Below are 242,110 nucleotides of genomic sequence, written 5' to 3' on the forward strand. Positions count from 1 at the left end.
AACTTTTATTTGCTGGATTGAGAAATAGTCTAGTAGCAAAATAACTCTGCTGAAATTTCTCTTCAATGTTTAAACCACATGATCATTGAAACAAGAGGCCCACTAGTGCCTGTATAACTCACCTAGTGAATAATTTGCCAGTTTGTTAGGACTTTGATATGCACATACTAAAGGGATACATTTTATTGATGTTCATTTTTGTAATTTGAATATCTAACGTAGCTCCTAGAGTTTTTTTTTTTATAGATAACATCCAAAACTGAAAAAAAAAACAGTAAATAAAACTCCACAACAGGTTTTCAATGTAAACAATGTAAACTTTTCATTTCTACAATTTCATCAAATATAAATTTAAACGTAAAAACCAAAAAAAAATTGTTGATGAGACAATGCATGCAAGATCTTTTTATTTTAAATTGCACAAAACTTCTCTTTGATAAGTCTTGAAGAGAGATAAGTTTGAACATTCTAGAAATAATCAATTCTGTTTTATCTTGATTTTATAACAAAATTAGAGTGATCCCAGCCATTTAAAATGCCCCCCTCCCTCAATTCAACATTGTTGAGACAATAAACTAATTTTATTCTGAAATGAAGGTGTAAATTGACATTTTTTTAAATATTTTGTACAGATTTTATATTAAAACATATATATCCTTTCTGATATTATATGCATGTTAAGATAAATCATCCAAGTTCTCCCTGCACATATTAATAACAATTATATCTAAAATAACAAAACTTGTAGTCAATGTCAGTAAGGCGTATATAGTCTGGCAAATTTTTACAAATCATTTACAAATATATTCTATTTGCAATAACAAAGATAACAAATATTACCATGTAAAGTTTTAAAAATTAACAATATCGAAGCAATACTGGTATGATCTTATTCATTTTCTTATAAAAGAAATCACTTATGTAAACTCAGCAGTCTCTGTTGTTGATACCTCATCTTTTGGTCAATTTCTTCAAATGTGGGTCGATCTTTTTTACTACAAACACATAAAGAATAATTTTAAAATTGAGCTTTCTACTTGTAACATGTTAGGAATACATTTAAGATTCAGCTTGTAATGAAATTAGCCGATTCAAAATCTAGAGAACCATGGGTTATTTCATTGTTACTACCTCAAAATGAAAATAACGTTACGTCATTGGTTGAATTTCCATTGTTTATTATGACATTTTCAACCTATCACAACTTTTTGGTGTACACTTTTGAAAATATTACCCAGGATGCATTAGATTCGGAAATGGTGAATTAATAAATTGGTCAATTGAATACAATGTTACTAAGCTGTAAAACTTGTGTCTGATTCATTTGTCCAGTAGAAAAATAAAAAAATATAACAACAATATTAGCAATTAAAAAAAAAAAAGTTTCCCACTCAATTGAATACTATTCATTTATCAAAAATAAATACTATAATTTTTGAAAGAATTAAAGAAGATTACTATTTTACTACTTTTTCTGCTGCCAAATGAATGCTCAAAGTTACTTACTCATATTGCCAGCATTCCAACATAATTTCATAAACTTGTTCATCACAAAAGTCAGGTTTCTGTAACCTCTTCTCATCTTCTACCAGAAACTTCAAAATCTCATTTCCTTTCATTTTCTGTGAAAATCAATAGCACAAAAATTGAGAAAAAAACAAACATTTGAAATTTGTTTCCCTTATTTCCTTTACCCAATAAGGACAATAGCAGTATACCACTGGTCAATGGTCATAAATTGATTTAACTGAAAAAAATCCTAGCCTATGATAACATAAGAGCTTATAATGGGATAAAACATATTTTATATCAATTTATCTCCTTTTTTAAGAATGTCATTTGTAATATACACATCTTCTAGTATATGATACAGACTTATAACATTTAATATGAAAATCATTTTACTATTTTTAGCATGACATATATAGACATAATTTTGTGAATAGAAAACTACAGAAACATGATCTTGGCATAGACAGAGTTGCAATCTAAAGGATGTACTTAGGTGAGGTTTTGGAATTTGTGTCAGATATTCAGACTCCTTGGTGTTTTCCCATATGATACAAGGTAAAATATTTTTGCCCCATAACACCTACTTATCTTTGAATATACGACTTCATAGCTCATAACAGGTTATTTGATAAAATTTAAGCAGATTCTTGATTTTCTTTCTTTTGATTTGAGACCCATATAATACCAATGCAAATATAAGGTAAAAGTTTGAGTCAGCATTTTCCTGCCATATTTTATGAATCAAATATCTGGAAAAGAAGCTCTATGACCTATCAATATTTTTAGCTTATTCTGATCCTTAACTAATACTCTTCCAGCTTACAGTATCAATTTCAAATTATTGATTTATTTAATTTCATCTAATATCACCTAAGTACATCCTTATAAGATTTGTTGCAGAAGCAACATATTTTTGTGTGGAGAATGTAAGGGTCCACTAACAATTTACTGCAAATGATTGGAACCAAAATATGACCGTGAAATTTAGTCTATAAATTGCTGATATTTAAACAAAAATAAAGCAGTGCCCTTGACTTTTAGTACTAAAACTGCCAAACTGCTTGATAACATTGATCATACTATAAGCCTAGTTTAACTTTGTTGAAAATCAGCTAAGAATATCAAATGCTAGATTTTAATATTACATTACCACCTACCCTGTAAGGTTTTTCACCATATGAAGTTGCCTCCCACAGTGTTACACCATAACTCCATACATCAGATTTTGCATCAAACTTCCAATAGTATACACATTCTGGAGCATACCACTTTAATGGCCATTTACCAGCTTCTTGGGCCTGTTTAAGATAAGATATCAGTTAAATTGGTAGAAAAAAAGACAAGATATTTCAATCTTAAAGAAATAATAGACAATTATCCATACATTTTTCAGTAATAAATCTACATAAAAAAATGAAGCCTCAATTTTCCCTTAAAAATAGTCAAAACTTTCAAAAAATAAACTTGAACGGCAGGATAAGAGGGCTTAATTTCTGAACTCTACAATAAGTTTCCTAAGCTTCCTAGGACTGAATTCATGCAGTCTACAATCATTTTGATCACAATACCTCATTAAAATTCCTTAATTTGATATTTCTTAGTTATTGGCCTTGAACTAGCTTTCAGTAACAGTGAGTAGGTCTTTAGTGTTTAGTCTCTTTGTAAGTTAGTTTTTATGCATAATGTCAAGCTGTCTTCAACTGATGTCTAAAACTTGTTATTGAAGTTGTGCTGTTATACCACTGTACTAGGTTTTGAAAGGGTATGGCTTGTAAATAAGTTTAACCCTGCCACATTCTTTATGTGCCTGTCCCAAGTCAGGAGGCTGTTATTCAGTGGTTGTCCTTAGTTTATGTTTTCCAATTTAGATTTTTTTTCATATATAACTCATGCTGTCCACTTTCATATAGTGGCCTTTTATTGCTTACTACATGTTATGGATTTCTCATTATTGAAGGCCATAAGGTTTCTTACAAGTATGTAATTTGGTCTTTGGTGGATATTTTTCTCATTTGCAATCACAACTTCTTAGTTATATATCAATAACCCCTGCCCCTTTTCCACCTTCATTATCATACCTACCTTGTAATAATCGTTTCCAATGTTGAGTGCTTTAGACATACCAAAGTCACTTATTTTAGCAGAATTTTCGGACACTAATAATACATTTCTGGCAGCTAAGTCTCTATGTACATAATTTTTAGAATGAAGATAAGCCATTCCTTGAGCTACCTGCCACATTAACTGGACAACGGTTGACTGTTTCAGTTCTCTGTAAAGATAATCAATTTATTAAGAACAGACATTAAAAAAATACACCTGTAAGATGTACACAACAGACAGGTAAATGGGTTACACTTATCAAGTTTATTCAATGTGTTTTATTTCAACAAATCAAATGAAGTATACTATCTTAGCAATATCAAAGTCATACAAGCTCCCAAAATAATAAATTATTGAAATGCATTAATTTGAAAATATTGCAACATTTTCATTAGCTATTTGTTAGATAATTGACCATTTCCATGGCAACAGAGATATGTGATTTCTTCAATATTATACAAAACACTGACATCATTTTGAGGTCTAGAACTCTATTGTGTATTTATAGCTGTTATATTTGAATTTTTGTCAAGTTTTCGAAATCCTCTGGTTTTATCCATTTAAATGGCTTAAAAAAATTTGCCCATGGACCCCAATTTTCCTTTTTATAAATCTTTTACATGCATAATTATAAGACATTTGTAAAAGTTTTATAATCAATACCGGTAACTTGTCATTGCACAACGGTCTAATCTATATAAAAAACGAGAAACGAGAAACACATATAAATTACATAAACAAACGACAACTACTGTACATCAGATTCCTGACTTGGGACAGGTGCAAATATTTGCAGCGGAATTAAACATTTTAATTGTACCAAACCTTCTCCCTTTTTCTGAAACAATAGCATAACATCACAACATAGAAAACCGCACGATAAAATATCAATTGGAAGGCTTAACTCAATCAAAAAATGTAAATTAACACACTATGAATGAATAAATTTGATCTGCAATACCTGAATACAAATGCACAGTTAATAAAATATTAGGGACAAACATTCAAGGCCAAAAAGCAAACAAACAAGTCCAAACAAAGCCATGGCAAGACAGCATGATTTTTTTATTAGTTGTTAGTGGCTTTGAACTAGCTTTCAGATAACTGTGAGTACTCTCAGATCTGTTCCTAGTGTATTTTTGTTGTCGGGATGTACAAGTACCCGGCCACATCCAGTTGTATTTTTGTCCGTCTGATAAGTTAAGCCTTTTTCAACTGATTTTTATAGTTCGTTCTTATGCTGTACTGTTATAACACTGTTCCAGGTTAGGGGGAGGGTTTGGATCCCACTAACATCTTTAAGCCCGCCACATTATTTATGTATGTGCCTGTCCCAAGTCAGGAGCCTGTAATTCAGTGGTTGTCGTTTGTTTATGTGTTACATATTTGTTTTTCGTTAATTTTTTTATACAAATAAGGCCGCTAGTTTTCTTGTTTGAAATGTTTTACATTGTCATAATGGGGCCTTTTATAGCTGACTATGCAGTAGGGGCTTTGCTCATTGTTGGAGGCCGTACGGTGACCTATAGTTGTTAATGTCTGTGCCATTTTGGTCTCTTGTGGATAGTTGTCTCATTGGCAATCATACCACATCTTCTTTTTTTATATTATAAAATCTTATTTATTTTTTAATAGTTTTTGAGAACTTTCTTTAACTGGTCAATGATAAAGCTATGAAAAATCAAGAGAAAACATTTTCCCGCCAAAATTCCAATGGCTAATATCTCAAAAACAAGTACATTGACCCCTATATTTTTTTTACTTTTTTGATTCCTCAATTAATCCCCTATCAATATATAATAGTGTTATGGACAGCTATTTATTTTTTGAAACTGAGCAGCGAACTTCCTTAATGGGACATAACAAAAAAGGCTCCTACAGTGACCTTATCTCTGATCGTTTCTTGATCCGGCCGGGACCTTAGAAAAGAATTGGAACAATAACTAAAATATTTCTAAAAAATATATCTTCAAATCTTTTTGAAAATGAAACATATTAATTTAGATTTTTCTGTACACAGATTTGAGCAAACCCATGTAAATACAATTTTTCCTCAAGCAATGAAAATAGGTACTTACTTGTGTTTAGCTAAAAACGAATTTAAAGGTCCACAGGGACATAATTCTAACACTAACATTATACAATCTGCTCTACATAGACCTAAAATAATAAAATATGTAATCTTATTTTAATGATATCATTTTACAGATGCAACATCAAAAAATCATTCAGACACATACATTGGTCTTATGCTTCTGTGTCCCAGTTTTGAGGGAAGGTTGGGAATAATGTTTAACCCCACCACATTTTGTATGTGCCTGTCCCAAGTCAAGAGTTTTAATTCAGTGTTTGTTGTTTGTTACTGTATATCATATCATTTTTAGGCGTGTTTTTTATATCCAATTCAGGATGTTAGTTGTCTCATTTGAATTGTGTTACATTTGTTACTTCTGCTTAAGCTTGCTATTAGGTAAAGGTTTTGCTCATTGTCTATGGCCTTAGGGTGACTTATAGTTGTTACCTATTACATCATTTGGGTTCTGGTCAAAAGTTGTCTCATTAGCATAGCATCAAAATTTTATATTTAATTCCAATCGTGGACTATATATATTTTTCACTCACCTATCATTCTGACAATTCTTGTATGAGTTAAATTTCTCATCAAATCAGCTTCTTTTAACATCTGAAAAGGTAAGTTTCCACTCATTAAAGAGTTAAAAAAAAACACATTAATTAGGAGAATAGATCAATAATGATGATGAATATTTAATAAATATTCAAGGTGGTGACATGTTAATTTATCTGGCTTTTTACTTGACCAACACGCTGAGCTGGATTTTTAACAAGCTAGTTCACAAGGTAACCGTCTACAGGAAGACATGTTACCTAGAGAAGATCCATCAACTGTCGGTTGTTTGCACTTCCTTTAAATATTATAACAGACTAGAATTTTCAATAAAAGGAAATACACTGAAATATCACACCTGCTTTACTGATTGATCATCTTTAAATTTTATGTTGAAAGAATGTAAAAATAAAGATTTTCTACTACAGGTATTAAATGAAAAAGAGGTCAAGGTTATATGAACACTGCCAGACAGACATCTACAACATACATTCATTCCCTACACCAAACATAGTTTATCTTATGCTGATTTGTATCTAAGGAAGGGACCTAACCAGGAAAACATGTTGATCATAAAAATCATGAAAATGACGTCAAGGTCAGATAAACCCTGTCAGTTGGATATGCTAACCTTACAAGCATTCAATAACCACATATATATGACCTTATGCTTGAAAATATCTGAGATACAGACTTGACCTCAAACTCTCAACCTTGATTTAAGAACTGAGCTCAAATTAGCTTTGTTTTTTCTCTGTTGCCAGTAATCTATCAACCTCTTCTTGTCTAGTTACTGCACAGATTATTTATTGATTTTTTAACTTAGGAACAGAATCATACTTTGATAAGTTCTTAAAAATTTGTCCCAATCTAAAATGTGTTTTTTGATATACCATAACCAGTCATATGCGAACTATCCCAATTCAAATTTTAAAATCTACCTGTCATCTCTTTATCAAAACATGGATGATATTTTACACCTACAACTATCAGATTATTACATGGTATTTTTCATATCGCATATATTATCAGCCCTAGGTTCAATATCAGCCAAGAGCCGCATGACTCGAGGGCTAAAATTGACTGAGGGCTGATAAAACATGGGATATGAAAAATGACATGTTATGATCTTTTTATCATATGCTTCAACAATGGAGAAAAATAACAGATTCATATATTGATCCTTTTATGTGGTTCCAAAATAGAAGTTCAAAGATTGAAAAGTTTACGGACGTCGGACACCAGATTTAGTACAATCAGTATGAAATCTTTCTATCATATGCCTCAAAAGAAGAAAAATATTTTAAAATTGGACGAATCAACAAACAAAAAAATAATTCAACAATATACATAATGAACATGATGAACATTGTTTGGAAAAGTAACTTTCTAAATCATGTTTGAAACTTTTAAAAATGCATTTATTCAATATTTTTTTTTGTTATTTGTTTTTTTAATATTTTACACAATATTCTTTTCAGTATCCAAATAATTGTTTTGTACACTACTTTCTAATGTTTTTCACTTTAAACGTAGCATTGAGGTATATTTTTGGAACTTGCCCAGTATCACTGGAATGCCATGCGATAACGTTACGGAAAGGCATGTGATAACAATCGAAGCATGTGATAAACTTTTCCTATCAGCCTGCTAAGCACCAATTCCAAAAAATTTGGAGTTTACGTTTTTTAATGTTATTATCATACAGTAAAAATCATATGTTATTTAGTCTAAGTATATGATAATAACAAATTATCAACCAATCATAATCATTCTCTATCTGATATAAGCCTTTCAGATGTATATATTACCTCCTGCTCTGCAGACTTGTCTTCACTTTTCAGTTTCTTAACAGCCACAGGAATTTTTCCTTCTCTCTTTAATGTACAATATCCCTTCTGTACAGATCCAAACTGCCCAGATCCTGTTAATCATTTAAAATATAAATATCGTATAAAACAAAGAATTTCTTATATATAAGTAGTAAAGTTGATTTTGGAATAATACATTTCGTTATACAAAGTAATATAATTGAGTTTAACATATTCTGAATCTAGTATGCTTTTCTTTTCAAAATTGAAGCCTTTGTTACACACATCTTTATTTATATTAATGTCCAAAAGTTGGATGAATACATAATACAAAGATCCAATTACAAACTTTTTATGGACTCCATCATGAGTTGGTTGATCGTAATAGAATATCTGTTTCACAAAAGACAATGGATGTGTTCCAACCGTCATAAATACAATTCTGTCCACTTTTCCTTGAATATGACCAATCATTAGGTTTGTACTTTCATGAGTAACACAAGGGTAGTCACATGTGGAGCAGGATCTGCTTACCATTCCAGAGGACCTGAGATTATTCTCAGCTTCTTGTGAGGTTAGTGTTGCCAAATCTTCTATATCTATGCTGTGTTTTGTATAATGTTGTTTGTCTTTCCATTGTTTTTTGTTTTTTTGCCATGGCATTGTCAGTTTGTTTTAGAATTATAAGTTTGAATTTTCCTTTGGTACCTTTTGTGTCTCTTTTAACAATTGTTGATGTAATGAATGCAGGAAACAGCATGGTTAAGTTTCACTACTGCAATTCTATTGGTACATACTACAGTTTTATTTCATTGTAAATAACCTATGAGAGTCAATGGTTTGCTTTCATTTATAAATTATTTCTTAAAGATTCACAATACTGTGGATTTATTATTATTCGTGGGATACCAATTTTTCATGGATTTTGTTATAACAGGTTAACCACAAAATTAAATGATCAACGAATGACAAATTTTATATCAGCTTGTATGCAGATTTTAAGGCAAAACCATGAAATTAAGTATCTACAAATATGCGAGCTTTCCTTAATCCACGAAAAATTAGTACCCACGAAAATAAATGAATCCACAGTATTTTAATCATTACCAAGTTCTTCTTCAAGTTGAAGCTGAGATTGTCTAATGCTAAACGTTTCTATTGTTCTAGGGAGGTCATCATAAATCTTTTCTAACTGTGAACTTTCCATATCAATTTTAATTCTTCTGTCCTGATCATCCTCTACAAAATCAAATATATTATTAATTACATTTTTCACAATATATAGAGCGGGCATGATCTTTGCCATAGGATATTGGTTTGTCAAGTGAACTTAAAGTTTTTGACCTTGACCTTTGACCTAGGAAGTTGTACATACATTATTACACACCCTCTGGTGTTGGTTAATATACATCTCAAGTATAAAGTATGAAATTATAACAGTATTTTAGATATAGAGTGGCCACAACTTGTAATGAACGGACGACGGACAGACTGACAGACAGACTGATCACTATAGGGCGACCTGCCATTTGGCAGGGCTCTAATTATTTGGCAAAACCTAGTAATAAAATACAATTTTTCAAACAATATCTACCAGTTTATTCAATTTGACATCATTTTACATTTCAGTACATCTATTTAGTATGATGATTCAAAATTTCATCATATCAAAAATCATAAATCTTACAAAAAAAATGACTAAAAAGAACAATTATTATAAACATAATGACACAAGGATTTTTCTGATCACATATATTATGATGTCATCTATGAATGACAGACCTTAATACATCTTCACTATGTATTGAATATTTGACTATACCTGGTTGTTCCCAATTTCCACCTGTCCAGTTTGCCCTTTCTGCACCAGTAGGTAAAGGTGGCGGGGGTCTGCCTATGATACCAGATTTAGTCCGTGTAGGGGGAGGTTGTGGTGCATTCTCTTCAGGAGGAAGAAGTGGTAAAGCTCGATCTCGATTACTATTAGCCCGGGATGGGACTTTCCCTGGGAAGCTATTACCAGTTGGAGAAGTCTAAAATGAAAGTAAAGTTTGGAAATATTCTTTAACATCGTTTGAACATTTTATAAACATTAGTATCTATCATATCATAATTAGGTTAGTGGTATGTTGAAATAGCAAAAAGAATTGGTATATTAACATAGACAACTAATATGCATTAATATCTCACATTTTTAGTCATTGTGAAATAGAAAGGTAAAAATAAAGTCTTGTTTTAAAATGGAGTTTTACCTCTGACCTCAGTGACTAACTCTCATACATACATGAGTATTTGTAAATGCTTTTTTGTTCTGACGTTGGAAAGTTCTGTGCAGAAAGAACTAACTAGCCAAAAAGTTTTGGAGGAACTTATTAACTAGTTACTTTTTTATTCCTCTGGTTTAAAAGTTCCACCGGAACATATCAACTAGTTAGAAAGTTCCTTTTTGCCAAATTAGTCAAAACAGGAACTAACAAACTAGCACAAAAGTTCCAATGGAGCTTATCAACCAGCCATAAAGTTCCATTTGGAGAATAAATGTAAAGACCCACATGAGGAGGGAGGTATTCTTCCCTCTCTTGAGGGTACTCTGAATATTAAATTTGCATGATAATGCAACTTATTCCGTTTTATGTGAGCTATGAAATACAACTTAAATTTTGCTAGGGGAGTTTGTTCTCCCTCAGTACATTAAACTTTAAATACATTTTCATTATTTCCCCCCAAAAAAAGTTCCATGCCCCTTTTTTTCATAATTGTCCCCAAAGAAACCCTTTTCAGTGCGTTGGGTATTCTTGTAAATTAATGATTTGCTCTTATATATACTGATACTCATTCTCCCCCCCCCCCTCTTTCTACGTAAAGGACGAAATATGGTATATTCAGTACAATGTAACTAGTTGTTCTGTTCCGCCAGAACTATTCAACTAGCTACATTGTTCCGGGACTTTTCAACTAGCTACTTTTTTCTGGAACTTTTCGACAGCATTTGGTATAAAACAACTAGTTGGAAAGTTCCATCAGAACGAAATAACTTGTTAAAAAGATCCGCCAGAACAAAGTAATTGACGGAACATAGTGGCTGTTACATATTAACCACCTTTGTCAATCTAGGCTCATCATCATGTATACAAAATTAACGAGTGCCATTGAATAGCTCCTAACAACACACAATATTACTGTAAATTAAGAAATTATGGCAAAAAATTCAACAGGGTTACAATGGCAATAATTTAAACTTGCATTTTGAAATTTTTTATATGAATTAAACAAGATTTATCTCAATATCGCAAAAATTTAAATGGCATTTTAGTCTTAAATGACAAAATAATAAATTCACGCAATAATTTCTTAATTTACAGTAATTGTCTTTGTCATAAGATGCTATTGAATGATTAATTCATAAAAAACTTGTAAAAACTTACAGGTGAGTGTAATGAGGTTTGTGACGGCCTACGTCCTGGAATTTGATGATCAGAATAAACCATGTTTTGTCTTGTACTGCTTTCCATATATTCTAAAAGCAAATTCAATAAAAGAGTTTAAATAGGTAATAGGAATAGACAACTTTCAAGTTCGATGCATTTCCGTCAAAAACTCTGGTTTTAGTGAACGTCATTTGTGCGTTTAGGGGCGTCGTCACTTCCATTCCGATGTTGAGCAAGTGGTTGGAAAACTATAATTCTATATTCATTGTATGAATTTTTCGGCAAATTGATTTCTCAAAATTGACAACCAGCACTGCTGTCATTAGGTAATTGGCATTAAGTACCTACAGAGCAACCATTATTTCTAGTTTATCCTGCACAATGGCGATCACTAAGACGCTTGATGAATGTAAATAGTGCAGGGATACAGGCGACCCCCTCTATCTGGTAAATGACGTCATAAAGGCGCGCATAATTGACGAGTTTTTTCCGGTGACGGATGAACTCGAAAGTGGTCTATTCAGTCATCTGAAAAACTTAACACTTTGTTATCAGACTAACTTCTCAAAACACAGTTTGATTGGATATGGAAACTTCTATCATTATGACAAAAAGTTTTTTGTTCTTGTACGTTGTTTACATAACAATGCTCTCTGTATTATAGAGTTATTACCTGTATGATAATATGTTAAAATGATATGAATGTTAAACTACATATCTTTTTAGTGCATATTTAAATATAAGGATATGTTGTGTCACTGTTATTGCTAAAGGCAACCATCAAAGACTTCTTCAATTACCCTTTATCCTCCCTGTGACCTCTACCAAACAAAGAAATCTTGTGTTGGAAACTTCTTTTTGTGAACTAGTTCATATTGTGTGTCTGATGATGGAAGCTTTTAGCTACCTTGAGCCCTTGACTGACTATACAGTCCTTGCTATGGTCGGCCAATATTGTGTCAATGTAAATATTAAGATGATACATGTTTCAGAAACACGCCAAATTTGATGCGTTTGACAAAACAGAAGGCATATCAAATATTTGAGGGATGAACCAACCTAGGCTAGTTAATACTTACTTGCTAAAGCACTTTTATCATACCCTGGTTTAGGAACAGGAGTGGCTAGTTTACATAGTAACCCATCAGATTTATTATGATAATGGTCAATCAACTAAAAATGAAAATAAACATTTGATACTCTTAAAATATATGAATATGATATGTACATAAATCATTATTGAAATGAAAACTTCAAATTTGTTGATTTTATTTCCATGTATCATATCCTTAAAAAAATCATTATATATCATTTCAACAAATACTCTCTCTCTCTCTCTCTCTCTCTCTAAAAAAATTTGAATACAAATATTCTTGAATATGTTACCTCTACCAATGTCTATTTATAACCACCCTGAATTAGCTGCATTAATTCAGCATTTCTTTAGAATCATGAGTAGAGCCATGGTTAACTGTTCCAGGGATTCAAGAATGCAAACTCTTACAATTGTAATTTTTTAATAGAACTCATGCCCTACTGTTTAAAATAAAAGGAATTTGTTTGAATATAGACCGCTGGTATCCTGTTTGAATGGTTTAACACCAGTCATTTTGGAGGCCCTTTTAATATAGTTTGCTGTTTGGTGTGAGCCAAGGCTCTGTGTTGAAGGCAGTACTTTGACCAATAATGGTTTACTTTTACAAATTGTGACTCGGATGGAGAGTTGTCTCATTTGCTCTCATACCTCATCTTCTTATATCTATTATGTCTTTTTAACATAATTATAGTACTCAGTTTTTATACATCATCCTTGATTTCCCCAAAAAATGAACATATATGTCCGAATGCACAGACATATAGAAGATTGATGTGTTAACATAATCTTTATAATCTCTATATTTCAATAGAGGACAAAAACTTATCCATTCATATGAAGGCTATCATCTTATTTCAACTGATTCAGAGATAACTAATTATATGTAGTTGAAGTTTTAATTACCATCATTAAACAATCAAATTTTGGACCATCTTGTATGGCAAATTTTTCTTTTTTATCAATCATATAATGTCTGGCCTCATTTCTATAACTTAATGTTAAGGCAAAGGTCTTTTTATCATCTCTTTGTCTAACTCTGCAAAAGAGGCACATTATAGTTGGTTAATAATTTCAATTCTATGAAGAAAATGGTTATTTTACTTTATCAAAATGAACTTCAATGACAATAAACACAGTATTTTATATGGAGTAAATGTATTTTTCAGATTTATAAAAAAAGTTAACAATTCAGAGACCCCATCAGTAGTTGTCAACTGATATATATCTTTAAGATCTATGATAGTATAGTGTAAGTATAGCTAAACATATTAAATGGATGAAAACCATATTTTCCAGTGACCAGTGCTTCCAGATTGACATCCTTGTGTGATACATTTATTTTTTAGTTTCAAGGTCATATAAGTATATTCCTGATGATAACTTTATATAGTTTTTTCAGAAATGTTTTGTGCAAATTTAGGAACACATCTTATTTGTTCAAAACAGCTAAGATTTTTACAACAAAAAAGCAACTCCTAAATTTATGTTTATGTCAGTTAATATATAAAAAAGTGAAACTTACAGAAATTTTCCATCATCATGCCCAGCTTTAGTCATTCTTTTATCAGCTTCATCTCTGGTAATTTTCCCATGATACCATGGTTGCTTTTTATGAAGATCTTTAGCCACTAACAAAATTAAGTGGTCCCTTTGAGCACCAAGAGCCCTCTCCATTTTGGCATTCTACAAATAAAAGAGTAAAATGTTATCAATTAAAACCTCCATTTATCATGATAAAAAACATTTTAAAATTTAAAAAGAATTGAACTGGTGGTTTTTCAGTTATTTCGAAAACGACATAAAGCACCAATTCGCAATTAATACACCTTATCACTTTTGTCCGCCCTTAATGGACATCACACAGGTTCCCTTAAAAGTTTGACATCATAATACAAAATATCTGACACCTAAAAGAAAAAAGTGATTGTTGTATGACATCAACAGTTCGAACGGGACCGATTCTGGGGTCAGCGGGGAAAAGTGATAAGGTGTATCAAAGACTAACTCCTGAGAGCAAAAGTTAAAACTATAAATAAGTAACTTGACCCCCATTTCAACATGAGACATATCATATAAAATATTGATAAGGATTGAAAAAATCTCAAATAATTTCACATGAAGGGTTTGAACATCTTCAGTGGTTTACATCACATTTATGAAAAAAAAGGCGGACAATACCCTGGGGGCATTTAAAACTCTAAAGTTAAAGAGGAACTAACAGATCGGAGCTGAGACAGACATTGATGAGACAAATTTAAAAGTTAGTAAAAACATTACACTTAACTAGATATGCAAGAATTGTAATCATATCCATATTAGAAAAAAAAATAAGGGCAAATAACAAACATTGTTTTATTTTTTAAAGTTTTTAGACTTGATAGTAGTTTTATTGTTTATTTGAAGTTGATACAATGTACTGACTGTTTCCCTGTGGTGTGAATCGTTTTACCTATTATATGATACGAGATCCACCACTATAAAGCTGGCAGCAGATGATATGACACTGGCTTCCATTAATTATTTATTTTGTGTGTTGCCACACTTTTACTCGAGAGATTTAAAAAGATATCTAACAATTTTTGTACGTATTGATTGTAATGGAGACACAAAACATAGCTTTTTTTTTACAATCCTTATAATGGCTGTTTAACATTATTTAAAATTGCTAAAAAATATTATTGTCAATCATGTAAAATTTGTAATTAAGCCATTACAATTATAACGATTTAAACAATATTTTAATACAATAATATATGAAACTTTTCATAAAATACCTGTAAAATTAATTATTTTAAAAAATCAGGTTTAAAAGCACAAGAGTTACTTCCCATAACAGTGGTAAAATGTAAATTAATAAAAAACAGATTTATATAAATTCTTATTTCTGCACTGTTCACTTTTAAATGCTTAGTCGACTAAGCATAAAAAGTGAGTGAATTTTTATTAAATTTAGTAACAATCTGAATGGATATAATTTAGAGGTCATTAAAATTATTTCCTAGTTATATTTAAGAAAATAAAAGATTTTTCCATCATTATTTAAGTTTTCTTCATTTCTTGTCTGCTCTCATTCATATGTTTGCCTATATTGTACATATTTCTGTTATACTACATAAAAAGATAAAATTATAGGTTTTTGCACCCAACATTAAATTTCAGAAAGATATTAGCGGGATTCCAAGTCAGTATCATCAATGGATTAATATGGTAAGATATCGGAATAGATTTGATTTCATAACAACTGCAACTTACAATTGTGGAATTTTACTATAAAGGATGGAAAGCTGAAGATGTTCATGCAAAACTCCAGTTGAAAGACCTGCTGACTATACAATACAGTACAATATGTATTTATTCAAATTAAGGTCCCTCAGGGGGCACTGACAAAGATACAATCCTAATTCAGTTATACAAACAATACTGTATTTAATTTAGATAATTTTTAAAAGTTGCATTCTCTGCAATAAGGATGTTTACGGCAGTTTGACCCAAGAGGAGACAATCATTTTAGTATGTTGATTGCTTAGCTGGAGGAGACACCAGAACATAGTGCTTAAGCATCTTATAAAACAAGAAGTAGTACAATGTACATATATAATGTACTAATGAGGAACCAAAATTGAGTCCCATTATATCTATGATTGCCCTCTATATATCTAATTTTTCGAAATAACATTTTTGAAGTATGGTACATACTTTAAATTGCAGTAAATTTCTTAATTAAATCTGGAAAATTTGACATTTTAATAATTTTGAATGCAAGAAAATGAATGAGCAAACTACATAGTTTGTCGATAACATATTAGATGCCAAGTTACATATATTTTAACTACAAATTTTATATCTACACATTTCATTGAAATTATTTGAAAAGTATTACAAATATAATATTTTTATAATACAGTCTGTGATATTACATAAACCTACATATATTGTCAAATATGTGACTTATAGGCCCAATAGACTGTGTCACTATTGTTACTTTAATACTCAAATTACTATCAACAGGCTATTATTTGAACTTGGAATTATTTTTAATTATGGAATTTGCTTGATTTCTTGTTATTGAAATTTTTGATAACTTCCATGTTTATTCTGTACTGAAATGTTCTGTGCTGCGCACAACACTTTCTATTACAAAGAAAATAGTATATTTTCAATAGAACTAGAACACACCCGTGATATCGCGGGTCCGTGACTGAATTAAAGTATATAACTATGCGCAAGCCTTATCTTAGTATTAGTACTGTCATCTGATAAAGTCATGCCGATTATAAGATACACAATTTTCTCTGCTTTCAAATCTTTCTGTTTGAACCCGTCGAACTGGAACTTATCAATTATTGGTAATATTAAATATTTGGAAAACAAAAGGTCCTGGAATGGAGTATTTTTTAATCAACAGCATTGTTCTATATTAGTTATAAATAAAGTTGAATTCTTTGATTCGCAGTTTTACGTCATGCCCGCTAACAAATTGAAACTTATTTTTAGTCCAGATTTTTAGTATTCGTATTGTTATCTTAGAAAGTCTTACGGATTAAAATACTACAATAGGTAACAATTTGACAATTTAGTCAACCCTGTGATTATGACCCGTTTATATAGCATATTAATCCTGAATACATCGTTTGGTGGTGCGCCTGTCAGATGCGGAACGTACAGATAAGGTAATAGGTAACAGGTGATTATACTATTGGTATCGATATCGGACTCGACCCGGAACTTCCTAATTATTGGCGATATTAATTACGTGGAAAACAAAAAGGCCTGGAGTGGTGTAATTTTTAATCTACACCTTTGTACTATATTAGTTGTATATAAAGCTGAATTCTTTGATTCGTCGCTTTTACGTGATGACGGCTGACAAATTGGACCTCGTAATTTTAGTATTATAGATGTACTGTGCCGCGCACAACACTATCTAACCAAAATACATTGTATGGAAAGTGTTATTTTACCGCTCAAAAGATTATAATACCAAATAAACATCGAATTTATTAAAAAAATTTTAAACACAAGAAATTATGCAAATTCCATAATTAAAAATAATTCCAAGTTCAAATAATAGCCTGTTTATCGGTACTTTCTTGCATTGAGAGAGAAAGGTATTACCTAGGAAGCAAAATACTACCTACATTTACACTATCATAACAAGAATGTGTCCAAAGTACACGGATGCCCCACTCGCACTATCCTTTTCCATGTTCCATGGACCATGAAATTGGGTAATTATCTAATTTGGCATTAAAATTAGAAAGATCATATCATAAGCATGGGTACTAAGTTTCAAGTTGATTGGACTTCAGCTTCATCAAAAACTACCTTGACCAAAAACTTTAACCTGAAACTCCCACTTTCATTTTCTATGTTCAGTGGACCGTGAAATTGGGGTAAAAAAGTCTAATTTGGCTTAAAAATTAGAAAGATCATCGCATAAGCAACAAGTGTACTAAGTTTCAAGTTGATTGGACTTCAGCTTCATCAAAAACTACCTTGACCAAAAACTTTAACCTGGACGGACGAACGGAACCACAGACGGACGGACGAACGGAGCCACAGACCAGAAAACATAATGCCCCTCTACTATCGTAGGTGGGGCACAAAAACAGTCACCTGCAAGGATTTTGTTGAGGTTCACTTATGTGATTAATTTACAACATTCAAAGGAAAGCCAGACGGATGGGAACCCTGAGTATAAGGAGTTGAAGAACCATATTTTGGAAAAAATAGCTTATTACACGCTGGTCTGAATCGAAATGCCTGCACACTTTAAAATTGTTGAGTGATGTACCTACTAATTATCAGATAAGTAAGCAGAACAGATTGATGTCAGATCATTATAAGCATAGCACAGATAAAGGATCTTTATTTTAATCAGGATTGGAACTGTTTTAACATCATGCAGACTAGACAATCAGCTTATAACTGTCAAAATGCAAAATGTTACCCATGCATAAAGAGAATCTATACATTCATTTGCAAATACATTTCAGTCACTTTGATTTGGACACTTGTTAATTCAGAAAGTTGCATTCTTTAAAACATTGGTTAAATGATTTGTATTGGAATCATATACATTTTGAGAGATAACATATTCCACAAGCAGATCTGCTCTCTTACCTTGTCCAGACTTAATGAATGTCTATGAATGAAGTCAGTATATTTGTTCTACAGAAGAAAGTAAAATTGTATAAAGGATAAAAACTCTGACTTTTCCTGCTAGCTATAAACTTAATTAAATGTGATCCTTTTGAGATTTTGTATGTTTTCCTATGTGAATTCCATAAACAATTAAAACCTGATCATATTGAAATTTTCTTTTTAGAACCCTTGTGCCCCTGTCAATTGATTCTTTTGGCACACTGGTGTAGAAGCCAAAATTATCCTTAAAGTTACATCAGTTTCTATTTTTAAATAGTAAAACAACTACTGGAAAAAATAACATTCTTACAAATTTCTTGACCCAGTTGATGCATAAATAATATCATAAACTCTGAATGCATTCTATATATTTGTATTGGGTGTAAATTTGATGTCATATACAATGAACCTAATGACAATACAAAATGGTGGAATCAGAAACAATAAAGATGTATAAACCCTAAGAAGGTACACATATGTTTTACAGTTTTCATGTGTTATTAATTTATACCGTTATAACATACTGTTGATGAGGATTGATATGAAAAACAGTTTTTTTCAGAATGCAGTCTGGATAATAAGTTCCCCTCAGAAATGTCTCAAAATAAGAGGGTCATAGAGGCAAGTCAGAATTGTCAAAGGTTGCATGGAAATAATTTACATAAAAACATACACAACTGGACAAAATACTTATATGCATATGTACCCTTATATAGATATACATTTTCTATTGGTATATTTTTAGTAAGGATATAAAGTTAACTGCTTTTTTAAAAAGGCTCGGCATTAATGGTTATGAGCAAAATGTATTTGCAACAAGACCATGCATAATCAATAGATTTTTTTTGTCAAATCAAGATTTTCAGCAATGGCCAAGCATACAATAAGCAGAAAGTTTATTGGAATAGAAAGAACAAGTATTTTATATATTATAAACATATTAGGATGTTATTTAAATCTTAAATTATTCTCCCTCGCATAAACATCTAGTAACTTACATGTCAATAAAAGAGGGAGACTCAGAGACACAGGCTAATCATAAAAGACATTTGCTAAATCAATGACACAATTTCCATCAATGACTGCCTTGATGGTTTTGTGCAAGGGTACCGTAACTGCTTCAACAGCTGGAAGTTGTGGGTTTGACTAATGTCAAAGTCAAATCAAATACTTAAAAAGTAAGTATTTGCAGTTTTTCTGTTAAATATACAGCAATAAGGTGAAGGACAAAAGAATAGTCAGCACAAAGTCAGAAAATGAGGTAAAGGTTGACAATTCTTCCTAAAAACTTCAATAAAGAGATTGGGTTGAACTTATTTTATGATTGCTAAATCTTTCACAATAATCATAAGCAGTGAGAGAAAAATAAAATACAAGTAGAACTCAGTTTATTGCAAGCTCAGCTCACAAAACAAGATCCCCCTTGTACCTCACCAAGTTTATGATTTGCTTAGGAAAACCCTGAATATAATTTAGATCATAAACAAAATAGGAGGTGCCCAATACTGAAAAATCAAAAAGGTGTCGTGGCTACAAAATTGTTATGCCTTTATCCCAGAAAAAAAGTAACGGAACAAAGCAATAATTTGCTAATTGACAAACAAAATACATGGTGTACAATGGCATTATATGGTGAATTTCAAAGAAAGGAATTCTAATACAGGGTTTTGGAGGAGCTGTAGATACAGGCTGGGTACCCCTAGAAAAAGCAACGACAAAGCCCATGTTTTCTTTAGTTTAATTTAGTTTAAACATATTTATTTATAATGGATTGGGAAACAAGTTTTGCAACTTATATTAATCCATTTACACTTTGCCGGTGCGAGTGCTGCCTTGTAGCGGCATTAGCCTACTCTTTTTCAAAATTTACAAGGGTGTCTTTTACGTGCAAGAGATATGGTTCTCTCTTAACACGGGTCAGCCATTTATCGTCCCCTTCCCACGGACTATCATCGTTTCCTCAAGACCATACTTGCAAATGGTGTCAAGGGAGAGCCAAAAATTCAGTCCCTGAAATTTTCATTTGTTAGAAGTCCGATGCACTAACCACTACACCAAGGCTCCATGTTTCCTTAGGACAAACCCTAGTTAAAAAAAATGGTAGTGCACAATCGTATCATTTGTTTTTTTCAATACCCTTACTCACATAATGGTCAAAGGTAAATCAACAATTTACCTACTTAAAACTCAAAAAACGAAAGCTTTCAATGAATCAGCTGATAAACTGGTAAAAAAGCTGACACCAAGGAAACTAATTTTTCTGAGTCCAAAGATTTTAATTAAGCTAAAAGTACATCCATTGGAACAAATTTTGAATGTCAAACCTGATATTTATGCATAAACTAAATAAAATTATCTTCTGCCTCTTTTTTACGTGATTTCACCAAAAAATCTTTCAGAATCATAAATGGCTGACATCTTAGCAGAAAACATTCATAAAAATTATAAATTCCAGTGGTCATAATCAGTATGTCACATAACTCATTGAATAAATAAAGTCAATAAAGAATATTATTACATTGGTTGCAATGAATTACTTTGATTTCCCAGTTAAATAAAAACCGATAATTTCAAATGTGAAAAAAACGTGGTTATTTCACTCTCTGATGTCATACAACAATAGGCGTTGTCAAGACATCGATAACGGCGGATCAAAACAAATTATGAATGCGTAAAAAGAAGATATAGCTCCCTACATGTTTTACATTAATTTCTTTAAGAAAAGCCATTTGCCAAATGCAATATAATAAAAAGGACAACTAATTAAAGAATTCAAATATCGAAAAATATTCAACTCATGAACGAACAACACTGATAATTAACTCATGCTCTACGAGCATTCATGAATTAATGTGTTGTTCGGTCACTCATTGAATATTTTTCTCTATTTGAATTCTTCGGTTAGTTATTCTATAGAGGAGAAAAGTCTAAATTTACAAAATTTCAAAGAATAAAGTGCCATATCTCCTCAATGTCATATCAGAAATTTACAAAAAAAACTAAAGGGAGTTTACTTTAATAGATATAAACCAGTCACTCCATTTTCATGAAAACTGCTCAAAGCACTTTCAGTTATTGACCAAAACTGGAAAATCGCTTCTTTTTTATGAATAAAATCCCACAACTCTGAAACCTATAATTGAAAAATGTTAAAAGTTGAAAGGGATCTTAAGTCAACAGATAAACAATCAAAGCGCTTTTTAGTCAATGTCAGAAAACTGGAAAATACCTTTTCTTTTAATGAATAAAATCCCGTGACTCAGAAACCTAAAATTTGAAATTTATAACAATCATAAGGAGCTCACTTCAATAGATATAAACAATTCACCAAAGTTTCATTCAAATTGGTTAAAGCGTTTTGAGTCAGTGTCCAACATGTTGACAACAGATGGACGGATGGACATTGGTTTACCATAAATACGTTCTGTAAAGGGGTGTATAATAAACCTATGATAAAAATTTTCCAAATATATCTGCTTTAAAATCCTTCTTCGTTATGGTCATAAATACTGCTATATTAGCTTGTTGATTAGTTGTGTGGAACCACTTATATAATTTTAAGTTAGAAACATACAAGTAATTGAAGCAAATGAGTTAACCTGACAAGTTATCTTTTTTTTTTTCAGAATGTTGCCAAAAAAATGAAGGACAAATGATGGATCCCAAGTTTTGAAAGAGCTCATATTCACCTACTAATTTAATACAAACAATCATACAAGTATATTCTGAATTGACATGAATAAATCCTTTAACACCACATTTTAGTATCACAACTTTCTCTGGCAAAGGTGTTATATCATCTATTTAGTGCAAATAGTCCGAAATTCACAGTTAAACCTAAATACTACTTCTTCATGCACTATCCCCTTTCACAACCCTCTTACTTTAATCATCATCATAATTATTACTTGGTCAGTTGATAAATGTTGATAAACACTCTTATGCAAAATGAAGAACTCATTTATTCATTAACATGCCCATAAACAATAGTATGATCACATGCATGTAGAAAACAGATGTTACTGTATTATTATAGACATTGCTTTGTTAGATCATATGATAAAGTATTGATATAAGTCATAAACTCAATCCAAGAAAAAGGTAGTTAGAGACTGCATTAAGATTTAAATCGTAGGTGTCTACATAACTGTAAGTTTAAATATTTTCATGGAGCATTAATTTTGTAATTTAATTTTTCAATTTGCACTGTTTTTTTTTTTTACTTCGTGTAGAAGGTTGACTTATTTAAGTTTTTAAAACTAAAACTTCAAGGGTTTACTATTCACAAAATTTTTTGGGGCCTTTCAAAAAAGCATAGCTCAATACTTATACAAAGAGAAGCAAGAAAGAAATTTGGCAGGGAAATTTACAGGCAGTAAACAGCTCAAATTATTTTCTAATCGACTTAACATTCAATCTGGTCTTACCTTCATAGATTCTGCTTTAGATATAAGTTCATTCTCAAGCTCTGTATATGTCATCCCTCTAAATGCTATAGGTCTCTGGAATGGCTGCCTGACACATTGGAACTTTGGATTTGTAATCATACCATCCAAATTATACTCATGATGTTGTATTAATTCTACAGGTCCAGGAAAGGGTCGACCATCAGATATTTTATACATGCCATCTTGTCTTTTCTCAATGTTGTAGTGATGGAAACTAAAATATAATTAAGTTTGTTAATTGGAGCTATATAGCTTCATATATCATCATGTGTGAAAAATGATAAGCTGTCAAATTAATGTTGCTTATGAAATAAATGGTGGGAATGTGTACATGGGACACAGATGATATCCCCATTTGCATTTAAAGATGAAAAGGGACATAACTGAAGAATGGTAATAGTGATCGTTACCAAATTCATACATTTGAGTTTTGTGGTAATAAGCATTGCGTATAAGATTCATAACATTTGGTTGAGACAAACTTAAGTAAGAGAACAGAAATGAAAAATTCAGCAATGTTTCTATTTGTAAAGGGGCATAACTCTAGAACAGTAAAAGTGACGCCATCAGAATTCAAACTTGATGTGTGTTTTGTGGTTATAAGCTTTGTGTATAAGATTAATAGAATCTAATTCAGGCAGACATAAGTTACAGAAAAGAAACCAATTTATGGACATACAGACAGACAAGGGTAAACTTTATGCTCCCTTAAACAAGGTGGGGTTATAAAAAGACCTCTTCTGAATTAATTTTTATCTGGAATGTTTATGACAAACACCATGGGAAACCAAACAAACATTTAATATACCAACATGAAAAAGAAATAACCCAGGTACATGGCCAACAGGGATATTATCGCCTTTCTTCAAAAGTTTGGAGGCAATTGTTAACATAAAGGTGTGTATCAAACAAATACCATAGTTTTGCTTTTGGTAACACAATACAAAATTAATAAATGTCTTGTAAAAAATGGTCTAAAGAAGCGGTGACAATCAGAAAATGTGCTATACAGTACATCTTAAACATATGTAAAATTGTGTTTAAAATCTCAAAACAAAAATGTAATAATATATGTACATAACATGTAATCGTACAAATGAACATTTAGAGAAGCTATTGTCTGGCTGCTAATATATAAAATGAGACAGAAATATGTGGAAAACAGATATTCAGAGTTAAATCAATTTATTGAAGCTCAAACAATTGGTAATAAAAATGGAACAAATTTTTCATTTACCAGCAAGATAAAAATTCTTTTTACCAAAATGAACAACTGTAAATGGCTCTTTTATACAAAAAAAATAAAAAAATAACATAAGATGGGAAAATACATATTTTTTGTCAAAAATGGAGGCTATTGAATGTAAACATCGGTGATAAATATATATTGAAAAGATAGGAGGAACTTACATCTTTAACTTAGTCACTTCAATTTGCAGTTTTATCTTGCTAAGGGCTTCAGTTTCAATTGTGAAGGAAATTTGTCTAACCTTTGAAGAACTTTTCTATCAAAGTAGATTAAAGGCACTTTGATAACTTCAGAGAGATTGGAAATACTATCCTGGTTTTACTGATAGGTTTAAAACCTGCCAGACTGACATTTACCCCTTATAATCGTTCCATACACCACATATGTTGACCTCAATGTTAATTATCTGAGACTCAGACTAAAAACCTAATTTTAACCTTGATCAATGATCCATTAAATCAGAATTAGGTCAGTTGAAACCAGTCTAAAGGGTATGTAGACATTACAAGGAACCCATTAATCAAATATAGTTAATTTACTACTCATAAGTGAAATTCAAATGACAAAATAATTTTAATATGTTTTCAAGTAGTCACTGAATCATGAAAAATGAGGTCAAGGACAATAGACATATGACAGACGGAAACTTCGTAACATCTATCTGCACACTAGGTATGAAGCATCCATGTCTTTTTTTTAAACTTTAAAGTCCAGCAAATATTTTTAAGGTCTGATTTACAGATAAAAAAAAATAAAACTAGAAATAATTTTTTTTTATAAACTATGATCTTTAACTTTGACCTACTGGCCAAAAACAAATATTTCTTAATACATGTATCTACATTGAAGAAATCTAGCACGTATTTTGTTTTAGGTAGATTTTAGTTTGTTGCATTCAGGCTTTCTTCAGTCTCGATGTTGATTTCAAATGGTACAGTTGACAATTTTATGTAATATTTTTCTATAATTTCCAATATCTTTTTCATCTTTTACATATTATTCATAAAATTTTGTTCTACTGTCAATCAATGTTTTTTCATTGATTTTTGAAAAACCTTTTTTATGTGAATTCTTAATTTCATAGTTTTGACCAATTCTTAAAGGGAAACTTAGCAAAAAAATTAAAATCTAAAGGAACATTGTATTTTTACAAAAACTTAAAATTGTGGCTTGCCAATGCTCACAAAATCAACTGAATAAGTATAAGTCAAACAAAAATAAAAATCAGTATTAAAAGTATATATACATCGTACTTTTGTATAAGTAATTTTTAAGTTATATTAAGTTTTCACTTTTCCATAAGCTATTAATATGCATCTGCATGTTACATCAGTGTATACTCATTGATAAGTAGTCAAGGGGAAACAGGAAGTATTGATTTAAAAGGTCAAATGTCAAAGTCAAGAGGGAATAGTATTATTTGATATCAAAATATTTGTTCACTTCCTTATTCAAGTGAGTCAGTTATTAATAAAATAGATACATTGTAATTTGACAGAGTATACAGTAATTTTTTATTTATTGTGTATCTATTATCAATATGTGCCCGTCTTTGTTAAATAGCCTTAATGAAAATGCACTAATGAATTTACCTGAAATAACATTTCATTTTTACTGTGGATTCTTTTGTTTTCATGGATTATATTTTTTTGTGGATTGAAGAAAAAGTTTTTTCCTGAATATATAATATTTTGGTACAAATGCACTGCCAAAGTCTGCATATAAGTCTATGGAAAATTCATACTTTATTTAAACTTGTGGATTTATATTCCCACTTAATCCTTGAAAATTGGTACCGGGGTAATCAACAAATAATAATGAATCCATATTGTTATTTGTGGGATACCAAAGTACATGAGGTAAATATTCCAAGAACCATCATAACTCTCTAAAGGTGTCCCCATGTTAAACTGTAAATTGGGATAATTTGGGAAGATAAATGCAGGTTTCGAACAATCATAAGTAAAAGATTATTATAAATAATCAGTATTTTCTGAAGGCCTTTAAAAGATCTCAGGCCCAAAATGTTTTATTTTTTAGCAGGGTTTTATTGGTCTTAATACTAGTTATCATTAAACAGATAAATTGCCACATATATAAATTAAATTAATATAATTAGAAAGATCAATACAACACATAACATCAAAATTTAATGATACTTCCTGATACACGATCATTTAATTTTATTGTAACAAAACATAAATTAATAAATCGTAATCTTCAATTGATATACCATCACTTGAAATTATTACTATTGATATGATCGGTTTATAATTTGTTCCACTTATTATTGTAATTGTGTTTGAATTTTCATAATTCTTATTTTGCATATAACCAAGCAGTGTTCTCCCTAGGGCCTGTTAGCATCATGGTAATGTGATGCTATCTGAAGTGGTTTTCTTATAGATTGTGTTATGAATGTGATGCTATAATTTTTAGAAAAAAGATGGTATTCTAATTTTTCCTGTTTACCAGGATGCTAAATGAAATATCTGGGGAGAACACTACCAAGTCATCCACAACACTAAAGTGTGAATTAAATCAGATTTTGACAGAAAAAAAACAAGAATTTGGCACCTTAAAATTCAATTAATAATTTCTAGGTGTAATGCAACACCAAAATACCCTGATTTATGTCAGAGCAGACACATCTTTCAATTTGGACCTAAGATTTGCAACTTCAACTTTAGTATGTGACCTTGAACTTCAAGCAAGCAATTCCCCCCCCCCCCCCTGCCAAAAAAAAACAACAAAAAACTAGAGGCTCTTAAGAGCCTGTATCGCTCACCTGATTCTACCTGGGTTTTTGAAATCATATAAAAAAAGATAAAATTTGGCTACAAAGTAACAACACTTGGCCAGCACCTCACTAAGAAAAGTACATTTATGCTATGTTTGGTTTCATTCAGTGGTTCTCTAAAAGAAGACATTTGTTGTATGTATTTCCCATAGGGTCCTATGTTAAACCAAGTCCCCAGATGGCAACCATCTTGTATGATGGATCCCTAAAAAAAAACACTTGGTCAGCATGTCAAAGGAACATGCATGCTATGTTTGACTTCATTTCATTCAGGGATTCTCTAAAAGAAGACATTTGTATGTATTTCCCATTGGGTCCTATGTTAAACCAAGTCCCCCGCTGGCAGCCATCTTGGACGATGGATTGGCTACAAGTAGCAACACTTGGTCAGCATGTCATAAGGAACATTCATGCTATGTTTGACTTCATTCCATTCAATGGTTCTCTAAAAGAAGTCATTTGTATGCATTTCCCATTGGGTCCTATGTTAAACCAAGTCCCCCGCTGGCAGCCATCTTGAACGATGGATTGGCTACAAGTAGCAACACTTGGTCAGCATGTCATATGGAACATTCATGCTATGTTTGACTTCATTCCATTCAATGGTTCTCTGAAAGAAGTCATTTGTATGCATTTCCCATAGGGTCCTATGTTAAACTAAGTCCCCCAACTGGTGACCATCTTAGATGATGGATCGGCTAAAAGTAACAACACTTAGACAGCACCTCATAAGGAACATTCATGCCATGTTTGGTTTTATTCCATTCAGTTGTTCTCTAAAAGAAGTCATTTGTATGCATATGCAATTGGGTCCTATGTTAAACTAAGTCCCCAGCTGGCAACCATCATGGCTGATGGATCGGCTACAAAGTAACAACACTTGGTAGGCACCTCATAAGGAACATTCATGCCATGTTTGGTTTCATTCCATTCAGTGGTTCTCTAAAAGAAGTCATTTGTATGCATTTCCCATTGGGTTCTATGTTAAACTAAGTCCCCCGCTAGCAGCCATCTTGGATGATGGATCAGCAACAAAGTAACAACACTTGGTCAGCACCTCATAAGGAACATACACTTTTAGGGCACCCTCTACCGCATAAAGGTACTGTTATGGATAGGGATTTTCAGAGTTAAATATACCATTGTTTCATATTTACTGGTAAGAAATAATATATGTACATCCTTCCTGTGATAAAACTGCCTCATTTTAATCAATAACTCCAGTTATAACCTTAAATACTGGATCCTGATTATCTAAGGATTTTTTGGTCAAGACTTGTATGACCAAGAGCATATGTATTGTTTTTAGCTGAACAAAAGAATCAGCATCAAATACCTTTTGGATCTTACATGTTTATAAATACCAATTAAAGCTAACATTGACTTGGTTTATAACTGTAAACAACTTTTAAGACGGATTATCTTTTTTCTTTACTCTCAGTTCTATGGGCGTTTCTTTTTTTTTTTTTAAACAATGTTGATTTGAAGTGTACTACATGTTGTACATTTAATCAAAACCATATCACATAGTTTCTCTCAACTTTAATGTTAAATTGTCGACATTTTAAAATTGAGGAGGTGTATGTTGTCCTTTTAGATATAATCATGAACCTATTTGTACTTGATTGCTTCAAAATTTTTCTAACATAATCATGAAATTCAATAAATTGTCGGTCATTTAAATTTTATTTTTGAGTAATAAGAAATAATTCAAAATGGTTTTATTTAAACATTGTTAAAAGAGAACCGATCTTACATTACAACAAGGCGTTATGAAATTCGACTGAAAAAGATATGCAGCCAAAAAATTTCAAAACAGGGCAGGGTGACTAGAAAATCAATGACAGAACACCATAACAAGTCAAAACCTCCTGTAGGAAACACAAGAATCAGTTTCTATGGAATGAAGTTATCTTACTTGTTATTATGACAGATGCTAATAGCATAGTTTCCTAGTGGGTTAATACTCTCTCTTAGTAAATATAATCCTTCTTTCTTATCATAGCTGGCCAGAATTTGCTCTGCTTCCTCTCTTGTTATTCTACCATAAAAATATGAAACCGATGACGGTTTAATTGGAGCTGCCGTTGCCATTAGTTATCAAACCATTAATTACTTTTCAAACTGAACCATTCAAAAACAAATATTCCTGCAAATAAAAGAGAAGTGTGTTAAACTGTCCAGAATCACCATAAAAACAAGATATGAATCTAATAAAAAATTGTGACATAATAAGGAATCCCATTCAGTATAATATTTGAAAAGTGAAAATGAACTTTTGTGAAAGATTTTTCCATAAAAAAATAACATGAATACAAGTTATCTACAAGATGCATATGTCTAACAATTTGGACCTTCTGTAATGGAAATACTTGAAATACTTTAAACACGTGAAACAGGCATTGAGGTATGTCATGTAAAAAATATATATGTCAGAGACATACAGTAACCATATAACATTGAATCATACTAATAGCCACCATTAAAATCATTATCTTAGTCCATTGTAGAAAGCTCTGATAAGGATAAGATGGCTTTCACTATCAAATAAATCTTGTACTAAACATATGAATAAAAAGTAAAATCACAAAAATACTGAATTCTGAGGAAAATTCAAAACAGAAAGTCCCTAATCAAATAGCAAAATCAAAGGATAAAATGCATCAAAGGAATGGAAAAGAACTGTCATATATCTGACTTGGTACATGCATTTTCAAAGTAGAAGATGGTTGATTGAACCTGGTTTTATAGCGCTAAACCTCTTTTTTAAGACAATGGCATCAAATTCCATTATTTTTACAACGATGCGTGAACAAAACAGACATAATTGGTAAAATAGTCAAAATATGGTTACAGCAGGCGTCACTGTGTTATAATCTCATGACCAACAAACATATACAAAAAACACAAAAAGCATCTATCAAATTAAAAAACACATTTCTTGTTTCGCGTGTTGGGCGTAAAAAAATGCAAACGTCACATTGACATTAAGAGTTTACCTTATGATTCTATTCGGTAGATTAGTTTATTCAGTTGCTTCTGATGAACTTTTCACTTGTTACAGGCATTTCATCTGAAAAAAAGGATTTTGAACTGATGCTATAGCAAACTGCATTGCAATAAGAAAGAAAAAATAAATAAACGACTACTGTTTTTACTGACTATATGTACATGCATGACATGTACATTCTATGTACATGCATGACATGTAAATTCAAGAAATAAAGTGTCTGATCAAAATTGAAGACATAAATAAATTAAAATTGCATCAATGTTCTTTTTGAAACAGACATTTTATTGTTTAATTTATCAAATCAGTTTGTCTGCTGAAAGATTATTTATTGCGAACCCTATCATAGTTTTCCATAGAGTCACCTGCAAGTTACCTGTCCATTTAAACTTTTGTAAGTTCTATTGTCCCATTGAACAAATACAACAGGTATTGTTCTCTGTATAGTTTATTCACTCAGACCTTTAAATTTCTTCCAAGAGAAATCTATCACTCATTGATTAATTTACCTGAACAAAAAATTGAACTGTCAATGATAAAAATACATGTACAAATAATAAATAAGAACTCCTGCAAAACTGCATGTGGCATTGTATTTATTCAAAATCAATAATACATTTTTAATTGTTTCAATATAAACACTGATTCAAAAATTAAAAGTTGATTTCTGATCAAACTTTTGTATAATTAACCTACCTATAGGAGGGTTAGCTTGTCTAAGGGGGGATTAGTTTGTTCATACTTCAGTATTTATGATAGTAAAATGAATCTCAGCCAAGTGTGTATTGCTATTATTTAGTTAAGTTAGTTTGCAAAATAAATTTCAAAGTCATTTTCAAAATTTCAAAATTATTCAAGATATGAAATTAAAAGCCTTTGTTCAATCAATTTGGAATCCCTTATTAACAAAAGATTCCTAATTTTACACTCCGTTTACCCCTATTTATTTATTGCAATCCAGCTGAAAGAAATACAAATAGTAAAAAAATATGCAAATATGTAAACCAACTAATTTTTGCAAGCAATTTTGTGGTGTTGTGTCTTATTATAAGAGTACAAATAAATCATTGTACAAATGTTACTTTTTGGTCTTCCCTTACATAAAAACAGCAAGAAAATTATTAATCTATTCAGATACATAGCTGAGAAATCAACATAAAAGGAATAAGTTGAGATGAATTACTATTTGTGAAAATAAGTTGGTTTACAGAATATAAAAAAATAATAAGAAAACACAGATTCATACACCTTGGGCATCTATTATATTGATTTCTGTCCTAATAAATACACTATTGACATCTTTTCATGAAAACATAACAAAGCCTTAGTTTTGAATGAAGAATAAAAAACAACAACCAGGGTATATTGAACAATTACAAGTGTATTTAGGAGCCTCTGGCCTTTGTTAGTCTTGTATTATTTTAATTTTAGTTTCTTGTGTACAATTTGGAAATTAGTATGGCGTTCATTATCACTGGACTAGTATATATTTGTTTAGGGGGCCAGCTGAAGGACGCCTCCGGGTGCGGGAATTTCTCGCTACATTGAAGACCTGTTGGTGACCCTCTGCTGTTGTTTTTTGTTTTTTATTTGGTCGGGTTGTTGTCTCTTTGACACATTCCCCATTTCCATTCTCAATTTTATTTCATTTATTTGGAAGAATTTTTTTTTACTCAGGTAAATTAATCAATGAGTGATAGATTTCTCTTGGAAGAAATTTAAAGGTCTGAGTGAATAAACTATACAGAGAACAATACCTGTTGTATTTGTTCAATGGGACAATAGTACTTACAAAAGTTTAAATGGACAGGTAACTTGCAGGTGAATCTATGGAAAACTATGATAGGGTTCGCAATAATATTTTTAAATACATGTAATTGTATCAAAAGCACACGAAAAAAAAAACTTATATCTTGAGATAAATCAAACCATCAATGCAAATGCTGTTTGCAGACAAGATAATATTGGTGAAAAAAATGGGAAGAAAAGATGAAACATTGTTGAAAATTGATGTTCAGTGTCCACAGGAAGAGGGTAATTCCAAAAGGGGTTGTTTTTGGCATGTCAAGTAACTGTTATTCAATGAATATGCTGTTTGATAGTGAACATGTTTACCTTTATTTACTTTACAGGGCCCTGGTAAGGGTTGGTTTCAGGGCTATTATTCTTGGAAGGTACATGTATGGGTAATGGTTATTTCTATGGATAGGGTTACTTAATTTTAGGTCTACATGGAATCGATCCCGTAAAAGTAAATGAAGGCAGGACTTTTTAATTTATTGTATTTCTTCCCTTTTGAATTACAGACTCAAAACACAAAAGCTTAAACTAATATCTATGATAATTTAATATTGAAGCGTGATGACTATTTTTAAATTGAAGGTGACAACTTTTGCTTTATTTAAGAATAAACAATTCCTCGGTAGCTCAAATCAATATTAAACATCCCTTAAACAGCAAAGATCTCTGCCATGTTATACACTATTATTTAAGTACTGAATAAATTACTGACATACAAAATTTAACATCTCTAAAAAGCAATGCTGAATTCAAAATTTTTAAAATTTGTTCATAAAATTAGGAAAAGATATATAGGTCACATGTCTGTGTGTTTTTAATCCTTGCTTACAAAATTATTGTACACCAGTTTTTTCTGAAGTTCAAAAAGTTGAATAAGCATTAAATCAATCTACAAACTGAATTAATACATCAATTTGACAAACTTCAATTTCCAGATCATTCAAATCTAACACTTGGATAATTCAGATGTGTCATATTTATGGAGTTTAACAGGATCTCAGATGTTAAGAATATGGACTATTGTGTTTTGGCTGGAATTGTGCAACATTACATTTCATTATAAATTTAGGATAATTTGGAGATATTCTGCATCAATACAACAATCTTGATTTGATTTTTTTTTATATGTTACACCTGCTGAGTTCAATCCATGAAAATTATGTCATTTAACAATCAGTTCTTTCTAGGACGTAATAAGGGGAGATCCATAATTGTCAACCATTTTCCAAAAATGTACAAAACATACACTTTTTCAGAACCCCCACCCTCCCTCAAAAAGTGTACATCAACCATTTTCAGATTTCAAGAAAAGAATCAATCGTTCTTAATATAAAGAACATACATTATTGCAGTAAAGTTTAATAAAGAAATTTTTATTGGAAATAAACTGAAACATATCTGTCGTATTTGCTGGAAATAAAATTTAAAAAAGTGTACAGTTAAAATGTTTTTTTTTTAACTCCCTCCCCTCCCAAGTGTATGTTTTGTACACTTTGAAAAATGGTTGACAATTATGGATGACCCCTCACACAAGAATTGAGACATAAAAATAATACAGGACTTTCCAAAGTTTGAAAGTCATTGAAAAGCACAGAAAACATTGAAAAGGTTAGAATTTGAATATATATGTAGGACTCAAATCTATGGTGTGTTCTAGATCTATAGTATATTAGTAATCTATGGTTAATATATGACATCATGCCATCACTAATCTATGGCAGATTTTTTATAATACTAATCTATGACAATATTTTAGTTTTCTAATCTATGGCAATTTTTGTAGATTTCTAATCTATGGCGGATTTTTAGTTTTCAAATCTATGACAAATGGCGGACCAGTCAGTACATATCCTTATGTAGTGAAAAGGCTGCTTTAAGAATGTTAAAAGAAAGCCAGTCTAAGAAAAACGGATTGGATATATATACTACTAGGAAGTATATTCATAACCATTTGTGAAACGAACACAGATTATAGGGTTGAAATCATGTGAACGGGAAGATTAAGCATTTCTTCTCTGTGCATGGTACTATGTACCTGTTTGACCCTTCATTTAACCAAGTACCTGAACAACCTAAAAGCAGTTTGAATGGTTTATACCAAATATTAATTTGAGCGTTAATATAGGTCTTTAATTTGACCGATGACAATTTTTAAGTCCTGTAAAAAAGAATGACTTGCCTAAAACTTGTTTCTTTCTTTGAAAAAAATCCTTATTATGGGGATGAAGTCCCCAATTATGGTAGAAAAATCAATAAAAAGAAAAGGAATTCAACATCCAATCACTTTTAATAATTGTTTGATATGAAAAAAACATTACCTGGATAACAGCGTTTCTTTGCTTACATTGAATATGACATCATAACTTAAATAACGTCACAACTAAATCCCTAACAACAGAACCAATGTTGGAAACGTTACGGTATTTCCGTTTCTTTTATCAACATGTTTGAATTAAAAAAAAAATAATACAGACTTCGTCCCCATTCACAGGTAATGACTGCCTCATATAACTATTATAATACAGTTATTCGATATAAACATAGAGGAAAATAATGTAACTGTGTATTAGAAATCTGTGACATATTTTTTGTTTGTTTCAAAATCTCAATTATTGCTACAATAGAACTGATAGTCACAGTTATATAGCTGAAAAAATGTTTTTCAATATGTTACATCTAACAGAATATTAAAGGGACCATAGGGATAAAATATTGCTTAAACACTGTGTCATAGTTTTTGTGAAGCTCTGCCTCAGGCAATGTTGAAGTGATTGTATCCGATTATACATTCCTTCTCCACTATCATGTAGGTTTATACTTACTGCAAACTTTTTCTTATTTTCACTTACAATATCACAAATCAAACTTTTTTCGTGGTAAATCTTGCTTTTTCATCTTTCATGTCATCATCATTGGCTATGCTGTCTAGGAAGTAATGCAAATCTATTTTTAGAAAAAGAAAGTATACCATCTGGAAACCAAAAAGAATGTCCCTTAGTAATTGGAGGTTATAATAATTAATCTTGATTTAAAAACTACCATTAAATCTGTGAGAATAATAACTTCAGTAAAATTGTAAACAAGTATATTAATTTGATTCTTTAATATTCATATGATGTTTTTATAACATAAATATAAAAGGTTGATTGTTGGTTATTAGTTTTATCTTTATTCACAGTAGTATTTGCGTTTATTAAAAGATGAACTTTCCTCCTCATTTTAGAGATCGAAATTCACATTGAATATTGTTTTTTTACGCCAATCACATGACTGTCAGTACAGTACTGAAAGGTAACAGAACACTGTTTGTTTGGTTTACCAGAGACAATGACAAATGTCTCTTGTTATTTCAATGTATTTAATCAACATAAAGAATCAATGAAAATAACACTTAATAATTGTCACAGTTCAGTTACAAACATTCACTCTTAAAAAATGGCTAATATGAGGCAGGCATAACCTGTGAATGGGGACGAAGTCTGTATGTATTATTTTTTTTACTTCAAACATGTTAATAAAGGATACGGAAATACCGTAACGTTCCCGATTTTGGTTCAGTTGTTAGGGATTTAGCTGTGAAGTTCTTTAAGTTATGACGTCATATTCAATGTAAACAAAAGAAACGCTTCCATCAGGTAACGTTTTTTTCAAATCAAACAATTATTAAAAATGAACCTGTATTGAGTTCCAATCTTATATTTTACTAGACTGATAAATATAATTTTTTTTCAAAGTCTCATGCAAACAAGACAGATTTCTGTGCAAATGCGGGGAAAACCGGAACAGGAACTAGATCTGAAAAAAAAAGTTAACGATGTTCAGTTCATTAGTAGAATGAAAAATTCGGGAAATTTTCCCGATTTTTTAAAAAAAATTTTTTAATTTTTTATTGATTTTTCTACCGTAATTTGGGACTTCGTCCCCATATGATTATGATTTTTTTTCTGATGTTTACATAATTTGGGTTACTTTGACACCTTTTTGAAATTTGGTTTACTAATGAACATGAAGATTATGATTTATTTATCATTGTTACGATGACCAAATTATTACCATTATTCCTATGTCAAGAAAAGGAATCATTATAATATTTACAGAATACACTAGGGATAACAAAAAATGTCCTGCTGTCTCAATTATGTTTTTAAAGCCTGTGAAGTACCAGATGATTATATTTTCAATATCTACTGGTTTTGTTTCATGACAGTATTTTTTTATTCATTAATTTATTGTGTCCAAGGGAATACATTTGTTATGTGAGTAAATTGTAAATGGATGAAACTTTTTCTTTATATAAGAATGTACAATTCTTTCAAACTCTTCAAAGGCCATCAAAAATGTTACATTTGTTTAACTGTGAATTAGTTTTAAAATATTAGAGAAATCATACAGAGAATAAAAATGACAATTAGGACTCAGAATTTGATATCATTGTGTTTTGTTAGCTATTGCTGGTCATATACACTTCAAAGGGACAGTTGAGATAGTTACATTTTGAAAGTACACAGGCTCTATACAACTTACATAATATGTTGTGGTTTGTTTTCAATTTTCCAGTCTTGTATTGTATATCTCTGGTTTTCTGATTTATCAAACTGTTTAAAGTCTACGAAAAATGTATAGTGATTTCTCATTGAAATTTTTCTTTTCAGATGAAGTTGTTATTGTTAGTTCTGATCTCCAGTGCTATGGCTGCAAAAGGTAATTACTACATGTATAAAAATGTTTGTGTTAATATTGCTAGAAATATATGATTCAATAGTTGTTGAATACATGTATATTACAGTTCTGGATATGAAATGTATAGAGATCTTAGATTTAAAGTGTGTGTAATTGTATAAGAAATCATATATATTTAATGTGTTTTATATATAACATCTGAGAAAACAAAAACACATTTCAATAATATTCTCTGTGACATTGATACATATATGTCAAGAAATTTAATAAATATGTAGTTGAGAAACTAGAATTAAAAATACAAAGATTTATTTTGTATGTTAATTAGGCCATTAGTTTTGACTTTTCTCATTTAAATTGTTTTACATTTGTCTTTTCAGGGCTTTTTATAGGCCGTATAGTTACTGTAAACATATTTTATTAAAGAAATCATTATATATGTATCTACAAGGGTAAAGACATAAATACGAAATATACAAAAGATTCAATAACTGGGATCATGGGGATTAGGAAACAAGAGCAGTGCTCTTATATAAATCCGTCTCCCTAAATTCGAAAATAAAATTACAAGCTATGAACACATGTTGAATAGCAAACAAATTAATATGTAACAAAATACAGTCAATGTATAGGCCGTATAGTTACCTATAGTTGTTAGTTTCTGTGTCATTTGGTCTCTTGTGAAGAGTTTTCTCATTGGCAATCATACTACATCTTTTTATATTATAAGCTCTTTTTAAACTAGTTATATCATAAGTAGAGATATGTTATTTCATATGTTTAGTTTATATTGTAGTAAAACGACAAATGCTTATAGTTTTTTTGTACAATTGAGTTTTTCTCATGTGTATTTGCTACATGTATTGCACTTAATTTACCATTATTCTAAATATATTGCAATATAGATACAAAACTTTTAATTAATTTCTTTAGAGTTTCATACACTGGATGTACTATACTCCCGGGTACCAGCAGATGCTCAGCAGAGGACAGTTACTGCCCTTATACAGAGAGTTGTTGGTGCCAGAGCTAGTCAGTTTAAAGCAATAGTCAATCCAGCATTAGCACCAAATAGAATTGATACTTTTCATGTATGTAAAAGGATTATTTGATATGACCAATTGCATACATTTAGCCTTTTATTTGTAGTAATAGTGATTATTAATATTTTTTCCATTAAGATTTATTTAATATCTTAACATTCACTCATTCAGTGTCAAAGATATCATATTAAGTCTTGATGACCATATCTAAATAAATAGGGTGCAAACATTAATCCACCATTCTGCCTCTGATTAAGGTCCTTTTTGGACCGAAACCGGTCAGGCTATGAAACATCACCAGGCGCTGTTAATTATGTGTATTGGTATATATACTATATATTTTTATGAAGAGAAATAGAATTGAACAATTTATATTTTGATTTAAGGAATGGTGATGTGGTCACACGGGTCCTCATAAAATCATTAAAACCTACAAAAACTGAAAATTTCTTCCTTAAATGAGGTTGAAGAAACAAAACACTATTTTTATTTCATCAATAGCCATTTGTACAATGTATTTACAGCTTGTCAATGAGAATGGGACCGTGACAATAGGAGGCAGTACTGGGGTAGCTGTAGCCATGGGGCTTTACTACTACCTAACCAACTACTGCAACTGTCAAATAACATGGGCTGGACAACAGTTAGACATTCCTAAAGAGCTTCCAAAGTTACCTAAAGCTGGTGTTACAGTATCTGCTAATGATAGGTCAGTATATCTCTAGTAGTGTCTTATATTAAGTGATGTCACATCATGTGACAAAGTAAACATTATTGATAATATATTATACATAGAGAGCTGACATTAAGACAATAGTCTCTTTGTATGTCTTGCTGCCTTTGATAACTGTGAAATTAATCTTATGTCAACATACTTTGAATAATAAATTAAATATCCTTTTGTAACTTAGTTAATCTATAACTGATATGGTATTGAATCTGATAGTTTTATTGTTATCTTTATGAGAATTAATAATCAGGTTAGCATAAACATATATCTCCATGAGCGTTTTATAGATGATTTTTTTTTTTAAATATATTTAAATGTTTCATTCATATATATGAATGTTGACACAGAATTATTTAACATCAAATTTCCATTTTAGAATTTCATGCCAGGGAGTTTTGTGAAATATCATATTATTATATATGTTTACAGATTCCGATACTACCAGAATGTCTGTACAGTGAGTTACTCCTTTGTTTGGTATAAGTGGGAAGACTGGGAGAAACAACTTGATTGGATGGCATTGCATGGACTTAATCTACCATTAGCATTTACTGGACAAGAAGCCATATTTCAAAGGGTAAATAGTTTATGTTGAGCCTGTGATTTTGTTGCAGAAAGCCTGACATAGGGATAGTGATCTGGCAGCTGCAGCTACAGTGGTGGCGGCTTTAGCCAACTTCTTAAAAGCTTGATATTTTAGAAGGTGGAAGATCTGGATGCTTCATACTTTGTATGTAAATGCCTCATGTTACGAAATTTCTGTCAGTCGCATGTCCAATTTCCTTGACCTTATTTTCATGGTTTAGTGACTACTTGAAAAAAAAATAAAAAAATTTTGTAATGTTAAATTCTCTGTTGTTATAACATTTATAAGTAAAATGATAACTATATTTGCAAGGTCCTCATACCTATCAGACAGTTTTCACTTGACCTTGACTTCATTTCATAGATCAGTGAACAACATACATGCCAACTTTTAAAAATGCAAGATGGCTCTTATTGTCCTAAGAAACCTTCAAGGGGGTCTTTAAATGTATTTTATGTTGTTTTTAGGCTTCTTCATACTTTGAATAGCATACAGTCATTGTAAAATTAACTGTATTGTTTAAAATTGTTGACAAAATTGCTCTTTCAAATTTCCATTTTTAAGCTTTCATGGGGGAAATTCCCCACAAATAGTGACAGTTGGTTGGTATGGAACAAGGTTAAGTTTCTTCATACTTTTTATAGCATACAGCCATTGTAAAATTAACTGTATTGTTTAAAATTGTGGACAAAATTGCTCTTTCAAATTTCCATTGGTAAGCTTTCATGGGGGAAATTCCCCACAAATAGTGACAGTTGGTTGGTATGGAACAAGGTTAAGTTTTGGTGGTCAAGTCCATATCTCAGATACTATAAGTAATAGGTCTAGTATATATGGAAGGACTGTAGGTGTACATGTCCAACTTGCAGGTATCATCTGACCTTGGCCTCATTTTCATGGTTCAGTGGTTATAGTTCAGTTTTTGTGTTTTGGTCTGTTTTACTTATACTCTATGCAATAGGTCTACTATATGTGTTGTATGGAATGATTCTAAGGTGTACATGTTTAGCTTGCAAGTGTCATCTGACCATACCCTCATTTACATGGTTCAGTGGTTGAAGTTAAGTTTTTGAGATTTTGGTCTTTTTTTTCTAATGCTATATGCAATTTGTCAACTATATTTGGTGTATGAAAATATTTTATGATCTTTATGACAGTAGCACAAGTATTTGACCTTGACCTCATTTTCAAGGTTCAGTGCTCAGTGAAAAGTTTTTGTGTTTTGGTCTGTTATTCTTAAAACTATCAGCAATAGGTCAACTATATTTGTTGTATGGAAGAATTGTTAGCTACATGTCTGACTGGCATGGTTCATCTGATCTTGACCTCATTTTCATGGTTCATTGGTCAATGTTTAGTTTTCTTGGTTAATGTTAAGTTTATGTGACTGACAGTTATAATAAAACTTTATATTTAGGACTATCAACATAATATCAATGATAAGTAAAGAAGGCGAGACATTTCAGCGTGTGCACTCTTGTATTTAATGCTGAAACTAAAAGTGTTTTATTTTTAGTCCATAAATATTCTTTAAAACTAAGGTTATTGAAAAAAGATATAGGATTTAAGAACTTCTATAATGGATAAAATATATACCAAAGCTTATTGGCTTTGGCCTAATACTTGTACTATATTGAGTTGCTCAGATTCAGTAATTTGAAAAAAACTAGTTTCAGATCTGAAATCTTTGCCTGAATCAGCAGATGATTTTGAGTTTTTAATGTTTGAGCTTCTAACAGGGATGTCACATATAGTACTGAAGTCATTATTGTATCAAATTCTAGTACTACAAATGGATCAATAATATATAAATTATGGAAATATAATTGGAAATGATTTTGTATGTTTACAAAGCTAAGTATGCAAATAGTCTATATCTTGTTTTAGGTGTATATGAAAATGGGAATGACTATGAAAGATATGCAGACACATTTTGGCGGACCTGCTTTTCAGGCTTGGTAACTATTTTGATTTTAATATTAACTGTGACTATTTTGTTTACATCCCAATACACTAAATTGTTTGCTAATTATGAAAACAGAAGAGTCTTTCTGAAATATATAAAAAAAGAAATATTGAAGAGGTGTTATTTCATATGATATGCCAACAGAAATATTATATTTTATCCTAATTCTAAATATCTTCTTTGTATCAAAATATAGAAATTTTCCTATAAACTCATGTTTAAGAAATGCAAAATATTATGTGATGATTTGCAAAAGAATTGGTTAACTGAAATTGTGCCATATAACGGCCACAATCAACAAACTGATTATACTGCAATGGATATGGTGTGTATACGGCTTCGGCTCTTTTGGTTGGGTTGTTATCTCTTTGACATATTCCGTATTTCCATTCTCAATTTTATTACACAAGAAATGAAATAATTTCAGGTCTAGAATGGGTAACATGAGAGGCTGGGGAGGACCAATCACACAAACATGGCTCAATGATCAGCTGATATTACAACATAAGATCTTAGACAGGATGAGGGCTTTCGGGATGATACCTGTTTTACCTGGTTTTGCTGGACATGTTCCTGAAGCTTTATCAAGGTTAGTCATAATTTTATCTTTCCTTGTACTTGAATAAGCAGAGAAGGGTTGCACTGTGTCATTGATATCAAATTTTATAACCGTTACTTCTCTTTTTAAAGACATTTATGATTTTTGTTGTTGCATAATTGTTTTATTTATTATACCCCCACTTTGAAAAAAAGGGGGGTATACTGTTTTACCTCTGTCTGTCCTTCCGTCAGTCCATCAGTCCGTCAGTCTGTCAGTCAGTCCGTCTGTCCCATGAATATTTTTCGTCACATTTTTCTCAGGAACTACCAGGATTTCTGAAATTTGGTTTCAGGCTTGGTATAAGTCAGCTATACTGTGTGATGCGTTTTCAGATTCATCACTCGACAACTTCCTGTTTACCAAACACTTGTATCATTTTTACACCTGATAGCCTAGTTGAAATTTTTTTGTCACATTTTTCTCAGGAACTGCACTACCAGGATTTCTGATATTTGGTTTCAGACTTGATATAAGTCAGCTATACCGTGTGATGCGTTTTCAGATTCATCACTCGACAACTTCCTGTTTACCGAACACTTGTATTATTTTACACATGATAACCAAGTTGAAAATTTTTGTCACATTTTTCTCAGGAACTACAATACAAGGATTTCTGAAATTTGGTTTCAGGGTTTATATAAGTCTGCAATACTGTGTGATGCGTTTTCAGATTCATCACTCGACAACTTCCTGTTTACCGAACACTTGTATAATTTTACATATGATAGCCAAGTTGAAAATTTTCGTCACATTTTTCTCAGGAATTACTATACAAGGATTTCTGAAATTTAGTTTCAGGATTTATAAAAGTCAGCTATACCGTGTAATGCGTTTTCAGATTCATCACTCAACAACTTCCTGTTTACCGAACACTTGCATATTTTTACACTATTAAAATTATCCACTTGCGGCAGGGTATCATCAGTGAGCAGTAGTTCGCAGTTTCACTTGTTTCAATTATTTTGAGTTGATTATTTTATTAGAGTAAAACAGAATACAGGTATGAGGCCTTACAAATGAAATTTTATTGGTAAATACATGTATATTATAGCAATAGCTTACAAAATTGACAAAGGGGGAATAGCAGAGAAACTGTTGTCTTGTCTACTTTTGATTATGACCCATTTTGCTATATATGGTTTTTTTTATATTTCTTCAGTTTTGCCAGGAGCAGTCATTAGTATCTTCACAATTACTAATGCTTTAGTTATATTTTCAGAATACACCCTAAAGCCAATATATCACAGTTGGGAGATTGGGCTGGGTTTAGTAAGAAATTTTGTTGGTAAGTTTGACATTGATTTTCATGTACAATGTTTTCAGATTACATCCCAAGGCTAATGTGTCACGGTTGAGAGATTGGGGCAGGTTTAATGAAACTTACTGCTGGTAAGTTAGTTAACACAGGTTAAAACAAACTAACTTGCTCGTACTAATTCTTAACATACACATTTTCAGATTATCCCCATTAGCTAATATATCCAGGTTATATGACTGGGCTGGTTTTAATGATACTTTTTGTTGGTGAGTTAAGAATTACTTATCTCCTGTATAACACATATCCCTAAACACCAAGGCTTTCACTGTTTTCTGTCAAATATTGCAAGTATGCATATTTTAATGTATATGACTTCTATGATTTATTTGTTAAGTCCAATCTGCACCATTAACCACCAGTTTGATGCCCCAGACTAGTAAAATTTTATTCAGATTAGTGAATATTTGCAAAACTTTGTTTAGACACATAAGAAAAAAGGCGGAATATTGGTGTTTGGTAATGTTCTTGGTGGTGACTGTGAGTCACTTGATTTCTATGTCTTTTTTTTACAAATAAATGACTTACAAGTTTTGGACATATATATTTGCATTTGGTTTATTAAAAATATGAAATAAAATACTAATGTGCAATAAGAAAAAAATATTTTTTCTTCCTTTTAAAAGAAATAGAAAGAAAGTAAGTCATTTAAATACTTTTAAAAACATCTCATCCCACTGGTAAACCATTACTATAACTTTTGATATTTGTATTAAGATAACAGTCCTGAATAAATAAGACAAACAAGTTATTTCATGTCCTATGCTTTGCTTTTCACTGTCTACACAAATTGTTTTGCAGTTGCTTTCAATGTCTGTGATATTATGTTTTGAGTTTGAGGTAAAGAAAATTCAAGATCAAGAATTTAATTCATAAAGAAACAAATTGAGACTGTTTACAGACTTGTACTTTTTTCAAATATCATTATTACTTAGTTTAAGGAGGCAGAACCAGATAGTGCATTAACAGCTTTAGAAGAGCACTTGTTCAAACTCCTTCCATTCTTTGCTATTCCTATGAAAAGAATTCAAACATGGGGGTTTGATATTTCTCTAACTGAAAAAACTGTTCAGATATTAAAATATTATAAGATAAGAAAATTTAACTCACTTTAAGAACAAAAGAAAAATTACCATTCATGTTACAAGTCAGTTTTCGTGAAACTTTGGTGACTGGTTTACATCAATTGAGATAACCTCCCTTTAGTATTTCGTAAATTCTGATATGACATTGAGAAGTTATTGACCTTTATTCTTTAAAAGCGTGAAAGGCATATCATGTGCTCATGGCACAGCTGTTTATAAGTTCTTAGTTTAAGGTAGATTCATGGTATACCGCCATCTTGGATTGTACAATCACAGTACAAAATCGGTCTAGTTATTTGACTAAATCTACAAATTTGGAGACAGATTTGCAATTTAATGGTAAGTCCGTCACTGTTTATTTATATAAAGAAAACTTGTTAATTTATTATTTATTTAAAACATTTTTACAAATACCAAATATTTTGGTTTATAAAATCATTGTTTTGAAATGAGCCATTTAAGGGAAGATAACTCTTTCAGTACAAAATTTATACTGGGCTAATAGGGAATTTTTTTATTTTTACTTGTAGCAAGAAAACAAGTTTGGTGACACTATGTTTTCTTCTTATTTTCTTAAAACATATTATGAAACCTATCTTCTCACAATTTATTTCAAAATTCCATCTCATAGAATTTTTTTTATGCACACTAATGTGTTTTTTCATGAACAAACTAACCAAAATTAGTCAATTTTTAACAACTCATAGCTTGAAAAATAGCACAGTGACCTACACCTTTTATAACATTTTTGAAAAAAGCATAGAAAAATCTTCATTTTGGCAAATTATAAGAAAATTCTGTCTCAAAAAATATATACTTATGATCTACCTTAATACATATCTGATAAAACCAGATTCTATGCAGTTCTCTAGTATTAGCTAATTTTGATCTTTTCATTGTAGGAAATGTTATTGTACTGTTATAAAAACTAATATCTTTATGATGCTACCAATGAAGTCATATTACCTATATCTTGACATTGTCTGACCTATTAACACTAAACTAATCATTCTCTAGAAGTCACTGACTTATTTTTTATCACTAAACTATTCATTGATCAGGTTTAAATACCAGTTATAGACATTGAGTTAAATTTGATATATATTCATTGAAAGAAAATTGAAAACATTAGTGAAGTAAAAATTTTGTCAGATATTTTTTTTCATTTTAATTACAATTATTAGACTTGCAAAACTACACAAAAATAACAGTTTTTCTCTAGATGACAATTGTCTCTGTAGTAATGAGCATTTTTGATATAAAATGGTTTAATTAAGTTGTTTTAAATTTTTTGTGGGCTGAAAATTTTGATTGTAAAATCTTTGTTCTGTAAGATAGGATTTATTCATATGTTTGTTTTCTTTTGCAGTACATATCTCTTAGACTTTGGAGATCCATTATTCAAAGAAATTGGTGTTAGTTTTATAAAAGAGGTAAAGTAATTAATCTGAAGATAGTTGAATATTTATCAAACCTATTGAAGAGGAATACAAATGATATATAAAAATCTCATGAAACTTTGTATGAAAAAAAATGAGAGCAATTAGACTGAGAACTTAATTGGTTCATCTCTATATACTGTAAATTCATTATTATTTGTTGGATACCAATGTTAATGGATTTCGTGGGTACAAGTAAACCAAGAAATTAAATGTTCAACAAATGTCATGTTTTACATAGGTTTGTACACAGAATTTTGCAAAACCTTGAAATTAAATATCCACGAACATGCAAGTTTTCCTTAATCCAGGAAAATTAGTATGCATGAAAATAAATGAATCCACAGTATCTGACATGTGATACAGAGTGTCTCTTTTATCTATGTTTGTTCTTTGCATGCCGCTTCTTCAATACTTTTGTTCTGGCAAATATATTTTAAATAAAATAAGATATAAAAAAGAGACATAAGAGTTTGAATAAAAGACTTTTTGTGTTAGAAGAAACACTATTTCGATGCAATTTTTTTTTTTTTTTATATTTTAATGATTAATCTGAAATATGGACTGACATAATTCTGACAGATATATCTTATTTTCATTTGAAATTGGTCACTTTATTTACTTTAAATTTGATTTGGAAGAAAACTGCTTTATGTAGTAAAAGTCATTTAAAGTAACTTATTATTATTTCTTATATTTTCTTTTACAGATGGAATATGAATTTGGAGTAGATCACATATATAATGTTGATTCATTTAATGAAATGAAACCAAAATCAGGGTAAGTATGTTATCAATCACACTTAATAGTCACATTAAGCATATTTTTCTACAATGCTTCTGAAGTTATTTTTTTCATTTTTCAGTTTACTTGAATTAAATACATATAAAATTTGAAATATTTGATCAGGACTCTGAAAATAAAAAATCATAGTCCATCACAGTAGTGCTTTAATTTCCCCCAGCAAGATACTGTCAAAGAGACAAAGCAAACTGACAGAAGAGCATAATTAGTTTATTTAAGGAATGACTGAAATATTTTTTCTGTCTATGAAGTAATATCATAAAAAAGGTGGTGCACACTGAAAAACCCGTGTAGCGTGTTATTTTAAAGTGTGCACCACATTTTTTATGTTATTTTGAATAGACAGAAAAATTATTACAGTCTTTCCTTATAATTTAATTTTAAATTCATTTTAAACCAGAGTAAATCATGAAAAAACGTTGATGACATCACAGTCACATGACAAAATTATGTCTTTGAGCTGATAAACAAACAACGTCAGCCAATCAAAAGATGTGTTACATCCAAAATAAAATTATATTTGCATATGTAAGCCTCAAATATGTGTCCTATTATATATTGCATCATAGATGTCACAAATCGAACAGTATGTCTTTTTTTTCTGAGTTCTGAGGAAAGGACACAGTTTTGAAGCTGGACAAATGTCCACTAATTTGAGGGTCATGACATCATGGGACACAAATCTGAAGGAAGAACGCAAATTTTTGGCTGGACATAGAGTTGACTATTACACATATACATGTATATTTTAAGAACAATACATGCTGTATAAAAATAAGGAGATGTTGTATGGTTGTCCTTAATGCATCTATCAACCAGAGAAAATTGTTGTCTTGATTTCTGTTAAAAACAATAGATAAAAATCATGAAATAAACAAACATTGCAGACAGTAACATTCAACAAGTACTGAATTACAAGATCCTGAAATGGGAAATGTACCTAAAGAATGTGGTGGGGTAGGACATGTTTGTGAATTTACTTCAGAAAAGGTTGTATTTTGTTAAGAATAAAGATGTGGTGTTTTGTACATTATTTTGAAAGCTTCACATTGTCTATTACCATACAAAAAAATACTCAATATACGACATACATGACTTGTCTTCCATGAGATAAATATAGAATACATATAAAAAAGAAGATGTGGTATGATTGCTAATGAGACAACTGTCCACAAGAGACCAAAATGACACAGTCATTAACAACTATAGGTCACCGTACGGCCTTCAACAATGAGCAAAGCCCATACCTTATAGTCAGCTATAAAAGGCCCCGATATGACAATGTAAAACAATTCAAACGAGAAAACTAACGGCCTTATTTAAATAAAAATAGGCAATTTGATTAATTATGATTATTTTCATGTAAACAATGTAGTTTATTGGTGATGTTCATTTTATTTGCAGATCTGCTGAATATTTACAAGAAGTTGGCAGTATAATATTTGATGTATTACAAACAGGGGATCCTGATGCCATCTGGTATGTGGGCTAAATATAACTCAATCTAACATTAATATACGAAGATGTGGTATTATTGACAATGAGACAACTCTCCACCCGAAGATAAAATTACATAGAAGTTACAATCTCATAGGTTCACTTTTCAAAACACTAAAACCTGTGATAGTCTCAAGGGTTCAAGGTCATATGAGACACTCAACTTGAAGATTGTTGCAATACTAGTACTATTAACTGTAGAAACCTTAAACATTAAATCATGAAAGAAAGTTAATCCACTACTGCCTTAGTTTTATGGCATATTTTTCAATTTTCAAGTCCTAGTTGTTTTTAATAAAGCAGTGAATAGAAGTGTTAAATGTATCATTGTATACTGAATCAATTTATGACGTGAATAAAGAATAATAGAGAAGGAAACTTGTAGATTTGAATAATAAAAAAAAAATGAGTATGTGATATCACATTTAAAATTCAATATTTACAATCTAAAAAATACATGTTGATGGTGTATTTCTACATTTTGAGCAAACTATCCTTGGGTTTTTAAAACGTGTACTGCAGTTTTTTTTGTGTGTAAGCCACTTCATCAATCTTCAGGTCTGTTAAATGCAGATTCCAAGTTTTGACAATTTTGATAATCTGTTTGGAGAAAAGTAGGACAGTAGAATTGTATGCTATTTTGTTTTATTATCTATTTTGCTTATTTTCATTACATTTCATTATAAATATTTCTATAACAATATGTTTTAGGTTAATGCAAGGCTGGTTATTTCAAGATAAACAGTTCTGGCAACAAGCACAAATAAAAGCAATGTTAACATCTGTTCCAGAGGTTAGTTGTTACACAAACATGGCTGCTTCTTTTAACTAATAATTCCTGAACATGCTTGAAATAATTGTTACTGGATAAGGTTAGCTGATTATTTTGTCAGTTTTACAAAAAGAATAAAAAAAAAATATAGGTAGCTGTTTCATAACTTTTGCTTAATCCACGAAAATTAATACCCACAAATTAAAGTACTTTCACATAAAAACAATAACAGGAATTACTAAAAATGTAAAGATAAGGTAAAATAAGACTACTCCTTACCATCAACCGCAACTTCTTTAAAAAAGTAGACATACAAACAACAACTACCATCAAATGGTCCTCATGGCCTACCATATTATATACACACAATGTGGTGCATTTAATCCAGTTTTGTATGAATACAAATATCTCACTTTCCTATTTAGACCACATGCCATAACAGTAAAACTCAATAAAAACCAACATGGAAGCCACTTTTATTCTTAATGTTCTTATTTATTTTATTATTTTGTATTGTAGGGTAAAATGATTGTATTGGATCTTTTCTCTGAAGTCTCCCCTATATACACATACACCGAGTCTTACTATGGACAGCCATATATCTGGTGTATGTTACATGATTTTGGAGGAACAATGGAATTATATGGAGCACTAGACAGCATTAATACAGTAAATATTTCTCATAGATTCCGCTACTGACCATCTTACACATTTAAATCTTGTCATGAACATGCATGAAATATTTGCCTCTGGACATACAACAGTATATCAATTAACTAATTGTAAATTGTTAATGACATTTGAAAAAGCTAGAATTAATGAATTGGAAAACAACAAAACAAATGTGGATGCCTGTGACAAAAATTAGTATTCACAAATGACAGTACTTCACACCATACATCATCACAACTGCTTGAGCAATTACAGTTTTATTTCTGAAGTAAACAGATGTTTTTATATGAAAATAAGGAGATGTGTTAAGACTCAATAAGACAACTATCTTCCAGAGGCCAAAGGTTGTGGTTGTAAGCAAAAATAGGTCACTGGCAGCCCTCAGCCATGAGCAAAACAATACAGAACGCCTTATTCTGTTAAATTCTGGTAATTTCTTTCCAGATTTCTGAAGCACTGCAAACTTTTATGAATTTGACAGTAACATATATACAAAGTTGAAAGGACCACACCTTGAAAACTTTTCCATATGTTAGAGGGACTTTTTTACAATTGCCCTAATATTTAGATATAGTCTGTGGTAAGAGTTTTTCAGACATCAATAAATTGTCAAGCTCTTGTAGAATTTTACAGATGCTTCTTCATGGTAAACAAAATTATAATTGGGCTTAGATTTTGGCATTCTACATTACATTTTACACAAACAGCAGCAATCGCAGGCAAAAACACTTCTGAATATCTTTTAAACTTTGATAACATCTGTTTACTAGGGACCATTTGAAGGTAGAAATATGACTAACAGTACCATGGTTGGTTTAGGACTCACACCAGAGGGAATTTACCAGAATGAAGTTATTTATGAATTCTTCATGGAAAATGTATGGAGAAAACAACCTAGAGATATAACAAAATGGTAAGGAAGGGAGACTACTAACATGAAGGGGGGACAACTCTTTTAATTGACATTATATTTTTGGGCATTTGAAAATAGAATTATTAACAAGTATAACAAAAAAGAATGTTTTAACATAATAACAGGTTTGATTTTAGCAATGGCAATGATAATTCTGGAAAAGGTTAGAAATCTTATAAAAAAAACATCCAATTTAGATTATTTATAATCATAATTTTAAACAAAATAACACAATGTCTGATTAGGTACTCAAATAGGGTTGTTAGTGTAAAAAAAGATTAACGATACAACTTGTAATGTCTGTACTATGTCAATCTATCATGGTCATTTATTGTCCGTTATAGAAATCAATTGTTTGTTTTCTTACATTGTAGCCATTTTGTATCATTGAATTATACGTAACCAATTGAAAATATATTGTTTATTTAATAAAAGGATTGCAGACTTTACAAGGAAGAGATATGGCAAATATAACAAGTTTGTAGACCTGGCTTGGCAGTATCTTAAGGTCAGTATCTGGTTTTTAACCATTATTCTTGTAAAGTTCAGTTTAAAACAGAAATCTGTATGAAATTTAAGTTTTAATGTCAGATATTCTACAGTGTAAATGAAAATCATTGATAATACATTTTTAAAACACTAATCAAAGGGTGTTGTTTATGTGTACAATCTCTATGTAAGTCTAAGTACAGTCATACTGCTAGCTAGTCAACACTGAGGCTTTCAGTTAGAAGCCTGCACAGGAAGAAGTACTCGACTCCAATCTCAATTGACAAGGATTGTCAGTTTTCCTTCTTAAGGGTGGTGGTTTAGTCAGAGCACTTCAGCTTCCTCCACCAATAAAAATTGAACGTAAAGAAATAATACAATAGTGTTGAAAGTGGCATGAAACACCAAACAAGTAATTGATCAATCTTTGTAAGGTTTTCATAAGTATTGTTTTTTGTGGGGGTATATTCCTTATTTAAAAATAAGAGCACTAATAGATATATCTTATTAATTTTCAAGTCTGGATAAATTCTTGTGACTTTATGTAGTTATATGATGCAATCAAAATGTGTATTGTAAATACATTATAGTGAGACTTAACAATTCAACTCTTCACACTTTACCCACATAATACAGGTATACAGCAGGTTTTTCAAACTCATATCACTAACTAATAATGTAAAGCATTATTCTTTAATTCATCCATGATTTCATACAGAAAAGTGTATATAATAATACTGATGGCTTTAAAGACCATGATAAAAATTCCATTCCTACGAGTCGACCTAGATACCGACATGGATTGCACCCTCATGTGAGTACAGGGAGAGGAATAAATGGAATGTGCATGCAGTCAAGTATATTTCTAGTTGAAAAAAGTTTCAAGCAGTTTCATGAAAGGATGAAAAAAAATATTCTGATATTTAATCTGAAATGATATTGATAAATACAAGGATTTGTATCTATACAAATCCTTGATAAATACTATTTCCTCTAAAATTGCCTTTTATATTAATCTCTTTTTGGTACTATTTAATGGCCATTTCTGTGTTGCCTTTAATACACCTTTCTATTTGTTTTAATCTCTTAAAATCCCATAAATTAATGATGACCTGGTAGATGTTAGACTTTGATAGGTTTTATTGAATTATTGACTAAAACTGCAAAACTTTGTATTTGATCATACATTCTCATTACATTTAAATAAATACAATCATCAAAATATGTGTATTTCATTTAAATATACATTCACGTTAACAGAAGAGTGTATATAATAGCACAGCTGGTCACGAGGACTTTAGTACTGATGTTATTGTCACAAGGCGACCTAGATATCAAAACCGATTACATCCACAAGTTAGTACAAAGCTGAAGAATGTGCATAATATGCAGAATCCGCATGGTATTTTTATATTTTTGTTCTTGCTTTGAAGATTTTTTAGCAGTTTCATGAAAGGAATAAAAAAACAAAATAAAAACGTAAAATAGACCATTTTCCTGCCCAAAATTTTAGATTGTGTATGTAAAAACATGTAGTTCCAACTTTTTCTTTTGCACATTTTGAAACAGGAAAGTGTATATAATGATACAGATAGAATGTCAGATCATAGTGCATTTGCAATTATTACCACAATACCAAGATTTGATCCTGTGTTACATCCTAATGTGAGTAATGCATTCTGGGTTATAATCAACTTAATCCAGACAATAATTCCTTGCACTGCCTATGAGATGGATGAAGTATTCATCTTTCTTTTTAACTCCTTTTTAGCTCACCTGGTCCTCAGAGCTTTCCTCATTACTCATCTTCATGGTCTTCGCCATTTACTTTTAAACAATCTTTTCCTCTAAATTTGCTGAGCCAAATTTACCTAATCTTGCCCCAATCATCATTAGGGTATCTTTTTAAATAATGTGTCTGATGTCCCTGCCTGTCTTCTATATATGACTAAAGAAGAACATCAGGGTAAAATGCAAGTTTTGTCCTAATCATGAAAAAAGGTATAATAGAGAAAATCTGACGGCAGAAAGTTTGATATGGGGACTATTGTATTAAAAATTGAAACTGTGAAAGGAATTCCTATTAGAGATATTTTGTTCATTAATGCATACTATCTTGAAAGCTATTAAAGGTATAGAGAAACTTTAGATAGCAAAAGCTATCAACAATACAAAGTATTCAAATAAGTCAAACTCTTAAAAATCATCAGATAAATTGTAGTAATTGTCCTTCCATGATGACGATTTTATGATATTTTTAGGCCATTTTGACTTGTATTCAAAACTATCTTAGATGAATAAAAACTTTTAAAAATTCTTCAAAACAAAATCAGACACCAAGATAAATGGACAATTTTTGTCAGGAGAGTATTATTTATCTTTTTCATCAAAGATTTCCCTCTAAATATGCTGTTCAGATTCCTTATTGGTTTCAGTAAATTTTATATCGTTGAATTTTCAATGCAAAATTACAGTTTATATTTCATTCATTTCATGAAACTGCTAGTCAAATATGTACTTTTTGTTGCTTTAAATTTTGTTCTGTACTTAGGATTGTTATTTCATGCTTTGAAAAAAATTGGAATTTAAATTTGGCTTCTTTAATTCAAATGTCAAACTGATTTTAAATGACATATAGCATGAAGTATCAATCTTTAGCTAACCTTACTTTTTAGTTCCATACATATGGGAAATTTTACTAACACCTTTATTTTATCGTAGACAAGTGTATATAATGATACTGATCATCTCCATGACAACAATATAGATATTATTGTCACAACTCGCCCTCGGATCTCTCCTGCAATACATCAAGACGTGAGTAAAGACAATACCATCCAATCAAAATTTAACATGTCCATCGGATGCCATCTTTGAAATTTGTCATTAACATGTTTGTCAAATTAGATATCCTGCTCTGTAGCTATGATGTGAATTTAATTCAGAATTTCAGAGAATTTAGTTTTAAAGGATACATTAAAAACGATGAAATTTACATTTTTTTTTAAAGTTTGTACATTAATTTTGTTTGTAGTAAACACCTCAGACTAACAGCATGCTTACCATATTGCTTTACCATATACACACCATATAAGCTGTTTGTTAAGATAATTTATAGATTGGTGAAAGCTACTGTGTGATTTTTTTCAAAATTACTCGATTTTATTGCATGCAATAAATATCAAATTTTAATATTTATGACACATTAGTAATGTTTATGATTTTGTAATATGCTGTCTAAAGAAAAATGAAAAAAATGAGTATATTTGATAGACTTTGACCCTTATCAGACATCTGCATAGAGGGTCTTAAAGGGAGTTATGTGCATAGGGAAATGTGAATAAAAGGGTGTAATAAGATGGAGGAAAAACATTTATATGCAAATGGTTCATGTCTGCTTACTATTAGAATGAAACATAGCAAGTACTGACTTTTGTGCATCATAATGCAAGAAACAAGGCAGGTTACAAAGAAAACATCCCTTTTTAGATCCTCTATAAAGATTCTGGTATAGATCTCAATCTTTGAAATTAGTATTTTGTAAATGTTTTGGAAAGTCCTTATATTTAGAATTCAACTTATTTTATGTATGTACAATATTGGAACAACATTGATATACTGCTTTTCATTTTCATTGATAAAAGAGTTATTGAAAAAACACATTATATTTGTAACAAACTCTGTATATGCCATTGAAAGAGTTATTGACAAGATTATATTTGATGACTTCTTGTAGGTGTGGTTTGATCCAGAAGATTTATATGCAGCCTGGGATTTACTGATATTATCTGCAGATCAATATAAAAATAACTCACTCTATCAGTAAGTCTGACTGTGTTTTATATCACAATATTAGTAAAACAGTGTACGAAAAATCATGTACAAAGTTTTTGAAGGAACACAGTTTTAATGATTTTAAGTATATTCCTACTACGGTACAAATGAATACGGATGGAGAATTTTCTCTTTGACACTCATACCACATCTTCTTATATCTAGATAGGAAAACAGAACATTTCAGCATGTTTTATTTGTTTTATCATGTCATTAAAAGACACAAATATATGTATGCTTCATATTTTTGTACAATAAGGCATTTTTTATAATAATTTCAGGAATAGAGATCTGTGTATATTTAAATTTTCAATACCATTCAATAGATTAACCTTTGAACCATTCAGATAAATTAACTTGATTACCTGGTATTTACAATATAAATTATATTTTAGGTATGATTTAGTAGATGTGACCAGAAACAGTTTACAGATAATTTCTATAGAATATTATAATAAGATGATAGCTTCTGTTATGATTAATAAAACAGAAGATTTTTTGTAAGTATATGTAACAACTTTACAGCAAGTATTAGTTTAATGTAATGACTAATAAAAAAAATATGGACTGGGTTTTGTTCAGTGAGAAATTAACAATTTCCATGCTAGACACTTTACCAATGAAATATGATGTTATGTTTACCTTCAAATACTAGTCTGACCATGGAGTTCATACAGCACCTAAATGATCATTATTCTTTGATAAAGTATCAAAATCAATGTCAATTTTTGATTGATAATTCAACAGCCAAATCATCAGCATAGCATTGTAACAGACACTTATGCATTGCGACAACAAGATTATTACTTTATTTACTAGAAATTATGATAAACAATAAGAATGTATATGCAGATAATTTTTTGCGAAATTCAGTTTCTAATAGACTATTCAAAGATCTTGAAAATTTCTTATATAAAGCAATGAATTATTGGGCAGTATTGTAGAAGATATGTTACTACACATTATTAAAAGTGTCAGATGATGCTTACCAGCGACTGTTTTTGCACTTAAAATTTATCTTCTCTAGCCAAGGGTTACGATCCACTTCCCTCCTCCACCCTTGGCAGATTGAGATAGATTTTCGGAGACAAAAGTTAATGATTTTCATTTGGTTGCATTTTGTTTCATTTGATTTATTATTACCAGTATGTCATTTACTTATCCATACAGGTTATTATTCAAATTGATGATTTTTCTTGCATTTTTCTTATCATGCATTGTTTTGACCACAAACAGTCAGTTCTTACCGAACCTGTTAATTTTTTTTTATTTTACAGAATAAACAGTCGAATGTTATTAGAGTTATTGAATGATATGGAGACATTACTGGCCAGTGATTCACATTTCTTACTTGGGAAGTGGATAGCTGCTGCTAAATCTTGGGCAACAGACATATCAGAATCTTTTAATTTGGAGTTTAATGCCAGAAACCAGATAACTTTATGGGGTCCCAGAGGAGAAGTAAATATTAAATTCATATTTCATTGTTTATCACTGTTTACATTTTATTTTGTTTTTAAGACATCAAGAATGCCTTCCTATATAAAAAAGAAATGAAGAGATGTGGTATGAAATAATGATATGTGGCAACTATTTAGTAAGACCAAATAACATAGATATGTACAATTACAGGTCACCAAACAGACTTCACCAATAAGCAAAACTCATACTCTATAGTTAGGTATAGAACCAACAAGCCTAACTTTTACAAAAATTGACAAAAAACTATTATGGCACACATCAGCCAATGCTTATCATTGGATTACTGGCTCCTGTCAGTGTAAAGTCTCTTTTCAGTATGTATACTATATCAGTGGTTTTCAAAGAATGTATTAAGTTTTAGACTTGGTTTCATATATTTCTTAAAATCTATATATCACTACGTACAGGTATATAAAGTGTGCAATTGAACATTAAGAAAACGTTCCAAATTTCAAAACTAATTGTTATGTGTTGTAAGTTCAATGAATAAATTTTATATTGCACTAGTGTTACTGAAGGTACTGGATGAAGCAACTATTGTTGCAGATTGAAAATTAAATAAACAATTATAATATAGGAGATTATATAGGCCTATGTAAAACAGAGGTTTCACTGTCACAAATTCAGTTTACGTGTACTGGTGCTTGGTTAACAGACTGTTGCGACAGTTAAACCAAGTTTAGGCAAATCTTTAAAATACAATAATAATATAATCTCCTAAATATAGGAACATATTCTAAAATTGGAAATTGTGACCAACCTAAGTTAAAGACTGGTAGAAGGTGAAATTGACCCGCTCAAAATATATGTCAACAACAAATAAAAATAATTGTTTCCAAAAGAATTAGATTAGAATTTGAGATTATTAGATCTATGTTATACATGTACCTCTTGTATATTTATAATTTATATTTTTTTTCTATTATTCAGATTTTAGATTATGCTTGTAAGCAGTGGTCAGGATTATTGAAAGGGTAATTTAAAAATTTCAACATTTTTAACAAAATCAGACAAACACCAAAGACAATGTGAATGTTCATAACAAAAAGATGTATTTATCATATGTCTTAATTTTTGGTTTACCCCCAAACTCAAAATCCATAGAAACATTAATATGACCTGGTTGTAAGCAATTGTATATAGCTCATAATGCTGTAAACTTTTTAAATGATGCTTTCATATTGCTGTGAACTTTTCAAATTTTATGGTTCTGACCCTGATTTCATGGTTCACTGAATATGAAATTTTGATAATGTGAGTGGGGCCTGGTGTCCTATGGACACATATTCTTAGATATAAGCGTGCCAATGAGACAACTCTCCATCCAAGTCACAGTTTAGAAAAGTAAACCATTATAGGTAAAAAAAAAAAAACGTCTTGTTTATATAAATAAAGAAATGGATTGCCACAAAATATATGAAAAGGAACAGATGAAATATTACTCAAAATTTTTTTTAAGCACAAATTAAAAAAATTGTCCCTACAAGTAAAGTTATTTTGCCAATCATTTTTTGTCGAGCCTGCAACTTTTGTTGCAGAAAGCTCGACATAGGGATAGTGATCCGGCGGCGGCGGCTACGGCGGTGGCGGCGGCGGCGGCGGTGTTAGCTCACTTCTTAAAAGCTTTATATTTTAGAAGGTGGAAGACCTGGATGCTTTATACTTTGTATATAGATGCTTCATGTTACGAAGTTTCCGTCAGTCACATGTCCAATAACCTTGACCTCTTTTTCATGGTTCAGTGACTACTTGAAAAAAAGTTCAAATTTTTTGTAATGTTGAATTCTCTCTTATTATAAGTAATAGGATAACTATATTTGATATGTGCGTACCTTGCAAGGTCCTCATGTCTGTCAGACAGTTTTCACTTGACCTCGACCTCATTTCATGGATCAGTAAACAAGGTTAAGTTTTGGTGGTCAAGTCCATATCTCAGATACTATAAGCAATAGGGCTAGTATATTCGGTGTATGGAAGGACTGTAAGGTGTACATGTCCAACTGGCAGGTGTCATCTGACCTTGACCTCATTTTCATGGTTCAGTGGTTATAGTTAAATTTTTGTGTTTTGGTCTGTTTTTCTCATACTATATGCAATAGGTCTACTATATTTGTTGTATGGAATGATTGTTAAGTGTACATGTCTAGCGGGCAGATGTCATGTGACCTTGACCTCATTTTCATGGTTCAGTGGTCAAAGTTAAGTTTTTGAGTTTTGGTCTTTTTATCTAATGCTATATGCCATAGGTCAACTATATTTGGTGTATGGAAATATTTTATGATCTTTATGTCAGTCGAGCAGGTTTTATTTAACCGTGACCTCATTTTCACGGTTCATTGCACAGTGTTAAGTTTTTGTGTTTTGGTCTATTTTTCTTAAACTATAAGTAATGTGTCAACTATATATGTTGTATAGAAGCATTGTTAGCTGTACCTGTCTGCCTGGCATGGTTCATCTGACCTGGACCTATTTTTCAAGGTTCATTGGTCTTTGTTTAGTTATCTTGGTTAATGTTAAGTTTATGTGACAGTTGTAATAAAGCTTAGCTTTATACTTAGGACTATCAACATTATATCAATGATTAGTATAGAAGGCGAGACATTTCAGCGTGTGCACTCTTGTTTTTAAATATAAATAGTTGTAGAAAAATGTAATAATACAAAGCAATTATTTTTCAGATATTATATTCCAAGATGGGAGCTGTTTGTAGAGATGCTACATATTAGTGTGATGGATGTAAGTATTCTTCTAAAACTTTAACAGAATATTTCTCTAATTCAAATGTTGACAACTTTGCATTCACTTACTTATCTTTTCACAAATAAGTAGTTGACAAAAGATGTACTAGTCATCGTACTACTTATTGTACTTGTGACACAACTTGATACAAGTTGCAGTTATTGTTAAAAATATTGACATACTTTAATAATTTGTAGCAATGCAAATCAAGTTTGCATCGCAGTCTAGTGGTCACACTTTAAATGTAATAACTGCTTTTGAACATCTAAATTCAATCTAATTAATGAATTCAGACATTACCCATAATGTTAAATATGTTATTTGCATTTTAATAGCATTGGTAGCATTAAGAATCTATGCACAAAATTGTATGTACAACAGACGTTATTGAATATAAGAAGTGAAATTCGAAAGGGTGAAATTTTGAGAAGTGATATAGCCAACCAGAATCACAATTGACTGAACATCTATACAGCACTGAATGTTACATAGAAAAAGGTGCAAAGAAAGTTTTATAAAATGGAGAATGGAAGCGGGGAATGTGTTCAAGAGACAACAACCCACTAATAGAGCTGAAATACCTAATTAAACACAACTTCCACCTACCAAGGAAAAATTATGTATTATCAATGTCAAGTTTTTTTAAGTGCCTCATCTGTTGCCTCCCCTCTTAAAAATAAGGTGGAGGAGGTCCCAGACTAGATTATCCAAAATATCAATTTTGCTAGTCTCTATTAGTAAAGTTTTATGATGTTCCCTCTCATAGGGCATATATCTTTTATTAAGAAAGCAGAGAAAATATTGTAAATATATATGACCTGTATTTCATTGCAGCATACAAAATTTAATGAGTCGCTGTTTGCCCAGATTGTTTATGAGAAAGTAGAACTACCATTTTCTAACCAGCTTGATGAATACCCAACAGAACCTACAGGTATATATGTATATATAAGCATAGGAATTTTCATGCAGAAACAAAATTTCAGTTTATCTATACAGAGATATAGAACCAAAGCCATTGTGAATTTTGATCCAAGAATTGAAAAGTTAAATAAAAAATTCATTGATTTAAAGGTGGCCTTTATTTTCCTAGTATGTAATGTTGATAGTATTTTGGACCATATTCCTGGTGTCAAAAAGTTCTCCTTGTAAAAGGATTAAATTGGTACTAGAAATATATACTATGTTTTTTTTAGCTTATACTTTTCCAAAATTGAGGTATAGTAATGGTCTCCAAAAAAGATAACAACTTGCATAGTAAATGTTTTTATTATGGTTTTATGAAACATTTCCTAAAATGGTAATAGTAAGTCAAGTGATATTATCCATTGTTCAATTAACTTTCAATACTGTAAATTCAGAAATTATTGCTGGCATTTATTATTGTGAATTTTGTAGAATGTACTAAGATGCAAGATTAATGATTATAGGAATGGAAGTTCTTATTATTGTGATTCTCATTCAGTCGCCTTATTCACATTGAAAAAAAAAAACTCACAAAAATGTCCGTACTATTAACAGTACTTTATTTGTGTTATAAACTGTTTCATCTATACATTGTATAATAGATTTCAGTCTTGTAGTCAATGACTATGTATTTAAATCAAGTTTTATCACATTTTCAGGAGACGCATATGCCATTTCAACATCAATACATAAAAAGTATAGAAATATGATAGATAAAGAATTTTTCCAAGTTTATGCAGCACAGAGTAGAAAAGTGAAAGACAATCGAAATATGATTGAAAAGAAATATGGACTAAATGCTCCAGTTTATGATATACTTGTAAAAAATTAATTAGTTACTCGGTATTGGTAGTAGAAATCTTATATTGTAAATTGATGCTAAAGACTGATTTATACATACTTTACATAAATATATACACATGGATTTTGTTGCATACATATTAAAGATTCGTATGTTTTCATTTTTGCTAATGGATTTCTTGAAATGTAAAAAAAGCATTTATAAACTAAAATTGTTTGTTTGCCTATTGACATCTCTGTTGCTGTTGCCATGATTATAATCTAGTCATTCTGTATAAGGACAGAATTTCAGTTCACACCAATCACTTCATTATAGATATTTGATTGATACATTGTACTTATTGTAAGCAATTTGAAGTTTAACATTCCTCTTTATAGTTATTACTGATATTTTTATAACAAAAATCAAATTTAAGCTGTGAAACACACAGCAGAAAGACTATGCTAACACCACACTCTAGGGTTTGGGTTTTCTGTTATTTAAGTATAAATACTGTTAAGGTCTTTTAAATACTTTTCAGGACTGTTCAAGCTCCATGTAACAGCACAAATACATAATTAAAACAATAAGTTATGTTTATTTAGTAATTTCTTTATGTTAACTACTTTTTTTGTGCCATAATACATGTACATGTATATCAAGCATTTTGTGATCATTTGTATGATTTGTGATAATTTCATATTGTATAATGTTGTTTGAAAATAAAACTTTAATGATATTTTGTAATGTATCTGAAACTTTATGTATTGAAATGTCTGCCTTTCAGGGAATTATCAAATCTGATTTATGCCTTTAATACACTATTCAATTTGATACATTTATGTCTCCACTGTTGTAATTTTTTAGATTTTATTTTTATGGAGGATAAGAGCTACAGGTTGTGCATAATTGCTTTTCATGAATTTTACATGGAAAGTAGAAAACTAAAGGATTCAATTTTCAAATAAAATATGAGATATGTTTATATTGTGCTTTCAGAAAATAAAAGTAAAAATTGGGCCCACCTCACAAAATATACTGTACATTCCATTATAAAATTAATTTTCAGAGTTATTTCCCTTGATAAAAAAAGTTTTAAAATTTTGAATCCACTTTCTTTTTATATGTAACCATAAGATAAAATCATAATTTATTTTTGTTTGTAAATTACACCTGCACAAAAAAATGACATTTCTGTCTCAAATTTGATTATTATAGTAGAAATCTATACCAATCCTTAGCAGCTATTTGTGATAAATTAAGTTTAAACCCTCCTATCTACCCTAAAAAAACGGATCTTTTGAGACAATTAAATACATATACCAAATTCTGGTTGCTTGACAATTAATTTCTGTGTGTTTCTATTGTACATGGCTTAATAAATTTTCAAGTTGTTTTATAATTTCACAATATATCTCATGGTTTTATGTTATGGATTGATGTTATAAATCTTAAAAAGGCTGTAAACTCTTACCATTTCTTTAAAGTTGTATACATTTTTGTTTTTACTTTTTCTTAAATTTCAACAATAAATTATAAGAAGAGATGATGTACTGTTTTAATGAATTTGGCATCTGGTTTGATATCTTAGATCAGAATTAAGACCTTAAAATCATTATCAATTATAACAAAGATTTAAAAATCTACCCAAAGCTGCTGAACTTTATATATATGGCTCATAAGACATCCATTTTGTGTTGCTTGTTCAGCTCTGCACACCTTTGAGATGAAACACATACATATGCAGCCATAAACACTCACAAAGGGGTACTCAAATTTAAGCATTCACATTGATTTATTTATTCCTATCCTCAGATTTGGTGAGGGCTTCTAACAATTACTGTATATACTGTTAAAAACGCATACACAGCAATTTTTTAAAAGTTTTAATAGTAATACAACTTGAATGTAGAAGAATGTTCTTGAAATATCTAAGTGTATTCAAATTTGAAAATAAGATTTGAATGATATATGCCAGTATGATATAAACATCTATTGCTCAAATGCTGCTGAACAACATTGCATTTTACTAGGAGACAGGTTTTGAACACTAAAGATTTCTTGAAAATGGAAATTTTAAAATAAACTGATGTTCAGTGGTTGTTGTTTGTTAATGTGGTTTATAAGTGTTTCTAGTTTTTGTATATATAGTCGCTGTCAGCTGAAATTCGTAGCGGTTATCAGTAAAAATAATCTAAACTATCAATCGCGTTCACTCGAGATATAGTTTTTCACATTCCATTCATAAATCGTAAAAAGAAAAACCACTACTGACCTACCTTTTAAGTGATCGCACTGTAATAATCCTGACCTTCACTTTTTCATAGACGATTTTGAATGGTGGAATCAGCCATTGTTTTTACCGGAAGTGTTTCCGAGGAGTTCAATTTCATAAAATTTGCATAAAGCGCGGGAAACCTTATCACATCAATGAAAGGAACATTTCAGGAAACTGCGTACAGTGACGAATGTCATATGTAAACAAATGATCCTCATAGAAACGAAGATGGCGGAATTACAATGGAAAATATTCTGGAAAATGTGAAGGTCAGGATTATTACAGTGCGATCACTTAAAAGGTAGGTCAGTAGTGGTTTTTCTTTTTGCGATTTATGAATAGAATGTGAAAAACTATATCTCGAGTGAACGCGATTGATAGTTTAGATTATTTTTACTGATAACCGCTACGAATTTCAGCTGACGGCGACTATAGATTAGACCGTTGGTTTTACTGTTTGAATGGTCTTACACTAGTCATTTTTTTTGGGCCCTTTAAAGCTTACTGTACAATGCAAATGACGAGGAAATATGATAATTTACTATCAAACATTACCATATACATAGTACAGTGATGTCCAGCATAATTTGAGTAACTATAACGTATAAATCATTCTTCAATGACTTGGTTAATAGATACAAGAAGATGTGGTATTATTGCTTATGAGACAACTCTCCATCTAAGTCCCAAGGTGTAAAAAGTAAACAATTATAGGTTTAAGTATGGCCTTCAACACAGAGCCTATGCTCACAACAACCAGGAAGCTGAAGATCTTGATGCTTCATACCTAGTAGAGGGGCATTATGTTTTCTGGTCTGTACATCCGTTCATCTGTTCGTCCGTTGGTCCCACTTCAGGTTAAAGTTTTTGGTCAAGGTAGTTTTTGATGAAGTTGAAGTCCAATCAATTTTTAACTTAGTACACATGTTCCCCATGAAATGATCTTTCTAATTCTAATGCCAAAATAAAGTTTTCACCCCAATTTCACGGTCCACTGAACATAGAAAATGAAACTGCGAAGTTCAGGTTAAAGTTTTTGGTCAAGATAGTTTTTGATGAAGTTAAAGTCCAATCAACTTGAAACTTAGTACACATGTTCCCTATGATATGATCTTTCTAATTTAAATGCCAAATTAAAGTTTTGACCCCAATTTCATAGTCCACTGAACATGGAAAATGATAGGGCGAGTGGGGCATCCGTGTACTATGGACACATTCTTGTTATTGATTGTTTTCCTCATTTTTGTTGAGCCTGGGAGTTACAACAAAAGTAGGCGAGACACTGGGTTCTGCGGAACCCTTATGAATTTTTAGAATAATTAATCAATGTTTTGAAAGTAATTCCTTTTCAGACATTTTTTTCATATATTAAAATTTCTGAAAAGTTCCAAATATTCAAATGAAGGTCAGATGTAAGTGGAAATGAATGAATTGTACAGCGAATATGGGTCACTCACTCTACATGTCTAGCAGGGTTTATTTTGACCTTGACCTTATTGTCATGAATCATTGATAATGTTAAGTTTATGTGATACTTGTAGTTAAACCTTTCTGTACATAAAATTAATCATCACTAGTAAAGAAAGTGAAATATTTCAGCATGTGCACTCTTGATGGTAGTTAGTAGTAATTGCAGATCTTTGTTTCTGATAAATTTATTCACAACTTTTTAACCTATGATGATTTAGAATTTTGATATCTATCAAATGTTGAAGACCATTTCTTGCTATCAAGATGTCTTTTTTATGTTATTTTTCTTATAGTTACTGTCTCATTGACGTATACCCTACATCTCCTGATATTCAAATGTAAAAAATGTAATAAAAAAAATATCAAGACTATCTATAATATCAATTTCAAATCTTAAAATCTTAAAGCCTCACCTCTAAAATGAAAAAGACAATAGTTAAACAGGTTTAAAATATTTTAATTCCATATGTGATAACTTGATTCGAAATTTAAATAGATGATATACTCATAATTAAACATATAATTTGTAAAATAATTATAGATGATATATAAAAATAATAGATTGTATTACAATAGAATTTCAAAAACAATGCTATCCATAACAATATCACAGTTTCATAACAAAATAACAATAACTCTTTCCAGAAAGAAGTTTCTAAAAATCTGAACCTGATAGTAATTATTTTCAATTTTCAACAAGTGCATACACATGTATATATTCTGATTTGCTTTATATCATTGTACCAATAAAAAAAATTTCAATTTAAAACCACCACAAGTTTTAAATATTAACTCTCAGTAGTATTAAAATTGTTAACAATATGCCCACAAATGTTGAAAGTTATTTCAGTTAAAGAAATTTCAATTATTCCATTAATAAACCCCTTTTTTGCAATCCTTTTGTGGTATACATGGATAGCTTAGTCATTCACTTCTCCTTTTAGTCTGTTTTTTTATAAATTTTGAATAATAAAAAAAAATTTAAGTTTCATATATCTTTGACAAAAATACACCAAAAGCTATCATGATTACGTTTTTTCATCAAGAGAAAAATAGATTGGACAAAAATATTATGCATTCATGTCTCTGAAAAAATCAACATCTGATATTCTAATTGGTTTTATGTACTTATTATTTAATCAGCATCTGGATTCTTCATCATGTATCACATCTTAATTTCTTACCCTTGTCATAAATAATCTAGTTTGAATAGTTATTTATTCCAAATGCTCATCCCGACCAGTCATTACATAGTAAGTGGTTCAACCTAGTCCATGATTAAACAAGAATGTGTCCATAGTACACAGATGCCCAACTCGCACTCATATTTTCTATGTTAAGTGGACCGTGAAATTGGGGTCAAAACTCTAATCTGGCATTAACATTAGGAAGATCAATTCATAGGAAACATGTGTACTTAAGTTTCGAGTTGATTGGGCTTCAACTTCATCGAAAAATACCTTGACCAAAAACTTTAATTTGAAGTGAGATAGATGGATGGATGAAAGGACAAACAGACTGACGAACCAAAGAATGCATAGACCGAAAAACACAATGCCCATAAAAGGGGCATAAAAATCTATATATACTATAAATTAATTCCTATCAAATGAAAATTGCAAATTTGAGTTTGTCATTTTTACATGTGCTTTAGATCTATTAAAATGCTTTCCATATTTCTTCACAGCTGGGCTTGTATTAGTTTTCCTCATCTTACACATCATAGCATACTTCTTGTAGAACTGTAGATCTATGATGTCTCTGTACTTTTTGTGTAGTGACTTAGCAATAGCATAAGCATCTCCTATGAAAATAAAAAAAATAAATAAAAGTGTTACTCAAGAATACCAGTATTGTTGAATTATTGAAAGTTGGTTGCTTAAGGTGGTACCTAACACTACAGGGAGATAACTCTGTAAAGTCAGCTAAACATTTTAATTATGTTGTGTTGTAAAGGGAATATTAAGCTTCTTAATGATCAAAATTGGTGCTTGTCAAACTGCTATATAACCAGCGTTTTTCTGACAAAACGGTTGGTCCAAATTTTTAAAAATTTTTAAAAACTTTTATATTTTTGTTAAAAGGTCAAAGTAAATACTTTGTCAATCTTTTATTAAAATTAAACAAGCCAAATTAGTTTTAGTGAAAGTGTTAGATACCACCTTAACGTCTAGTGGCAAATGATTCATGCATGTTCATCACGATATTGTAAAATTATGAAAAAATAAAGTCTTTTAAAACATTTCAATTCAGTTTGAACTGCAAGTAAAATATCTGTGAACCATCAACTGTTCCTGGGACAGTGCTGCAACAGCACAGGTATTATAATTGGGAAGGGTTGGATGTATGAGATAAAAAAAACCAAAAGAACAAAGTAACTTACAAATTTGACAAAATCAGTCTTAACAAAATCTATGTGAAATACATATAAACTTATAAATAAAAATTTGTAAGGGTTCCACAGAACCCAGTGTCTTGCCTGCTTTTGCTGTTCATCGCAAGCTCAACAAAAACGAGCAATTAATAAAAGAATTTCTCTCAAAACTATCTTTTGATTGTTAGAACCTTCTGTCCAAGTTTGGTAAAAATCCAGGATAGTTTAAAGTCAAGTACAATTTTGAACAAAATTTCCTTCTAGAAACTGGCTTTTGATCATAAACAAATTTTTGTCCAAGTTTAGTACAAATCCATGATAGTTTAAGAAAATTATTAAAAAATTTTAAACCTTTAACCACAGAGTGATTGTCATGTGTCTTGGCAGAAAAACTAAGTCCATTTATAAGTAAAATATGTGAAAAATAATGATTTTTATTTACTAAATTTACATCTGAATACTATCTTATAATCCTAAACAAGCTTCTGTCCAAGTGTGGTACAAATCCAGGATGGTTTTAGAAAGTTATCAAAATTTCAAAAAATTTTGCCACAGAGTGAATGTAATGTTTCCTGGAGGAAAAACTAAGTCCATTTAAAAGTAAAATATGGAAAAAACAGATTTTTTTTTTTATATTCACTTCTGGTAACTATCTGAAATAATAAACAAGCTTTTGTCCAAGTTTGATAGAAAACCAGGTTAGTTTAAGAAAGTTATTATCATTTCAAAAACTTAACCACAGAGTGAATATTAGTGGACACCGCCGACAACGACAGAATGTAGGATCACTTTGTCTCGCTTTTTCGACAAAAGTCGAAGGCTCAACAATAAAGCACACATGAAAGCAAAAGTTTGAAGATCAGTTTTCAGAACAAGTGTTAATGAATGATTAGTCTTCTTCTAGAGTTGAGGGAGGCGCGTTAAGGGGAGAATTTTTCTTCTGAAGAAAATATATATTTCTTTTACTTTTACCCATTATGTAAGAAAAGATATCATCGTGTGATGTGTTTTCATACTAATAATAATTTTCACTGCTTACGGTTTTCACTGTTGAGTTTTTATTCTGGTGTTTACTCAAATTTAAAAAGCATGTCCTGTAGATTGATTTTAGGTATCTAGTTTTTTTGTCAAGGCTTACAATGATTTTTTGGTGTTTCCGATTACTTTGCGATTTTTGTATGTCAAAAAAAAGGTGTCATATGTTTTCGTATGAAATAAAAATTGGATCAGTACACAGACAGGAAATGACTATTAAATTCGGAAATTAATATTTTCTAAAGACCTGGTTCTGGTGATCGCTTGAATCGTAAAAAAAGTTACTTAATACTTTTCAGTACAACAAATTACTAGTAAAACGTTTTAGGTTGGTATTTCATGTGCTGATACTGTTAGATTTTGATTAATTTCAGATTGGCACCTGGTTTGTACAAAATACATTATTTTTTCTAAAATAAAATAGTTTTCAAAATTTAGGATTAACTATAAAAAGTAAAGACTGTTTTCATCTTCGTATATCATGGATGTATAAAAAGAATTGTCAATAAAATATTAAATAATTAGATTTTGAACAACCATTTTATATAAGAACCCTGTTAATTTTAACTCGCTGGTTTGTAATTAAAACGGCCAAAAAAAAACACATGACAGTCACATGTCTTGAAGATCTGGTGTCTGACAGGCAAAAAAAATATCTGGACTTTATCTTAACCCTTCAGAATGTTTTTCCACAACTATTCTAGTGATGCATATTTTTGACATTAAATAAAAATGGCTAAATAGGTCAGTTTTATTAAATTTGTTCCAATGTCTTTAAAAAGCGACATTGTATGTTTTAAATTTGTCAAGTTGTAGGGGTGTTGTTGTTTTAAATATAGAAACCGAAAAACATGCCACAATTTACGCATATGCAGTCGAAACCAACGAAATGTGGTTGATACGAAAACATATGACATACATACATATGACACGACGAATCTTATATATTTTTTTGATACAATACTTTTTTTGATAGAATATTTCAGGATATGTTATCAAAATTTTAAAGCACTCTTCTTATGTAGTAAAGTTGAATGGGCTTGTGTCAAAAAGTGTGCCAAAGTCTTACTTCTACAAGAAATTTAAACAAAAACCGGGGGAGATAAAACCTGCACCTTGCATATTTTTCAGTCATCCATGAAGTGCAAAGAAAAAACAATTTGTTTTTATCATTTTCATTTCAAAGCTGTGTTAATGTCTTTTTACTAAAAAATTAACATGTAAGCTTATATACTTTTTTGTTTTTTTTTGTTTTTTTTATTTTTAAATATATAAACATGCCAACGTACTTCTCATGCATTTGTTTATTCAATATATGATACCTATTAAAATACGGCTGTTATTTGTGTTTTTAAATTTTTTACATTAGGTTAACTAAGGACTAATAATCTCCATTCATTGTTGAACTGAAAAAGTGTAAATAGGCACTTCCTAGTCTCTGTTTTTTAGGTTCATAGTTATCTCAATAGCAATAAAACATACCTATAGGTTCTGTAGGGTAGATATCAAGCTGGTTAGAGAATGGAAGTTCTACTTTCTCATAAACAAACTGGCTAAATAACCCATCATTAAATTGTGTGTGCTAAAATTACACAAAAAGTAAAATATACATTTTAAACATTTATTAATTTGTCAAAAGAGTTATCCTAGATTATTTTAAAACTACAATTCAATGTTTACATGTTATACAGTAAATCATTATTTTTATAAAAATCATGTTTTTTCGAATTTCTTCATTTACGCAAGACCATCAATAGTAAGTCTCATTGGGGTCTAAGCATGACGCTGGATTGCCTTCTTTTTGTAAGCATGACACATGAAAGTCAAATTATTGTGCCATGAAAACAGTAAATGAAGTCTAGTGGGACACAGGAATTTACAAATAAATGAGAATTGCTTATGTACATAGTGTAAGCAGGATACAGGAATCTGACAAAACAAAGTTCACCAATATATACTATTCTTTTAAATTACTATTATATAAATAGTGGACTTACATTGGATAAACTGTAATTCAACATCTCAATAAAAAGGCGCCATCTTGGAATGTAATATCTGTAAAATAAGATAATGGTATTACAATATATCTTTATCACATATAAAGGATGTATACCTGTTTCTCAGTTTTATGGTCTGACTTTTATTTAGATAACCATCATAACTACCATTCTCATCAAAAACAAAAAAACTATACAAATTCAAAGTTTGTCAATTTTTCGAAGTCAAAAATATAGCCTTCAATTCAACAATCGATTGTTCTTTTCACACAAAAAATGATAGAATCAATATTCACTGTGCTTAAACAGCTGTGGGTAACTTAAACAGCCCAAGATGGAGCCGCCTTGTGTCGATTAGGGACTTCTCTTCTATAGAATAATAATACCATGGATGCATCAATTAAACCACTGAATTAAAAAGTTGTATTAATCGTTTAGGGAAACCCCTAAACTAAACAGGTGATTAAATTCTACAAAATAAACGATCACAGCACGATTTGAAAAAACACTTAGGCTGTCCGTAACTTCAACACAACTTGTCTGTAACTTTTTTCATTATACCAATAGGGATGTCTGTAACTTTCAAAGAATAGACATATGTGGATGTAATGTTTAACTTATGATAGAGATTGCATCGAATACATTTATAATCAGAAATGAAGTAGATTTCTAGTATGATATAATTCATTGTATCGATGGAAGACAAAATTGGGAATAATATGAAAAAAAATAAAGATAAATCCGTTAAACTCTGCTCTGATTCTTCATAACGTAGGGGTACCCAAATCGCCCAGTTTGGACGGTGGTTTCTGATCATTGCAGATAAACTGTTGAAACATCATTGTTGATTTTTATTTTTGAACAAGTAGACTACACAAGTATTTTTTGCACATGCATGTGGGGTGTATGCACTAACTGATTTTCTGCCAGCAAGGAAAAGAGAAGATCATGCGTGAATCCGGGATTTTAAAAAAAAAAATTAGGGTGGGGGGGGGGGGTGGGGGGGGGGGGGGGGGGGGCAAGGGGAACCAAAATTGCCCAATCACATGACAATTATCAAAGGTTCAGCCAAAAAACGATTATATTCAAAAGACATTCATTTCCATTGATTTAAAAAAGATCACTTAATTCTAAGTCCAACGACATTACCATTCGATTGGACATTTTGTAAAAATGGATAAACCTAGTTTTACAGCTAGCTGCATATTTCACTTGTTATGCAAGTTGCATTAAATTTCCGATTAAATTAAACTAAACTAAAAGACACAATAGTCAATAGTTAAAATTCAGTGACATAAAAGGAATAGAACAATCAACATAATGTAACAATTAGAAATAGCGTATGAAAATATAAATTACTCAGATAACAGGGTAATTTAATAGTTTAACAATCCCTGATAACATACAAAGAGAAAAAAAAAATAAAACATATTAGGAAACGTATTCAAAAAACCATAACACTATAACTAACTGGTGGGATGTATAAATACCGAGCCGCGTCAAAGAGTATTCATCAAAAATACACATAAAAAGAAACAGAGGTGAAAATAAACCACAAACAGATAATTAAACTAAAAAGTTTAAAGAGTATGACAAAGCCATGGTACGAAGTGAAAACATCAATAAGACGCACATCAGTTAATAAAAGTTCAAACCATAACCAGGATCGAGTACCACAAACCCCACATAAAACTTCTGTTGTGTAAGTAAATAAGTTAATAAAATCACATTTGGTGGTGAATGAGCAGTATAAACGGCTGTGAAGGTTACAAATAAGGGGTTTTATGATATTAATTGTCTTCTATTTGTTGAAATTATTATTTTTAAAATTTTAAATCAAAAGTTACCCACATCTGAAAATAAAGTTACGGTCAGTCTGCTTGTTTTTGATTAAAAAGTAACATACGTCTTAAGCTTTTTTTAAAGTTGGCCTCGCGCTTTATTGAACTCTAAATTAAAAAACTTATGGTAATTGTTAGTTATTTCTTTATTCAATAATCCTATAAATATTTACATTCTGCATGAAAATGTCACAAAAGGTACATCTTGTATGAATTAAATATCAACGAGCTTAGACTCCGCCATCTTGAGCTGTGGGTAACTTAAGTTTCCCACAGTCGTTTAAGCACAGTGAATATTGATTGTATGTTATACTGCAATCTTCATAACTAACAATTTTTTTCTTATAATTTTTTTTATTTGTGAAATAGTTGCTTCAGAGTAGAAGGTATAGTAAACACTTGGCAAAACTTTTAAAAGTTAAGTGTTAAATCTGATTCTACTGTGATATAGTGGTCTCTTTGAACATGTATCACTGTTCAACAGAAATAAGATAAGATAAGATACAAGAAAAAAAAAGAATTAAATTCTTTTTAATAACACAGCATCTTACTTGTCATCCCTGTAGTGTAATGTAATATATAAACATTCTAGTAAACTGAGTTATAAAAAGTGAAGTCACAAAAATACTGAACTCCAAGGAAAATTCAGAATGGAAAGTTCCTAATCAAATGGCAAAATCAAATAATAAAACACATCAAACGAATGGACAACAACACTATTTAGGCTATTTACATAATTCATTGAAATATTTTAGAACAGAAATATTTTTTTGTCTTTAAATATCTGTAATGTGTTTTTGTAGTGCTGTCTCATTAACATATTCCAACATTTTATTCACCTTTCTGATCACTTAATGCAATGTCAAATTATCATCTATAGACAAATACATGTAGGCAGATATAGATAAAATGTTCCAAAGTATAAAATTCATGAAGTGAATAGATTTAATTTGCTTTTCATAAAAGGAAGTTCAAAACTGTTCAAAATAAGAAACAACATTTATATAACAAATATGCAAAAACAATGAAACTGACTGATATGTAAGATCTTATGCACTTGATATTGTGCCAGTTTAAATTATTTTAAAATAGTGTCCAATTTCTATAATCTTAAAAAATTAGTACCTTAGCATTAAAATAAATATAAATGTTAGTACCAGTATATATTTTATTAGAGCTAATGAAGAATAATCTATTTCTATTTGGATTTTTTCTGCTTAAAGATTGTCTTTAAGAAAGAAAAAAAAGAATTTAAATTAGTCAAATACCCAAATTACTAATAAGCAGTCATAATAATCAAAGGGTTGCAAGCTATCATTATTTTAAGCTTGTTTTGTTCAAAGAATTAGAAGCCAGACCCATATTAGTTGTTAAAAAAATTACTCTGCCAATTGTTAGCTTGTATATCACAATGCATTGGATCACCAAAAAGCATGATTAAAGACAAGAGAACAAAGAAACACAACCTGCAACTACCACATCAAACATTTAATTGCTCTGAAGCTTGGAGAAGCCATTTGTATACATATAGCTTAAATCCAATCGAAACACCAGAGTGTTTATTTAACAATACAAATGTATAATCAACAAGCTGTGATCACATGATGCACTATCAAAACATAAATATTTCCATTAGCAAATGAAATTACAAATTCCTGGTCATGTGTAGAACTGCTTATTTTGTAAACAAAACATAAGTTAATTTTGTCCAATGAAATCATTGCTTGTTTTGAAATGTCCAATCACTATGATTCTTTCTGTTAAACATGATTGCTTACACATTGCATATTTTGAACCAATGAGATTGTTAACTCAAATGGCTTTATGATTTGAAGTTGTATAAATGTCGGTCTAAAACAATAACAAAACATTACTAAGATATATACAACAGTTCACATCATGGCATTTAATGATGGCAATCTACCAAATGACTTCAATGTGTACCTTGATTCCTTGCCCAGAGGTCTACATCTAACAGTCTACAATGAAGAATCATGTACAGAACAACAAGTAACACTTGTATATAGACCTGGTGCTGACTATGACAGCACAAGTACTACAGACTACTTTTATTTACTACCTGTATACTTCTGGAGTTGTCTAGAGAACATCAATGGTGTTCAGATTCCTACCATGATGATACAACAGACACCTGATCAATACAAAGTATCGTTACACTACCACCAAAATGACATCAGCCATGATGACTATCACCAACAAGATCTTATCAGCCATTATAACTACCACCACCAAGATGATATTAGCCATTATAACTACCACCACCAAGATGATATAAGCCATGATAATTATCACCAGCAACAAGACAACAGCTATATTATCTACCAGCAGACACATGCAATAAGCTATGATCACCAACATATCAGTTACTGCCACTATGATGACCATCAAGTAGATATTGACCTTAAAGATGCCATCCAATATGAACAGCTAGATGCTTATCACCTAAAATATGACATCCACTACCATCATTATCAAGATAGCTATATCAACTATCACGAAGATGACACAGAATACTATCCTAGAGATTATTAATTGGTGAATGACTCTAATTCAAATTCAGTGTGTTATTTGTATTGTTGTTATAAACATAATGAACAATAACATGTACTTCATTTTTTGCACTGTGCATAAGATTTCTAACAATATAAATGTGTTTTGTATTTTAGTGCTTCACCAATTTTATGTTCTTATTGTAAAAATCAAATTATTGTAATAGTGCTTTAATATCAATAGATACAATAAAGTATATTTAATACATTTACAAGTAATTTTTTTTACAGTTAAGATTTAGCTGGTTTTTTTTGTGTACAAGATATAACATTTGTGTCTGTCTGTTGCTGTACTGGTTCCTAATTTACCACAAGTTTCCAAAGAAGACGGTTTACATAAAAAAATATATTTCTGGGTAAATTGTGTCAAATCTTCTCCATTTTCCTCCACCAAAAAAACCTGATCATCACAAAATAGCCAATAATGCTGAATCAATCTCCATCAATCAATAATGTCCAAGTCTAATAATTTCATTGCTATCTCCTTTCATGGAGAGAAATCACATAACCATTACAGAGTGGTTGTACTTGTGCAATTTTTTAACCCTTGTTAAACCATTGTTCATCTCCACTTTTTCATGTTAAAGTATTTGGCTCTTCTTTCATGTTCTGCAACAACATGAAAGAAGACTTGTCTTTGACTGTGATCTGGTATAATGACAGATATTAAAAAACAAATCATGACAATAATCAAATATATAGAATCTTACCCTTTCAACAAACCAGACCATTGCTTACGACCATAATCCAATACCTGAAAAGAATTCAATTTGTTATTAATAATGAATACATATCATTCATGGGATACCAATTTCTTTGGATTTCATTTACACTGCGTAATTTTTTTTACAATATTCTATGTAAAATATATTTTCTGCAGACTTTGGCAAAACCAGAAAATGCAATATCCATGAAAATACTTTTTTCCTCAATTCTTCAAAAAATTGTACCATAAAAGAAGTTTTTAAGATACAAGATGGAATTTGAATTTTACCCTAATGTTTAATATTTAGCCATGTTGGCCATAACAGTTGGCAGACAGGATCATCAGACGTATTTCTTTCAAACTATCATCAAGTTTCTTTCAAATTGGCCCATTAGTTTTAGAGGTAAAGATTTTTGAAGAGACGTTAACTGAATATGATGTATCATTGGTATATCATACAAAATATGGGGTTACATTGCAAAATTCAACCAGTTATCTAAGACAGCAACCATTTGATTTTCTGGGGGGGGGGGGGGCTATGTTTTTTTTGGAAAAAAAAGTTTGTTTCCAGTTTTTTGAGAAAAAAATAATTTGTTTTTGATTCTGAGAAAAAAAAATTGTTTGTTTCACCCTCAGCTGCCACTATATGTAATGCTAAAATTGAAAGAAAAAAATAGTTTTTGACTTGTCGCAAAAAAAATAGATTGTTTTTCGCCACAGGCGAAAAAAAAAATTTGTCTAGAAAAAAAAACCATAGCCCCCCCCCCAGAAAATCAGATGGTTGCTGCCTAAATGAAAATGTAGGCCATTTCAAAGTCATATGATCAGTGAAGGAAATCCTTGTTATATTTAGTACCAACCTCCCCTTTAGGTCCCCATAATGAAACCAAGTTTCTTGCATTGAACTCTAGAAGAATTGCTTCATTAAAGTTATTTGCCCATTGTTTAGCTGCAGCTATCCACTTCCCAAGTAAGAAATGTGAATCACTGGCCAGTAATGTCTCCATATCATTCAGTAAACTCAAAAGCATCTGACTGTATAATCTAAAAAAAAATATTGTCAAATTAAAATAATTGGTTTGTTTTTGACATGAACAATTTCGTATAAGTGATGAGAAAAGCTCACTTGGCCCTTCGGACCAGGTGAGCTAAAAACTGCAAAATTTCCTTAAAGTTACCAATCCAGGGGCAGCAAGCCAATATCAAGTTGTCCGATTCATTTGAAAATTTCAGGGTAGATAAGATCCTGACCTGATAAAACAATTTTACCCTGTGTCAGATTTTCTCTAAATGCTTTGGTTACTGAGATATAAGCCAAAATCTACATTTTACCCCTATGATCTATTTTTAGCCATTGTGGCCATCTTAGTTTGTTTGCCGGGTCATGGGACATATTTTTTTTTAACAAGATACCCCAATGATGATTGTGGTCAAGTTTGGTTAAATTTGACCCAGTAGTTTCAGAGGAGAAGATTTTTGTAAAAGTTAACGACAACGGACGACGCATGACGGATGCCCAGTGATGACAAAAGCTCACTTGGCCCTTTGGATGACCAATAGACTTTAAGTGATAAAAATAGCTGATACAAGCCCATTTTACCTGGGTGAACCAATCAAATTCCAAATATGTTATACTGACCCAAAATTACTGGTCTGGTTGTTTTGATAAGCAGCAATCATTTTATTATAATTCTCTAATGATATCATCATAAGACTGTTTCGTGATATGTCCACTAAATCATACCTACAAATACAAAATATACATAAACAAGAATGTGTCCCAAGTACACAGATGCCACATATGCACTATCATTTTCTATGTTCAGTGGACCGTGAAAATGGGATAAAATCTCTAATTTGGCATTAAAATTAGAAAGAACATATCATAGGGAATATTTTTACTAAGTTTCAAGTTGATCAGACTTCAACTTCATCAAAAACTACATCAACCAAAAACTTTAACCAAAACTTTAACCTGAAACAGGACAGACGGACAAATGGACAAACGGACGGACGAACAAACAGACGGAGGCACAGACCAGAAAACATAATGCCCATAAATGGTGCATAATAAATGGGGCATAAAAAAGATATATTCAAGAATATTCATTACATTACTGAAAGTGACAATTTCTTTGAGAGGCAAGTAAGTATTTAAAATTGTCATATCATTGGACAAAGAACCATTATTTTTGAATAAATTAGTAGCCCTTGCTCTTCAAAGATGTATTAATATTCCTGAGCTTTAATATATTATTTCTCATACTGGTAGTTGAATTTATAATATTTCCATCAGGCCTTATATCTACAGATAAGATGCTTCAAACTGCTAAAATACTTTTTTTAAAGAATTAAAATGTCTTTGGCATCTGTTACCTTAATGTCTTTAAAGTACTGGAAACATTTGGAAGCTAACCTAATATTATAATCCCAGGTAGGGAAGCTTTTAACTGTTTGAAGTACTCAGTAATTAATTAAGACTTACTGAAATAATGAGTTATTTTTATACTGGTCAGCTGAATCTATTAATAGATCCCAGGCTTGATATAAGTCCTCTGCATCATACCATAACTATTATAGAAAATAAAACATCATCATCATATCTTAATTTTCATGATCTGGTATGCAAATGTAAGCTATTAAATATATTTTTCTTAATCAAGAAATTTTTTAAGCTATTGAGTTGACTGTAGAAAGGACAAGGTACGATAAGGCCCGTTTTTGACCCCCCCCCCTCCCCTATTTTCTCATTTTTCAAATTCTGTTTTGGAAAGCTACTTATCATGTTAAAATATTTCCTTAGGTTGAAGTTTGTTCAGTTGAACTTCAAAACCAATAATTTCAGAAAATGGGTGAGGTTAGGGTGTTAAGGGGGCTCCTGGGTATAAATCAAATTTTGTTTTCTAATATATTTTTTTATAAATGAACTGAAAAATGAAACAAAAAAATGGGGTCACCGTTCATTTAAGCTCACACTCATCCTCTGGAAGAAGCATACATTTTTGTTAATGTCCTTTTTTTTCTGTTGAACTAATAGGAGAAATAGAAGTAATTGCAAAATAAAAAAAATAACCTAATTACAGAAATCGCTTAAATTTTACAATTATTTAGTTTATGTACAGTTTATATGAAAACAATAATAAAAAATATAGGTAACCAATGAGTTAAAAGAGATATTTCAAATTTAATGCCAAAAAATGGCATTTTTGCACCAAAGGGAGATAATTTGGAGCTTTTTCAATGATATAAACATTTTAAAAGTTATCTGGGGCAAAACCGAATCGATTTTTTGGGTTGATGTTTTTACCATATCATAAAGTAATAACTAATAGTGTAATAAATAAAATTTGTAATGAAAAAATAAAGGTTCATTTTTCTTGCTGAAATTTTTGTACCCACGAGCCACCTTAAAGGGTACCAAAAACGGCAAAAGAAGGAAAAATTACAATTTTTGGTTACTGTTTCTTAAAATTTAACAGGATACACCTACGTGACCCAGAGAAAAATACTTCGATTTAGACGGCATAAAAAGTGCTAATGACATTCGTATAAAAAAATTTCTGTGTCACTTTGGCGCAGGCACTTAAAAACTAAAAATTTGTTGTACAAAACACTGAAAAGTGAATAATAATTACAATATTTGAGTAATAACAGAAAGTTTACCCCCTCACCTCACCCAGTTGCTAAAATTAGTGGTTTTGAAGTTCATCCTAACAAACTTGGAGCATTAGGGAATATTTTAACATAATATGTAGATTTCAAAAACAGAATTTGAAAAATGAGTAAATAGGGGGCCAAAAACAGGCCTTATCGTACCAAGTCCTTTAACCTCGTGCAAGATTGATCAGTATTTACATTCAGTTATGATGGATTTCTGATGAGGCATTATTTGGCTTCTGTTGAAATGGTACAAGTTGTACAATGAGTTATTGCTCACTATTGTTACCATTTCTTTAAGTGTTAGGCAAACAAGAAGTTACAGAGTGACAGATGCAAATTATACCTCACACAGAATAATATTACACTCATATGAAGGTTGATTTCAAATTTCAGAAAGACCTGATTTGTAGTTTCTGAGAAAAACGCTACAAATTTTTATGGGAGAGAGTGACAGATGGAAGGACTGACAAGCATTTAGTAGAATACTGTTTTCTTTTAAGAAGTAGGGTCTAATAAATATTTAAACAGATGTCAACTGGTATGTATGCTTTCATAAGATTTCAGTGGAGGATTATACTCAGGTCAACTTGTAATTTGGGTATTTCTTATTACAGAATAATGGGTTGTTTGGATGTTGGTTCAAACCCATTTTCAATATGGATTCAAAATGAAATAGGTGGGACTATATAGTTAATAAGGATACACCTACTAAATATACAAAAATTGGAAACTTTTGTCTTGATCATAAATAATTGTAGGCAAAAAAACTGGCCAAAAAGGTGCAATTTGAATACCCTCACGTTATACTTACATAAGGTTTGAGTGGAGGATTATACTGAGGTCGACTTGTAGGTATACTTCTTGATCTGTGGTCACCATTACTTGTTGTATCATTGTATACACTTGACTAAAATGTGAATCGAGATGAAATCAATGTAAAAAATACTACATTAGTTATTACAACATGAAATGCTGCACAACTGTATTTACAGGAACTGATCAATGATCTATACCCTCCCCCCCCCCCTTAAAAAAATATATGGTTCTTAATTTTGGTTGATGATTGACAAACTGGTAATTGCTGACTGTTAATTTTTATATAGAAAAATCTCATACATTTTTTTCCCTTGAATCAGAGGGACTTGTTTTTGGTGAGTGGATATATGGATATATCTGTGTTGGCTATCAAACACATATTACATCATTAAATATGTTTTATCGAGTAGCAATTAAGTCAAACATGTTAATTGCAATGAATTATTCAGAAGGAATATATACCATTTGAACTGTTAGGACATCTATTTTATATTACAAAGAAAGACATTGAAAAAGACAACAATTTATTTAGTATAGTTCCATTTCTTTATAAGATTCTTATTTGCAAAATTGCAATTGTGTATCCAGTTGAAAAAACATTGAAAATATCCGATTGTGCATGGTTATGGAAGATAAAGATTCCTATCTGACATATCTTAAAATAGTTATCAAAAGTACCTGGATTATCATTAAATACGCCAGACGCGCGTTTCGTCTACACAAGACTCATCAGTGACGCTTATATCAAAACAGTTGAGAAACCAAACAAGTACAAAGTTGAAGAGCATCTAGGACCCGAAATTCCAAACAGTTGTGCCAAATACAGCTAAGGTAATCTACTCCTGGGATAAGAAAATCCTTAGTTTTTCGAAATTCAAAGTTTTGTAAACAAGAAATTTATAAAAATTACCATATAATTGATATTCATGTCAACACCGAAGTGCTGACTACTGGGCTGGTGATACTTAAATTCAACTAGATATCATTGAGATGGGAGCCATCTCTGTGGGCCCCGCTGTCAATAACGTGGGGTAAATAAGTTGTATGGATAATCTGATATGAAGCATTATTTGAAGTTATTACATAGTCTCATGTGTGATTTTGATCTAAGATTTTAAGTTAAAACTGATAAATATTCTCATCTTACTTTCATAGTATAATAGTGATATGACTGCATGATGTGAACTCATTGTTTACTACTCTAAGGTGACTTCTGGATATATGGATTGATGTTTGAACAATATGTTTAAAGGTGCTGCCCAATTGATATTTGTCACATATTTTTAGAATTATGCCTTCAATATATTATGACCCACCAAGTATAAAGTATGAAATATTAATGGTTCTCGAGAGGTAGAGCGGACACAATTTGTTAAGAACAACGAACGGATGGACAGACCGACAGACTGATCTTAGACCTAGGATGCATACATTATGACACATTCTCTTGTGTTGGTTAATATATATGTTAAGTTGAAAATGTTTGTCAGGTATAAAGTATGAAATAATAACAGCTGTCCTCTCAAAATATAATGTGGATCAAATTTGTTAGCGATGGACAGACCAACAGACAGACAGACCTTTGACCTAGGAAGTGGTACATACATCATGACACACCCTCTGGTGTTGGTTAAAATGGATGTCAAGTATAATATTTGAAATCATAACGGTTCTCAAGATATAGAGCGGACACAATCTTCACCACAGGACACAGGGTTGTCAACTGAAACCAAAGTTTTTTTGACGTTGACCTTTGACCTAGGAAGTTGTACATACATCATGACACGCCCTCTGGTGGTGGTTAAAATGTATGACAAGTATATACTTTGAAATCATAACGATTATCTAGATATGGAGCGGACACGATCTTCACCACAGGACACAGGATTGTCAACTTGAAACCAAAGTTTTTGACCTTGACCTTTGACCTAGGAAGTTGTACATACATCATGACACACCCTCTGGTGGTTGTTAAAATGGATGTCAAGTATAAACTTTGAAATCATAATGGTTATCTAGATATGGAGCGGACACGATCTTCACCACAGGACACGGGGTTGTCAACTGAAACCAAAGTTTTTGACCTTGACCTTTGACCTAGGAAGTTGTACATACAACATGACACACCCTCTGGTGTTGGTTAATAATCATGTTAAGAATTAAGTATGAAATCATAACGGTTCTCTAGATATGGAGCGGACACGAAAGTGTTACGGACGGACGGACGGTACGACAGACGGATGGACGGACAGACAGACGGACGGACGGACGGACGGACGGACAGACTGATCACTATAGGGCGACCCGCCGTCGGCGGGGCCCTAATAATTGTATTCATAATAAAATTTACATTAAACATTAAGGTTATAGTTTGGTGTTTTGAATTAATATTGCTATAGCAGATTTTTTTTACCAATACCTGATAAAAAAGAATCTACGGTAGTGATCTTACCTTCAAATATTGCCAAGCCAAGTCTACTATTTTATTGTATTTCCCATATCTTTTAGTTGTATAATCAGAAATCCTATCAATTGAAAAGAAACAAAACTCAATATTAATTAAAAACCAATTTGTTCAGAGAACAATTGAAGGTCTTTTCACCAAAAACCTTGTATTTTAATATGAAAGTAGTAAGATTAGGTTTATCACTTTGGTTTACAAGATAGAAATGCATTTCACTTATATCAAATGCATAAGGGAAAATAACTCTCATATGGAGTGTTCATATCGCTTCTGTCAATATAGAACAAATCATGCAAAGGATATAACAAGCAATTTTATAAAATAAATTTGTCGCTTTCTGTTACGGTTATGGAGGAGATGCGGGCACAAGGAAAACAGTGTTCGGGGAGATAACTCCTACAAAGAAAAGTATTCAGTTAGGCAGGGTAAATTTCAAAGGCGCATAAACTGTTCCATACCATATACCAAATATCTAAGCGACATATTGCGAAAGCAAATATTTATCGCAAGAACAAAATTAGGAGGAAGAAAAAAAATATAATCAGAAGAAATACAATAGGTCTTTCCACAGAGAAGTGGAAAGACCTAATAAAACATAACAGATAAATAAATCAGCAGTTATGCATGCACTTTATCCTGTCTGACTGTTACTTATAAGATTTCTTTCACCCTTCAACCGGGCCAGGCCGAGACAGAATATTGAAATTAAGTTGTTGTTTTTATCATTATTACGGAGTATTGCATCTTGTTACTTATTTGTATGTCTGAATAACAATAGCATATCATCCCAAAACCAATGAATCAAGGTAAAATCAATATTTTTGGAACATATGTCATCAAAAAATCATGTAACAGAAACTTCTGATTAACAGGAAGTTACATGCCTTGTCGTACTAAGCATACACCCACTTATAATCAAGGTATCAGAAAAAAGGAAGTTACTCATTTGTTTCTAAGTAAAGTGTGACAAAAATATCTATTCTAATTCAACATATAAAAAATGTGGAATGCATCCATAGGGACACAGATGATGGATGCCCTGGCTAGCATATAATGCTATCAAGGAACATAACTCAAGAACTGTAAAATTGACACTTCCAAAAATTGAACTTTAGGCTGAGTTTTGTGGTTAAAAGCATTATATATAAAGTTGAGACAAACTCAAGTTAGAGAACGGAAACCAAAAAATCAGCAATTGATTCATTTGTAAAGGGGCATAACCCTAGAACGGTTATCAAAGTGCTTGTAAACACTGCATGGTAAAGATTGCTTTAATTTATCAATAGGAAGTAAAATTGAATATTGCATTGTATAAAGCATCAGTTATGGACAAAGAAAGATAACTCCAATTTGCAAAGAAGACTTTAAAATATTTTTAGAGATGGAAGGTAAAAATTGCTTTAATTTATCAGTGGAAGGCAAAATTAAACATTGCATTGTATAAACCATTGATTGTAGTTGATTCAACTATAATCATGGACAAAGGAAGATAACTCCAATTTTTCAAAATTACTTGATTGATATTTTGAGTTAAATTCTCCCTCATGAATTCGTCCGAATTTAAAACATTTCTATACTAAATACATGGCTAAATAAGAGACAAGTCATAATTTAGGTTTGTTTGCTCGCAGTAACTTTCTTATTTTCTCAGCGAAACAACATTTAATATCTTGTGAACATTTTACAATTTACAAAAATATACCACAATTCCATCTATATACATTCACAATGACCTCTAAATACATATCAATACAAACATAACTGTAATATATTATGCAGAGCTTAACGTTAACTTCGTCTATCAAAGTTACTCGAGCACATCGATAATAATCAAACGTAATCAGGACTTATATATGCCTATAAAACCCCACCCGTACTACCGCCCTCGAAATATTCATGCAGAAAACAACAGTAACATCAGACCACTTCTGATTTACATACTAGCCAAACTTGTACCACAAGTCTAAAGATAGAAATAGAATAGGGAAATTCCAAATATAACGGAATAAAAAAATAAATAAATAAAAATGAAAATTTTAGCAATTTTTCCATTTGGAAAGGGGCATAACTCGAGGAACGGTAAAAGTTATGTCAACTTCTAACTATGATATGTATTTAGTGGTATTAAGCATTGTGTATAAGTTTTATAACATTTGGTTGAGGCAGACTAAGTTAGAGGATGGAAACCAACTTTGGGATGTACAGACGGACTAACTAAGAGTAAAACTTAATGCCCCCTCTACTACCGAGGGGGCATAAAAATCATATTATTGGCTATTAACAGAGAGCAGATTTCAAAGTTATTTAAAGAAGTTCAATGCTATGTGTGCTAAATACAACAATTATAGACTCATCATTTGCATGTGGGCAGTGACATAGAAGTGATTAAACCCCTTTTACAACAGAAATACATTGAATATAAGACTAAAGAATACTTACTTTCAATAAAAATAAACCACACGAAAACTTTCAAATAAAAATTGTATTATTACAACTGTCTCACCATTTAGAAACATCCCTTGGTTGTTTTCTCCATATATTTTCTAAGAAGAATTCATAAATAACTTCATTCTGATTAATTCCCTCTGGTGTTAGCCCTAAACCAACCATGGTACTGTTAATCATATTTCTACCTTCAAATGGTCCCTATAATAAACCAAAAAAAGGAAAACAAAATAACAAAAAAAACAATATCTTAGAAATATTAAATTTCAACTAGTTTGAGTTTGAATCATAATTAGCACATAAAAAAATCTACTTTTATACTGGATTTTGTTTTGGTTAAACTGTTACCCAATTTCTCATCCTTAAAGACCTTTCCTAAATTAGAATTACATAGGAAAGACCCAATGTACTTTGCAACGTACAAAAACAGTAAATGATTTGTTAAACTATGTGCCATTCATAAAAATGTTGCTGTAGTGAACAATCAAATGGGGATCACTTAACTGCCATGTATTTCATGTTGAGATATATAGGTATTATACTACAGCTGAACTTACTGTGTTAATTTTGTCCAATACCCCATAGAGTTCTGACGTTCCTCCAAAATCATGTAGCATACACCATATAAATGGTTGTCCATAGTAGGAGTCTGTATAAGTATAAATTGGTGCAACTTCTGAGTATAAGTCGAGTACAACAATTCTTCCCTGAAAAGAAATAATCAAGTATCAAATTTAATGTACATTTTTTAATCTTTTTTAACTTTAGATCTACTGACTAAAATATTTGTTCTAAAATAATTATTATTATGTGAACTGACATAAAATTCATAGTATATCATTTATAAGTGTTGCCTGTCAGATTAGTGTTTTTTTTTATAATAGTAAATGCACACTATATTTTTTCAATGTACATAGTGTAGTCTGTTTTTATTAGACATGTGGATTTTGATTGTTCAGAACTTTAGGTATAGTATATTCTTTTTCTATTTACTGTAATGTAAATATGTCACAAGAAAATTTTCCCTATTATTCATATTTGCCATTTTTTTCACAATTTTTTGAATCCTGAATTAACAAAAGTTCTTTTTGCTGTTCTTTTCATTGGGTTCAAATTTCATTGGCAAATTTGGCAAATTTGTTTAGGGGCCAGCTGAAGGATGCCTCCGGGTGCGGGAATTTCTCGCTACATTGAAGACCTGTTGGTGACCTTCTGCTGTTGTTTTTTTCTATGGTCGGGTTGTTGTCTTTTTGGCACATTCCCCATTTCCATTCTCAATTTTATTTTATTCATATTCACACTTATTTTGTGTCTAAAATGATCTGTTCACAATTATTTTATAGTTCGAAATTTCATTTGTTAGTCAGCTATTGTTCATCACTTTTTGATTTGAAATATGAAACTTAGACTCAGCATTCTATTATATTTTCTTCTCAAAAGCAAGATTGTTTTAAAACAGATCCAGTTTGATAAACAACCATGTGACTATACCTCTGGGACTGATGTTAGCATGGCTCTGATCTGTTCTGGATGCCAAAATGAGGAATCAAAATGAAACAACCAACCTTGCATTAACCTAGAAAAAGAATTCATACAAACATGCAATCAATTGATAGGAAGAATAGCCAAAATGAAAACAATTCTGAAATTTGATAATACAACTGTAAGTAGATTTTCAAGAAATGCCAATAATTAATCTAGCATTTTTGTCCTCACAATGATAAATGCATGATACAATTTTCTAATTTACAGTATAAAAGAAATTTTTCTACTGGCTTTATCATCTATGGATGCAAATTGTGATATGACATAACATTTGTTGGTGTTAAATAATTGTTTTAAATCTAAAATGAGTGACAGATTGATGGACATAGACTATATGACTTATTGGTAAAAACTATATAAGACAGCTGCTTTGTTGCACTGAGGAAAATAAGGAGCTAAAGATTTTAAATCACACCAGTATTAATCATAATATCTTACCAGATAGCATCAGGATCAGCTGTTTGTAACACATCAAACATCCTACTGCCTACCTCATCTAAATACTGTGCTGAACTGTGAAGAAAAACATTAACATACAGTATAAACCATGCATCAATGTAAACTATTAGATTGTTGGCTGTCCTCTTTTTAAGTATTTTATCAAATATTCTGTAGACTATCAAATGTAACCTAACGTAAAGTATGATTAAATATCTGCTTCCCTAAATAAAGATACATTTAAATTTCAACTATTTAAACCCTAATTTACAGAACATTCCAGTTGTATTATCAAGAAATTCAGGTCCATCAAATTTTACAGAGTTTGATATCTTATACTGTCATTAAGTGATGCATCAGTGAAACCATTTTGAAATCAAAGTAGATTTTTTACAAACCACAAATTGAATCGTATCTTATTTTATAACTTATTTTGGATATCCCTGGAAATTTTTTGCACCAATAAGTACATAAAAGGTAAACCTTTGTTTCAATGCAAACATTTCTAGCTGTCAATGAAGATTTCAGACCAAAATCGAGTCTTAAGAAAGTTCCGCTGAAAATTATCTCTCAAAGTCCAGACAGGAAAAGGCATTATGATGACGTATGAAAGCGTCACAGAAAAAATCTATTACAATAGCCATGCTCAAAGACTTTATGATAATTTAGACTAGTAATACATATATACCATTATAATACAGAAACATGTTTAAAATACCCTGATTTAGGTTGCATTTCATTAAATGAATCAATCTGGTATATGTGGTCTACTCCAAATTCATACTCCATCTATTGCAAAATAAATGAAAATCATTTTTAATTATTTTTTTCTGTGACATTATTAAAGTGCTTTTATATGAGAAATTTTTATCTTAACTTTTTCATAATTTTCTATTTTCTAAGTGCATAATAATTGTTTGTATGGTTGGCATATTATGGATAATAGACATGACAGGGTATATACATGACTAATTCATCCACATTTTGGTTCCATAGCCATTTTTCATGAATTACATAACCTAGTAAGAATTCTGGTCCTGTGTTTTCTGAGGAGATCATTTGAGAAACTAGAGCCAATTGGATTCAAAGTGGTGAAAGAGGACTTGTTCCGTTTTTGTTTTTTTTTCTCAAAAAAAGTGGTCTACAAAGTCTTAAGATGTGATTTTCTTGTTCATTTCTAGATATCAATATGAAGTCCTAATCTACTTCTAGCTTGTTTTTAAATATACATGTCGTATGCCTTACCTCTTTTATAAAGTTGACACCAATAAGTTCAAATAATGGATCAGCAAAGTCCAGCAAGTAAGTGCTATAAATAAACAATAGTATATCATATGGAAATGATTTACATCAAATATAACAACGAGTTTTACACATTGTCATGCCAATCATATCCCCACTTGTAATTCAAAGTATTGGAGGGAGTGTTGTCTGTTAGATATGGAAAGTGCTAACACATTACAACTGTTCACTGTGAGACTGCTGACCAAACATGAATATAAAAAAGTGAAACAAATATTTTTTGATGCATAAACAGACAGACAAATGTATGAATGAGGTGAATGCATTAGACCCCAACTTCTAAAGTGGTGATATAATACCTAGGATAGTCCTGGATCTTACTTTTACAATCATATTTTTACAGTGCTTATCCAGTGACCTTTGGGGTATCACAATAGCAATGGCCAAAACAGTTTACCAAATGGCAGTTAGATTTCTTCTCCGACTAACTGATCAACTGGTAAAATGTTTTAGCAGATTGCTCAAGTGAAATGTTGTTAGTATGAAGTGAGTGCTGTGAAATCAAAGTAATACTTACCATCCAGATCCAGTTAGTTGATATCTTTGTCATTTGTTTTAATCACAAAAATGACTTACTATAGTATGAGTCACTGAATAAGAAGGTCTAATTTTGACATGGAAACTTCTATCATAAATAGATTTTATAAATAAATAGTTCAAACCGTTGTTTTGTAGATGTATATTTTATAGCTTTGTCTTCTAAGACAAAGTTATTGTGTAATTATGATTCGTATAATATTTTCTATACAAATTACTGATCTACTGGCATTAAAGGGAAATAATTTTTATTGAATTATTGTACAATAAAAAATTAATCAATGATACCTGGCTTCTGATTTTGCCTACAATTTTTTTCAAAATTTTAATCATCTTAAAAATAAATTTCATTGTTTCTTTTCAAAACAGAGGATAAAAGTTTAATAATCATAAAAGTATTGTACAAACAAATTAAATGAGGAAAGTTGATATTTGTCAGACAAAAATTGTGACAACATTTTGCTGATTTTCAGTAATGTAAATTATTTCCCTTTAATGGTAGCAGATAAGTAATTGCTTTAGAAAAAAAAATCCAAATTACAATTATGCACTAACTTGTTGTTGGAAAACGGAGCTATTAATTATAGACTTACAAAACAATGTTTTCAACTATTTATTTATAAAATCTATTTATGATAGAAGTTTCCATGTCAAAATTAGACCTTCTTATTCAGTGACTCATATTATAGTAAGTCATTTTTGTGTTTGAAACAAATGACAAAGATATCAACTAACTGGATCTGGATGGTAAGTATACTTTTGATTTTACAGCACTCACTTCATACTAACAACATTTCACTTGAGCAATCTGCTAAAATATTTTACCAGTTGATCAGTTAGTTGGAGAAGAAATCTAACTGCCATTTGGTAAACTGTTTTGGCCATTGCTATTGTGATACCCCAAAGGTCACTGGATAAGCACAGTAAGACAGTGATATCTGATTGTCTTTTTAAGGTTTATCAAAACATGGTCAGATGTTAAATTCTATCCTTGAATTAATGCAAGCATTTTCAAACATCATATCTATAACGGGGTAGTTCAATTTAACTATAGAACACAAAGTATGTGTCGCTAAGGAGATCTGCTTACAGAATAACTTACCAACAGTATGTATCATCAAAACCATTCCAGTTAGGTAACCTGGATATATCTGCTGCAGGATACAATCTAAATGTAGAAAAATTATTTTGATTGTGAATGTCTTTTGGTATTTTCTCCCTTTTCTATAATAATTTATCAAATTATATAAAGTCTGACAGGTAAGAAAAGTTAAAATAATTTGCTATAATCTTTTCATTTGGTAGCATTCATATAAAACTTCTATGAAATCGTCTTGCTTTACAGTTGAGCTAATGTCATAAAGCATTTTTAAAATAGCCTAAATACATTTTAAAATAAGTTTAAATGGTAGATAATGAAAATTCCAATTCTTCTGTGATAGACCTATACATGTTCCTTGTGTGGCTGGTGCAGTTTAATAGACATTAGAAATACTAAGGCTTTTCTACCACAGGAATAGACTACCTTAGCTGTATTTGGTAAAACTTTTAGGAATTTTGGTCCTCAATGCTCTTCAACTTCATATTTTATTAGGACTTTTTAACTTTTTTGGATTGGAGCGTCTTGCTGATAAGTTTTTGTAGTCGAAACAAAATGTGCACGTGCGTCTGGCTTAAATACAAAATTTAATCCTGGTATCTATAATGAGTTTATTGAGATACATCATTGTCACTTTATCATCACCTTGTCATAGCTTGTCTGATATTAGAAATTCATTGAAACGTCGCACGATACTGGTGTCACCTAACGTTACACACTCAAAGACGTAAGCCAAAATAAAAACGTTGGAATGCATGTTGTTCAGATGGCTTTTTACAATAAATTTTAAAGGATTGATTTTTTTTCCTAAGAAAGGATTAATTGTTTTTTCTTAGATAAAAGATGTTAAGCTTTAGTTTTATTAACAAATTAAAAATGAAAAAGTAACTTGAATTGAAACCATTTGTTTTATATACATTTTAATTATAAAGGCAATCGATTACTTTTTTTATGGATAAACTATGCACTGCAAATGCACTCATCTTTGCACTCCAGAATGTCAAGGCGAAAGGACTACGGCATATCTAGCATGTTAGTTCTGCACAAATATATGCAAGGGAATTAGCGGGAACAATTATTATTGCTGTTTTTTTTCTATTAATTTGTATTATAGCGGATCTGTTACGGCCAGAAATCGCCTTTAAATTGTAGCCAACAAAAGACACAAATCAATAGTAAAATTTAACAATATTTAATATACAAAAGTTTACAAAAGGTATTACACAAATATTACTGTTAACTTAACTGTCAAAATATGAGTCCAATCTGTTATCTTTATCTGTATCCGGAAATCTTTCGGAATCCAATTTGAATATTACGTTCACTACTAATGTCACAATCCAGTATGATGTTGTTTGTAGAATAAAAGTGTCAATCCAAATGCTGTGAATACTAATGTCTATCAATGTCTATGTCCAAGTTTAATAATGAGAGTTTAACTTCAGTGTCTGTATATATAGTGTTGTCATGGAAAATTCTAGAACACTCTATAATGGAACATTGTGGAAAATCCTGGAAAGTTACAACGGAAGTTTCTGGAATAACGTAGAAGTTTAAATTACTCATCTTTTATCAGGATCATTCTAGAAAGTTCCAATCATTCATAAACTGCACAGTTATAAGATTATTTGGTAAACTACTATCAGGCCATACAACACAAATTAGGCCAACATAAATAAACATAATAATTACAATATCATAACACCTCCCCCCTTAAAAGAAGTTTTAGTGTAACAAAAACTTATCATGAACAATATGAACAAAAATACATAATATATACAAAGTGATTTAATAAGCTCTAGATAAAGCATCAGCTATTACATTATCTTTACCCTTAATATGTTTTACAATTACATCATATTCCTGTAACAATAAACTCCACCTAGTCAACCTCTGATTCTTGTTTCTCATTTTATGCATGAAGGTGAGAGGATTATGATCAGTATAAACAAGAATAGGATATACAGTGGGATTCAAATATACATCAAAATGTTGAAGTGCTGACAACATTGCAAAACACTCTTTTTCAATAGTTGAATAATTTTTCTGATGTTTATCTAATTTCTTAGAAAAATATGATATAGGTTTTTCAACATTATCATCTGTCTCTTGATATAAAACAGCTCCTATTCCTACATCGCTTGCATCAACGGCAAGTTTAAATTGTTTTTCAAAGTCTGGAGTAATCAGAACTGGACTATTAATTAAAAGTGATTTGCTATTTTCAAAAGCTTTTTGACAATTTTCACTCCAGATAAATTTAGAATCTTTCCGTAAAAGATGAGTCAATGGTTGAACAACAGTAGCAAAATTTGAACAAAATTTTCTGTAAAATCCAGTCATGCCTAAATATCTCATAAGTTGCTTTCTATTTGTAGGAGGTGGAAATTTGGAAATAGCTCCCACTTTAGCCATAATAGGTTTCACTTGACCTTGGCCAACTGTATGCCCTAAATAATCAACAGTGGCCTGACAAAACTCACTTTTACCAAGATTAACAGTCAAATTTAATTGTGACAATCTATCAAAAGTATCATACAAATGTGTTAAATGCTGTTCCCAGCTATCACTACATACAATAAGATCATCAATATAAGCATAACAACAGTTTAAATCTTTTATAACATTATTGATCATTCTTTGAAATGTAGCTGGAGCACTTTTCATGCCAAACGGCATTACAGTATATGAAATAAGCCATCTGGTGTAACAAAAGCTGATATTTCACGAGCTCTCTGTGTCAGTGGAACTTGCCAATAACCTTTCAACAAATCAAATTTGCTCACAAATTTTGCTTGACCAATGTTGTCAATACAATCATCTATCCTTGGAATCGGATAGGAATCAGATTTTGAGACTGAATTTACTTTTCTGAAATCAGTCACGAAACGATAGGTTTTATCTGGTTTTGGCACAAGGAGACAAGGAGAGCTCCAGTCACTGTTACTCGGCTCAATAATATCATTGTCAAGCATATATTTAATTTCTTTTCTCATAACTTCAAGTTTGAGTGGATTGAGCCGGTAAGGATGTTGCTTAATTGGAGAAGCATCTCCTACATCAACATCATGACAAACAGAAGTGGTTTTGTTTGGCACATCTGGAAAAAGATTTTTAAAAGAAAATACCAAAGTTTTTATTTCTTCTCTACGATCAAAAGACAGATGTGCAACTTTTGAGTCTAAATTTGACAAAATTTCTGAATTTTTCAATCTAACTGTCTCTTCCATAGATTTAGAACTAAAAGGTTGTTCAATTACATCTGGTTTGTCATGATTGTTCTCAAATTGAACCATGCCTAAAGTGGCAACTGGTTTACTATCACATACATTAGTACGCTCAAAATATGGTTTTAACATATTAATATGACACACTCTATTTTGTTTGCGCCGACCTGGAGTTTTTACAATATAATTTAGATCATTGATTTTACTGTCTATTGTATAAGGACCACAATATTTAGTCTGTAAAGGATGTCCAGGAACTGGCAAAAATACAAGTACCCTATCACCAGGCTCAAAAACTCTGTTCCTGGCATCTTTATCATACCATATTTTCATCCTGTTCTGTACATTTTTTAAGTTTTTCTGAGCAATTTGACAAGCAGTAAACAATTTTTCTTTAAATCTAGATACATAGTCTAAAAGATTCAAGTCAGTATGTTCAGTAAGCCACTTTTCCTTAATCAATTTTAACGGTCCCCTTACAGTATGACCAAATACCAACTCAAAGGGACTAAATCCAAGGGATTCTTGAACAGCCTCTCGAACCGCAAAAAGTAGAAAGTGAACTCCATCATCCCAGTCTCTGTCAAATTGAAGACAAAAAGTTCTAATCATGTTCTTCAATGTTTGATGAAAACGTTCTAAGGCACCTTGAGATTCTGGATGGTACGCACTTGATCTGTACTGAGCAATCCCTAACTGGTATACGACTTGCTGAAATAAACCTGACATGAAATTTGATCCCTGGTCGGACTGTATAGACTTAGGAAGTCCTACTAATGTGAAAAATTTGATCAAAGCTTTGACGATAGTAGGTGTCTTGATATTTCTGAGCGGAATAGCTTCAGGAAAGCGGGTAGATGTACACATGATCGTCAATAAATACGCATTTCCAGTCTTGGTCTTTGGTAAAGGTCTAACGCAGTCAATTAGAACTCTGCTGAAAGGTTCGTCAAAGGCTGGAATAGGCAGAAGAGGTGCTGGTGGTATTTTCTGGTTAGGCTTACCAACAACCTGGCATATATGGCATGATTTGCAGTATTCTGCAACATCGTTTCTAAGTCTGGGCCAGTAGAAATGTTGCAATATTTTTAGGCAAGTCTTCCTTATACCTAAGTGTCCAGCCAAGGGGGTGTCATGGGCAAGACCAATAATTTCTTGCCTATAAACTTTAGGCACCACCACTTGGTACACCACTCTCCATTCCTCCTCTGGGGTAGCATCAGGAGGCCTCCACTTCCTCATTAAAATGCCGTCCTGATGGTAATAGCATTCGGCCACTTTGTCTGCTTCCTCCTGTGGTTGAGCTCTCTGGCTGAGCTGAAGAACCTCAGGGTCTTTATGTTGTTCTTCAAATAAATTCTTTCGGTCTAATGAATGGCTGGTAACGTCTGGCCATGGCATAATAACATTCTTGTTAACACTAGGTGGTTTTGTAATGGCCTTTTCTGAGCTACCAGGACCTTCAATGTCAGCTATAAAAGTGTCAGAAAGGTCCATGTAATCAAACTTGTCTTCTTGCAAAATCTCATTTTTTTGTTTTCTAGCCATCGCCCTAGTAACAACACAAGCTGGATACAATTCAGCATCATCTTCAGGTGATTTAAAATCCACCACCGGTTCACTGGTAACAATTGGTTCAGCAACCACTTTGTTCCTAGCTAGATCATTTCCTAGCAATAAGGTAACACCCTCAACAGGGAGATTAGGACGAACACCTACAACAACTGGTCCAGTTATCAAATCTGACTTCAGATAAATACGATGGAGAGGAACATCTATACAACCTAACTCTACACCTTGTAACAAAACGGAGGCACCAACAGAAGTCTTCTCGGACAAAGGCAACACACCTTCTAACAATAAAGACTGAGAAGCTCCCGTGTCCCGTAAAATCTTAATAGGCTGAAGAGTGGTATCATCAACAATAGAAATAAACCCATCAGACATAAAGGGTTTATATTCCTCCATGTAATCACAAAAACTGGACTTAGAAGCCTGACTCGCAGGACATTCCAACGTACTGGTAATATAAGGTGTCGTACAAGCACTGGACTTCGGCTTATTATCTCGTTCATTCTTCTTCTGAAGTCTAAAACAATCAGCCATCAGATGACCATTCTTCTTACAATAAGCACAAATCAGTGACTTCTTCTCAAAAATATCAAATTTTGGACTAGACATATTATAACTGGACTGACTCTTATTCTGTGCAACAGGCTTACTATCAGTACGCTCAGTGCTTTGATTTTTGTAATTTCCACTGGAAGTATTAACATTTTGACCCTTGAAACTTCTTTTATGTGAAAGAGTATAATTATCTGAAATAACAGCTGCATCATGTATTGTCCCAACAGTTTTGTCGTCTAAATGTGTTTTTAAGTCTAAATGAACACATTGTTTGAACTCTTCTAATAACATCAATTGTCTTAGGTTATCAAAATTGTTATCTGTTTTCTTTGAAGTAAGCCATTTATCAAATAGATCTTCTTTTTCCCGAGCAAATTCCACATAGGTTTGCGAATCAAACTTTTTATAAGATCTAAATTTCTGTCTATATGCTTCTGGTACTAGCTCATAGGCTTTCAAAACTTCCTGTTTCACCGTGTCATAATCGGAACTTTTTTCTGATGGAAGTGCAGAGTATATTTCAGCAGCCTTTCCTTCAAAAACACTTTGTAGCATTGTAGTCCAATATGGCTTTGGCCATTTCAAATTATTAGCAATTTTCTCAAACTGTGGAAAATATTTATCGACTGTTTTTTCACAAAATTTTGGAACCAAACGTATATTTTTTGCTGCATCAAAATAATCTGATTTTGACTGGACTTTAGTGTTGCTTTCTTCTTTGACCATTTCAATTTTCAGTTTTTCCATCTCTAGCCTTTCCCTCATTTCAAGTTCTGCCTGTTTTAATTTAAGTTCATCTTGTTTTAATTTGAATTCATCTTCTTTTTCTTTTTCTTGTTTATCCATTTCCAATCTTTCCTTCATTTCCAGTTCTTTTAATCTAAGTGCATGTTCTAATTCAAGCTGTTTTAATTTAAAGGCGTCAACATTTTCGACCTTAAGTTCAAGAGCCTCTTCACCTAAAATTTCTGCGTCAACTAGTTTGTCTATAACCAAATTTTTTATAATTTGTTTTCTCATAGATACTTTAAAAACTAATTTCAGTTGTTTAGCTAGCAACACTAATTCTTCTTTCTTTAAATTATCAAAACTCTCCAGGTCTGGCGTTTTCAAAAATTTACCAGCATCAAATGCCATTTTGTAGAATTTTGTTGGCTAGTTATAATAAAAATACTAAACAAATTTTGAATAAAATATTTTTAAGATCCCGGACGAGCCCCCAATTTCTGTTACGGCCAGAAATCGCCTTTAAATTGTAGCCAACAAAAGACACAAATCAATAGTAAAATTTAACAATATTTAATATACAAAAGTTTACAAAAGGTATTACACAAATATTACTGTTAACTTAACTGTCAAAATATGAGTCCAATCTGTTATCTTTATCTGTATCCGGAAATCTTTCGGAATCCAATTTGAATATTACGTTCACTACTAATGTCACAATCCAGTATGATGTTGTTTGTAGAATAAAAGTGTCAATCCAAATGCTGTGAATACTAATGTCTATCTGTGAATACTAATGTCTATCAATGTCTATGTCCAAGTTTAATAATGAGAGTTTAACTTCAGTGTCTGTATATATAGTGTTGTCATGGAAAATTCTAGAACACTCTATAATGGAACATTGTGGAAAATCCTGGAAAGTTACAACGGAAGTTTCTGGAATAACGTAGAAGTTTAAATTACGCATCTTTTATCAGGATCATTCTAGAAAGTTCCAATCATTCATAAACTGCACAGTTATAAGATTATTTGGTAAACTACTATCAGGCCATACAACACAAATTAGGCCAACATAAATAAACATAATAATTACAATATCATAACAGATCCGACTATTATAGTCCGGAAAACACTTCAGTTCCGCGAGAAAATCTCTCCCAACCCCTTCCACATAAAACATTAATTTTAAAGTTTTCTTATTAAGCAACAAAATAAAATAGCCGTATTCCAAATCGTCTGTGAAAACCGCAATAATGACAATTAGACGGAACGTTAGAAGTATATTTTATTAAATAACGTCAAAATCGTATGTGGGGACATTGTATCGGACATTTTAGTTTTATCTGATATCTCGTATATTATATTTAATTTATGGGAATTTAATATCAAAATAGAGCTAATTTTTTGTACTTTTATCCATTATAATTTGTTTTATGTAGCGAATGGCACTGTATTAAATAAACATCATGAAAAAACAGAAAACGTAACCATACGTTTAATTTAGTTTGAAGGGAACAAAATGTCGGACATTGCTATTCAACTCAAATAATAAGAATTTATTTTAAAAAATCCTGATTATTGCATGAGGCGAAAGTGTGATCTTTGTACAAAATACTAGTATAAGAATTATTTACTTTCGACATGGGGATTACTCTGAAATTCCCTTTTTTTGAGACAATTTAACAAAAATTACGGCAACCTTTCGTGCATGGGACAAATAATTTGTATCATCTTGATCCCTTTTTTTTATACTTCCGTCTTTTCGAGAGAAAAAAATCGACATTACGTCATCGCCCAATTATGAATTGCTTGTTCTAGACAAACTTTTATATCGTTTGGTAATAAAATTTATATGTTTTTTACGGTATTCAGAATTTCACAAAACTAAAAGTGTAACGCAGGACAAGGAAATCATATTGCAAAATAAAGGTTTTATTGAGTTTTAATTAATGAAAATGGTCTGTTACATATACAAAATTGCAATAATCTGAAAGAAGAGTTTAAAAGCTTTTAAATGATATACAACACTTTATAATATCAATTTTTATGTTTAAAAATTAATAAGATGAATGTGTCTTGTCCATGATTTTACCAAAGTAACACCAGTAGCATGCGACGTTTCATTGTAACTTTATCTTCACCTCATAGCTTCAGTCTGATATACATAAGAAACACATTGTAACTTAATTATCACCTTGTCATAGCTTTAGTCTAATAGACATAAGAAACACATTGTAACTTAATTATCACCTTGTCATAGCTTTAGTCTAATAGACATAAGAAACACATTGTAACTTAATTATCACCTTGTCATAGCTTTAGTCTAATAGACATAAGAAACACATTGTAACTTAATTATCACCTTGTTATAGCTTTAGTCTAATAGACATAAGAAACACATTGTAACTTAATTATCACCTTGTCATAGCTTTAGTCTAATAGACATAAGAAACAAATTGTAACTTAATTATCACCTTGTCATAGCTTTAGTCTAATAGACATAAGAAACACATTGTAACTTAATTATCACCTTGTCATAGCTTTAGTCTAATAGACATAAGAAACACATTGTAACTTAATTATCACCTTGTCATAGCTTTAGTCTAATAGACATAAGAAACACATTGTAACTTAATTATCACCTTGTCATAGCTTTAGTCTAATAGACATAAGAAACACATTGTAACTTAATTATCACCTTGTCATAGCTTTAGTCTAATAGACATAAGAAACACATTGTAACTTAATTATCACCTTGTCATAGCTTTAGTCTAATAGACATAAGAAACACATTGTAACTTAATTATCACCTTGTTATAGCTTTAGTCTAATAGACATAAGAAACAAATTGTAACTTTATCTTCATAAACAGTTTGCTGTAAATTTAGTAATTAGCGGATCATATCAATTCAAACAAAATAATATACAATAGATCTTCAAAAAAGGCAGGGCGCCCTGGAAACTGTAAAAAGGGCGGGCGTCGCGCTCTCTGAAAACCGCCTAGCTGGAACACTGACTAATTATCACCTTGTCATAGCTTCTGGTACATGTCCTGCAAACCCAGGCAAAACAGGTATCATACCCAAAGCTCTCATCCTGTCTAAGATTTTATGCTGTAAATCTAGCTGGCCATCTAGCCAAGTCTGTGTAGTAGGCCCTCCCCATCCTCGAAAGTTCCCCATTCTAGCCCTGTCATAAAAAAATGAACTCAATCTATCACATTGGTCATAGAGCATAATAACAGTGTAGTTGCATTTAAGAGTCATACCTTTTGTTAATGAAACCAGAAGTTATTACCTTTATCTCAAAGTTTTCTACTTAGTATTTTAAAACGCTAATTTAACATATTTATTTCTATACAGTACTTACACTACCATATTTATAAAAAAAGAAGATTTGGTATGATTGCCAATGAGACAACTCTCCACAAGAGACCAAATGACAAGATACCAAATGACAAGAGACCAAATTTCTATGAACATACATAAAAATTCTGAATCAAAAACATGTCTCTTAATTGAATTCAAGAATTTACATGGTATCCCAAGAAATAAAATCTTACCAAGCTTGAAAAGCAGGTCCACCAAAATGTTGCTGCATATCTTTAAAGGTCATCCCCATCTTCATATAAACCTGTAAGGAAAGTTAAACATTAAGTATGATCCGACTGTATACTTAGTTTAACATAAATTTGCTATCCTTTTTAATTATACATTTACTTTTCCTTTTCTTATATTTTGCTTTGATCTATTTGTTGATAATTTTTAATCTCAGGGGACTCAACTTAGAATTTTTTCTATTAAAGCTGAGTGAGAACAGGATGATGTCAATTGCCAATGTCAATGATGTTGCCTCGATAAAAAAAATTTAATATCAATAAATAGATTATCACTGATCTTTAAACTCAGGGAAGTTTTTCAGGAATATTGACTTCTTTGAAATTGTAGATGAGAAACTCCACTTTTTTTTCAAAATCATAGATAATCTATCAATCCAAGCAAATTTTGAAGAAAATTCCTTTATCCAATGAATATAAATAATTTTCTATTTACCATCAAACATGTTTGTGTGTGTGCATCAGATCTGGGTATGAATATCACCTACATTGTGAAACTAAATGTAACAAAACTCTAAACCAAATATGACATCCTTTGTTTTGACCAAACTGACCAAATGTAAAATTCACCCATAATTAAGATGACAATAACACTAACATGAAACAAGGGTTTTCAGCTCCAACAGAAACACATGGAGATGAAACGAAATACCTGTGCGAAATGGTACAAACCCTCTGAAATATAGCCTCTTGACCATTAAAGGCTAATAGTAGATTTATTCCATGTAATGCCATCCAGTCTATTTGTTTCTCCCAATCTTCCCACTGATACCAAACAAAGGAATAGCTCACTGTACAGACATTCTGATAAAATCTAAACCTAAAAAGATGTTTAAAACTGACTGACATGCATGAATCAACTATACTTTCATTAAATTATGTCTAAACCAGTCCTGTGGTCCTAGCTGGAAACTATTTTAAAATGCTGATGTCCAAATAGCTTACAAGAATGGTCTATAATTATTATTCTCTAACTCTATGGAAATATATCCCTTTCCGAACCCATTGTATAAAAACATTTAATCAACGTGTGGTTGCCGGTGATCTCATAAGATGATTGGCTGAGTCAAAGGGTCATAACCTTTCTCAGCTCCCTGAAATGATCAAAATGTTCTAACAGGCGTTAATGAAATTGACAACTTCGTGGAAAGTGGAAGGTACTCGAAGGGGATTTTGTTTAAGAATAAAGGAAAATTTATCTTTTAATCATTAGAGAAACAGATTATTACATAGTAACGCGTGGATTATCGGATTTATCCAATCTCGATAGTTAAATTATAAATTTTAAAGTCCTCGCCGAGGCTCGGACTTTAAAATTGATAATTTAACTATCTCGATTGGATAAATCCGATAATCCACTTGTATCAATGTAATAATCTATATATGTCTGAAGCACAGGATTAAGCTTGCAGATAAATACCATAAACTTTAACTTATAGTGGTTACTTTCTTTTTAAACATCTAGTGTAGACATTCACCAACCCCTTTCTTCTTCCATTAATTCACTGACTTTGAAAAAACATCTACATTTTAACATTAAAATTAACAGAATACTGTAAACTTATTTTCGTGGATACTTTATTTCTCGTTTTTCTGTTCATTGACCATATTGCGGCTATTTAATTTCGTGATTTTCTGATTTACTTTATGTTGTTTAATAAGGAATGATCAAAGTTTTACATGTTTGGGAAGATTTATATTCGCGTTATTTGTCTACTTGCGAAAGTCCCGAAAATAAATCGCTCACAAAAATAAGTTGGTTTTTAGTATTGGAAAGTAATAAAGTATGCTTATTAAAGATTTTTACTATGGTTTCAAAACAGAATTTCCATGCAATATAGGCATGTATATACCATTGTTTTTAAATTGAGATAAAACATGGCTCTTGAAAAGAAAACCTGTGGCTTCATGGGTAGTAAAGTTATCCTATTAAAAAAAAAGAACAAGACTTAAAAAATAAAATTGAAAAATAAAACAATAAATTATGTATATTATACTAACCTGTCATTAGCAGACACAGTAACACCTGACTTTGGTAGTTTCGGAAGTTCTTTAGGAATATGTAATTGCTGTCCACCCCATGTTATCTGGCAATTGCAATAATTGGAAAGGTAGTAGTATATTCCCATGGCAACAGCCACACCTGTACTACCTTTAACACTCACGGTTCCATTGCTGTGATAAAGCTGACAAAAATCATAAACGTTAAAGGATGGTAAATGCTATTTTGTATTGATGAATAGTCTATTTGACAATTCCTGTTTTTGACCATGTAATTAGAGATCCCTTTTTTAGTTGTCTCCCTTATGAGGGACATTAATTTTTATTTCAATGGAGAGCTAGTAGAAAGAGCAAATTTACCTGTGCATAATATGAGTAATCTTTAAGGTTTTCAAATCTTTTAATTACATCAGTCAGGGGCATTACTTAAACAAGTAACAATTAAAATTACCTATACAAGTAATGTTGAAAACGAGGCTAATTTAAATATAACTTATATAAGTTATTTTTCTGAATATTATTTTTATAGGTGTCCAAGAATACAGATTTTACTAGCTTTAAAAATTTTTCACAGTTATCTGGTTATTTTTCCTTTGATATATAAAAACTAATTGTTCAGAAATACTGATTAACTTTCCGACGCACTTATCTTTCATACCGACGCTTCTGGGTCAAAGATTGGTCTCTTGGGACTATTAAATTATAATTTTCCTCTAAAATCTTGAAGGTAGACTGATTTAAATAGATAGATACTTGTGAATTAATTTAGACCTGAAGTTATTTATAATTTGTAACCTAAATCAATTACATATGTGCCTTAGATAAGTGTAATTGCTATTTTTTTCAAAAATGTTTAAAATAACTTATACAAGTAATATTTTTGTCATTATTTTCAAAGTAACCCTTAATCTCTATACTCCTTTCAAATCTGATAAATTCTTTATTTTATGATATAAAATGTTGTTTAAAATCATGACAACTACATTTAGTCTATGTTTCTATTGAAAATTAAAATAACTCTATTAAGTAATTTTATTATTTTTAAAATAAAAAATTACTTATATAAGTAATTAAAAAAAATAACTTGTTTAAGTAACGCCCCTGACTGTACATTAGTTTGTTGTTAAGGAGGCTTGAGGGTACAAAATATCAGCATTAAGTTCACCTTTTTTTTTTCATCACAAATGTTATTTATTACTTTATTAGTTGTAACTTAATCATATGGTACAAAAATCAATAGAAAAAAATCAATTGGTTTTTTTTGGTTTTAAAATTAAAATATCTTTTTTAACTCATAGTGACCTATATTTTTTATTATTATTTTCAAATAAGCTGTTCTTAAACTAAACTATTGTAAAATTTAAGCGATTTCCGTAATTTAGATTTTTTTAATTTCAATTTTACCTCTGTTTCTCCTATTAGTTCAACAGAAAAAAGTACCTTTACTAAAATATATGCTTCTTTTGAAGACAGATTGTGAGCTTAAATGAACGGTGAACCCATTTTTTTATTTTATTTTTCTATTAGGTATATGATAAAGTTCATTCATCAAAAAACATAGCGAAGTCCTATATTAAAAAAAAAATGATTTACACCCGCAAGCCCCTTTAAGCTAAATACTTCTGTCATCTGAAATTATTTTTCATGATACATCACTTTCATTTCATCATACTTTGTATTGGCAAAAGCAAATACTGTCCAGTATACATAAATGAAGAACCAGTCTATGATTGACAAAGGGAAGTAATTTGTTTATAAAGTGTGTAATAACAGAATCAAATTGGCAAATGGACTTTTCAATTGACCAATGTTTTTCAGAGATTCCAAAAAGAGCTCAGAGATATGGTAAAGGAAAAGTTCAACAATCCAGGAGACTTCTTATTAAACTCTAAAAATATTTGGGGCAATGGATTCCTGTTTCCTCCATATCAGTTTCTCTGATGGAATTTAGGTAATTAAGGGAGCTACCATTTGATTTTTATGGGGGGGCTAGGATGAAATTTGAAAAAAATAGGCAGGACAGGAGTTTTGAGTAAAAAAAAAGGCAGGATGTGACACTTGCAAAAAAAAAAGTCAGTCGACAATTTAGGTAAAAAAAAGTCAGGATAAACTAAAAAAAAAAAAAAGGCAGGACCGATTAGAATGAAAAATAAAAAGGCAGGACAGAGATTACAGCTAAAAAAAAAATGCAGGACAAAATTTTTCATCCTAGCCCCCATAAAAATCAAATGGTAGCTCCCTAACAAATAAAACTGACAGTATGTGATATTATCATGAAGAATGAAAGAAGCATAACAATTGAAACCTGAGCTCTAAAGTCAAATTTATAAAATGTTTAAGGAATTCTTAAAAAAACATTTTTTAAAACATAAATACAAAACTGTAGGGTGAATCACACATATAAATGCATACATGAAATGCATCTATCTTCTTTTCTGCTATTGTTGGATCGACAGTGGCTTTAAACTGACTGGCTCTGGCACCAACAACTCTCTGTATAAGGGCAGTAACTGTCCTTTGCTGAACATCTGCTGGGACTCGTGAGTATAACACATCCAGTGAAGGAAATTCTATTAAAGTATAAATATATGCAATTGAAATGATAAATAAGCATATTTAATGCTATGTCTATGAACATTAGTAGACCCTAGTTTAGTTAGACAATTCTTTTTATTTTTAGTACTCTATGATGTCTATTTAGATATTTAGAAGTATCATTGTTATCTGGTACAGTTTGAAAATTACAACATGGAAGTTTACTCACAATAGAACTGAAGATTCAGGATAAATAACTCCTTTACATTATTCCAGAAGACGGGGTAAATATTCTGTCTAAATAAAATTAAGACTGAATTCGAAATTTGAGTTACAAATAAATTAATACACTATAAAGTTTAAATAAAGGGTAAACATAATCTGATGTTCAGTGGTTGTCGTCTGTTTATGTGGTTTATAAGTGTTTCTCGTTTTTCGTTTTTATATAGATTAGACTGTTGGTTTTCCCATTTGAATGGTTTTACACTAGTAATTTTTGGGGCCCTTTATAGCTTGCTTTTTCAGTGTGTGTTGAAGGATGTACCTTGACCTATGTTATGATATTGTAATTATTATGTTTATTTATGTTGGCCTAATTTGTGTTGTATGGCCTGATAGTTGTTTACCAAATAATCTTATAACTGTGCAGTTTAGGAATCACTGGAACAATCACAGAATGATTGGAACTTTCTAGAATGATCCTTATAAAAGATGCGTAATTTAAACTTCTACGTTATTCCAGAAACTTCCGTTGTAACTTTCCAGGATTTTCCACAATGTTCCATTATAGAGTGTTCTAGAATTTTCCATGACAACACTATATTATACAGACACTAAAGTTAAACTCTCATAATTAAACTTGGACATAGACATTGATAGACATTAGTATTCACAGCATTTGGATTGACACTTTTATTCTACAAACAACATCATACTGGATTGTGACATTAGTAGTGAACGTAATATTCAAATTGGATTCCGAAAGATTTCCGGATACAGATAAAGATAACTGATTGGACTCATATTTTGACAGTTAAGTTAACAGTAATATTTGTGTAATACCTTTTGTAAACTTTTGTATATTAAATATTGTTAAATTTTATTATTGATTTGTGTCTTTTGTTGGCTACAATTTAAAGGCGATTTCTGGCCGTAACAGAAATTGGGGGCTCGTCCTGGGATCTTAAAAATATTTTATTCAAAATTTGTTTAGTATTTGTATTATAACTAGCCAACAAAATTCTACAAGTGGCATTTGATGCTGGTAAATTTTTGAAAACGCCAGACCTGGAGAGTTTTGATAATTTAAAGAAAGACGAATTAGTGTTGCTTGCTAAACATCTGCAGTTAAATTTTAAAGTATCTATGAGAAAACAAATTATAAAAAATTTGGTTATAGACAAATTAGTTGACGCAGAAATTTTAGGTGAAGAGGCTCTTGAACTTAAGGTCGAAAATGTAGATGCCTTTAAATTAAAACAGCTTGAATTAGAACATGAATTTAAATTAAAACAAGCAGAACTGGAAATGAAGGAAAGGTTAGAAATGGAAAAGAAAGAAAAAGAAGATGAATTTAAATTAAAAGAACTGGAAATGAAGGAGAGGGAGAAAATAAAAGAACTTGAAATGAGAGAAAGGCTAGAGATGGAAAAACTGAAAATTGAAATAATTAAAGAAGAAAGCAACTCTAAAGTCCTATCAAAATCAGATTATTTTGATGCAGCAAAAAATATACGTTTGGTTCCCAGATTTTGTGAAAAAACAGTTGATAAATATTTTCCACAGTTTGAGAAAATTGCTCGTAATTTGAATTGGCCAAAGCCGTATTGGACTACAATGCTACAAAGTGTTTTCGAGGGTAAAGCCGCTGAAATATACTCTGCACTTCCATCAGAAAAAAGTTCCGATTATGACACGGTGAAACAGGAAGTTTTGAAAGCTTATGAGCTAGTACCAGAAGCATATAGACAGAAATTTAGATCTTATAAAAAGTTTGATTCACAAACCTATGTGGAATTTGCTCGGGAAAAAGAAGATCTATTTGATAAATGGCTTACTTCAAAGAAAACAGATAACAATTTTGATAACCTAAGACAATTGATGTTATTAGAAGAGTTCAAACAATGTGTTCATTTAGACTTAAAAACACATTTAGACGACAAAACTGTTGGGACAATACATGATGCAGCTGTAATTTCAGATAATTATACTCTTTCACATAAAAGAAGTTTCAAGGGTCAAAATGTTAATACTTCCAGTGGAAATTACAAAAATCAAAGCACTGAGCATACTGATAGTAAGCCTGTTCCACAGAATAAGAGTCAGTCCAGTTATAATATGTCTAGTCCAAAATTTGATACTTTTGAGAAGAAGTCACTGACTTGTGCTTATTGTAAGAAGATTGGTCACCTGATGGCTGATTGTTTTAGACTCCAGAAGAAGAATGAACGAGATAATAAGCCGAAGACCAGTGCTTGTACGACACCTTATATTACCAGTACATTGGAATGCCATGCGCGTCAGGCTTTTGAGTCCAGTTTTTGTGATTACATGGAGGAATACAAACCCTTTATGTCTGATGGGTTTGTTTCTATTGTTGATGATACCACTCTTCAGCCTATTAAGATTTTACGGGACACGGGAGCTTCTCAGTCATTTTGTTAGAAGGTGTGTTGCCTTTGTCCGAGAAGACTTCTGTTGGTGCCTCCGTTTTGTTACAAGGTGTAGAGTTAGGTTGTATAGATGTTCCTCTCCATCGAATTTATCTGAAGTCAGATTTGATAACTGGACCAGTTGTTGTGGGTGTTCGTCCTAATCTCCCTGTTGAGGGTGTTACATTATTGCTAGGAAATGATCTAGCTAGGAACAAAGTGGTTGCTGAACCAATTGTTACCAGTGAACCGGTGGTGGATTTTAAATCACCTGAAGATGATGCTGAATTGTATCCAGCTTGTGTTGTTACTAGGGCGATGGCTAGAAAACAACAAAATGAGATTTTGCAAGAAGACAAGTTTGATTACATGGACCTTTCTGACACTTTTATAGCTGACATTGAAGGTCCTGGTAGCTCAGAAAAGGCCATTACAAAACCACCTAGTGTTAACAAGAATGTTATTATGCCATGGCCAGACGTTACCAGCCATTCATTAGACCGAAAGAATTTATTTGAAGAACAACATAAAGACCCTGAGGTTCTTCAGCTCAGCCAGAGAGCTCAACCACAGGAGGAAGCAGACAAAGTGGCCGAATGCTATTACCATCAGGACGGCATTTTAATGAGGAAGTGGAGGCCTCCTGATGCTACCCCAGAGGAGGAATGGAGAGTGGTGTACCAAGTGGTGGTGCCTAAAGTTTATAGGCAAGAAATTATTGGTCTTGCCCATGACACCCCCTTGGCTGGACACTTAGGTATAAGGAAGACTTGCCTAAAAATATTGCAACATTTCTACTGGCCCAGACTTAGAAACGATGTTGAAGAATACTGCCAATCATGCCATATATGCCAGGTTGTTGGTAAGCCTAACCAGAAAATACCACCAGCACCTCTTCTGCCTATTCCAGCCTTTGACGAACCTTTCAGCAGAGTTCTGATTGACTGCGTTGGACCTTTACCAAAGACCAAGACTGGAAATGCGTATTTATTGACGATCATGTGTACATCCACTCGCTTTCCTGAAGCTATTCCGCTCAGAAATATCAAGACACCTACTATCGTCAAAGCTTTGATCAAATTTTTCACATTAGTAGGACTTCCTAAGACTATACAGTCCGACCAGGGATCAAATTTCATGTCAGGTTTATTCCAGCAAGTCGTATACCAGTTAGGGATTGCTCAGTATAGATCAAGTGCGTACCATCCAGAATCTCAAGGTGCCTTAGAACGTTTTCATCAAACATTGAAGAACATGATTAGAACTGTTTGTCTTCAATTTGACAGAGACTGGGATGATGGAGTTCACTTTCTACTTTTTGCAGTCCGAGAGGCTGTTCAAGAATCCCTTGGATTTAGTCCCTTTGAGTTGGTATTTGGCCATACTGTAAGGGGACCGTTAAAATTGATTAAGGAAAAGTGGCTTACTGAACATAATGACTTGAATCTTTTAGACTATGTATCTAGATTTAAAGAAAAATTGTATACTGCTTGTCAAATTGCTCAGAAAAACTTAAAAAATGTACAGAACAAGATGAAAATTTGGTATGATAAAGATGCCAGGGATAGAGTTTTTGAGCCTGGTGATAAGGTACTTGTATTTTTGCCAGTCCCTGGACATCCTTTACAGGCTAAATATTGTGGTCCTTATACAATAGAGAGTAAAATTAATGATTTGAATTATATTGTAAAAACTCCAGGTCGGCGCAAACAAAATAGAGTGTGTCATATTAATATGTTAAAACCATATTTTGAGCGTACTAATGTTCTATGTGATAGTAAACCAGTTGCCACTTTAGGCATGGTTAAATTTGAGAACAATCATGACAAACCAGATGTAATTGAACCACCTTTTAGTTCTAAAACTTTGGAAGAGACAGTTAGATTGAAAAATTCAGAAATTTTGTCAAATTTAGACTCAAAACTTGCACATCTGTCTTTTGATCATAGAGAAGAAATAAAAACTTTGGTATTTTCTTTTAAAAATCTTTTTCCAGATGTGCCAAACAAAACCACTGCTGTTTGTCATGATGTTGATGTAGGAGATGCTTCTCCAATTAAGCAACATCCTTACAGGCTCAATCCACTCAAACTTGAAGTTATGAGAAAAGAAATTAAATATATGCTTGACAATGATATTATTGAGCCGAGTAACAGTGAATGGAGCTCTCCTTGTCTCCTTGTGCCAAAACCAGATAAAACTTTTCGTTTCGTGACTGATTTCAGAAAAGTAAATTCAGTCTCAAAATCTGATTCCTATCCGATTCCAAGGATAGACGATTGTATTGACAATATTGGTCAAGCAAAATTTGTGAGCAAATTTGATTTATTGAAAGGTTATTGGCAAGTTCCATTGACACAGAGAGCTCGTGAAATATCAGCTTTTGTTACACCAAATGGCTTATTTCAATATACTGTAATGCCATTTGGCATGAAAAGTGCTCCAGCTACATTTCAAAGAATGATCAATAATGTTATAAAAGATTTAGACTGTTGTTATGCTTATATTGATGATCTTATTGTATGTAGTGATAGCTGGGAACAGCATTTAACACATTTGTATGATACTTTTGATAGATTGTCACATTCAAATTTGACTGTTAATCTTGGTAAAAGTGAATTTTGTCAGGCCACTGTTGATTATTTAGGGCATACAGTTGGCCAAGGTCAAGTAAAACCTATTATGGCTAAAGTGGAAGCTATTTCCAAATTTCCACCTCCTACAAATAGAAAACAACTTATGAGATATTTAGGCATGATAGCATTTTACAGGAAATTCTGTTCAAATTTTGCTACTGTTGTTCAACCATTGACTCATCTTTTACGAAAAGATTCTAAATTTATCTGGAGTGAAAATTGTCAAAAAGCTTTTGAAAATAGCAAATCACTTTTAATTAATAGTCCAGTTCTGATTACTCCAGACTTTGAAAAACAATTTAAACTTGCCGTTGATGCAAGTGATGTAGGAATTGGAGCTGTTTTATATCAAGAGACAGATGATAATGTTGAAAAACCTATATCATATTTTTCTAAGAAATTAGATAAACATCAGAAAAATTATTCAACTATTGAAAAAGAGTGTTTTGCAATGTTGTCAGCACTTCAACATTTTGATGTATATTTGAATCCCACTGTTTATCCTATTCTTGTTTATACTGATCATAATCCTCTCACCTTCATGCATAAAATGAGAAACAAGAATCAGAGGTTGACTAGGTGGAGTTTATTGTTACAGGAATATGATGTAATTGTAAAACATATTAAGGGTAAAGATAATGTAATAGCTGATGCTTTATCTAGAGCTTATTAAATCACTTTGTATATATTATGTATTTTTGTTCATATTATTCATGATAAGTTTTTGTTACACTAAAACTTCTTTTAAGGGGGGAGGTGTTATGATATTGTAATTATTATGTTTATTTATGTTGGCCTAATTTGTGTTGTATGGCCTGATAGTTGTTTACCAAATAATCTTATAACTGTGCAGTTTAGGAATCACTGGAACAATCACAGAATGATTGGAACTTTCTAGAATGATCCTTATAAAAGATGCGTAATTTAAACTTCTACGTTATTCCAGAAACTTCCGTTGTAACTTTCCAGGATTTTCCACAATGTTCCATTATAGAGTGTTCTAGAATTTTCCATGACAACACTATATATACAGACACTAAAGTTAAACTCTCATAATTAAACTTGGACATAGACATTGATAGACATTAGTATTCACAGCATTTGGATTGACACTTTTATTCTACAAACAACATCATACTGGATTGTGACATTAGTAGTGAACGTAATATTCAAATTGGATTCCGAAAGATTTCCGGATACAGATAAAGATAACTGATTGGACTCATATTTTGACAGTTAAGTTAACAGTAATATTTTTGTAATACCTTTTGTAAACTTTTGTATATTAAATATTGTTAAATTTTATTATTGATTTGTGTCTTTTGTTGGCTACAATTTAAAGGCGATTTCTGGCCGTAACACCTATAATGGTTTACTTTTATAAATTGTTATTTGGATGGAGAGTTGTCTCATTGGCACTCATACCACATCTTCCTATACCTATTGAAATCTTTACAAAATTAGTAGAATTTCACATACCTTTTGCCTCACCAACACAAACAAGTAGAGTCAGTACAATCAACATCATTTCTGTTAAAAGACAAAAATCATTGGTGCAGATAATTTTTAGACAAGTTTTCAGTAACTAGGGGTACTCTTAATTTGGTACTGTTTGTGTATCTTTTACTTTGATAACTGTGTACTTATGTCATACTGTTACATTTTTGTCTAACTTTGAGGAGACTTGATGAATCAAGAATATGTCAGGCCTACCCCATTCGTTAAGCGTGTGTCAAAAGCAAGGAGTCTTTTTTTCAGGGGTTGTTGTTTGTTGCCAGTTCATTATGATTTTCAGTTTTATGAAATAATATGTTATCTTTAATCAGACTGATAGCTTCTTTTTTCTCTCCATATTTTATTGACCTTTATTTATTACTATAATATATGGATTTTGCTCAATGTTAAAGACTCTGCTGTGACCACAAATTGTTAGATCTTTTTTTCAAATTTTAGTATATGAAAACATGGACAAACATGTGTGTCCCTCTGGCACAGTCGGTGTGGACATATATGTCCCTCCGGTTGCAATAGGGTTAAGGTTCATCATAACAAAACCACAAATTAATATCATGAATATCACTCTTTAAACAAACCTTGAAATTACACTTGATACAGACAATTCTCAAACACTGAGTTGGAATACTTTGAATACCAAGAATTCACTAGCCTCATGTATATTATTTAAAATCTAAATGCATTTTGTGTTTCAGAGAGATAAAATACACCTTATCGCTCATCCCAGCTGACCCAGCAGCTTGAAATTTTGACGCATACAACAATCACTTTTCCATTGTGGCGCCAGATATTTTGGTTTATGACATCAAAATTTTACAGGAACCTGTGTGATATCCAGTTATGACAGACAAATAGCGATAAGTTGTATTGTGAGGAATTTTCATGGGCATATTTTTTTTTTGTTTCTGCAGGAGATGTGCAAAAATAAGTCCTTTAAATTTTCTTTAGATGCCCCTCTCAGTAAACATGGTAAAAGATGCATTTTATTGAATGATAGGGACAATAGATATCTACACATAAACAATAGGCAGGCGTGGATCCAGGGGGTTGGGGTTCCAGTGGTTGGAACCCCCCTTTTTTTTGCACGATCAATGCATTTGAAAAGGGACATGTAGTTGGAAACCCCCCTTTTTGTCCTGGGTTAGGAACCCCCCTTTTTAAAATGGCTAGATCTGCCCATGATAGGTGATTCCTTGCTAAAGTGGACAGTATTATATGTGTTTTATTTTCCATCTTCTTCAGTGTCAGTGATAAGGAAAAAAAAATGCCCATCCAATCCAAACACAGTTTTATCTATTTGAAACACCCAATGCATTTAAAGGTTTTACAAAATTTTCCAACTGCAATCAGAGTATTATTTACTTGTCATTTAAATGGATTGCTTTACCTTGTTATATAAACTTGTATCCACCTTTTGTTTATTTAGACAATACTGAATAAAATGCTTGTCATATGTCGTTGACCGTTGATCGTTTTCATATTTTTGATAGCAACGTATTGAGATAAGGGAGAGAAACATAATGATAATGATTAACTTATATACTTCTATTGTAATTTTCTCCTTCATTAGGTGCACTTCATTGGTGACACCACAATTATTATGCACTGTAATTATGGATCTGCCTTGTAATATCCTCCTCAGACAAGATGAAAATTCTGCTATATAGTTGTTTTCTAACTGGCAAATAACAATATTTTGTTTACAGTACTAGTACAACAGGAATGCTCATACATTTGTATCTGCAGCATTGACTGAATGCATGTGTTCCTTTATTTCTGATATCTTTTGAGTTGACTAAATTTTAAATTACTATCGACTTGGTTTCTTGACATATACTAGTCAACAAAAAAAACGATACACAACTTTTTTTCAAATTAAAGATGAAGTTTTCCGTTTATAGGACCAATATTGAAGGTAGTAATACTTTATGACCCTAGAAATATAAGTCCTTTTAAAAAAAAAAGATTTTGCTTTCATGACCTCATTTGGCGAAATTTAATTTTTTTTTACAATAAACAACAATTTTAAAAACAGAAGTTCCAACTAATGATGCCTACCTATAAAGGTAAAGACAATGTTTGCCATCATTTTTTTTTTAAAAATCATACATTTTTGTCGTTTATTTGTAAATCAAAGTTCGGCCCCACAAGAAATCGTTAAAATGTATACATTATCAATTGATTTACCATAGACAGTATGTGTAAAGTGAAATTCAAAAAACGATAATCTAACGTGTATGGTTTCTTTTGTTGACTAGTATATATTTCTAAGGGTTACAATTACTGCGGCATTTATTGTGTGCAGTTTTTTTCTATAGAAATAGTCATTATAGTGTCATGTCTTTTTTTTTGCATATTAATAGAGGGGCTAAAAGGTTTTGCTCATTGTTAAATGCTGAACAGTGATCTACAGTTATTGGTTTCTGTGTCATTTGGTCTCTTATATCGTGTTGTCTCATTGGCAATCATACCACATCTTCTTATTTTTATACATGTAAAAATATATTTTCATCTTTTTATTTGCATAATTCCAGTACTAGTATTTAATTTATTGTGTAGAAAATATAGTACATGTAGCTTAAATTCCAGTATATAAATGTTTTTTAATAGTTCAAGAATTACTGTGGACTTTTTTCCATTTATAAATTTGGACACAAAAGGACACTGAATATCAACTTTTTGTAAACAATTTATTGTGCACATCTGAATATGTCACAGTATGCCTCACTAGAAGAAGCTTGGATGGAAACAGAGGTAAAAAAAGTTTTACCACAATACCCTCTCCTTTGGAACAGGGTTATAATGCCGGACATTGAAGTTTTTTTATAAGGTCAGTTTTGCAGTTAATTACTATTTATAAGTACATGTTTGTACTAAAAGAATGGAGAAGTAATGGTGTAATAAAGCTTGACGAAGGCATTACTCCACTTCATCTTGTCTAGAGAACTCTTGTTAGGTATAAATGCTTGTCTAACGAGGGTCACAGGACCTTGTCCCCAGATTTAAACATCAATAAGCACTTGTCTTTATTGGATTAAGAGCTATTATAAGTAAAATTGTTGAAAAGTGTGCATGTCAGTTTGACACCTATTTTAGACATGGCTCATGGATTTTTCAAGAAATCGGATAGGCAAGTTTTTTTCAGATACATAAATTGATGTTTGTAATACTCGGTCTGTAAAATAAATGTATGGTCTTCATGTCTATTTTACCTGCATCTTATTTTAATTGTGTACTGATATTAGAGGATTGCTTTATTTTGTGATTTTAACTCATTCTAAGTTACTTTTATAGGTAAAAGTTATAGTATTTGGTCTACATGTTTTATATGTGTACATGCTTAACATAATCTCATTTCCATGGTTTAGATTTCAGTAAAGTTATGATGATGGTTTACTTTTTCTGTTACAATAAGTAATTGATAAAGTATCTGTAAAATCCTTGAAAATAAAAATATTCTTTATGACAGTGGTAATTTGACCTTGTCCAAACGTTTATTAATCAGTGCTTGGCAATAAGGGAAACCATTCACATTCTTTAAGTAGAAATTAAAAGTATTTGTGATACTTTGATCAGCCACTTGAACCTGATTTCCATAATCAAGTGACTCACATCTGTATAATTCTGTAATGAACTCAAATATTGCTGAGTAAAATTTATCCAGGAAACATCAAATTGTTTTGTTTGTAATAAGATGTATGTTAGTTTCTCTTTCACCTACTGTGGATTCATTTTGTTTTCGTGTGTGTCAATATTCGTGGATTTTGAAAAAGTAACATTTTTGTGTGCTATGGATTTTGTGGTTTGGACAAAGTCTGCATACCAGCATATATGTTATTTGTAAATTGTTGATTCACCAATAACCACAAAAATTGATATCCAACGAATAACAGAGTTTCAATGTCCCCCGCTTTGCACATGTTTTATCTATCCAAGATACAAGGGCAGTAACTAAATAATTTAAAACAATGTTTTTTTGTTCTTTAAAATACTTTTTTAAAAATCTTAGAGATATGAAGGCTTCAGTGTAAGAAATGTAAGCTTCCAAGCAAATGCAATGCAATTTCTGTTGTAACTAATTTTTCCAAGGGGCATAACTCTATAAATATAAATTTGATCAGCCATGATTTTCAAAAATGTCGATTAGCTGATATAAACCTATGATATCGGTTTCATAAAATTCTGGCAGGTGTGAGAGTGCTAACAATACACCTTATCGCTATTTGTCCGCCATTACTGGATATCACACAGGTTCCCGTAAAATTATGACGTCACAATACAAAATATCTGACGCCACAATGGAAAAGTGATTGTTGTATGCGTCAAAAGTTCAAGCGGCCGGGTCAGCCGGGATTAGCGTAAGGTGTATTCATCTTTCCTTATAACCAATATATCTAATGGACATAACTCTTTATAAATAATTGATCTGAACTGATTTTTCAACTCGTCAAAGACATTCCTGATATAATAAAACCTATAATACATATTTCATAAAATCTGGCAAGAATTGTAAACATTAGCGCGCTATATTGTTTTTGCATGACCTGTTTGTTGAACTGTTCATTATTAAAAAAATAAAACACTACACAAGTTTTCTGTCTTTTTACTTCAGTTTTAGCTGAAACATCTATAATATGCACGAATGAAGAATAGCTACTACATTTATATACAGGCAGTGACTAGTTGTAACACAGCAATGAACTATCACATTGTATAATGATTAAATGAAATATTACAAAAATATTCTCCTATAAATAAGTGAAAAAATAAATGATTTACTACCATATAAACACCATTCTGTGAAAACTTAATTATAAAAAAATATAGAAAAATACAAACTTGTCCTCACTATCACTGTTAATTACTTAGTTAGGGAAGGATCAAAGAGAAGATAACTTTGTTATTATTGAATAACGGGATAATTCTGTTCTTTAGTTTTGTAACTGCCAAAATTAAAGTATTAAATTGTTACAAGGAAAATCATGTAAAACAAATATGATGTATACTTGAAATGTTTTATATTTGTCACTCAAACCAAGACTCATTATTTATCACAAACTAAAAAAAATCCAGAGATATAAAAACCTGCTGATTTAACTGTATTACAGTATTTATTGCCCTTTTTCTTGTGACACAAAAGGATTTGGTCCCTTATGCATGTAATTCTGTAATTAAATTATGGTTTTAATATGTGAAGAAAACTTGATTTTACCGCTGCTATGTTATAGTTCAACAAGAACTGGGGGAAAAATGAGAAAATATACACAATTGCTGAATAGAAATAAGTTAAAAATTTATATACAATGTATGCAAATATGAAAAAGAGAAAAATATAAGAAAATATAAAAGTATGATGTACAGCATTATCTAATTTCAATCTTATTATCTTATGAAGAGAGGCTTGTGATACTTTTGGAAACCTTTGTTTGATATTTTGGAATTGAATAACGCTTTATGGTTTTTAAATTTTATTTTGTATTCTTAAAGGTGGCCTAAGGCGGCAGTCTTAAAGTATAAACAAATGATGGACTTTTTCTCCAAATGTAGTTTATTCCCCATTTCCATTCTCAATTTCATATCATGCAATTTCCAACAATATTCTTGTTTAAAAACAAGTGACAGCAGATTTTTCTATGGAAAAGCACTAAATATGCGACTGGAATTATTTATACTAAATTATAGAATTTTGAAATAGATACTAGAGCATAAGACTTATCAAATACTTTCACACATCAAGGAGAAAAAATACCAGTTTACAATTGTTGTTTTCTTGAAACATAACATATCAAAATAAATAAATTTACAGTACAACCTTTTATTAGTCTTCAAAATTTTAATTACATCCAATTATTATTCGAAGTCATTTAAATTTTTTGAATTAATCAATTTCTGCATCTATATTTTAAATTGTGTTTTCGTAAGATAACAAAATACAAAATGGAAAATTGGAGTTCAGATATAAGAATAGTTGCATACTCTTTCATTTACAAATGCACAAATATTCCTGCAATTCCTTCTAAGCTTTTAAATTTTTCTTTAAATTCAATTTCCCTGAAACATTTTTTCTATTGGAGAAATTAAACTGTAAATCAAAAATTTGTAAGGGTTCCGCGGAACCCAGTGTCTCGCCTATTTTTGCTGTAAATCGCAGGCTCAACAACAATGAGGAAAAAAATCAATAAAAATATTCCTCTTGTTACTATTTTATGATTGTAAGAAAATCTAAGTCCATTTGAAAGTAAATTACAGAAAAAAACAGAGTAATCTTTTTACAAACTTTACTTCTGGATACAATCTTATGATCATAAATAAGGTTATTTCCAAGTTTGGTACAAACCCAGGATAGTTTAAGAAAGTTATTTAAATTTTAAAAACTTTAACCACAGAGTGAATGTAATGGTTCCCTGCAGAAAAAACTAAGTCCATTTATAAGTAAAATACGGAAAAAATTGAATTTTATTTTTACAAAATTTACTTCTGGATACTATCTTATGATCATAAACAAGCTTCTGTCCAAGTTTGGTACAAACCCAGGATAGTTAAAGAAAGTTATTAAAATTCTAAAAACTTTAACCACAGAGTGAATGTAATGTTTCCCCGCAGAAAAAACTAAGTCCATTTATAAGTAAAATACGGAAAAAATGGAATTTTATTTTTACAAAATTTACTTCTGGATATTATCTTATGATCATAAACAAGCTTCTGTCCAAGTTTGGTACAAACCCAGGATAGTTTGAGAAAGTTATTAAAATTCTAAAAACTTTAACCACAGAGTGAATGTTTTGTTTCCCCGCAGAAAAAACTAAGTCCATTTATAGTAAAATACGGAAAAAATGGAATTTTATTTTTACAAAATTTACTTCTGGATACTATCTTATGATCATAAACAAGCTTCTGTCAAAGTTTGGTAGAAATCCAGTATAGTTTAAGAAAGTTATTAAAATTTCAAAAACTTTAACCACAGAGTGAATATTTGTTGACGCCGCCGACGACGCCGACGACGACGGAATGTAGGATCGCTTAGTCTCGCTTTTTCGACTAAAGTCGAAGGCTCGACAAAAATGTCTTGAAAAAAAATATGAATAAGAACCAACATTCTTTTTTGTCTATATTAAATATATATTTAACCTGAAAAGCTTTGGGAAATTTAGAATACAATGTGTGTTAATAATTAAAAAAAATTTGTAAGGGTTCCGCGGAACCCAGTGTCTCGCCTACTTTTGCTGTTAATCAAACACTCATCAAAAATGATGAAAAAAATCAATAAAATTATTCCTCTCGATACTATCTTTTGATTGTGAGAAGCTTCTGTCCAAGTTTGGTAAAAATCCAGGCTAGTTTAAGAATCTTAAAAATGTTTTAAATACTTTAACTGCAGACTGTATGTAATGTTAACTGGAAGAAAAACTAAGTCCATTTATAAGTAAAATACGTGAAAAATGGAATTTTATTTTTACAAAATTTACTTCTGGATACTATCTCCTGATCATAAACAAGCTTCTGGCCAAGTTTCTTACAATTCCAGGATAGTTTAAGAAAGTTATTAAAATTTTAAAAACTTTAACCACAGAGTGAATGTAATGTTTCCTGGCAGAAAAAACTAAGTCCATTTATAAGTAAAATACGGAAAAAATGGAATTTTATTTTTACAAAATTTACTTCTGGATACTATCTCCTGATCATAAACAAGCTTCTGGCCAAGTTTTGTACATTTCCAGGATAGTTTAAGAAAGTTATTAAAATTTTAAAAACTTTAACCACAGAGTGAATGTAATGTTTCCTGGCAGAAAAAACTAAGTCCATTTATAAGTAAAATACGGAAAAAATGGAATTTTATTTTTACAAAATTTACTTCTGGATACTATCTTATGAACATAAACAAGCTTCTGTCCAAGTTTCGTACAATTCAAGGATAGTTTAAGAAAGTTATTAAAATTTCAAAAACTTTAACCACAGAGTGAATATTTGTGGACGCCGCCGACGACGACGACGCCGACGCCGACGGAATGTAGGATCGCTATGTCTCGCTTTTTCGACTAAAGTCGAAGGCTCGACAATGACAATTTCTAACTATCAAATTAAGGATAACAAAGTTATTTTATCAATAGTACCAACAATTTAGTCAGGGGCGGATCCAGCCATTTTAAAAAGGGGGGGTTCCTAACCCAGGACAAAGGGAGGGTTCCAACTACATGTCCCCATTCAAATGCATTGATCGTCAAAAAAATAGGGGGGTTCCAACCCCAGAATCCCCCCACTTCCCCCCTGGATCCACCACTGATTTAGTGGATATATAAATAGCGGGAAACCTCTATCATAAGTACATTCTATCAGACATGCTACAATGAATTAAACAATGAATTAAGATGTCATGGACTGTAATGAGATAATGACAATGTGATATACAGCTGCTTATGATTTTGAGATCATTTTATAATAAAGTGAAAATATGGAGTACAATAAACAGATTTGACTTCCACATTAAAAAAAAAGTTATATTTTTTTAATTTAGCAAGTTTAAATAAATTGTGAAAAACAATTTGACCCATCATTCTGTTGGATGTCTGCTGAACTTATGAACTATGACCTCACAAAGAACTAATATTTCAGATATTTCAGTCTTATCTTGCCAGGAAGTTTTGTTTGTTTGTTGTACTCCATAAATGTGCATACAAAAGACAATGACTGCAGCAGATCAATACAAAAATATACAGACATAACAATATCACATGATTACAACAACTGCCATATCTAATTTTCAAACTTCTGTACACAGTAACAATATATACACCAATCATTTAGTAACATCAAATATAAAGTCATTTCAAGCAAAGTTTTTACCCCTCCCCTAAAATGTTTACGTGTAATATAAGAATAAAAAAAATACTCCTAGCCTTCTTTATAGCATCATTTTCATACTGATTAAGTAGCACTTACAGGTATTTAAAAAAAGTTTACAATAAAACCAAATACTAAAAGCCTTGAACATTTTTGTATATAACTTTGTCCATATAACAATAAGAAACATGTAAACGGACAGTTATATTACCACTTGCTTACATTGATTTTATTAAAAAAAAATAAGATTAAATTACCAAATATGTGAACTGTCGAATTTATCAAAATGTTAAAAAAAAAATATATAATATTATACTGACATCTAACATTTCCTTAATCCACAATATATGGTTAAGATACCGTAATATTTTGCAATCTTTTGATGAGCTTATTCATTTGTTTATTTTGTAATCTATTCGTTCAATAATTTCCATTGGCCTTAATTCTCACTTAAAGCATTAGATCTGCAGCATCAGTCAGACCTTCTGTATGAATGCTTTACAAATGAATATTATATGGTCAAATGAATATTACTGGATATACACAAAAAGATTAGACAAGACATTGAATAAATATTTTAAAAAATCACAGCCACAACTTACACTTTAATAGAGCACTACACAATTAACACAGCACTGATACTACATATTAAAGATTTGGTTTGAAAATTAGATATGGGAATAATCTCATAATAACAAACAAAATGCCATTTAACATAATTTAATTAATTAAGACATCATTTGTCTCTAATACACCGAAAATTGAAAGCACCTAGTAGTTAAGTATACATCACAGTCAAGTTTGATTATTATCCCATGTCTATTTATAGAATTATATTGATAGATTGGGACTAATTTCTATTTACAATCAAAATGGCCACAGTGATTCCTTTGCCCATAATAGCTCTGTTTATTTGCAATTTATGGAATGACTACAGAGATTTGCTAACATTTATCCTAAATTTGAGCCTTCATACTATAAGAATTGTGCATTTTGGAAGCTAAAATCATTTTACTATACATGTACATACAAGTTTTAGAGTAATAAAATACATTAGAATTATTAAAATGAAAATATGAATATTATCAGTCAGTTCCTCTGTAAAATGAAAATAACTTTCATTACTTATTTGCATATCACTACTCAGGAACATATATATTAACGTTAGATATACTGTTCCCAGCACTACTCCATGAAAAATCCTAATAAAAATAGGATGAAAAAGATGGATTCGATATAATATGATACTAACATGATTAGTTCCATCTTTGACTATTCTGAATCTTATAGAATTTGTTTACATTATAGATTTTATATCTAAAAACAAGTTTTGACTAAACATGAAAATAGGATGACAGCTGTTCTAGTAATAGTTTGATGAAGAGGAACAGACTAATGCTTATATTGTCTTTAATTGGTGTAATAATGCTATATAAATCACAATTACAATACGGTGTAAATAAAATGATCCAACAACATTTATACATTGATTTACTGATGACAATGTATATTAGAATTGATAATCACAATAATTCAAGCTAATAATTCTATAAATCACTGAAGAATACAAAGCTGCACATGAACATATTTGGAAGTTATAATACGTATTAGTCTTCAAGATGAAGTTGGTTAACAGTTTCATGTGTTAATGCCTTGTTTTATTACATACTGGTTTCACAAACACTCGAAATGAGGGGATTTCCTTTCTTGTAATGACCCCTTTCTTTGCGGCATGATTGTTTTTTCTGCAGACTGAGGATGTAACCGGTCAGGTGATAAGCCTCTCCGTAACAATGGTGAACTTGGCTCACAACTTTTTGGTCTAGTAAAAGAATGTTTGCGAGACAGATTTGTTGGTGGAGACGAATTGGTTCCCGAAGTATTAAGTTGTGATGGAAAAGTTTGTTGTGGCATATTTGAGGTACCTGCATGATAAACAGCAGAAGATTGTGTAAAAGCTAATGGACTAGGACTTCTGGTGGGTGAGGGTGGCAATGGTGAGGGTGAGGGAGTCCTGGCCAGAGGTGAGAGAGGAATATTATGAACTGATTTCCTCCTATGTGGTGATTTCAAACTTCCTTGTTTCTTGTGTTTGGCTAATCCATGCAGAGAACTTGGTCGACCAAAGTGAGATGAATTACTTGCTGGAGAATTTGGAGTACTTGAACTAGGTGAGCTACTGTTGGAAGAATTTGCTGCAGAAGAGTCTGGTGACCATGGCATTTGTATAGGAAGAGAGCGGGATGACCGAACCATTCCGTGGCCACTGTCACCACAAGACCAAGATTTACTAAAAGCTGATATGCTGTGAGATCGTCCTGTTGGTGGTGGTCCTGGTGGTAATACAATGTGATCAGTCTTTTTTGTACTTAGTCTTCGAAATAAAGATCTACTTTTCTTTTTCTCAGTATTTTTCTCCTTTGCACTTTTCTTCTTAGTTGCTCTACGAGCCATTTTCCCTGGATGAGCACGTTTCTTTCTGACCATTGTTTCTATGCCTGATTTTTCAAGTGGAACTGTTCTGACTCGCAGTTCCTTCCCACTTTTTAGAATCATTTTTACAACATTAGTGTGCAGTAGACCATGAATCAGCTCATCATTTACATGTGTTATCAGATCACCTGGACGAAGGCCGGTTTCATATGCTGGACCATCTTGCTCGACAGACTGAAAAAGAGATTTTGTATCATAATTAAAACTATGCTGCTAAACCTGTATCATTCAAATTTTCATTAACTATGCTGCTAAACCTGTATCATTAAATTTTTTATTAACTATGCGACCTCTAAGAGGTAATGTTTGGTGAAAATTTCTTCTTGGAGTGCTGTCTCATAAAAATGTTCAAACATTTTTTTGGTATGCAACTATAGACAATTAAAAAAAAAATAGTGGCACTTTTTACTCATTTCAGTTAAATATGGGAATTTAGACCATCTAATTTTTTTACAAAGAAACTATGCCTAGTTGCTTATATTTCTTTGCTTGAATAGTCATAATTTTAATAAAGAAGACTAATTTAACGCTCTTTGAAAAATTTAGTTAGGGTAAGCATGTAAATTGTTTTTGTACTTAGGGAGCGGATTTAGGAGTCCATTATTGGGTTCATATGTCACATATTTATTGTCTAACTTGGTTGGGTTTTCTATAACTTATTATTGATGGAATATATACTATTCTATATATATCAGGTTATTTTTAGGGGTGCAAATTTTGGCTAATTTTAGCAGTGAAATAAAACATCTGTATTGTATAACCCCACTATAATTTACAAATGGCTAATTACTAATTAACAATAAGTTTGTATGTTAACAAGGTACGGCTCAATTTTATTTCAAGCTAAATAAAATCTGTGTGATCAAAGAGAGATTTCAGTTATATAATATAAAATAAAATTGTCACACTTAATGCATCTTCAAGTATAAACAAATTGTTTTGAAATTTCTTAATACATGTACAGCAAAAACGTATTTTTTTATACACAAACAATTGATTTCTAGATATTGACGTACAGATTCAAGATACAATAAACAATTCATGCATTTTTTGTTGTTGTAAACATTGGTTCTTTTTGAAGAAAAGTGACAAATAAAAACAAATCGCAACACTTTATACTAATTTTTTTAGGTAAATCATGATAAGGCCAGGTTTTTTTAATTTGTTGGTTTACGGATTTTTGCCATGCAAAAGTCAGATCGGCTATTCTTTCAAGACAGAAAAATATGCAAAAATATATTTAATTCACCTTTCTAACAATATGTTTGGTATGCTAGTTTGCAATCATTTCTTAAATTCAGTTCGATGAAATATAATTTCTCAGCTGTCATAAACATCGCATGATATCGTCTAATAATTTCCTAAAAGGGGGGTTGTGTCCACGGACAAAGACGAAATTAAATTGTCATTTCACAAGCAAGGAAAAAAAACAGATCCATGTAGCTCTTAATCAATTTCAGCAAACTTGGTGAATAATGATCTTCAAGCACGAAAAACTGATAAAGAAAAAATTACAAACACGTCGTACAAAAATAAGTTTCAACATTTGTGTCAAAAACATAATACTCGTCCACTGAAAAAACGAGGATATCGGGTTCAGTTGTCATGCATTCCCACTTTTTATATCCAATTGGAAGATATTTTTTTATTATCTATGAAACAAGAACATTTTAAATGATTTGTTTATATTTAGTACTTTAACTTGACGTCTTCCACGTTTTGACAAATCCTTTTTCTATGAGATAATGCATCTTAAGAAATGATGACAAATACGGGAAAGGAACTTATTGCATAAATGGTTTTGAACACAAGTTTCGTTCACCAAAATAATTTGTGCAAATGACATTTCAAGGTCAGTCATGATTGATTTGTCTATTTTTAGATACGTAAACATACTGAATACGGACTATTTTTGAAGTTTTTTTATTTTTTCATAACACAAAGTGGTATCAATTCTGTTAGTGTTTAATGCATTTCATTTCATAAGAATAGTTAATTTATTTTTCAAGAATAATATATTTGTTAGGGTTGGCTGGAATAAAAAAAGCTTGAAATGTCAATTTTATTTTTATTCTGCAAATCAGAAAAATAGGGTCGGCGAATTCAAAAAACCAACAAATTAAAATACCCTGGCCTAATCAGGATCTTTATTTTGTATTCCCTAATAAGGTTAAGAGCCATTGGTGTTTCATAAGAAGCAGATTTCTTAAAAAGTGGTGGTCCTAAGGTTTTGACCACCAAAATTTGCAAAGGACCGACACAATTTTAATATTTTGCAATAGAAATAATAGTGAGGACCACCAGGGGGGAAAAGATTTCAGGAACTCTTAAGAAGCATGATAAGCTTTGAGACTATGATGTGCGATATGGAAAATCTAATCAGTCTTACCACCAACAAGACCTGTTTTCTTTGTGTCATCCTATTTAAATAATTTAAAGTATTACTATGAAATATTCAAAAGTACACTTAATAAAAGCGCTTTCCCGGATTAACCTTCATCACTCAAAGCCAGCCATTTGAAAGTCAAGGATGAATCTGTATCCAAAGAGGTGAAGATCTTGATATGATTCTTAATTAAATTGAGAATGGAAATGGGAAATGTATCAAAGAGACAACAACCCTACCAAAGAGCAGAAAACAGCTGAAGGCCAGCCACCAATGGGTCTGAAGAACAGTTATCCAAATAACACAGAGATATGTCTCACCTGTATGTAATTTTGATAGTTTAATGCAAAAGATGAATTAAAAGTAGCAATACTTAAGCATGTTACTATGCAAAACTTTCAAGTCAATGAAATTCTTCAGAGATAGGACCAAATAATCTCAATGGAAATGAGACAAGCAACAATGTTAAAACAAAGTCTTACCAAATCTCATTTTGATCCCAAAAGTGTTTTTTTTTTTTTTTAACTGACCTTTATCAAAATGTTCAATGTGTAATCTATGCCAAAGTTTCAAAGTCAATAGATCATGACTGATAAGGTGTAGTCCAAATATCTAATTATCTTCATTGAAATGTGAAGGGCCAATACTCCTACAACTGCATACCAAATATCATTGACTTACCATAAGTTGTTCACCATAAACTAACCCAATGACAATCTTTAACATGCTAACTATACCTAGTTTCAAAGTTTATTGACCATGACAAAAAAATCTTCAAGGAAAAGAGATGGGTCAATGCTGAAACAATTGCATTACTCATAGTTCTCCTTAAACTGACCTACCACAAACTTTAACAAATGGTTGATGCCTTTGATTCCTGGACGTTTCAGGACAAAGCCTAATAAATACAATTTATTGACATTATGGTGTTGATGAATATCTATGAATCATGGCTGCATTTCAAATTTTAATTTTAGGACAAAGGAATTTCAGATACAAGATACTTCCTTGTGAATAGAAAATATAAACTTACTGTGACAATATGTTGTAAACTGTACACATCAGAATCTCCATGATACACACGAATACTGTTTATAGTAAAACCAAAACCTCTCGCTCCTTTATTAATTATCAAAGGTGGTTTAAGACTCCTAGCCAAAGGTGAAATGTCTCGTGAAGGGGACCCGTCTCTTGAACTGGCACTTGATCCTCCTGGTGAGGTCATTGGCTTCACCACAAATTCATCTAAAAATACAACTGCATTAAATAACTAACGGCAGAAGTAAGAAAGCAAAATTCTGGATCATAGCATCTTTGTTCTATAATAGTATCACAAAATTGCTAGTATTGTAAAAGCAATTGAAAATTGAATAATACTTCAAGTAAGAAAGGCTTATTTTAACTTATTTTTTATTCTATGACAAAGTCTTAATGCATAAGAGAATCAATTTAGAAATTGTGATGAATCATCTGGTTGATTATTGCATGACTTCACATGAAATGAAAAGAGGGAGAAAATCTTATGTTTTAGCCACTGCCTTCATAACTTTGAGGGGAGACATAAATCATTTGACAATCATCAAAAATTCAATATAGCTTATCAAAATCAATAATAAATTCTGTCAGAATAAAATCATGGACTGTTCAATGAACATTCCAGTTTGAATGGTTTTACACAGGTCATTTCGAGGGCCCTTTTTAGCTTGCTTTTTTGATGTGAGCCATTGCTCCTTGTTGAAGGCTGTACTTTGACCTACAACGTTTTTTTTTTTAAATTGTTACTTGGATGAGAGAGTTGTCTCATTGGAACTCATACCACATCTTCTTACAAATGTATATGTATATATGTCAAACTTACCATTAGGATTGATAAGCAATGTTAAAGCTGTTGCAGAAAGTGATTTCTGGATATGTTTCTTTGAGGAAGAGTTATGTTCCTTCTCTTTATTCTCGTCAACAGGGGATAATTCTGGGATGAAAATAGATACATTCATATTAACTGTAAGATTTTTTGTTTGAGATACAATTTCGAAATTCAACATTACTTTGGTTAAGTTTACAAATCAAGGTACCCTACCTACCGTGTTTTGTCAAGGCAATATTGATTTCAACATATAAAAATTATTTGAATAGGTTTCATTGTTGTTAGAAGATAACAGAAAAGATGCAAACAATTATAAATTAAAAGATGGAGCATTTCCTTTGAAACCATTGATATAACTTATTCATTATTTTCTATGTACAATTGCTATTGAAGGTGAGAATCAAACTCCTGAATTTTATGTCGATATAATATATACAAATATACTGAAAATTTAAATTCCATGTATAGATCATGTAAGCATTTCATGGTAAAAACATTTATTTATACACTGCACTAGCTTCATACAACATCCTATCACTAAAGAAATGAGATAACAGATTCTACTAGATGATCAAAATGCAATTTGCTATAGCATTTATATAACAAAATTGATATTGATATGTTAAAAGGACAAATGCCTTTTGATTCTGCACTTTAACACTAACTTGAAACCAAAACCTATGCTTGCAAAAATATCTAAATCACTGAACAACCTACCTTTAGGACTTGTAATGATATTGTCATCATCAGAAGAGATAGCAAACTTTGGAATCATACTTTTAATAGGTGGAGCTTTCTCTTTCCTGGCGGCAGTATATTCCTTTTCAGATTTGCCAGACTCTGGTGTGCTTGTCTTAGGATGCTGGAATCTAGGTGTGCTGAAGTACAAATAATACATTCAGTATTACATAAATCTCTTATACAGATCAATAGTTAAAAGACATTTTCTAATTCTATTTTTAATAAGTGTAGATCAAAACTTGTGTTTTTAATCATATTTTAATAATTAAGAAATTATTTAAAAGTATATTAGTTTTGGATGATGACCTGTAGCTGTTCATAAACTAATGTCCTGCTTACCATTCTGGTGAACTGAACACATCTTCATCCATTCTAATAACAGTACTATCTGTTTTATCTGTTGAGTCTGTACCCGTACTTAATGTCTCTTGTCTCATGATTGACTGTAGTTCTAAAGACGTGTCAGAGCTTTCTGATAGGTTAGAATCCTTTCTCTCTAAGGTTGCCCTATCTAACTGTAACATTTTACTTTTCATATCATCAACACTGGAATGTCTCCTTCTGCTTTCACCTTCTGGATTCTGCCTTCTACTTTCACCATCTTGATACTGAAGTATAAAATATATTGATACAGACTCACATTTAAATAAGACAAAAAAAAACAATGTTTATCAGATAAAGATTATTATTACAAATAAGTTGATGAAAATTACAAATTTCATTCAAATGAGCAAACTGCTTTGTTTCTAAATTATTCATTCTTCTTAATCAACATAGTCATGAAGTATAACCATACCAAAAATCAAACTAATCCTTATTTCACAAAATGGGTGTAGACTTGTTTCCTTAAATAATCTTAAATCAGCATTTCTTATTCATTTTGAATTTCTATAAATCAAAATGTGAGTAATTGAAGTTTTTTGGTTAAATAGCTTGTCAAATATATGGAGAGCAAAATTTATGAAAGAGGCTTAAAGTAGAGATAAAACTGTCTAAGATCAGCTTTACTTGATGGAGCTGGAATTCTTAATTTTTGTAAAGGTTGATATTGAATAACTAGAGGCTCTAAAGAGCCTGTGTCGCTCACCTTGGTCTTTGTACATATTAAACAAAGGACACAGATGGATTCATGACAAAACTGTGTTTTGGTGATGGTGATGTGGTGATGAAGTTCTTACTTTAATGAATGTTCTTGCTGCTTACAATTATCTCAATTTATAATGAACTTTGCCCATTAGTAACTGAGGAAATTATTTTGTAAAAATTTACAAAAATTAACCAAATTAATGAAAAGTGTTAAAAATTGACTATAAAGGGCAATAACTCCCTTAAGGGATCAACTGACCATTTTGGTCCTGTTGACTTATTTGTAGATCTTACTTTGATGAAAATTATTGCTGTTTACAGTTCATCTCTATCTATAATAGTATTCAAGATAATATCCAACCAGGTAATCCACAGGGCGCAGCTTTATAGGACCCCAGTGGTTGAACCCTGAGCAGTTGCGGCAAATTTGGTCACAATATTCAAGCTTGATTCTGTCTGAATTTGGATTGTGATCAAATTTTTGACATAATATAGGTTTTTGTCACAAAATTAATGTGGTCAAAGATCTAACAAATCTATTGCACAATACTGTGCAATTGAAGATTTCTTCTTGAAACTTTTCAAAATTCGAAATTTGAAAAATTTTGAAAAAAAAGGAAGCCCTTCAAAATTCGTAAACAAAAAATCCCCCCCCCCCCCCAACTTTTTGAAACCCCCTTGGAGCAATCCCCCTTAAACTCAATCCCATGCTTTCCATTGCAGTATTGAACCTTGTAGTATAATTTCAGAGAGATCCATACAATTACACATAAGTTATTGTCTTGAAACTAGAAAAATGCTTGTTTTGACCCCTTTTTGGCCCTTAATTCCTAAACTTTGGCCCCATAACCCCTAAAATGAATCCAAACCTTCTACTTGTGGTTTTAAACATTGCGATATTATTTCAGAGCAATTGAAATACTTCTACACAAGTTATTATCCTGAAACTAGAAAAATGCTTGTTTTGGGCCCCTTTGGGCCCCTAATTCCTTATCGGTTGGGACCATCATCCCCAAAATCAATCCCAACCTTCCTTTTGTAATATTGAACCTTCTGAAAAAATTTCATGAAGATCTATTCACTTAAACTAAAGTTATTATCCGGAAACCAATGTGTCTTCAGACGACGGCGACAACGCAGACGACGATATCATACCATTATACTATCCCAAAAATTTTTTGGGGTCGTATAAAAATTACAAAATTTCTTTAAAATTACCAATTGGGGGCAGCAACCTAACAACCAGATGTCCAATTCATCTGAAAATTCCAGGGCAGATAGATCTTGACCTAATAAACAATTTCACACCCTGTCAGATTTGCTCTAAATACATTGGTTTTTGAGTTATAAGTGATGAGAAAAGCTCACTTGGCCCTTCAGGCCAGATGAGCTAAAAAGTATCTTGTAAAAGGGCCAGGTGAGCTAAAAAGTATCTTGTAAAACACAGTCAATACCCAAGCACTGATTTCTAAGCTCATGATACTATCAATTACCAAACAGTTCAGAGGCAATTGTGTTTACTTAGTGGTTACATAATCAAGTGAATCAATCATTTATCATTACCTCATGTAGTTCCTCTATTTTACTGTAGACTTTACTATATCTAGGAGAACATGAATTAAAGCTATGGAAGAGAGAATCTTCTGGTTCGTCCTCAGTATCTTCTGCTGTCTCTATATCATGGTTGTATCTTTCAGAACGAGCTGTAATATTAATAAAAAATAAGTATAAATTTGTGCTAGCAATAATCACCTCTGGAATTTTTTTTTCAAATAGAATATGCATGTTCTTTAGGGAGGTATACTAATAATACTATCGATGAATTTGTGATCTAAAAAAAACAACTGATTGATTGTTCTTCAAAGGGCGAATAAAATGCATTCTAACTTTTGAAAGTTGATAGTTGATGTATATTTATCTTTAAACTTACGATCAAAATAACTGGTGTCTTCATCATCATCTAGGTTAGGTACAAACTCAGCCTTTTTTCTCAGTAAATTATCCCAGTCTAAACCATAGAAGAATATGTGATCCTTGACTTCGGCTGCACCACCAGAACCTAGTCTATTAATTGGGTTATGTTGTAGTAAGTTAGCTATTAGGTCTTTAGCATCATCTCGTACCTGCCAATCTTCTTCTTCTGGCCACTCTAATTCCTCTAAAATATAAAGAAATAACAAATACATGAAATGATTTATCCCTCTTTAATCTCATCTGCAGCTTTCTTTTAAGTTATACTATATAATTTATTATATTTTTAATATTGAACAGTTATCAGTTATGAAATCGTTCGTAACAATATTTGAAGGATCTATTTAGTTTTTACATAAAAATAAAATTATGTTACACCATTTATTCTTCATTGCCTAGGACAGTGTTAATCCATTACAGTGTATAGATTTCCCTTTTTTCTGTAAAATCATTAAGAAAACATAAGTTTCTATAATAGTTATTTTGCTATTCCCTGATTTTGATATTGATCGTCCTGAATATGCATGAAATATTTGCCACTGGATGTTAACTAACCAACAATCAATCAATGATATTGGAAAAATAACAACATAAGATTTCTACTCTTATAAATAAGTCAACAAATTTGTTTTAAAAACAACTTATCTTTTATTACAAAAAAATAGAAATTTTATGATTCAGTTAGTAAAATGAATAATTTTTCCCAAAGACACATAGTATACCTCAAAAACAAGAAATTTGATAGAAGTTTTTTTCGTTTGTTTTACCAGTTGTGGCCAACTTTCTTCACGATCATTTAAGATCACAGCCTTTGTTCCCATTTACAATAATTAACTTACCATTAATGACTTGAGAGAACAATTCTTCTGGTGTATCTCCAAAGAATGGTGCTATTCCAACCAAAAATTCATATAATATGATTCCCATTGACCACCAGTCTACTGGCTTGCCTGAAAAGATACATTAACTGACAGATATATATCCTTCTGTTAAAATAGTTTATAAACTTATCAAGTCATATCTCTTTTTAAACATTTTTTGTAGGATTATTATTTATTTTTTCAGAATTTAGTGTAACCAACTGATTGTTGTACTTAGACAAATAGATACTGTTTCAAGATCTTTCAAATTTGTTAAAATTCAATCCTCACTTACATAAATACAACCAAAATAAAATTCTTGAAATAATATTATCTTGATACATAAAGCTTTGCCATATTCTTCTTTATAAATAAGTGCTTTCTAACTAAACAGAAAAAGTTTGAACATCAGTGCTTGAATGACTTCCTAAACTGTTGATTGATACAAACTTACCATATTCTTGTCTAAGGATGACCTCTGGAGCTATATATTCTGGTGTTCCCTGAACCTGTTTATCTCGGAATTGTTTACAGTCTTTGTCTACTGATCCCTCATATAAATTTGTTGTCACTGTAAAATAATATTATGTCAGCAAAAATTGATATAAACTTGTCTCAAACAGAAACTTGTTTTATCTTTATTTTGTTTTGTGTAAAAAAATTCAAATGTGACCTTTTATATGCAGGAATCATCTCTGATGCAGGTTAAAAGACTTGCCCTGACTGTCTCAATCCTTTAAGTTTGGAAATATCAATTTACAAGCATATGGAAGAAAACGACAATTGTCTGGGTGTATATAATAGTCTGTAATACGTCATCAACACATCAGCCATCCCGTTTATGTTTTCATAATATTCAGGGTACGAAATGTAGTCTAAGTCAGGAAGAAGTTTATACCCTCAGTCATTCAATAAGTTGAGGCTAGATTTTGACCAAAAAAAAGGTAACCTCTGCAAAAATATCAGCTATCTTATTCATGCATAGGAGAGCAATAAAATGGCACTTACAACTCATCAAGCCAATCTTTGATAAACCAAAATCTGTCAACTTAATGTGTCCTGTAGCTGTGATGAGCAGACTGAAATAAGACCCAAGACATAATCAATACTTTACAATACAAATAAATAATGTTGGATAAAATAAAATAATTACTTTCTTTTTAATACAAATTGAAATATTTTCCCATTTAAACAGACACAGTCTCTGTAGAAATATGACACAAGACAAAATCACTTCTAAAGATCCAAATCATATTTATTATAACACTGGTTACTTCATATGTATGTAAAAGTCAAATAATTTCCTCATTACTATAAAGAAACTTATTATTTCACCTAATACTGTAAATTCAGAAATTATTGCCATGCTTTTATTATCGCAAAAAATGCAATAGGGTTATAACCTCAAAAATTTAACTCGCATTTTAATTTTTTTTTATATGAATTAAACAGGATTTTTATGAATATCGCAAAAATTAAAATCGCATTTTATTATTAAATGACAAAATCGCAATAATAAATGCACACTATAATTTCTATATTTACAGTATTTGGTTTAATAAAGAAAATTGAAAAAGAATACTGTTGTCTTAAAACAAGTAATACATTTAATGTGTCAAAGAAGTGAAAATAATTAAGTTAACTTACTTGTCTGGTTTGAGATCTCTGTGAACTATACCATAACTGTGTAAATATTCTAATGCCAGAACAGTCTCAGCAAAATACATCCTTAAAATAAATAGAACTCATTTTCTACATATAGTTGTACATTAAACAAGAATTCTGAATTCTCAGTGCCTTTAAAAATTTACCATTATTTTTTTAAGGAGTATATATCTATAAAGTACTGTAAATTACTATTCATAAGATAATTGTCTGATACATTAGACTAAAATACAAAAAATGGAATCTCAGTTTCAACAAATCACCAAAAACATGATCGGACACTTTTAAAATCCTGACTTCTTATTGAAAGTAAATAACAGTCATTCCATTGTCTTACTGTATATGAGTACCCAGTTAAATTTTGGTTGACCAATCAATTTGGTTTATTTTAGACAATATATCAGTTACCTAAGGAATCATTTATTTTAGACAATATATCAGGTACTTAAGGATTCATGCATTGTTTACTCCCTATATAACCAATTGCTTATTTATTAGGTTTAAAAATATTTATAAACATATCATATTTACCTTGCCAAGTCAAAAACCAGAGCCCCTGAGTTCTTTAACAGCGTGGCACAGTCACCACCTTCCACATATTCCATCACCATACACAGATGTTTCTACAAAAAGACAAAGCAATGTCATTTTCTTTCTGACATAATGAAAACGTTTTATTCTGTCTTACTTACGTTGATTGATTGACTGTAGTGTTTAATGCCACTTTCAGCATTAAGGCCTATACTGGGGCTTTGTTTAATGCCACTTTCAACACTAAGGCCTATACTGTGGCTTTGTTCAACGCCACTGTCAGCACTAAGGGCTATACTGTGGCTTTGTTTAATGCCACTGTCAGCACTAAGGGCTATACTGTGGCTTTGTTTAATGCCTCTGTCAGCACTAAGGGCTATACTGGGGCTTTGTTTAATGCCACTTTCAGCATTAAGGCCTATACTGGGGCTTTGTTTAATGCCACTGTCAGCACTAAGGGCTATACTGTGGCTTTGTTTAATGCCACTTTCAGCACTAAGGGCTATACTGTGGCTTTGTTTAATGCCACTGTCAGCACTAAGGGCTATATTGGGGCTTTGTTTAATGCCACTTTCAGCACTAAGGGCTATACTGTGGCTTTGTTTAATGCCACTGTCAGCACTAAGGGCTATACTGTGGCTTTGTTTAATGCCACTGTCAGCACTAAGGGCTATACTGTGGCTTTGTTTAATGCCACTTTCAGCACTAAGGGCTATACTGTAGCTTTGTTTAATGCCACTGTCAGCACTAAGGGTTATACAGTGGCTTTGTTTAATGCCACTTTCAGCACTAAGGGCTATACTGTGGCTTTGTTTAATGCCACTTTCAGCACTAAGGGCTATACTGTGGCTTTGTTTAATGTTACTTTCAGCATTAAGAGCTATACTGTGGCTTTTAAAAAAAAAAACATTCTCATTTACATATATTCACCTTCTTAAGCTTTTCCTGTAAAACTGCTAAAATGATAGCTTCCTGTTAATAATCAGGTATTTGTATCATTTTTGATTAACTCACATTTCTTCGTGGTGAGTTTAGTAGAATATTTCTCTGTACTAACTTATATTTTATGTTAAATTGAAACATTGACTTATACAATTAGACTAAACAAATATTCATTCAATTTCCTAGTATAATAACTGGTAGACTTATCTCCCTGTAAACATCTTACAAAACCCTACTTCTCATCAGTAGGTCAAACCTACCAACTATAGCAGAAAAAATAGTACCTTAAAAAGAGATTTAAATATACACTACATTGTAAATTATTTACAAGGGAGACATGTATCTCAGTTAGTGTGGTGTTAAAAGGACAACGAATAGATAAAAACAAGACAAAAGTTGTTGACCTATCAAATAACTTGCAATGCTGCTACTGTGATGATGCTATCTTTCTGAAGTTAAGGCTCATAAGTTTTTAAGACAACCACAGGATTCCTAAGTGTCAGAGTTGGGGTAATTGTAATTGTAATCGTTAATCAGCTGTAATTGATTACAATTTTTCAAGTAATCAGTGTAATCATTAATCAGCCTCAAATCTGATTACATGTAATTTAATTTAATCAATTACTTTTTAAAACAGCCTGTAATCCTGATTACTTTTTGATTACATTCTGATTACAATGAAAAAAATCTAAAACTGTGTTTATGTAAATTAATGAACCTTTTTGTTATTCATATTTAATAAATATTTTACATGTTAAACTATTTTTGTTTACTTTAAGCATGCTAATTGATTTGAAAAATTGAAAAATAAACTGTTACAGTATTGAAAATTCATCATTAGCCAAAGCAGAGACATATATTACAATTATATGTCTCTGGCCTTTGAAAAAAGATATTGTACATATATATTCACAATTTACAGATGTACATATATCATATATATACATATATGTATATTTGATAATAACTGTTACATTCAATTAATACTTTTCTTTATAAACCCTGAATCAATTGTCTAATTAGCACAAACTAAATAAAAGTTGGACAAAAATGTTGTTGAAAATAAACAAATTTTGGTATGGATTTGGACTGGACATGTAAAATGCAATGACTTTACTACTTATATTTTGTTTACAATTTGATTTAACAATTCTATTAAAATTTCAAATAGTTTTTAACTGTTAACTTCATTTCATTCATATTTAATATAAACTTCCATAAATTGCACCTTGTAATACATATAAAGTCTGGAAGAGATCAGAAGGCAAGTTACAGCAGATTCTTCATAAAACTTTATTCATTAAAGTCAAAACAATTCAGAGATCAATGACAATAAAGTGTGATAAGTCATAACCAGAGACACAATGTGCATGTATATATACATTGAACTTTTGTTTTATTAAATGGATGAAGTTTGAAGTTATCATTTTATAATAATTAAAAAAAAAAATTCTTTTTCAAAAATGTTATACTAGCTATATTAAATGTTTATTCATTCACATCATTCAAAATGTTATTTTCTTTTTCATTGTAATCAGATGTAATCATGATTACTTTGCAAATGTAATCATTAATTTAATCAGATACTTTCAGAAATGATGTAATCATTAATTTAATTTAATCGTACAAATAACAAAGTAATTGTAATTTAATCAATTACATTGAAAGTAATCAGACCCATCTCTGCTAAGTGTTCATCTTGGGTTTTGTTGGTTCACTTGTCTTATTTATTTCATTTATTCATTTTAAGAAGACTGTTTCCTGGTACTTAATAATAATCCAACAACCAATTTAAAACTATGTTTACATGCTAGCTAAAAATAGATTTCCCTGTTTTCAAATTACCTGTGTTTCAAAACTACAGTACATGCTAACTACAAATGGATTGTCTGTAAAGCTCATGATATCTCGTTCAGTAAATACTTGTTCTGTTTGGTTCCTCAGAACTACATTCTGTTTACAGATCTTCTTCATTGCAAATCTCTGTCTAGTTCCTCTGTGTCGTACTAAATACACAGACCTGAAACAGTTAACATGTCAGATATAGTTCATTGAAACATAATAAGGTTTCAAGAGACTGTGCAAATACAGCAGATTAGGTGATAAATATTCCAATTCTGTTTTAATGTTCAAATAAAAGCTTCTTATTTTCTTTTTTAAAATAATTACCTGCTCAACTTCATGTTTAGTGAAATAAATCCCATATTAAAGGGCTTTAGCTGACAAATTCATTACCACAAAATGTACACATAGTCTTTAATTTGATTTATAACATACTAAAATACTTACAACAAAAAAAAAAATCTGTTTTGTCTTAATCTTAGCTAATGCTTTTCTAACACAGTTACATCAATAAAATACAGATTTTTATCATATCAATAAAAGACCGAACAAGTGTTAACAAGTTGACATATCAAACTTACGCATAGGCTCCATTACTGATAAGTTTAATAGTCTCAAAGTCATCTTCTGTAGGTGTTTTAAACTTTGGTACATGACTTCTTGCCTGAAAGTAATTATACTTTGATTATCATTTTTTTCATATATCAATGAAAAATTAAAACTTTCATGGAAAAAAAATCCTTTTGTTCAATCAGGGTTAGGTAGCAATATATAAATCATATTTCTAAAATATTTGTAATGTTTGCATTTAAAAATCAAACTATTTTGCCTTTATAAAACACAGCATAGTCTTTAAATCTTAAAGAGGACATATTTAGAAAATCTTTGACTTAGAGTTGAAAATGATTTCTACGGGTGCAAATATTGGGAAGTGAACATTTATCTTCAAAGTAATGTTTATTTTACCTCATCTGTTGTATCTATTTCATCTGGGTCTATCAATGGGGGGTCTGTTAATTCTGTAATGAAGTCATTGAAAAATATCAAGTTATATCATGCATAGTCAGAAATTATGTATAACAGATTTAAATTTATTTCACACTGAATCAATAATCAAATACTACAAGAATATAATGTAATCTGCGTAATTCTTTCAAAAGCATACACCAAAACGTTGTCAGGTTGTTGTCTCTTTGACACATTCTCATTTCCATTTTCAATTTTATTTTATGTTCTGATTGGTTTAAAACATTATAAACAGTGTGTTTTGCTTTGGATACATGGAAATTGTCATCCTATCCAGCCTTTTTAGATTGTTTTTTTTTTATTATTCAAAAACATATTGAATTATCTTTACTTTTACCATTCAGCATACTAGCAACTAACAATTAAGGTTGTCATATATGGTCCTTTGTTTACACAATAATCTTTCAATAGATCTATTGTGTGAACTTTAAGTAATGTGACTAGAAGTAAGTGATATACATGTACTACTGATGCAAGTCTTCAAACATCATTGACAAAACACTTATTTATCACAAATATAAACCTTTTAAAGAGTCTTTATTGAGTCCTAGTTTATTAAATATATATTGTGGGACATCTTTCTTCACAGTTTCCTTAACCTGTCCTTCTGCTTCCTCCAGTAATTTATAAAACTTCTCTGGATCAAATTCCTGAAATAGATGTTAGCTTTTAATACCATAATGATATACAATTTACTTTTTCTAAAGAAAATCTGTACAAATGGCTTGCAAAAGGCCTAGATAATATTTGATAGTTTTGTGCGAGGCAATGTTAAATCTTTCCATTTAAAGAAAATATAAGGAATTATGGCATTTTGGTTGAGTTATATTAAATTTCTTCATGAAAGCAAACCATGCTCAATTTTTTTTTGCATTGACTTTCAAAATTGTGAGTTTCCTAAAAAAAAAAAAAAAAAAAAAAGAAAAGAAAAGAAAAAAAAGAAAAGCAATGACGTCTTATTCATGACTAAAGCTTGGGAGTTTTATAGGAATCTCAACTTCCTTGGTCATTTGTACACACTCTTGAGTCGAAACACTTGTTGCCTATAAACTAGAGTGATAAAAACAATAAAGGAAGTGATTTGTTTCCTTGTTTACTGGGTTGACCTTCGTTCAAGGTCACTTTTGTTTACTGCCTATTAAAAGAGCAGTCTGTTTCTTAATCTAGAACAGAAAATAAAAAAATCCTAAATCATCTAAGAAACTAGCAAACTTATATTCTATGCATGCAATATAGACTAAGTTAGTGTATATATATATACTGTAGTAACACACGGCCACCGAAAGCTTTATTTTTGTGAAGCCCAGGTGGTCGTGTGGTCTAGCGGGACGGCTACAGTGCAGGCGATTTGGTGTCAGGATATCTCAGTAGCATGGGTTCGAATCGCGGCGAGGGAAGAACAAAAAATTTGCAAAAGCAACTTTACAGATCTAACATTGTTGGGTTGATGTTTAGACGAGTTGTATATATCTATATATATATATATATCAGCAATTATGGTGATACATGGCTGTGTACATTATGTATACACAACTCGTCTAAACATAAACCCAACAATGTTAGATCTGTAAATTTGCTTTCGCATATATATATCGGTATTGTTACACAATCTTTTAGACTCATATATAAGTCTAAATTGAAAACTAAGTTTAAACCTATGATTGTGTTGGATAAAAACCGCAATCTTTATTTGTGTGCATGTAAAACAAATTTCGTTGTAGAAGGGTCTAAATACAGCACAAACAACATTTTCCAAAAGACCAAAAAAGTGAAGAAGTATATTTAAACAAAACGCATTTGACTAACAGGTGGAACAACTGATGTTCTTTAACCCTGCTGACTGCCATTGGCGATTGCCAAATAAAATTGATCACAAGATGTAACAAAATGGATCTTAATAAAAATTTAATAGGTACTAAACAGAAAACACTAACTTGTGGGCACGATGTAATGCCACGAACATAAGGTGTTAATATTTTTTGTACACCAGATCTGGATTTCGACAATAAATGTCTCTTCAGTGATGTTAGGGATCGAAACGGTATTTGGAAGGCTATATAGCATATTATTTTTTTTTTTTTATTCAACAACAGTATTGCTCGCTGTTAACAATTACTCCACTGACACAGCTATCTCAGTGAAGGTCCCTGTTTCATTAGTACCAGAAGTTCAGGGATTCTTCAGGTAGATAAACTGCATATTGTTAGTCGTTTACAAAATATTATAAATATTACATCAATATTATAGTATTAATGAATGGGTGTTCCTATAATAGCATATTATTAATACTTACTAAACATTCTAACAGGCGAGCTGGTCTGGATATTATAAGTAGCAGTTTCTTGATCAAAGGGTAGATATAATTATATGCTTCTTCTTCTTTTTCTTCAGCCTAAAATGAAAACAAATATAAATTCGTTTCTTGTCGACTACATTTATTACTTCAAAGATATATAAAAAGATTTTTTTGTCAGCAGTGATAGTTTAATGCAGTTCCAAAAATATGTATTATTTACCAGATAACTACTTTTTTTATTACATATGTAATGCTATAGTTGAAATACTATGAATTCAGTATCAAAATAAAGAATTCTTCAACCAAATACACTTATCACTCAACAATAATTTCTTCAAAGATGTGTAGGAAGATTTATTTGCTAGCCATTAAAGTTTAAACTGAGTACCAAACTATATCAGTATACCACATAGGCACTCAGTAATATTCTATAAGACTCTCTAAATCCACTTATATCAATAATGCATAATCTTCAGCAAAAGCTGTTGATTAGCAACAGAGAAAACCACAACTAACTTTGATGGTTAAGAACTTGAATACACTTCAAAATAATGTATTTTTACCAGATAAATAATTTTTGATTAATATTTAGTTAAAATACTACAAATTCAGATTAAAAGTGAAACATTCTGCCATTTTATTTAACTTCTACACTTGTGATTACATGCATGACTTACATCCTCTACAAGCTTTTCTAGACTCTCAGAAACTTCATAGAAGTAGGAACTTGTAATTTGTTTCTGTTCAGATTTCTCCAGGGTATTTTTGGCCATTTCTAACACCTGTTTATGAAGGAATCTAGATATAGCATCACATTCATGGTTGGTTTCCATTTTAGTGTGCAGATCTATAAAATTCTTCAGTCTTTCTTCCATTTGTGATGTGGCCTAAAACAGTACAAACAGTATTCAATATTCTTACAATAATGCATATTATAGTCAAATTTTAATTCGCAGATAGAAATGTTTGTTTATGAGTTCCATTCTTTAAAAAAAAATTGTGTTAAGGCTGTATAGATGCATAACGATATATACACATCTTAAATAAAATATTTTTTGCCATATTTTGTTTTCCTATCAAATTCAAATTGTTTCAAATATTTCGAACTTGTAGAACTTTGATTTATAGAAAACCATGGATTTTAAGAAAAAATGTCTAACTCTAGTATAAAATGTGGAATCCCCAATAACCAGGCATACCTATAACTAGAACAGTTGTTTTAATGGGTCATTGGGCTTTCAAGGGGATGATAGGAACCTAAGAAGGTATGAGATTCCAAGTCTTGTAGTTTTGCTGGTGTTTCTTTTTCATCCCCTGAATGTTCAAATAGATTTTTTAAAATGCAGAAACTGTGGGGAAAAAGTGTGAAGACCGTCTCATCCAGAGTGTGCGATGACACGAATTCCACAATTCACAGCAACATTCAGGTAACAAATAAACCGGTGCAAATCCTACAGGAATATATAATCTTTCATAAGTCCTTACCTTAGGAAATCTGTCTTTGTATACACCATTCATCATCACTATTTCATCTCCCCCTGGGGAAGCACCTGGAGTACTACAATAACAAGGAAATATTATCATCAAAAATCTTCTCATAAATATAAACTGGATTATAATGTTTTTAAACAATATTTAAAAATTTTAGCAAGAACAGCAAAATAAAAAGAACTATAACTTATCAAAGACATTTTACAACAAATTATATCAAAGCTAAAGTATTCTTTACAAAATTAATATTGCTACTTAAACTAAATAAAAAGTGTATTGAAATAAATTTGTAAATGATACAATTTTAAATATAAACATTGTTAATATACATGCATATAAGTGTAAATGATCAGATAAATAGTATCACATGTTACAGTGATAAAGAGTTATTAGGACCTGTTGTTCATCTACTGCAATTTCAGAAATTATTGCGATGTTTTTACTATTGGGAAAAATTAGACAGGGTCATAATCGCAATAATTTAAAGTCACATATTTTAATTTTTCATATGAATTAAAAAAGATTTTTTTTCAATAAACTGACAAAATCCAAATAATAAATGCAGTCAATAATTTCTGAATTTACAGTATTTTAAACTGAGATATTTTATTTATGATTCAACATGTCTTATTCCCTTTCAAAAATAAATCTTAAAAAATTATATTTAACCTAGCAACTATTGGACAGAGACTTATTTTGATATTATGTCCCAAAATTAGTGAATTAGTATTTAAATGAAATTGACAACACAGTGTAATATAAATGATATGAAAATAAATCCCTGCAAAGTTACAAGTATCCTACAAAATCCTATAACTATATACTGGCAATATAGAAAGTAAAATATTGAGAATCGTTTCAAATACACCATACAAGTATGAACAACAAAGGAAACATGAGATTTCTGAACATGCATTTAATTACCATGGTAATTTTTTTCGTTTCTTTAGAAATGTTTTACTAATACTGATAAGTATATAAAAAGTCAGTCTTGTTCATAACAAAACTCCCATCAGCATTCTTTAAAAGGAGAGTCAAAGCAAGTTCAGGAAAATTAAATTGAGGCTTTTTCATTACAACAAGAGGCATTCCAACAACAGTATTTGCCATAGACAAATATAAATCACAGCAACATCACATTCATACAATTACATATGTGTTTCTAAATAAAGAAAACTTAACCCTATCTTTTGTGTGCACAAAATACTAACATCAGCCAATGTTCTTAATAATGTGAAAAACAAGTCATAAATTAGTAAATAGTAGTCGTAGAAAGCTGTCATAATTTTTGTGGAAGCAGTTTAAGAACTTCAATTCCATATCCAAATAATTGTGCAGAACTATAGAAAGCATAGGAAGGCATAAATAAGCATACATATACATGTATACATAAATATATAAATGTCTTACTCGATCAAGGCAAGCCAGGATAAACTGTTCACCAAAAGCAAAATGGACGGTGTAAATTAATCATTTCTACTAATCAAATTATTCAGTGAACTAACATAAGCTACAGTTGTGCTCAAAGGAACTTAAAAGTTAAAAGCTCATTTAAAACTAATGCAGATTGCAGAAATATAGTTGAGACAAATCTAGAAATCAGTTTAGAATTTTATTATTATTTCAAAGCAGTGATCAAGGAAGCAAAAGACTGAACAAACTCTGTTTTGTGTTGAAAAAATTACTATGACTGTCATTTAAACATGGAACTATTCATTTTAGTCTGACTTATTGTAGCTTAAATGAGCTTTTGTGTATCAAATTCAAAATTTAAATTAGAATTATGAAATTTTAATTGTAAACAATTAATTGACAATAAAATTATCTTTATTAAATATCAATACATATGTGTAAATTTATATGGTTTACATATTTTTTATGTTTTTTCCTCTAACATACAGAACATTGGTTAAAAAGATGTATGTATGCTGATGACTGTATAAGGTCTTTAGTGTGATGAGGTAATTTTAGTGCCATTAACTGATTACTTTTTGACTTATCATATACATTAGCTTATTAACTTGGAAAATAATTTATGGTTTTCCCATGGTTTGCTGGAAATGCCTTATAAGAGGATAAATCAACTCTTTTCTAACAAAATCAAAATCAAACCAAAGGATTTCATAAATTACTTCTTTTCTTTTTTTAAGAAAATGTACCAAAAATACATGAATGACGTAACTGAACTCTGTAATGAACAATTTTCTAAATATGATCCTTTTATTAGATTTATGGACAAAACATAGTGTGTCAATGATTTTTATAGTAGGAGTTTTATATTGATTACAGACACCTAAATAAGAAAGCCAAAATGCACATAAATCATATTTGGTCACAGAAATAGATAATATTTAATGTCAAATAGCAAAAGATAAATGGACAATATTTCAGACCAGATACATAATCAAAATATTCAATGTTTAAAAAACAAACTGGCATACTATAATTCATAATATTCATTGGTACCATTTTTTAGGAGATTTGGAAAAAATTGAATTGTTTTTGATACTTGATAATACGGTTTTTGCTAAATTCTCTATGCAAGCCTATCTGAAAATTGCATATTGATGATTATCAAGTGTGTGGTTCCTTTTCTCAACAAAAATAAGTACCCTACAAATAATGAATCTTAAGTATGACAAGGCTTCAACATCATCCCTTAGTATATTGCTTATTTCATACAGGATTTTTGATTTGCATAAACACACCCCTTCCCTATAATTTGTACAATTTAAGCTTTTAGTAACATGCTTACTAATCTACTTGCATTTTCAAATTTGTGGAATGACATTATTATGTTGGGATTGAATGAACATGTCTCACCTGAGGCTTCTAGATCGAGGTCTTTGAAAGGGTGACAGTGGAGAATGTCGACCATCATTGTCGTCTAGGCTTATCATGTGACCTTCGTGGGGACCACTGAAATGCTTTGCATAAAGACCCAGGTCTTCATTATTAGGGTGGTATGGCAACTGGTTTAACTTCTCTTGTGATGAGTACTGGGACTGAAAACAAACATTATTAAGCACATTATCAACTGAACCACAATCAATCACAGATTCTGATGCAACATTGTTTGTAATGTTCATTTTGATTGAACAGCGTCACTAATTCTCATGGCATCAATTCCCAAAGGATGCTATGAAAAGTAAGTCCAAGAGCAGACAAGGTCCAACAGATTTTAAAAATATGATTTGACATTTTCTGTCAGTTTGATTACAATGGAGATAATCATATTGTATATAAGCTTCGTCGGCATCAATTGGTGATTTGATGGTCACAAATACCTTTAAACTGAATTTGCCACTATCAAATCACCAATTGATGCTGTTTGAGCTTAAAATACAATACAGTTATCTCCTCAATCTTAAGCACTATCAGTGAAAGAATCTTTATATACTTTGAACTCTTTAAATCAGGATCTGGTCACATAATTTACTTAAACCACTTGACTTTTAATCAAATACATTTCTGACATAGACGATGATGATGGATTGGTGTTTAACATCCAGTGGGAAATATTACATGCATTTGAGAATGACAACAACTAGACTTAGTATAAATATGAAACCTTTTTTGTAGTAAACTTATAAGCTGTGTGACTCATTTTTAGTGTGCTAGTTCTCTCTCAAATAGCTAACGTAAATTGGTGTGGTTTGACCCAACTGGGTATTAAAACACTGACCTCTGGCACTCAAAGTAGGCATGCAGCCAGTTTTCTGACAATTCACTTAAAAGCTAAATTTCTCCTGAATCAACACTCTGACAAAATTTGAAAGATAAGCAAATATATGCCTTTACATAAATTCCTTAATCCCTGTTCTTCATTTATTTCATAATTTTTCTAATATCCTTTCAAAAATTCTCATAATGCTATAAGGAGTATTTTATAAATAATTTTGCACTTTTGTTTACATCTTTTATTATTGGTGTGTAGAAAACGACTATGGTTAATGAAAGAATTATATTTTATCCATAGAAGAAGATGTAGAAGATGTACAACATAAATGTTTACCGATACATTAGAACTGCTACATGGCGTGTTTGTCCCGTAACCTGAAGATGGCAAGGAGGCAAAAGACCAGCGTCTACCATCACATCTGAAATAATAAATGACAAATTCAACTAGAGCTTGTATTGCTCACCTGGTATGTAGCCAGCACCTTTGCAACTCGATCAGCTCCAAATGAGAAATCTTTATAAAGGCTCTCCAAATCAGCATTCCTATAATGTTTAAAAGAGTATTGGAAGACATGAGGGGTGAAGGTCAATAAGACAGACATTTAATTTATTTGAAAATAGAAAAGCTTTGATCAGTGGAACTCACATTTAATGGTTTTTTTTTATTTCATTATAAAAATTCTGAAATGAAATCAATGTATCAGCCTTTGTAGTAATGAGATCTTGGTGAAATTTGCCAAGATATTGAATGAAGTGGAATATAAGGATATGATTTCCCACAAGCTTTAATATGAACTTATTTTCATTTTTTCTTTCAATTCATCTTTATTCATGCTGTCAAGAGAGTTCTCTTAATATGGTATCTTTTGCCAACAAATATGATTTCTGTTGTCTTGAAAAAAATGGCATTGTAGCATAGTTTATACTGGGAAATTTAACTAGTTTATCATAAATGGCATACAGACTAGCTGACACAATTTATCTAGAGGTTCTGCAGAGCCCATATCTCCCATTGGAGATCTATGTAAAGCAAAGTCAATCTGAGTATTAAAATATTTAAATTGATAATCTTTTTCAGGGATCAAAATTTAAGATAATATTGAAACCATGTTCAATTTTGAGCTGATTCAATTGCAGCAAACATAAATGTATTAACTAAAAAGTTACTTTTATTAATTTTTTCAGAGAAGTTATACTGTAGTACTACAGCTCCATGGATGTCATTTTAATGGACTGCAAAAAACTTCTGCTTGGTCTGTTTTAAACATGGCTTTTGTTATGGTATATTACAAATAATGTGAACACTAGTTTTTTGATAGGTTACCATTTTCAGTGAGCAGTGAAAAACATGTAAATGAAAAATTAGTAGTATTTCTGATTGTAAAATTTATTCCTGGCAAAACAAATCTTGAATATTATGCAATGTCAACCTAAGAACATCTTTATTGATTGCTGCTCCTTATTAGATAAATACATCACGCTTCAATATCTCAATCTAGTACAGACAACTAGTCAATATTTTTTTTTTTCAGATAAGTCTAAATTCAATAAGCTTTACCAGACAAGAGTGTTGGACTTGGGAAGAGAAGGTCTCAAATGAACAAAATAGATGTTTGGTCTACTTCATTGAGATATCAACCAAATGACACGAAGATCTAAAATACATGTTCAAGTCAATACACAGTCTATACAAATCCAAACTTTAAACCTTTCTTTCATACTATTGGTTGAATATTGACCAAATAAATGCACAGACAGGCTGAGACAGCATAAGTGATAATTGACCCATATTTGGCAATGTTTGTCATTCGAGGTAAAATATGGCATCATAAAACAATCATTTTACCAATATTACAGAAAATGTATTCTGATGTCCTGAACTACTGGACTATGTTTCCCTTGCAAATCAGGTTCACTCATAAAATATCCATTTATTGCATCTTAATTGAGAATATTCCTTACAGAGATGTCATCTACAAAATCTAAAAGCTTCCTTTTTTCCATTTCTTATGACATTTTGTAAGGTCTTCGTGGTATTTTTTTTTTTTTTTTCATTTTATTTTTTAATATACTTACTTTTTAACTTGGTTATGCGCTGAGTTGAAAGCAAAACTACCATGAGTACTTGGGGACATATTTCTGGGACTATCATGTGGGCTGTGACCTAAAAGAAAACAAAAATATTTCATAAGAAAATTGCATCACTGTACAAAGTCAGCTGTGACCCGCATACATATTTCATAAAAACATTGCAAGTACAAATGTACTGAGAAGACATGATTTAAAACTCATCAAAAACCAATTAGGTTCTCCTATTTCTGATAGGCTGCTTCTTCTCTTAAAAAGATTCAAATTTCTAGTTTAAGGCAGAATCAACAGATCTATAATTCAATTGTCAAGTGCGTGAGTTCTAAGTACATGTACTATGAATTCCTGCTGTAGTCTGCAGTATTGTGTAGGCAAACCACAACCACCTGAGGAACTATTTTCTGTAATATTTATTTTCAAAATAAATAAAAGCTTTCATTGCATAATCGATTCCACTGTGCACACGTATGCTAGTGTAAACAATGTAGTTCTGTCAATTTTTCAATTTCAAAACCTTTTCAATTTATTAAAAATATAACATTTCTGATCAATTTATTTAAAAACAAACCAGTTATACACAACTTCAAAAAGATAAAGCAATGTCAGATATAAGTTTACCAGTTAGGTAAACCTCAGCTGTCTGTCAACCACTTACTCAGCTTTGAGGAACAAATGTCTTATCTTAAAAGAAATCACATTTAAAACAGGAAAATCAAAAACCTCATATTTATTTTCTTTCCCGTTTTGAAGAAACCCTGTTAGTTTTGTTAGTCTAGTTATATAATGCTGGAGATAATTGCCTTACATCAGCCTAAGATTGAAAATCCCAACAGAAGGACCCAAAGGCAAAACTGTTTATGTGAAAAGTTAATGTCATGTTGAATTGTTTTATAGGTTTAAGTTGAACAAAATTGTCAACGCAAATAAGAAATTTGTTCCTTAAGCAAAGATATAATTTCTCTAGAAATACATCATGTTATCAGACACATAACTCCTCCTCATTACAATACTGAATTTACTTATGTAAATCTGTACCAAGAAATAACACATTTACAATCATATTTACAACTACATGTTCAGAATATATAACTGTTTTACACAATTGATAGGACAAAAGATTTCACTGTATGCTTGAATACAGATTTCTGTTTAATGATTCAAAATTCATCTCATGCGAATTTGAATTGTCTATTTACATGTTTAACCATCTTACTTGTTAATATAGCAACAACTAAGTTATATAAAGGTTCTTCATTTTTCTAAACATTGTTTTGACAGATCAGAACAATTCATTAAACATGATACTATATAATACAAACTCAGACTAGTGATCAGATGAACTACTCAGACCACTCTGGAACTGATGTCCCTTGAGTGGGGTTCTATCAACAAGATATAACAAGTAAACAATTCTAACAAATACTTGAATAAATTGTCTGACAACTTCTCGGTAAAACACAAAATATGCATGCTTATATTATCTTGCTGCTTTATCTGTGACATGCAAGAAAGTCTCATGAAACATGGTGTGAAATTTATCTTCAATATCAGCAAATGAAACATGTATTCAATTCCAATTTAAAATGGAATGCGGTCTTTGATTTTAAAAAAAACATGAGATTAAAATTGATTTTCTGTATCAGACTGATGATGAAAGACAACTTTCAAGTCTTATAAGTCACCAAAGGTTTGACTGGAAATATTTTTTTGTCAAAACATGGAAAATGATTAATCTAATTAAAATTACTTTGAATTCAAACCATGTGAATCCTGTTGTGATACAAGAATGACAATAAATATTATAACAATCTAGTATTGTATATTTTACTTCAAAAAAATTTCTTCAGAAGATATCAACTTTCCACTTTCTGTCTTCAACTAGTGACAGATCTAGAAATTTTCATAAGAGGGGGGCCCACTCCAGTCATGCATCTGTGATTCCCTATATAATCAACAAAAGGGTCCCCTCTTAATCTGCCTCTGTCAACTCTTCTTTTTGAAAAGAGGAAAGTGGGTCAAACTTTATTTTTAAAAAAAGGGGAGAGAAATTTGCAATAAGATTGTTCTGCCAGCAACAGAACCTTCATTCATTTTAATCATCAATTAGGTATTCCAAAATGTAATTAAAATAGACAAATCAATCAATTAATGAAAACAATTTGCCATATCAGTTAACAATTAATGTAATCAATTTCTGTGCAAGGAGTTTCCTGATGTTCAAATTGAAGCAAACAAGTCATTTACCAAAAATTATCAACCAATCTTTGTCCTCTATTAAAGACATTAATCAGACATAATTGGTTTTAAAGATAAATGTAAGAATGCTAAACATAAAAGTACATTTTAGCAGTGCAAAGGGAGATGTAGAAGATGCTAGGAAACAATATCTCAAATTAAAACAGACACTAATGTCAAGGCAGTGTCATTAATTAGAAAGTTGACACTCCAACTAACATAAGAGTGTCATTATTTACTAGGAATAGCCAACATGATATTCTACAACTACAAAAACTAGATACTTAGAAAAAGAATTTATTAAAACAAGGATTTTTTTAATGGAAACACACTGAATGTTTTCCTTAGAAAATTCTTTATGATGAATAGCTTACCAACAATCTACAAGTGCCAGTTATTATTTTTCTGTACACAATGTTTCCACAAGGGAAATTTGGATTGAAATCTCTACTTAAAGTCAGCATATCTATTAATTTTAATGAATAATTTACTCATTATGAAATAATTTATATTCCTTGATTTTTTGCATTTTCCTTTGTTATGAAAATTTATAATATCTTCTCTGCAAGAGCTTTATTTTTAGGGCATAAAAATAACTTAACCCTTACTACCTATGCTGTGACTGTCATATGACGGATTAAAGCATGCTTCTGCAAACAGCATTCAACTATTTTCATGCCTCACTTTATTTGTCTATGTAACATTCAAGAGTCAACATTTTTTATTTCAATTTTAGGAAATAGACAGAAAACCTAACAATTTCCTGGTGATTTTTCTTTTGTTCATAATGTTGGTGTAATAATGTTGATATAAAAAGGATACAATCAAATTACCAGTACCTAATAGCAAGAGATTCAAATCTAGAAGAGGTGACATACACAAGTCTCAGATGTAATTTATAAAAATAAAACAGTTTCTCAATTTCTTGGAATTTCCACTAATCTGTGATAATGGACAGCTAGGGAAATCTGAAAATCTGGATCCCAAATGAATTAGTGACTTGAAGGATAGAATAACAATCAAATATCAGAGAATATTATGAATATCTGTACAGAGAAATCAATAGTGAAATCTCTTCTTTCTCTCATCTGACAGAATGCCACTCAAAGCATGATAATTCTGTCAATAATCACCTTTGATTCAGCATTATATCAGTTGCTGCCAATAATTACAACATCAATTTGCAAAATTTATTTTTTTTCTTGTGAAGACTGAGAAATTAGTTCTGCTGTACTCCCTACAGTATGTTTATGAGCAATTAATCCTACATTATAATGGAAAACATGCATGCTTCAACTCATGTGCACTTAATCTCCCAACTGCTTCTATACATGCAATCAGGTTAATGGACACATAATGACATAATTTGTTGGAGAAGTGTACTTTAAAAATTGACAATGAAGTCACACTATCAATTGTATTCCACTTACATTTTATTTGAAACACTCTATTGGACCAGTGGCATCCAAGGGAGAGGATGCCCCTCCCCCTTTTTTTAGGATCAATGCATTTGAATGGGGACATACAGTTGAAACTCCCTCTTTATCCTGGTTTAGGAACCCCCCTTTTATAAATAGCTGGATCTGCTCCTGTGTCCATTGAACAAATACATGTACTGCTAAGTGTAGTGTGGGTAATTTGCAATTTTATCTGTTTACCTACTGGTAAAATCAACCAATGGGTTTTAAAATAAAGAGCAATTGGATATTAATATCATTTGAAGTGTTAGTCTTTTTCTTGAAAATTTCTGATCAAGTTTCCAGCATATTTAGTGTATTTGCATATTCCAGCACAAAAAAAAAGGAGGGGGGCGGGTTCCAACTATATGCTCCCATTCAAATGCATTGATCGGCCAAAAAAAAGGGGGTTCCAACCCCGGAACCCCCTCCCCTGGATCCGCCACTGACTTGTAAACATATTTTACAAAGAGCTCATATACATAAATATAAAAGAGTTTTATTTAAGAGGGAGATACTTTTGTCATCATTTTCCCATTGTAGTATAGGTTGAGATGATTTGATAGAAAGTACTCAATGCATACACTGTCTACTAGAGATCATAAATACAGTTAATTTCAAACTAGTGTTATGAAGGTTATAAAAATATTTACATGAAATATTCCACAAAAAAGGAAGAGCACAAATAGCTGACATCATAACATGTTTGTGTGCACAAACAAGTCATAATTTGAGGAAGAACATCTTATATTAGAGTTTAATGCTTCATAATTTGGGGAAGAGCAATTTATATTAAACAAGAGTGCACACACTGAAATGTCTCGCCTTCTATACTAATCATTGATTTTATGTTGATAGTCCTTAGTATAAAGCTAAGCTTTATTACAACTGTCACATAAACATAACATTAACCAAGATAACTAAACAAAGACCAATGAACCTTGAAAATGAGGTCAAGGTCAGATGAACCATGCCAGGCAGACATGTTCAGTTAACAATGCTCCTATACAATATATATAGTTGACCTATTACTTATAGTTTAAGAAAAAAATAGACCAAAAACACAAAAACTTAACACTGTGCAATGAACCGTGAAAATGAGGTCACGGTCAAATAAAACCTGCACGACTGACATAAAGATCATAAAATATTTCCATACACCAAATATAGTTGACCTATGGCATATAGTATTAGAAAAAAAGACCAAAACTCAAAAACTTAACTTTGACCACTGAACCATGAAAATGAGGTCAAGGTCACATGACATCTGCCCGCTAGACATGTACACCTTACAATCATTCCATACAACAAATATAGTAGACTTATTGCATATAGTATGAGAAAAACAGACCAAAACACAAAAATTTAACTATAACCACTGAACCATGAAAATGAGGTCAAGGTCAGATGACACCTGCCAGTTGGACATGTACACCTTACAGTCCTTCCATACACCGAATATACTAGCCCTATTGCTTATAGTATCTGAGATATGGACTTGACCACCAAAACTTAACCTTGTTCACTGATCCATGAAATGAGGTCGAGGTCAAGTGAAAACTGTCTGACAGACATGAGGACCTTGCAAGGTACGCACATGTCAAATATATTTATCCTATTACTTATAATAAGAGAGAATTCAACATTACAAAAAATCTGAACTTTTTTTTCAAGTGGTCACTGAACCATGAAAATGAGGTCAAGGACATTGGACATGTGACTGACGGCAACTTCGTAACATGAGGCATCTATATACAAAGTATGAAGCATCCAGGTCTTCCACCTTCTAAAATATAAAGCTTTTAAGAAGTGAGCTAACACCGCCGCCGCCGCCGCCGCCGCCGCCGTAGCCGCCGCCGCCGGATCACTATCCCTATGTCGAGCTTTCTGCAACAAAAGTTGCAGGCTCGACAAAAATCAGAGTTTAATGCTGTTTTTCTCTTTCAGATTAAGAATATTAATGTTTATCAAAAGAAAACAATTTTATCTCCAGCAGTGAGGGATAAATAAAAAATTCAGATAGGTTTTAAGAGAGATTATAGAAACTCTTTGATATATTAGATATACCATATAACACCATGGTCATTCAAGGTCAAGATAAAAAGAATCAAATGTTCAGTATTGTAAACAATATGATTAAGTAACCTGCTTTTGTTATTGTTTATAAGCAAATATGCTTACACACAGGGGCATTACCCACTATTTACGTATGTCATTTTCCTTTTCAACTATTCTTATACTAGAAAAAATAATACATTAAATTTAATGCATGAAATTACCCGATAATCTAAACATGAAACTTATATTGAATATGCCTGACAAAATTCTTTAAAATCAATTTCAAATAATGCTGATTTCCCAATGGAATCCTGTTTCCAATGAAATATTAACGTTGAGCACAAGTTCTCCCATACAGGGACTTATCTAGTCAGTTCTACTGAGAAAGTCATCATGTTATAGACATTGGTCTTGTTTAATTTGGATTTCATGGTAATAAAGAATATATTCTAAATTAGGTGTGAGCAGAAACACTTATCAATTGGTTTTATATTAAATAAATTACTTTTGTTTATGTTTATGTTTATGTTTACCTCTGCAAACTGTAAACCACTGTTTAATCTGATACTGCTATTGTTGAAGGCACTTATTAACTCCAATGCACCACTGTTTTGTTAGAAAAGTTATTAAAAAATAATATAGTTAATAAAGAAATAATTAACTTAATGTTTAAAACAAACTCTTTTAACACCAACATGGAAGATTTATTTGTTTACACTGATGCAAGATTGATTTGTTTACAATGACGTAAGTCGTAAGATTAATTGATGTACAGATATAGTCATCACTTTAAAAAAAAACAAAAGTCCAGAGGACTTTAAACAATGACTGTAACTATACTAAACTTATTTTAGTTAGTAAGATATAATTAAAATATAAGTATAAGTACTGATGATTGATAGTCCAATGAGTTGAAACCAGTTAAAGCATGATAATTGGCTGATTTATAAAAACTTTTCGTTTTTGAATTTAGGGGCCAGTAATAGGGGGCCAAAACAGCAGTCTCATCACACTTTCTCCTTTTTGCATATATGTCTAACAGAAAAGACTGTGCCATCTATATATGTCTTACAGAAAAGACTATATATGTAATTTAATTTGAATATCTTTTTTTAATTGTGATTTAACCTATTAAGCACATACTTGCCTCTCACAAGTACCCTCATTACTCACTACGCATCCTTAATTCCTAACCATAACATTACATCTTCACTGAAATGGTTTTATAAGATTTTTTGTTAATTGAGATGACAACATTGAGTGCTAACACATCCTTATCCTATCTCTACATTGAATATAATCTTCTCTTACAACCACAGTGGTATATTTGGTAAGATCTTTTTTGTACTCGAATCAGGGTAAATTAAACGAATATTTGTGTCTGTAAGTTCTATAAAAAGTTTGTCAGCATTGTAAGACCATTATTTCATTTCATTTCTTTAGACATTCTATTAGATAAAGCATTTCAGCCATTTGTCAAATTAACTTTAAAAATATTTTCTCTTTTTACTTTTTACAATAGGAATGAAAATGACTGGACTCAATAGATACAATTGAGATTCATCTTTTGATCTACTAGTTTAGAAAAAGGAAATTCCGGTCTTACATCATGAGTCAATGTGTCATGGATAGATTTTTCTGTGAACTTCAGGGATACAAGACCTCAAGTGTATCAACCTAAAATCCTTACTTATCTGATTTTAGATCAGTAAAGTAACACATAAATTCTAACATGAACTAATTAAGTTTAATATTTAACAAGTTAATCACCAGGTACATGGTTGGAATGAACACAGCAGGTATTTCTATCTTATGATAAATATTGATACCTTTAACATCTGTAGTACAAGATTAGTAACCCTGAAATTGTATTCCTTCCTCTGATGATTGCTTTAGGGCTTTTATTCTTGAACTCAGAAGGATAAAAAGATACTTCAAATACAAAGTAATCTTTGGTGGAAAAAAAACACAGTGAATACCAATAATATTATAAACCTTGTGTTTTGATAGGAAATAGTTAATGATTTTTAGTACAGACTTCAACATATCATGGGTGTTCTCTTTAAAAAGTGAAGAAAAAAAACAGTAAACTTTATGCATAATTGGGTGAAACCAAATAATTTCCATGCAAATTAAGATGTTCCAATGCTATTTCAACTGTATCCCAAATATAATTGGCTATAATCATTAAAGTTTCTTAAAATACAGAGTGTATCGTTTAAAAAAATGAATTTAAATTCTTTCTGTACAATAACCATTTTACCTACCCAGCCATGACAAACATTTGTGCTTCCTATATCGAGATCGCCCTCGGTTTTTATCTCCTAAACTGGTCAAGTTTTCAACGGATCCAGAGGACCAAGTACTGTGACAATGTAGTCTCTTCAACAATAACATATCATCATCCATCTTGTTTAATTCAGTAAATACTACCACTTATAAATACTATGCTTTAACTAAGAACATGTTGTGATACTATTCCCTCTGTCATATAAATAATCTTCTTAAAAGTGCACTGTACAGATTAACACCCATCGTTTACGTTTTATACCACAATTTGTAATGTACACTCTTGAATGTCTTCTTATCCATCCTTCACATAATCATACATAAAAATATAATCCTATTAGTGCATAGGAATAAGAATAAAGTCAGGAAATCACAGAATGGTTTCTATGGAATCAGTCAGAATCAGCATGATGAAGGAGCATCATTACAAAGAAATCTTCCAATTACAATTTATCAAAAGATTATCCATAAAATACACGAAAAACTCCAATAATATAAATCAATGTCTTTCCTGTTGATCATTTCAATTGGTGAGGAAGAGACTTCTCAAACACTATCATTGCTAAAAAATCTTATTTTCACTTAACAACAAATATTCACATTGAAAAATTTCCCTGTGAATTTAACACAACAAACTGATCATTTCCGTCACTTGCACAATTCTTGTTCTATTTAACTTATTCATACTGCTGACTTTAGCATACTGACAAAAAATCCAATAACACAACTGCTAAAAGGGACAGTAATGGAATACCTAATGAATCACAATAAAAGGTGTAATTGATCTTGTATTTATCTCTCATGAAGCAATTCTCCTACTTTGTCCTTTTCAGCAGCATTGTATATACATGTTATACATGTATCTCTTTTATAAGTCAACATTATTCAATAACAGAATGCAAGATCGTGAATGCTACCTGGGAGTTCATTCCAACACCATGTGGTCATACCTGTATTGCTTTTAACCTACTAAGCTCTCACAGAGATTATGAGATGGTAACTTCATTAATCATTGATTGAATCTGTTAATTATTAATATCTACCATTTATCTTTCTCATGTTCAACCTTTATCAGATTCAGATATAATATGATGAAAATCATCCAACTTCAAGAAACAAACTTAGAAAATTTATTGACTGGTAAATAGATATAAGAAGATAAGATAAAGACTATTATAAATGTTCTCTTCTATGTCTTATCTATCATGTCTATAAAAAAAAAATAAAAAAAATCTTTTTCAGTGGTCAATGAATCTTTTAATCTTTTACTCTGAGGACAATGATCTCAAACCACTTTCAAAACTAGATCAAAATATTAATTAAATCCAATTTGTACTCCTGTTTATTATATGGACATTCAACCTTTCATGTGAAGGAGCTGACAATTTCAGGGGAAGGAAGTGAGTAGCATCTGTTAATAAAATTGACAAATTGATGCCTGAAAATTCTGATCCTGATGTAGAGACAACTTCTGCTTCCATTAAATTAATATAAGTAACTTCATCAATAAATAAATCCTGAGATCTCTGATTGATCATAATTACTGCTCGTCATTTCCAAGGTCATACTAAGATGTGAGAACTGGTTTTTTTTAGTAAATATATATTGGCACAAACAATGAAGAATATTTCCCAATTCCAATGAAAAATGCAAGTATTTTTACATCAGAATAATGAAAAAAATGTGTATTCTTGACTCGATACAACCAGTAATTCATACAATTGTAGATCTCAGGAGAATCTTGAGTATGTAATCAACATTAATAAGCAAATACTACTTTCAATTCCAAAGTAATCATTTAAAGCAACTGAATGTAAATTAATCTCTGGACAATCAGTAGTCAAACTATGGAAGAAAGTTATCATATGGGGACAAAGTATCTGTATTAATATCAAGGTATGATTTGGTGTTTATGTTCCAGACCATATGAGTATTTGGACTGTACGCGTACGGTCCGGAACGTATACGTATACTCGTACGGTCCGACCATACGCGTACGGTCGGACCGTATGAGTATACGCGTACGGTCCAGCTGACCAGACATGTTTTGAGATCATATGGGTTAAAAACAAATATTTATCAAAATCTTTATTTTTAGTTATACAAATTGTTATTATTACAAATAGATGGATGAAGTGAATAAGCGAACAATTGACATTAAATATTTGTTTAATTGTATATCTGAATCCTATTTTGTTACTCTGGCCCAAGGTGACACTAGTCTTGCTACCACAAGGAACGTCATATTTTTTTTACATTAACATGATTTGTTCATGCATGTTCCTTTGCATATGCATTTTTTTTTTGTAAAGTTCCTAAATATTCTATGACAATTGTCCTCCCACATTATGTTTACTTCCGATAACTTCAATTTCAATGAGCATACTGGGCTGCAATTAATGAATTACTGACATGCTAAGTACAGGAGATTAACAGATTAAATAAGCGTGTTTTTTTTTTTAAATAGTTAAAATATTAAGTTTTTATTTCAATTACTATTGAACTTTTTATATTAATTTGAGATATAAGTTATGTTGATCTGTTATATATATTTGTATCTAAACTTGACCAACTTCTTAATATTAGTCAGACCGTACGCGTACGGTCCGACTGCATACGTATTTTGAAAAAGTACGCATACGGTCCAGACTGTACGCGTACGGTCCAAATACTCATACGGTCTGGAACATTTATATACCTCTATGAAATTCTTCACATCCCAAAAAACTATTTTCTTACCAGCACAAGTAATACCAAATAATTTCTTTGCCAGAAGAAGATAATTGCAAAACACTTCCATTTCAGTGATATGTCTTCTGGCTCAGGGTTGTGTTCTACGTAATTTTTCTAGATGTGTGCCACACATTTTTTAAATATTCACAGCTGTTTACAGAGTTAACTCATAGTTGAATAGCACATGAAAAGGGCTTGCCTGTACGAAAACAAGTTAACAAACAATTTTTATCATCTGCTATACAGCAAAAACAAACTTCAAATAAATGGAGAATGTGGGGACACTGGTGCTTGCATACAACATTATAAAGGGACATAACTCAAGAACTACCAAAATTTGTACTTTTCTGTGTTTTGTGGTAATAAGCATTGTGTGCAAGTTTCAAAATATTTGGCAGTGTTCTCCCCAGGTTTTTTGAATAGCGCTGTGGTAATTAGCGCGTGATTTCCGACAATTCGGTAAATTCCACATGTGTTTGTTTTCTTTAACCATGCTGACTTCTATAAATAATTGATAAGATAGTTAAGGCCCCTCCCATTTCCTTATTGGCTTAATTGCTCTCCAACCGGATTTCTATCTAGGTCAGCCCTGGCCTTTAACTTTGTTGTTAACTTTATTGTCTGGATATAGACATGATAGAAGAAAAGTCTTTTTTTGTCCATTGTAAATTCATATAATCCTCATATTATCTGTGTATAAAACCCAAGGAGAAGTCTTCTTCTTTAGTTACAGAAAACCATCAACATTTTGAAGAGTACATTCTGGCGCACGCCTGATTGAGGTTGCTTTTTTAAATTAATTTCAATTTTTCTTTATTTTTTTATAAACTTTACAATTTTTATTGGACTTTTAATTTTTACATTTTTTATTTTATTTTTTTTTTATATTGAGATAAAAACAATAGGTACATTTAGTTTAAGTGAGAAAAGGTTTTAAGGAGTACTTCATGGGTAAGTCTGTAGAAGTCTTGTTTGAAATTTGGTGGTAACTTATTCCAGTCTTTTCCAATATGGGTCTATACCAGACTGCCTATGTGAAGATTTCTTATCACTAACAGGTGATGTTGCAAAACATGTAGGACCATTAATATATTCATTGTCAGATTCTGTATTTGGTTTTGTAACCCACTGAAGCAGTGTATTGTTAACCTTAGGACGTTTGACAGGAATTGACATTTTTAAGCATAATGATTTGTAATTTTTCTGACCTTAACGTTATATAATATTCAAATGAAATCATCCAAGCTGGACATCGAGAAAGTGAATTTCTCAAGTGGTATCGGCTTTGGGTTTGTTTTTCTAATCATATATCCTCTCAATTGTTTTCAAATGGTAAAATTCATTACTGTAGAATTGCTGCCTTACCAATAATTAGTTTGAAAAAGTTATAATTTATACTTCAAAGATTTGCTCATTTTCGAGGTTCGTATGGATAGTAAGACCGGCAAATTCTAACAAACCCCTGTGTTTGATCGTTTTTAAAATCGTCGTTTGTTCTCAAAGTTCGTTCAACAAAATTTTGAGTGTCGTCGGTAAATGCAGTCAATTTATTTCATCTCATTTTATTCATAAATGCCTCTATATATTCTATCAATTAAAACAATAGATGTCAATGTTGAAATCTTTGTTTATTTTCATCTTTTAAAGACGCCATTTTGTAAAATTTATTCGACTGGTCCCGCAGAGTTATTTAATACAACGGAAATAATTCATTCAGAAAAAGTAAACCAGTCGATCATGTTATCCAAAGTGAAAATAAGCGGGAAATTTGAAAAATTACGAAAATTACGAAAAAAGTATAGCGATGCGTTTGCGATAGATAGCGCTGTGGTCAGTGCAATAGAACAGGGGGAAATTGTAAAAGCACTGAAAATCGCAGTGCTACAACGGCCTGGGGAGAACACTGTTTGGTTGAGGCAACCATAGTAAGAGTACGGAAATCAATTTGGGAACATACTGACTTATGGAAGTATGTATGGACGGACAGACAGACAGACAAGGGTAAAACTTAATGCCTCCTCCACTACAGCGGAATCAATTCCTACAATTCTCATATCACATTACTTCTAAGCATTCAAACTACCAAACATAGCAATCCTTATCGACTGAGATCAGATTTGAATACACCTTGCCACAAGCAGGGTAAAACATCACAACTTAGGGTTGTCATACAAGTGAACACTGAAGATTATCTCCTAAGGCCACTTGGTCAAAATGTAGTTTTATTTTATAAAACAAGAGGCTGTCACAACGACAGCAAACCGGATTTATTAACATTTATTTGTGTCCTGGTAATATCACAAGAACCATAACTGATGAACAGTGAAAGTGAAAATCGTCAATATCAAATTTGACCTCATTTTTGTCATCAGTATCAACATATTAAAATTTGAAAGAGCTTAGGTCGAATGGTTCATAAGTAAATGCAACAACATGAATGGAAACATCTTTTTTTTTAATCTTTCAAGAACCATAACTCCTGAACGGTAAAAGTCAAAATCGACATTATTGAACTTGACCTTCATTTTGTTGTCAGTAACAACATATTAAAATTTTAAAAGCTTGGGATGAACGGTTCATGAGTAAATGCACGGACAACATTTGGTTGCCACCTGCACGACCGACCGACCGCACGCCCGACCGCCCGCCCGCCCGCCGTACATCCCCAAATCAATAACCGACAGTTTTGTCACAAAAATCCGGTTAAAAATGTAAAATAATGGATTAAAGATCTTGTTATCTGGAGTCTTGGATTTTTTACTGCATGTAGAAATGGTTTCCTAGTCTTTTTTCTCTTTGCTAATGATGGATTTTTGTGACAATCTGTGACTATATGAGAGTACTAAACTTTGTATTTTCAATAACAAATAAATGAATGTATATCTATTTCAGCAAACCTATCCATGTTTTTGTAAGTGTATGGATCTATTATTTATCATGTGATACCTTGAAACCTTAGTATTCCAAGGTTAAGATTAAGCTTTTTGTATAGATTTATTCATTAATGTTGCTATTTCGTTTTAGCGATAATATGTCTGAGTTCTAATCATGTAAATTAAGATGGTATACAGAAATCAATATCATAGTATAAGTAAAAAGCATATCATTACATCAACATTTACTGTCATTTTAAGAAAAATAGAATCATTAAGGGTATGTTTGTCTAATGGTTTTCTGATTATTTTTTTTCATGACCATCTGCTTACTGATTCCGGTGCAATTAGGAAATCATCATTGTTACATCTTTACATGCAATATCTGAGCTACATCAGGTCATTTCTAAAATATTATACATTGTACCATGTATTCACTATGTTAATATGTCTTTTGCTTGAGTTAAGCCATTTCAATTGATATTATATAGTGTGTCTTTATATGTTGTGATGGTACACTATTGTTTTAGATAAGGGTGAAGGTTGGTACCTTAAAACATTTATAAACATGCTGCAATTGTTTGCACCTGTCCTTAATCAGGAATTTGATGTTCTGTAGTTGGTTGATGTGTTTCATAAGTGTTTCTTGTTTCTTGTTTTTTCTATAGATTAGACAGTTGGTTTTCTTGTTTGAATGGTTTTACACAAGTCATCTTTGGGGCCCTTTATAGCTTGCTGTTCCTTGCCAGCCAATGCTTCGTTTTGAAGACTGTACTTTGACCTAGAATGGTTTACTTTTACAAAATGTGACTTGGTTGTCTCATTGGAACTCATACCACATCTTCTTATATCTATGAAACCATGTCAGAAACTTTAAACAAGAAATTTGTTTTCTCAATTCTACCAATTGAAATAAATTTAAATATTTCAACTCCTAAACATATCTTGATAAGGCATTTACACTTGATTCTGATAGAGTATAAATTATAAGACACAAAAGCTAATCATATACACACAAAATAAAAGGGGGAATGGCAAGGCTCTCATATAATAAAGTACTTTAATAGAAGTGATGCTTCTTTACAAATTATTCAGAAACCAATAATTTCTTATCTAACAAGAATATGTCCAAAGTACACGGATGCCCCACTCGCACTATCCTTTTCAATGTTCCATGGACCGTTAAATTGGGTAATAATCTAATTTGGCATTAAAATGAGAAAGATTATACTATAGAGAACATATGTACTAAGTTTCAAGTTGATTGGACATCAATTTCATCAAAAACTACCTTGACCAAAAACTTTAACCTGAATCTCATTTATGAGGAATTAAAGATATGAATGAATTTTCTATGTTCAGTGGACTGTGAAATTGGGGAAAAAAGTCTAATTTGGCTTTAAAATTAGAAAGATCATATCATAAGCAACAAGTGTACTAAGTTTCAAGTTGATTGGACTTCAGTTTCATCAAAAACTACCTTGACCAAAAACTTTAACCTGAACGGACGCACGGACACACAGACGAACAGACGGATGAACGATGGAGCCACAGACCAGAAAACATAATGCCCCTCTACTATCGTAGGTTGGGCATAAAAACACTTTTTCCCAATTATCAAAATTGACATGAAAAATCTATCTTATAGTATTATGACGTAATCACCCACTAACATTGTTGACATCATAACAGTAATAATCAAATTAGCAGCCATACCCTTATGTATCAATATTTCATTATCATTAGAATAAACATCTATTCATAATCAAAAGAAATATATTGAATGCATACAAGAGAACTCATTGTCTTGTAAACAACTGTCAGTTTATCAGTTATCTATTTATCAAAACAGGTCTAAAGTTATCAATAATCAATACAGATTTCTGTATTAGGCAAATTCTGTAAACTTCACTGGAAACAGGAACCCTTTCACTTTATAAAATAGGTTCAAGTCAATTTAGTTGAACTTTATAGATATTAAACCAATTATTAAAAGTGGCATTTGACACACACATTAGATCTTTCTAGTAAAATTTCTGATAATAAAAGGGAAACAAATTCTTCTTGAATACTTCTCTTTCCTCACATTTCTCTCCCTTTCAACTACTCAATCATTAGACACTTGTATTAATTTGACTTAATATATGTGAAATGGTTGTTCATTTTAATCAAAGAGCAGAATGCTCTGAGGGATACGATTGCCATAGTTTTCATTGAAACATGTATAGCAGTTCTGCCAACTTTTCATTAAGCAAATGCGTGAGATTTGGCCAAAATTTAAAAGATCAAAGAGGAAAAAAAAGATCCAAGGATACTGCCGCAAAAAAGCATGAACATGCGTGAGTCTTTTTTTTTTTGACAGCCCTGGTACAGCTGGATAGTATTATTTATTTTCAAAACTAATTCAACTGCACATGCAAAATGTAATAATCAGAATAGTTACTCAACTTTAAAAATGGCCAATCCCGGATACAATACCATACAAGTGTATGAGCAACGTACTTATTGTGTTTTATTTTTGTACTATCAATTCCAAGTTTACTTTCCACAACAGTCACTGAGAATGAGAGAAGGTGTTTCACTTCGTATCTTATCACCGTTAATTCTAGGAGGAACACCATTTCCAACTCTTTAATTATTAATTTCCTTTGGGTCAGTGGGCATGACTCCTTTCCGTACACACTCCTCTGTTTAAATTGAGATTGTTCTTAATATAATACGACGTTTATCGACATCTAACGAGCTAATTTTTTTGTATAGTCGTACTGTATTTCAATTTTGACTGAAAATACTTCCGGGAAGGGAGCCAACTCGAAACCATAATATGGAAGACTCCATTTCGGCTAAAGGGGTGTTATAGGTAAACCCGTTACGATATGGACATTTATTTTTATAATTTAAAAGATGCATACGATTTAAAATTATGCAACAACAATAACCCTCAATAGCAGACAGACATAGAAATAATCCCATGAGTTTCAAATTAATCAATGAAGCGGGGAATCCAGAGCAACCACTCAATCTTATACCCCTTTAAATCAATCAAACTATACGCATGCGCATTCATACATAAACAAACCAGCGACTTGCGATTTGGAACAAAAACGATTATTAAATGATATGATGAATTGTTCTCCAGTTCTTTATGAGAGTACAGTATCAAATATCAGTTTCATAACAGTAAAATATAGAAAAACTCCACTTCAGTTCTTATATGACAGAAATAGAATTATCGGAATTTAGAGAACTCTCGCATTTTTCAAAACTGGGGAATTCCCTCTGACGTATTTCTATATTTATAAAAACACTAAATATAAATACTGCTTAATTATGATTTTCCGTGTTGTTAAAAACACGCATATAAGTCAAGGGAAATATCAAACATGAAGATTATGAGAAGAACATTACAGGAAAGTTGTTTATGTTCAATCCTTTTGCTTGTTTTTACCTTTTAAAGCAAGACAATCATAAGAATCTGAGATGTTTCTGAATGTTTAGAATAAAACGGTTGACGTGAGGGAATGCATCCCTGAGTCAACGGTAAAAGTCTACAGATTGCTTGAAAGCAATCGTATCCCAAAAACAAAACCACAACAAATGATTTGATTTGATTTTTGGTGTTTTAAAGCAAATCTTAAGCAACACTTTGGGCTATTTCATGGCGACCAGTTTTTATTGGTAAAAGAAGCCTGAGTGCCCAGAGAAGAACACCGATCTTTGATAAGAAAACTGACAATCCTAGTCAATTAAGATTGGAGTTGAGTGCACCTCAATGTTGACTTGCTAATGATCACAGTAGCAACTACTTAAACCATTCAGCAACAGAGGCCCCCACAACAAATGACAGCAAAATATCATTCATTTCTTTTTTTCAATTGACATCATAGAATGGTAAATTAGATTGAGCAGAGACTGATTTCATGCAATACATGATTGCAAAAGATAACCTTCTTTCTTATTTTAGGCTCAATTTCCCATTACCGGTACATTTATCATTTTTTGTCAGTATTTTTTTCACTGGTTCAATCTTACTTCTTCATATTTTTGTTAACTATGTTTGATTTTAACTGCTAATATACAGAAACTAAAAACTAAAAGTATCAATGCCTCTAAACTATTGCGAGATTTCATATATCCAATCAAATTCATACTTATGTCTTATGAAATACACCTAAATATACCTGTCCATTTCTAAAACTTTTGGAAGAATGACATAGTTTTTGTTTCATTTGACACATCTGAGTGTCATATTTTGCTAACCTATAGCAAAATATGACACTCAGGTTCAGTAAAATAAGGAATTCACACCAACTTACCTTGAGTTTGTTGTGGAGAAGGACATCTTATTGGCAGAACTGGAGATGTATTCACTAGAGATTTTCTCACTCTGAAATATTACACACATAAATATAAAATAATAAATTCAATCATAAAATTTAGTCATATCTATACATGTACTATTAAATGAGAAGACCTCATGTTGTGTGTCGCTTCTCTTCCTTCCACAATACATTAATCATCATGCCTCTGTGTTCTTTAGGTAACATGCATAGTTGCATTTGTCATCCATTCTTATGATTATTCAGATTGAGTTATTTTGGGAAAAAAACGACAAAATAGGTGTCCAGATATTGTTTCCGTTATCAGACTGACTTTTAGTCATAGATAAGACTTACAGTTTTAAACATGCACAAGAACAACGAATCGTATGATAGATTACACCAAGAATGTGTCCGAAGTACACGGATGCCCCACTCGCACTATCCTTTTCCAGGTTCCATGGACCGTGAAATTGGGTAATTATCTAATTTGGAATTAAAAATAAGCAACAAGTGTACTAAGTTTCAAGTTGATTGGACTTCAGCTTCATCAAAAACTACCTTGACCAAAAACTTTAACCTGAAACTCCCACTTTCATTTTCTATGTTCAGTGGACCGTGAAATTGGGGTCAAAAGTCTAATTTGGCTTAAAAATTAGAAAGATAATCTCATAAGCAACAAGTGTACTAAGTTTCAAGTTGATTGGACTTCAGCTTCATCAAAAACTACCTTGACCAAAAACTTTAACCTGGACGGACGAACGGAACCACAGACGGACAGATGGACGGACGAACGAACGGTACAACAGACTAGAAAACATAATTTCCATAAATGGGGCATAAAAATTTATTGTTGAAAGTGAAAACTTTAACCTGAAGCCAGACAGAAGGACGGTACAATGAACGAATGGATGAACAGACTAGAAAATATAATTCCCATATTATAAATGGGACATAACAATTTATTGTTGAAAGTGAAAGTAGTGATTTGGCCAAAATGAAAGTAGGGTAGAAATTATGGACGTCAGGATCTGGTGTTTTAAGCTCTAAATTTCGGGATGCGGGAATATTTCTTTTTTAGTTTCGGGATGTGAGATATGAATTTCGTTAAAATATGCACTGCGGGATTTCATGTTTTTAAGCCCAGTTTTTGGATCAGGGCCCCTCAGACCACCCCTCAAATGAGCCTTAGTCATTTATATGAGATTCAAATCCTGCCATTGGCATGTTAATAGGGCTCTCAAAAGGAAAAGCACTTATGGATTGTCCTAGAAGCACATTTTATTAGAATGATAATGGTCTATAAGCAGTTTCATTTATTTCATGTTTGAAGGGGTGCAAATTTTTAATTTAATTTGACCTACTAAAAAATGCATTGTAGCAAAGGGGAAAAATAATTGTGGTATAAGGCCAGAAAAACGAAAAATAATTGAATTTAACAGAAAGGAAACCAGGTGCTCCGCAGGGTGCAGCTTTATACGACCGCAGAGGTCGAACCCTGAACAGTTGGGGCAAGTATGGACAAAACATTCAAGCGTGATACAGCTCTGAATTTGGATTGTGATCAAATTTTTGACATTACATGGGTTTTTTTTACACAAAACAAATGTCAAGATTTTACAAATCAATTAAAGATTTCTTCTTCAAACTTTTTAAATCTAAAATTAAATAGTTGACACAGCATAGGTTTCTGACACAGAATGAACGTGGTCTAATGAACTTAAAATATTTTTTTGCCTTTGAGCAATTCACTATGCTGTTGAATATTAATCCTCTCAAAAAAATGTTTGAAGAAATTTTCTTTTTATTTATGAAATCTGAAATGAGAAAAATTTAAACCCCCCCCCCAACCCCTTTTTTTCACATCTCCGTTTTCCTTTTTCCAAAACTGATATCAATTCAAATTTCTAATAGAGTTTGCAACAATAACTACTCTTTTAAATACATCATAAAATATTAAAATGTAAAATAAAGTGCTTGTTAACACTGAATTGTAAAGATTGGTTGGTAGTAAAAGTGAATATACATTGTTAATTGTATAAAACAATAAAAAAAAACTTCATCAGCAACATTTTATATTGGCAAATTTCCAATGAAGTTATTTACATAAAGTAATTGGCAAATAAAAATAGAAAATGACAGCATAGTCATGTTTGGCAAATGTCCAACATACATTATCTAAAAACATTTTAGATAAGATAAGGAAAAAAAGCTTCATCAGCAACATTTTATATTGGCAAATTTCCAATGAAGTTATTTACATAAAGTTATTGGCAAATAAAAATAGAAAATGACATCATAGTCATGTCTGGCAAATTTCCAACATATATTATCAACTACTATTCTATACAAAGAAAGATAACTCCAATTGAAAATTAATTGCTATTGCACAATATTGTGCAATTAGATATTTCTTGCTATTGTGCAATACTGTGCAATTGAAAATTTCTTGCTATTGCACAATACTTGATATGGAATCCTGATTTGGACCAACTTGAAAACTGGGCCCGTAATCAAAAATCAAAGTACATATTAAGATAAAGCATATCAAATAAGCCCAAGAATTTAATTTTTGTTAAAATCAAACTAAGTTTAATTTTGGACCCTTTGGATCTTAATGTAGACCAATTTGAAAACTGGACCAAAAATTAAGAATCTACATACACAGTTATATTTGGCATATCAAAGAACCCATTTATTCAATTTTTGATGAAATCAAACAAAGTTTAATTTTGGACCCCCATTTGGACCAACTTGAAAACTAGGCCAATAATTAAAAATCTAAGTACATTTTTAAATTCAGCATATCAAAGAACCCCAAGGATTCAATTTTTGTTAAAATCAAACTAAGTTTAATTTTGGACCTTAATGTAGACCAATTTGAAAACGGGACCAAAAATTAAGAATCTACATACATAGTTAGATTCGGCATATCAAAGAACCCCAATTATTCAATTTTTGATGAAATCACAAAAAGTTCAATTTTGGACCCTTTTTGGCCCCTAATTCATAAACTGTTGTGACCTCAACTCCAAAAATCAATCCCAACCTTCCTTTTGTGGTCATAAACCTTGTGTTAAAATTTCATTGATTTCTATTTACTTATACTAAAGTTATTGTGCGAAAACCAAGAATAATGCTTATTTGGGCCCTTTTTTGGCCCTTAATCCCTAAACTGTTGGAACCTAAACTCCCAAAATCAATCCCAACCTTCCTTTTGTGGTCATAAACCTTGTGTCAAAATTTCATAGATTTCTATTCACTTAAACTAAAGTTATAGTGCGAAAACCAAGAAAATGCTTATTTGGGCCCTTTTTGGCCCCTAATTCCTAAAATGTTGGGACCAAAACTCCCAAAATCAATCCCAACCTTCCTTTTGTGGTCATAAACCTTGTGTTAAAATTTCATTGATTTCTATTCACTTTTACTAAAGTTAGAGTGTGAAAACTAAAAGTATTTGGACGACGACGACGACGCAGACGACGACGCCAACGTGATAGCAATATACGACCAAAAAATTAAAATTTTTGCGGTCGTATAAAAAGGGAGAGGGCTATTGATACCTTATATGAAATTCCCAAGTCATAATATCTTTTACAAAAATTCATCCTACAACAGTTTACAAGCTGTATATGCCCGCGATTTCGCGGGTCTGTTCTAGTAACAATGATTTCAAATGGATGCAAATAACTCCTTAAGAAAAACATCTCTGTGCTAAGATTTTTTTTTTCTTTCTAGAAGGTAAACTATAAAAAATAAAGTCCAACTTAGGCCTCTGGTGGCTTATGTAATCTGTTGCCCTGTACAATATTTTTGGTAATGACAAGTTATCCTTTTAATGTATAACTGGTATGAGTTACGTCAAGAAAACTATAATTCAGGACTCACTTTGAACCAAACTAAGATATCAATGATGTTAATCACTGGCATAAATTTCATTAAACTTCAACAAAAAATGTAGGCCAAAGAGGGATAATATTGCAATATTTGTGACTAATCAATGTAGAATGTTTACCATTTAGTTGGAATAAAATAAAAATAGATTTATTTTTTTTAATATCTAAGATTACTGAGAACAAAGAGCAGGAAAAAGGCTGTTACAGATTCATTTTTTTTTAATTTTAATAATATTGCAGAAAATACTGCACAGTACAACAGACCACATCAACATCCAACATCTGACTTCTCTCATAATAGGAATATACAAACAAAAACAAACATCAATACATGAACCAATTAGTCTGACTTGGTAAGGGCACAATATGTAGTGAGTGCACACAAACACCAACCAACCCCCTTTTTGTATATTTAGTCTCATATTGTTAACAACAAGAATATCAAGTTGCTTGATATGTAGCAGACTGCTTAAATTGAGCAATGTGAATTCAAAATGTAATATCAAATGGTTTTTGTCGAGCCTTCGACTTTAGTCGAAAAAGCGAGACTAAGCGATCCTACATTCCGTCGTCGTCGGCGTCGTCGGCGGCGTCAACAAATATTCACTCTGTGGTTAAAGTTTTTGAAATTTTAATAACTTTCTTAAACTATACTGGATTTCTACCAAAGTTTGACAGAAGCTTGTTTATGATCATAAGATAATATCCAGAAGTAAATTTTGTAAAAATAAAATTCCATTTTTTCCATATTTTACTATAATTGGACTTAGTTTTTTCTGCGGGGAAACAAAACATTCACTCTGTGGTTAAAGTTTTTTGAATTTTAATAACTTTCTCAAACTATCCTGGGTTTGTACCAAACTTGGACAGAAGCTTTTTTATGATCATAAGATAATATCCAGAAGTAAATTTTGTAAAAATAAAATTCCATTTTTTCCGTATTTTACTTACAAATGGACTTAGTTTTTTTCTGCGGGGAACCATTACATTCACTCTGTGGTTAAAGTTTTTAGAATTTTAATAACTTTCTTAAACTATCCTGGGTTTGTACCAAACTTGGACAGAAGGTTGTTTATGATCATAAGATAGTATCCAGAAGTAAATTTTGTAAATAAATAAATCCATTTTTTCCATATTTTACTTTTAAATGGACTTAGTTTTTCTGCGGGGAATCATTACATTCACTCTGTGGTTAAAGTTTTTTGAATTTTAATAACTTTCTCAAACTATCCTGGGTTTGTACCAAACTTGGACAGAAGCTTTTTTATGATCATAAGATAATATCCAGAAGTAAATTTTGTAAAAATAAAATTCCATTTTTTCCGTATTTTACTTACAAATGGACTTAGTTTTTTTCTGCGGGGAACCATTACATTCACTCTGTGGTTAAAGTTTTTAGAATTTTAATAACTTTCTTAAACTATACTGGGTTTGTACCAAACTTGGACAGAAGGTTGTTTATGATCATAAGATAGTATCCAGAAGTAAATTTTGTAAATAAATAAATCCATTTTTTCCATATTTTACTTTTAAATGGACTTAGTTTTTCTGCGGGGAATCATTACATTCACTCTGTGGTTAAAGTTTTTAAAATTTTAATAACTTTCTTAAACTATCCTGGGTTTGTACCAAACTTGGACGAAGCTTATTTATGATCATAAGATTGTATCCAGAAGTAAAGTTTGTAAATAAATAAATCCATTTTTTCCATATTTTACTTTTAAATGGACTTAGTTTTTCTGCGGGGAACCATTACATTCACTCTGTGGTTAAAGTTTTTAAAATTTTAATAACTTTCTTAATTAAACTATACTGGGTTTGTACCAAACTTGGACAGAAGCTTATTTATGATCATATTAGATTGTATCCAGAAGTAAAGTTTGTAAAAAGATTACTCCGTTTTTTCTGTAATTTACCTTTAAATGGACTTAGATTTTCTTACAATCATAAAATAGTAACAAGAGGAATATTTTTATTGATTTTTTTCCTCATTATTGTTGAGCCTGCAATTTACAGCAAAAATAGGCGAGACACTGGGTTCCGCGGAACCCTTACAAATTTTTTGTACATTTAGGCAAATTATGTATTTTGAATTAAGTTGTCTTCCTTTGTTCAGGATTGTGCTTTTTTATTACAGATCTTTTCATGTGCCATGGAAAGACAGCTTATGTAATTTCCAATAAAACAGTTTTCTAGGCAAGAATGTTATTCAAATACACAGCATTATAAAACTTGAATATCTAAGAACTTTCCAGCATTACAGCTGATTTCATTGAGTGTGTAGGTAAAGGTAATATCTTTGGTTAGCTTGCTTGTTAGCTGAACTGTGAAGTTATTATTAGGTAAATTATACCACCCTCCTTTTGAAGTAACCTAGTCCTACAGACAGATCGATTGGTTATCTGTCAGACTAGTCTACTCTTAAAGGAGATTAGTTTACCTAACCTAATGATAACTTCACGGTTCAGTTAGCAAGTAAGCTAACCAAAGATATTATCTTTGCCTACACACTCACTGCAATCGGCTGTAATAAATTGCATGACATTGCCTGGAAAGGATCTCAAGAATTTTCATCAAATCGCACTGGGTTATTGCAACTATATATTAAAGATAGCAATACAACATGAATCTGAATCAACACTCCTAAAATGTCTTCTGAAGTCTCCTCATAAAACTTAATTGAAATTGACAGTATTTGCAAAAGGGCAGAATCGAGGACTTTTAAAAAACGTCATCCATAAATAAGGCAATATGCTATTAACTGCATTAGCAAGTCTGTCACAACTTACAAAAGTTTTCAAAAGAGTTTTAATATATCATTTACAGACCTTTAATATTTTTCACAATCTTAAGGATCTGGTCCTGTCTGGTAACCACATAGGACCAGATCTTTAAGATTGTGAAAAAAATTAATGAGTGGTATAAAATGTATAAATTGAAATTTGATGAAGAAATGTAAGATGGTAAGGTTTATAGATATATGAACATTTCACATAAATTCATTTCAATGTAAAATAAAACAACTTTTTTATAAATCATATTGTATTGTTTTGTGTGTATAAATATCATCTGCCATCAAGGGGCCCTAATTAATGGAACAATAAATATTCTTATTCTTAATCATAACAATAAAAGGTAGGGTGAGAAATACTGAATTGTTTTTACACACAACATTACATCACAGACAAAATGCTCATACCGATTGTAAAAATATTTGATAACTTTCACAATTGTGAATGATTCTGTAACCCTGTAAAAGTAACTATTGTGTTAGTAACAGCCTCATTAGATATATAAAAAAAAACAAAGGACATGGACAATTCATTTTTTTCTGTTTTTATAGTTTCGTTAATTAGATAGCAGTGTGTCCCAAACTCTGTCTGACCGACAAAATGTCAGACAAAATTTCATTCGGATAGAAATTTGAAGATATTTTGGTTGAATATATAGTAGAAAAGTCCAAATTTGTCTTTCGGTCAGAAAACTCTAAAACAGTTTGGCACAGTTACTATCAATTTATAACAGTCATGTAAAAAGTTTGTTTTATTTAACATGGTGCAAACATCCTTTAAAAGCTGAAGTTCTTTTGATAAACACATTTTGCATATCTAATTAACTCTAAATTTAAACCTGAAAAATAAATTGCAGTATAAAAATAACATAAGTAAAAATTGTTAAAATTATTATAACTATGAAAACAAAAAGAAAATTTATGTACATTTAAAGTAAACATGCATAATAAATCTTTACTTTTTTACTACTTCATAGGTTACAGTAAAATAGTAACATATGACTTAATCTTCAAATAATTTTTCAACATCATGAAATGGTACTTCTGTGTATTCAATTATTTTCATGGGTACCAATTATTCGTGAATTAATGAAAATTTGTAATGTGACTGTCAAGGGTATTTGATTTTATGGTTTGGTAAAGTATGCATACTTTCCTATAGATAATTGGCACTTCTTTGAACATCTTAATTTATCTTTTATCTATACCATGAAATCCACGAAAATTTGTACCCCAAAATGAATGAATCCACAGTATCTTAAGCTCAATGCTGATATAGATGCTAGCATATATCCCCAAGAACGCAAAATGAAAGGACCATCACATGACTCCTACACCTGAGGGTAACCATGCACAATACTAACATTATAGTAAGACTTACTTCACTCGCTTGTTTAACATGTTGTACTCTTTCTGTAAAAACAAAAGGAAAACTTCTTTAATAACTAAATACACTAATGTAAATATTGAGTTATACAAAAAAAATTTGTAAGGGTTCCGCGGAACCCAGTGTCTCGCCTATTTTTGCTGTAAATCGCAGGCTCAACAACAATGAGGAAAAAAATCAATAAAAATATTCCTCTTGTTACTATTTAATGATTGTAAGAAAATCTAAGTCCATTTAAAATTAAATTACAGAAAAAACAGAGTAATCTTTTTACAAACTTTACTTCTGGATACAATCTTATGATCATAAATAAGCTTCTGTCGAAGTTTGGTACAAACCCAGGATAGTTTAAGAAAGTTATTAAAATTTTAAAAACTTTAACCACAGAGTGAATGTAATGGTTCCCCGCAGAAAAACTAAGTCCATTTAAAGGTAAAATATGGAAAAAAATGGATTTATTTATTTACAAAATTTACTTCTGGATACTATCTTATGATCATAAACAAGCTTCTGTCCAAGTTTGATACAAACCCAGGATAGTTTAAGAAAGTAATTAAAATTCTAAAAACTTTAACCACAGAGTGAATGTAATGTTTCCACGCAGAAAAAAACTAAGTCCGTTTATAAGTAAAATACGGAAAAAGAGAATTTTATTTTTACAAAATTTACTTCTGGATATTATCTTATGATCATAAACAAGCTTCTGTTCAAGTTTGGTACAAACCCAGGATAGTTTAAGAAAGTAATTAAAATTCCAAAAACTTTAACCACAGAGTGAATGTTTTGTTTCCCCGCAGAAAAACACTAAGTCCATTTATAGTAAAATACGGAAAAAATGGAACTTTATTTTTACAAAATTTACTTCTGGATACTATCTTATGATCATAAATAAGCTTCTGTCCAAGTTTGGTACAAACCCAGGATAGTTGGAGAAAGTTATTAAAATTCTAAAAACTTTAACCACAGAGTGAATGTTTTGTTTCCCCGCAAAAAAATTAAGTCCATTTATAGTAGAATACGGAAAAAATGGAATTTTATTTTTACAAAATTTACTTCTGGATACTATCTTATGATCATAAACAAGCTTCTGTCAAAGTTTGGTAGAAATCCAGTATAGTTTAACAAAGTTATTAAAATTTCAACAAGAGTGCACACGCTGAAATGTCTCGCCTTCTATACTAATCATTGATATTATGTTGATAGTCCTTAGTATAAAGCTAAGCTTTATAACAACTGTCACATAAACTTAACATTAACCAAGATAACTAAACATAGACCAATGAACCTTGAAAATGAGGTCAAGGTCAGATGAACCATGCCAGGCAGACATGTACAGCTAACAATGCTTCTATACAACATATATAGTTGACCTATTACTTATAGTTTAAGAAAAATAGACCAAAACACAAAAACTTAACACTGTGCAATGAACCGTGAAAATGAGGTCACGGTCAAATAAAACCTGTGCGACTGACATAAAGATCATAAAATATTTCCATACACCAAATATAGTTGACCTATGGCATATAGTATTAGATAAAAAGACCAAAACTCAAATACTTAACTTTGACCACTGAACCATGAAAATGAGGTCAAGGTCACATGACATCTGCCCGCAAGACATGTACACCTTACAATCGTTCCATACAACAAATATAGTAGACCTATTGCATATAGTATGAGAAAAACAGACCAAAACACAAAATTTAACTTTGACCACTGAACCATGAAAATGAGGTCAAGGTCACATGAAATCTGCCCGCTAGACATATACACCTTACAATCATTCCATACAACAAATATAGTAGACCTATTGCATATAGTATGAGAAAAACAGACCAAAACACAAAAATTTAACTATAACCACTGAACCATGAAAATGAGGTCAAGGTCTGATGACACCTGCCAGTTGGACATGTACACCTTACAGTCCTTCCATACACTGAATATACTAGCCCTATTCCTTATAGTATCTGAGATATGGACTTGACCACCAAAACTTAACCTTGTTCATTGATCCATGAAATGAGGTCGAGGTCAAGTGAAAACTGTCTGACAGACATGAGGACATTGCAAGGTACGCATATATCAAATATAGTTATCCTATTACTTATAATAAGAGAGAATTCAACATTGCAAAAAATTTGAACTTTTTTTTCAAGTGGTCACTGAACCATGAAAATGAGGTCAAGGACATTGGACATGTTACTGACGGAAACTTCGTAACATGAGGCATCTATATACAAAGTATGAAGCATCCAGGTCTTCCACCTTCTAAAATATAAAGCTTTTAAGAAGTTAGCTAACACCGCCGCCGCCGCCGCCGCCGCCGCCGCCGGAGCCGGATCACTATCCCTATGTCGAGCTTTCTGCAACAAAAGTTGCAGGCTCGACAAAAACTTTAACCACAGAGTGAATATTTGTTGACGCCGCCGACAACGCCGACGACGACGGAATGTAGGATCGCTTAGTCTCGCTTTTTCGACTAAAGTCGAAGGCTCGACAAACTAGAGGCTCTAAAGAGCCTGTGTCGCTCACCTTGGTCTATGTGCATATTAAACAAAGGACACAAATGGATTCATGACAAAATTGTATTTTGGTGATGGTGATGTGTTTGAAGTTCTTACTTTACTGAACGATTTTGCTTCTTACAATTATATCTATAATGAACTTTGCCCATTAGTAACAGAGAACTATATTTGGTAAAAATTTACATATATTTACCAAATTAATGAAAATTGTTAAAAATTGACTATAAAGGGCAATAACTCCTTAAGGGGTCAATTGACCATTTAGGTCATGTTGACTTATTTGTAGATCTTACTTTGCTGAACATTATTGCTGTTTACAGTTTATCGCTATCTATAATAGTATTCAAGATAACCAAAAACGGCAAAATTTCTTTAAAAATTACCAATTGGAGGGCAGCAACCCAACAACCAGTTGTCCAATTCATCTGAAAAATTCAGGGCAGATAGATATTGACTTGATTAACAATTTAACTTCTTGTCAGATTTGCTCTAGATGCTTTGAATTCATAGTTATAAGCCAAAAACTGCATTTTACCCCTATGTTCTATTTTTAGCCGTGGCGGCCATCTTGGTTGAATGGCCAGGTCATCGGACACATTTTTCAAACTAGATACCCCAAAGATGATTGTGGCCTAGTAGTTTCAGTGGAGATTTTGTAAAAGATTACTTAGATTTATGAAAAATGGTTAAAGATTGACTATAAAGGGCAATAACTCCTAAAGGGGTCAACTGACCATTTAGGTCATGTTGACTTATTTGTAGATCTTACTTTGCTGAACATTATTGCTGTTTACAGTTTATCTCTATCTATAATAATATTCAAGATAATAACCAAAAACAGCAAAATTTCCTCAAAATTACCAATTCAGGGGCAGCAACCCAACAACCGATTGACTGATTCATCTGAAAATTTCAGGGCAGATAGATCTTGACCTGATAAACAATTTTATCTCGTCAGATTTCCTCAAAATGCTTTGGTTTTTGAGTTATAAGCCAAAAACTGCATTTTACCCCTTTCTTCTATTTTTAGCTGTGGCGGCCATCTTGGTTGGTTGACCAGGTCACGCCACACATTTTTTAAACTAGATACCCCAAAGATGATTGTGGCCAAGTTTGGATTAATTTGGCCCAGTAGTTTCAGAGGAGAAGATTTTTGTAAAAGATTACTTTAATTAACGAAAAATGGTTAAAAATTGACTATAAAGGGCAATAACTCCTAAACGGGTCAACTGACCATTTTGGTCATGTTGACTTATTTGTAGATCTTACTTTGCTGAACATTATTGCTGTTTACAGTTTATCTCTATCTATAATAATATTCAAGATAATAACCAAAAACAGCAAAATTTCCTCAAAATTACCAATTCAGGGGCAGCAACCCAACAACCGATTGACCGATTCATCTGAAAATTTCAGGGCAGACAGATCTTGACCTGATAAACATTTTTACCCCATGTCAGATTGCTCTAAATGCTTTGGTTTTTGAGTTATAAGCCAAAAACTGCATTTTACCCCTATGTTCTATTTTTAGCCGTGGCGGCCATCTTGGTTGGTTGACCGGGTCACGCCACACATTTTTTAAACTAGATACCCCAATGATGATTGTGGCCAAGTTTGGTTTGATTTGGCCCAGTAGTTTCAGAGGAGAAGATTTTTGTAAAAGTTAACGACGACGGACGACGACGACGACGGACGACGGACGACGGACGACGGACGACGACGGACGCCAAGTGATGAGAAAAGCTCACTTGGCCCTTTGGGCCAGGTGAGCTAAAAAGATCAGGCAACACCAATTTAATTTCTTGTTCTACGAATTTTTGGACTCCAAAAATTGGGGCAAGCGAGCGATTTGAAAATTTTAGTAAACAAATATTTAATTTGAACATTTTTGAGGCGAAGCTTGAAAAGTACAGGCGAGCGATTATAATTTTTTTTTGTAAACATAAAATAGTAGGTTTTGACAATATTAAAACTCAATTTATCACTTGTACTTTGACATTTCTTTAATTTATGAAGTATTTTTTCCCTGTTCACCATGTTCACCAAGAAATAATTGTATACTTAAATCTGGTCTATGTATGTGTGACTGACAATGAGACAAATCTCCATCTACATTAAGTCATAATCAGGTTGGGATCAACCCCTTAATTTTATAAAGTAAATATCCCTTTTTTGAGGGGTCAATATAAGTCATAATGTATTTCTTTGTAAAAAACATCTTTTAGTACAAAAGGGCTCATATGTTCCCAAAGAACTATATATCTATCTTGTATTAAATGGTCAAAACATGTCCAAGAATTTTGTAATATTATGTTTATTTAATATTATTTAAAATAAAAGGACCCCTTTTTTAGAAAAGTTGTTTAAGATTATGATGTATTTCTCCTCTTTTTGAGTAAAAAAATCTAAAATTGTGGCCTAAACATCATGAAGACCCATCTTTTCAAAAGAACTACTGCAGAATTCTACATAAGTAGTTGTTATTCATTAATGAGCACTTTTCTTGACAGAAAATTTAATATTTTCTAAGCTTTATTTCTTTGCTTTCAAAAAAATGATTTCATTACATGTATCAACAAAAAGAAAAATACTGTAAAAACAATGGAGGCTTTATGAATTTGAAGTTGTCTCTCTTTCTCTATCTGTATAATGACTTAGAATAAGTTAATATATTTTTGCTATCACTAGTATGAAGTTCTATGGAATGATTTTTAAATCCCCATATACACACTATAACTTACTATTCCAGCTGTTAACGAGGGAGCAGACTGACCAAGCACTGTATTCTTCATTCTCATTAGGTTGGTTGGTTCTAGCAGGGCATTCAAGTCTAAAAAACAAACAAAATATCTCAATTGATATATATATATATAATACAGCAAAGAAAACAATTTTGATTCAATATCTTTATGGCTATATGTATTTCACCCAGTACTGACCAGTTTGATAAAATTTTGATAAATCTGTCAATAAAATTTGTTTTGTTTTTTCCTGAAATAATAAACTGATTTTCTAAATTGTATACATTTAACCCTATTTTTACCAATTTTAATTAATATAGATTCTACCGTACCTTTGCACATGCAGCATTTGACTTACCAGTGCATTTGAAATGAGCAGAATTTGTGGAAAATGCCTAAATCATTATTTCTGTTATTACGTATTGGCATAAGACTAGCTTTAAATTTATAGATGAAATTGACAATGGCTTGTCAAAATCTAGAATTGCTGTCATATTAACCACAAACATCAAGCAACAAAGGACCTTTATACATTTTTTTTCATGTTCCAAGGTTATCCCTTGCCACAATGGACCTTCCATCCATCATTTTTACTTATTGATTGATATAACAAACATTCTTAAATTCCCTGTTGATAAATTAAGAATTTTCAAAAAACTAAGATTGCAAGGTGGGCCTTAGATGAATTTTGAAATTCATTGTACATCACTTTTGGTCATATAACTTCTAACTTGCCTACATATTTCTACATCCCTGGCAGCAACTATATAGGCTTGAGCATTCATGATGAAAGTTAATCCAGTAAAGTGATTCAGAGGCATGAAATTGATAAAGGCTTATTTCTAATAATATTTTCCACCAAATATGTTGTGGTTTCTTTGTGAACTATTTTATTTACACAAAGATTTGATTTGTTTTCATGTTTTTATGGGGGGCATTTTGTTTTTATGGGGGGTGTTCATCACAACAATTCATGTCTTCAAAGAATATAGATTTTCAAGAAAGACATGATGACAAAAGCAAGAAAAAAAGGATCCTTTATTTGATATCTTTTTCTTCTTTTTGTATTGATAATGAAATCAGAGTTGACAAGGATATACTGGTTGTTAAACATACAAAGTAAAGGTAAACAGGAAGTGGATGACTTACAGTAAAATATTCACACGTTACAATCCATCAGTGCCAAGCTGCTGACTACATATGAAGTCATTTTGTTCAAAATTACTCTTTTTTTTTTATAATTGGTCAAATATATATTTTCTTGAAATGGTACTGTGGAACTGATGCAGGTATGGACCCAGATAATGCATCTGCTTGCCCATTATATTATAAAAGGGCATAATTCAAAATTTTTAAAAGTGATGCCACCATATTCGAATTGTATCTGAGATTTGGAGTAATAAGCATTGTATATAAGTTTCATAACATTTGGTTTAGGCAAACTAAATCCACTATTGCTGAGGCATAAAAAATATTCCATTATGTTTACCAGCTTTTAGATGTGTAATATATTAATCTAGTTGAAAAAGGCTCATAAAAAATATATCAACCAAACTGATAACTTTACTAGTAAAACTGATAACGAAGATACATGACTGCATTGTAAGACAACATATAAGACTAATATTTTACTCATTCTTCTATCAAGGAAGTAAGTATAACAGCCTGTTAAATTATTGATAATGTCATTATTTTGAGGTTTCTATAGCCATCAGAATGGATAGAAGCACTTTTCTAATAAGGTCAGTATTGATCTGACCACTAATGTGTCTTAGGAAGTAATGAATCAAATCACTGTGTTATGTGCTTGTTATACTCAATTGCAAAACACTATTTCTTTAAAAGAGATCTCTTTACAATATAACATGTTTTTCAGTCTGTAATAATAAAGACTTGCACATGTGGTACAGTAAATATCAATCATAGAACAAAACAGAAATAAATATAAGAGGATTTAAAAAAAATCCCCAGAAGGAAAATTACTTTTTGAAAACAATAAACATTACTGGCAGGAAAAAATAAGGGCAACAGCAAAGAGAAATCATTAGATACTAATAGATGACAGTGAATAATCAACCTCTTTCTATCACTTTTTCTAGCTCTTGAAGGTATATTCACTTGTTTCTTATAAGCTAAAATGCTAAGAGGACTTTAACCAAATATAGCATGACATGTTCACCTTCAAACAACCTACATTATAAACTGTCAAGGTCAACTAATCGCCTAACTACTTCTCACCTTTTACCTAATGTGATGCAGGGGATTAATAATTGAAGCTGTTAATACAGAAATATTAATAACTGTTTAATAATTGTAGTCATAAATCAGATTTTACTACTGTTGATACCCACATTGGGATATATAGCCTTAAACTGAGGGCATTGGAGAGTGAAAGCTTAACATGTGACTAGTAGTACATGTGTCAACTATAAAAGTCATATGGGTAGCAGCCAGTTGATGTCTCATAATATTACATGTTAAACCAGCATAACATTGATTAAACATGGTGACCATATTATTAGCAAATCTGGATCAGATTAATTTGTTCAATAGAAATAATCACTGTATAAAATCCTGTTTTTTATGTCTTGATGACTTACATGAAAAGTTTTAAAACACTTTAAAAACAACCTAGCCTTGCCAATAATCTGGGAAAATCAGCTTAATTCGCTAAATTTATACCTGATGTAATATATACTGCAGATACTTGTGCTTCAGACCCTTTCTGCACTTCTGGTTCCTACAGTTACCTTTCCAATACAGAGTATGAAATTGATTGCCAATTCTTATCATATCCTATGGTGAGGTACAAGTAAGACAAAATGGCAGTTTATTTTTCTTCAAAATCAAAGAAAACTATACTTTATTGCAGTAAGTTGCCAGTAACCACATCAGGACTGACTACACCATTTTATTACTTAATACTACTGGATCCTGTTGATACCAGATTAACATCGGTACATATGAACACCAATACTTACTATGTCCTATTGTATTACTACTAGTACAACTACTACTGGATCCTGCAGTAACCAGATTGTTTGGAACACTTATTGGAGAACTTGGCAAGGTCAGACTTTCTCTTCTACGCTGTCGTACATCTTCTGACAATGTCCTTTGTAATCGTCGTATACCCCCAGGATTACAGAAGGGAATATCCTCCTGTGACCTTCTATAGCTAGCACTAGGAGATAATGGAGGTCCCGGCGAATGAGGTGCCCCTCCATCAGACTGAAAATAAAGATTAGAGTTTTACTTTTTCATTTAAACCAGCAAAATATGCCGATGAAGGCTGGCTTAATTTTTGCTGTTATAGAGGAATTTCATCTATAAAAAGATGACGCTAAAAAAAAAGCTCCAAAATAATTCAATACCTTCAACCACAAAAATTAAGGGAGTTCGTTTCTCAGTTTCAAAATAATTAACTTTTCAAAACACTAGTTTATCTTGATAGAGGATAAATAAAGGAATCCAAAGAACAAAAAAATATATATAGGTCACCGTGCTTGTTTTCGAGATCAAAGCTATTGAAATTTTGGCGGTAAACTTTTCTCTCTTGACTTTTCATAGCTTTATCATTGACAAGTTTAAGTTCTATAAAACTATTAATAAATTAAAATTTTATAAGACCTTTACAGATGGCTCAGCATTATACATATAAAAGATTTACAAAAAGAAAAATGGGGGTCACCAGGCAAATTTTTTGGAGGCATTCAAATAGATAAAACCAGAGGATTCCGAAAATCTGACAAAAAAATCCAAAACATGACAAGCCAGCTTCCTTAAATTACAAAGATGCACCAATGTGCCAAATATGAACTCATTTGATAAAAGTGACATTATAAAGTTTTGCATGGTTTTCTTGCAGATAGGCTCTTAATAATTATTTTCTTGCTATTAAATAGACATTAAATAAATGAGGGTTTCAGTTCTTGTTGACACAACTATTATGTTTTATTTCATCATTTTACTACAGGAATGTAATTAAAGTAATAAACAAATGTCTAGAGGCAAACAAGTTTATATCACTGTAAAATACTTAAATCAGTACATGTTTCAACATGATGTACTATTTAAGTTTTTTATTTATACATGTGTACATATTTAAAACTGATTACTAATTGCTTTTAATGTAATTGACAATGGTATTTATAAACATTGTACAAATATGAAGTCTGATGCAATAATTGACAAACTTAAAAATTATGCATGTCAAACAGTAACTGTTTTTTCTGTATCTGCAGTTAGGATTCTGAAGAAAAAAATAGTTCAAAATTTCAAATCGAATGAAACATGTTGACCTGATTCAGCATTAGACTGAATAATCTATTCTTATATTCTGCACACTTTGAATCTGCAGATAAGATTCTGATGAAAAAATAGTTCAAATCTAATGAAACATGTTGACCTGATTCAGCATTAGGGCTGAATAATCTATTCTTATATTTTGCACACTATGATCACTACACTCGAAAGGCAGAGTGAATCAGAACAGATTATAATTAAGGCTTTGGTCAGAATGATAAAAAAATTTGTAAGGGTTCCACGGAACCCAGTGTTTCGCCTACTTTTGCTGTTAATCGCAGACTCAACAAAAATGAGGAAAAACATCAATAAAGATTTCCCTCTCGATACTGTCTTTTGATTGAAAGAAGCTTCCAAGTTTGGTAAAAAATCCAGGATAGTTTATGAATCTAATAAATGTTTTATAAACTTTAACTGCAGACTGTATGTAATGTTAACTGGAAGAAAAACTAAGTCCATTTATAAGTAAAATACGGAAAAAATGCATTTTTTTTTGCAAAATTTTCTTCTTGATACTATCTTATGATCATAAACAAGCCTCTGTCCAAATTTGGTACAAATCAAGGATAGTTTATGAAAGTTATTAAAATTTTAAAAACTTTAACCACAGAGTGAATGTAATGTTTCCTCGCAGAAAAACTAAGTCCATTTATAAGTAAAATACGGAAAAGTGGAAACTTTTTTTTACAAAATTTTCTTTTTGATACTATCTTATGATCATAAACAAGCTTCTGTCCAAGTTTGGTACAAATCAAGGATAGTTTATGAAAGTTATTTAAATTTTAAATACTTTAACCACAGAGTGAATGTAATGTTTCCTCACAGAAAAACTAAGTCCATTTATAAGTAAAATACGGAAAAAATGGAATTTTATTTTTACAAAATTTACTTTTGGATACTTTCTTATGATCATAAACAAGCTTCTGTCCAAGTTTGGTAGAAATTCAGTATAGTTTAAGAAAGTTATTAAAATTTCAAAAACTTTAACCACAGAGTGAATATTTGTGGACGCCGCCTATGACGACGACGCCGACGGAATGTAGGATCGCATAGTCTCGCTTTTTCGACTAAAGTCGAAGGCTCGACAAAAACGCTACTTGTTTTTCTTAACAAACAAGAAATCAATTCATTTAAAACATTGTGTAAGATATGCTTGCTAATATCAAAGTAATATAATGTGGTTAATTTAATATATTATTCTCAGTTGGGTAGTTTGACACTAACAGTATGTTATTTGACCTTCAAGTCAAAATGCATTTCTACATATGTATAGTGCAACTACTAGACTGTAATTCTTGTTGATTCAGGAAATCAAAATTACTAATAACTATAAATTCAAAAGTAACTATCAGTCTTTCAAAAATAAGAAAATCTTCTTTTTGTGTAAAATTTAGACATGAAAAAAATGTATCAATAAACTGGTATACAATCAACAGTATTGTCATTCTTTTCTGTTAGATCAGATGAAAATATCTTCCTTAGTTATTTTTTTTCCAGCAAAAAGATCTCAGACACTCTCAGTTTTTATGTTATTATAATTGTAAGCATATATATGTACTTGTAAGGCATGTAAGGGTTTGTACAGGAAGACATTTTCTATTTTCCAATGACATTTTCTATTGATTTTGGTTTTTAACAATCACACTATGACTATTTATCAATACTGTCAATACTTAACACGCATGAAGGAATATTTCTACATGGAAAATCAAAACCAAATCAATGTCTCAATGGATAAACCCAATTCAATCTTCAAACATCCATTCAACCCAGATCAATCTTCAAACATCCATTCAACCCAGATCAACAAGTTTCAATATCCAGACAGACTTGTGTTTGTCCTGTTTAAAAAACAATTTCCTAGGTGATATATGCATGTATAAAATCTATTGGGGATTTTAAAGTTCCTGCTTACGTCAATGCTTTTAAACAGATTTACTTAACTTAAACAAACATTCCTAGCTTCAATGCAGCCAATAATTTAATTAATTCTGTAGACAAAATGAGGTTAGAATAGAAACAAATACTTTAGTACAGGTAAACCAGACTGAGTTCTTGAAAAATTTAAGAAAAAAAATATGTTTTTTTATTTCCCCTTCAAATATATATATCATTTATGAGATAACATATGACTGCATTACTATAGTTCATCCTATGTTCTAGCTAGATTCTGTCATATTATCCTTAAAAATACTGGTGACATATAGTCTTGATTTGTCCTTTCAAGCATTCAAAGTTCAGATACAATGACTTTTAAGGACAAAATCAGTTTTAACATAGAACTGATTAACAAGTATAGCTGACTGGGAATACAAATGTAGCATGATCTGGCAAAATGTTATTAAGGTCTTTCCCCTACATGAGGAAAGACCTTATTGTTTTTCTAATGTTTTTTCTTCTTTTTCTTTTTCTTTTTTTTCTTTTTTTTCTTCCAACACTTTTTTGACATGTCCGCCTCTTGTTTCTATTGAAGTTATTAAGACCAAATATGGACCATCGCTAGACCTCACTAAGATGTATTACCAAATGACCCTGTTAAGTATTTCATCATCCCCCTTAGGAGTTATCTCCCTTTTAGTGATTTTTTTCAACATGGTCCCCCCTCGTTGGTTTTACAGATATCATGACCTTAATTGGACGAAATGTAGATCTCATCACGGTGTAATACCATGTTAATCTGAATATGATTCCATCGTTCCCTATGAGAGTTATATCCCCTTGAAACAATTTCTTTCCTTTGCATTTTACTCAAAAAGTATAAGAGATAGAATCAATTTGAAAACGGCAACATGTACAGGAACAGATGGCAATGTTATTGAACATATACACTCATTTTGTTATTATTCCTTTTAAGGAGTTATTCCCCTTGAAAAATGGTGAACAATTTAAGAAAAATTGTATTTCGAGAACCAGAAGTCATAGAGACTTGGGACCTTTACCAATAATCTTCATGTGACCTTTAATATGCAGTTAAGGTCAAAGGTCACTGAGTGCAAAAAAAATTACGTTGCAATTTCAAGCTTACATATTAGGAAAACGATAAGACTTTGCTGCATACATACAGTGTATAAAATGTTCCTCTCGACGAGCTCTACATTTTATATGATAAGCCCAAAAAGGTCCGACCGTCTGTTCAAAAGTGACAACGGGATGATTCTTAAAAGTATAGTATTTTATGTATATCTTTTTAAAGGTAACAGATATCAACCTACTATAAACTGCAAAGATGATCAGTAATTCAAGACCGTCAATTTAAGGTCAATGTCAGGTCATGATGAAATTTCACCTTGACCTTCACAGTATACTATGACCTTGACCTTGTGATATTTGAAAGGTCAAGTGCTACTGAGTTGAATGGTGGTAGTCCCATGTCTCCACGACTTCCGGTTCTCAAGTTTGGTATTGCATCATATATTTGATGATTAATTGTGACCTTGGTGAACTTTGAAATTGTCCCAATTCTTTTTCTATATTGTTGTCCTTCAACTGCAGATCATTTACCATTTAACAGATTTGAGATATCTATTGTCGTTGAAGAGATAATGCAGTTTGAAATTTTGTGAGCGGCGGCATGTATTTCTGAATCAACAACAGCTTACCACTTAAAATGTTTAATAAATTGAAGAGGTTAACATAGTTATATGTTTGACTAAATACCAAAAACATTCCATTGAAAAAAACACCAAAAAATCATTTTGAAATTTTCATGTTTTGCATTGACTTTGTTAGTTTCAAAACTTCTATTTATATCGTTGATATTGCATCATTTTTGGCACTTTGTCAAATGGGGTCATCTGATATATCAAATTGAAGGTCTCAATAAACTCTACTTAAAAATGAAAATTTTAAACCTCTTTTTCATCCCAGGTGGCAGGATGGGGTCATTTAGTGCAAAAATTCAAACTTCTCAGATGGTAAGGTTGTCGCATATGAAATGAAAGAACACAAAGCGTACATTTCAAATTTCAAATTGACGTCCCCCAAAAATTGGTTGGATGGGGTCATTGAGTCCAAAAAATAATTTTTTTTTTACGATAGGTTTGTTGTGTATCAATTGAAAGGTCATGATGTGTACATTTGAAATATCAAATTCCCAACCTCCAAAAATTGGTTGGATGGGGTTATTAAGTGCAAAAATCAAACTTTTTAGAACATGGGGTTGTCGTATATCAAATGAAAGCACATCTACACTGTGTTACTTATATCATACTTCCGATCTCAAAAATGTAGGCGGATGAGGTCATTAAGTGTAAAAAGCGAAAAGTTTCAGAAGGTATGCTTGTCGTATATCAAACGAAAGGTCGTACAAAGAACATTACGAAAACATCAGTTTTACGGGAAAGACCTTTCAATTGTTTTACAAACAATTGAGATACTAGTTTTATAATATAAATTTGAAGAAGAAAAAAATCCATATATCTCAATGAGAACTGAATTCAGACACAAACTAAGATCAACAGAAAACTAAAAATGAAACCAAAATATCTGTTTAAATCCCATACAGAGGTTGCATTCCAAATATATAGTTTCCCAAAAAAACATGGTAAAACAATGGAATTTTAATTCACTTTCACATTATAAATGTAAATAGAACGTATATTGAATAATCAATGGAACAAAATGCATTAGCTACAGACAAGCAAATGACAAGACAAGTATCTATTTAATATCTACACATCTTCATGGTTTCATGTCAGACACTTTCAAAAATTCTTGTATGTCTGGTTCTCTGTGTGTGGACATAACTCCAAGCAAGAATTCAATCAATTATCATGGAGGATCTTGGAAGTCTATTGACAGTCATTTTCTTTGCATGTTAATCCTTTTTATATTCTGAAGTTATAGGTTTTCTATTAAAATTTTTGTAATGAATACCTTAGATCAATACACTGACTGAAGCAACCATAATTGTTTTTTATTCCTCAGATACTGTATGTAGCAATCTTTGGCTTATTTAACTACTGTGGTAATTTTGTCTGTGACATTCAAACCTGAGGCTGTCTGCAGTAAAACATGTATAAATATTACAGGTATTATCATTGTCTTCAGTTAAATTTGATTCTCGGTTCATGTAGAACTAGTACAAGATTATCAACAACAAAAAAACACAATGAAAGCATTTAGGCTATTTTTGTGTCGGCCAGTTTTTACTGGTGGAGGAAGTCGTAGTACCTGGAGAAAACCACCAACCTTTGATAGGAAAACTGACAATCCTAGTCACTTAAGATTGGAGTTTTGGAGTCGAGTGAACCTGCACAAGCAGGGTTTGAACTCACCACCTCAGTGTTGACTAGCTATTGATTACAGTAGTAACTACTTAAACCACTCGGCTACCGAGGCCCCCATGATGAAAGATGTTTACCATTTAAAAATGATTGCCAAAGAGACAACTCTTCGCAACAGATCAAATTAAGTTATGTCAAAACTTACCATTTTATGACCTATTGAAAAAATACAGGAAAGTTAAGTCAATTATCTGTGGCTTTTTACAGAAATTAGCTCCAGTAGTACGAAACAGTATAGATTGATTGAAAATATTTTTTGCCAATATATATAAGTGGTAAATTGTTTGAAAAAAATAAATTCAATATCCAAAGAACTTTCTTGATTTTACCATTTGTTACATATACTATCAAAGCAAGAGAAAGTCTTTCATTTTCATGAATCATTAATTCATAATTCATGATTTGCCTCCAACCTAAAAATCCACTAATTTACCAATCATAAGTAATACATGTAGAAAATGTTATTGTTAGCAAAGGAATTTTAAGGCTCAGTATAATTATAAATAAAAAATTTATATACACCTCCTTACTACATGTACTACAGGAAAAGAAACAAGGTCATGTGTTAAAGGAGTGTAACACATAGTAATAAGTCAAACAAAGAACACTGTTCTGTAAGTCAAAATGACAAGTACCTTCACTCACCCACCCACAGACAACACGATTGTAACAAAAACAACAACAAACACAGGATGTAAGACATATAATAGAAGTGTATCAGGAATCTTCTACCTAAATCTTGATCAAACTGGTCATCATATTATGGTACAAAGAATATCATACCAATTTTAGAGTCCATGTCACTTGTTTCTAGAAAGACTGTCATCGGCTACGCCAAGTCAATTCAGATATGTTAAATTCATAGAGGTAAAACCACAACAAAAGGATCAAGACAGAAAATCCTTAAGTCAAAACATTCAAGCTTTCCTTGCATGTAGGGTGGCAATGTTATCTCTCCAAATTTTAACACAACTTCCAAAAGGATCAATTCATCAACACTACATTCAAATTTTCTCACCAAGCGCTGGGTAATATTTATACATGTAATAGCAGTGCTTCACCTCACATGACCTGTCCTTAATTACCAACATTAGGCAGCAACCATTTGATTTTCTGGGGGGGCTATGGTTTTTTTTGGAAAAAAAAGTTTGTTTCCAGTTTTTGGAGAAAAAAATAATTTGTTTTTGATTCTGAGAAAAAAAATTGTTTGTTTCACCCTCAGCTGCCACTATATGTAATGCTAAAATTGAAAGAAAAAAATTGCTTTCGACTTGTCGCGAAAAAAAATAGATTGATTTTCGCCGCAGGCGAAAAAAAAAAATTTGTCCAGAAAAAAAAACCATAGCCCCCCCCCAAAAAATCAAATGGTTGCTGCCTTAGTAATGATGGCGGATTAGCAATTCAATTTTGATAAAAAACAAGATAAAGACAAAATTTTCTTCTAACTGGCTAGTACTTAAAGAGAATTCGATTTTTTAAAGATAACAGACAGCGACTGACTATATAACTGATTACTGGCTATTTGTTAAAGGTGAGATAAACAAGCTTTTGTTTCAATCTCGAGGTCACTGAACTTAGTCAAGGACGTAGTTTTACTTAACTAATCACAGCTTATTCAACTTGAATTATTACCTCATTCATATATAAATATTATTCAATCAGTTATAATTACTGTGTATGTACATTCACATTTCAATAAAGTAATTTACATCGTAGAGGTCAGAATATGTAAAAATTTACTGGCTATCATGTGTAAAACAATATATGGAAAAAAAATCTCAATATCAAACTACCTAAAAATATACATAAATATTACAAAAAAAAAACCACATTGAATATAAAAATAAGATCAGGATTGATTGCTCATAAGACAACTTTCCTCCAGAAACCAATTGGTGTACATGTAAGCAACTATGGGTCACTGTACAGCAGTCAACAATGTCCAAACAGTATTTATATAAGCTATAAAGGCCTTGACATGAAAAATTCACAAGTTCATTCAACTGCCATACAAATTTGCATAACACAACAAATTGCTCTTATATTAATGATGCCATCAATAGAGAAACTGTCAAAGCCTATCCTGTTTAGTATTGGTTTATTTGGTTAACTGAATATACATTCAACTTTCCTTTTGACATAAGAAAAAAAATCTGAGAAAAATGTGCAACACATTCTTAATTTAAATCCAAGTCTTCATCACTTAACCTTGTGTTAAGCAATTCCCAATCAAACAAACTATTGATAAATTTGGGACAAGCAATTTTCAATTAACAAGACCATACATAAATGTCAAAAGAGTTAACTTTAGATGTTTCTTGCATGGAAACAGTTCATTTGGCATTTCATTTTAGAGAAGAAAGTCTGAAATAATGGATTCAACATCTTAAAATTGAATGATTACCACACATAACTAATTAAAATTCCTTCAAAAAGGTACTGTACAACGTAAAAGCTGACATGGCAAATTATCAACAGAGTAAAAAGGACACATATTTATGTATTAAATAAAATGATTATTAAATTATAAAGATGATAAGTAACGATAACATTCCTTGTCTAAACATAAGCTATCATCAAACAATATATAATTACAGTAATTAGAATGATTAGATACTCTATTAGTACTTTACGTCAATACATGTATGCCTAACCTTGGGGTAAGTGTACAATTTCTAGGTTATTAGTCACGGATCTATTCATATCAGAGATAAACTGGCCTTTACCTCTGGGATTTAAGCCAAACAAAAATTACACTGCATTTTATACTATCAAGTGCAAAGGTTATTGTCAGACAAATAAGTTTAGATAATATGGTGTAATACGAGAATTTTTTTTTACTTTATGATTTCTTTGTTTGCCAAATTTGGATAGTTTTTTGTAACTTTAAACCTTAAAAATATTTTAGTTAAATAGTTAACCTTTCAAGATCCCCTTGAACTCTAAACTGCAAGTATACAATGTACATACTTCTCTTAACCTTTCAAGATCTCCTTCTGTGATTGAAGCAATACGGACACGCAAGGTACACCCTCGTCTGCGAACAATCACTGGTATATCTTCTGACAATGACCGGGGAATAGCCGGACATGACGGACCAAATCTTCTAATTACATCTCTTTTGAAAAAGTTCCCATTTATAGCACTTTTGTTTTGTTTAAAATCAGATGTAATATTGTGTGACCCAGTTGGCACTGTTAGCAAATCATTGTCATTACTGTTCACTTGTTTTTTCAATATCGCTGCAGTTAACTTGGTATAATTATCATCTTCTAAACTTTGATTTTTTGCCAGATTGTTCATGTCTGTCATGGAATGTTGTAAATGGAGAGGTACCACCTGTTCTGTTACTATTGATGTTGACAAATTATCATCAAATACAACATCATCATCATCTTCATCTTCATAAACATCCTCTTTCTTTGCTGTATCATCGTTGATCACAATATCATCCTTTCTTTCCTGTTCACATCTGTTGAAATTTTTTTCTAATATAATATTTTCCAACTTATTTTTTGGATCAGATGTTGTAAGGTTTTCCTCTTCCAACAATTTTTGCTTATCTGACAGAGAATCCTTAATAACATCATCATGTCTTGGAGGCTGGTTTTCAGTCGGATTATAATTCACACTTTCTGGTAATTCTACATCTGTATTCTTGTCAATGTGATAATCTGATGAATCCAAATTGTTGACATCCTTGTAGAATATCAAGTGATGATTGTCTTCTATGTTGTTTCCTTGCTTACAATCCTTGTTTAAATTAACGTCTCTGTCAATCTCATTACTGAGTGCTGAGAAATCAGTTGTTTTGTCTTTCTTATTTGTCTCACTGCTGGACGATGATATTTTGCCATCCTCATCAGTGAACTGTAATTCAATGTTATACAAATTTGATGTCAAATGCACATGTTTTGTTGAAGTAACTGGAAACATTGAATCAACTACAAATTGCTATAAAGAATCCCATCTAGTGACCTTTATTTCTAAATACTTTCCTTAATTCTTCCAATTCCCAGGCTTCGATTGGAGTACTGTAAAGTGAATTATTCTTTCGGAAGTAACAGAACCATTTTATTACTGCTTTCAATTCCTTTCAAATTTCATTGAAGTACTCCATGTATAGACTAAATCTCTTAGGAAATGTGGAAGAATCTCATCCAAAGTGAAGAAATAATCATATTTGCTTCAGGAACAGGTCCAACTATTAGTACTTTCATAACAATGCCTAGCAATTAATAATAATTCTCAGATGTGCTCAATAGTATGAAGCTGTAAAACAAACAAGATTTCCCTGGTAATGTTTACATACAAATTCCTAAAAGTACCTTGACATATCATTGCTCTGCAACTTTTGATTTCATAATCCAGGAAGAAAGCTGATTATGCCATCACAATGTATTACAATGATCAATCAAAGACATTGTGTCGGTTGGAGATTCACAACCACTTTAACAAGTCTCATCAGATTCATATATATGGCAATTAGTCGTTATAGGTGATAAAAGTAATCTAATATTCGTGCCAATATAATAATCATAAAGTCAAAATCCCTGTCAATATCACTTAATTTTTTTATAGATTCGATTCCTCAGTATTTAGACATTTAAGTGGTTTGTTTCACATTTAGCTCTGATGAGAATCAGTACGGGTCATATCATAATGTGATGAAGTGAAATCCATCATTAAACTTGAAAAATTCAATACACCTGAGATTTTATTAACATTTTAAATACATGTATGACTGCTTATTAAATAAAGTAATTTGTGTAAGTACATCTGTGGTATGAAAAAATATGCAGTTGTGCATAAGCCATTCATACATGTAATCATGTACACATACTAGTTGTTATACAGTTATCAGTTAAAAATTATGCAATAGTGTGAAAACTGAGCTAACGATGATACCATTTTCCTCACTTCGCTATCACAAAAAAATGTTTCTCCACTAACAAAAGCTTGTTTCTAGGTTAATATCGGCACATCAGATGTTGGAAGAATAGCAACTTCTTAAAGTGCATTATTACAGTTCACCTTCAACAACTTTCCCATGAGATAATATAAAAGTTATGTAGAATGTCCTAGTATATATATTCCTTGATCTTCTTTGAACACAATTATACTACTTGTTAAATTTCTTAGAAGTATGCAGGGAAATAAAGACCATTGTTACATCTGCATTCAATCTAATGTCAATTAAAGACAAATCCCTCTATTGTTTATGCGCATATACAAGCGCAACAGTACTATGCCGTCAGTGGTTTATGACGTCGCGGTTTCCGCGAACTGGAAACGTTTATTAGAGTTATTCCTCTTTGAGCCGATGGAGAGAGTGACAATCGTTTTGAAAGGTTAATTTGCCGAGAAAAAAATGAAAATTGTTTTTAAATAATAGACATGTTCCAGAATTGGATAAAATATGAGAATGAAAAGAGAGTCAACTATACAGCAATCTAACAACAAAAAATACACAAAAATGACCGTAAAGAAACGAAATAGAATCTGGATACTCGACAACAAGATGAGCCAATCAAATTATAATATAATACTTTTTTCCTTAATTTTCTACATGTATAGACTTTTGTAGGTTCTTAATTACATCGATATTTTACAAATCATTAAGAAAGTACGAAAATCATCAATCTTTCTGATCATGTCCTCAAAATTCACTGTATCTTTAGCAATAGGTATGGATATGGCAAATTGCACTGACGTATTTTGAATGTGTACTGCACTTACATTTTTACATGAATATGATAATTAGATTTTAAATAAACACCAACAAAACAGTAACCTAATGACGCATACATGTAAAACAAAGTACATCTAGAGAAGTTAACATATAATCTTCTAACATTGTAAGTTTTTTTATATGACCATTTCGAGTTTGTCCCGATTGTTTGATATTTATGTATAAGGTGCGCATGTTTTGTTTAAAAAAACATAATCGTGTCTGTGTTAAAAAGATGTCGGAATGAAGAATTACAGAGGAATGCATATGGGAAAAAAATAATTAAAAGGAGATTTGAGAAAAGAGGTCGGACTAGGTTTTATTCATACTCACGGCATGACAGCTGTATGAGTATACTTAGACTGAGTTTCTAGCAACATTACGGAATATTTCGATATTCATAGATGCCTAAGGATGAGTGATCAAAACAGAAATGGTGTTAATTAGACCCCGTTAACACTTGCACGGAATTGAAATAAAATCGATCTCTGAAGAGCATCTCGCGTTATCGATCTTTTTAAAAGAACTTGTGAGTTTACATTTAGTATACATTGCATATCTAAAATAATCAGCCTAACCATTTCGTTGACAAAAAATCGTAAAAAATTGAATAAGGAAATATTTGGTTCATTAGATAATTATATGCTTCTGCATTTATTAATATTATATTTGATTAATATGTCATAAGTAATTAAAAAAAAAGAATTGTCAGAAAAATTACTTATAACGCTCATTTCGTTTGAAGATGAGTAATCTACAGAAAAAAAATACTACATCAAATGAATACAATTGAAAAGATATTGTTTTAAAAAGGTGCACCGAATATCACACGTATAGTAAGAGAATATGGAACGAATAAGTAACAGGGCATCAGTCGAGCACTGAAACGAGTATTTACGCCTTAGAATAGGGTTATTTTATCTCTTAGAACCAATATATAGCATCAGAGACAAGAACAAAAAAGGTGCGACCTATAACAAGCATATTGTAAGCGAATAAGTAGCAGGTCATCGGTCTAACGCTAAAACTGGAACATACGCGCTAATAGGTATATTTCACTTTTAAGAACCTATAGCTAACACCAGAGACAAGAAAACAATTCAAAAGATTTGTTTCGTAATAGGTGCAATGTTTTTCAACGTATAAGGAACGAATAAGTAACGGTATCAGTCGAGCGCTGTAACGAGTCCTGTCTCAACTCAGGAGTATGTAATTTAAAGTGGTTGTTGTTTGCAAAAGAGTCACACATTTGTTTTTCATTAATTATTTTTTTTTATTATTTCCTAGTTTGAATTGTGTTATATTTGTCCTTTCGGGACCTTTTATAGTTGTGTATGCGGTATGGGATTTGTTCATTGTTGTAGGCAGTACGGTGACCCATAGTTAATAATTTCCAGTGTCAATTGGTCATTTGTGGAGCATTGTGTTATTTGCAATCATACCACATTTTCTTTTTTTATTAATATATTTTCAGAAGAATGACGCAAAAAACGTCGAATATATTAATTTGGTTTTTATTATGTCCATGGCACGTTTTGTCAAATCATTTGAGAATAAACACTGAAAACATTTTTAAACTGACCATGCGCAGATTTATTTTCATATCTACATAAAACACTTGGAATTTTATATCGATTGATTGATTGAAAAGTCGATCGCGATGTATCTAAAGCGTTTTCACTTGAAGAAAAATCGGTTCATAAAAAAAATCGTTCTTTTAAAACTACGTCTGGGGATGGAATGTTTACGTCCGATTGAAGATCGATCTTTCTCATTTTTGCAATACTAAAGATCGGCGATCTCAGAAATGATCGATCTTTATTGTTATTGGAAACGGAGTCTAAGATTTCTAATGATTTTAAGTAATTATCATCAAAATAAAAAACATTCTTAAACGAAAATAAAATTCATGATACCGGAAGCAAAATTCTGTCTTGTCTTTCAGATGTACTTTGATTGAACAATGATATTATATAAAATGTCTTCACTATTTTAAAAAGAATTTCTGTTCAACACGTAAGCACTATGAATAACCTGAAATGAAATGTTCACAGAAACATTCGTGTGTACTTTTGTACAACGCATTGTTTTCTAACCACCGCATTTATTACGTGTCTGTGATACTGACTGAAAACTAAGTACTATCATGTGTAGACTACTGTGAATTTATCGTAGTTTAAAACAAACAAACAACAAAACAGCAAATAACGAGAACTGGGTTGTCTCTAATTTGTGAGAATATAGCCTAAAACGGCCGAACGTCTTTCGACGTTGTTTTTAGAATTGGCGCAATGTGTTCCCGCCAATTCAAATTGTTAACCCCTTTTTTGAAATATCTCTTTTTCCATTACGGTGACCCCATCTTTTTATTTCCTTATTTTGTTTAGATATAAACAACGCATATTCTATTGAAGACTCATGGAGAAATTATTGGTCAATTTTTTTTAAACTTATTTTTTTTATAGGTATTTCACAATAAAAAAAGGCGGGAAAACTATTATAGCGACTTATCATTATTATTTTCCATTCAGTAAAGGGTGATATTATTAAAAAAGTTTGTATTAACAACTAGGTTAACAAAACAGACAAGTTTTTATTGGATACGGACTTTAAAAAAAATATTACACTGCTATTGACTAGAAGTCCCAATTTCCAAATTCCGTGAAAAAGATGGCGTTTTAAATCGAAAACGAGGTCGGTGACCCCATTTTTTTATTTGCTTATTTTAAAGCTTTTACCTAGCCTAAAGTAAAAATAAAATATAAAGAAGATATTATTGGTAGATCTGAATAGAAGGATTTGTCTTTAATATAAACTGTCTTTCCTGATAAAACTTGTGACACATCTGATTTCTTAAGCATGCACTTTAAAATTGTCTTCCACTTTGATGATATTACACTTGACATCTATTTTGTAAAAATATATCACCATCACTACTTCCCTCTGTATAATCCAGCTGTATGTCAATATTTGTTTAAATAATTTAGATGTTTTTGTTTGCTTCATGCCAACTGCTTTTTTTAAATCCCATGGTATTCATTGCAAGACAAACTATCATCTTTTTTATTGAGGACATTGAAAGTAAAACAATAACTCTAGTAGTTCGGGCTCTTTATAAATGTCTTGAATTTCACTCCTTATCCATGCAATTTCAAAAGGCTTTATAAAAACATCATCAAGTATCGCAAATATTTAGCAAAGATACTGTCTCAGTTATAGGACAAACGCCAAATTTCATCCTAAAATTTAGGAGATATCAAATTGCACAATTTATTGATGTTAATTAACCCATTCAACATATTACAACCTCTTATCATACTCCCTGCTGGTAGAGATTAGAATGTCAGATGAATGGGTATGAAACTTTTATCTTTGACCATGGTAATCAGACCACTGACCATAGACTAAATCAGAAACAATATATTAGTGTATATTTCAGAATTTGTAGAACACTATTGAATAGAAACTTATAGCGTGAAATCTGTTCCAGGAATACAACATGTGTAATATGTATAATATAAATATTTTTTATATATATATTAAGAGTTCTTTGTATAAATATATTTGAAAGGATTTTTACAGGAATTAATTACTAAATTAATAAAGGATTTTGAAAAGGGGATGCAACAAGGCACCGTTAGGAGTACCTACATTTGAATATGACTCTAATAAAGTCTTGAATTAAAATTATTTGAAAACATTTTTTATCAATATCATTACCGGTATTTAGAAAATAATTCAAAATTAAGGTTTGAGAAAGGTTATTGATATTTGTTAACTTAAACCCTAGACTGTATCTTCTTAATATTTATTAAACAAAAATAGTTCTAATCATCAGCAAAAAACAGAACAGTTCAAATAAAAACTAGACAAAAAGATATCACCGCACTCCACTGTGAAGTTACTGTATTATAACAAAGTCAATGTTGGATTTTCTTAAAAGATACTATTGTGTCTGGAAAACACAAATGATGCCCCCCCCCCCCCCCCAGATGCAAAGTGTTATTCAAGTTTAAGTACACAAAGTTAATCATGGGAGTACATAGGTCTATGGTTCACTGTTCAAGGAGTTATCCAGAAAGCAATTTTAATGCACCTCTGATGCAAGTATATACTCCAAAAATGACAAAATTCAACTATTCCCCAAAAGGGCAAATTCTAATGACAAGAGTGCACAATCATAAATGTCTCGACTTCTTTACTGACCATTGATTTATGATCCAAGATAATGAGGTCAAGGTCAGATAAACCAAACCAAAAATACATGTACACCCAGCTTACATTCATTCAATACACCAAATATAGTTGACCTATTGCTTATGGTTTCTACGAATCAGACTTAAACTGGAAAACTAAACATTATCAAATGAATCATGAAAATAAGGTCAGATGAACCAGACATGCACACCTTACAATCAATCTGTGCGTTAAATATAGTTCACCTATATAGATTGCTTATAGTACATGTATCTAAAAAATGTACATGAAAAAAAAACTTAACCATGAAAACTTTACCAATTGACCAATGAACCATAAAAATAAGGTCAAGGTCAGATGATTCCTGCCAGACAGGTATATACACCTCACAATCATTCCGTACAACGAATAAAGTAGACCTATTGATTATATAAAGCTTTTAAGAAGTTAGCTGACGCCACCACCGAATCACTATCTGTATATCACTTTCTGCGACAAAAGTCACAGGCTTGACAAAAATCAAAACCCTGACCACTTGCACATCTTCATACACATACAGCCAGTAAATAAAAACTTCCTAGCATTCAAACTTATAAAAATTATGTGGAAAAGCTATATACCCATAAAGGGACAGACGGACAGAAAGATGGAAGGGCGCAGGACTTACGGACCAGGGGTAAAAATACCATAACACAATATATGCCCCCTCTCAACTTTCAGTTGCGGGGTCATTAAAACAAATTTTGTTTTTCTTAAGTTGCCTTTTTTTAATCATGATGAAAATTCTGTCCCTGTTAAAAAAAAATCTATAAAGTTATAGATATTAATTTGAAACTTTAACCCAAGACTAAATAACAGTAAAATATTGAAGAAAAAAAATCTCTGTGTGCATGCTGTAATTGTGTATATAGAAGATATGTTTGTTAGTTAAATAAATAATGTGAAGGTTTAACAAAAATGTTGACGTTTTAAAGAGGAAAATAACTGAAGAATGAATCTAAATGTTGTGACACGACTAGAGAAAGATTATAATTTAGTTTAAAAACAGTATTTTATTTTTCAAAAGTGCACATGTTGCAATAATACAATAGAAATGTAGGGATTTGGAAACAAGAAAAACGTATATAAATCTGTTCCACATAGAAGGATTGTTATGTCTAGATTTGGCCACTGTATATGCAGGCTTGACAAATAGCAAATTGTGAAACTGGAACTATTAAAAATGTCAAAACTTGTGTTGGATTTTTGACACCGTTACTAGGCTTAAAAGAGAAAACATTTTCAAAGTGTGCCTGTGGAACAAGAAAATTAAATTCGATAACTTCTCAAGTTTCATTCCAGTATACAAAAAATTATTTTACAAAATCAGTAATTTCTTATTCATATTTATATTGTAAATTTAGTTATACGCTTAAATATAAAAAATAAAATACTAAACACAAATACTCTGCTTTCAAATGTTTGCATTGCCAAAATTTGTATCATAAAAAAGGGGGGTCTTGTATAGATAGAATTCAAAAGTCATAACATTTGCCACTATATAGCTGATTCTGATAACAATCTATTTATGTGGAACAGTCCTTGACAGTACATAGTACACATGTGGTCATTTCTGGTCAGTCATCTAAAATATTGTGGTAATCAGAAGATTTCCTGCTGTGAAGACAAATAAACAAGTGTTTGAATAAATGACTTATCAATAATCTGTTAATTGGATAATGTTCTGTCTATTTTGCTGAAGAAACTCAAAATCTGGCGTTTGTCCTATAACTGGTCTGTCCTATGCAGGTACTGTCACACCAAAACGATTTTCTCTAATAATCTGGGTCATTGATCAAACTTATAAATTTATATTGGAAAACATAAGTGATAAAACATCCAGGGATATCAATACAGCTACGTCATCACCAAATGAAATATAGCTCCAAGAAATAAAATGTTGTAAAAACATAGTGTAAGAAATCATCACCACAATCATGTACAGGGAATTGATTACATTCTTCAAACAATGCCATTTTTTTTTCATTCTAATTGAAGCAAATTTAAAAAGCAGCCATGAAACAAATGTTTTGTTTATAATCTCTTAAGTGCAAGAATGTCAATGCAACAGCTGCTGTTCAAGATCACATGAAAATATAAACATTACCATGTGATTTCTTTATAATAACATTGATATCGGTATGACAACTCTTATCTATACTTTTGAAACATAGATACAAAAGCTTTGTTGTTTATTTTCACACATATTAACCATAAATGGCTTGTTAAATGACTGTCATTACATTACATCTGACGACATAATTGCAACATTAAGGCAATTAAATGTTTGAGTAATAAAATACATATATTTTAAAATTCTTATCCACATTTTTCCATCTGTTATCAAGAAAACTAATAACAAATTATGTCCCTTGAAAAAAGACAGAGAGGACTGTTCTGTATTATGTAGCATTTGTGTGGATTCTATGTATAAAAGCAATTGCCAAATAAGGTGGTGAACATTAAAGAAAACTCCCAACCTAACCATAGAAGTTACAATCATGAAGTTACATGAATATTAAAACAGGAAATTGTACATGATGATATTGTAAATGTTGCCAGATATGAGATATATATATATATATATATGTATATTATATGTACATGTATGCAGATTTAATATCTTACTAGAGTGGAGGATCAATCCACTAATTTAGGGGCCAGCTGATGGACGCCTCCTGGTGTGATAGTTTCTCGCTGCATTGAAGACCTATTGGTGACCTTCTGCTGTTGTCTGTTCTATGGTCGGGTTGTCTCTTAGACACATTCCCCATTTCCATTCTCAATTTTATCATAACTTTTTTCAGGAAACTCTGGTTTCTAGTTCCTGAGAACTTGTGACCTTATTTTATGGGACGGATATTCACCCTCCCTGCCAAAATCTCAGTACTCAAAACCATTAAAAATCCTACAACTCATTAATCCTAATTGAGTTTGGAAGAAAATAACCTGTGATGTGTTTGGACCAAAAACTTCAATAGCCATTTCCTATGATTGGTTGTAAACAATTAAATAGTCGAAAACAAACAATGGTACATGTACTTATGAAGGCCATATTTAAATATTCTGAAAGATTATATCTGACTCTTATACAAATCAATTAGTTTGAAAGAAGATGATTTCTTTGCCTGTTGCACATTTAAGCATTAAAATTTAAGAACCATTTGTGCTGCATTGGAACATTTTTATGGATTTCACTTCATCAAAACTATAATTCAATCTTCAATGATGCAAACAAGTAAATATATTCACATGTTGAGTTATGTAACCATAAAGAGGCATCCAAGTTTAATTTCGTCTCTGGGAAATAGTTAAATTGTCATATTTATTTCTATATAAACATTTTGTACATGTACAGATAGAAAAGCACAATTACAAGTAACAAAATATTACTTAATTCATTTGTACAGGATCAGAGAATGCTCAAAGAAACTAAACACAAGCACAAAGTATCTCTCACAGCTTCTGATTTCAAACCAAGTAGATTTTATTAAAAAACATTACAGGAAAACAAAAACATTCTAAAAAAAGTTATTTTTGAAGAAACTGATTGGATAAATCATTAACAGTCAATACTGATAAGGCCAACTAAAATTAATTAGTAGATTTTCATCCAAATTTTTGAAAAAAATGGGGCGGGTGGGAGGATTTTATTTTTTAAATTTTATTTCATATGAAACCTTCTTGTCACGTGTTATTCATATATGCAGTATTATAATAAGCTTATATCATGTAAATACATCCATAAAGTATTTTATATAAGACAATAACAATCAAAACCAAGGAGTAACCAGAGACTCATAAAACCAAAAGACATTTACATCAACAGTTACAAATAATAAGTAGGAAACAACACGAACTCCACTAAATTCCTGGAGTGAAATCAAATGCTCCTGAAGGGTAAGCATTACCTGCACCGTATACGACACCCGTCATGTTATTTCTTTGTTCAGCTCGGTAATGATAGAAGGTTGTTACGACTGAGGAAGAATATCACAGAGATATATATGATTGCTGACACACTTTTGTCATAATGGCCTATCAGCTCATGATGGCGACCAGAAAATTGCTTGAGTGATGACCTTAATTTGATTGATTTATAGCCCTGTCTTAGCAACTTTTGAGAAAGCAGTATTCCTCGTTCAACAAAAATCAACGTACTTTGAGCTAGATTTAGAGTCACGTATCAATTGAGACACATATACTCCATATGCTGGTGCCGCTTTTTGAAATTCATAAATATATATGATTTGGCAACCACTGTTCTACATGTAATTGCCGCTTTAGAAACCTATTTTATAGAACACAGCAGAAATGTGGAGAAATGCTCTCTTCAGTTGGACTATCTACATCAAATGTATTTCTTTCTAAGCAATGTTTTGTTGTCCTAATAAAATGAAGCAAATGCATTGGTATGCGTTGCTAGTACGATAAGTACAGAATAAAATGAAAACTCAAACGGTGTTGAAATAATAGGCTTGGTCCTTAATACTAGTATGCAAGATGCATATATAGTTACAATGTAGAACATAAAGTTGTTTAATGACTCTATCATGGGTATTGGGAAAGATATTGTTTGCTGTTTTTTCTACAAAAAATGAAAGACATGGCTAATTCTTAATCTAAGAGCTTGCTAAAATTGATAAATTAAAAATGCGTATGTTTGTCGATTTTCTGAACTCAATATACGGTCACCAATCTAAAAAGTTCATGCTCGTGTCAATTTCTTTATTCCAGTCAAATGTGTTCCACGATTCTTACGCTTTTGGGTTTCATTCACAGTCCAAATTTCTTGACACAAAGTCATTGTATAAATAAAATAGATCGAAGGTGTGACTTGCGGTGATTAGCGTTCTTGAACACAGCGTATTACTCGTAACCCGAATATTTCATGCCCTTCTCGTAATCAATCTCTATTCTCGGTAAATGATGTTGTCATCATAGATCAGCAGAATATATTGACTTAATCATTCAGTAAGAATACTCTAAGAAATACGAAAACCGAAATTTGAAACAGGAAATTTTACATGAAACGAAATTATCGACGGTTACCGGTAACGGAAATGAACAAAATCCGGAAATCGTAATTTTATCAAAAATAAAAGGGGCATGAAGATTTCAGAGGGGCGGGCGGGGATGAAAATCTATCAATTAATTTTAATTGGCCTAAAGTTAAATATGAAAAGTTGTTTATATAAGACACATTGTCAACGTAAATTCTAATATTTCTTTTTTTCCAAAATTTTAAATCTAAAAAAAAAATTGTTTTTGAAATGTGTTACAATTGATCTTGATCTCAACAAGTACAAGGCTACTTTAATAGTTCACATTGATCAAGAAATGACCTGATACAACATAAATTTTAACATATATTTTATTACTATACAACCTTTATCATGTATGTGGGGATTTAATTTATGGTACATGTAAATGTAATGTCATAATTCTACACACATCACTGCTTGTACTTATATTTGTATTACAAACACCAATAAATTATAGCTGGCCAATTATGGTTGGGCTGAAACAATTAAAAGAAACCTCTTACTTGAACATGAACAGTATTTAAATGAATATTTCAATTTACATGATGCATGAAACTCTTTTATAAAAGAAACTTCTTTATTGCTGAATATGTACATGTGTAAATAGGTTTCCTTTCCAGGACCTTTCATAATTTAATAAACATGTATAGAAAGTCCTTAAACTTTCCAGATTGGTCAGCTTGATTGAATATTTACCAATTAACATGTATTGGACATGACTTAAAACTGGACCAAATATCAAAGAGAAGGTTCAAACTGGTTGACAGAGGAAGATATTCAAAGGCTAATTGAAGGAAAAAGAGAAAATACAAAGCCTCATAGACAAGCAATTTATGCCAGATGAGGAGCTAAAATAAATGTTGAAATAACTTACATCTGTTTCATCACCATCTTCTTTCTTTGCCTGTCTGACAGCCTCCATGATACATGCTCTTTCATAACTATGGTTGAAATTGAATCTGTCTTTGAGTTGCTCCTCCGTCAACTTTCTGAAAGATGTTCAAGAGAGTTTTACTTTCTTAATCCTTGCTACACATGTATATGCCTTATGGCACTTACAAATGTACATGTACATGTAGGGTAACTTTAAGGATCAAGAGAGTTTTACAAACCCGCACAACATCAGCAGTTTTTTTCTTATTTTTATATCTTATTCTATTGTTATCAGCTACATGTTACGTGTATGCATAGAATATGTGTCAAAAATATGCACAGGTTTTAATTTGATGCACCATAGGGAAAAAAATTACACATCTCCAGATGAATCATGCCTCCATTCATGCCTGGCATTCCATAGTTTTTTTATTTACAATTAAAAATAAACAATGTTTGACAAGTGATTTTGAAAGGAATATATATGACAATAATCACAATATGCAATAAATAAATGATACATTAACAAAAGAGAATTTTTATCACGTTCTTTTGAAGAAACAATTTTTTAGGCAGAAAATCAGAATGTATTTATTGATATACACTCTTACATTAGTTAACAATAACAGGAAATGAAAGAAAAGGACCCAAAGAAAATAATTCATTCAACATGTTTCTTCAAGCTACTATCTACATGTAGAACAACAAGGCGACTAGATATTGCTTTTGACAGTTGCCTGGGCAAAACAAAATGACGACCTGAAAGTGACTTTTTCCCCCCAGTCACCTGCTAGAAGTTCAGACTACACTATCCAGACTACATAGTTGGTCAAAAATCATTATGCAAATGTAAATTGTAAGATTATCAATAGGTCATTTCAGGAATCATTTCTTTCATTGGAAAAGATCATCAATTTTGCACGCCTTTATGACGTAATTTATCAGATAGAAGGCGCACCTGCATCCCTGCTCTTTTAAAAGTGTTCAGCACTTTCATAATCGTCATTCTGTAGGGAATATAGAAATAATTAATGTTCTGTAAGTACATAATTGTGATTGCTGTATGACTGTGTGAGGATGACCATCCTTTTAGATTTTAATTTCTCAGTAAAATATTTGTGCAGTATAAAATAAAACTTTTTCAACCCTTTGCTCAACATGTGTTAGAAATGTCTATGCATACATTTTTGTCACATGGTGATGGAAGTCACATGACAAATTCGTCCGAAAAATATCCTGAAACTGACCTATTATATGACTACCTTGTCAGACAATGAAGATTTTTTTAAACATGTTAAACTTACCTAAATTTTTCAATTGTCATATCAGATGGAAAGTGGTTAAGATGCATTGACAAACTTCTTTTACTTAGAAAATCGGCAAAAATTAATGAACGCCTTCTTAATATTCCAGTACTTTCAAAACCACCTGGGGAGCTGGATCGGCGATCATGCTTTGGAAGTCTCAGTCCAGGATCTAAATTGGTTACAATTCTAAGTTGCTTATTATATGGAACAGCAAAATTAAAGCCTGCAACCTCCATGTCATCACTAAACTCTGCACTTTCTCTCAATTTATTAGAATCACTATCATCACTGAAGTCATCGATTCTGTTCCTGCCCTCAAAACTTTTAAGACTTGCTGATGTACTTCCAGGGGAAAAACCAGAGGAGGAGAGGGACATGTCCTCATAATCCTCTTGCAAACTACTTTGTCTTGAATAACTCTGTCCCCCGTCCACTCCCTGTGATGAAATACTGCTTGTTCTCCTCTTAAGCTCAAACACTTGATCATCTTCTCCCAGAGCACTTTCTTCTCCATCATGTGAACTTTCAACACTCCCAATCCTAAAGATTGGTCTTAGCAAATCCTTGGAACCAAAATCGGCGTCATGATGATCAGAAGTTTTAATATCAACATCAAAATGTTTTTCATGGCTTGACTCTGTATTAATAGGTAATGTTTGGATTATTTCTATTGGTTTCTGAATATGAACTATACTCTCAGTCTCTATTTTTTTCTTTTGGTCCTGTAGTTCGAAGGTCTCTGCAGTTTCATCTGCATTGGTCGATTTTGAACCACCTTTGGTAGCTTTTTTCTTGCAGCTTGTTTCATCTTTTTTACTTTCTTCTGTTTTCTTCCCAACCTTTGATTTAGACTGTTTTTTATTAGCTGCCTGAGAAAATTTTGTTGAAAGTGATTTTCTGGAAGACATTTTAAACAATTACCTATCAATACAGTTTTATACCAAATATCTCTCTGAAATTGATTGAATGCATGTCTCATTAACATGATTAACAGACGAATAACCACATCCTATAACACAGTACATGTCATCCTTTTCCATAGCACTTTTTAATTATTATAGTTATTAAAACGGTTAACCATTATCAAAATACCGGTCATAATAAATGACAATTAAGATATTTTCATGTTCATTTTACTGAATATAACCACGAAATACTAGGCATGTTGTGGTTTGTTTTGACGGGTTGACCCAAAAACAAACCAACTACACAAGTGTCATCTTTTTTGATAAACCGGACTATCATCTAAGGTCCAAGCCTTTATGACAGCCTCCATGAACGTATTATTCTGCTCATGAATTGGTAAATGATTCAACGCTCATACTATGCAAATCCAAATAAAAGTCAACTTGATGTTTCATCGGAAGTGTGCTGGTTCATTTCCTGACCAAGAACAGATTTGCATTGTGGGACAGTGTGAAAGTTCCGGCTACACTGCAAAGCACTGCGGTGCTGTAGGAAAGCTATATTTAACATTTCGAGCGCACCGATAAATTCCAATGTGTCTTTGCGATCAATCAACAACCCGGTTCGTTTATCAGATAAACAACTCGACCATACAGACAATGTTGGAATATCATTCGAATGGTTTGAATAGAGTATATATTGTCAATGAACCGACAACTGTTGAACTGAGACACATGGCTCTTCAGTGTCAGTCTGGAAGTTTTTATGCCCCACCTACGATAGTAGAGGGCATTATGTTTCCTGGTCTGTGGCTCGGTTCGTGCGTCCGTCCGTTCGTATGTACGTCCATCCGTTCGTCTGTGCGTCCGTTCGGGTTAAAGTTTTTGGTCAAGGTAGTTTTTGATGAAGCTGAAGTCCAATCAACTTGAAACTTAGTACACTTGTTGCTTATGATATGATCTTTCTAATTTTAAAGCCAAATTAGACTTTTGATCCCAATTTCACGGTCCACTGAACATAGAAAATGAAAGTGGGAGTTTCAGGTTAAAGTTTTTGGTCAATTAAGGGGGTTCGCGGGTCTAAATCATTTATATAGGATTTCTCTATATTTTTCTATAAATGAACTTTATCTTATGGTTACTAGAAAAATAAAATAAAAAAGTGGGGTCACCGTTCATTTGCGCTCACAATCTGCCTTCGAAAGAAGCATACATTTTTGTAAAGGTGTTTTTTTTTCTGTTGAAGTAATAGGAGAAATAAAGGTAATATCGAAAAAAAAGAAAGAAATTTATTACAGAAATCGCTCAAATTTTACAATAATTTAGTTTGAGTACAGCTTATATGGAAATTATATTAAAAAAACATAGGTCACCGATGAGATAAAAAAGATATTTCAATTTTAAAGCCAAAAAAATGTCATTTTTCCATCAAAGGGAGATAATTTGGAACTTTTTCAATGATGTATACATTTTAAAAGTCATCTTGGGCCAACACGAATTGTTTGTTTTTAATGATTTTTGTACCATATGATAAGTAACAACTACAAAAGGTAACAAATAAAATTTGAAATGAAAAAACAAATGTTTATTTTTTTTCTAAAAATTTATACCCTCGAGCCTCCTTAAGGTGGTATGGGAGTCTAAAATAAAAATGATAGAATTTGTTCATACTTTGCCAAAACGTTGTATCTATTGATACATGTTGAAAAATATAATAAAAATGATAGGTCACCGCGCATTTTCTCAAGCTACAGGACGGAACAAAATGACACATTTTGTATGGATTATACAGGAAAAAACACCATTTTGTGATTAGAAACTAAACAAAATGATAGAATTGTTAAATACTTCAGGAAAAGATAGCTTTCAGACACTGCTTTGAGAATATCAAAAGAAAAGATAGGGTCACCGTACTTTTTTTCCGGCTAAAATACAAAATAGGAAATTCCATACAGAATCCTTCAGAAAATGCACTTTTTTAGAGTTACCTCCCCTTAAAATGCCAATTAAAAAAAAAATAAAAACAACCAAAAATAATTAACATTTACAAAAATATCAATATTTAGAAGTTATATTCTTATAAATTGGTACTTTTAAATGAAAATGTACATTAAACATCTGCATTCCTGCATCAAATTTTGCTAACTTGATGAAAAATCTGGACCTTTGATTCTCTGTTTTTTACAGTCCAAGATTGAGGAAGACACCCATACCACCTTAAGGTAGTTTTTGATGAAGCTGAAGTTCAATCAACTTGAAACTAAGTACACTTGTTGCTTATGATATGATCTTTCTAATTTTTAAGCCAAATTAGACTTTTGACCCCAATTTCACGGTCCACTGAACATAGAAAATGAAAGGGGGAGTTTCAGGTTAAAGTTTTTGATCAAGGTAGTTTTTGATGAAGCTGAATTTTAATCAACTTGAAACTTGGTACACTTGTTGCTTATGATATGATCTTTCTAATTTTAAAACCAAATTAGACTTGTGACCCCAATTTCACGGTTCACTAAACATAGAAAATGAAAGTAGGAGTTTCAGGTTAAAGTTTTTGGTCAAGGTAGTTTTTGATGAAATTGAAGTCCAACCAACTTGAAACTTAGTACATATGTTCCCTAAAGTATAATCTTTCTAATTTTAATGCCAAACTAGATTATTACCCAATTTTTACAGTCCATGGAACATGGAAAAGGATAGTGCAAGTTGGGCATCCGTGTACTTTGGACACATTCTTGTTTTCTCTATAATAGTTATCAAAGGTACCAGGATTATAATTTAGTACACCAGACGCGCGTTTCGTCTACATAAGACTCATCAGTGACGCTCAAATCCAAATATTTATAAAGCCAAACAAGTACAAAGTTGAAGAGCATTGAGGGTCCAAAAATTCCAAAAAGTTGTGCCAAATGCAGCTAAGGTAATCTACGCCTGGGATAAGAAAATCCTAAGTTTTTCGAAAAATTCATAGTTTTGTAAACAGGAAATTTATAAAAATGACCACATTATCAGTGATATTCATGTCAACACCGAATTGTTGACTACTGGGATGGTGATACCCTCGGGGACGAAACGTCCACTAGCAGCGGCTATAAATGGTTATGTATGGTATATACATTTTTTTTGGTAGTACAGACAAGTTATTGTATTTAATGTCCATACCTACACTACAAACTTGTCAGGGCAATTAATTCCTTTATGGGCTTTATGAGAATTTAGTTTCACCGGGGAAGCATATCTGAGATAGGTTTACAACGCATGATATTTGCGACAGTGGAAAAACTACCTATGGACGTAGACAAATATATACGAAACTTTGCAGAATGCGTAACATAGATATACTAATCCGTCAGTCGGATGACGGATTTCTTTTACTGTATATTGCTTGATATTACACACTTTTGCAATCATAGTTATGACTTATACTCGGAAGTTTACATCTGGCTTTTGTCACCTCTTTCGCCGCGTTTGTTGCCAATTGTCAATTTTTCGTGAACGATAATTAATAGGTGAAGGCAAACATATATGATTTATAAACTCCCAATCATTTGTTTATGCTTTTAAGATTTTAAATTCATGACTAGAACTACGATGCATGTCTTTTCATTAATTTAGCCGTCTTGATGAACTGTAGACAATAATCTGCAAGCTCTAATACGGAAGATTTGCTAACAGCATTAGGAAGTTTGTTCCATTAGGAACTTCAGAGTAAGCGGTGTCTTCCTTATTTTGATGGTTCTAACGCTTCTACATGATCCTTCGTTATTCTCTTTGTAGAGAACTTATTTACCCATGTGTTAATTGGTCCTCCGATTATATATTATCCACTTTTTGGGGACATTTTCTAACGTCGGTATGTATGGTGTGGTGTCGAAAGCCACTGAAAAAATTCAAGGATTGTAATAACTGTTGGTTAACCGTCATCACATGCTATTTGGGATGACTAAACATTGCCAGTTGAATCAATTCGAAGTGATGCCCATGTATGTTTTACTTGTGGTACATGTTTAATACTCAATGTGAAAGAAAACCCAAATCAAAACGAATGACATGATCGATAACAATTGAACATCTGCAGTCGAACCAATCAACCCATCTAATTGAAATGGAGACACATTTGATAGCAATTTCGATTAGGTCCCGATTCAATCAACTCTTCAAAATAATATGGAAGCCAAGATCGTAACAATCAATAAAATTGGTCATGATTGAATATCGGCTTTCTGTACAATCAACTCTTCACTCATATGGAAAGTACGATCTTTAAAATCGAAAGAATGGGGAAAAATATTATCTGCTGTCGATTTATTTGACATTATAACTCTTCAATATAATTTGAATAGATATAACTGTTACACGATCTTATCGATTGAATGTGATTGATCAATACGATCGATTGTCTTACTTATTCATTGAAATTATAAATAAAATCGATTGAATTGATCAATGTGCATAATTGTATCGATTGAAGTTAAGAATCAATTGAGTCGATCAACCGTGGCAAAATCGTATTGATTGAATACGATTCTTGAGATTGTGTCCATGGAAAATTAAAGTACTGGGTTGCGTTCAATATCGTAGCGGCTACTTAGGGCTACACAGATTTATGACTATTGAACGTGTAGCTAGCCTAGCTGCTACATAGATATTGATAGCAGCTAGGCTAGCTACTCGTTCAGTAGACAAAAGTCTATGTAGCACTACGTAGCCGCTACGATATTGAACGCAACCCTGTTGCACGATATTATAGATTTAATACGATTAAAACGATAGTCTCCTTAATTCAACTGTGACATGCTCCTATCGATTGAAACAATCTTTTTCCTCTTTCATTGGAGTTATAGAATGGATTACGTTGCTCATCCGTGGCACGATCGTTTAGATTGAACACAATTGATAAGATCGTGGTCCTGATAGATAAAAGTAGTAGAATCCATCGAGATGATCAACCGTTGAAAAATCGTATCGATTGAATAGAATTCTTGCGATTGTGTCCATAGTGAATTAAAGTAATTGAATTGATAATTTGATCAGGTGTAGCGCGATCTTATCGATTGAATACGATTCGAACGGCAGTCTTCCTAATACATTGAAATAATAAAATCGATTGAGTTGATCAACGTTGCACGATTGTATCAATTGAACTCGATTGATTTCCATGATATTTTGAAGTAATAGAATCCATTGAGTTGATCAACGGTGGAAAAATCGAACTGATTGAATAGGATTCTTGCGATTGTGTCCATAGTGATAATAAGTAATTACATTGATAAAGTTGATCAGCTGTAGCGCGATCTTATTGATTTAATACGATTGAAACGTCTCCCTCGTTTATTAAAGTTACAGAATCGATTGAAACAATCGTCTCCCTATTCATTAAAGTTATAGAATCGATTGATACGATTGTCTCCCTAATTCATTGAATTTATAGAATGAATTGATACGATCGTCTCCCTAATCGATCGAAACCATTGTCGCCTTACTCATTGAAATTATAGAAACGATTGTCATACAAATGAGAGGTTATGCCATAACTATACACCTAGATTTAATCCACCATAAAGGCTTTTTAAATCACCCAACTCTTCATATCAGTATAAAAACAGAAAGAAATCGACTCATTTATTTCATTCTATTTCATTTCAAAAAAGAAAATAACAGAATCGATTGAGTTGGTCAACTGTTGCACGATCGTATAGATTGAATATCACTATTTGTAAAGATGACTGATTGAGTAGATAGATATAGTTGGTTTTCCCGTTTGAATGGTTTTACACTAGTAATGGTTGGGTCCATTTATAGCTTGCTGTTCGGTGTCAGCCAAAGCTCCGTGTTGAAGACCGTACTTTGAACTATAATGGTTTACTTTTATAAATTGTGACTTGGATGGGGAGTTTTCTCATTGGCACTCATACCACATCTGTTTATATCTATTGAATGCAAATGGTTGCAAATATCCATAACAGTCGATTGCCGGCCCACGGTCCTACAGCTTTACTCGATTGACCAGGATAGACTACATAATGGATAACTTTTTAAGTATGTCAGGTATAGGTTCCACGGTCAACTTTGATAGGAGAAAACAAAAAAGATTAACATTTTTTTTTATGTAAAGACCTCCCAAGAAGCCTTTAGGATACGCAGATAACTTTGCATTGATAAATGATGTCTTAAGGATTATGACCCCTTCTATAAACCAATGGGAGACTTCCTGCAAAGCTTTATTTTTTATAGTTCCATTGCATTTAATATAAAAAGGGGATTTTGTGGCAAATAAAACCAAGATTTTTATAGAAAATACCCAGACTTTAATACAGATATATATTTGTTATAAAATTTAAAAAATAGATTACTCACTTATTTTTCTATGATGTGCTAGCGTTTATTGTTATGCCCCACCTACGATAGTAGAGGGGCATTATGTTTTCTGGTCTGTGCCTCCGTTCGTCCGTCCGCTTCAGGTTAAAGTTTTTGGTCAAGGTAGTTTTTGAAGAAGTTGAAGTCCAATCAACTTGAAACTTAGTACACTTGTTCCCCATGATATGATCTTTCTAATTTTAATGCCAAATTATAGTTTTGACCCCAATTTCATGGTCCACTGAACATAGAAAATGATAGTGCGAAGTTCAGGTTAAAGTTTTTGGTCAAGGTAGTTTTTGATGAAGTTAAAGTTACATCAACTTGAAACTTAATACACATGTTCCCTATGATATGATCTTTCTAATTTTAATTCCAAATTAAAGTTTTGACCCCAATTTCACGGTCCACTGAACATAGAAAATGATAGTGCGAGTGGGGCATTCGTGTACTATGGACACATTCTTGTTTACAAAAAGAAATAAACAACCTTTAAATTAAAAAAAAAACTTGTGCTGAGTCACAAAAGTCGAGCTCACCATAGAAGGCGTACTTAAATTGGTCCGTATTTATATTTAAGAATTGAATGCTTCTTTTTGTAACTTCATTGGGGTGTAAAAACGTTGACCGAAGTAGATTTTGTATAGGCGCGGAAGCGCTTCATTCTAAAAATGTGCACACGGTCAACGCTTTTACAACCCTATGAAGTCACAGAAAGAGCATTCAATACTTATAATTACATTTTTTAGCTATGATCATGAAAACACGAATTTTATAATTGCTTTATTCAATTCACCTGTGCACTTTATTGTGGGACCACATGTTATCATGAATGAAAAGTTTTATTGAGTAATGCAATTGCTTAAGGAATAACACGTGATGTGCAGTTAGCCAATCAGAATAAAGTATTATAATGAAATAATTACATTAGATGTATGTTTCACTACAATACGTTATTCTGATTGGCTAACTACACATCACGTGTTATTCCTTAAGCAATTGCATTACTCAATAAAACTTTTCATTCATGATAACACGAGGTCCCAAAATAAAGTGCACAAGTAAATTAAATAACAAATTGATAAAATTCGTGTTTTCATGATCCTAGCTCAAAAATGTAATTATAAGTATTGAATGATTCTTTTTGTAACTTCATAGGGTTGTAAAAGCGTTGAACGTGCGCACATTTTTAGAATGAAGCGCTTCTGCGCTTCATACAAAATGTACTTCGGTCAACGCTTTTACACCCCAATGAAGTTACAAAAAGAAGCATTCAATTCTTAAACATACATCTAATGTAATATTTGCTAATATCTAAATTGATAAACTTGTTGTAAGGAAATCATTGCTAGCACTGCATGCAATAATCCTCTTTATATTAAGCACCGAATTGCCAAATATGATGAGAGCACAAAGGAATACTTTTGTTACTGTGCTACTTATTTTTTTTCGTTCACTTTATTTTGTACATTAATTAAGCTGTTAGTTTTCTCGTTTAAATTGTTTTACATGCATTTGTGATTTCGGGCCTATTATAGCGGACTATGTGGTATAGGCTTTGCTTATTGTTGAAAGCCGTATGTTGACCTATGGCTGTTAATTTCTGTGTCATTTGGTCTCTTGTGAAGAGTTTTCTCATTGGCAAGCATACCACATGTTCGTGTTTAAATCAACACCTGTCATATTCTTTATGAACCTATCCCAAGTCAGGTGCCTGTAGTTTGGCGGTTGACGTTTGTTCATGTCTCAACTCGTATTTGATATTTTGTAAATTGTTTTGTTTTGTAAAATTATGCCATTAGTTTTTTCGTTTGAATTGTTTCACACTTGTCATGGCCTTTATAAACCGCTTTACAGTTTTTGTTATTGTTGAAGGCCTTAAGGTTGCCTATAATTGCTTACATCCACAATTAACAATCATATCACATTACTATCTTATATTATATATCCGACTTTTAATATTGTGTTTTCCTGAAAATGCATGAAATATTTGACAATGGGCGTTAAAAATAAGCATCAATTTAAACTTGTGTTAAATAAGAGAAAACCGTCTGATATTTATTGTTGGGATGGGGCACAGGAGGATTTCGTAAAATGAATATGGTTGCCTGGTAATAGTTGAAAAATAGGCATGATAAAGGACAAATTTAAATGAATAATAATGTCCTCGTGTAGTTCTTATATTTGTCCAGCTTATCATCCTACAGAGATGACCTACTAAGGCTGTCATACCATAACTTGTGAAACGTTTAAAACACAGCTTACATTCTAATATATCTACATTCATAAATTTATTAATGTCATTTTAGACTAAACGACGCCATGTTTGTTTTGTGCCTCTGTCGTCTAAATCACCTATTTAAAAAGAAGAGACGGAAGAGAGCGAAAAGATCTTCTTCATGCGAAAAAACAGAAATGGACCTCTTCTGGTTCACTACCGTTAAACAAAAAAAAACAAAAAACACGCCCTTGTCTTTTAAAAATTGTTCCCTTAATGAGTTAGAAAATGATATAAGCTGTAGAATTGAACCTCTGACAATTAATATATAATTCAAACAATAAGAGATATGAATTACTTTAAAAAATGGACTTGATAAATAGTGGGAGGAAAATGAACTTTAAAGTCAGTTAGAAAGGTCAAAAAAGTTTTTGCAGATCGCCCAGGCTAAATCTTATAAATAAAATTGTTATATCCATATTTAAATAGTATAGACAATTTTTATCTTTTACATATAAAAGGATAAATAAGTATCGTAATTTAAACTGTGAACTGTGTACGTAATGCTTATAGTGTAAATATATTGATGGATTAATATTCTATCCTAGTGCGGTGGTGGAACTATTGTTATTGTTTTACTTCATAAACGGAGGTGTACCTATATTGGCAGAAATTCATTGGATACAGATACAGAATGTGAGTTCGTGGTCCAGTGGTTAAGACCGATGGCTACAGTGCTGAAGGTCCCGAGTTCGATTCTCACTCGGGGTGCTAAAAATATCAGTACATCAGAAGGGTAATTTTCACCCTCTCACACACATCTCTGGTACCCAGACCGGAGTTTAAACTAGAATGGGTACTTTGGGGGCCTCGGTTGGTCAAAGTTGTCCCCTACTTTGACCTGGAGATCAATCTTCTGATATCTCTCTGGTTTGTCTGTTTCCACCGAGTGGCCCGGTGGTTCTCTCCGAGTACTTCGGCTTCCTCCACCATAATAACAGACTTCCCGGTGTCCTACACGCTCCCTTGGGCGGTGTTGGGTGGGGATTGTTCTGGTGGTGGGATAATATTGTAAAGGACACATCTCCATTAATCCTTAGGGAGTGTACATGGATCCGCTGTACCCTTGCAGTCAATCAAGGGGTGCGTCTTAATTGGCGGAATCTCAGTACATACAATGGCAATCGAGCAGACCCTACACAAATTTGCAAATAAACAAAATTTAATTTAATATATCTGGAGTATTACATGGAAAATATTTTGTTATGTAATGATTTGTACAGTTTTATTCGCATCGGGATTTTATATAAACAGTTTTAAACATCAACTTATTTCTGTAAACACAGAATATAAACCGCATACGACTTGTAATTATAATCGCCTCAATTTGTAAACAATGGCGGAAACTTTGGAAAGTGGAAAACGTGATTCAAACGCTGCAGATCTCAACAATGAGGACGACGAATGGATAGGTCCAATGCCAGCAGAAGCAGTAAAGACAAAAAAGAGAAAAGGTTTATAAATATATACTGTCATGACATGTTATAAACTCAGCTTGTCAAATTTTTTTTATGTTATTTAATGGTTAGTTGCCGCTCTTTACATCAAATTATTATACATTCTCAGATCCGGACATCCTGGCATTTAAATTTTTCAAGGGGTGATGCAGATAGGATTCCTCTAGATTTTTCATCTATTTGAAGGTGATAACTGATTATTTATATTGCTGATTATTTTTTAACCAGAATATAATAGTATGATAAAAATCAAAATGGAGATATTATATAGTGTCTTTAACAATATTAAGTGGGTAAAATTACTAGATTCAACTGGTGTCAATATATATCAATTAAATTAATTTGCATTGAAGTCTATGGAAAATCTAGAGGATTCTTCTCCGCATCACCTCTCAACATTGTTTACATAACACAAATGCTAATCATTGATTGGTCAGGTACATGTTGTGATGTCACTGCAGATCTAGGAATGCAATACATGTTACACTATAATAGTATGTAAATACCTATTGTATGTCCGGTATTTTATGTTATTAGATTGTTATTAAATGGATAAGCTTTACATGTTAATTGAGTTGGCATGCTTTACCATACAAAACCAAGAAAGAAAAAAAACTCTGGTCTAATAATTTGCGTTCTCCCGCTTCATGAAGGTCTTAGGATTCTACAATAGATTACAATTTACTCACAAAGATGTAGACAGATAGCCTCTAATGAGATCTTAGGGTTTTCTGGTGTTGATAGGAAATTCTGGTGAGTCTACAGCCTGAAAGGAGAGGAGAAAGATGTTAAATGCATACAATGTACAAATGTACTCAAACCCTTAATTTGAATAAAGGACAAACTGACAATGACTTCAATGTAATGCAAGAAAACAAAAGAACAACTCAAAAGATAAACAATAGTCTACAAAAAACTTAAGACTGAGCAACCCAAATCTCACAAAAAAATAGGGATGGTCTTTAACAGGTCAGGAATAACCACCAATTGGTGGATTATACCTCAATTGACGTATAATCCACCAATTGACGTATAATGGTATAGACCAATTGGTGTATAATTCTTGTTTTTCAAAAGAAATTATTCTAGGCCAACCTTAAAAATATGTTTGTTTGCAGTTTTCCGACTGTACCTACAGACTGAAGGGTCGGTAGGTAGGGAAAATATTTTATTTTATCAGCCAAAATACAGTTTAAACAAGCAGTTACACTAAACCAAGTTTCTTGTGAAGAAAAAAAACATTTTAAAACAACAAACACTGGACATGCTGAAAACCAACATCAAATGAACAGGCATTTTCAGATAAAAAACTTTTTAACCAAAACTGAAACTTTAACATAGTGTCATTATCCAATTTATGACATAACATATGGTATAATTATTAAATACTGGAACACTTATAATCAAGGAATGTCATTATGACTAGAACTGTTTTAAAGAAATATATTCAGACATGTATGCTTCTTGACTAGAATGTTTTCATGAGTAGAGTATTTTCATCAGAAAAATGTAGATATTAAAGATTTATAAGACAATGTATTAAAGAGTGTATTTTTAATAAAAAAAAAAATAACCATTGAATCTTCCTCAATTGAAAAAAAGTATTAAGACATTCGACTGTTTTCATATTTCTAACAATATTTAATTATATGTGAAAAGGTTATATTTTTGCCAGGCTTTAATGAAAACCAAAGAAATCTAAAGTTTGGGGTGAAATCCATAGCACCCCATTAAAAGTAAATGGTCTGTACTGAAATGTTTTTAATGCATAACGAAAATTGACAGCATAGCTCTTAAGGACATGTTTTAATTGAATTCACACAGGCCACACAGTTTGGGTATATTTAATATTGTAAGAAAGAGAATAATTGCAATGAGTGGGGCAGCACCCCTTATCCTAAAGGGGCATACTCATTGCAATCGAAGCAGGGTTTCCCCTGGGTCTATTATTTTTTTCGCCACCTCTTTCGCCAAAACAATATATTTTTCGCCACATTATTATTTTTTCGCCAAATAACATAACTATATTTTTTGTTTAAAATTTATATTTTTTTCTACCCCCCCCCCCTTTTTACCCCCCTTTCCCTTAAATAAGATGATTTTGCCCATTGTGTCTATGATTATGCTCTGAAACTTATTTTAGAGTTTACATGTTAATGAATAAACACTAAAAAATTTCTTTAAAACAACAGATTTTTTTAATTTAAAAGGGAAAACTATTCATTGTATTTTAAACAACTTTAGTAATTGATTGGGCCACTATACTTTTAATAATAAAGAAGATATACGTCCTGGAATATAACAAAATTATTGGACATGTTTTCATTATATAATACCAGTATAGTTTGTAGGGAAAGTTTCTTTAAAAGAAAAATACTGATGTTCCCTTTCGTACTAAGAAGTTTTTTTTACAACAAAACAAAAGTTTTTATCACATGAAATTGATCCCTCGTTTCATGTGTAGTCATTACATTGAAGGGCTACTCTCAATCGAGCCAACCTTTTGGATAGATTTCTTCATAATGACAGTTTTCTTTTTTTTCTTGACCATCGTAAATGAAAAAGTTGAGACGTAAAACTAGGCTTGAAACACGTGTGTCACTCAAACGACTTTAAAAACGTCTTCCTAATCAATTACCGATATTTAAGTCAAAGGATAATTAAAGTTTTAAATCCGAGATTTTTCTTGCTTTTGGACATTTTTCGTCACAACAACAGCTTTCTTTTCTAAACTATCTTTAAAAGCGGAGGAGACGTCAAAAGTTTGCTTCAAACACGTGCGTCGCGGTGGTAAATAAATTCTATATGTGACATTTAGCAGAAGCCATTTAACCATATCATTTTGTCAAACAATTCAATCAACACCTTTATTAATATAGTCCTTTGTTGTCGATAGAAATAAAATGCAATCAGCTGATTATTCATTTCTGTCCAGACGTTAATGAGGTCAAGGTGATTTCCGAGTATTGTCTGATCGGGTAAAGTCCGAGAAACTCGAAAAAAGTAAATATACAAGATGGAGGAAAATAAATCGTTCTATATATTTCTTTCGCCAAATTCTTTCGCAAATGACGAATTTTTATCGCCACAATTATTATTTTTTCGCAAATTGCGAAAATGGCGACCGCCAGCGGAAACCCTGAATCGAAGATAGATTTAATATAGAGAGAGTATATTTATTTTTCAAGCTACATGTAACCATTCATTTTCTCTACATCTTTGTGTAGTTGGGGTTGCTTCTTATTGATTTGGCATGATCTATATCCATTAACATTTCAAATGAGCCCTTCCTCCGTACAGGCGTGTTTACAGATATCCATGAAGATTTAACACAGGGGCTTGTTACAATTGCCGGGTTTACTATCCATACGAACCCCTAAAAAAACACGTGTTTTTTAAGGGTTCGTATGGATAGTAAACCCAGCAATTGTAACAAGCCCCTGTGGATTTAAGTCACGGAGGAGTGGTTTCATCTTTGTCGTCTTCACAACGATTTGTAGAAAATATGCCATACTTCAAGCTGCTGTCGAATTACTTAACCACTGAAATTGGTTCCATAAAGTCAGGCTCCACAGATTCTGTACCTGATTTGTTTGAGACAGAATGAGAATGGTTATCGTGTCAGTTATGAATATCCGCTGCATCATCGTCAATGATAGCATCACACATCATTACATGTGCCTGAATCTGTTAATAAACTTTTTTGTTTGTTATTTGTCTTAAAATTGACACGAGACGACAGCGTAAAGTACTCCTCCGTGACTTCATGGATACCTTTAAACAATTTCCATGTGCTTTATCATTAAATGGTCACATGAACGCTTGACGAGAAGCTAAAAAAAACCGAACTTGAAATGCGTAATTGACCCAGACTTTAAATCATTTCCGGAAAGGACCCAAAGTTCCGGATCGCGTCAATAGAAGTATTAGAAAAAATTTCTTCAAATTTAAAGCAATAAAATTTTCACAGTCGGGAGGATTTTCAAGGGTCGGTCGGTAAACTGCAAACAAACAATATTTTAATTTAAGCCCTATCAAAATGGAGCATTGTTTTCTTAAAACCATATTATGGTATGAAAACTTGTCAAACATTCCTAGTTTAGTATAGTGACATAACATATTGCATTTAATCAATAATTGTATTTGCAGTTTCTTCTATTGTTATCTTGTCAATTCTTGATTGGCAAATTTACCTGTAATCATCTGTCAATGGACATCATTACTGTTTGCAGTCATGCGATCATGAGTACAACTCCACAGGTGAATGGAGCTCTTTGTTAATACTTGACTTTCATTATTAAAAGTCAATCATGGTCAATAGTACAAATGTTTCAACAAAAGAATTGCTGTACACATGCATTCTCAAGAGATGCAGCAGGCTTTGACAAAACTGAAACTTTCAGAGGACTCAATTAGGGTCATAAAATAGGTTGCAAGTTGCAAAATCATGCTCCTATCGCACACTAGCATTTTATTACAAAAAAATTGCATTATACGTCAATTGGTCTATACCAATATACCTCAATTGGTGGATTATACGTCAATTGAGGTATAATCCACCAATTGGTGGTTATTCCTGACCTGTTTAAGCATGATAAGGGTAAGAAGATCTTGCTCCAAATATTGCACCAGTCGTGTTGCTCATATAATAATGAAAACAATTTCAGTCATGTGTCATTTGAGGAAAAAATGATAAATAAGATTATTGAAAAATATCTGTTGTCATTATGTAATTTTAATTATACACATGTTCATGTATATACCTCAGTCATTGTGTTTGTAGGTTGATATTGCCACTCCTGATTTACAATTCTGAAATGTTTAACGAAATAATCATTGAAAATATTCTATTTCAGTTTTGGAGTTTGAAAAAGTCTATCTTGATAACTTACCAAGTGCTCAGTATTATGAAAAAAGTTTCATGCATAGAGATGTTATAACACATTTAGCAGTATCAAAGTAAGTAAAAGGTTGAAATAAGTTTATGTTTTAATATGTTTTCAAATGTGTCAGAATGAACAGGTTTGGTGTTAATTTGTACATCCATTATGAAATGATATATTTTCATAGTTGAAATTTTAATGAAAAAAGGTGTGTATGCACTAACCATACCACTAGCTTGATAATGGGAAAATAACTTTGAAAAAGAGTCTTTTAAGACCTTGTTGCTATAAATCCAACCATAGAAGACCTCAAAATTTTTTTTTTTAAATGTGTTTTTATATGAAATATACAATGTATAATAAAAAAATGCAGGTGACGAATACTTTTGGCCAGGTACTGTACCTTCCCCATATGAAATATCAAAACTTCTCTATTCATGTCAAGTTTGGATTCTGAACAGATGAATGAGGTTAAATGATTTTGGTGTCATTGACTCCCTTATTAATGATGGTTGAATTGCTTATAAAATAATTGTACTGGCAAATGTAAAATATCTAATGAGCACAAAATATCCTACTGTTCTTCACAGTGAAACAGAATGGACATTATTTGTAAGTCTGTCTTATGGTTGTCATTGTCTTTTTTCAAAAATATTTAAGGGAACTGGTAGCTTTCAATGTTGTTTTTTTCCCCCAAAAAGAAAGTGGAAGACAACAAAGGTCATGAAGGTAGAGCCAAAACTCATATAGTTGAAAAGAGATCAGCTCTACAAAATTGTCTAAAAACATTAAAAAGACAAAAAGTAAAAAAAAGTATAGACAATACATGAAAAATTAAAGACTAAATAACATGTTTTAGAAAAGTGTTCATGGTTAAGAAAAGGTGAATTATTCTTTAAAATTTAAGAGAAAAATGCTTTATATTTTTTGGAAAGGGTACTTTTATGGATTGTGATCCTACAGGATGTTCATCAAATATAAAAAAGAAGATGTGGTATGATTGCCAATGAGACAACTGTCCACAAGAGACCAAAATGACACAGACATTAACAACTATAGGTCACTGTACAGCCTTCAACAATGAGCAAAGCCCATACCGCATAGTCAGCTATAAAAGGCCCCGATAAGACAATGTAAAACAATTCAAACGAGAAAATTAACGGCCTTATTTATATAAAAAAATGAAGGAAAAACAAACGACAACCACTAAATTACACACAAAGCCTTTTTCAGATTTAAATGTACACACTCGCTTTTCATTATTTGTGATTGTGCATTCTAAATTTTTTTTTAAATTATTGAAAGTGTGATGTTTTAATATTAAATTGAAATATATATATATAGTGTGACAAAATTTTCATTGACCAAGTATCCTAAACAAGCATTCATCTTTAATTTAATTTACAGGAGTGATTTTATTGTGACTGCTAGTTGTGATGGCCATGTTAAGTTCTGGAAGAAAAAAGAAGAAGAAGGAATTGAATTTGTCAAACACTTTAGAAGCCATTTAGGTAATTGATGAATTGAACATTTGATTGGTAGTTCTTAGATTGATTTGAAGTAGTTTGTTTTTCATAGCTACACATAGGTGCAAATAGTAATCATTGTTACAATGAATAATTCCTGGCTAATTTTATAGCAGAATATCAGCTTTAAAGATATTTAAGATATCGCATGACATGCACACACCATCATACACAAGGCTTTCATAGCTTACAAAATAAATGTCATCATTACAATTTTTGAAGTTACTATGTATATCAAAGATCAAGTTCAAAGTTACTAAAAAAAAATATGTAAATTGGAACAGAAAAGAGGTTTCCAGATTCTAGTTAATCAAATGATAATATTAGTTACACAGGGTTCAATGTCCTAATACAAGAATTTATTGGGTCAATAAAATTCCGCCTCATTCGATATGAATTTTGTTAGTTGAATTTAGATGCAATTTTTGTTAAAGATATTCTACTTTATGTTCTGTATTTTAGGAAATATCCAAGATCTTGGCATGAGTCCTAATGGTGAATTTTGTTGTACCATCTCAGATGACAAGTCTGCTAAAGTATTTGATGTTGTTAACTTTGGTAAGTTCAGTTCTTAATATATAAACTGGTTCGCCTTCGGGCAAGAAGAAGAAAGCCAAAACAAAATATTAATGTTGTCACTACTATTTCTGCTGGTAATTCTGAAATACTTTAATCAAACATTTATAATTGATATATACATTTGAAAAAATTACAAAGAGTAAAGGCTTCTGACAACCTCAGATTTTGAAATTATTTTGCATTAAAGTAAACAACCTGTTTGTCAACAACTTATTAATATGAATGATCAGCAGATAATTGAATGAATTAGTTATATTTGCCAATGCTCACAATTCTATGCTGTCTTATTATATATTTTTGTATAGATATGATCAATATGATGAAGTTAACATTTAACCCTTTGTGTTGTGGTTGGCTGTTTAAGGCAGGTGATCCACTCGCAGCGTTAGCAATGTAAGTAGACATTCTGTGGCTGGTAAATATATTAATACATTTAGAAACAGATATGCACAGGGATGTGTGTATACCTCCCCCCTTTGATCAGAAAAAATAATCATTTTTGACAAATATTGTGTTTCAGGTTGAGATGATTGGAGTTTTCAATTTCAGAAAAAGAAACTGAAATAAGGCATACATTTAAGTAAAAAATGATGTAACTTACATCATTTTTTACTAAGTTTAATTACTGATATTAAAAAGATTTGGTCAAGTTAAAAAAAATGTCATAAAATTTGTTATTAACAGTACAAGTGGATCAATTAAGTTCTGCTTTACATGATAATATATAAATTACTAAGAACATGCCAAAACTGTCTTGGTATTTTCAAGGGGTCTCATTAGGGGGTCCTGATCCCGGATCCCGCTTACTGTTTTGTCAAATTCCTGTATCCCGCTTATACTATGTACGTAAGCAATTCTCATTTTTTTTGTAATTTCCTGGGTCCCGCTAGACCTCATTTCCCATTTTCACGGCACAATAATTTGATTTTCACGTGTCACGCTTACACAAAATCAGCAATCCTGTGTCACGCTTAGACCCCAATGAGACCCACTTTTAACATGATTGTATTTCTTTTTGTGGTAAATTGATGACTAGCAGTTTATAAACTCAATGACTACAAAAAAGGATTGATTTACTAATACTGGATGTCAGGTTAGTTTTTCCTTAGTCTCTGTGTTTAAAAAAACATAATCTGTTTTCAAATTTCTTACACCTATGTATTACAGATCAGATAAAGATAGTGGCTGTATTTATATTTATGATGGACGAGGGGGAAATGATCCAATACATAAGATAGAGAAATTACATTATAAACCTGTGATAATTATGAAGGTAAGAGGACAGTATTACATTTTATCGGTAATTTGTACATTTTTCCTTTGATGTGTACTCGCTGATAATGTCAGTATCAGTGGACTGGCCGTGATATAAAAATTATTGGGTTAGTACGCAAATGACATGCGCGAATGCAACGCTTAAGGATCTTTCTCCTTTCATTCACAAAATTGCGCAAGATTTTCACGCAGAAGCGCACGAGATTTTTGGCGAACGAAACACTTGACATTGATTATAACTTTCACACAGTTATGTTAGCCTTTTTTGTTGTGAAAATGTGAACAGAAAATGCATGAAAAAGCCGACAGACTTTAAAAAAATGCGTTATCTCATAATTGATATATGAAGTACAACTAACACATCGTCCATGGTGTTCCAATCCAAGTTTTTATTCATACAATACCTGAATACCAATACATAGCTTGGTGCCGTTTTCTTTTTCTGTTTCTTGAAAAGATCTTGAGAAGTATTTGTTTTACCTGTTCAGTCACTATAAATAGTGACCAAAAAGACTGAAAAGGTACCGCTATAGCATGGCCATGAGAGAAGCTAGAAAAAAATGAAATTTACACATTTTCGACATTTTTGTGGGACCATCATATACAATTTTAAAAGATGTGGTTTCATTGTCAATTTAAAGACCGATATTCATAAAACAAAGAACAAAAAAGAACTTATTCATATGTGGATCTAGGATAAATTTTAAAAAGGGGGTAACCGGGGCACCATCTATTAAAATGTTTGAAATAATTATGAAGTAGACAAGAAATGAGCTTGTTCAGATAATTTACAAATTACAGTCAGCTTTAAGTAAAATACAAATTAAATAATAATTATAACTTGACGTCGTTGAACTTAAAAATGATGATCGATGAAAAATCTGCTGATTCATATCGTATCATTCTATAATATATATAATGTTCTGACTTACTATGCTCGAGGGGGGATAGGACCTTAATCAGGACTCCCGGATCGGGTGTCTTTAAGCTTGTGATTTCGGGATATCGGGATTTACTTTATTTTAATCACAGGAGTTTGAAATCCTATCAATAAGGGGTTAAAAATATACCAAAGTCGACTATCACAGTAGAGCTTCTCTCGAAAACATATACCAAAGTCGACTATCACAGTAGAGCTTCTCTCGAAGAGCTCTCTCCGAGAGAAGCTCCTCTCAGAGAGAAGCTCTACTGTGATAGTCGACTTTGGTATATTTTTAACCCCTTATTGATAGGATGTCAAACTCCTGTGATTTAAATTCGGGACCTCGTGATTTCGTGTTTTTAAACCCGGGATTTCGGTATCAGGACCCTCCTATCCCCCCTCTATGTTGATGCTTTGTGAAAAATGAAGAAATCTGACTTACCGGTATGCTACCATTATAATTGCCATTGTTTGAGTCATGTAAAAAGCAGAATATTAATGAAAAACATGCAATAATTCCTTTTCAATACTTTGTGCAAGAGAACGCCATGTTTACTGCACTGTGACAAAATTTCAAATGACGTAATGCAGCCTGTGACGTCAAGTGTGATTCGGCGTGATTCGAAGCGAAAAAGAAGTTCGTTTGTTATTTTCTCTATTATTGTAGTAATTTTTATTTTTTTTAAATTACCGATAAACAGAATAAAGGACTTTTTGTTTTTGATACTGACTTTATCACAGAAAATATCAGGTTCGCCCTTCGGGCTCACCTGATATTTTACTGTGATAAAGTCAGTATCAAAAATAAAAAGTCCTTTATTCTATATTGATTGGATGGTGGAATAAAGAATCCTTTGATTGGTGGATAAACATAAGGTATCATCAGACTTCATGATTTGAGTATCTTGATACACAATTAAAAATGTAAAATCTTTAATTTATGAATATTTGAATCACATGAAAACAGTATGAAAATCCATGTTGACATGCTAATGATGTATATCTTAGTTGATTTCATTTGTTACTTGTTTAGACTGAGTTATCCATATTGTATGATGCTTGTTTATTATTGCAGATTTATAATGACCTCTAAATCTTTATTTGCATTAATTGAAGGTGATATTGAGTGTTTTTGTTTGTAAACCATTTTAAGAGAGAACTGGTTATTCATTTAGATTTTTTGAATTGCAAGAATCTTAAAAAAAAATAATATCTTTTATTACATATTTTTTAATGATTTACTTTGTTTTACAGTACAGTGTACAGTATAACGTTACAGTTTATTGAAGGTTTATGTGTTATGAATGATTTACTTTGTTTTACAGTACAATGTACAGTATAATGTTACAGTTTATTGAAGGTTTATGTGTTATGAATGATTTACTTTGTTTTACAGTACAATGTACAGTATAATGTTACAGTATCTGTAGATAAGAGTGGAATGTTGGAATATTGGACAGGACCACAGAGGGACTATTCATTCCCTAAAAACGTAGACTGGGAACATAAAACTGATACTGACCTGTATGAATTTGCAAAGGTTGCTATTATTTAGAAGACAAATAGGTTATTTGAATTTAAAAAAAAACAAAAAAACTTGACCTGTATAAAACAACATAAACGTTAACCATTTTAGTTCAAATTAAATCATGTATTTAATGGTTTTGGATTCACAAATTTTAGATATTTTCTAGATCGAAATGAGATCAATGAAAAAACTAAATTATAAGATAGGACATTTTTCAATGTTATTTATGGCTTTAAAATTTATCTCATCTGAAAGTTGATTGACTTTCCTTGGAAGGTTATGCATTATATACTAAGAAGAAAATAATGATCTAAAAATTATACAGAAATAAAGTTTCTTATTTTTTGTCCCTTCAGATTATTCAAATGAAATGCTTATTTTCTAATTGAACTCTTTATGTTTTTACAGCTTAAGATCTCAGTCTTTGACATATGTTTCTCACCTGATGGTAAATTATTTGCAACTGTATCCTCTGATAGAAAGGTAAAGTAAAACATGGTATAGATCATTGTTTGGTTAGGTTTTATCCATATGTTATAATTCAGTAATATAGATGGTATTCTTAATATAAAAGTACTGGATGACAGAATGAATCAGTTACTACATATACAATGTAAATAGATAAGTAGATTTCGTATGAGTGCCAATGAGACAAATCTCCATCCAAGTCACAATTTATAAAAGTAACCAAAGTATGGTCTTCAACCTGGAGCTTTGGCTCACACCGAAACAGAAAGCTATAAAGGACATAATAAAAAATGCATATTATTATTAAGAAAAAACTGAAAAGGAAAATTCAAATAAACTTAAAGATTGAATATTTAGATAAAACTGAAATGGCACTAAATATTCCAGTATGTGCAAATTGTATTTATTAGTAAGAACAGTCAAATTCATGCTTTTTAAAAGGTTTGTGGTCAAGTTTTATAACAAACAAAAGGCTTCAAGGAGCCTGTATAATTGACATGGAGCTATAGAATTGAGAAAGGAAATGGGAATGTGTCAAAGGGCAGAAAACAGCTCAAGTATATTATTAACTAGTGTTCTTATACAGTTCTAAAATTTTAATATATTCTTATAATTTAATTCTTCTAATTGGTTGAAAGAATTTTTTTGATCAGCTCATATCAGCTGCAACCCTGATAAACTTTTAATTATGATTGTGTGTATTGTGTCTTCTTAAAAGTAAACCCCATCAGTTTCGAAACATTTATAGCTGTCTTCACATACATAATGTTAGTAATTTTGATCAGTTTTGTGTGTTTTGTGATTTTACAGGTGAGAGTATTTAAATTTCTGACTGGGAAGTTGTCCAAAGTTTTAGATGAATCTCTCCAACAGTTCACAGAATTGCAGCAGGTATAAATATAGACTTTATGACGAGGGTTTTGAAACACCCAGTCACTTTATTCACATAAATAAAACCTTTTTATTTCTGAATTTACAGTTTTGCATCAACAATGGATTTTATCAATAAATCAGTTTAAACTTCGCTTTATTTGATATTCTAATATGACGACCTGTTATTGTCAACCAGTATAATTACAATATATCTACCTTTAGTGCGAACGCAGTAATAAACAAAAACGGCTGTTCCGCGTTACGACCAACTTATTTATACTGCCAGATATTCTTAATTTTCGACATCAAAATCCTGACTTTACGAAGGCCAAGATTCAGTTACAATATATTTAACTCTATTCTACAGCAAAATGAATAAATCAGTCCATTTCAATTTATTTTTCATGGTGAAATTTCATAAAATGAAAATTCTGTGAAATGATTTTATTGTCTTGGCATGGCAACAAATCAAGGTTACGTCACAAGTATGTTTCTGTAAACAAAAAATCAAATGTAAATACCGGGCGTTTTAAAGCTTCTTGTATACCTCAGAACTAATAAATTTACATGGGAAGAAAATATATAAGTGAAAAATAATCATTGAATTATAGTAATATTATCAAAATTGGGTAAAATGGAACAGCCAAAACAGTATCGTATGTATAGGGCTTTCATGGACCGAATTTGTCCTATTAGAATCGAAATTATTCATGGCAGCCGTAGCTAATGCTCAGGGTAAAATAATCAAATATAAATGCCCAACCCAGGGTTAAATTAAAACAAATCTACGGCTGCCATGAATTATTTCTTAAACAATATGTTGAAAAGTATGATTGATCAATATATTGTAATAATGTATTATATTTTAAAAGATTTAGAAATTATAAGTATTTAAAAACTTTTTATGTGTTGATTACAGATGAAACAGCAGTTACCAAATATGGAGTTTGGGAGAAGATTAGCAGCAGAAAGAGATCTAGAAAAGTCTGAAGCATTTCATTTATGTAACATTAGTAAGTGAGTGTTATAAGTAAGACACAGAAATGAAATCAATCACTTTATCATTCATTTTAGGTTATTAGAAATATATCTTCTCTTCATACCCATTTCATACCAAACAGTGGCGGATCCAGAACTTTTTGTAAGGGGGGCATTGACTGACCTAAGAGAGGGCCTGCTCCAGTCATGCTTCAGTGATTCCCTATATAATCAACCAAATTTTTCCCACAAAAGGGGGTGCCTTCATTATAACAGAGAATCTAGTCTTATAATGATCACAACAATTCCGCTACATTGATCACAATAATATTTAAAGTAGGAACTGTTTTGTTCAACAACAATAAAAAAAAACCTATAGAAGAATAACAAATAGACTATTGTCTATAGCACCAAAATGAAGACCTATAATTCTTTCCAATTAAGATTGATTGATTGGTGTTTAACACTATATTGTGCTATTTTGTGGTGTTCAGTTTTTATTTGTGGAGGGAGCCAAAGTGCCCTAAGAGAACCACAACCTTTGATAGGAAAACTAGCAATCTTAGTCAATTAAGATTGGATCGAGTGCACTTGCCCTGTGTGGTATTCAAACTAACAACCTCAGTATTGACAGGCTAGTGATACAGTATTGACAGACTAGTGATACAGTATTGACATGCTAGTGATACAGTATTGTCAGGCTAGTGATACAGTATTGACAGGCTAGTGATACAGTATTGACAGGCTAGTGATACAGTATTGATAGGCTAGTGATACAGTATTGACAGGCTAATGATACAGTATTGACAGGCTAGTGATACAGTATTGTCAGGCTAGTGATACAGTATTGACAGGCTAGTGATACAGTATTGTCAGGCTAGTGATACAGTATTGACAGGCTAGTGATACAGTATGGACATGCTATTGACAGGCTAGTGATACAGTATTGTCAGGCTAGTGATACAGTATTGACAGGCTAGTGATACAGTATTGACAGGCTAGTGATACAGTGTTGACAGGCTAGTGATACAGTATTGACAGGCTAGTGATACAGTATTGACAGGCTAGTAATACAGTATTGACAGGCTAGTGATAGTGTTGACAGGCTAGTGATACAGTATTGACAGACTAGTGATACAGTATTGACAGGCTAGTGATACAGTATTGACAGGCTAGTGATACAGTATTGTCAGGCTAGTGATACAGTATTGACAGGCTAGTGATACAGTATTGTCAGGCTAGTGATACAGTATTGACAGGCTAGTGATACAGTATTGACAGGCTAGTGATACAGTGTTGACAGGCTAGTGATACAGTATTGACAGGCTAGTGATACAGTATTGACAGGCTATTGATACAGTATTGTCAGGCTAGTGATACAGTATTGACAGGCTAGTGATACAGTATTGACAGGCTATTGACAGGATAGTGATACAGTATTGTCAGGCTAGTGATACAGTATTGACAGGCTAGTGATACAGTATTGACAGGCTAGTGATACAGTATTGTCAGGCTAGTGATACAGCATTGACAGGCTAGTGATACAGTATTGACAGGCTAGTGATATAGTATTGACAGGCTAGTGATACAGTATTGTCAGGCTAGTGATACAGTATTGACAGGCTAGTGATACGTAATACAGTATTGACAGGCTAGTGATACGTAATACAGTATTGACAGGCTAGTGATACAGTAGTGCAACTACTTAGACCACTTGGCTACAAAGGCTCCAATGAATAAATATTGTAATGGTTAGCAACCATGCAGCCTGAATATAGATATAGGAAGATGTGGTGTGAGTGCCAATGAGACAACTCTCCATCCAAATAACAATTTATAAAAGTAAACCATTATGAATATGCATGTTAGTTGAATAAGTTTATCGAGTAGGATGATATGTCTTTTTGCAGAATATGACATTGGAATTGTAAGAAAATAATAAAGTCAGTATGCATGCAAGTCTAGTTCAAAGCTGGATTATTTATATCTCACTGTAATTTTATTGTATCATAGATGTATGTTGCATTTGAAAGTGGCAGTTAAGCAGCAATCTAGCAATCCATCAATAGACTGTAGTTGGGAGATAGAAAGAACCTGATTATACTGTTTAGTTTATCTTTTTCAGTATTTGATGAAAGTGGAAACTTTATTTTATATGGAACCATGCTAGGAATAAAAGGTAATGTATTTAATGTATTTCTTATCCTAAAAGTAACCATTTAAATATCCTCTGTAACCAATCTGATTAGAATGAAATCCTTCACTTTTCTCTTTGATTAGATTGTCACTCATGTAATATCAAATTGTATATGATATTTTTATGTCAATATTGTACTAAAAAAAAATATATAATACATATGTTGAAATCTTAATAAACATTTGATAAATTCAAAATTAATAGAATGATATTTATATTTGAAATGTGAACAGACCTACCTAATGATGACCATAAAAAAATTGTATTTAATATTTCAGTGATTAATCTACATACAAACAGATGTGTACGCATGATAGGGAAGCCAGAAAACATCAGAAGTTTATCAATAAGTTTATTCCAAGGTACAGGGAAGAAAAAGAAGGCTGCCATAGATGTAGAAACTGCAGCATCAGACAATCCAACATTACAGAATGTTTTCTTTGATCCATTGTTGTTCTGTACTGCTTTTAAGAAAAATAGATTTTACATTTACTCTCGCAGGGAACCAGAAGACACTAAAAGGTACCAGAGACAAAAAAAAAAAAAAAAAACTAGAAATTTTGAGATTATAAACTGCTGTAACTCATGAATTTTGTCCAAGGAATGACTATTAAATATAAATGAAAGGAGATTTGGGTCAGACATCAGTTAAAAAAAGAGTTCAAACAACACAAGTTAAATTTTAACCTAAAATAAACACCTAATGATCACCTTACAAACTTTCTTCAAAGGACAAGCATCCATATCATGTGACAAACTTTCTTCAAAGGACAAGCATCCATATCATGTGACAAACTTTAAATAACATTGAATTAGGACAATTGTGAATAGACCAACAAAAATCTTACAAAATTCTTAATAGCTGATAAAAGACATGTTCTTTTATATAAAATTGATGTTTTGTTAGCAACAACTAATTGATCATATTCATGTTCCACAAACTCATTCTGACAAGTATTTATATTTAATATCTTCATTTCCCTTGAAACAAAAAAAGTATATTTGCCTGTGAATTACGGTAATATTTTTACAAGAGGATGCAAATAGACAAACTTTACTGCTTCAATATTTAATATTTCAATTAAATTATAAAAATAATGTATGTCAACCTTTCTATTCAATAAGATGAGATAACTTTATTAGCACTAATGCATTATTGACAATAAATGGTTATGGCAACAAATTAAAGCAAACTACAATAACATATATACAATGAAGGAGTGACAGTGGATAATTATGAGAGAAATATATAAAAATAAAAGAGAAGCATATACATTATTACAGAAATCAAGTACCTTTTAATAATGAGTTTCTCACCAACAAGCATTCATTCAAATAGTTGACAACAATTTTTATACGACCGCAAATTTTGAAAAAATTTTCGTCGTATATTGCTATCACGTTGGCGTCTGCGTCGTCGTCGTCGTCGTCGTCCGGCGTCCGAATACTTTTAGTTTTCGCACTCTAACTTTAGTAAAAGTGAATAGAAATCTATGAAATTTTAACACAAGGTTTATGACCATAAAAGGAAGGTTGGTATTGATTTTGGGAGTTTTGGTCCCAACATTTTAGGAATAAGGGGCCAAAAAGGGCCCAAATAAGCATTTTCTTGGTTTTCGCACCATAACTTTAGTTTAAGTTAATAGAAATCTATGAAATTTTGACACAAGGTTTATGACCACAAAAGAAAGATTGGGATTGATTTTGGGAGTTTTGGTTTCAATAGTTTAGGAATAAGGGGCCAATAAAGGGCCCAAATAAGGGCCCAAATAAGCATTTTTCTTGGTTTTTGCACTATAACCTTAGGTTAAGTAAATGGAAATCTATGAAATTTAAACACAATGTTTATGACCACAAAAGGAAGGTTGGTATTTATTTTGGGAGTTTAGGACCCAACAGATTAGGAATTAGGGGCCAAAAAGGGACCCAAATAAGCATTTTTCTTGGTTTTCGCACTATAATGTTAGTATAAGTAAATACAAATCTATGAAATTTAAACACAAGGCTTATGACCATAAAAGGAAGGTTGGTATTGATTTTGGGAGTTTTGGTCCCAACAGTTTAGGAAAAAGGGGCCCAAAGGGTCCAAAATTAAACTTTGTTTGATTTCATCAAAATTGAATAATTGGGGTTCTTTGATATGCCGAATCTAACTGTATATGTAGATTCTCAACTTTTGGTCCCGTTTTCAAATTGGTCTACATTAAGGTCCAAAGGGTCCAAAATTAAACTTAGTTTGATTTTGACAAAAAATGAATCGGTTGGGTTCTTTGATATGTTGAATCTAAAAATGTACTTAGATTCTTGATTATTGAAGTTTTTTTGGTCCAGTTTTCAAATTGGTCTACATTAAGGTCCAAAGGGTCCAAAATTAAACTTTGTTTGATTTCATCAAAAATTGAATCCTTGGGGTTCTTTGATATGCCAAATCTAACTGTGTATGTAGATTCTTCATTTTTGGTCCTGTTTTCAAATTTCAAATTCTACATTAAAGTCCAAAGGGTCCAAAATTAAACTAAGTTTGATTTTAACAAAAATTGAATTCTTGGGCCTCTTTGATATGCTGAATCTAAACATGTACTTAGATTTTTGATTATGGGCCCAGTTTTCAAGTTGGTCCAAATCAGGATCTAAAATTATTATATTAAGTATTGTGCAATAGCAAGTCTTTTCAATTGCACAGTATTGTGCAATGGCAAGAAATATCTAATTGCACAATATTGTGAAATAGCAAATTTTTTTTTAATTAGAGTTATCTTTCTTTGTCCAGAATAGTAAGCAAGAAATATCCTATTTGTGCAATAGCAAGAATTTTTTTTAATTGGAGTTATCTTTCTTTGTCCAGAATCAACTTAAATCTTTGTTATATACAATATACAATGTATATACACTTTTTACTACCAACTGATAAATTTAAATAATCTTTATCATTCAGTGATAACAAGCAGTTTTTTTACATCTTAATATTTTATGATGTATTTAAATGAGTAGTTATTGTTGCAAACTCCATTAGAAATTTGAATTGATATCAGTTTTGAAAAAGGGAAACGGGGATGTGAAAAAAAAGGGGGGGGGTTAAATTTTTTTCATTTCAGATTTCATAAATAAAAAGAAAATTTCTTCAAACATTTTTTTGAGAGGATTAATATTCAACAGCATAGTGATTTGCTCAAAGGCAAAAAAAACCTTTTAAGTTCATTAGACCACATTCATTCTGTGTCAGAAACCTATGCTGTGTCAACTATTTAATTTTAGATTTAAAAAGTTTGAAGAAATCTTTAATTGATTTGTAAAATCTTGGCATTTGTTTTGTGTAAAAAAAAACCATGTAATGTCAAAAATTTGATCACAATCCAAATTCAGAGCTGTATCATGCTTGAATGTTTTGTCCATACTTGCCCCAACTGTTCAGGGTTCGACCTCTGCGGTCGTATAAAGCTGCGCCCTGCGGAGCACCTGGTTAATTGTTGTTGGGGAATTACTATTTAGAATTGATATAAGCAAGTTATATGATAAAGAAGGTAGTTTGTTGTTCAATAAAACATTATTTAATTTTTTATGCAAGTTATCTCTCACATAGTTATAGGATGAACATTTTAATAGAAAGTGTAGTTCATCTTCAATGTCTCCAGTGTTGCAGCAAAGATATACCCTACTCTGCTTTGATATTTTTATATATCGCCCTCTTTCAATAGATAAAGTATGAGCACTTAACCTTAATCTATATAATGTTGATCTATCACATTTGGATTTGCATTGATCAACATACAAGGGTATGTTAATTAACTTTAGATTTTCTTTATATCTTTGAATCCCAAACAGGTAAAATAATTGACTTTGTGAATTTCAGTATTGATTCAGAAAGAGATGTGTTCAATGAAAAACCATCAAAAGAAGAAATTGTATCTTCTGCACAGGTATGTATACTGTCGATGATGTGGGGTGGGGATTATAGGTCACTCTCTATTGTCCACTGATAAAGATGGATTTCAGCATTTTTTGTCAAATTTATGAGATATGCATTTATAAGTTTTTTTACTGATTCATTTATATTTTTACACAATGCCTTACAGTAAGAGCACCAATAAAAATAATAAAGATTAGATGCTTAAGAAATATAAAGCTGAGTTTTTAATGATAGAAAATATATTTTGTGAAAGAGAAAAGTTTAACAAATTTATTGTAAGGTGTAAGACTTTTAAGTGCAAAGACTCCTTCTTTATTATTGTCTATATTTTAAAAATAATTGTAGGATGCTTCATACACCAGAGTAGCTGAATCTTGTATTATGTATACAACTATGGGTGATATTCATCTCAAGTTATTTGCAAAAGAGTGAGTACAAGTATCTTACAATACTTATAGAAATAGCAACCTTTCACAGGTTTTGTTGAGTGTGAATGATTTCTTGTCTTTATTTGACTAAGACAAGATTTTCTTGTTTTGCATTATCACTGGTTTTAGATTTGTATCAGTAATGTTTACCAAATAGTTAGAACTGTCTACCAATTTTATTATTTTATATTCAAGTGTACTATTAGTTATCTTGGTGTAATCAGGGGTGTACAGAATTTTACACCGTTGTTGAAAATTCATACACCCTGAGGCGCAGCCGAATGGGTGTATGAATTTTCAACAACGGTGTAAAATTCCGTACACCCCTGATTACACCAAGATAACGAATTTATTTCTTATAAACAATACCTTTTTATTCTCGTGGGATTTTACTCATTTTGAAACCAGGACGTAAAATTGTAAAAATGGTAATGAAAATTTTCCAGCTAATATTATTTCAATGTCCATGTTGCTGCACATTGTCAAACTCTTTTTTACTTTATTTTTGGAAAAATTCAGAAAATTTTTGTGTTCTTTTGAGTTTACAAAAAAAAAACAAAAAAAATATCATTTTTTTTTTAGCATTTTCTTCCTCTTATTTTTTTTCTTTTTTTTTTTTCTTTATTTTGTGAAAATTTTATTTTTTAATCTCTTTTTGGCAAAATGTCATTTTTTTTTTAAATTTTGGCAAAATTTTATTTATCCCCGGGTGAACAAAGGTGGGGTGTTATTTACACCGGGGTAGTCAACCAATCAGATTGAAGTATTTTTGCTGCATAAGAAATAAATTATTTTACACAATCATATAAACATTTTGTATGCCTTTTTTATTTACGGTGATTATTTATGCTTTACATGTAATATAACTTTGATGTGAACCTAGTACTTTGAATCTGTTGATATTTGATAAAAATATAGTTATAATATCTTATCTTTTCTGTTTTAGATGTCCAAAGACTGTTGAGAATTTCTGTGTACATTCTAGGGATGGATACTATAATGGACACATAGTTCATAGGGTCATCAAAAACTTTATGATTCAGACAGGGGATCCACAAGGTAAGATATTTCAAATATTTTACAGAAATATTATCTTTGGAATGATGTTGGTGTTTGTTTTATTCATGATCAGGGGCAGAGAACTTGTTGAGCTGTCATGATCACTTTGAGGAATATATAAACTTTGTCTAATATAAGATAACTTGCTAAACTGTAAAAAAAAACAGTAGCCAAATACTATTTGAGCTGTGTAAGATAGGAATCGACCTAATGCACATACATGTATATTAAAGACTTTGATTTATTTTGAACATTCAAATACAATATAAAAGATTTTTTTATCTGTTTTGTAGGGTTCTCAATTTTCAAACAATTACAGATTTTGCATAGAGATTTGTTTCAACCCAAAATAGGTTAACAGATGTATTGATATTATTCACTTGCATCAGGTTGATTTCTATCTGATTATTAATTATATGTAACGGTACATTTTCTTTGGACTGTAGCAGCAGAAAGATCAGATATATTGATATTTTTACAGGCAATGGTACTGGTGGTGAATCCATCTGGGGTGGAGAATTTGAAGATGAATTCCATCCATCATTAAGACATGACAGACCATATACACTCAGCATGGCTAATGCTGGACCAAATACCAATGGATCTCAGTTCTTCATAACTCTAGTACCAACAGTGAGTGTATAGATCTTTACAATACTTCCAGTATCTAAATATAGTCTTATTTAGCTATCTTTTATGAAATTTTGTTGGTTTTCAATTTTGCAATACTTTTTGGCAAAATTAGATTTATTGCCAGCAGATATATTTATTTTACATTTATTTATCTCTAAAAATGAATAACTGTGACTTAACTGTAAGTATTGCTCTCCACCTATTGTAGTTAATTCATAATTTTCACCAAATTGCACTTAAATTATCAAACCAAATTGTTCAACTAGTCAGATATTTTACCTAAACTGCTGTAGAAAACTACTCAGAGGCGGATTTAGGGGCCCAGGCCCCCTTTTCTGGGAAAAATTGTGGTTGCTTATATAGGGAATCACTGAAGTGTGACGGGAGCGGCCCCCTCTTAGGCAGTCAGTGGGCCCCCACTTATGAAATTTCTGGATCTGCCACTGCTACTGTCATTTCAACTAAGTGCAAGGTGATAAAAAAAAACAGCATGCTTACAAGACTTGATTTTTTTTTCATTAAATAGTTGTTATAAAATTGAAATGCATGGGATCATTGTTCTTGTGTCATTTTACTACAATATTGTTAGTCCACTACCGACGAAGTTGAAGGGGACTTTAGGTTTGCACTCTAGTCTGTCTGTCTGTCTGTATTTTGTTCCAGTCCAAGTAATTTTAAACCAGTATGAGACTATACTTTGTCATGCAATACTCTCAGAATGCTTGTTGTTACTGTAATATTTTGGTTGAAATTTTATTTTTTTATTTGCATTCAAAACTTATCATAAAGGTTTTAAACAACCTTGTCTTTTGATTCTATTAACCATTGTGTTATAAAATTGTGTTATAAAATGAATAAATGCTAATGCAAACTATAAAAAAAAATCATTAAAAACAACAACAGCAGATCTATATTTTCATTTTAGAAATTATCAACTATTTATTGAAAAAAGAAATGTAGAGCCTTTTGTTTCTTATTGAGATAAAGATAATTTTATGAACATTTGACTGTTTAACCTTAATGGTTTGATTTGTTTTTGTTTTCAGCCTTGGTTAGACAATAAACACACAGTTTTTGGAAGAGTAACAAGAGGCATGGATGTGGTGCAAAATCTAGGAAATGTGAAAACAAATAGTAAAACTGACAAACCATTAGACGATATCAGAATTATAAACATAGCTATTAAATGATGCTTCTGTCAATAAAATATGTATTTGTAATGTTACTCTCATTTCTTACCATAAAAAGAATATTTCATAGTTCTTTTCTTTATATTTAAACAGTTAACACTTAAAATATGCTTGCACATTTTAGCTTACATAGTCTTTTAAAGTGTCAGTGTGAGCTTTCTTATCACTTTGTGTAAATTGTCATAATTTTTTATCAAAATATTTCCTAGGAAACCGTGAGACCAAAATTAATTACAATCATTCTTGTGGTCTTCAATTTCAAGATTTTATCTTCTCACCTTTTAGTCCCTGATTGTTCTGATGTTTAAAACGTGTTTTGGCAAAGGAAAATCAGACCACAGTCTATACAGAAAACATGGAAAGCCAAACCAGACTTAGGGCAGCAAGTTTCTATTACAGAATCAAAAGATCCTATGATAAGTAGTAATTTCAGAAGCTGCAAATCTTAAGATTTATTATCAGAGAAGTATTCTACTACACTTCAATGCAAAACGTCTATATGAATGCAATGCTTTCTTATGACATAATACCTGCATTGTTTTTGTGAATGAATATCTCAAAATAGCAAGGGACAAGACTTTACCATCTGACAAGAATTGTACCTTCCTGAGACTATTTCTTGTTGACAATCAAAACTAAAAAGGGCTTTAAAATGAGGAATAATTACAGATACTGTAGGACCTAATAAAACACATTTCATTGATACCAAAATTAAAGATAAAAGTCAGCAATACCCTATTGCTCTTTCACATTTACTGAAATATCACCATCATATTTTAATTTACAGCAAATGTGGTACCAACCTCAATTAAACTTAGGGAGCCACTTAGGTAGGGATTAGCAGTTGGAATACGTCACTATTTCAAGCTTCGTAATATATGGTAAGGTCAAGTAAATTAGAATGAAATATGTGATAAGGTTGCTGATCCAATAATGAGTATTTTTGTAACTAATCAAATGATGATTATTTTTCACTGATGCAATTAAAACCACTCGTAAATGCATCCAATATTTGTCTTTTTTTTGTCTCCATGAAATAGCATAATCCTAATAGATAAGGTATAATTGTGTAAAAAAAATATAATAAGGTATGCATTTATGTTATTCCATTTATGTGAAAAGGATGTGTACTGGGTGTCTCAGTTGTTAACCCTTGATCAACAAAATTAAAGGGATAGGGCCATATACTTTACATTGAAATAAGATGTGAATATTTTATTATAACTGCATTCCAAATATTGCTGTACCATAAACTGTTCTCCTCAACTGATGTAGATCACAAAAATTAACATGTGAACTTAGCAAAATATAAAAAAATCAATATATCATGGCTGCGGGAACAATGCCTACACAATCTCTATGGAAATGTTTTGTGCCTATGCTAATACAACTTCATATGGAATAGCATTGATTGAACACTTATGGTTCCCCTTAAACAGACTTAATGACAAACTTAACTATTGAAATTGAAATTACCAATGTGGCTGTACCTACATGCCTTAGAGTAGCCTTTGTGACTGTCTTGGGTAATACAAAAATGAAGGATGTGGAGAGGCATGGTATGGTATGAACAGATAAACAGAGTTTGTAAGTTTTAGATCCCTTTATTAACATTGTTAAGCTTTCATGGTTTTTGTCAAGCTTGCGACTTTTGTGACAGAAAGCTCGACATAGGGATAGTGATCCAGCAACGGCAGTGTTAGCTAACTTCTTAAAAGCTTAATATTTTAGAATGTGGAAGTCCTGGATGCTTCATACTTTGTATATGGATGCCTCATGTTATGAAGTTTCCGTCAGTCACATGTCCAATGTCCTTGACCTCATTTCAGGGTTCAGTGACTACTTGAAAAAAAAGTCAAGATTTTTTGTAATGTTAAATTCTTTTTTAATTATAAGTAAAAGGATAGCTATATTTGGTATGTGAGTACCTTGCAAGGTCCTCATGCCTGTCCAACAGTTTTCACTTGACCTAGGCCTCATTTCATGGATCAGTGAACAAGGTTAAGTTTTGGTGGTCAAGTCCATATCTCAGATACTATAAGCAATAGGTCTAGTATATTCGGTTTATGGAAGCACTGTAAGGTGTACATGTCCATCTGACAGGTGTCATCTGACCTTGACCTCATTTTTATGGTTCAGTGGTTATAGTTAAATTTTTGTGTTTTGGTCTGTTTTTCTTATACTGTATGCAATAGGTCTACTATATTTGGTGTACGGAATGATTTTAAGGTGTACATGTCTAGCTGGCAGGTGTCATCCGACCTTGACCTCATTTTCATGGTTCAGTGGTCAAAGTTAAGTTTTTGAGTTTTGGTCTTTTTTCTAATACTATATGCAATAGGTCAACTATATTTGGTGTATGGAAATATTTTATGATCTATGTCAGTCACACAGGTTTTATTCGACCTTGACCTCATTTTCACAGTTCATTGCTCAGTGTCAAGTTTTTGTGTTTTGGTCTGTTTTTCTTAAACTTTAAGCAATAGGTCAACTATATGGTTCATCTGACCTTGATCTCATTTTCATGGTTCATTGGTCAATGTTTAGTTTTTCTTGGTTAATGTTAAGTTTATGTGACAGTTGTAATAATCATGATAAAGCTTATATTTAGGATTATCAACATTATATCAATGATTAGTAAAGAAGGCGAGACATTTCAGCGTGTGCACTCTTGTGTCAATTTATGAGACACAATAAGCAACAAGTTAAATATTACATGTCTGTCTTGCTGTGTTCATCTGACCTTGAACTCATTGTCATGGATCATTTGTTAATTTCAAGTTTTTGCAGTTTTGTCTGTTTCTCTGGTACTACAATGGTCAAAATGTACATGTCTGGCATAATTCTTCTAACCTTGACCTCATTTTCATGGATCATTGATTAGAGTATGGCATTCTTGTGTAAACTATCATATAACAGACTTTCAATATAAACCTCAATCATGGAAAGTAAACAAGGTGAGACATTCCAGCATACTTACTATTGTTGTGATTTTTGCAGAATCTATTAGATAAAAATTGTAAGAAGCCAAAAAGTCTATTAAAACTATAACATATATAGAAAGAAACACTCAGAAAAAACACAGGATTTTTTAGTAGTCTCAGATTTATGCCAATTTATTATTGATTTTTATGCTTAAGAATTAATAATAAATTTCTGATGAAATCTCCTACACTTGTCATTCAATATACATGAGGCATTTATCACTCAGACTTGATAATTAAGGGAAGGAGCATTTAACTTCAAGGGGGTGGGGTGTTATGGTCTTTTTCAAAAAAATATATTCTGATCCCCAATTTGATGAAGAAAAAAAAATTCTGGTCAAGCTTATGGCAAAAAAAATTCTGACTCAGAAAAAAAAACCATAACCCTCATTTACACTATTTTATTAACAAAGAAACAACCATAAACAATCAATGTGCACACCTATTTAGTGTAATATATATAGTTTTTTATGGCCCCAGCAACGAAGTTGTCGGTACCATATAGTTTTACCCTTGTCCGAAATTTCGAAATTCCGTAATTCCGAAATTCCGTAATTCTGTAATTCCAAAATTCATGACTGATCAATTGTACCTTATAAGTTTCTTAATAATTCTAACAGAACAGAGCCTTGATTTAATAATAACATCATTCCGAAATTCCGCTAATTCCGAAATTCCGTCATTCCGTCATTCCGCAACAAACCATTATACAGAGTTTTTTTCTAAACGCCTTCAGATATTGGGCTGATTTTTAGAATGTGAGTTAACCATGATGAGTTACAGATCAAGTTTAAGTTTCGTTCTGCTCCACTAATTTTTGCCGAAATTACAAGCTTTGGACTTTGATAAATTGTTGAAAATCACAGTTATACAAACTTTTTTTCTAAACTCTTTCAGATCTTGGGATGATTTTTGCCATGTGAGTTAACCAAGATGAGTTACAGATAAAGTTTAAGTTTCGTTCCGCTCCGCTAATTTTTGCCAAAATTAAGGGTTTACAACTTTGAAAATTGTTGAAAATCACAGTTATAGACTTTATTTTTATACGCCTCCAGATTTTTCAGCTGATTTTGTGAGACTACCATCATGTTTGTGTCCACATGTGTTTTTGAAATTTCAGATTTTTCAACTTTTTGAGACGGGGCCATTCGTGTCACTTTGACACATCTAGTCTTTTTAGGAATTGTATCAAAATTAAAAATGAATACAAAAGATAGCAGAAGAATAAAAGATCTTAATTTCACAACTTTAGGGAGCTACCATTTGATTTTTATGGGGGGGCTAGGATGAAATTTGAAAAAAATAGGCAGGACAGGAGTTCTGAGTAAAAAAAAAAGGCAGGATGAGACACTTTGCCAAAAAAAAAAGGCAGGATGACAATTTATGAAAAAAAGTCAGGACAAACTATCAAAAAAAAAGGCAGGACCGAATAGAGTGAAAAATAAAAAGGCAGGACAGAGATTACAACAAAAAAAAAATGCAGGACAAAATTTTTCATCCTAGCCCCCCCATAAAAATCAAATGGTAGCTCCCTTAGTAATACATAGATCAATCGTAACTACTCGGCCATTCTCGCTACGCAACCAGAAAGGCCGAGTTGTTCCGATTGATACATAGATGCCTCATTGTTATTATTTTCAACAAATACTGCTATTGTAAAATGAAAATAATGAATAAAATCTTTATGGATAAAATCAAAACACAACAAATAAGGTACAACAAAAATGAATGGAAAAAATAAAAAGATACATAAATTGTAAA

The 242,110-nt window shown here is 31.4% G+C and overlaps 5 protein-coding genes across 21 annotated transcripts; 2 read left to right on the forward strand and 3 right to left on the reverse strand.

Moving 5' to 3' along the window:
* Positions 1–559: 559 nt before the first annotated feature.
* LOC143047774 (tyrosine-protein kinase SYK-like) lies at positions 560–34,979 on the reverse strand. 5 transcript variants are annotated; one of them, XM_076221025.1, is made up of 18 exons: positions 34,877–34,979; positions 30,217–30,290; positions 29,136–29,366; positions 23,148–23,382; positions 18,700–18,747; positions 14,099–14,259; positions 13,480–13,612; positions 12,560–12,653; positions 11,478–11,569; positions 9,875–10,085; positions 9,160–9,291; positions 8,053–8,165; positions 6,238–6,298; positions 5,694–5,775; positions 3,595–3,784; positions 2,670–2,810; positions 1,507–1,622; positions 560–995 (listed from the first exon to the last, which is right to left on the reverse strand). In XM_076221025.1, the coding sequence occupies exons 3-18, from the start codon at positions 29,309–29,311 to the stop codon at positions 914–916; spliced, it is 2,067 nt and encodes a 688-aa protein (XP_076077140.1). In that variant the 5' UTR covers positions 29,312–29,366; positions 30,217–30,290; positions 34,877–34,979; the 3' UTR covers positions 560–913. The 5 variants fall into 5 exon arrangements, with proteins under 5 accessions (XP_076077140.1, XP_076077150.1, XP_076077165.1 ...); XM_076221035.1 differs by having other exon boundaries at positions 34,850–34,973; XM_076221050.1 differs by lacking the exon at positions 29,136–29,366.
* LOC143047732 (alpha-N-acetylglucosaminidase-like) lies at positions 22,849–61,970 on the forward strand. 8 transcript variants are annotated; one of them, XM_076220997.1, is made up of 23 exons: positions 22,849–22,869; positions 36,680–36,728; positions 37,641–37,798; positions 38,275–38,459; positions 38,910–39,057; positions 40,954–41,024; positions 41,460–41,621; positions 42,853–42,918; positions 45,403–45,466; positions 46,182–46,252; positions 47,681–47,755; positions 48,485–48,566; positions 49,065–49,214; positions 49,988–50,130; positions 50,566–50,638; positions 53,341–53,436; positions 54,356–54,441; positions 54,849–54,953; positions 55,731–55,914; positions 56,866–56,909; positions 58,614–58,671; positions 59,509–59,608; positions 60,300–61,970. In XM_076220997.1, exons 2-23 carry the CDS (start codon positions 36,680–36,682, stop codon positions 60,470–60,472), a joined length of 2,343 nt encoding a protein of 780 aa, XP_076077112.1. In that variant the 5' UTR covers positions 22,849–22,869; the 3' UTR covers positions 60,473–61,970. The 8 variants fall into 8 exon arrangements, with proteins under 8 accessions (XP_076077112.1, XP_076077121.1, XP_076077095.1 ...); XM_076221006.1 differs by lacking the exon at positions 22,849–22,869 and adding an exon at positions 35,293–35,318; XM_076220980.1 differs by lacking the exons at positions 22,849–22,869; positions 53,341–53,436 and adding exons at positions 35,318–35,381; positions 51,338–51,433.
* Positions 61,971–64,610: 2,640 nt separating this feature from the next.
* Positions 64,611–111,827, reverse strand: LOC143047718 (alpha-N-acetylglucosaminidase-like). 3 transcript variants are annotated; one of them, XR_012969650.1, is made up of 24 exons: positions 111,420–111,827; positions 109,997–110,047; positions 103,108–103,265; positions 100,696–100,880; positions 99,367–99,514; positions 98,641–98,711; positions 98,106–98,267; positions 89,002–89,067; positions 87,306–87,369; positions 86,779–86,849; positions 86,061–86,135; positions 85,569–85,653; positions 84,635–84,784; positions 84,136–84,278; positions 81,621–81,693; positions 79,164–79,259; positions 77,178–77,263; positions 76,332–76,436; positions 75,553–75,736; positions 74,697–74,740; positions 73,361–73,395; positions 69,576–69,633; positions 69,061–69,160; positions 65,935–65,973 (listed from the first exon to the last, which is right to left on the reverse strand). XR_012969650.1 is itself a non-coding variant. In XM_076220931.1 (23 exons), the coding sequence occupies exons 2-23, from the start codon at positions 110,043–110,045 to the stop codon at positions 65,765–65,767; spliced, it is 2,382 nt and encodes a 793-aa protein (XP_076077046.1). In that variant the 5' UTR covers positions 110,046–110,047; positions 111,420–111,806; the 3' UTR covers positions 64,611–65,764. The 3 variants fall into 3 exon arrangements, 2 of the variants coding, with proteins under 2 accessions (XP_076077046.1, XP_076077058.1); XM_076220931.1 differs by lacking the exon at positions 73,361–73,395 and having other exon boundaries at positions 64,611–65,973; positions 111,420–111,806; XM_076220943.1 differs by lacking the exons at positions 65,935–65,973; positions 69,061–69,160; positions 69,576–69,633 and having other exon boundaries at positions 70,592–73,395.
* An 8,708-nt stretch (positions 111,828–120,535) lies between these two features.
* LOC143047802 (microtubule-associated serine/threonine-protein kinase 3-like) lies at positions 120,536–205,326 on the reverse strand. Of its 4 annotated transcripts, none has more exons than XM_076221069.1 (29): positions 203,923–205,326; positions 202,620–202,734; positions 180,125–180,374; positions 177,144–177,232; positions 171,866–171,897; positions 163,795–163,865; positions 145,822–145,909; positions 144,080–144,164; positions 142,888–143,069; positions 141,475–141,498; positions 140,059–140,131; positions 139,251–139,460; positions 138,571–138,669; positions 136,801–136,927; positions 136,218–136,270; positions 135,833–135,915; positions 135,255–135,429; positions 132,468–132,559; positions 131,919–131,999; positions 131,280–131,350; positions 130,726–130,842; positions 130,251–130,361; positions 129,371–129,598; positions 129,004–129,143; positions 126,694–126,962; positions 126,331–126,491; positions 125,608–125,718; positions 124,783–124,994; positions 120,536–121,537 (listed from the first exon to the last, which is right to left on the reverse strand). In XM_076221069.1, exons 1-29 carry the CDS (start codon positions 204,831–204,833, stop codon positions 120,545–120,547), a joined length of 5,253 nt encoding a protein of 1,750 aa, XP_076077184.1. In that variant the 5' UTR covers positions 204,834–205,326; the 3' UTR covers positions 120,536–120,544. The 4 variants fall into 4 exon arrangements, with proteins under 4 accessions (XP_076077184.1, XP_076077194.1, XP_076077202.1 ...); XM_076221079.1 differs by lacking the exon at positions 144,080–144,164 and adding an exon at positions 144,210–144,288; XM_076221087.1 differs by lacking the exon at positions 141,475–141,498.
* Positions 205,327–214,763: 9,437 nt separating this feature from the next.
* Positions 214,764–237,395, forward strand: LOC143047857 (peptidylprolyl isomerase domain and WD repeat-containing protein 1-like). Its single transcript, XM_076221162.1, has 17 exons — positions 214,764–214,916; positions 219,776–219,878; positions 221,210–221,313; positions 221,791–221,886; positions 222,213–222,300; positions 223,075–223,180; positions 225,501–225,644; positions 226,041–226,115; positions 226,911–226,991; positions 227,893–227,986; positions 230,077–230,130; positions 230,427–230,670; positions 233,999–234,065; positions 234,401–234,483; positions 235,430–235,542; positions 236,024–236,175; positions 237,222–237,395. Exons 1-17 carry the CDS (start codon positions 214,799–214,801, stop codon positions 237,363–237,365), a joined length of 1,866 nt encoding a protein of 621 aa, XP_076077277.1. The 5' UTR covers positions 214,764–214,798; the 3' UTR covers positions 237,366–237,395.
* The last annotated feature ends 4,715 nt before the right edge of the window (positions 237,396–242,110 follow it).

The sequence above is a fragment of the Mytilus galloprovincialis genome, chromosome 1 (genome assembly GCF_965363235.1).
Source record: "Mytilus galloprovincialis chromosome 1, xbMytGall1.hap1.1, whole genome shotgun sequence".
In the NCBI taxonomy this organism is placed as follows: Eukaryota; Metazoa; Mollusca; class Bivalvia; order Mytilida; family Mytilidae; genus Mytilus; species Mytilus galloprovincialis.

What these genes read in the sequence shown, in the direction of transcription:
- LOC143047774 (XM_076221025.1), bottom strand. Translation starts at nt 29,311, where the DNA reads ATGGCAACGGCAGCTCCAATTAAACCGTCATCGGTTTCATATTTTTAT. An exon ending in AAACCTCATTACACTCACCT is followed by an intron (nt 10,086 to 11,477) that starts GTAAGTTTTTAC and finishes CTTTCATTTTAG; the next exon opens with ACTTCTCCAACTGGTAATAG. An exon ending in TCGTTTTTAGCTAAACACAA is followed by an intron (nt 3,785 to 5,693) that starts GTAAGTACCTAT and finishes TTATCTTTACAG; the next exon opens with AGAACTGAAACAGTCAACCG.
- LOC143047802 (XM_076221069.1), bottom strand. Translation starts at nt 204,833, where the DNA reads ATGTCTTCCAGAAAATCACTTTCAACAAAATTTTCTCAGGCAGCTAAT. An exon ending in ATGTTAAACAAGCGAGTGAA is followed by an intron (nt 163,866 to 171,865) that starts GTAAGTCTTACT and finishes GTAATATTTCAG; the next exon opens with AGTGAGAAAATCTCTAGTGA. An exon ending in CAATAAAGACTCTTTAAAAG is followed by an intron (nt 136,271 to 136,800) that starts GTTTATATTTGT and finishes ACTTCATTACAG; the next exon opens with AATTAACAGACCCCCCATTG.
- LOC143047732 (XM_076220980.1), top strand. Translation starts at nt 35,355, where the DNA reads ATGACAAATGTCTCTTGTTATTTCAAT. An exon ending in ATAGAATTGATACTTTTCAT is followed by an intron (nt 37,799 to 38,274) that starts GTATGTAAAAGG and finishes ATGTATTTACAG; the next exon opens with CTTGTCAATGAGAATGGGAC. An exon ending in ACAGTATCTGCTAATGATAG is followed by an intron (nt 38,460 to 38,909) that starts GTCAGTATATCT and finishes ATATGTTTACAG; the next exon opens with ATTCCGATACTACCAGAATG.
- LOC143047718 (XM_076220931.1), bottom strand. Translation starts at nt 110,045, where the DNA reads ATGATGTTGATTGTACTGACTCTACTTGTTTGTGTTGGTGAGGCAAAA. An exon ending in TTTGATGATACATACTGTTG is followed by an intron (nt 87,370 to 89,001) that starts GTAAGTTATTCT and finishes GTTTATTTATAG; the next exon opens with CACTTACTTGCTGGACTTTG. An exon ending in CCAAGGGATGTTTCTAAATG is followed by an intron (nt 81,694 to 84,135) that starts GTGAGACAGTTG and finishes TTCAATTGATAG; the next exon opens with GATTTCTGATTATACAACTA.
- LOC143047857 (XM_076221162.1), top strand. Translation starts at nt 214,799, where the DNA reads ATGGCGGAAACTTTGGAAAGTGGAAAACGTGATTCAAACGCTGCAGAT. An exon ending in AACCTGTGATAATTATGAAG is followed by an intron (nt 223,181 to 225,500) that starts GTAAGAGGACAG and finishes TTTGTTTTACAG; the next exon opens with TACAATGTACAGTATAATGT. An exon ending in AGTTCACAGAATTGCAGCAG is followed by an intron (nt 226,992 to 227,892) that starts GTATAAATATAG and finishes TGTTGATTACAG; the next exon opens with ATGAAACAGCAGTTACCAAA.